Genomic DNA, 274,113 nt, shown 5'->3' with positions numbered 1-274,113 from the left:
GCTGCTTCCAATCTGTACTCCAATTCAATTATTATTGAAATTTTGTATTATAGAGAGAGCACAAACATTTCAAGCCTTTGGAACACTTTAGAAAATTACATTATCGGATTCTTGTATTTGTTGCTTTCAGGACACAGAATAATGGGAGACAGCAACTGTTTCAAGCTTTGGAAGAAAGTCTGCCCTTTTATTATCTCGGCCAAGCCAATGGCGGACTTGTGTTGGGTTTGCCTGGAGAATAATAGTCTCATCTTCCGTAGTGCGAGCTTGACAGGCGTCCAGAAAAGAGACCGTGTTGCACAACAAGAGAAGCATCTATTGACTGTTAAAACTGCGAGGTCCCTGTACAATAACATGGTAACAGAGGCCAATAAAGCGTGTGCTGAAAATGACATCAAAGACCTAAGCAGCAATCAGCCATGTAGTCGCAACATCACTATGCACTACTCGTTTGACTATGCCCAGCAAGTCCACCTGCCAAGTAACCCCTTGCAGCCATGCAGGACCAATTTATTTTCTAGATCCAAGGAAGTATGGGTTGTTTGGTGTCTGCTGTGAGGGGATTCCTCGGCAGGTGAACTTCCTGGTTGATGAAGCCCGTGGCATCTCCTTAGTAAAGGCTCAAATGTGGTGATTTCATACCTGCATTTTTTCTTCAGCAATTATGGCACTGGAGAAACAGATGTGCATCTCCACTGTCTGCGAGAATTGCTTAGGGCAAAACAAAAACCCTTTTGTCCTTTGGTTTTGTGCCTGGAGAGTCGCAATGGGTTTGCACAGGAGCATAACCTTGAATTTCCTTATTGCCAGGCACACCAAATTTGCGCCTGACTGGTGTTTTGGGCTTCTCAAGAGAGCATTCAAACGTCATGTGGTGCCTTCACAGAGTGTGCTGGAGAAAGTTGTACATGACAGCTCTTCTGCTAACATCGCGGTCATTGGAAGGGAGGATGGTACAACAGAAGTCCCATGCAGTGTGTGACTGGCAGACCTTCTTCGCTGGATCCTGTAAACCAGTTCTTGGAATAAAAAGTATCTACACTTTAGGTAAGTGTGCAACTTATCTAAGTAAAATGGCATGTACAATGTATTTATATTAAGCAAACCACTACCACAATGTAGGAACTTTGCTCTAGTTTACTTTTTAACCATTGGAAAAATCTTATTACAGACTTCATTACAATGGAATACACATCTCCCCATTATAATTACGCATCTGAAACCGACCTCTGTCATCCAACACTTTCTGACCTCTTACAAATATGAATCCTTTCTCTCCTTTCAACTCCGACTCCTCCCACCTTTTTAATCAACCCACGGATATTACTTTATTTTTGTTATTTTTGTCATCAGTGCCATTATCATCATTATTGTTAATGTTATGATTACTTTTTTTTATTGTTGTTATTGCTGTTGTTATTGCCGTTGCTCTCATCATTGCTATCACCATTGCCATCATTATCATCATTATCATTATTATTACTATTATTATTACCATTGTTAGTGCTGTTTTGGAATTACTAACCTGGTGTTGTCTTGTCACTACTGCTATAGTTAAAGGTGGGGTATGATTTGGAAAACGACCGGCAGATTTTGAAAATATACAATTCAAATGGTCCTACCTTCTTTCCTCCAAAGCCGGCTCTGACTCCACCCATTCGAAGAACATGGACCCTCAATCATGCACGAGCGAAAACTCAGATGCGCAAGAGATTGTAATAACGATTTACTATAATCATGGAACCGGTGTGGTGCCGAATTCTGACCCCCGCCAAATTATTACCCACCTAGTATTGGTAGGTTTAGGATTAGTTGTGGGGGAGGGGTTAGGATTATAGGTGGGGTTAGGATTAGGCAATCAGGTACTGACTTCAATGAGGGGGGTAATAATTTGGCAGGGAGTCGAAATTCGGCACAACACCGGCTTTACTGACGAGATGCGCATGCGTCACAAACTTTGAGTATGCCCACGACGGAGGTGACGCGCGCTGGGGGGAGGGTTTTTTTCGAGTCCTGCCCGTTCCACAGATGATTAAATTGCTTAATTTTCATTTCAGTGCTTCTAACTCAGTGGCTGTAAGTGGGTTAGGAATAGGATTTCAAGTTATTTTGAAAAAAATTTACAAAAATCACATACCCCACCTTTAAATTAATTGATTGTTTCCAAAATTCCCCCCTAATCTTTTCATGTGTTTTTAATGCACCACATCGTAGAATAGAGAGAATTTTTTTTTTTTTTAAATGTGTGTATGTATATATATACACTGAAAAACCTCAAACACTTAGGCAGGCAAGACAGGAGAGAAGTGGTTTCCATGGGACAGCATCTCTGTCCCAAGTTGAGACACTCTCACACTGTACCCCTTGTTTTAATGCAGCTTAGACACTACACATAACAAAAAAAAAAAAAAAAAAAAAAAAATCTTCGGAGAAAATAGGGACTGAAGAGATGTGGGGGGAGGGTTATCTTATATTATCTTATTCAAGTATCTTTTATTTTTGAAGAGTGCTGACAATGGTAATTGTTACATAGGAGGAAAGATGGAAATAAGAATAAAAATAAAAATTGACTAATACAATGTTGGTAGTATGTTGGTAGTGAGGAGTGGTGGTGGTGATGGTAAAGATGATGGTAATAAATAATAAATGGTTATTTTGCTAATGCACACACACTCACTGTTATTTTTCACTTCTGGAATTATGGAATTACTATATTGTTCGTTATTACGCTATTTTGGTCTGTATGTCTGTCTGTAAAAAAAAAAAAAAAAAAAAAAGTAATAAGCGTTGCGAAGGACTTCATTTGGACAACTTTAAAGGCTTTTATCTCAGCCAAATATTATCCTATTCTACAAAAACATACATCAATGAAAAGCTTATTTAATCAGGTTTCAGGTGATGTATAAATCTCAATTTCAATAAAATTTACCCTTATGGTTTTGTGGTCCAGGGTCATATACATATTAGTATGGGAAACATGCAATATGCAGCACTAAATGTTTCAGTAGGCTCTATTGGTCACATGAATTCATCATGTTCAATATTTCCTTTAGTATAGCCAGTTCAAACAAAAAAAAAATACAGCAATACTGCATTTGTAATCCAAAGTGTGGGTAATTGGCTTAACTTCTGGGAAATAATTAGTCTAAAAAGACACAAAAATTGCAGTTGATATTACTTCCATTTCATTCATCACTCTTCATATACTAAAGTTAAATGGTTTGCATTGTGGCATCCATTGTTCCACACAGTGTGTTCTGGTTGTGTATTGCACATTTTGGAAAATGTTGCAGATTTTTCAGGTAATCTTTGCATACAGGAAATGTCCATACTGTGTACATTATACACACTGCATACTAAGAGATATGGTACGCTATATCGAACATAGCCATTGTGTATATCATAAATAAATAAACAATTATTGGTATTATTTAAAGGGGGGTTTGGAAACCATTCCACAGTGTAAAGAGTATCTGCAAGATAAAAAAATATTTCCAAGAAAAAAAAAATACATGAAACGGTTACGCATTTTAAACATTTAAATACTTTATTTAAACGGGCAAAACTGGATTAACCAGTTTAACCTCAGGCTAAGCTTTCAGAACAATGCCTTTTCAATATCTGAATTCTTATGTTTTAGTGTTCATTGTTAGCTGGCATGTAATGCCTCCTCTTGCCATTTCCTTGAAAGCACGAACTAGAATTAATGCAAACATAGTATTCTTTATTCCAACATTTCACTCAAAATACATTTCTATTTAATATTTACACATGTATACAATAAAGCAGGAACATTTACAAGACCCCATGAGTGTGAAATCATCTAAAACGGTCACATGGTGTTCAAATTTAGTGTATTCTGCCCAGCTGTGATAGAGAATCAATGTGTGAATCCACATGAAGACTCATATTGTGATCACTGAAAAACTGAACGACTTGATAAAACACAGTATAAGCCTTATTGTTCATCTTAGATGTGCATAAGTCCACTGTCTGGTGGACAATTAATGCTTCCTTAAAAATGTGAGGAAATCGTTATTTATGGTAAGTGTGAAGAGTAATAAATTCTGCGAGACTTTATGCACTTATTTAACACTGACTACATTAAATTACAAATACAGACATATATATATATATATATATATATATATATATATATATATATATTACTGTTGGCAAAATACATGAAATACAATCAAAAAGTGTTCTCAAATCAATGTTAGACAAAATCTAATTTCAATAGATCAATTGTTTCAATGTAGTTAAAAAACAACAACACTGAACCCTGTTAAAACCGAATCCTCATGCAAACCACCTGCTTGCTTCATGGCAGTGTGTTAAAAATATTCATGCTGGTGAGAGTAAATAGAGACATTTTTCCATGTCTGCTTGCTAGGAATAATAAAGGAATAATTCAAAATGTTCAATCCATCACATAAGTAATAAATAATACATTTGTGCAAATGACTGTAAACAAACTAGCATCTGTAGGAGCTTGTTTTGCTCATTTAAAATACACTTTCCTATATTAAAAAGATAAAGTACAACAACAGTCAATACGAAAATACAACTTTGTTTACTTCAATAGTGTGACGGGTGTTTTAAATGACCTTAATAGGGACACGTTTGATGAATTCTAGTGTGTACAATACTATAGTGCACTAAAGCCCTACATCTAACTGTTATCATAAAACTCATTCGTTTCACACTGTAAAGAGGTACTGGTTTATAAATAAAAAAAAGACCAAACATTTTGAACTCTACAGTGGTCATACAAAAATGCTGACATTAGAGAAAACAGGAAGATAAGAGCAAGACAAACCAGATCAGCATTAACACCAAGGTTTCTGTGAGTGTTTATGGAAGGCTTTCTACGAGCAGCAGGACTTCTTCTTTGCTGCGCTGTCTACTAGCGACACAGTTTTCTCTTTTTCTCTGTCCTCTTGCTCTTTCAGAACTCTGGCAGAGAGGGGAAAAAGTGTCACATCATATGAGGTGCAATACAATGCAACTAAATAATAATGTGTGAATTATGAGCTGGCTGAAACGTTAGTGGTGAAAATCGATCATTTTTGCAGTTGCATATGCAATTGACTTTTCCAGGCAGGGCCTGAAATTAACACCCGACCACCTGCCAAATGCGGGTGAATTTTGCTATTGGCGGGTAACACTGTCAATCTACCTGCCACATTGGCAGGTAGCCAATGAGAATTGAGTGATTCATTAGTTTTTTTTTTTTACGTTTTCATTTTCATTGCGTTGGACCTTAGCTATAATGTGGCGGCACATTACTGGGGTAAAAAGGCCAGCTGAAACAAACAACCAACAAAAAGATGAGGATGAGTCAAAGAAAAGTAAAATAAGACATTTTAATACAAAGTGGTCAATTGGAGACAACGGCAAGGTTCGTGAGCGGCTGATTTATGACAGCGACTGTTGTTTCGTAACGTTCATGCGATCAGAAAGAAGATGAGGCCCTTTTCTGACTACGTTTGGATGTGCCAGTATTGAACTGTTGGTGAGATGGGATGAGATAATGTAACGCTGACGTAGGCTCCAGAACAATGACAGTTGCACAGATGTGTGCGTGTGCAACTGTAGTACATGTTGGGAGTTGGGAACCGGTGAGAAAATGTCCGGTACCCGGTAACTTTACCAATAATAATATTAATTTAGTTCTGCTTAACGGTTCCTGAACGCTGTAACTAAAAGCTGTCAGGACCTAGCTGTCTACGTGACTAAATCAGCCATCAACACAGCCGCGGGTGATTTGTTTACATACGAGCTGCGGTAGGTCTATAGATCTGTTGTGCATGTGTGTGTCAAAATCAATGAATAAAAAGATTTTTTTAAAATGTATATTCCAGGGGCGTAGCCAGTATTGGGCCAGGGCGGCACTGGCCCGCCCACATTACTCACTGGCCCGCCCAGGCAAGTTTGATAAAAATACATTTTTAGTTTATTTTTATTCAAATGTATTTAAGAAAATATATTAATATATACCTGATTTATTGTTGACTGCTGTGTGTGTTTAATTCGTTTTCCGAATAAAATGAAACTGTCGAAGCAAGTTGTAGAAAGCCTCTCTCCGGAACGTTATTGGTTGCTATGGTTGCTGGGGGTTCCAACAGGAAAACTCACAAGCGTCGTCGGCGCCACAATAATGGCTAAACAACTTTCTTTAATGTGCTATTTGAAAAAAGCAAGAGTTGAGGAAGAAGACACGCCACTGCCTTCATCTACCGAGTCCACACAGCCCAGTTCTTCAAACTCATTAACCCAGAAGGCTAGTCAGGTGCTGGTGGCGGCTGCTTTTTGCTCCCTCTCTCCGTCAGCCTGACGCGGGTTTAGCCGCCGATCTAACTGCGATATTATTATTTTAGCTTACTTTATTTTCGGGTAAACTGTCTTTGGACTGCTGACTAGCCTGAATAAAATAGACAGGTTATTGTCTACACTGGTTTGTCCAGCCTTTATTAAGCTCTGTTGGTTGAACATGATGATTTGCCGAATATAAAGGTGTAACTGTTTTTGCAGTTTGTCTATTAATTTTTCTACTCTCTAAGGTTAATTATTACTGAAGTCATTTTTTTTCTATGAAAAACTATAGGCCCACTCACATTTTCACTGGCCCACCCAAAATACAATTTCTGCCTACGCCACTGGTATATTCTAAGAGTTATTATTACTTATATTGATTTCGTTAATAACTTGACAGCACTTAAATGTGTACAAGTTAAAGAACAATATTGTGAAATTCCCGTTTTTCACCTTTAGGCTATGAGGCAAAAAAAAAAAAAAAAAGGCTGGTAAAAAGTCTCTGTGGCAGGTGAATTTTTATATCCACCTGCCACAGTGGCTGGTGGCCAAAAAAGTTAACTTCAGGCCCTGTTTCCAGGTATTAAGAATTGTTATGCTAACAGTCTATTCACTTACTGAAGCTTATTATTAGTAGTATTAATATATAATTATAGTAATTATCAATGTTGTTATCAAAATTTTAGTTTTAATATTTTTGTCATGCGTTTTTTTTAAATGTTTTTTTTTTTTTAAAATAAATCGCTTACATTTTTTTATTTACTTTTTTTAATCATTTTGATTTTAACTTATTTCTGTTAGTTGCTAAGGCAATTTTTTTGTTTTTAATTTAATATTTATATTGTATTACGGTAATAATAACAACAATAATAAACATGTTTTAATAAAAAAAGAACTAATCACTGGATTATAAACTTGTAAACTAAGGTTGGTGGCATTAAAATGTTGTTTAAGATTCACTTAAGGGCAAGCAAAGCAAACTAAAAAGTCATGAGTAGAAGTATATATTTCATCATGTGTTTATGCAAGTGGAATAATCTGTATTTATTTGTTTTGCATGGACAAAAATTCTTCATCAACATTTCTTATATTTCAATCTTTTCTATAAAACTGTTTGACTAGGACCACTACACCAATCTATTATTGTGGTATCATAGATTACAGATAAACCCGGCACTAAACATGTAAAAACGAAACAATCCGTGGTTTGTTTTGTGGTTGTCAGGCAGTCATTTCCTGTCTATGGGGCCGGTTCACACATGCATTTTTGCGTTCAAGGGCAGTGGAATAGAGATGCATTTTTTAAATGTTGAACTTTTTTAAGCCTTGAGCTCTACATTTTCAGAACAAGCATGTCATGCACGAAACATGAGCATAAATGTCAAATACATCCGTCTAGCGCATGTTTACATAGAAAAAACATGGAAATTCTACACAGTGAAAAGCAAAAATGCATTCTGAGTGAATAGGGTGGTTCTTGGTCAGATTAAACTGCAAAGTGAACCACTGAATATACCTAAGAAATTAGTCATTTGATAAACTTGTTAATAAACTCAGACTATTTAATGTGTCCTTGTTACAGTGTAATTATACATTTACTGAGTAATATCAATTAACAACATTTACTTACTATAGGGTATAGGGGTTAGTTTAGGGAAAGTTGCTTGTAATTATGTATAATCTACTGTTATTAAGTACATGTAACATGTAAAATGTAATGTGCAACATGTAACGTACAGTAAGTACATGTGACACTGTGTTACCATACACTCTTACCTTGCCATGTGAATCATGGACTCTGTCACATTGTGGCTTGAAAAAGCACTGCACTCATAGAAAATCAATTGAAAGTCCTGAAAGAGTGAACACAATAACTTATGTTAAGAATAAAGAGTCATTCTTATGTCATTCAGTGTGGTTCTTAATGTCTGCTGAGTACACGCAACAGTAACTGAAACTGACAGGAAACCACTTCATATATCTCATCAAACTACACACTGATGTCTGAGCCTGTTCTTTTACTTGTTCATTTCAAGAGTGCCATGCTTAATATGTTTAATGGTGATCCATTAGTGCCAATCCAGGGCCCAGATTCACTCACCTTGGCTAGTTTCTCTCCCGTTCCCAGCGGAATTATTCTCTCGCCGTCTAGATCTGTCTTATTCCCCAAGAGCATGATGGGAATGTCCTCACCTGCTCCCTCCTGTTGTATGAAAAATGACAACCCCTTCCCATTATAACTATTAAAAACTGCAGTGATGATACCGTTAGCTTACTTGGCATACGTTTTTTTGGTTAAGATATACACTACTGTTCAAAAGTTTGAGATTCAATGTTTTTTAAAAAGTGTCTTGCTCTCAAGCTTATCAAGACTGCATTTGTTTTATGGAAAAATACAGTAAAAACAATAATACTGTGAAATGATATTACAATTTCAAATAAATGTTTTTTTGTTTTAATATATTTTATAATGTAATTTATTCATGTGATGGCAAAGCTGAATTTTCAGCATCATTACTCCAGTCTTTAGTGTCACATGATCCTTCAGAAATCATTCTAATAGGCTGATTTACTGCTCAAGTAACATTTCTTATTATTCTCAATGTTAAAGTCAGTTGTGCTGCTAATTAGTTTTGTGGACATCATAATACTTTTTTTAGTATGCTTTGATGAATAGAAAAATCATTTATGCTTTTGTATGCTTTTTATTATAAATGTCTTTACTGTCTCTTTTGATCAATTTAATACATCATTGCTGAATAAAAGTATTAATTTCTTTATATATATAACAGACCCCAAACTTTTGAATGGCAGTGTAGTTTGACAAGCACAGTTTTCTTCCTTGTGACAACCATCTCATTCTACTAACTAGCACATTCTTTTTTTTTTAGGCCAATAGCTAATACATAAAAAAAGAAAACCACATTGTACCACTGATAGAAACAAATGGAAAAGGAAAACAAAAAAGCCAATTGCTACTTGCTATTACTAGTCGGAAGTAGGACGTATTTATAATTTAAGTGGAAGAGGCATGTTCATAACTAGAGAGCATTTTATTGGACAAAATACATCATTACCCCATTATTTCATTAGAATTCCAATCAATGGCTGTGTCCGAAATCTCCCACTACTCACTATATAGTGGACTATATAGTGAGCTCGCCATTTTGTAGTGCTGTCCGAATGTATAGTGATGATTATTATACCCTATATAGTCCACTCAATGTATCCCAGAATGCATTTTGAAAAGTAGTGTACAACCGATGGTCACTAACCCAAGCCCTACATACCATCATGCATTGCGCTGATCGTAAAAGACCTATCAGCATCATCTTCAACTTACAATTTGACGACGTCTCGCTAGCGTAGCAAGAACAGCACGTCGTTTTCTGTGTCTAGAAATCCTGTTTCTTTTGCTAATCCGCAAAATCTTCTGAATCACGAGAACAAACAAACAAAAAAGATAAATATTGAGTGGCATCTCCACAGAGTCTAAAATCGGTTTTATTAAGAGCAAGATATTTGATAACATAGATCTGTTTTTTTTCCCTAATGTCGACAGGCAAGAGAAAACGGTGTGGCGCGAAAATGAAACTATATGAAATATGTGTATTAATTTTATTTATGTTTATAAGTTATAATCATGTGTGGAGTAACGCATTATAACAGAAACGGCCAGAAATGACTTTTAATTTTACAATTTTGGAGAAATAAGCTCAATATAATGTAATGTATTTATAAAAAAAAAAAAATCTATTTAGCCCAGAGCTGGCTCGGCACCAGCTGACAGATGATGGCGCGTTTAAATAGTGCAACAGTAATGACGTAATCAACGGTGCCGAGAGACCATCGAGTAGTGTCCGAAAGTGGTGTTTCTATTATGCTGTTGAGCTCACTATATAGTGCTCTACTCCCTACCCCCTACATAGGGGTTAGGGAGTAGTGGTTTGAGTGGAGATTTCGGACACAGCCAATATCTCAAACAAACTTCACTTTAGAGGTTTATGTGTACACAAGCATACATTTTGTATTTTACTCCTAAAGTGGAAATGAATCACTCACCTGCACGCTGGTCAGCCACTGCCTAACTGCCGTGAAAGTCTGCTCACTAGTGATGTCATACACCACTACCACACCATCGGCCTTGCGAAAAAACTGCTTGGTGATGCTGCGATACCTGAAGGTGGAAACCCACAATGAAACTTTTGCATTCATCTGTTTTCTTAGTCAGCAGACACAATGGCACGATCAACAAACAACTAGGCCTCTGATAACATACAGATTATGACTACCGGTAATTTCTATTAGTAAATATCACTTGCCTCTCCTGTCCAGCTGTGTCCCACATTTGCAGGGCTACCTGGCTGTTGTCCACTGTTAAAGTCTTCACACTGAAGTCAATACCTGCACACGTCACACACATGAAAGAAGTCAGTCTGAAAGAGGAGGAAGGGGGTCTGACATTTAATGTCTTCATGCTTCTTCTTTTTTCCCTTCCCAGAGGAAGCTCCACACGTACAAGCCCTGACTAAAGGGCAGATGGAATTGATTTGAGGTTTTAAATCAATACCAAGTTATTGATAAATGTTTAAAACCAGCTCAATATAGGAATCATGCAAATTGAGACATATTATGACACATTATTTTTATGTTATTGTTTTTAAGTGCCGTGTAAATAGTATGGTGCATGAATATGATAATCGATCAATATCATAGCACATATCCAAAATACTTTGGTATTACTGCATCATGGTATTGCCACATTGCTATTTTGTAAATCTTTTTTAAAGTTTCAGGTTAGTAAGATTTTTTTAGAGAACTTATTACTTTTATTCAGAAAGGACACATTATTGATCAAAACAGTGACTTTACAACATGTAAAAAAAAAAAAAAAAAAAAATGCTGTTTCTGTTCATCCAAATTTTCCAGTTTCAACAAAAATATTAAGCAGCACAACAGTTTTCAACACTGATAATAAGAAATGTTTCTTGCGCACCAAATCAGCATATTAGAATGATTTCTGAAGGATCATGTGACACTGAAGACTGGAGTAATGATGCTGAAAATTCAGCTTTACCATCACAGGAATAAATTACATTATAAAATATATTTAAATAGAAAACAGTTATTTTAAATGGTAATATTTCAGAATATGAATGTTTTTACAGTATTCTTATTAAATAAATGGTGAATATAAGAGATACAAATAGAAATAATAATAATTATTATTATTGACGCAATAAAAAAACAACAATTCTATGACATCTATATACTTAGTGTTATATTTGAAATAGTCCTGAGTGTGTTAAAGGATGAAATCAAGAGTCAGTAAAACCTCGTTTTGTGCGATTAAATATATTTTAACAGTCTCACTGTCATTAGAATGTGGAGAATTAACAGACCCAACAACATGGCGACAAGTTATGAAGCAAGCTGTGGACTCACTCACACCCAAAGAAATAGATTTGAAGCAATATGAGGGCAAGTTAATTTTTGACAATTTTCATTTAGGCTATTTAGGTTAAATAAATCAAAAATACCTATAGACACTAGTAAACATAAACAAGTAAATGGAAGGCCACTGACCTACAGTAGCACATGTACCAGGGTGGAAACAGTCATCACAGAAGCGACGTAAAAGAGACGTTTTTCCCACGCTGGAATTCCCGACCAGAACGATCTTAAACAAACGATCTGGACCTGAACTGGACCCTTCATCCTGGAAAAAAAAAAAGATAGAAGGGGACCTCTATCAGCAGGACCCATTTGACCCAAATACCTTATTTTATACCCAATATCCAAAATTAAATGTGAAGATTTTATTTTCATTGAATGTATGTAGTGTATTGCAATGTATGTTTCTATGTTTTTCAGGAGATTTTATTTATCCCGCCAAGCTGTTAAAAATAAGAACTTGTTCTTAAGTGACTTGCCTGGTTAAATAAAGGTAAATTTATTCATCTAAATAAACAATTACACTATATAGAACCTTTTTTTGTGCAATGTAAAGATCAAATGGATGTTAAAGATTCTTTATGGAACCATTGATGCCAATAAAGAACCTTTATTTTTTTAAAGTGTACTCATTTTGAAACCTCAACAAATGGCCAAGGTTTTGACCAATCAAGTCATATTCTCACCGAGTGGACTGTCTCTTTGCCCACAGGCTGTCCCCTGGGTGAGGTGGGCGTCTGTGCGCCTCCTAGAGGGGGTGAAACAGAGGTCGGAGTGCTGGTTGTGGGGTAAATATTGCTCATCTGAAGATCAATGCCCTCCTCCAACTCCTCATCTTCACTCCATTCACTAAGCTGGGCCTGATAACCCTGCTGAAGGAGCTGCGGGAGGGGGTCCTCCTCGATTGAGATGATCCTCTGGAGCTGGTGTTTTGAAGGAGGTCGCCCATCTACCATGTCCTCCAGGTTAATGCTGTGCCCATTTACGCCACTCACGTTCTTCCGCTTAGAATGCGGCAGAACTTCTTCATCCTCGTCGCTGGAGACAACAACAGCCTATATTTAAATTTATTCACCAAAATGACATGAGCAAGATGTAGTAGTATCTTTTTTGAAAACTCAAACTATAAATATCAAGAAAACCTCTTCTCATTGACGTCTTCACAATAAGCTTTGATTTAACTTGGGTCTAAAACGACTAGTTCTTTTATCTCAGGAGACTCGCATCTTTTTTTAAATTTTGCAGTTTCACTGTATCCTTTCATCTTGAGTACCGTTGAGTGTACAGATGGCATTTTCACACAGCCTTACCTCTTGAATGACTGCTTCCGCTCAGCGTGATTCACAGTAATTGATCCAGACCTTTGTGTCCATGAGAGTTTTGCAGCAGCAGTCTTTGGTTTCTGAGAGACAGCAAACAATTACTTGAAATAGTCAAAAGGATCCGTAGACTGATCAGGATCAGTACAATATCTTATATAATGTCTATATGAACCTACTTGATAGCACATGTCTCTTTCATCTCGTAAGTGTTTGTTCATTTCCCTAGGAGGAATTAAATAGAATACAAGTCAATTCTGGGCAAACAAAGACCTTCTCCTTCATTTATAGTAATTCCTTACCTTAGCAAATCAAGCTGCTTGAGAAGACTTGCCCTTTCTCTTTGCAGGCTTTCTGTAACCCTATAAATCTCCCTGTAGTAAACACAAACTCTTTTAATGACAATGAGTTTAGCAACAAGACTGACAATAAATCAAACAAGGGGCATAATGTACAACAGCTAATATTTAATTAATATTTAATTTGTAATAATATTTCGCAAGATTCCTGGTTTTACTTTATTTTTGATGTAATAAATGCAGCCTCTGTGAGCAGCTTTCAAATAATAATAAAATTTTTTTTTAACTTTTGAGAGGTAATATATATATATATATATATATATATATATATATATATACACACAGTTGTAAACAAAATTATTCAACCCCCATTGCAAATCAGGTTTATTGGCAAAATGTACAGACTTCCAGCTGTTTCCAATGAGCAAATCAAACTAAAGTAATTGAAATAGCTCAACACATAAAATGTTTCAAGTGGTTTCCCCAAACTCAACTGAAAATGCAACTTTTAATGACTTCTGCAGTCTCAAAATTATTCAACCCCTTCATGACAAGCATCTTTAGTACTCAGTAGAACACCCTTTTGCTGTTATGACCTGCTGCAAACGAGATGTATAATCAGACACCATCTTCTGGCAGCGGTTCTGAGGAATCTTAGCCCATTCCTCATGAGCAATGGCCTCCAGTTCAGAAATATTATTGGGTTTGGGTGATGCAACCGCCTTCTTCAAATCCCACCAGATTTTCAATGGAGTTAAAGTCAGGTGACTGTGATGGCCACTGTAGAATCTTCCAGGACTTCTCTGCAACAAAGCCTTGGTGGAATTTGAGGTATGCTTGGGATCACAGGTCCTGTTTCAAGCTCCAATGACACCCAAGCTTCAACTTCCTCACTGACAGCATGATGTTTTCTCCAAGGAAATAAACCTGCCTTCTCAGAAATCTGGTTGCAGCCGTAGATAGCTTCCTTATTCTGCCCATTCAGGTAGTGTAACCACTATTACTTTAACTGTGAATTATGCTTCTAACGGTCTCTCTAGAAACATTTAGTGCATTCACTATCTTTTTGTATCCTGTTCCTTGTTTGTGAAGAGCGATGATATTTTCTCTTAAGTTTTTGGACCTTTCTTTTGACTTCTAGCATGCAGTCAAACGTGACACTCAACAGCAACACACCTAGCCAGTTCAGATATGTCATGTGTTCTAGCTCAAGCGCACCTGGTGCAACTAATGAAGCCCAAAACATCTGTTTTGCAGATTTGTGCTGTTGTGAGGGATTCTATTCAGGGGGTTGAATAATTTTGAGACTGCAGAAGTCATTAAAAGTTGCATTTTCAGTTGAATTTGGGAAAAAAACCCTTTTTCAGCTAACAGCTAATTCAATTACTTTTGTTTGATTTGTTCATTGCAAACAGCTGGAAGTCTGTAAATGTTGCAAATAAACCCGATTTGCAATGGGGGTTGAATAATTTTGATTACAACTGTATATACATACTGTATATTAGAAATGTATGAAGTAGTACCTCTTTTGATTACTCAAAACTACAAATATCAAGAAAACATCTCTGCTTATTTGCATTTTCACAATAAGCTTTGGCTTTTAATCTAGATGATTTCCTAACATCCAACATCCTAACATTTCCTAACATCCTCACATCTCTCGCTCCTCGTGCAGGCGTGAGGACTGATCCTGCAGCAGCATGAGTTGCTCCTGGGCCAGGCTCAGCTCCTGGGTGGTGTGTTCCAGCTCACGGCTCAAGTCGTCATTATACTGTTTGAGTTTTACGTTCTCCACGGCCGTCTCTCGTTGCTCGCTGTGCAGCTCTCGACACTGACTCTCCAGCTAAAGGAGATCAAACATCACACGTGTACACACACAAATGAAACATTTGAGCTATCATGGAAACATTTGAAGCACAAGAATATCTTTAAAACGGTCTCAAATCATGCTGGATAATATGACCATCAGGTTTTACACAAATGTTTGGCATCCATGGCACATGCATATTTACACCACTATCTAGAACTGAGATGGCCTTGGAAGTGTTATTGTGAATGTTTGGCTGGGACATTGTGGGAGGAATGAATTGATAAGGAAGCTCTTGCACTCATGCTTTTACACACAGCTATGCAGCTAAATATAGACACAAAAATGAAAAAATACCATGTCTTTAGTCAAACATGCAGTACCAAACTTTAGCTCGATCTTTACATAAAAGTCAAACACATTAGCACAGACTGATAGTAAGTTTAATCACTTTTGCTCAAAGTTGCATTGCAGCAATAAAGAAAGTAATTTGGTTTTGGTTTAGTTGTTCACAGACGAGAAGAAAATGAAGCTTGTAATGAGAGAAGCAAAGGAAGCATTAAGACTTGTTACTTTCTATTCATTCATTAGCATTGAAAGGCTTTGCTGGGTTTTGTTTATTGTGTGTATAGATCTGCATTTATTTTTGTGTGCGTCAGACATGGCTTTCTAAAATTTGAACATAAATTTCCAGCAAATGATCTACAACACCTGCTGATTGTGTTAAACAATCTGAGAAAAATATGTCAAATGTTTAGATGTTAATTTGTCCTTGAGTAAAAGTTACTTCAAAATTAAAACTCTTTCTGGAAAAGATCTCACTCTCTGTGTAATTCCTAATCAAATATAATTTTCTTTTTCCAACTGCAGTTGGTTGTCATTTTATTTAACTACAATGTATTATTCAAACAGTGAATGTATGAGCAATTACCTGATAAATGTAACTAGTTAAACTGGTTTGGTGATTACGTAAACAAGCAAAGGTATTAGTTGTGACCAACCCGTTTCTGTTTATTAGAAAGAATTTCCAGGTCTTTCTCCTTAGAGGAAAGTTGATGCTCCAAGTCCTGACTGCGAGACAAGAACCGCTCGGAATCCTGGAGAACAAAGATCACATGAATATTTACTATAGTTTCAACCAAAAAACAGTATTTATTCCTACTGTAGAATCATAACTTAATTTAAAGAAAATGCAAATAGAATTACAAGAGCCCAGGAACCAAATATCTGATCAAAGGAACATATAATGCAACATCAAGAGCTGTTTTAATCTCTAAAGACCATATAGTTCTTTATTGGTCAAAGTAAAAAGAAGCCTCTCCTAATTCTCTATGATATTCTGGTCTCTACATATGCCTCAGATCCCTCCTTCAATGCAGTTCTATGAGATTTATTCTCTTCATTTTATAGTCCTCCTTTATGCTTTCCTTAAAGTGCACAATTTTAGGTTAATGTTAATATATTGTATACTCAGGGTTTAGGATTATTTCAAATGGCCAATTGTAATAAAAGCTTTACCTCTAAGAGTATCCTGTCTTTCTCATTCTTGATCTGTTGCTCCATTTCTTCATACAGCCTCTGGATTTCATCATCATGTGTCACCGCTTTCCTATTAAAGATGTCAGGATCAATCAAAAAGCTTTTAAGTCATTTGGTCACATCAAAGTATTAAACACTATTCAATGCATTCATGGAATGAGAAAGATTTCTCTATTTTTAACTCGTTCCTATGTTTTTATTCTCTCGGTTCGCTGGGAGAGAATATTAAAGTTAGAAACAAAGGCAGATAGAGAAATCTTCTAGGAAAAAAAGCAGCATGATATCATCTTTCATTTACAATAAATGCCATGCGTATGTGATAACTGCCAGGTCAGACTGACATATTTCAAAAATATGCCTTTAAAAGCTACAGCAGACATTGCTATTAAGCCAGCAGTCTCGCTGCCATCCGAACTCTGGTGTGCACCAAACAAGTGGACCGAGAACGTGGAAAAGATGGGTCTCGGTCTGCTTTTAAACAAACTCTGGTGCGGTTCGACGGAAATATGAACGCAACACGGACCGAAGAGATGTAAATGATGTCACAAGATGCGACCCTAAAAAGGACAGAATGCTCAAGCACACCTGTTTTTTCTCGTCATAGTCACAATGTTGCCCATCACAGTTTGGTACAGGCATCAGAACCGCATCTCCTCGCAGCAGATCTTACTTTGTTTGCAACGGAGGAATTCCTGTTTTGACTCCTTTACACCTTTTATAAGCTCTTTATGAGTTGTCAGCTCCATCATATGTGCGTACATACAGCGAACGCATTTAGCCCAGCACACAGCATTGTTTTGGATGTTCGACAAGTTCAGTCACAAAGTATTCATCATAAAAGCAGTGGGAGTTTTTTGGGTTAAATATGACCGTGTAAACGTTAAGCGAACCATGACTAAATGTATCATTTTCTTTTTTTGGTCCAGACCAAAAGAACCAAGAGAACCGAACTACAAGTGTGAACACACCCTAAGAAAATTTTCAATTATGGTAGTAATGTCTTGTTGTATATGACTACAAATATAACATCCTTTTTAAAATGCTTGATGTGTTAACATTCTAAAAGGAACAAAAGTGCTAAAGTGATATCTGACCTTTTAAGGGCAGTCTCCATTTCTGTCCTCTCCTGGTTGGCCTCTTTGATCTGATAAGTGACCCTGGAAAGGAATTCCTCAAAATTGGACAGGAGGTGAGGCTCGTCTCTTCTGAGCTGGGCCCAAAGACTCCGCACCTCTCCTGGACTGAGACATTACAACACACTTACTGCATCATATATCTTACCAAATTATTGTTTGTAAAAAAAAAAAAAAACACAACTCAGTTTTTAAAGTTTGCTGTATGTTTTATCTTTACACGAAGTAACTTTCATCTATTGTAGTATCTTGCGCCACACTCCACATCCGCCGAGAAACATTGCGTTTGCTCACAAAGAGATCAGAAGGTTTTGCAAGCAAACGCAAAACGTTTTACGAGCGAACGCAAAGTTTCTCGGGGGAACGCAAATGTTTTGCGAGCAAACGCAAAGTTTCTCTGGGGACCTCAAAAGCATTGACTTCACTTATTATTTTTCCTCCCATCTCATATTTTTTTCCACCATGTCCCTTTAGGGGCTCCGTATATTTACGCTGATATATGAGATGCATTAGTCTCGCTTAGCCAGACCTTCAGACTGACAGCAGAATGTCTGAACTCCATAGCAGCTTTTATTGGCCAAGGACCGCCCAAAATTCTGGGTGAATTCCAAATGCCATTTTTGCACCCTTGAAGGGTACTTCGGGAAGGGGGTGCCATTTGTAGGAGCGTTCTAAATGAAAGTGAACAACTAAACCCCTTCACGAAGGGCACTTCCACAGGTCTGTTAGCAAAGGGAACATGCGATGGTCACTTCAAGGAAGTAATTTAATTATTTATGGTCATGTTCTGCCCTTCGAAGTGAGGAGGGCATAGGGATGCTCACATCCGAGAGGAATTTCCCCTCCGTCTAACCAACATGTAAAGCAGCCAATTAGGGGTGGGCGATATCTCGATATTTAAAATATATCGAGATATTTTTTAAACACGATATGGATTTTGACATATCGTATATATCGATATATTGTTTATATTTAATTCTGATTTCGCCACTTTGCCTTCTCTGCGCTGTGCTCGCCCCCGGCTCCTTGCTTTTCCCCCCCTCCCCTCGAGTGTTGTCTCATTCAACATGGCGGCGCCCGCAACTAGCCCGGAGGCTACAGAACTCGTCTAAAAAAATCGTCTTAAATGCTGTCTTACATGCACTTCTTGAGGCAAACACGCACACTAGCAAACACACGCAAGGTCTCTCGCTCTCTGTCCCTCTCTGCCGTGTGCGCGCTACACGGAGCTCTCTCCCTCTCTGCCGTGCGCACGCTACACGGTTTGAACATACATATTCACACAGCCTTTCGAAAACCGGGAGAGTGGATAAATTTCCCGGGACAGGTTATTAAAAAGAATGACAATCCCGGTAAAACGGGACAGGTGGCAACCACTGATCTATATAGAATGTCATTATATAGATCAGTGGTGGCAACCCTGGCCATAGCCGTCGTTGAATTATTATTTTTCTATACAGGGATTTTTTTTTTTTTAAATGTCGCAGAAGCACTTTGGACTACATGAACTGCCTACCTCTTTGCACTCCAATAAAAAAAATCTATTTGGCATATATGTTTTTGCAGTAGTTTTTGTTGGGTTATTTTTCTTGTAAAGATATCGAGATATATATCGTATATCGAGATATAGCAAAATATATTGCGATATATTTTTTGCTCCATATCGCCCAGCCCTACAACCAATCACAGTTAATTTTGTTCCACGTCATGTTTAGGGGCGTGAAACTGAAAATGTCTATTATTATTGTGGGGAAAAGTCGATGTCCCCACAATAACAGACTGCAACTATGGTTCTGGTAACTTCACTTACTTTTGAAAATCTAATGTTTAGTTGATCCTGATAAGTGCTTATTGTCACAGTCGTAAACATGACGGCTTTCTTCTTCCATAAGGGGGTTTGGCATTATGACGGCTTTGTTTCCAGACGGCCCGTTAAAGAACGCGACACACGTCTACCGTTAATCCTGGAGAGTTCAACCATTCAGATGACGACTCTAAAACTCCTGAAGTGTTGTGTGCCATAATGCATCAGACGTTCAAGCAAACGGTCGGTGGCCGTGAAGTCTGAGGCTGAGACTAGAAATGCATATCAGAATCTAATCCAAACTGTCAGCTCCCCTTTGAAAAAGCAATAACCGTACACAAAGATTACAGTCAGTCAGAAGGATGAACTTTTATAATTGATGTCTTCCACCATCACCGTTTGCCTTTTAGGAGTGGCGGTAGTTTGCTGAAAGTGCATCCGGTCATGCGTTACAAAAACGGGCTCAACTCACCATATGGTGAATGAGAAGACAATAATTGACCTGTTTTAAAATCCCTTGGTCTTATCAAAGGTGCGTTCGTTTGGGAATGTGCCGTCTCTTATTTATTTATTTAACGTCAAATCAGCAACAAAGGTTAATTTTATGACAAACTCAAAGTAAAATTTTAAATAATCATAATATCAAAAGGAAAAACTACAAAATAAAGACATTTCTACACAACAATGTATTATTTTTACAACAATAAAAAAAATATATAAGCTCTTTAAGTTTGATATTTGATATAAAATATTAAAATATTCCCAGGAGAAGGGGGTCAACGTGTGTAATCTCTTACTATTGACTGTTTTGGGGGAATTTATATCTATATGTTAACTTCCTATGGCTTGTTAATTTAGTGTAAATACACTATTTAAATTATATGACGACATTTAGAATTACAATAACTGTAGTTATTAGAAATACACAACTAATGCGTTTGAAACATGAAAGCAGTATCTTAGCTAGTGTAGTTCCATGCAAGAAAACGTCCACTGATGTTTAAACCATAACTAAAATATATAACAACCTAAAAAAGATAATCAAATATAGGATCCATTTCAAACGGCGGTAGATTTTCCAGTAAGTGTGGCTGACTGAAATGACACTCACTCTTCAAAGATGTTGCTCGCCCCCAGGTTCTCCATTAGCATGCAGAAGTGTTTCTCCTCATCATCCTCTGCCCTGCTGATTCTCTCCTCCCATTGGCTCTCGTAGAGCACTTCCGGAGTCTTTCTTGAGACCGGCTCCTCACCTGCATGCGGCTCTACTGGCGCCACACCAGGGCCAAACATGAACTCACCTGAATAGACAAACACAATAGCAAGTAAATGATATAGACAACCCAAAATTCAACATATAGTAGGCTATAAATCAAGGAAAAAATTGTGTGTGCTTTTTAAATGACTGCTGTATGGATTCAAATCTAAACCGCCAATGCAATGCAAACGTACTAAAGCCAGAAGAGAACTCCTCAAAGGTCAAATATCCGTTGGCATCCGTGTCCAAAGTGTCAAAGACATTCTCAAGTTCCTCAGCACTCATAGGAAGCTCTCCATTTAACCTCTACAACAACATGACAAATGATACAGACGTAAGGAGAAGCACAATGCATTTTGGGTCACCTAAAACTGAGCAGATTAAGAGTATAAATGAACAGATCTTTTTAAAACATTTTTATGCATAAGTTTAGACCCAATCAAATATAATCAATTTAATTGGTCTTACAAAGTAAATTAAAAACTTTTTTTTATGAAGCATGAACTGAATTTCACTATAAAAACAAACCAAACCACATATTCCCCAGTTCTTTACTAGGTTATTTGTGTCGTGACAAAAGTTTTAAACAAGGCTGACGTTTGACACCTTTAATATCACACGCTGTATCTTTCAGTGATAAACCCAGTAAACACACAGCAAGAACGTTACTATTCTTAGGAAGCAAAGAACACACCCTTGTGTGGGAACCTGACAAATGTTTGCTCAGATATGCTCTAGTATAAGCTGTCCCATAAAACTTTTGGCTTTTTCCTGTACTTGTAAAAGTCAGTTGTAAATGCTGACAGACGTGTGAAAACATTTGCGTAAAGATGCGCACAAACTGTGAGCCATCACCCTTTTCCTCCGCAAACCAAAGTGACAGCTTCTAACAACAGTAATAAACCTCCTGATGGGTTTTTTTTTAACAGCCTGAAGGTTTAGAAAAAAAGCTGCTCTTTGAAACACCAATAGTGTTGTCAGCGTTTTCTGCCAGACCAACATGTGGTAGACCTGCTATGATGCAAGTTACTTTGTCAAAGACGTAAATGTTTTGTCACAGTTTTCATAGCATGTTCACAAAGATTTAATAGAAAGATTTAAAACCGTGGAATCCATTTCCAAACTGGTTGAAATAAGAGCCATAATTTAAATAAAGATGAGGAACCAATGTTTATTAATGCATGTTCCACAGACACTGGATCAAAGCTGTAATGCTTTTGAAAGAGGCTCTTCAGGGCAGGACTTCAAAGGAAGCCTGTACAATCAATGGAAGAGGTGATCGAATCTGCACAATAATACAACTGAAGGGCTGGTCTCAAAACGCCCACCCCAATTCCAGGACGGTCTCACATGCTCCTTCGATTCTGACATCCGCAAGAAGAAGCTGATAATCCACCCTATATAGGATAGCTGAAATATTTTAGACCTTAAAATAAACATGTAAAAGATAGATAGAATAGATAGGTAGGATGAATGGAGATAAAATTCACTCACAAAGAGGAATTTTTGGCTGATGAAATAATTTTAGATAGATAGATAGATAGATAGATAGATAGATAGATAGATAGATAGATAGATAGATAGATAGATAGATAGATAGATAGATAGATAGATAGATAGATAGATAGATAGATAGATAGATAGATAGATAGATAGATAGATAGATAGATAGATAGATAGATAGATAGATAGAGCTTCAGTGCTTTGTTTAGGCCTGTAAATTACAATTAAAAAAATCTTGATATATCCAGGTTTTCCAAGACTGTGGGAACCCTTAAAAATATATTTTTCGTTTTTTTTTTTTTTTTTTTTTTAGGTAAAAAAAAAAAAAAAAAGTTTCAGTACAGAAGCATGTTGTATTTAATTTGTACTTTTTCAAGACCAAATTGCCAATTACATATTTAACAATCTGTGTCATTAATTCGTTTTTTATTTATTTTTATTTAAGTGAATTACTTTATTCAGATCGCCGTTTATGTTCTGTTGCAAGTAAACAATTTAATGGGTGAACTAACACAAATTTTCTCAATTAGCTCATGGTTCGCAGCTGAAAGAATGCCAGGAAAACCAGATGATACATTTTGGGGGTTTTCATTCTTCTTTACCTATTAAACTCCCTAAGCACAAATCACATGGACGCCTTGTTTTTTCCCTTCCCAACAATCTTACCTGCATATCCCGTCGTGTAATGAAGCCTTTGCTCTCTATGTCACAAATCTGGAAGAACTCTTTGGTCTTCTCAAGCACAGCACTGCAGTCGCTGTCACTGGGCGTCCCCTTCCTGTATTCTCCCCTACGATGGGACGCCCGATCCACCTTGGAGCCACAGGTGTTGAAGGTGGAGAAAGATGCCATGGTGTCCATGTGTGTGTGTGTGTGTGTGTGTCTTTGTGTGTGCGCAAACTCTCCTTCCTCACATGGGTCAGCCCTTGACAGAAGAGAAGAGCAGAGAGAGAGAACAAAGCTTTTGAGTTACACCACATCACATCCTCTTAGAGTGCCGCCAAGCACCATCTCTTAGCAACCACCTCTTTAATTAGACAACGAGGGCACGGAGATGGGCACAGGAAAAGAAAGAGCATTAAAAATAAAGAGAACGGCAGATGAAAGCGCCAAGGTGTATATTTAGACAGGTTATGTTTTTCGAATAAAGAGGGTCATAAACGTGTCCATTTTCTGAATTCAGAGAAAGCATCATTGCAATTACATTCCATTTGACATGTTATAGCTGAATTGTCACAAATTGCTGTATTTACAGAAAATGATATTAAAGAGGAGAAACCACAGATGGATCTGCTTTTAATTGCTAGAGAGCGGTGTTCAAAAGTTTGTGGTCTGTAAGGCGTTACAAAAATTAATAAATACATCAGCAAAAGTTTTTTCAACATTGATGATAGTAATAAGAATGTTTCTTGAGCAGCAAATCAGTATACACTAGAATGATTTCTGAAGGATCATGTGAGACTGAAAATTCAGCTTTGCCGTCACAGGAATCAAATACATTTTTAAAAATATATTAATCTATATATAAAAAAAAGTAATAATAGTAATACTTTTTTTTTTACAATATTACAGTTTTTACGAATTTAGTCAAATAAATGCAGCATTGGTGAGCATAAGAAACTTATTTTTAAAAACAGTTATATTACAAACAAACAAACAAACAAACAAGAAAAAAACTATAATGGTAACTATAGACATTTTCTGTTTGGGTGCCCATTCTTTAAAACTTGCTGCCACAACACTAGGATGTTGTGAGTGGTTGCCAGGGTGTTTCTATGTGGTTTCTAAGATGTTCTGAGTGGTTGTTATTATAAACATGTTGCTATGCTGTTTCTTGTCTATAGGACTTCTTCAATCTATAGGACAGGTGTGTAGTGTTTCTTTACAAAGTGATGTCGCCAACTACTGGCCTGGCATGGCTTTTCTTTTTTAGTACATCGTTATCATGTAAATGTCACCTTAGACGGCTAGTAATAATAATAATAATTCGTTACATTTATATAGCGCTTTTCTAGGTACTCAAAGCGGTTTACATATGGAAGTGGGAATCTCCTCAACCACCACCAATGTGCAGCATCCACCTGGATGATGCGACGGCAGCCATATTGCACCAGAACGCCCATCACACACCAGCTTATTGGTGGAGAGGAGACAGAGTGATGAAGCCAATGAGTATGGGCTGCGTTCCAGTCCACTTTTAGACACGCACTTGCGAACTTCCCTAAGCACTTCCCCTCGGGGGAATCCCTGCCGCCATTTTGAAGTGCGTTACACTTCGTGAAGTGGACGAGGGAAGTTTATATGGACAGACCCTCGTTCCCTCGATTTTGACCGAGGGAGCGAGTCTACTTCATATGTACACTTCAGGCAGCTCCATATACCACAATGCAACACGATTGTGACGTCACCGCAGATCTCGTCTAATCACCAGAGACCACCACCACAAACAACTCTATTAATTATGATTTTTTAAATTTAAAACAACCCAAACACATACATTTGGATGCTGCCTTAAACAAATTCTTAAAGGGAAACTAAATTAAATAATAAATCAACTCCATAGCTGATTCCAAGTGATCAAGGGCTTAGGACGTTCCAGTTCAGCCCATTGCAGTTTCCGCCAGTAGTGGGCACTCATGCAACGTAAGCAATGACGTACATCCGAGTGAACGAGACGGAGGGAAGTTAGCGAGTGAAGGGCAAGACAATTTTGGACTGGAACGCAGCCTATGTAATGATTAGGAAGCCATGATGGACAGAGGCCAATGGGCAAATTTGGCCAGGATGCCGGGGTTACACCCTTACTCTTGGGATTTTTTATGACCACAGAGAGTCAGGACCTCGGTTTGACGTCTCATCCGAAGGAAGGTGCTCTTTGACAGTACAGTGTCCCCGTCACTTTACTGGGGCGTAAGGACCCACACAGTCCACAGGGAGATCGCCCCCTGCTGGCCTCATAACCAGCAGTAACCTAGTTTTCCCAGGAGGTCTCCCATCCAGGTACTAACCAGGCTTAACCATGTTTAGCTTCAGTGGGCAACCAGTCTTGGGCTACAGGGTGATATGGCTGCCGGCCTAGTAGGGTAAAGCCTAAAATGTACCATAGATGTACGTACTCTCAAAAATGTATCATCTTTGAATAACAAATAATTTTAAGGAGACATTTCCATTCAAAGAATCCTCTTCAAACATTGGAACTTTAAATCTTAGCAACTCTAGTGGGTCCTTAGTCACTAAGAACTTAAAAAAAAAAAAAGGCCAGCCTGGTAAGGTACTTTGATGCAAAATGAAGCAAGCAGATAAAGCAGAAGAAATAAGAAATGCATTCATGATAATGATTGCGCCTCTGGGTTCTTGGCAAACATATTGATTAAAACTTTTGTTTGCCTGTTATAACAGCTTGAATACATGCAATATTGCTTTCTGTTGTCTAACAAGACAAATCTATCTTAATTAGCATTTAGGCTGCACTATTTCAAAGTTTGTAAAGCCCATTAGTCGGCAAAGCATCACATTGCACTGATAACTTTTCTCTGACACCTGCTAGATTACTACTCACAAATTGATTTAGTTGGCTATAATATTGCAGGTAAGGGTTTAGAAGGCAATAAGTTATATCATACAGTTATAACTGTATGTAAAAATGTGCTTATCAAACAAAAATGTTAGACATTAACAACTTATTTTTATGCATACAACTTTTTTAAGGTGGTCTACATAACATTTCACAACTTAAAGAGGCTATATGTAACTTTTTCCCAAAAATAAACGTAACAATAGCCTTTTCATTAGACCATTTATGACTCAAACATCTCCTGATGAGCATACTGACACCTTGTCCGCTCACATTGGGTGCACCTATAAGCCTGTATTCTATTTTTCCTATTTTCTGTCGGGTCGGATTTCCCCTCGCTGTCTGCGGATGTGACGTCAGGCGCGTTCATGTTAAACGTTTCAGACCACTCTGCCACCACCGCTAGTCAGCAAGTAGCCTACACTCGCAAGCAGTGCAATGGATTTTGCGATTTTTTGACTGTTCTTACCTCTGTAAACATAATGTTGACCTCCTTGCAGCAGATGACTTGTGAAGTGTGCACGTACGAGCGCTGCGAGAGCGAGCAGAAAGGAAGAGCAGTTCTGTTTTTTGGCCACAGGTGTCAGTCGCGAGTTTAAATTTCAGAAAAACGCATATAGCCTCTTTAAGGCAATGCACTTGTTTCAAAGCATCATGAAAAGTTATCTAGTTTCCCTATTGTTGAATTGTTTTTTCTATACATTGTAATACAAACAGTCTTTATGTGCTCAATTGAGGCAGATATATTTTTTTTATTCGATAAGACAATATCTGTGATGGAAACAAATTTACCGAATAAATCTCCCGATTTAAAAAAATTAAAAGACGTGATTGGATAACTGGATTAACCAATGGGGCAAATTTCATTGCACAGCATCTCAAATGTTGGTTTGGTCATTCTAAAATGCCATCAAAATGGTTAGGTATGATAACCTCCCAGAATTCTCACATGATTTTGTTCCCAAACACCAGGCATCCGCTTCCAAATGCAAGATAACATGACAGATTGCTTTTCATCTGCGCGCTTTGAGGTGCAAGTCATTTATAATGTACGATAAAAGAGCTTCCGCCATTTTATCTCAGATATTTTGCTCCAATTTCCCAGGAAGTAACGATTTTTTTTTTTTTTAATCTTGAACAAGGGATGGAAACGGTGCTTTATTCGCAAATGTTTTATACAATTTAAAGTTAAATTCGCAACTTTGGAGTGAACATAGGCCTACATATTGTTTGTAATTATTTAGTACTGTACATAGATATGAGCGTGTTACATGTAAAATTACTTTAAGATGGGTTCTAGTAAAAACTCACATCACGCCTCTCCCAAAATTTTTGAAAGGAACTTTAATTATGACTACATCAACACTACAAACTATGTGGAGCACTTGCATATGACTTTCATCAGGGTCTTGTTGGATAAAAACATCTGGAGAAAAAAAAATAGTCATTGACTGTCAAGAATAGCAGAAACTAGAGGATTGGAACACTGTCTCTCTTATTAATGGAAAACAGACGTTATTTGTTCAGTGACCACAAGCTAAACGTTAATGGGATTGATGGAAGCTGACAAGCCATGCCACAGAGTGGTGCTGTGCATTTCGTCTGGGGTATTGACAAGTTTGCTGTCAAACCGAATGATGCATTCTTCTTCAAAGTGTGCATATTACCTGTAACTCAAAAAAGTATTAAATATATCTCAATATCCTTTTAGATTCTGGTTCTTAAACTTTTTTTCTTTTGGCACAGTAAGTTCATTTTAAAAGGCCCTATATGGTTAATTCCAATAGATATAGTGCTTTCAAAGCAGGTCCATGGGCAAATTGTTTAACTTTACCCATTTTTAATTGTCATAAACCAAATATGGATGAATTTTCAAACAAATGATACTTATTGTATTTAAAGAGGAATGTCTAACTAATAAATAATGTTGAAACCAGGATTGTATCTTCTTCCCTTTTATCAAAACAACTGCATTAAACATACCAATTTTAACAATATTTTAATAGCAAAAATACACCGGAATGGCCAAGTTGAGGCACATTAACTTCCTTCCAGAGATGTGCACATTTCTGAAATACAAAAGTGAGAAAAGGGTATTGCACCATCTAAATAGCCATGTTTTTCTTATTCTTAACACTATATTTAGACGAATTTAGTGAAATAAATAAATATTTAGTGAAAATTGTTATTCTGACCCCCTCTCTACAAAATAGTGGATTAATCAGTAATCCATGACATTTCATGTTATTATATTTTTTTCTTTCTTCAGATAAAATAATATTAACAAAATGTAGCTAGGGAATTGTGACCCAGCTACAGTTCAAATGTAATGTGAAGACTCTGTATCAATTACAATTATTTTAAAGGCTTTGCAATCTAAGTATCATAATGAAATATACACTAGTATTGTGTTTACACATGTAATTATAGGCCAGACTTCAAATGCAACGTTCCGTTTTATACAATGCACTCCAGTTCAAACGTTTGGGTTCAGTAAGATTTGTTTTAATGTTTTTGAAAGAAATCTCTTATGCTCACCAAGGCTATAATTCTACTGATCAAAAATACAATAAAACAACAATATTGTGAAATATTATCACAATTTATTAATCTATTTCTATAATCTATTTTAATATATTTTAAAGTGTAATTTATGCCTGTGATGGCAAAGCTGAATTTCAGCATCATTACTCCAGTCTTCAGCGTCACATGATCCTTCAGAAATCATTCTAATATGCTGATTTGGTGCCAAAGAAACATTTCTTATTGTTATGTTGAAAACATGCTTAATATTTTCAGGATTCTTTGATGAATAGAAAGTTAAAAAGAACAGTATTTAATAGAAACTGAATTTGAACAAATTAACCAGCACTTTTGATCAATTTAATGCATCTTTGTTGAATAAAGGTATTTTTAAAAATCTGACTGACCTCAAACTTCTGAATGGTAATGTACTGTATGGTCACTCACCTGAGCTGATAAAGTTGAAAGAACCCCAGTGTCTCTATAGACATTTCTTTGAATCATTTGTAAATTCTTTACTACATTTCAGAAAAAGAAAATAAGTTGATCTTAGCCTATTGAGTTGTCCTTCCACCAGAGCTACTTCATCCTTCAGAAGGAATATCATTGCTGCTTTGCATGGAACCTTTATCTATATGCTGCCATGTTAATGAAGAGAACACTGTACTGTACTATGAAGTTCAAACAGTTTAGGTGTGTGGACAAACTTAAATATCATGTCTAAAAACCAGACTGGATATACAGTAGTCAACATTTGAAGTGGATCAAAAAAGTTAATCAAAGTTGTCCTAAGACAAGAACGGGTATTGTTCAAAATTCATGTATAACTGATGAAAGGTTTTGATCCACTTCAAATGTTGACTACAGTTTATATATATATATATATATATATATATATATATATATATATATATATATATATATATATATATATATATATATATATATATATAGTACATCAGTACACCTACAGGAACACTATCATCAGCTGATTCTTTAGTTTAGCACAAACCATCCACAGTTTGTGTGTCCCTGTAGGTTCAACAAAGATCTTACACTATGCAAACATTATGTATTTTTCTTGCCAGTCTAGTTAGACAACACTGGACTGACACAGCTAAAGACGATGCCTAGGGAGTATCTAAATTTAAAAGAGAACAAAACAGTTGTGTTACTAAATACACTGGTCTTGCCTATCACATAGAAAGTGAAGTGCAATGCCAGAGACAAAAAAATGCACTTTCACAGATGGACCAAAGTGAAAAAGTCGTGTAACACATGAAAAACAATATGCAACTCTACAAGCAGTTGATGAAAACAGGAACACTTGTTTCCTCCTCTCAGAAGGAGATTCCTTCACACACTTTCTTTCACACTTCCTGTTCAGAGTTGCCAAAGCACAGAACGCAGAAATGGTTAAGTTAAACACAGATCTAGGGGTAAAAAAAACAACTTTACCTTTAAACAGGCAGCCGTTGATGGTAACGTTACTTCATAAAATCCACCCATGAAGCGACAATCTCTTATTGAAAAGTAGTCTACCTACTATTAAGAGTGAAACTTTTTCTCACAATCTTGAAGTGACATTGACAGCAGAGAATTTCTGCAAAGCAAAGACTAAGGCTTAAGTTTAATTGAACGTCCAGAAGATCCTGAAACTGAAGCTGACCCCGTTAAGGACACAACAGAACAGAAAGCTGGCGACAAGTTTGATCAAACACTTACTGCTGCGCGTTCACGGGGAGGGACACTCGCGTCCACGTGGACCTGCATCCGTCTGTTCCTATAGCAACGGAGGAACGCACGCGGAAGTTGGTCGTGTACATTACTAAATAGAACTACGTAATAAAATGACAGGGTAGTGAATTGAATATTTGAATTTATTACACTGCTCTGCTGCACTCCATTACGCAGCGCTCTGTATATTGTTTGGATGACAAAAAGGTTTAAAAGATACATCTTAGTTTGGTAAACCTCAGCGGTCCAACAGCGCTGCAAAAATGATTGAGATGATGACCAATCAAATCAAAGTAGGCGGGGTTTAACGTTGAAAGAGGTAAGATGTAAAAAGCGAAACATTTAATACATGTCAACTGTTTTACGATATAAATATTAAACGACCGACAGTAACATCCAGTGATGCAAACTACTCGACTTTTTTCTCATTGGTCTTCCTAGAGAATTGAAATGGGTGTGACGAGACAAGAAACGTTATGCTTTCGACATATAACTTAGGCATACAAATAAAAGTAGGCTATGTCGTGTTCATATTTTAATGTATCCCTTCACTGTTCTATTTCATTATGCTGTATAAAAATATTTTTCCTCGTATAGGCTAGCAACTGTTTCTTAACAGAATACGTTACAAATAACAATCAACTATAGACATAGCTATAATGTGTAATCCACAGTGCCACCTAGTGGATTCTTTGAGTGCAGATTCACAAGGCAACAGACACTTACCGGAAATTTTAGGCAACGTCAATGGGCTATATGCACGCATAACTTCCGCGCTTGATGCAAGGATGCTCTTGCGTTTCCGGTTGGGGAGATTTAAAGCGGAGGAAAACCGAGGAAACCGGGATTATGGCAGAGTCTTTAAAATTTACTGTCCTCTCGTCTTTGAAACGAAACTTTAATACGTTTAGATGTGATTTTATATATAGTTGTGTTTATTTAATATAATAAACAAAGAAGCATAAACAAAAATGAGGGGTGTCTGTTTTGTCTGTTTTTGTGACTAACGTTTCTTTAGTAGCCTATAGCAATAGAGTATAAAAACCAATATAAATTCTCGGTATAGCATTGGACTCTACGATCGGCGGAAGTAATCCAGCATCCTTAGACCTTCACCGGAAATACCGCCGTGCATAGAGCCCATTAACAAAATATTTTTTTGTGCTAAGCTAATGTTGTTAATATTGCAAATGTTGGCATTGAGATGCTTATGTCATGTATTTAGATTATTGTGTGTTACTAGGACCAGTAGTAGTTGTTGTGTGCTAGTTAGTAGCCTGTTTGTTGGAACCCCCAGCCATGCTAATTATTAGATGAATGAATGAGTAATACATTCATTCATTAGCAGTGCCAAGGCCATGTTGGTTTTCCTGTCAGTAAAGCACAGACTGTTCTCTACATGTGGGGTATGTGGATCAGTTACCTACTGTAGCCTACTAGAGATGTTTCACTATACTTGTGAACGTGACGTCGGACCCCTTATTTAGCATTTAAATCAGCATTTTGTGTTTCAGCACAATGCAAATATTTCCCATCTCCCAAACATATGATTTCTCTGTTCTCTCTTTGACAAATAGTTGCACAGTTGCATATGCACATTGCACATGCACATGCATGCATCTGTGGTGGTGCATGATCGATAGACAGAATGAACACTGGCTAGTGGGGGTTTGTGGTTGTGCAAAGGACATATTTTATCCAGGAAGTGGTGATTGGGGGCCTTGGGGGCTCTATGAATAATGCCTATATAATGCCTGAAAACATACATGTTGATAAAAACATGTTGATATAACAAAATGCATAGGCATATACTGTATATATATATATATATATATATATATATATAGCATAATTTAGCATATGCATTTTGTTATATCAACATTTTTTGCTTTATAGGCATTATTTTTGGAGAGTGTGAGCTTGATTACTTTTATTAGTTTAATCACAAGTAGGTAAATTCAGAGAAGTTGGGAAGTTGGGATAATTGTAGTGATTTTAATAATGTAGCCTAAATTATACTATAGGCCTATACTTCCTAGTTCCCAGCATGCACTTCGATCAGAATAAATGATTGTGTTTATTTTTTGTTTTTTACTTGTGTTTATTCAGACATGTTTGTGGCTCTTTACATTTGAATTTATTTTCATCTCATGCTGCTGTATTATGTTGGAGAATATTTAGCAAATTTTGAAAGTTCATACATCTGAACATTTTTCTCTATATTGTTTTGGTATAATGTGCTGTGTTGTTCCAAAAACCTGTACATGGTTTCCTTTCTTACGCGGTAGAATTTTTTTTAGTTTTTGTTTTGGACCCCATTATCTTTCATTATGTTAACAAAAACAGTTCTTTGTGACAGCAAATGACAGTGACAGCCTCTTCATTTACGGGTGAACTATCTCTTTAAGAATCACACGTGACCTTACACTAACCCTCCACTTGATGGCGCTAAACGATTAGATTATTCAAAGACGGATTTGAAAGAAAATGCTTACAGATGTTTACTGCCAAGCTGTCAAAAGGCAAAGGGTGATTCACCCTTATCAGCTCCTTATATGTTATTGGTCACAACTCACAATAAGAGGAAAATCACTGATTTTATTTAGCAGAAAGAAAAGGTTTACCTTTCCTCTAAAAGTTGCAGTGTGACAATCTGGACTCAGATTTTATTCTTTCTAAATATACTTTACAAAAGCACTTTACAGAAAAGCACTTGTTTACTTTATGAATCATGTTGCTTTATGAAATATACAAATGTAGAGCAATGGGTTTATTTACAATTATTTTCATTTGTGCTTTTAAACAATGTCAGTTACTGTCTCTGATTCTAGCACTAACCCCTCACAGTGGAAGAGTCAAACGGGACCCGTAGGAGCAATTTCCATAAGCCTCGAAGTTCTGAAAGCGCATGGAAACAGTGAGAAGAAGAGAGAGTGAGAGTAATCACAGGCCAGACTGCACAGGAACAAAGGAGTTGGTTGTAACAAGCCATTAGCCTGTCCTTCTGAGAAAATAGATGGGTTTATTTGGCTTTGTTCAGACAGGCCGCAAAAAAGCACTTTTTTTGTTTTTGTTTATTCAGCTAAAGTCTGTTTAGTTGTTTGTTGTCTGATCAGCAAAAACCACATGAAATGTATACGTGCATTTCCGATTAACCTCAGTCTGAAGTTAGATTTTCAAGTAGTTTGTGTTGTTGTCAGGGATATCTCTGTTTGAAATCACTTGTTTTAGCTCACGATAGGCAACTGTGTTTTGAATGGTGCATGAGTGAACGACAGAGCGGTTTCAGATGCATAGGTGATTGTGTAAATAAACACAGGACGTATGATTTGCCTAGTGAGAACCACGAGTCGACAAAAATATCATGATTGACATGATGGACAGAAGCAAAATCTCCAGTTTTCTGTCCTCTCTTTTAATGCTGACAGCTACTTTCAGATGTTGTAGAGGAAAGTCTCTTGGCATTGTGCTAAAGTCGTTACTATAGCAACTGATGAATTTATAGAAAATATTAGTTATACTGTGTGCTTTGCTAGACATTCCCGACCGACATGAAAGTGATTTTATTACTTCCACCATCCATCTATCTATCTATCTATCTATCTATCTATCTATCTATCTATCTATCTATCTATCTATCTATCTATCTATCTATCTATCTGTCTGTCTGTCTGTCTGTCTGTCTGTCTGTCTGTCTGTCTGTCTGTCTGTCTGTCTGTCTGTCTGTCTGTCTGTCTATCTATCTATCTATCTATCTATCTGTCTGTCTGTCTGTCTAGACTATAAACCTTAAGACTTTTTAAACATTATTATATCTATCAAACAAAGGCTTTGTGAAGCTAACTTTAAAATCTCTATTTAATATTTAATCTATTTAAGCTTCCTTATTTCAAATACAGTTCAAATGCAGGTGAATTATGTAAAGGCATTTTCAAATCAATTCTGAATGAAGCACAACCTTACTTGAGGTCTTTGAGGTTCCCGGATTATATACCTGCATTTTGTCGTTTTCACTAATGAACAAATCTAGGATTTTCGTGTTTAGGAATAGCAGCAATAACTGTCCCTTTTTATAGTCAAAAATGACATTTTCCCAATGTGTGTATAGTGCTGTTAAACCAATATGTCATGTAAAAATAGTGAAGATGTCCATCATAATACAATGAATTGTATTTTATGTATTGTATTATAGACCCTTTTTATGTTATATTCATGTTTTTTGTGCTAGATAAGATAGATTAATCCAGTATGAGTATTACAGTATATTTAAATCCTTAAGGTTATAATATATGCCAATGCAGTGTTTTAACTTCCAAGTCGTGTGCCAAGCTGCGTGTGTCCCTGAGTCTGCTCTTATTTCAGGTCTGCAAAAGATGTTGAAATTTGTTCCATGAATGTAAATGATATCGATAGAAAAGGAGCCTGAGTAATGCGTATGAAGTGTTATGCTGTAAAGTGAGAGAAGTGTCAACTTAAGAATTACCTGTAAATAGCCTGTAAGTGGAAAATGTGGGCAAGACCACATGAGTTGATGCTTACACAATCGCCTTCAGAAACTACTGCAGTCGTAGACATGAGAGCTTTTATGGAGCATAATGTCATAAAATTATGAGAGGAGAAAATATATGTAATCTTTTATATGGTATTGTTTTTCTGGGTGACGCTGTCACTTACTATCTAAGCGTGTCCTGCCTCACTGCGCTGGACAAGGTAATTATACGCCCCATTTTCAAGCAAGCTGCTGGAGGGGGGTTGCCAGATCCTTCTATGATAAGAAGTCTCATTTGCCCTCACCAGCTGTCAGGGGTCCCAAAACCTTGCCTGCTTCCAATTGAGATTAGCCACAGGCTTTTTACTAGTAATTAATTAGCCTGTGAAAGCACCACTGATCGAAAGGCACTTGTTATTCCAAAGAGCAGGATGGCACTTTCTTGGGCTGCTTGCAATAGGAGAAAGAGTCACTTTTTATACTCGAATGTAACATAATAACATATGGTTTCCATTGCAACCTTAAAATGTAATTAACATTGCATAAACCCTATAACCATTAGCTATAGCACACAGGCTGAGTTTCATTTTTGGGCCTGCATGGGGTGCAAAATGTAAGCAGCCATAGCCTACCACAAAAGATGCATTTTTACAGATACGTTTAATGCAATCAAAATTGCATGCAATTTTAATTTTAAGGCACTTTCAAATTATAATGATTGATATAGATTATGGCATTTGGTAAAACAAATTAATAAAATTTGCTGTTGATGTAAATGCCAAAATGCAGTTGCTTAATTTGGTAACACTTTATTTTGATGGTCCCTTTTGAACATTCTGTTGCCTATAAGTAACTTTGCAACTACTTGTCAACTAACTCTCATTAGAGTATTAGTAGACTGTGCTTAATATCCAGCCCGATCTCATGATATCTAGGCTATACCACAAATTTATTTTCTCGTGCCATTTATACACCAAAAATAGTTTGTGTGTGTATCACACTTTCATGAGGTCGTGTTGTAATATCTGCTAACTCTAGATGGTCCCAGACATAAGTACGGTAGGCTAACTTTGCAAGTAGGCTACATGCCAACTTATTCTAACTAGGGATGCGCGATCGGCTAGTTCGAAAACTTTTCCCTCCGTTGAGTCTGTCAGTCTCCATTCAGCATTCAAACAGCGCGTCGCACTCGGTTACGACAGTCAACACGATGAAACTCTCCAAGATGATTCAATGTTACTATTATTATACTTGATCTGTAGATAAAGGTCTATGGTTTCACGTAAAATGACTTTATCTTGCTGGACTTTATTGCTGTACCTTAATCCCTTTCTACCGGCTGTCTGTTATCACAACACAGGAGTAGAACACTATCACGCGCACAGTAGCCTAACCGAAATTTAAAACTGAAAAGGCCCAATAAACTATCGCAGATAGATACTGTATAATACACTACGTATCAATATGGCTGCATTTGCACTGCAAGTCTTAATGCACAGATCCGATCTTTTGACCATATCCTATTTTTTGGCCCGACTTACACTCACTTTAGACAGGACTGGATCCGATATCTGTGTTTACATTAATTCCCGCCCAATATGATTTTCGGTGATCGTTTTACTATCCACATGGTAGACCCTGGTTTTGAATGGCCGTGATATTAAAATTATTTATATAAGACATGTAGCCTATGTCGGGTGGTCATGATTATTTTACAGCAGGGACAAGATAACAACTGTCATGACTCATGAATGTTTTGCAGCGCAAAATCTGACGGAACAGATAGTCAATAAAAACGAAATATTTTGTGTTTATCTACAGCTCAGATCTAGAATTCTGAAGTGAAATAAAGTAGCATATATATATATATATATATATATATATATATATATATATATATATATATATATATATATATATATATATATATATATATATATATATATATATATAAATATAAATAGGACAGCTCAGATCTAGAATTCTGAAGTGAAATAAAGTAGCATATATATATATATATATATATATATATATATATATATATATATATATGCTACTTTATTTCACTTCAGAATTCTAGATCTGAGCTGTAGATAAACACAAAATATTTCGTTTTTATTGACTATCTGTATATAGTCTTAGCTATAAGTCTAAGTCTTAGAGTTATAATAAGTCTAAGTCTAAGTCTTAGCTATTAGTTCTTGTATACATATATATATATATATATATATATGTGTGTGTGTAGGCCTATATATATATTAATGAATTCGAATGCATTAACCAGAGAGAGAGAGAGCTTAAAATCAAAATAAAGTGAAACCCTTAATTTTATTTCAAGCGACCTTTTGATTGGCGTCCCCTTTCTGCAATGTCTGCAAAAATGTCAAAATCTTTTTTGAAGACACACAGTAGTTATGTGGCTGTAGAACTTCTCTCTTGTGTGGTATTTTCACTTGATGTCAGAGGTGCATTAAAAATCCACATGTTTTGTTCAGTTTGTCGCCAAGAGTGTAGTTTTAAACACCTGCCTTTTAATTCCAGGTCCAATTCTTAACTTAAATATTATCTTTATACCTTTTATTTGGCTTAGCTCCTCAAAAATCACCTTTTTTACAGCCCACTGAGTCAGAACCAAGACTCCACAGAGGAAAGAGACTGAATGGTTTAACCTGCACTACATAAATATAAATGTTGCACATATAAATGAACAGCAGGTGTTATTTCAATGAATTTCACGGTCTGTATTTTAAGGTAAATATTTTAAAGCGTTTGCTAAACCGTTCAGAATGCGGTATGTGTTTTGGCTTGTGTTTTGGCTCTCTGAATAAAGTGAACGACAGGTGAAACTCCAGATTTTACTGTTGTTTTTCTACTTGTCTTCATATCAGTTCCTTTCGTAGTTCACCAACAGGCCTGAGTTTGGCTGCTCTTATTTTGCACACACTCTACATTTCTCCTCCAACACTTCCAAACAGCTTGTGAGTCACTGTCATCCCAAGACCACAAACATCTGAGGCTGAAACCACGAAACAGCTATAGGAAATACTTACGCTGCTGGTTTTGGTGCTGTTCTACTAAATTACAAATCTATAAATATTCCAGGTTTCGTAAATGTAGATGGTGAGTCATTCAGAAATATCAAAGTTCTCTTCTCAGAAAACACCTTTCAAAATAACAATTTATATTATTTTATATTATAATTTGTTTCAATAAATGTATTATAATACTTTAGAGAAATCTGTTGAAGTCATTAACACTACACTGCATGTTGGATTTTATTTTTTAAAAATTATATATACAGTATATATATACATTTTCAAATCTATAGACATCCATTTTACGACAAAAGCATGCAATAGCCTATGTGGACAAGTCAACACATGTTATAAAGATTAGAGTTACCCTTGGACTTGCACATATGAAATGTTTAGTAATGTTCCATGGTGGCATTTAACCTACTGACTAGGTCAGCTAAAAATATTAAATTAATCTGTCCTATAATTCTTCAAATCCCTCTGGACAGGTGATTTTCACAAGTTGTTCAAACACGGAAATGAAATTTCAGACATAATATATGCCTTACAGACCCTTCAATAAATAATAGATTGATAGGTTTTAGTCAGCTTGCCCTTTAAATGTCATTTTAATTATATTTTTCTTAAGTTCATTACTTGGTCTGAGAGGCAATATTTAACTTGGAGGGAAGCTGCCTGGATATGATGATCATAAAATGAATTTATTAATCAATCTCTGAGTTTTCTCTTTGAGTCGTTTATCACTCTCTGTTATTTGTGTCAGCAAAAATGGATTAATTAAACTAGTTTGCATGATAATTCAATGTTTTTGACAGACAGTAAGGCATGCATTTTAAATAGAGGTCTCGAGGCCTATGAAAATAAATTAAATATTTTAATTTTGAATGCCTTTTTTAGGGGTGAATAATATGATTGCTAGCACTGAATAAAGAAGGCACATTAAAAAGTTGAAACCTTCACATAACAAAGAATAATGGTTATTTTTCTATAAGATGGCTCCATAAAAGGGGACATAAGAGAACACCCAACCATGCATTTTTGTGATATTGCAAGAGAAAAATCATAAAAAAAGAAGCACAAAAGCATATATAATGATTAGGAATGTAACAACATTGCATTTTTTTTTTTTTTTTTTTTTTTTTCATGTTACAACCATAACATTTCCTCAGTAAATTTGCTTAGTAACGTTTTTTTAAACCTATTGTTATTGTAAATCCTTCAGAATGAGATTCAGAATTCAAATGTGTCAGACACATCAGTCTTCTTTCATTTTGTGAAGGCATTCACCCATGGCAGTGCTATAATAGTAGGAGTGACTGTGCAAATTCATCAGAAGTGAGAGTCAGTGCCATTATTACATACCACAGGGAGTCAGATGACATTGTGATGAGCAGCTAAAAGCAGTCGCAGTATGTCGTCTTTCTGTCAAGCTGTGCTGCCAGTCTTCAAAGAGGGAAAGCCATATTGCCAATCCAAATGACACTTTTTATGGAAAATTAGGCAGTTTTTAAAACCCATCATCAATAGCAGCAACAACAAAAGACTATTGCGGTTTTGTATTTATTGTGTGTTATATCTAAAAAAATATATATAACCTTCAAAAAAATTAGTTTTTAGTCATTTACAGCTATTTGAATAAATCTTCACGTAAACAGTTTATCAGATCTTTTTTCCTTCACAAAACATTAAAAATGTCTGTGGAGACTTACAAAAAGCCTTGTTGTGTGTGTCTAAATAAGGCCAGCATTTGCTGCAGTGTTTTTTTTTTTTATATTTGTTTGTGAATAGTGCAGGTCAGATGCAAGGGCAGTTTGTTTTCCAGCGGATTTGGTTCAACAATGCAAAAGTAATCACTACCTTGCGTGTGCTTGTTACCGCCAATGTTGGACATCCAGATTTAGAACTCATTTCTCAGCAGAACCCAGGCCAATTAAAAGCATAAGTCCCTTGTGCCACGACTGAGTCGGGTTTTATTACAGAAAATCTGCATTGAACTTTGTACTGATGTAATAATTATATTTTTTAATGGTAGCTTAGTCACCAAATGACATTCACTACCATGGTGCGACCAACCTAGTTATTTGCTAAAACGTCTGCAGTCTAACCTAAAGGTGAAATTTTTATATAAAGAGCTTTTTGACATGATAGTCTGATCCTTACATGAATCATAATCACAGGGAAGAGGTGTATTTGCAAGATCAAACTTTACTTGCTATGTGATATCATGCTCACACTATAATTAGTTTTTAAATTAGTTCTTGTCCTGACTATAAAAATAACTGAATCCTCTGAAAACAGTTCAAAGGGTTAACCAATGTAACCTAGCAACCTAATAAGTACATGAAAAACTGCATGTTGGTTTCATTTGGTGTTAAGACCAGCTGTGAAAACAGTGGGCACCAAACATCGGTTGTCATGTTAAAAATACTCAAACATTGATTGTAGAGTAGATTCAGCAATGCTGTGATGAGTCCATATCTTATTTTAGGCCTTGTTCACAAATTTTTTTTTACAACTTGTGTTTACATGTGAAGAAAAAGTTGTCACGCAAAATTGTCCGCAGTATTTACATCAGGTTCGTACACGCATACATTTGTAGGTACTATCGTTCTTGATGTTGAAGAGTTATTATAAATGAAGAAAGACATTTCGCTAAGATCTTTGCTAAAGCAATGTTGCGCTATTCTTAAAATCAGTTTAAACACAAAAGTATTTTGTTTGGGACTAGACTCCACGCGATTGTGACCTCTCATTGCCATGCCAGCTTTCCAAACGCCTATAGGTTGTATTTTGTCATGTAGCTGTGTCCGATTTACAATTCGCACTGAATGATTATTTGTGAATTGGACCGATACGATTGCATCTGTTCTCAAGTCAACAACTCACTGATTCAAATGATCCAATAAGAACAAGTCTCCAGTTAACAATTCACTGAATTCACAAGATTGACACAAAATGAGCCATGAATGGAAAATCCTCGAAGCTTGAGTGTACGACTGATGGCGCGAAGAGTTACTAAATGCCGAATGTAAGCCTGAATAGGAGAAGATAGAGAACCCAGGTGCAGAAATGAGAGCTCAGTCAAGGAATACACTTAATGTCTCATTTAAATTAGTCTAAAAAGTAATTCCAAAACAGATGATTCAAATAGTTCCAAAAAGTCAATGCAAAAAATTATGAAGTAATTCCAAACGGAATCTCCAATTGTTCTAAGGAGTCGACACAAAAATCCTAAAGAGGGTCTAGTTTCCCAAAAAGGTAAAGAACTTTATTTTTTTTATCTGTACTTTTACTCAAGTACTACACTGTATATAAAAAGTATATATATGTGGTTTCGTTGGTGCTAAATTATTTAAGTAAATGCATGTTTTGTACATAAAATGATAAAGGTAATATCAGATGCACCTGACCTGTAAAGCAAAACTCTCAGCTGGAGAACTTTGTGTCACAGAGGTAAAAGTGCACCCCTCTCACTGTGCATTACTGTAAAACCGAACTCTGGCTTGCATTGTTGTTTTTTTTCTCTCCCCAAACTGTACACCATCTTGAAAATCACTTTTCTTTTGCCTTGAATGAGCATAACTGAGCTCATTTTTCCTCAGGAATGAACTTCTAACAGTTGAGTGCTGGATAATAAACAGGCTCATATATCCATATTCACCCATCAGGTGGTCATCATGAGGATTCTTATGGAGCAGAGCAGCGTGACTGATCTGGTGTGCAGACATCATCAGGTAATTCTATAATCGCCAATCTAAATATAAACTATTTTAGTCTACACACTGTGTTCCACAGAGGAAGAAAGTCATGCAGGTTTGGAACAACATAGGTGGTGAGTGAATTATAACAGAATTATTATTTTTTATTCATCAACTATGACACTACAGACAAACATTTTTTTGAGATTTGGGGCTGTTTTGCTATTCAAAACATTCTATTTCTGACTAGAAAGAAAACTATAGACATTACAATACATCTTTATTTAAAGGCAAAACATTCTTGAAAAACTTCAATAGCACTGGCACTACTTAAACCAAACTTTTACAGTTCTATTTCTATCTATATTCTGAAGGTTTTTACTGAGGGGTTTGTTCATGTATAATTTGCCTGATTTTATACAACATTGTATTCCTAAAAATCTTCCCTGTCCATCTGGAGTGTCTTACCTTAACGACAAAAATTAGACACTTTGCCTTTAAAGTCAAATATTAAATTAGTTTTGAAATTAATCAACATTTTGTCTCTAGTGTACAGACATCATCTTGATTGACAGCTTTAGTGCTTTTTTCCCCCCTTCCTTTTTCTCTCTCTCTCTTCAGGAGCACAAACATATTTTGGATTCTTGGTTGCTGCTGGAATGCGAGCCACTGTTTTGTTCTGTTTCTCTCTGTCTCCCCTGAAGCCTTAATCTTTGCAATGTTTTTATTTTCATTTGTCTTTTTCCCCTCTTGCTCTCTGAGGGCAGTACCTGTTGGCCAGCATTTATGCTGTGGTTTATCTGCGCCTTCTATTTTCCTTGCCAGAAGTGGTAAATCGTGCTTTCGTTCACCTCCTGGAGGTATTAAATTCAGTTGGATTCCTCAGTGTCACGAAAGGTTTTGTGTCTTGCTGAAACTTAACGAAGTGCAAGTGCGTTGAGAAGCATATATCCCCAGAAACGGAAGGTGGGTGATGGTTGTTTAAAATCTAGGACTTTCTCTCTCTCTCTCTCTCTCTCTCTCTCTCTCTCTCTCTCTCTCTCTCTCTCTCTCTCTCTCTCTCTCTCTCTCTCTCTCTCTCTCTCTCTCTCTCTCTCTCTCTCTCTCTCTCTCTCTCTCTCTCAGCTTGAAACAATTCTTTCCATTGCAGGCTTTAGATCTGTGCCTGAGCCAAAAGGATGTTGCCATTTCACTTAATTCAGGCAAAGAAAAATTGTCAGACCTTTAAACCTAAACCAAAATTCTCAGGTTGTCTCAATTATCCCAAGCTCTTCCTCTAGTACGTGCTTCGGGACGTGCTTTATCTTAGATAAAACTTGATTCAAGCCCTCCCAGATGATGTTGGACCACCCATGGCTGTGCTGAGTGGGCATTGCTGGTACCATGGGTGGCACATTGGGTAAATTCCCTGCTTTCGCCGACAGTCAGACACCACGATCCATTGAAAACCCTGTTTTGGTTTGAGGTTGGTGAACGCCAAGCTGTCATTCAGACAGAAGTGGAAAAACCCCTTGTAATTTCGAGCCCCGCAGATGTGAAGGAGAGACCTTCAAGGTTGTAAGGATTATCAGTGAAGTATGGTAACTGTGTGTGGAGTTAGCGCAGACTTTGTAGACATGATTATTTAATCGGCTTGTGATGTCCATGAAATGCCGCCATGGTAGCACATCCTATATTTTTCTATATGATTATTTTGGATTGGGTTTATATATGCTAACACTTAAAAAAGGTAACCCCACCCCCCTTTTTTTTGGAGAACATGTCTGTCTCTGAGGCATTTCTTGCTCTCACGCCAGTCTTGATTTAGATGACTGGCCTTTTGTCTTTAGGCAAGCTTTAAAGATAATTTAAAACAATTGGACGTACAAAATGTTGGCTTCAATAGATGATTCTGTAAATGTCAGGACATGGGCTGTAACTCACATAGATTTCTGGACAGAGTTTAATGGAGAATATGACGCTTAGAATGGAGACCTCTTTTTTTGTTTTCTCTCAATATTACTAATGGTGTCTTGGAGGTGATTTTGTGGTCTATAAATGACAAGAAGATATATTCAGAGGATTGCAAATGAATAGAATGGTGTTCATTAAAATGTAAAAGTTAATTATTTTACTATTATTTTATTTTGCCATGATCAGTGCCTCATTCTACTGCTGTTGAATTATTGTTTTTCCAAATGTGTCGCCACGCATGAAAGGGACATGATAGAGACACATGGTATAATTTGGCCAGTCAGCACAGCCATCCAGGAGGCAGTCATTGCTGTATTTTAACACTATTACGTGGACATAAAAGGCCACTATCTCTGCGATTCGCCTGAAAAGTAGATTGTTGACGTCTTCAAAATCGATCACAATTTAAAATAGTCACATCATCCACCCTGTAAGGTTTAGCGGTAGGGATAAGTTAAGACTAAATTGTTGAACAGGAATGTTGTTCCAGGATCAACAAAATATGTTGATCCAGGAACATGTCTTACTTGGCAAAATCAGGATGACCGTTAAAGCTACAATATGTATAAAAAAAATTGCCACTAGGGGTCGCTAACCTCTTACAATAACAAAGACGTAGGTTGATGATACAGTGATAAGCGGAATGATGGGACTTGCTGTCATGCTGATTGTGGCGAGCAGGACGAGGCCGAGGGCCATGAGAGAGCGGCGCGAGGCCGGTGGCGTGATTACTAATGAGCGACACCTGTGAGACGCATCAGTCTCGTATCTCTGACGGAGGAGCGGAAGCATAAAAGGAGGAGCGACGACAGTGGAGATCGAGAGAGAAACGGGCCTGATTTTATGTTGTGTTTTGTTTCTGTTTTGTGTGGCTAGCAGTCGTCCGTGAGGGGCTGCTGGCTTATACTTTCATTTTTGTATTGATTTCTTTATTAAACTTGTTGAATGTTCGCTGGTTCCCGCCTCCTTCTTCCCATAACATTTGAACCTCGTTACACTGGTGCCGAAACCCGGGAAGAAGGAGGGACACGCTGTCGGAGAGCCCTCGCTGCTGAGGGGGATCACGGTGCTGAGGAGGTCGGGCAGCACGAGGGAGTGATGGCCGCCGATTGTTGCCCGAGGCGATGGTGCTGGAGCGATTGAACAGCAGGTGGGACGGAGACCTCGCTGCCGTGCTCCTGGGTCGAGGAGGGGTGCCTGACGTCCGTTAAGGAGCAGAGGAGTCGCTCTCGTTCGCCGTGGGCCGGAGCCTGTTGCCGTCGGCCATGATGGGGGCGGAGCAGGGAACGGAGGACTCGCTGCCGGCTGCCCTCGACCGGAGGAGCGATCGCTGTCCGCCAGAAGGCGGAGGAGCGCCGAGCCGTTCCCCAACGGATGTCCAGCACCATCGCATGGCACCGCGAGTGAGTCTCTCAGCTGGCTGAGGACCGAGCGGCAGTGTGTCCGGGAACCAGACCAAGATTTTTTTATTTTTTTTCTCTCTCCCCTCTCTTGTCTCTGTCGCTCCTCATGCTTCTGTCCATACCCCCAGGTACCGCAGCCGCCGTGTCAGGTCCCCCCGGAGGAGGGGGGAGGGGGGTATGTGGCGAGCAGGACGAGGCCGAGGGCCGTGATTACTGATGAGCGACACCTGCGCAACGCACCGGTCTCGTATCTCTCACAGAGGAGCGAAAGCATAAAAGGAGGAGAGACCACAATGGAGATTGAGAGAGGCCAGGCTTGGATTTTATGTTGTGTTTTGTGTGACCAGCAGTTGTCCGCGAGGGGCTGCTGGCTTATACTTTCATTTTGTATTCGTTTTATTTTGTTATTAAACTTGTTGATTGTTCGCCAGTTCCCACCTCCTTCTTCCCATAACAACTGAACCTCGTTACACTGATGGATCTAATAATGTTTATGGATGAGTGAAAAGATTCATGTTTTTTTAACATGACTGTGGTATGAAGCAGGTCACGATTGCTAATAAGAGACAGATATCAGCGACACACGCGAGTCCCGCGGATATAAAGAAATAAGGACATTTAATTCTACCGAACTACCCGCAAGTGCTGAATTATTCACACAGGTCCGTTTATTTGACGAATGAAACTTGTGAGGTAATGCAGCGCTGTTTCATTTGGTCTTACGATACACTATCATACTAATCAGCATTTGAGTGTGTTGAAGTTATAATGTTATTCTATGTGTTAGTTTGTTTGCTATATGAGACTAGAAGTAAGCTAGATCAACATTAGAATAACATACAGATCATATTCTAACATTTCATTATGTTGAGCTATATAGTATTGATTTGTTTATTGTTCACCTGTCTAATAAAGTACATGCAAGAGCGGCGACCTGTCAAGTCGTGACTCGTGAAGCTCTGTCAAGTCCAAGTTAGTCGCAGACGTGGAGCTCTCGGCATCTCAAAAACGCCACGCTGATATTGATCCTCGTTTTAGTTCTCCTTTTGTCCCAAAGTCTGCTTGCCATGATCCATAATGTTTGAACGAAACAACAACAGCTTGCCGCTAGACGTTACGCACTACGCAGTTGTCCACGTCTATCGCCATGGTTACTATGGCAGTACAAGCGGAAACCAGGGATAACGCGGATATTACGTCATTGATGTCATTACATCAAGTGAACAGGGATGGGCACTTTTTAAAATTGTGAATTTCTCTGGATTTACAAATTCTTGGAAACATTTAGGATAATGGAAGTACACAATTGAAAGAAATATATAACACTGTGCAAGTGGTTTTTGGATATTTTGATACCAAATTCTTACATATTGTACCTTTAAATTGCATGTATTTTCCAACAACATGTATTAAAATAATACTAAATTAATTATTTAAAAATAAAAGCCTAAAAAAAATTAAAATGTCCTGAGTAAACAGATTTCCTTTAGATGTAACTTTATAAGTATTTTTATTTTAATTCATTTCTTCATTTTTAACATAAAGAGGGATTTTTAGGGCCCTATGAAAAGCCGTTTTATTTTTTCCCAAATTCCGTTTTATTTTTTCCCAAATTCCGTTTTTTCCGTTTTAATTTTTGAGAATTCATTTTTTTTACCCTTTACTGTTATTTTAGTCATAAAAAGAGTGTGCTTTTAAAGTTAATGATTAAAATGTATACAATTAAAACAGGAATGACCTTAAATTACAGACATTTACTCAGTAGCCTTTTCAGGACAAATACTGCATGATGCAACATGACACTGCACTCTTCAAGTAACTACAAAATATGGTTATGAGCTTTAAACTGTCCAGTAAAATAAATTATATTAGTTTAAAGTTTAAATAAAAGTCACACTTTGTCTCTCTCTCGCCCAGTGTCGCTCGTGGAGTTCGCTTCGCTTTTGTCCAGTCCGGCGCCTCATAGACAGACACGGTGTGTTTGTGTGTGCGTGTATGTGAGAGAGACGCGTGATAGACGGAGGGAGAGCGGGGAAAGGAAATACAACGGAAAGAATACGCTGTGTGTTTTAAATAGCGTAAAATAATGAACGAAACGCAATATGTGGCGGCCGGAGTTGACTTTGTGGCCGCGAATTAGTCTATGTGTGGGAAACACTGCATACAAGCAGAGACTATTTATAAATGACTTTGATACAAGTCACGTGCGAACTGCTCGGCTCGGCACTGAGGGCTTATAGCGTCGAGTTTCTTAACTTTTTCGCCGAGGAAAGCAGAGCCGCGGAGAGCCGCTTCGCCATGCTTTCATTGTTTTGATGCCGTCATTGGAGCTGAAATGACGGGAGGGGTTGCGTCGCCAGATTTGCTTCCCCCGGTCTGCATTTTCACCAGACACACGTTCTTCTCCCACACAAAAACAGAATTTCAATCCAAATATGTAAAATTCCACGAAATTCCGCGTTAACACTAGATTCCGCGTTAATTTGCCAATTCCGTAATTCCGTCCGCCATTCCGTTATCGCGGAAATCATAGGGCCCTAGATTTTGTGTGTAGGACATGTTTTGTCCCTTATCTCAAGAATCAGTGCTGTATATATAGAAGTCAACATAAAACAACATTTGCAACCCATTTTTTCCCATTATATGACATACTGTTATTCAGAATTAAATGTAATAAGAAATAAAATGTTCTGTTCCACTAGAATTATCAAAAGGAATTGCAGAAAATAATGTCTGCCACTTTTCCATTGGTCGGACCAACAGTCCCGCCTACAAACATTGCTGCGGCACAGTTTGTACTCTCTTCACAAAACCAACCTCTGAATTCTTTATGGTTGACTCTGAATATGAAACTAGGATAGAAAGTATTTTAACACTGAAAGAAGAAAAAAAAAGATTAGCAGACTAAAGTGAAAACAAATGTTTGGCTGAGAATCGTTTGCTTCCCACGCTTCAATTGACGTTTTTACTCGAGTTGAGCCGGGGATTTAGGAGATGATACTCTCTCATTTACTGTAAAAAAAAACACCATAATGATTCCGTGCAGTTTAATGTGAAATGACAGAAATAGAACCCTCCTTTTTTTGTGCAAAAAGTCAATGTATTTTGATATCCAAACTTATGATGAACTTACTCAAATTAACGCTGTAACTCCCTATAATTATTTTTTGAGTCCCGTGAGATACTCTTAAGAATTAGATTGAACTGAAAATTGTTGCAGTGGTTTGTGGGTTGGAGGTAAATGTTTATTCAAGCAGAATTCACTTTGGGAAATGACACTTTATTCACAATACTACATTACCAGTGAGCTGAATATTATGACATTTGCTGGGAAAGACAAACTATTATGTCTCAGACAGACCCTCAAACCTGAGTCTCCAAACATATTGAATTTTAGTTGTGATGGATTGCTCATTCAAAATCTTTGTTGAAGGTGAACATTGTAATTCTGCCTGTGTGTTCATCAAAGGTGTTGTGGGGTCAAGAAAAACACAAATATGCTTTACATCCCGGCAGCTGCTGGGAGCAGCCAAAAAACTATGGAAAAAGAAATATTTTGGAAACACAAACTCTGGCAGATTATACATAAACTCTGAGGAAATAAATCTCGGACTGAAGATTCTTTATAGGTGTTGGTGGGAGACATGTCTTGGACTGTGGCATCATAAATTGGTTGTTTATAACTTTCTTATGCAAAGCCAAAACTAAAATGAACTGCCAATCTGTGCATAATGATACACCCTGCTGTTGTTGTGCTGTTACTCTGGATGGCTTATTCCAGTTGTCAGTGTGCAAGAGGTTTCTAATTTTGTGTTTCTTGGATGACTATAACCCTCTTCATTTTAAGTCAGTTAAACAATTTTTTATATATACGAATCAGATGCTGCCTGATTGAGTGCAGAGAGTCTCTAATTCGTCTCGTTGATGGGTTCCTTGTGTGAAGTCTGCTATAGTTTTAAAGTATGATTATGACAACTAAAACCTCAAGTATTATGGTCTATTCACACCAAGAATGAATATTATGTTGCAAATGTTTGTTGCGAACAATATTTTGTTTAAAGTAGAAATTTCCTTTCATGTATTAGCTGTTTATAAATGTAAAAGGTCTGCAGCATTTGAAAGATTAATGTGCAAGACAAATGTTATTGTCTCCCAAAAGAAAGAACCGTTTCTGAACTGCCTGAAACAAGTCCTCAGTAATTCCAGTCTTACTTCCTGCACAAATCTATGTAGGTTTGTAAAAAATGGTTATAATATGTTTTTTATTGGCTGCCCACGAACAACGTCTACTTTGACCCGCGCTCAAATACTGTAGCTGTAGCTAAAGGCTGGAAGACTTTGGTTTGTGTTGTCGACATGTTTGTCGACATTGTGTTTCTGCGCTGCGAAGAGCAGGCTCGAACCGACGCCATTGTTACTGTTCGTATCACTTTGTATACAAGTGCTGAGGAAGATCCGGAGCTGATATTCAGATGTGGTAATGGGCTTTTTATTTACGACACATGCTGTGAGCAGTAGACCAATCACAACAGACTTGGCAACAGATCTGACCAATCAGAGCAGAGTAGGTTCTCGGAAAGGAGGGGTTTAGAGAGGCCGAATCCTTTAAAGGGTAACTAAACCCCTGGTCAGAGCCTGACTCCACCCTCTGGCAATATTTGAAAAATGCTGGAAAAGTGGGCGTTCACCTGAGACCCGCAGTGACAGCTGCTGTCAGACTCTCTAAAATGGAGAGCGACTGGAGTGACGCAAGTAGCGTTAGAGCTATAAAAAATATCCAGCAAATCGCGCCGGCGCGTTTGTCGACACCAGAGGGTTAACTTTAGCCTAATAGGAAGGAACATAAATTGTGATTAAAAATATATGCTCACTCACATCATGACGCCGCTGCGATGGTGGAGTCCATGCCTGAAGAGCAGCGTTTGGCACTGCGTCGCTTTTCAGCGCGAGCTGTGTGGAGAAGCCCATTTCCACCTCCATTGCCTTAGAGTAGCAAAATGCAGGTTGCACACTCGAACGATAGGCGGGAACTCACGGTTTTCCAGGCCAAGTGCATGCAACCACTGGCGCCTAATTTCCAAGTCGAAAGTTTTGCAGTCCAGCAGAGCGGTTGCAACCAGCAACACTATATCTACGTACCATCCTAACCACTGTACGAAATACAGATAAAGCTAATGCTAAAAATCTACGCTATTCTAACTGATGCAATACTAACTATGCTTCTAACAATACTAACAACACTAACAACTAATTGCTAATTAACTAGGCTACACAAAATAATTATATAAATGCCATGCTAACTAGATGCTAATATGCGCTATCCTGATCGTTTTCAATACTCGTGATCCTAGTCTCGCGTAGCCAGACCTTTAGACTGACGGCTGAAGGTCTGGAACTCATAGCAGCTTTCTTTGGCCAAGGCCCGCCCATAAGGCCGTTTGACCGACATGTCAAACAACCAATCACAGTTCGTTTCGTTCAGCGTCACGTTTCGGTGCGTGGAAATGTCCCCACAACAACAGACCGGCAACAAAGTCAGTCAGCATAGAAAATCAAAGAAGGAGAAGAAAACTTCAAGAGTCTATGCCGTGAACCTCACATACTTTTGAGAATCCTACGTTTAGCTGATCTTGATAAATGCTCATTGTCACTTCATGTAAACACAACAGTTTTTCTTCCGCAATCACACGTCTGCGCTTTGTTTCCCGGCGGACCGAAAAAAAACGCGACACTCGCGCCCCCCGGAAATCCGATAAAATTCAACCAATCAGATGACGACTTCGACATTCCTGAAGTGTTTCCAGTTAAGTGTACCATATGCATCAGACGTTTAGCCAACGTTCCGTGGGCGTGACGTCTGAGGCTGAGACTATCGTGATTCCAACTCCTGACTCGCTACAGTAGTTTTGACGGAACCAGATGCTTTTATACCAAGGGCTGCCAAGGGCGTGGTGAGCTCGCACCAAGGGCATGACAGAGTACCGTCACAGAGTGCCCTACGTCACAGAGTACCCCTACTTCAGGCGCTTTCCGTTTAACCTGAAGAGGGCAGCACTCAGACGTTTTTACACCATATATTTGAAAATGAAAACACTTTATACCCATATGTCAAAAAATGTACTCGAATCAATGAACAGCATTTATGAAGGTCCATTCTTACAGATCATTAACTAAAAAAAGTTGTTTTAGTGTTTAGTTACCCTTTAAGACACAGAGAGGAAATGTCAGCAATGTATATTATGAGAGACCTCTAAAACAAAATTAGGAACTTTTTAAAATATCATAATATGGGCTCTTTAAAAAACAATGGATTCGCAATCACTTACAAACAGCTCTTTTTTTCATATTTCTATCGTATTTTTTCTTTCTTTCCGTTTTTTTTTCTGTACTACACAGACATAAACTTTTAAACATCTGGTAATTGTATTTGTTTGCGTATCATAATTCAGCAAATAAACCAGATAGACTGTGCTTTTTGCCAAAATGATATATTAAATATATTTGTTTATTGATTAGCTCTACAAGAATGAATTTGGTTTCCATTTAGCCAGATGAATATTCAGTTGAGTGAATAAACCTTTCGTCAGTTAGTTTAGCATTTTTTGCTTCACATTTGGCACGAATAGCCCTATTTCTAAGTCTTAGTTTCCCTTTAGTGCCTTAGAGTTCCCACTACTTTGTTGCAGAGAATGTTAAGAAGTTCAGCCAGATCCTTCTGAGTATACTTGCAGTATGTTTAGCTTTTCTGCTGGCTATCAGTAAGGATGATGTCACTCCACCTGTAATGTCCTACGGGAGTCTGTGGTCATTGCACCATGCTGCACTACAGTCCAATTTCCTGCCTCATCAGTTCTGTGATGTCTCAGACCTGAAAATAATCCACACTGAAATGTGTTGGCACTGAAATTCAGCACTAAACTGAGTTCCTCTGGCAGTTACCAATAAAATGTACTGTAGATGTTGCATGTCCTCATCCTCTTTTCCTGTCCTGTTTTTTTTCCTGGCACTGAACGATAATTTCTTAACTGATTAGCTATATACATTAATATACACGGTATTTCCTTAAAAATAAATTCCAGCACAGTTCTACAACAAACATAATGAAATGACCCTTTACAATAAATAATGCTTTACAATTAACTCTTTTAGAGCTACATATGGCAATTTATCTGTTCAATAAAACACCTTACTCACCTGTTGAATAATAAAAACGCCATCTCTGTGATGCTTTTACAACATTTCAAATCCCTCAGTTCTCGCGATCTCTAAAAAGCCAAGCCAATGTTGATTCTTGTTTTATTGCTCTGTCACATTCCCCGGAGGATTCCCCGGAGGTTCGACATTTGGTCAACCTTTCTGGCTCATGTGACAACTAACCTATCCCACTCCAAAATGGAGTTTCCGTAGTATGTTTGATTGAATAAAAAAGACACGGTGTTTGAGAGTAAAACTAATTATTTTGTAATTAAAAAAATGAAAAGATTGCAAAAAAGTCTTCTTAAAGTCCCCGTGAACCGGAAGTTGCAAACGACTTTTCTCCAGTGTTGTGACGTATTTCCGAGAGAAACGGAATACTAAATGAGGCAAAATGGTGGGCGTGGCTTTTTTCCCAACTAGCACCTGATTGGATCTAGAAAAGTAGGTGTTTTCATTCAGCCTGTCAACTGTCAATTGGAGGGGCGTGATTACGGATGTTAAGAAGACGCCCAAACCGTGAAACCTACGTCATCAGGCAAGGTCCTCCAACGCAGAGGGGAGGGGAAATTTCAGTTTTCTTTGTGCATTTCGAACACTTTTCCTCACAAACGCACACATTTTGCTCTCTTTTCTGCTGTCTTTTTTGCGGGGTCTAAATCTTTTGCTTGCGAGTTGAAAAGTTTTGCTTACGAACGAAGCTGTGTCTCAGTGGGCGGTCTCTACCAACCAGGATGGAAGGCCCTTTTCTATTGGTCACCCTGGATCGAAGTGACTGGTTGACCACGCCCACTACATTTTCCCGCTGCTGCCATTTACTGGGTAATATAACTGATTTAATATCACTGTGTTGAGCAGGACGAGGCCGGTGGCGTGATTACTAATAAGCGACACCTGCGCGATGTACCGGTCTCATGTCTCTCACGGAGGAGCGACGACAGTGAAGATGAAGAGAGGACAGGCCTGGATTTGTGTTGTGTTTTGTTTTATTATGTATGGCGGCAGTCGCCGTGAGGGGCTGCTGCCTTTACTTTCATTTCGTATTTGTTTATTTATTAATTAAAGTCTTTGAACGTTCGCCCGGTTCCCACCTCCTTCTACCCACAACAACGAACTGCGTTACAATCCCAAACTCAGTGACAAGTGAACTGAATAATTCTCTTCTTATGCTCTCCTATTTAAATACTTAACGTTCGCTAACGTAGTTAGTTTTACCGCTGAATAGATTTTATTAGCCAACACAACAGGATTAACCTGGCCCTAGCCAGATGAATTTCGCTCCGCCTAGCTTCACTCATCCATCTGGAACCGATCCATTGAAATGGCGTTTCAGAAGGCTGGGCCTTATCAAAAATCCTTGCATATGATTGGATAAGCCACTTGTCTGTCATCTTTATCGACGTGCTATTTCAACCACTCACACGGTCACACCGAAGCCAACCCGTGACGCTGAAGAATCCGGTCGGGAGAAGGCACTGATCTATATAACATCGTTTCCACCAACAAAAGCCTTAAGAGCCGTTCTCTGATGTTCTTTTAATGAAACAATATTAGGTAGATTGGACAACACGGATGAAATAGCAGCATCAATGTTAACGCTTGTTTCCTCGATGCGAGCCGCCATTGTTGTCTGAATCAAAACAGTCTCACGGTCGCTTCTCCACTACGTCACATCTATGAAACTCCCGCCCTGCGTCCTGATTGGCTAAACCATAAAGTTGGTTGGAGAAATCACTCTCAATGGAAGAGGTTCCAGATGGATGTGAGTGAAGCTAGGCGGAGCGAAATTCATCTGGCTAGGGCCAGGTTACAACAGGATAGCTAGCAGCCAGAGCCAGCAATAGTATACAAAAATTGGTTTTAAGCCAGTTATTTTTTATCTTTTGCTGTAGTGTGTCTGTAGGAAATATCAGTTTACATTTCCAAACATTTCAAAATTAGCTGATGTAACAAATATATCATTCAGAAGCATTTATATGTAAAAATTCAGATCATTGATCACAAATTATAATCACTGTTATTTCTTTACTTAAAGGTACACTATTTAACTTTTGGTGCTCTAGAGCCATGCAGTTTTGTTTGTTTTGCTCGCCATGTTACAAGTTCGCTCACTCTTCTGTCAGACAAACTGCGCGGCAGCAGCGGGAAAATGTAGTGGGCGTGGTCAATTTGTCACTTCGATCCAGGGTGACCAATAGAAAAGGGCCTTCCATTCTGGTTGGTAGAGACCGCCCACTGAGACACAGCTTCATTCGCAAGCAAAACATTTCAACTTGCAAGCAAAAGATTTAGACCCGCAAAAAAGACAGCAAAATTTGTGATGAAAAGTGTTCGAAATGCACAAAGAAAAATAAAGGTTTTCAAAGATTTACATGCACTGCAAATAATTTGATCAACTTTATTTTTGAGCCTTGAAAATACTTTTTTGCAATCTTTTAATTTTTTTTATTACAAAATAATTAGTTCTCTTACGAGAGGTTCTCTCGTATTGCGTAAGCTAGCTTACGCTGCGGGAAAGATTCATCTTTGCTGAGATATTGAAGCCAAAAAATTATTTCATAATTTGTATCCATTGACAACGCAGTTCCTCTGCGGCAGACCTAGAGCAGGCTAGCTAGCAGCTCATTGGTTCGCTCAGAGAGAACTGCTTAAGCCTATGGGAGAGCGGGGCTGAACCCGCTTCCAATGAGAGGCGCCCGCGCGCTCATTGCGTCATGGCCCGCCAGAATGGGCGTGGCTATGGTGTATATAACAGTCTCTCCCAGGCTTATATGTTGATTCATTTCATCTTCAGCAAGCTGCACGCTTCTGCTGTCCTGAGAAAAGCCGTCGCCGTCGAGAAGGCATCACTCTAGCGAGCTCCCGGACCCTGAAGAAGCCGGCCGTCTTCGCCACCTTCAGCCGCCCTGCAAGCTAGCGCCATCCGGCGACTGTATCCTTCTCTTTTCTCTATATATATCTAAAAGAGCCGAGCGTCTTTTTAAAGATGTCTCGTTTTTCCTGCGGCTCTTGCCGCGCTCCTCTCGAGGACGGAGACCGCCATGTCATCTGCGCTCTCTGCCTGGGACTCGAGCACGCAGAACTCGCCCTCGCGGATGGAGGATGCGACTTCTGTGAGAGCCTGCCGTTGTCGTCCCTGCGGGCACGACTTCTGGCAGCAAAATCCGCTCCCGCGCCGCCTCCCTCTTCGCCGCGTAAGAAGAAACGCCGCTCCCAGAGGCCGCCGGAGCCCCCTGCGGAACCATGCGGGCCGCCGCCGCCGCTTCCCGCTTCCCGCTCTCCCGCCCCGCCCCTGCCGGACATACAGTTGCCGCCGAGTGGCCGCTCTGTCGCTTCCGATGACGCCGCGGAGGAGAATGATTCCTGTTCACTGCTCGCATCAGACAGTGAAAAATGGTCATCTCTCGGATCCACGAGAGAGTCGGCGGGGATCCGCGCCGGGATAGAGGAGGAACTAATGCGCCTCCTCTCACAGGCCATCGAACGCCTCGGTCTCGAGTGGTCTCCTCCACCCGAGCAGGCCCCGAACCGGATGGACGGCAGCTTTTTTCATCGGCGCTCGACCCCCGCGTGCAACCGGGCCGCCCCATTCCTGCCTGAACTTCACACAGAGCTGACGAAGTCCTGGAATGCCCCGCTCTCGGCTAGAAACCGCTCCGATATATCCGCCTCGCTGCGCTCGGTGGACGGAGCCGCCGAAAAAGGTTACTCAGCCATGCCGCCCGTTGAGGACTTGGTCGCCGCACACCTCTGCCCGCCCTCTGCTAGATGGCGCTCTTCCCCCACGCTTCCTTCGAAAGCTTGCAGAGCGACCTCGAGCTTTCATGCTCGCGCCTACGCCGCCGCCGGTCAGGCCGCCGCAGCGCTACATTCTATGTCTGTCCTCCAAGTATTACAGAGCGATATTCTCCGTGAGTGGGCCGAAAGCGGTAGAAACCCCTCCCCCGCTGTCACGGATCTGAGAAGTGCTACGGACCTCGCCCTTCGCGCCACTAAAGCCGCCGCACAAGCTCTGGGGAGATGCATGGCCAGCCTTTGTGTAGCCGAGAGACACTTATGGCTCACGCTCGCCGTCATGGGAGATTCTGAGCGCGCCGCGTTTCTTAACGCGCCCCTCTCCCCGACGGGCCTTTTTGGATCTGCTGTCACGGGAATCGTCGATCGCTTTTCCGAGGTCCAGAAAGCTACTCAGGCGATGAATTTGTTTCTGCCCCGCCGCGCTAGCTCTTCCGCGGGCCGCTCTCGCGAGCCTCCTGCCAGAGCTCCACCACAGCGCCCCCCTCCGCAGACTCAAACAGCCCAGCGCAGACAGGGCGGCCGCCCTCGCTCTCGCTCTGACAGCCGCCGCAGACCGCCGCCCCCACGGGGCCCGCGACCTAAGATCACGCTGAAGCCTGATCATCAGAAGTCTGCCTAGCAAAGTTAAGAAAACGACGGTGCTCTCCCGCTGCGGCCGGACCGCCGTCAAAGCTTCGCCCTCTGCCAGTCCCCGTTGTTTCGCCGACTGCTGTAGTGTTGACCGCCACAAACAAGCCGGTGTCCCAGCCCGCTTGCGAGCGACAAAAAGCCGTTTTTACGGCTACCCAGAGAAATCTCAAAAAGAGAAAATTTGCCAGTTGTGTAGAAAATGTGCCCACGATCATGTGCTCACCCATACACACAAGCATAACATATCCCGTGTCTCTATCAGAGCCCCATCACATGAAACGGGCACAGCCCGCTCTAATATCAGAGAACATAAACACGCCCACGAGCTCGTGCGCGTGTCCCCTCTCTGCTCGCTCTGTTTCACGGCCCATAGACTCCTCTCTGAGTGCAAATCCCGTTGCCACACACATTCAAAGCGCGCCCACACACTGTGTCCAGCCCGCTATGTGCAGCAATCAGGGCGATATAGCCATTCGGCCACTAGCCGCATGCTCCAAAGCGTGGGAAGCCATTCCAGGCATTTCCCCGTGGGTGCTAAGCATTATAAAGAACGGCTATCTGCTACAGTTTCGCCGCCGCCCGCCTCGTGCGCGCGCGCGGCTCGAATCTACTGTCAGCCCGCTGTCCGCCGGCACGCTCCGCTCAGAAATTGCGACGCTGTTGCAAAAGGGCGCCATAGAGAGAGTCCCACCATCTATGACCGAGTCGGGGTTTTACGGCCGTTATTTTCTGGTTCCCAAGAAAGACGGCGGCCTCAGACCGATTTTAGATCTCAGGTCTTTGAACAAAGTGCTCATGAAGAGACCGTTCAAGATGCTCACTACCAGGAAACTCCTCGCGCAGGTGCTCCAGGGGGACTGGTTCATCTCTCTAGACCTGAAAGACGCCTATTTTCAGATCCAGATAAATCCCCGTCACAGGCCATTCTTACGTTTCGCCTTCGAGGGTCATGTTTATCAATACGCCGTTCTCCTGTTCGGCTTATCCCTGGTGCCCCGCACATTCACGAAGTGCATGGATACGGCGCTCGCCCCCCTGCGGAGCCAGGGGCTGCGCATATTGAATTATCTGGACGACTGGCTGATTTTGGCCCAATCACAGACGGAGCTTCTGTCGCACCGCGCAGTTCTCCTCGACCATCTGAAAACGCTGGGCCTCTCTGTCAACTGGACAAAGAGCTCCCTTCAACCCAGTCAATCGATTTCCTTTCTAGGAATAGATTTGAACTCGGTCACGATGACGGCTCGCCTGTCTACACAGCGCGCGCGCAGTGTACAGCGACTGGCCACCTCGTTTCAGATGGGCACCCGCACACCTCTGAAAACTTTTCAGAGGATGCTGGGTTACATGGCCACAGCCTCCGCTGTGCTTCAGCTGGGCCTTCTGCACATGCGTCCGCTTCAGCTTTGGTTAAACAGCCGTGTACCCCACCGCGCGTGGAACACGGGCCGCCAGCTGATCAGAGTTACGCAGACATGTCTCACGGCGCTGCAGCCATGGACAGTAGCAGAATGGTTTCGACAGGGCGTCACGATGGGGACCTTTTCCCGCCAAAAAGTAATCTCGACAGATGCATCCAACACGGGTTGGGGTGCAGTCTGCGAGGGCTCACCGGCCTTCGGCCATTGGTCGACACAGGAAAGCCCCTTACACATAAACTGTCTGGAAATGCTTGCGGTCGAGAACGCGCTTTCGCGCTTCCTCCCGCTCATTCGGGGACACCACGTCCTGATCCGTTCGGACAACATGGCTGTGGTCTCCTATCTCAACCGTCAGGGCGGTGTCAGGTCCAGGAATCTCTTCCTACTGACACACCAAATTTTAGTTTGGTCTCAGAGCCGCCTGCTCTCGCTCAGAGCGACGCATGTGCCGGGCCATCTGAACGACGGTCCAGACATACTGTCCAGGAACCTCATCTCCTCAGGAGAATGGTCCCTGAACACACACACGGTCCAAATACTGTGGCGGCTATTCGGCAGAGCAGAGGTGGACCTCTTCGCGTCAGAAGAGAACGCTCACTGCCCAATATTTTTCTCAAGGAGCGAGGACGCGCTAGCCCAGGAATGGCCTCGCCGCCCGCTCTATGCATTCCCTCCGATCGCTCTGCTACCACAGGTAATTCAGAGGATCAGGGACACACGCCACTCGGTGCTCCTCATAGCCCCGCGTTGGGAGAGTCAGAATTGGGTTCCGGAGCTCACTCAGCTGTCACAGACAGCCCCGTGGCCCATCCCAGTCAGAGCAGATCTCCTCTCTCAAGCTCGCGGCACGATCTGGCACCCCCATCCACGACGCTGGGCGCTACATGCATGGGTGATCAACGACTATTCGTCGATTTGCCAGAAGGAGTAAGAAACACTATCATACAGGCTAGAGCACCTTCCACGAGAAGGTTCTATGCGTCTAAATGGTCTGTGTTCTCAAAATGGTGCACCGACAAACATCTGGACCCACGGTCATGCGAGGTGCCGTCTTTGCTTGTTTTCCTTCAAGAGATGCTGGACAAGGGCAGGTCCCCCTCCACTCTCAAGGTTTACGTGGCAGCCGTCGCGGCGTTCTCTGAACCCCGACGCGCTCAGTCCCTGGGCAAAGACGAGTTAGTCATCCGCTTCCTCAGGGGAGCTAAGAGGATGAACCCTCCGCGCCCCCCTTCGGTTCCTATCTGAGATCTTTCTATAGTTCTCGAAGCTATGAAAGCACCCCCGTTCGAACCGCTCGAGTCTGTGGACCTAAAATACCTCTCGCTCAAAAGCGTTTTTCTGACGGCTCTGTCCTCAGTAAAACGCGTGGGGGATCTTCACACGCTCTCATCCAGCGCCGCGTGTCTCGAGTTTGGACCGAATGATTCTGTTGTCATTCTCAAACCTAGACATGGCTATGTCCCGAAGGCGATTGGTACCCCGTTCAGGGCTCAGATTATTTCCCTATCGGCTCTGCCTTCATCCGATAGTAAGCGCGACGCCAATCTCCTCTGCCCGGTGCGGGCTCTGAGATTGTACACTACGCGCGCTGCCGCTTCAGACGCGCTGAGCAGCTTTTCGTGTCGTTTGGGGGGCGCACCAAAGGTCTGGCCGCCTCTAAACAGACACTGTCTAGATGGATAGTAGACGCTATCGCCTCTGCTTACGCATCTAAATGCCTGCCCTGCCCTCTGGGCATCAGGGCGCACTCCACTAGAGGCATGGCCTCATCGTGGGCATGGTCCTGTGGAATTTCCATTCATGACATTTGTGTGGCCGCGGGATGGGCCTCCCCGTCCACTTTTGTCAGATTTTACAACTTGGAAGTTCCCGCCTTGCAGGCAAAATTACTAGCTGTCTAACGACCAGTTCCCTAAGAAGCTGCATTACTGGGAGTCCCTCACACAACCGGTTCGCCCCTTGTGCTCTCCTTAAATGCTTATACACTTCATGTGCCCGCTCTGCCGGCCTCATACATGCTTATGTATACACTTCATGTGCCCGCTCTGCCGGCCTCATAATACATTCACTCCACGTTAAAAATCCCCCGGTATCACCCTGGGATTCATGAGTGGATTCATAGCGCGCACGGCATTGACCAGGTGTTCCCGCAGCGTAAGCTAGCTTACGCAATACGAGAGAACCTCTCGTAAGAGAACGAATCGGTTACCTAACGTAACCTCGGTTCTCTCTAGAAGAGGGAACGAGTATTGCGTTCCCGGCCGTGCTTGCGCTACTAGCGTTTCGCTTCACGCTGAAATAAATCAACATATAAGCCTGGGAGAGACTGTTATATACACCATAGCCACGCCCATTCTGGCGGGCCATGACGCAATGAGCGCGCGGGCGCCTCTCATTGGAAGCGGGTTCAGCCCCGCTCTCCCATAGGCTTAAGCAGTTCTCTCTGAGCGAACCAATGAGCTGCTAGCTAGCCTGCTCTAGGTCTGCCGCAGAGGAACTGCGTTGTCAATGGATACAAATTATGAAATAATTTTTTGGCTTCAATATCTCAGCAAAGATGAATCTTTCCCGCAGCGTAAGCTAGCTTACGCAATACTCGTTCCCTCTTCTAGAGAGAACCGAGGTTACGTTAGGTAACCGATTCGTTTTACTCTCAAACACAGTATGTTTGATTGAATAAAAAAGACAAAGGAAACTCCATACTCCAACACCATACACGCGCGTCAAAGTAGCCGGAGCAACTTTTCCCTATTTACGGATATGACAAAGCACATATGAAAAAGTGACATATGTACGCAAACCATCCCTTCAGGTCTAAAATATAAACTCTTATAATAGGCTTACCATAGTGAATCAGGGTATGACAAATACATGTTTTAGAAGAAGGATTGATGATGTATCGACATTGTATTTAAATGTTGTTAATTTTGAACAAAACAGTTACATAGTGTACCTTTAATCAATCAGTGTATTGGCATTATTTGTTTTAGTCGATTGGCAGCCCTACTAATAAGTAATGAAAACTCAACAAAGATGGATTTATGGTCACCACATGGGTGATAAATCCTACGATACCTGGCTCAAATGACATGACATGACACACATCTTTCTCTCTATCACGCTGTTTTTCTCTGTTTCAGAGCCAAGGAATTTGGGAGGGAAGATCTCTTAAGCTAAAATATGAAATTCTACATAGAACAAAACAAGATTTCATAATGGCAGTGCTTTTCTATGGCTATATTGATTAAGCATCACATCACAATGTCTTGTGAGAATGGCTAGTGTGGATTTTTAGGTTTCACAACAGTTCTAAATTAAAAGTGCAAAAGGTTTAGGAGTGGAGAACAAGTTTCTGTGCTTGTTTCAAGTGGTGACAACATTATGACAAGTTCACATCTGGTTTTGCACAATTCAGCTGTGTAGCTTGCATTTAATCATGCTATTGTGAAGGAAGCTGGCTTCATGGACAATATAGATAAGTGTTTCCAATCTTCTGTGGTTTACTGGAAGACAAAAGCATTACTGTATTATGAGGAAAGATGCTTTTCACAAACAAATTAAGAGTCAGCAACTTCGGTTTGCCACCATATTTTCTGAGCACATGCATGCACAAATGTGGTTTAATTTCCACTTCCACTTATGCAATGTTGAGAAGGCATGGACTGCAGTAATTGCTGAAATGTGACTTATCTTGGCCAAGCACACCATTATAATAAAATGCCCAACAGGATGAACCTCAATTAGTATTTTTGTCACCCAGCTACATTGGATTGTAGGTAGCATTAGCAGCATTTTTCTGCTTTTCCGTATTTCCCCCCCTTTCTGCGTATTCACATTTTAATACGGCTGTCTCGTTACATTGAGTTCGCCTTCACATATAGGTCACCTTTGAATCTGTTATAGTGTGGATAATAAAGTTTTCATAATATCGTAAGCGCAAGAGAGGCTACATATTTTAATGTCTATAAAAATGGTTTATATAGTATTATACACACACGTATGTATGTTAATATGTTAAAAGAATATGCATTTATCATACAGTTCTCATTAAACTAATCTTTATCTGGGTCATTAGGAATCCCAAGGATTTGAACCTTTGGATTACACTGCCTATGCACATCAGTAACAGTATCAGTAGGCAATGATAGCTCTGACAAACACAATATATGTAATTACACCATAAAACTAAAACTTCTGTCATTAATGTTATTCGCGTTCAATGCATTTACGCAAAATATGACTAATCTTATGGTCTGAATTGGACACTTTTGTCTGATAACAGACTTAAATATCAGGGCAATTTAATGTGAACCGGACCCAACCCCTTAGCACCACTCCAGACATAAGCACATTGCTAAATATCCTCAAAATGAACTGCATTATTCCCTTACTACACCATTAGATAAACCATGTGTGGCGGCATTTATTTTCTGTACTACTTTTCTCAATTACATTTTATGGTTACACTTTATTTTAAGGTGTCATTGTTACAGTGTAATTATATATTTAAGTACTGAGTAATAATAATTAACTACATGTATAGGGTTAGCGTAGGATTAGGTTTTGGTTTAGGGTTAATTGCATGTAATTATGCATAATTTACTCTTATTACTATGGTAAGTACATGTAACATATAACAAGGACACTGTAAAATAAAGTGTTACTCACTTTATTTTACAGTATTTGCACATGTGTACTTACAGTGTACTTACCTAAGAAAGTACTGGGTAACATAACAGGTTAAGGTTAGGTTTATGGGTAGGTTCGGTTAGTAATTATTACCCAGTTTTTGTAATTAGTATAATAAGTACATATGTACATGGGGAACATGACTGTAAATTAAAGTGCTATCTTTGTCACATATACGCATTAAGTATGAACCTATGCATATAATGTCAGATTGTACACATCCATCAGCAGTTATATTACAGCCGAGGCGATGGAATGTTTTTGTCTGACTTGTCGTGACCTATGGAAAGTCCTGACCCCTTTTTATTGGATGCTCGGCCGTATAGCATTGGCCATGCGAGAGCAAGTAAAGTAGAATTTGAATCGCTTCCAGAGTGAACAAATGATAAATAAGCGCTGAAAACATCACACTGGTCATCTGACACAAATGCCACTGAAAGCACAGGTTCAGCTCACAAAGTCAAAGATGGTGTTTGTTTTTTTCACATGCCAAATGTCTTTTAAGATGTTATTAATGAACCAAGGGTTATGTTGAAAAGGTAAGCAGGGAATCTCTTTTTTCTTCGTTCCAAAGAGAACCTTCTGCTTGAAATGCTACTTTGCAGTTCTTGCTGAACAATAGTGCAGTATCTGCATAGCAGTTGCTTAATTTGATCATTCTTTAGCAGAAACAATGTCGTTGAGTTGCATGCCAATGTTTAATATACCACACTGTAAAATATTATTGTTGGTTTAACGTAAAAAGTAAGCTTAGTTACCTGGTTGCTTTAACATTTTGATTTATTGCAATGTAGGAGATTGGTTTAATCAAAACTCAAGATATTATGTTTGTTTTTTTGTTTGTTTTTTGCACACATGCCCTAAAATGCTTAAAATGCTATTAATTATTTAAATTTGAGTTCTATGAAACTATTTAATTTTCTGTCAGTGTTAAATGTGTGCTTAAAATCTTATTGATGTTCTGTTTAGAAGGTTTAAGTATGTCCACTGTTTTTCTTTTCAAGTTATGCCTGTGGACATTAATTTTAGCCCTGCAAATGATGGATTAATGATGTTGTCATTTTGATTGGACCAGAGGGCATATGCATTACATATCTTTTGCTGTTCTCTGACAGATCCATTCAAATAGCATGAAGAGAAGATGAAGCCAAGGTGGGCTTCCTTTGCCCTCTCTGATTTCCATATGAAATAATTTCCCTTGAGAGATCCCTGTGGTGCTGCGTTTAAATGAACAGTTCTTTGGTGAGTGGATCCGGTCAGAATGCTGAAATAAAAATTAACATGTTTTGTAGTAGTTATTGATGGTTCTAATAGCCCATAAGAAAGAAGAATCGCTAATGAGGTCTCTTTAAAACCTCAATCATTTCTCCAAGACTGCAATGAGACGGGGCAATTTGCTTCTCAGATGTTTCTCCTTAGAAACACTTACGTCTCCTCACAAGTTTCAGAAGAGATGTCAAAAATATCACACATTTAGCTCATATTTGCAATCTGAAAGTCTGTAAATCAGCTCAAAATCAGCTCAAACATTTCTCATCAAATTTTTCTAAGAGCAAATTTACCAAAAATCTAGGTTACTGTATGCTATTCACATTAATATTTCTGTTTTACTATAAAGTATGTTAACAAACGTTTCACCGTATCACTTTTATTTTCCTTTTCTAGGGTAAATACACTATTCACTATTTGAGATCAGTAAGATTTTATTATTTTATTAAGTAAATTATTTATTCAGTGATCAAAAGTGACAGATATTTACAATGTTACAAAATAAATGCTGTCTTTTTTAACTTTCTATTCATCAAAGAATCCTGAAATATTAAGCAGCGCTGTTTTTTAACATTGGTTATAATAAGAAATGTTTCAAATCAGCATATTATTATCTTTTCTGAAGAATCATGCGGACACTGAAGACTGGAGTAATGGCTGCTGAAAATTCAGCTTTGCCATCAGAGGAATAAATATATTAAAATAGAAAATGGTGATTTTAAATTGTAATAATATTTCACAATATTACTATTTTTACTGTATTTTTGATACAGAAGTGACTCAAAACCCAAAACTTTTAAACTACTAATCTGAGTAAAAAATTAAATAAAACAAATGATACTTAAAAGACAATGAGAACCCTGTTAAAGCTGCAGTAGGGAGTTTTGAGAAAACGTTGACTTAGCCTGAAAATTTTAACAAGCACAACTTACAGGTCCCACCCCCTTGCTCTCTGCTGCGCTACAGCCCTCCCTCCACAGCTCGTCCTCCACAGCGGAGCCTGTCGTGAACGCGCAGGCTAGTAAACAGGGCCACCGATAACAGCGGATAAAAAGTTATATGCCACATTCACTAATAAGGACTAAACGTCAACAATATGCTTTACATTGACTATATGGCCTGCCCATACTTTGACTACAAACTTGGTCCTCAAATCATTATGTATTTTGCAATAGCCTACATGTAACTTTATAACGTTGCACTCTTTCTATAAGTTATAAATAGCTAGTAAGATAACGTTAATATAACGGTAACTAACGTTACAGTATGTAACACACTTGAAGGAATGAACAAGCGTGTGAGTTGGTTGGGTTCTTTTATTCAGCCAGCATCATTCGCAACAGCTCCGTACCACACAGTACAACATAACTCAATACTCATAGTCCCGTTCAAAACCTCGCGTGAACTAACTTTTCTTTTTCTCTTCTAGGTTTTCTCCGGGGGTATCCCTCTGGCTTCCTGCTACCCACTGGACACCCATCACATAGCTGTATACTACAAATTAAAATGCAGGTACTGAATAATTACATAACCATTATTAATAAAATAACTGAAATGACAAAAAACTATTACATGGGGGGGTCTAGCTTTTAACTCACAATTATCTTATAACAATTATACTACTCTATCAATGTATATTCTAGATTTCCCCACAAGTATGTAAGTAATTATTCTAGCGATATATAATGCTAGATAAGGTGTGTACATTATTTCAGCAACATGACAAGCCAGTGAATTAGCAGGTTTCAATTGTTGCTTAGCAGAGTGCATGACATTTTATCTACATGTTATGCGGCTAGAGTTTTGACACCGAATCAATGGGCTCTGTGTAATTCTTTCTTTTTCGCTTGTTTATCGTCATCGGTCTTTTCCTTTTACCTCTTTGTTTTATGAGCAGGTGTCACTCGAGAATTGGCAGTTTAGGTTGTTTCTCCATCATAAGCACAGCTGCAGCTCGCCGGCAATCTTGAGTTTGAACGACGGTACGCGCTCCTGCGCTCGCGCTGTGCAAGAGAGGGGTGTGATCAAGCGCGTACACGAGCGTGATTGACACTGCTAAGACATTCCTCCTGGCTCTGATTGGTTGTTTCTGACCGGGAGCGTGTATTTCTGCAAATGGCAATAGGACCACTGGGAGGAGCCAGAAGAGCTTGATTTTTTCACAGATTATCTGTCTCATATTCTACTGTCAGGACATAATGACAGTTTTAACAAATATGTAAAAAATATTTTTTACAAAAGTTACCTACAGCAGCTTTAAGTCTCCGAGTGCAACCTCTGTGCAGTATTATTATTTTGTTCATTTGGTAAGATAAAATACTTTGTTGTACCAACCACTCCTTGATTTATTAACTAAACATGGATTGATTTCTCCTTGTAAGATCTATTCCTACATAAAATTCTGTAATGCAAATCTATCAAGCATTACCAAGAAACCATCACAGATTTGAGAACGAGATGGATCAGGTGGTAATACTAATTTGGCAAGACAAATAGCCTCATTCAAGTCCTCTACCATTATGAAGCTCTATAGAATCGCCATTTTTACAGTACCTATCAACAAACCCGTTTTTTCCCCCCACATTTGTTCACTGATTGATCACACATATCCGTTTCGCTGTGTGTGCCGGCCAGTGTTTATAGTTACTGGAGTGTGTTGGGTAAATACTGGGATTAACATGAAGGATCGATCCATTTTACATCAGCACGGAACTTTTGGAAACCCACCGTGTTTTCTTCACAGGCTCTAATCCTGTGGCGGAGACTTCTCTGCAGCTGCTCCTTCCACTTGTAGAAATACGTTCCCAGGCAAATCTATATGCTTCATGTAGATGGGCAGACAATGCGTAGAAACGTACACTGAGTCACATAAACACTAGTCGCAGACCAGAATCAGTCAACATCAAGCCGTGTGAGCTCAACACACACGCTCGGGGCTCAATGTAAATATGCTGTGATCTGTCCTCTGATTTATTTACTACTGACATGCTTTTCCGCACACTCATTTATAGACTGTCAAGAGTGCATGCTGGGAAGTGGTGTAACTGTGGAAAAAAAGACAACTCTGTGCATTTTTGTTTGATGATTTAGGAAACAATTTAGCATAGTCATAATATGTATCCTTTTTTATTAAAAAAAAGCTTGAAAATTCTGTCATCATTTCCTCAGACTCACGTCGTTCCAAACATTTATGACTTTCTTTCTTCCAGTGAATACAGTATGATTAATGTTGCTGAATGCACACTTCTATTTTTCACAAATTAGAAAAAAGAATATAGTGACTAGGGTCTGTCAAGCTCCAAAAAGGACAAAAGAGGGTCCTGGACATTCAGGTTTGGAACAATGTGAGGTTGAGTAAATAATGACAGAATTTTTATTTTAACGACAAAATGTGATGGTACACATAAGGTTTTACCCGTTTGGCTCAAATTCTTGCAGTTTTCCTCCCATATTATTTTAGCGCTACCTCAGATTTGGTTGATTATGTGCGATTTTAGTGCAGGTCCAATTTTACAACCCTGAGGTTTGGCTGAGACTTGAGCTGCTTTTGATTTTCCTTATCTAGACCACAATCTTAGCCATTGAAGAGTTTTCATCTTTGTGAAGCCTTGAGTAAAAAATAATACCATACAGTGGACCCCAAAATTATTTGGATATTAAGTGGCATTTATTTTAAAGAAAGCACAAACTCGAAAACACAAAAATAGGTTTTTAGGTTAAAAAATATGTATATACTGTACACTACCATTCAAAGGTATTTGGTCAGTAGGATTTTTTTTATGTTTTTGAAAGAAGCTCTTATGCTCACCAAGGCATTTATTTGATCAAAAATGCCGTAAAAACGCTAATATTGTGAAATATTTCAAATAACTTTTCTATTTTAGTTTCTATTTGTCAGTGTCAGAGGATCCTTCAGCAATCATTCTAATTCTAAAGAAACATTTCTTATTAATTTTTCATTTATTATTCATATATTCGTTTCAGGATTATTTCATGAATAGAAATGTCAAAAGATCATTTATTTGAAATAGAAATTGTTTGACATCATAAATGTCTGATTTTTTTCTATGAATTTAATGTGTCCATGCTAAATAAAAATATTAGTTTCTTTAAAAAAAACCATACTGACCCCAAATTTTGAACTGCATATGCAGAAGAAAGTTTGTTTCTTGATTAAAAGTTAGCTATGTGAGAAATCATTTGCAGATGCCACTTGGTTTGATATTTCTAATTCATACAATTTAAGAGTCCAAATTTCAGGGTCATTGTACATATCCATTCATTCCCTATAGGGCATTTCTGTTTGACCAATCAGTATGTGACAGAGTATGCCCATTCTTAAACATATGCAGCACAGATGTGCGGTTTCACATCTTTAAGCCACGGACACACAACCTGATGTGTCTTTAATTCCTCTCCTATAATTACAAGTGTCTGCCTGCCGCCCTAGAACACCAGGATGAATAAAGCATTCACATATGAATACTGAATACATAGATCTGTTTTCAATGGATCAAATTGATACAGTCTGTATTTGTTGCCATTCGTTAGGTTTCTATGTAATGTCTGTCTGACAAAGAAGATAAAGCATGTTTGGATAATTTTCTCTTTGCTGGTCTCTTATCTCCATCTCATTCATTAAAGTGAAAATCATGATGGATTAAATTTAGTCTGTGAGGGCTCAATGACCAAGTAAACCACAATTACACTGATCCAGGATGTGAGTGAGTTAGGAAACAAAGGGAAAGTTCAGACGGGGAACCGTTTTGTGAGCTATTTGTTGTATATTGTGACAGTATTTAATATAGTTTCCCTTTCAGTGAGCGGTTCTTAAAAGAACCATTTTTGTTAGTGTGAAGAACATTTGAATAATCTAAAGAATCCTTTTCCACAATAAAGAACTTTTTGTGGAAATGGAAAGGTTCCATGAATGTTAAAGGTTCTTCGTGGAATCATTAATGCCAATAAAGAACCTTTATTTTAGTAAAGACACACAAAAACTGCTTGATTCAGATCTTCCAGTACTGGTCTGCACATTTTCCTTAATGCCCATGACCCTCTAAAAAGTGAACGTATGTTGCATATCATAACTGAAAAGTCTGCTTTTCCATTTCTCTATCCCTCTAGTCAACACAGCTTTCATACTAGTTAGATTGCCTTGACGACAGACATGCAAGCAAGCTCCAATGAGGGAAATCTGAGCAGACATCATGAAAGTTCATAATTCGCCATCTGCACGGTAAGGCTTTTGTGTTCATTTGCATATTTTGACATGGTGAAAGATGAGCCAATGAAGCTTTGGATTGCAAATTTGGTGAGGTTTTAGAAAAGACTGACTGCATTGTCTGTGGTTTAAATGGAGTTAAGTTAGCTTTAGCTGATTATAGCAGGGACGCCATACCACTTATTTGAAGTCATGTAATGTTATCCTTATGGAGACTTTCATGATTGAAAACGCAGTCGAAGTCTTTTGACAGTCTAGAAACCAGTCTTCATAGTATGCAGTAAATACATTGATATTAAGAAATGTACATTTTAGTCACAATATTGCCAGTTATTTTGCCTTTATTTGATCTGCCAAAAAAAAAGTTCCAAATGCTACAGCAGAAGTTATTGTGCATCATTGAACAAGCAGTAGCGTTCCTGAATGAATCATGTTCTTGAATGAGTCGTTTGAGTGAATGATTTAGCAACTCATTCATAAAGACAATCCCTTTTTTGGTTCCTGAATGAATCAGTGTTGTTACTGAATTGATTGTCTGCATTTTCTTTAACTCACTTATAAAAAGTTACTTGTTTCATTCCTGAATAAATCAATATTTTGAACGAATTGGTTGAATGAATGATTTACTGACTCACTCAAATAACAAAGTAACCTAAAGTTAAGTCACTGGAAAAAATCCCAGCTGTTGTGGAAAGGTAGCAAAGACATATAGTTAACAATGAGTTAAAGAATTGTTAGCGCTGAAAATATGAGGGCACAATGAATTTTGTGACTATTAACAAAGCTGCCATTGACTTGTTGTCACCCTAGAGGTACAGTATGAGAACTTTACACTTATACCTTGACGTAACAAGAGTCTTCTGTTGTTTTATTACGGTGATACAAGAGGGTTGCCATAGTGTTAAAATGATATGACCACAGAGTTACTCAAAACATATGGCAGGGAAACCACAGTGTTACTGTAGAGGTTAGACATGGCTATGACAGAGCTGAAAAGAATGAAAGAGATGTGTGCTTCTCTGATACATCTGATTTTCTGCAGATGTGCAATACGTCAGTGCCAGAGATGACACATTTTACTTATGTAATTGGTTAGAATTACAATAATGCACAATAAGTTAGACCAAAGTAATAAAACGTTATCTTGATGCTATCACACTGTTTCCAAAATCACTTACGATCACTATTATTTCAAATATGTGAACTGTCATGTTCACCTCTCATTTCAAAAGTTGAATGTCTGAATTTAGGGTTCCTAACTAAGAAAGCTTTGAAATGCTCCACACAAGAGATCATTTATCATTTTTAGTATCGCTGTATTCAAGAGCTGAGCTCATCTAACCAAACCCTCTGGCTCTTAGTAAATTATAAAAAAAAAAGCAGTGAAGATAAGGGTTTCACTTAAGATTATTCCTCTTGACTTGTATTTTTCCTTTGGCTTTTTAAAACACTTTGGGTGAAAAATGGGGTAGTTCTGGATATCCTTTTGCCTTAAATTATAAATTGGAACACCTTTATTATTAAAGTAGAAATGAACAAAAGGTATGTGCAAAAACGTGTTTACATCCTTACCTTGAGGTCATTCATGATTCACATTAAAAAAGGTATTCTTAGTGCTGACCCAGTCCAGTAAAATTGCCTATTTTTCTTTTTAATGCTGTATTTCACTAGCCTGTAATAGGTACAAGATTACAGACTGTGAGAAAGCCACATAATGCCTGTTATTGTATTGTTTTAATGGTGGAGGATCTCTGTTTGTAGTCTGAATGGAGTCTGTAACCACCAAGACAAAAATCAGTGACATGAAAAAAGAGAAGAAGAAAAGATTGACATGTTCTGGTCCAAAACCTAATGAGCTGCCTACAAAGGCAGCATCTTATAGGGCAGCACAGATATGACTTGATTTTTAGTTGACTCAAACGACTAAAAACAATGTATTGTGCATAATAAAACCTATAGTCGTTTTTAGTCCATGTGAACGGGATCATTTTGACAAAGTTGTTGTCTGGACACAACTTTTTTCGAAAACACAGGAAAAATGCTTACATTTGTTGTCGTGTAATATACACAGGTAAACGAGAACTAAAACAAGACACAGGTGATGATAATCAGTAACTATGGAAACAAACTAAGAAACATGAACTAAACAAGAAAAAACGTATTGTACTGACAAGGAGAGGAGATGCGGATCTAGATTCAGTGTTTCTTTATTTAATTAAAAGGCTAACATTAACAAGAACACAGTAGAAGACAAATGCAACAGCTTTACTAACACAACATAAAGACAATATTTGACCAATAACCATAGAAACGGAGGGCCGCATTGTCTCTGTGATGCCATGCGTATTACGACATGTTCAGTCTATAGGCACGCACGAGTACTTGACACCTAGTCCACATTTTCCTGACATGTTGCCATTTTATAGTCCAGGGTCACTCGTAGTAAAAAAAAAAAAAAAACTCCGTCCAGACACAATTGCTTGATGCTTTCACCATCTTAATTGTTTGCATTCACCACTCTGTTGAAGAATGCGTATGTGTGCAGGCGCGTGGTGGCTCTTTACAAGCCACCACGCCTGGCATGGATAGTGTTTTAAGTCGTTTTCAGTACTTTTTAGTCATTTTGAACGGGGATCGTTTTGACAACATTGTCGTCTGGACGCAAAACCTTTCAAAAACGCAAAGGAAAAACATTTCCGCTTTTAGTACATTATTGTTGTGTAAACTTACCCTACAATACACAGATAAATGAGGACTAAAACAAGACACAGGTGATGATAATCAGTAACTATGGAAGCAAACTGTAAAAGGGAACCACGGGGAACAGGAACTAAACAAGAAGGTAAAAATTAAGAGTAACTGGAATGTAAACCAAACAGAACGTGACACTTCGGTTTCGGTTAGGATGCTGACAAGGTAGCTGGGTTTTGGAACAGAACTGTGCACTTTCAGCCAAGTTTTGAGATATTTTTCCATTGAGCAATGCATGTGCTAATGGAAAAATGTAATTTATTAATTAAACATTATGGCTCTACGTATTGGTTAATTTATTTACATCCTCAACTTGTCTTAAAGTTCAAACACATTTCTGATTTTGTTTTTGGAACCAGCGCAAATCTAATTTTGCAAATTTCTTTGGAAAAACCTCAGATGCATTGATTGGTGGTGGCAGTGGGCTGGAATTAATTATATCTAATGTCCCTTGACAGTTCTTTGAGCTGGAGTGCAGAGTCTGCTCTGTGTCTACAGACTCCCAAACGTCTCGTGATTTAGCGGCTTTTTATGCTCTTTTTAATCCTTTCTGCCAAAGTTTAGACCTCTGAGAAATTCTTCTTTATGAAAAAAGGAGTGTGTTCCATGTCTCTGTGCATGCTTCATAAACACTTACTACCTGAACTTTGGGTTTTCTCGGTCCTGCTGGGAGAAAATCAAGACTCCCTCGGCTTATTAATGTTGATCGTATATTCTCAATTCACCCTGCGAGAGGACAGGTGCTCGGCTGAAATGGGGTGAAAGGAACATTTGGCAACATAATTGTGAAATGCTCTGAATCACAGAACAGACACATTTAGGTTTTTATTTTCTTATCAGCTGTGGAGTGTGAAATCATATCATTGTTTTGCAGGGTCTCTGGCTTCCTGTTGTTGTGAAAATTAGCCTAGTTGTTTTTTGAGTAAACACTGTTTCTGTTTTATTTTCAAAATAGATGTATTATTTTCCATGTGACTAACACGGATGGTAATTTTTTTCTTTCTTTTTCTTTTTTAAATTTCTGTTAAAATCATGAATGTATATAATATCGATATATATATATATATATATATTCATATTTTCGGTTTTCATTTAAATTAAAATGTTAGTAATTTGTTGTGTTTTGTCATTTTTATTAGTATTTTCAATATATATATATATATATATTAGGGGTGGAACGGTACATGTATTCGTATTGAACCGAAACGGTACGGGCGTCACGGTTCGGTGCACGAATTTGCACACAGAATACACGGTACAAATAAAAAAAACCTCTTAAATAGCGATGAATTTCGCTCTATTCGCTTTTGGTGTGACTGTGAACGCAGCAATGAACAGGCTGCGATCAAGATTGCAATGCAGGAGTGTGTGTGTGTGTCTGTGTGCGCGAGAGAGAGAGAGAGAGAGAGAGAGGCGCGATGAACAGTGTGTGTGTGTGCGAGAGAGAGAGAGGCGCGATCGAACAGTGTGTGTGTGTGTGTGTGTGCGCGCGCGTGCGAGAGAGAGAGGCGCGGTGTGTGTGTGTGTGTGTTCGCGCGCGCGAGAGAGAGAGGCGCGGGCGCGAATCGCGCGATGAACAGTGTGTGTGTGTGTGCGCGCGCGTGCGAGAGAGAGAGAGAGGCGCGGGTGCGAATCGCGCGATGAACAGTGTGTGTGTGTGTGCGCGCGCGTGCGAGAGAGAGAGAGAGGCGCGGGCGCGAATCGCGCGATGAACTGTGTGTGTGTGTGTGTGTGTGTGTGTGTGTGTGTGTGTGTGTGTGTGTGTGTGTGTGTGTGTGTGTGTGTGTGTGTGTGTGTGTGTGTGTGTGTGAGTGTGTGTGTGTGTGTGTGTGAGTGTGTGCAGGGGCGTAGCACAAGATCCCGGGCCCTATGCATAGGCAGTCCTGATGGGCCCCACAATGCAATGCAAACAGCCTATTCATTTAAAATTAAACATGTTTCAAATTAGGCTATTATAATGAAGTTTTGTATGCAAACAGCATTATTAGTGTACAGTTTACATGTATAACCAAATTATCATCTGAAAGTGTATGTGGCAGAACATACACTTTCAGATGATAATTTGGTTATATGTAATCTGAGGTAAAGGCTAAATAAATAAACTGTACACTAATAATGCTGTTTGCATACAAAACTTCATTATAATAGCCTAATCTGAAACATGTTTAATTTTAAATTAATAGGCTATAATATCTAAAATTAGCAATAATAGGCTAATCAGTGTCACTCATAGGTAGCTTGGTAGCTCTGTAGCTACAGTGAAACTCGAAAAATTAGAATTTTTCTGCTCTTTCATTGGGTTGTCTCAGTTCATTTTTAGCACTAACGATCGCGGAGATATTCAAGCAGTTTAGCACTATAAATTTCGTGTTCTGGTTTGTGCTCACTTTTCTTTGAAAAGAAGTCAGTAACCAATTGTTTCCCCTCATTTTATTTTCTTTCCTTCTCCTGTCTTTACTTTCTTTTTTGGTGGCCTGATTTAGCTTTCTTTTGAGAAAGACATTTCTACAGCGCTCAACGAGATGCAGCTCAACTAACATTTACAAAATGCGTGCAGATGGACTAAACCATTTGGCGCATTAACAAGGGGTGGGACCATAAGACCGTCAATCAATCAATCAACCAATCAACCAAGTTATTCAGTTAATACACTAACTTTACATTTCATCTTACATTCATTATGAAATTTAATTAGGAAATGAAAATATCAAGGTAAAATAAAATATATTCCAGACTTTTCAAGGGCCCTCTCTCCCCTTGGGGCCCTGGTAATCAGTACTGGTTTTACCCCCAGTCCGACGCCCCTGAGTGTGTGTGTGAGAGAGGCACGGGCGATCGAACAGTGGAAACGTAAAAACATACTCCGTCATTTTTTTCATACAGGACATCATTAAAACTGCAAATTGTTTACTTATATTTGTGTACACTCGCAATAAAACACAACATTGTGCTTTTGTCACACTCTAAACTCTTGTCAAACTGTAACCTACACCTGTTAACAAAAGTTATGGTAGTATTATTTTATACGGAAATCAATTATTTATAATTCAGATGAGAATAAAGTTAGTTAATTAAAATGAAGGAAAACAAATATCTTGATCTGAAATAGCAAATTAATTTTAAATTCATTCAGGTACAATTACCAAACATATCTCAAGGTCTTTTCGTCTTTTTAATAATTTAATTAATAAACTAATTATATAAAACTACTGTCAGTGCACTACAAATAAACTGGTTCTATGCCTTTATTAATAAAACTTATTTAAAAAAAATACAAGGCTTAAGACATTTATAAAAATGCCTTCTGCATTTTTGCTTTGCTTTTCACTCCCTTGTACCGAAATCGTACCGAACCGTGATGTCTGAACCGAGGTATGAACCGAACCGTGACTTCTGTGTACCGTTCCACCCCTAATATATATATATATATAATTTAGTGAATTAAATGAAAAAATTAAAGTGTTCATATCACAAAATATATTTATTTTACTTGAGTTCATGACATTCACCTTGATAGTATTTGATAATTGTCTGCAATACATGGTAAAAATGCATACTTATGTAATGTGATGCATTATTAATGTTATCTGGGTGTAAACATCATTCAGTTACAACTACCACCAGCATTACTACCAACAGTACAACTACTCCTTGGTTAATAAAGCATTGTGCATCAGACAAACATGCTTGAAAAGTCTCTGACTCTCTCTTTGACCTCTGTAAATGATTTCAAATGCGATGTATTTTATTTCTTCCACAGATAAAGCAAACTACAGGTTATTTGCATGCAGAAGCGTGTCTTCCTAAAGGTGATAAGGATTGCTAATCTTTGCTGTGTTGAGGTTCACCTCTCCTAAAGGCCTGTTGTTATTAGCGATGCACAGTTCCATATCAGAAACAACCTTCAAATGAAGCAATATCCTGTGCTGGCTAATTATCAAACTCCAGATCTTTTGTGAATGTAAGAGCTAAATCAATCACAAATGTAGCCTGAGAGCATCCTTTTTCAGAGGACCAATTTGTCCACCATTTCACATCAATCGCTGTCTCCCAGCCTCGTGTAAATTGAAAGCAGAGTGAGACGAGTGAGTGAGGATGGATCTGGCCGTTTCCAACGCCTGTCTTCCTGGCATATATCACCCGGGGGTGAGAATGAATCAGGCTGAGGGCCCATTTTCCGAGTAGTGGTTCGCTATTGTCAGACTACACATAGAACTATGCTTTTATCCTTTCTGTCATCACATACATTTATCATTGGGTCTGTATTACCCAGGGTTGTGTGCTAATGCAGTTTTGAAACTGCTGATGTGAGAGGAGGGTCCTGCTCAAACAGAGGTGAATGGATGTATTTGAGATTTGCCTGGGCCCCAGATGAATTCATTTCACACACACACACACTCACACAAACACAGACACACACACATTTTTTCCCCCAGCAGATATTTTGAATAGATACTTACACTAATCTCCCCCTGAAGATGTGAACAATTGGTCATTTACTGGCAGAAGCAATGCTATTTAAGCCTGTATAGCTACCTCCCATATGTTTTGCTCTGATCCATTTATCATTTTGTCCTAAGGTGGTCTATAATACCTGGAGAAAGGAAGTGTTCTGGAAGCATTAACATTCATCCCAATGACAGTTGCAGTGTTGCATGATTCTTCAGAAAGTATTCTAATATGCTGATTTGCTGCTCAAGAAACATTTCTTATCATTATCAATGTTGAAAAGAGTAATATTTTTAGGGAAATCATGATAATTTTTTATGGATTCTTTTATGAATGAAACGTATTATTTTATAACAATGTAAAATAATTTACTGTCACTTTATTGTCACTGTCACAATTTTTTTTATAAGGATTTTAAAAATAAATAAACAAATAAAGGTAGGGTAGGCAATTTCAGAGAGGCTAGCAATAGCAAGCTAGCTTTGAAAGCATAGGATCCATTTAGAGCGCTCTCTAAAGCCACGCCTTCTCCAAAACACATGAACGCGCACAGCCAGAAAAGAGTCTGCAAAGCAGGAGACAGCGTTAAATTACCTCATGTCTTCATGCACATAACATTACAATAATAATGAACATAAACAACTTACAGAGCTCTTACTTGTACCACCTGACTGCTGCAGATTGATTTAGTCATTGATAGTACTGACATAGTTGACAAGCTCGTTGTTGTGGTTCAGGAGGAACCATAAAAGTTGGCTGTTTGTTTACGGTGTCTCACGACTGTCTGTACAACTTTGCATAGCCTCATGAAACACGCTGATGACATGTGATTTCTGTGTGAGCAGGGTGCGTGGAGCTATGGAAATACATGTTGACAGGCAGGTAAGACTGGTCCGAAAACCAGTCAGTATCTGGTGTGACCACCATTTGCCTCACGCAGTGGAACACATCTCCTTTGCATAGAGTTGATCAGGTTGTTGATTGTGGCCTGTGGAATGTTGGTCCACTCCTCTTCAACGGCTGTGCGAAGTTGCTGGATATTGGCAGGAACTGGAACACGCTGTCTGTCAAGTTTCTTTTCGGATTTCACACATCAGTTCTGCTTTTAACTTGAAAAAATGCTTAGTCAACCACGGACACAGGAATCATCTCAAAAATGGCTTTTACTTTCACTCTTCATTAAAGTTGTTACAATCTTGACTTGCAGTTTTTTACTCTCCATTCATGTCACATTACATTGGAACAGATGAACTTGCAGTTAGATTTTCTTCAAACAGTCAATTCTTTGAGAAAGGTTCAAGCTCAAACTAGGTTGATAACCTTTTTAAAAGAAAGACAAAAAAACGGGAAGAGAAAAAAAATACAAAATCTAGTTACAATCGGACATCTTGACATTGCATTACAAAAATATACACATTCTACTAGACATTTAAATTCATATATACATCGAGCCCGTTCTCATCCCAAGGCGTAATATACTGACTCTTTTGCCAAAGCGTCTATATCCCACGCACATGGCACCCTTTAGCGTCATATGAGACGCAGATATATGGCGCCTCCTAGTGGTCTAACCCTAACACTACCCCAGACCTAAACCTACCCAAAACCGAAGCGTGTTATATTGACGCTAAAGGGTGCCGTATGCGTTGGATATAGACGCTTTGGCAAAAGAGTCAATATATTACGCTTTGGGATGAGAATGCGTTGATATATCGTATATACTCTTAATCATAATCGAGTAAAAATGTCTTATCAGAATATAAGTTAATCAAGCTTCAAGCAGTCATCCTACCAGCAGCGTCTCGGGTTGATTAGTCACTGATGCGCATCCGATTTCTGTTGTATTTCTCTCTCATACCTCATAACTCCTAGTTACAAAGCTTTCCCCTTTCTTCAAAGGGAAGCAAGCTGGAAACCCCGCAGGACAAGCGTTATTCTCACCCCTCTCGTTTCTGCCTGTGTTTGGTCTTTACTGCGCTCTTATGATGATGAATCAATCTCTATCAGGTGCGCTCGCAATCAGAGTTCGGCTTTTTCCGACAGATGCCGGATGACGTCACCCGGAAGACGGCGCTCTTCGTGACTTTCCGTAACACCATCTAGGACAGTAATTTAGCCATAAACCGCTTTTCTTCATTAATTTCTCAAGTAATATTTACAGTCACATAAATACTGTACGTGTTTTAACTTCACACTGTCGTATACGCCGATCCAGAGCATCCCAAACATGCTCAATGGGTGGCATGTCCGGTGACTATGCTGGCCATCCAAGAACTGGGATGTTTTCATCTTCCACGAGTTGTGTACAGATCCTTGCAACATGGGGCCGTGCATTATCATGCTGCAACATGAGGTGATGGTCGTGGATGAATGGCACAACAATTGGCCTCTCGTCACGGTATCTCTGTGCATTAAAAATGCCATCAATAAAATGCACCTGTGTCCGTTGTCCATAACATACGCCTGCCCATACCATAACTCCACCGCCATCATGGGCCACTCGATCCACAACGTTGACATCAGCAAACCGCTCACCCACACGATGCCATACACACTGTCTACCATCTGCCCTGTACAATGAAAACCGGGATTCATCCGTGAAGAGAACACCTCTCCAAAGTGCCAGACGCCATCGAATGTGAGCATGTGTCCACTCAAGTCGGTTACAACGACGAACTGCAGTGAGGTCGAGACCCCGATGAGGACAACGAGCATGCAAGATGAGCTTCCCTGAGATGGTTTCTGACAGTTTGAGCAGAAATTGTTTGGTTATGGAAACCGATTGTTGCAGCAGCTGTCCGGGTGGCTGGTCTCAGACGATCTTGGAGGTGAAGATGCTGGGCATCCAGATAAAAGCCCACGACACACAAACAGATCATTTCCCAGACTCAGGTCCTGGGCTAGTGTGGTTACACGTGGTCTGCGGTTGTGAGGCCGGTTAGATCCCTCAAAACTTGTGACATCTGTAGCATTGTGCTGTGCGATAAAACTGCACATTTTAGAGTGTCCTTTTATTGTGGCCAGCCTAAGGCACACCTGTGCAAAAATCATGCTGTCTAATCAGCATCCTGATATGCCACACCTGTGAGGTGGATCATCAAAGGAGAAGTGCTCACTTACTAGGGGTGTAACGATATTCGAACCGAACCGAAAAACCGCGATACAGAACACACGATTCGAATCGCGATACTCTCATTGCGTACCGAACACGCCCCTCCCCGCCCCCTGCTACCCCGGCCCCGCCCAGCCCGGCTCAATGGACCTCATGTCTTGTGTACAGTACACAACGAATTCAGTTTTGTAGCCTAACCACCATTAACACCAAATAACAAGCTCCGTGTTTTGTTACTTTCGATAATAAGCAAGGTGTAATCTTTCAAATTCTGTCTATTTGATCACGAAATTCAAACAATAAATGGCGTTTTGGCGCTCTTTGATGTGGCGTGACAGATCGCTGTAGGCCTACTAGGCTCCTCATTTCAAACGGCAACGCGGCGCGCGGGTAAACGCGATCATCTCTTCCTCAGTTACAGAATGGACACCTGAAGGTATGTTGAAAGATGCAGTATACTTACTGAAAGGCATCATAACTCGTGTAATCGCTCAATCAGTGTTTCAGCAGCGGAAAGACGTCAATAAAACAGCATAGCTTGTCACTAGCATTATATTTACCTCAACAGGCAAGTGATTCAGTGTCCACAACTTTGGTTCCTATAAAATGAACTTCTGCACTAAATAAATGCACCATGTTAGCCTATATATTATATTTTACTTAACCTGTTAATGATATCTTGATTATTTAATGTATGTTTAAAATATCTTTCATGAAAATGACAACTGTGTAAAGTATTATATTTCAATAACAAATTAGAGTAAAACACAAGTTAATGCAAAAACTGCCTTATGTTCAGTTTACATGTTTTCATACAATGTGTTGTGTGTTGATTATTATATCTAAAAAATAAATAGCATCTGAATTTAGGTTAAAAGTCTAGGCTACAACCTTTAATGTTATAGTAATGTGCGGCTCCCTATATAGTTTACAGATTTAGCAGATTTTTTTTTTAATCCTTGTGAAACGTTTAATTGTAATTGAATTAATTTAAAGACAAAGACAATTTTTTCGTTAAACCACTGTTTAAAAAAAAAAAAAAAAAAAAAGCAATTTTAGCTTTCTAAACCGAACCGAATCGAACCGAACCGAGACGTCAAAACCGTGGGAAAACCGAACCGTCAATTTTGTGTATCGTTACACCCCTATCACTTACACAGATTTAGACAGATTTGTGAACAATATTTGAGAGAAATAGGCCTTTTGTGTACATAGAAAAAGTCTAAGATCTTTGAGTTCAGCTCATGAAAAATGGGGGCAAAAACAAAAGTGTTGCGTTTATAATTTTGTTCAGTGTAGAATAGCTTTCCCAGGTTTTTATGTTGTAATCAGGCTCTATACAAGTCATTATTTTTGGTTACAAACACAAGACGTGTCCCCCTATTTCCTGTAAACCACCGTAACTCAGTTTTGGCATACTTGAGCTCACCACCTCATTAAGGTACCAAAATCACTCCTTTAGGGAGAAGTGTCTCTTATGTCCAAGCCCACTCCTCTCCAACATTCTGCCTCCACGCTAAATCTTTTCCTCTATGCATTAGGAGTGATATAAAACACAAAGGCTGAGTACACGGATGACAGTCAGGTCAGTGCCTGAGAGGGGCTCGTATGTCAGCGTGCCGAGATTGGCTCCAGATGCCGTGAAATGTATTACAGACCAACAGTGGCTTTGTAATGTGAACGTGTGGGATGAGAGTTCTCTGTGAGAGCCACATGCTTCTCTTTTGATATGGGCGGCAGACGTATGCCTGGGCCTCATGGTAATTGCCTGCTCCATACGTGGTCTGAAGAACCTCTCAGAGCACAATAGGTAGGAGGACACGCTGTTGGCTGCTGGGTCTGTCCTAATAAACTGGTCTACTGCAGAAGATGGGAGATTTATGTTTCTCACATAGTCAGACATTTCACTTGCAGCAATATGCCAGTCCTTATTCTGGTCTGTTTTGTTTTTACATTTAATTTAGGGACAGAGTTATCTAATATGGATTGTACAGAAATCTTATGAATATAATATCAACATGCCTGCTAGTTTAAGCTGTAGGATGTGACAGTATTTGTCATAACTTTTGTTTCTATAACGCTTGATAAACCACTGTTTATGTAACCAATGAGAATTTTTTTTTTTTTTTATTTTTATTTCAAGTGGCGTAAGTTCATCAACCCATCTCGTTATGAAATAGCGATGACACGGGAATATCATTCTCTATTTATTATAAAACTTTTTGCCTTAAAGCTGAAGTCAGCAAGTCTGGCAGATTGAGTGGACTTAGGCAAAATTTTGAATGTTTACAACTCTCATGCCCCTCCCCCACTATCAACGGATACCCTCCCACCGAGTTTATGCTCGTCAGTGCGTGTGCACCAGGTTATCTGTGAACGCGCCCGTCTCATCAGCATCCATCAACACCATGGGGTATTTGGAGGTATGCTGTCCTGGCTAATCTACCGATAGATTGCAATTGCTAACGTCATTTATACTCTAAATGAGCTTACTTGATTTGTTAGTGTTTTGAAAGCGAGATACATCCACCATCACTCTTCGTTACTGCGCGAACTTCAGGCGTGTGCATGTGATTGTAACGTGCGCTAGGGGTGGCGTGTGCCCGATCTGTGATTGACAGTCAGATCTCACACCCCCCTGCGCTGATTGGACCCGATGATCTGGGAGCTGTGGATTTTTGCAAAACAAATAACACGCTCCAGGTGGAGTTAGAAGCTCGGGTTTTTTTCTAAAACCACTTTATTTATGTTGTTCTGTCGGATTATAGTGTCGACTTCACTGAATATGATCAAAAAAATGTTACCGACGGCAGCTTTAAACATCTTCAAATTAATGTAACATTCAACTAATATTGTAACTGTGATTCGGTTGTGTTGTTTTCTCATTTAAATATATAAATTATGTTTTAAAAAAAAAACATTCCACACAACAATGGACTTTGGTCTGTTAACATTTGTATTGTAAAACTTTTTCTTTTTAATATTTGATGCTGTTTGGCTAATGTTTTTAATTATAATTGTATTTATTAAGGCAGATTTTTTTTATGCTCACAAAGGCTGTTTATTTGATCAGAAATAGAGTCAAAACAGTAAAATTGTGAAATATTATTGCAATTTAAAATTGATACTTGTGACATCAAAGCTGAATTTTCTGCACCATTACTCCATTCTTCAGTGGCACATGATCCTTCAAAAATCATTCTAATATGCTTATTTGGTGCTCAAGAAACATTTCTATCATTCTCAATGTTGAACAGTTCTGCTGCTTAATATTTCTGTGGAAACCACACTGTAAAAAAAGTTGCTGCCTTAAACATCCAAGTTGATTGTACTTAAACATTTAAGTCATTTCAAATCGCATTACATTAAACTGACTTAAAACATGAGTTGAGTCTTGTATAACATAAAAAAGTTAAAAAAAATTCTTAACTTATTTTGATGAGTTAAAGCACATGTAAAAACATGTCATTACTTTACAGTACATAATATTTTTTTCAGGATTCTTTGATGAATAGCATGTGTTAAAAGACTTTACTGACACTTTTGCTCAATGAAATGTATATTTTATTCAGGACAGTGATGCTGCATCAATTAAATTCTAATTAGAAATGCACTCATGTCAATCAATATGTGTGTGTGCGTGCTATAATGATATCAAGGATATTCATGTAGACAGTAGACATAGGCCGCTCACCGTTTGGAAAACATCATTAGAATATTCCATGTTGGATTCCAGGGTTAGGTGGAAAGTCAAGCTTGGTGGTTGGTAGATATGGCTCTTAATCAGTAAGTACAGTGAGGGCCTCCAGATCAGCCATAATGAACGGCACACTAATTGGACTCTGGCAACCTCTGTCCTCATCTGGCTGCCCTTTATTATGTATGGGTGGAACAGGCAGGAGCCAGGAAGCCCACCACTTCAGAGAACACCGCAACACAAATAAAACTGCACTGATGAGATTAAGCAATTCAAGATGTGTGCGTGTACTTTTTTAGGCAAACAGTGAGAGAGAGACTGTTTCTCTCTTCCGTTGTTGTTGCGTCCGGTTGTCGGGTCCTTGCGTGCACACCTCGCACAAAGCCACATGCATTATGTTCCATTCAGTAAACAGAGCTGTGTTGTTTTCATTATGCCTTTATGTGTCACTCAATAAATAAACATTGTTTCCCATAACTATTATATGGGAAAGATAAATACACAAAGCTAATTAAAATTTTTAGCCTTGGGACACTGCTCAGATGATGCTCTGTGATTCATTTTTTGGGTGAATCTTAATGCTGGCTTTGAGAAGGAGTGGAAAATAAACATTTTAAAAATGTGACTAGGGCAGACTGCTGACCAGATGAAACCTACTGTAATTAAATTTGAATTGTTAATTTTATGCACATGCACATTTCACTGAACCAAGCAAGCAGTGTATTTTGCATGAGTGTTTTTACAACATTGCACAATGTTGCATTTTTGTTGCAGTTATGTGGATGGATGGATGGATGGATGGATGGATGGATGGAGATAGATAGATAGATAGATAGATAGATAGATAGATAGATAGATAGATAGATAGATAGATAGATAGATAGATAGATAGATAAATAGATAGATAGATAGATAGATAGATAGATAGATAGATAGATAGATAGATAGATAGATAGATAGATAGATAGATAGATAGATAGATAGATAGATAGATAGATAGATAGATAGATAGATAGATAGGATGGATGGATGGATGGATGGATGGATGGATGGATGGATGGATGGATGGAGATAGATAGATAGATAGATAGATAGATAGATAGATAGATAGATAGATAGATAGATAGATAGATAGATAGATAGATAGATAGATAGATAGATAGATAGATAGATAGATAGATAGATAGATAGATAGATAGATAGATAGATAGATGATAGAGACTTAGTTAAAAAATCGGACACATTGTGCAATTTTAAAAAGATCTTTTAAAATGGGAGACTTTTTGAATGAAAATTTATTTAAACTAATACATAACTTATTGAAAGCATGTATTTATTTATTTTTAAAATGATGGAACTGCATATGAAAAAAATCAAATCATTATAATTATTAGTATTATTATAACTTTGAAAAACGGTTTTATTTTGTTTATTTATTTTACAGCTGCCTGGGACTGGAGCCCAGAGTTCTGATGCCCAGGCCACCATGGCTTTATAAGTTGGCTTTTGTGATGTTGTCTGGGATTTTGTTTTGCTACTGCCTAAACTGTCTCATTAGAAGACAATTCCTGTGTTTATGTTTTATGGTTAGTGTGAATGTGCATTTATTTGTGAAAAAAGCTGTCGTACGGAGAGAGTTCAGTCCTGTCAGTTTTTTTTTGTTTTTTTTTCACATTAGAACGCCTGTCTCATTTTTAAGCCTGTCTGTCAACAGTCCACCGCATGCTGACAGCACACTATAGATGCTGAAATAAGGTACAGCAAGAGCCTAGAATTACTGAAACGACACATCCATTCAGCTTTAAAGGCTTTGCAGGAATCTAAGATTTCTCTTAACTGTTTGACAAAGCGTGACAGACAAGCTTGAGTATAATGAGGAGAATATCTCATCATTAACTACACTACACTTCTACTATATATGTTCAATTATTCATTCCATTACTTGAGTTTCAAGACACATACAGACGAAGATGAAACAGAGGGGTGAAAAAAGAAGCAACGAAAAGATACACGTGTTTTGTCATGTTTTTATCTTGCTTCTATCTCTTGTCCTTCACATGATTGGTTTAAATAAGTTAATTCTCTCAAATTTAAAGGCACACTAAAGAACTTTGGCTTCTCACCATCTGTGGCTGAAACAGTTACTTGCGGAGCTGGTTTTTTTTAACATCATTTCTGCATGAATAATAATTCTGATGATTTCCTGCCAAATCTGACTCGATGCTCAAAATATAACCCATTATTGTATAGCTTAACGTAAGACAAGCACACATTTCTGAACACTGATATTTTATGTGTACCGCGCTCAGTAATGGGACTAATTTGTTAACACAATTGTCCGTGGTAGACCTTGAGGTTCTGTCATTATTTACTCATTTGACCCAATATTTCTATGGACTTTGTATTTTTTGTTTTACAATTGACTTATTAGCATATATTGTCGTTAGCTTAGCAACATGTTTAGCATTATTTATATACATTTTATAGTATTTATTAATATTTAATTTAGCTTTTAATTTTCAGTGACTATGTCATGACCAAATGTAAATGATCATGATTTTGGAATGTGCTTGTTATTTTTATTAGTATTTTTTAATCTTTCTATTTAGCTTTCATTTTACTTTTTAAACTTATTTTATTTCAATGATGGGGACACACACCCCGGCCTGATCAGCCTAGGTTGGGCCTGCCTTTCCAGAGGGTGTATTATGTTTAAAAGGCCAAAACACCTGATCACGCAAGGGTACACAACTGATGATGTGTCCCCTACATACTGATAACCCCCAGGATCTACCAGTGGTTGGCGCATTCGGCATTCCAGCATTAGTGCAGTGTAAAACGCCCATAGGACTATAATTAAAAGGGACAATAACCATCTTGTCCTATGTGTACATACATATCACATCCTGTTTTTGGTTCATTAGTTCGAAAAGGTGGGTCTTGGGTCCTCTTGTTTGGTACGCACCAGGGTTCAGATGGCATCGTTCACAACCTATTCAAATGAACCGCACTAACAGAGCAATCTACGGTGGCCGAGACAACTGAAGCTAACACATGCAAATAGAGAAAAATGCGTGCAAATAGAAAAAAACGCATGCAAATAGAAAAAAACACATGCAAATAGAAAAACACGCGTGCAAATAGAAATAAACACCAGCAAATTAAAAAAAAACATCTTCATCAGTTTCACAACACACGTGTTCTCCAAATAAGGAAATGCGCTGCAAAAGTTCACAACACAACCAAATACAGAAAACGCGCTGCAAATAACACAGACCACAACGGAAATGTTTCCAGGGGAACCAAATAAGTGACGAACCCGGCTGAGACGTGCTTATTGCTCGTGAGCTTCCCTATGCCATACTCCCTTCGAAGGGCAGATGGGCTATATGCACGCATAACTTCCGCGTTTGATGCAAGGATGCTCTTGCGTTTCCGGTTGGGGAGATTTAAAGCGGAGGAAAACCGAGGAAAACGGGATTATGGCAGAGTCTTCAAAATGTACTGTCCTCTCGTCTTTGAAACGAAACTTTAATACGTTTAGATGTAATTTTATATATAGTTATGTTTATTTAATATAATAAACAAAGAAGCATAAACAAAATGAGGGGTGTCTGTTTTGTCTGTTTTTGTGACTAACATTTCTTTAGTATAGCAATAGAGTATAAAAACCAATATAAATTCTCGGTATAGCATTGGACTCTACGATCGGCGGAAGTAATCCAGTATCCTTAGACTTTCACCGGAAATACCGCCGTGCATAGAGCCCATTGCAGAGCCCTTTTGGAGTGAGCAAGGCTCTAGTGGGCTGTTAGGCAGCCGTGTGGAACGCACTTGATGAAGGGAGCAACTAAAGACAACGTTGTTCCCATGACAACGCAGCACGGTGTCCATCAGCTGGTCTTACGACAGAAATATGATGCTGTTAACATAACGGATGCAAATACATTTTTATTTTTAGTTTACAAAAAAAGCTTTTAAAATATGCGTTATATATCTGTGTCTCAACTTTAAAATTTTGGACCCTACATTACCTAACATTTCTTACGAAACTTTTCTTTATGAAAATGTAATAACTTGAAACAATTTGTACAGTGTAACTGATGTATAGATAAATATCTTTCCTTCATGTTTTTCTTCTTTATCTTTTTTATTTATTTATTTTAGTTTCCAGCTCATTGTTCTTTTCTCATTTGTATTCTGATGACATTGAACATATTGTTAATACATTTTGTACATTGTATACAAGTTGTATGTCATAAAAAATGTAATCTCTGTATGTTTTGCACAAACAAATAAATAAATAAACAAAAAAATAAAGTATAATTTTAAGCTGTAAGCACCAGCACGCATAGATTTATGGATATCTATGCCGGCACGTCCCAGCCGGGTTCGTCACTTATTTGGTTCCCCTGGAAACATTTCCGTTGTGCTCTGTGTTATTTGCAGCGCGTTTATGTATTTGGTGGTGTTGTGAGTATTTGGAGCACACGTGTGTTGTGAAACTGATGAAGATGTTTTCTTAAAGGGACACTATGCAGCTTTTTTAGCTTAACTGAACAGCTTCTGAGTTATTGAAATGGTTATATAACTTCTTTCGGGTTGAATGGGCGTCTCGACCCCCCCTGGTGCCTGTGAGCGAAAAAATCTCACTTGCAACTTCGGTGCGGCGGGCCGCGTCAGGAAGTATCGCGTGATATCAGCTCTCGCGATGTAACATATTCCTTTACGGCAACTGCACACATACTGTACACACAGGAACAAGTTATAGATGGATGGAGTTTGTCACACTATCGTCATGGCTGAGCCGGCATATAAGATGCAGAAAGCTAGGAAAGCATTGTCGGAGGAACAGAGAAAGAGGAAACGGCAGACTGATCGAGCGAGGAGTCGGACACGAGCATAGGCATAATTTGCGGGTGTGTTATGTCCCCATTGAAACTTCTCGCGGCACGGATGTAACGTTATCATTACAAACAAATAAAACATCTCCAGGTAACTCTAGTAGAGCATTCATTTCGTTCGTTTGTTAAATAAGAGGCGATCTGAAATGTGTTATTTTTGAAATCAAGTGACCAAAGTGCTCGTTGCCTCTGCGATCAGTGGTGCAGATAAGTGTTCTGTTGTGACGCGCGCCTGAATCCGTTGCGGGGACTGAGAGACTCTCTATATAGGCCGGGAGCCAGGTCCACTCCTCAGGATGTTTTTTGCTACCTTTTTTTCACTATTATTTCCTATTATTTTATACCTTGGGCCATCACAAGTTGATAATGACCACCCCCAACTCGGCCCCGTTTGGTCTCAGGGGCCAAAAAACACCCTTTTTGGGGAAAGATTTTGGCGGAATGATGTAATTGTGAATATTAAGGTACTGCAGCTACATAAATGGTCATATAACCCCCAAATTTTGCATGGTGTATCCTGACACATAGGGTAAACTAGCAGAAAAAGATTCTGGGGATTGCTGCTTTTTTGCTGTCAAATATCACCCTCAACATACCCCAAAAGACAAAAAAATGTCTGTCCGCCTGACAAATTGTCATCACAAGTGACCATTTTCAAGCATTTTATTATACACATCACTGCCCCAAATGTACATGAAAAACTTCCCAAGTTTATAAGCTTCAATTTATGTCCAAGATGACCTTTCTATCTAGAGGATTGCAGCTGGTATAACCAAAGTTCTCCACTGTACCTCCAATCGGAGAAAATGGAACTTTCAAGCATTACCATTCCATAGGGAATTAAAGGTACAATATGCAGGATTTTTCGCCACCAGGGGTCGCTAACCTCTTACAATAACAAAGGCGTATATTGATGACGTATATTCCGCATTAAGCGAAATTATGGATCTTGTCGTCAAGCTGATGGATCTTTTATGGATGAGTGAATACATATATGTTTTTAACATGACTGTTGTGTGAAGCAGGGCGCGATTGCTAGACGTATACCAGCGCCACACGCAATGCGAGTCCCGCGGATATAAAGGATAAGGACATTTCATTCTACCGACTACACGCAAGTGCTGCATTACTACTCACACAGGTCAGTTTATTAAACGAATGAAACTTGAGGTAACGCAGCGCTGTTTCACTTGCTCTAACAGTTACACTATCACACATGTTGTTAGTTAGGTTGTTTGTTGGCTGTATGAGACTAAGTAAGCTAGATCAACATTAGAATAACATACAGATCATATTCTAACATTTCATCATGTTGAACTAAATAACATTGATTAGTTTTATGTACATTTGCTCACCTGTCTAATAAAGAACATGCAACACTCGCGTCTCTGTCACGTCGAAGTTAGTCGCGGACATGCAGCTCTCGGCATCTCGAAAGATGTTTGTCTCAAAGTCTGCTTGCCATGGTCCATAATGTTTGAACAAAACAACAGCGTGAGCATCCTGCTAGGCACCCAGTTGTCAACGTGTGTCGCCATGGTTACTATTGCAGTACGAACTCAAACCTGGCGGAAACCAGGGCTAACGGGGATATGACGCCATTAACTGGCGACTCCTCACCCCTGATCAAACACCCCGTTTCCTTGGTTAAAATCGCAATTTTCACACGATTTACCTTTAAGCATATATTTTGCATATTAACAATTTCTAAAACGAGTTGAGACTAGACTTATGTACTGCTATAGTATACGAAGTGAATTGCATGAAAAGTGGGTAATGTTATGCCCCTAGGTGGACGGGTCAGGGTGCAACATACAAAATTCATACAAAATCAATTAACCAAATGTGAGATTTATTAAAGCATAAAATAGAAAACATTTCTTTGGTTCTTAGGTCTTTTTGCTGCTTATCCATGCTGTACTTAGACGACTGGTCATGTTAGTGTATTGTATTAGTGTAGAATATAAACTCTCAATCATCATTTTCCTCCTCTTCCTCCCCTTCACCTATATTCGTATGGATTTCATCAGTCAAGTCCTCTTTATTTGTTTCATTTTCTGCCAAGACATCAACAAGGGCTTGGGGGATGACGTCCCCCTCAAACCATAGTGGTTCTAGCTTGCCTGTCTCTGTGTTTATGTGAAATCCATGTCAAATATGATGTTGACAGTTAATGACTTGGCATAATACAGGAGGATCAAGAGTCTTTTGCTCTTTGCTCTTCCTGGTTTGGATATACTGCATGTAAATGATCACCCTCACATCTGTTTCTTCATGTTTTGAACAGATCTCTGGTAGAAGTTCTTTTGACATAACTCATCATTGCATTCTATCTTGAAAGCTTGACCAAAAAAAAAGCAATCGATTGTTGAGATGGAGTATGGCGTCAAGGGATAGGTCATTAGGTGAGATATGCTTATTTGTGATTTTAAGTTCTTGTCAGAGATGCTCACAAGTCTCTGAGCTAGAGTCCAAGTCAAGTCTCAAGTCTCTGAGCTAGAGTCCAAGTCAAGTCTCAAGTCTCTGAGCTAGAGTCCAAGTCAAGTCTCAAGTCTTTGAGCTAGAGTCCAAGTCAAGTCTCAAGTCTCTTGTGGTTATAAGTGTTGCATCACGTACAGCGACCCATCCAGGTTGCTTAGAACACTGCATAACTTTATATAAGGAATTCGAAGCATGTAATATGTTAGGTTACACTTTATTTCGATAGTCCACTTTAGACATTCTACTAACCATGTACATTTTCAACTACATGTCAACTAACTCTCATTAGAGTATTAGTAGACTGTCAGGTTATGATGTGGGTTCGGGTTTGGAGAACAAGTTGACTTGTAGTTGCCAAGTTACTTATAGTCAGTAGAATATCTGTTGGGGTCTGTTAATTAGCAGATATTAAGCCTACTAATACTCTAATGAGAGTTAGTTGACATGCAGCTGCAAAGTTACTTATAGTTAGTCGAATGTATAAAGTGGACTATCAAAATAAAGTGGTACCATATGTTATTATGACTCCTTTATCTATTAGCATACAGTATCAGCTTTGATTTTGGTATATAAGCAGTGTAAACAGGCTATTGCAACATGACAAAAACACCAAGAATGCTTTACTTTTAGGACCTAGTTAATTTCTTTATTTTGCCTTGTAGCTTGAACATACCAAGACATAAGACCAAATATAGAAAATGATATAACTCACAACACTAAAATTGACACACTCCTATTTAGTGCAAAACATCAGTGTAGCTAAATGCAAATAAACTATTGCGTCCAAATGAAATTAACACTACAGTGCACTTCCAAAACATTCAAATGCTCAAAATCTTTAGTGTAAATGTGAAGCAACTGACCAACTTATGGCATGTAACGTTAACTTGTTAAGAACAAAATGTTTAGAAATAAAAAAATCCAAAGGGTGAGATCAGACTGGTTAACCTTCTCTTCTCTTAACACACTCACTAGGTATGGGCCACAAAACATTTCTGGCTTCTTCTGGCTGCACTGCCTATGCAACTAATCATAGCTTAACGTTATACTGTAAGTCAACACATCCCAGACTCTCAAACCAGTGTAACGTTATAACTAAATGAAACTGTAACGTTACATAAACAACAATAATCCTGTAACCTGTTTGTAGACAACGGGCAGCCAGCGGCACGTAAATGATTAACATTACGTTAATCGACCACCACAAGTTTGGCAATTAAACAATCGCTCATTCATATTTCATAAGGAAGACAATCGGAGTTAACCTCCCGTAACGTTAGGTAGCTAAAGCAATAAGCAAGCTAACGGTAGATGGTCAATGCTGAGCTAAACATGTTTACTCACCTATCAGGGTGCGTTTTCAGACGCCTGATAAAATTAGATGTAGTTGAGCCAGAATCTTTTATCGTGATACTGCATAATTTGCATTGAGCGCTTCTTTTGAGCGCGTCTTGTTTGAAGTTTTTGAACCTAAAGCTAACGATGAATGGCACAGCAGCGGCCGGTGCAGTCGAACTTTTTGTTTGTTATCCTCTCATGGTCGCGCGCGCGCTGCCAGCAATAGGCCACGTAGTACGTGGTTACGTAGGCAGGTTATAGGTAACGGAGGGAGGGGGGTAACAGCGAGCTCATCAGACGTTTCCTAAAAATAAACATTGTTCACGAGTCCCGCAGCTCGAGTCCGAGTCGAGTCTGAAGTCTTTCGAGGACGAGTCTCAAGTCGAGTCTGAAGTCACTGTGTGTGGGACTTAAGTCGCACTCGAGTCCGAGTCTCAAACTCGAGTCCCCATCTCTGGTTCTTGTGATTTGATGAAGATCTGAAAGATAAACCCACTTGTGGCCTTGTACTGGATCACTTTCTGGTTTGATGCCACAAGCTTCCTTTAGGTGTGGTAGATGACATTGTCTTGAATCTGTTCCTCTTGATGGGTTCAAAGAAAAGGACCTTTTTTGTTTGAAGTCGATCACGTATGAACTTCTCTTTTGAGAGGACAGTGCATTCAGTTTATGAGTTGGAAATTACTGATTGGAGCAAAGAGGTCAGCCATGGTCTTCACAAGAAAATTGTAACAGCCTGTAAAACCTCTGAGCCACACTGAGACTCATTCTACTGATCATTTCCTGACTGCATGCATGCCAAATGAGAGTTTGTAGAAGCCATGTGGGAAATGACAAGTGGCCGAGGCGAACATACAGAGAAGCAACGGATCTCTGACCACGTGAAATCACTCGGTCTGAGGAGCAAGTGCAGCAAACAGTACAAGCTTTTCAGAGTTTTATCAACCCATTTCAGCCTCATTTGGATCATGGAGATCATAAGCCCTCAGAGGCCAAGGTGGCTCAGAGGTTTTAAAGGCTGTTACAATTTTACAGTTTTTACCGAAGGCCTGTCATTTTCATAGAGGCTGGTCAAGCTTTCAAGATAGAATGCAATGGAGTTATGTCAAAAGAACTTCTACCAGAGATCTGTTCAAAACATGAAGAAACAGATGTGAGGGTGATCATTTACATGCAGTATATCCAAACCAAAATGCCTCACATCAGAACAGTTAGAGCAAAAGACTCTTGATCCTCCTGTATTATGCCAAGTCATCAACTGTCAACATCATCTTTGACATGGGAGATAGACTAATCAACATCAACCAGCTGGCTGAAGATTATTCACAGGAACACATTCAGCTCTTCTGGCCTTGCATGCGTTCACTGGTGCTGACTGCACTTCAGCATTCAAAGGCAGAGGGAAGGTCCGTCCGATGAAGATTCTTAGTCAGAATTCAAAGTTTATTCAGATCTTTGCTGAAGTGGGGAACTCTTGGGAGCTCGATGAACAGATTCTCAGCGGTGTTCAAGACTTCACGTGTCGCTTTTATGATTTCAATCGTATTTCAATGGATGTCACATAAACACAGAGACAGGCAAGCTAGAACCACTATGGTTTGAGGGGGACGTCATCCCCCGAGCCCTTGTTGATGTCTTGGCAGAAAATGAAACAAATGAAGAGGACTTGACTGATGAAATCCATACGAATACAGGTGAAGAGGAGGAAGAGGAGGAAAATGATGATTGAGAGTTTATATTGTACACTAATACAATACACTAACATGACCAGTCCTCTAAGTACAGCATGGATAAGCAGCAAAAAGATCTAAGAACCAAAGAAATGTTTTCTATTTAATAGTCTCACATTTGGTTAATTGATTTGTATGAAAGTACCCTATGTTGCACCCTGACCCCAGTCCACCTAGGGGCATAACATCACTCACTTTTCATGCAATTCACTTCATATAGTATAGCAGTAAATAAGTTAAGTCTCAACTTGTTTTAGAAATATTGTTCATATGCAAAAAATATGCTTAACCCTCTGGGGTCGGCTATCGTGCCGGCGCGACGAGCTCGATTTTTTTCACATAGCAGAAAAATTGACTTAAAATACTCCATAATTTCTGGTCATACAGACTTAAGAAATATGAAAAAATAAACTGTTAAATGTCTATTTTTGTGTGTGTCTACTTACAATCGAAATAAAACATTGTGCTTTTGTAAATTAAAGAAAATAAACAGGGTGTGCTTTCTGCCTCTCTGTCTCCGTGAACTCTTTTCTGGAGCACGTCTCTAAATTTAAACAAAACTCAGCGAATACTATTCACCCAGGCATGAGCAATATATCTTTATAATCATTTAAGTGTGTACTTTTAAATGATCTAATTCAAAACTAAAATAAATATTCTCTGTTTATGTAATCTATATAAAAAGAGATGTCAGCCGTTCTCATTATCGTTCTCGCAGCTTATTATTCTGCTAATGTGACACGCCCACGGAGAGCGCGCGCTATTTAAACGCAAATTATCTGAAGCAACACATGGAGACGTGTAAACGCCCACATAAACTCGGTAAAACACATCCAGTATAATCAGATTAATGTACTATGTCGTCTTGCGAGGCTGTGAGGAATAATCCTGGGACATTTACCTCAGAATAAGTGCTGGTTTATCCAAAGCATCCAGCTGAGAATTGTGTAAGTTTTTTATTTTTGTGCTTTGTTCTAATCGCGATATAGATAGTGTCTGTAAACGCAAAAATACTGTTTAAATTTGAATCACGTTTCTGTGTGTGAATGAATTAACGACACAGATGCGCTGTTGTTTACTAATATTGTTTAAATATGAATGTCTGTGTGTGAGTGAATGAATGCGAGTCATTTCGTTGACTAGTTTTGGATAGATTATAAAGTTTTTACTCTAAAATAGATGTTATGGAATTTTTCTATTATTACTCTGATTTCAGTGATTCCTAATGATGGCCTCATCTGTTCTCACGAATGTAGTGAGAGGGGGCCTTTGGGTGATAATTTACTGTGGTTGGGAGTCAGTGGAGGTAAGGAAAAGCAGGTAGTCAAGGGGTCATCTTGAGTGCATTTGTACGTTATAGCCTAAAGGGTTAAGGGGGCATTTACCTCTCAGGGCCAGGAAGAAATAGAAAAAAACAAAGTATATCTCTCCTGTGAGGGGAGGGCAGAAATAAGGCCTTGAAAGACACAAGATATAAAAAAAGACAGACACTGCTTCTCTTTATCTCTCCTCACTGACTCAGGAATGTGTATTCGTGACGAAGATCTCTCTTGCAAGAGAATAAATACTTTATAAACTATTAAATTGGACTCAGAGTGTCTCTTACTCAGTGATGATGTTTGTTGGAAAGGAAAAGCCACAACATAGACATCAAATAAGCTTTTGTTAGCAGTTTCTGCTCATATGTTAAATATATAGTATGTTTTGTCAAAAATAAACTAATCAACTAAGATGTTCTAGTGTTTGTTCCAATGCAAGCTATATCAAAATAATGAATTTTAATAATGAATAATGAACTTAACTTTGAAATATGTATAATAATGTATTAGCCTACTTTAAAAAATAATACTTTAAGACATTTTTTATGGAAAAAGACCATTTTCTTTTCAAGATGTTTCCAACTCTAACTTTGAAACTGTTCAAATAGGCTATATTAGGCTATATTAACGCACCAGTGGGGCTCGACAGCCTTAGTCAACCGGGTTGGCGCGTATGGTCGGGTTGCGGAGAGATTGTGAGATTGTGGTTAGGTCTCAGCTGCAGGAGGGATGTAGAGGTCAGTAAGCTGGGCTGAGTTGAGTGGGGGACGGAGGGGGGTGACACTGGGACGCCAGAGTCACTGTCGAGCCCTCTTGAGGTGTCGTGGGCTAGTCGACGAAACACTGAGGACGGAAGGTGCCCACTTGAAGACCCTAGAGATGTCCCCTACTCGGTTCAATCCAGACGGTTGTCGTGCTGGTCCTGTAGTTGCAGCCGTCGTGTGCGCTGACGCGCCAAGTACACTGCTGCCGTTAACGGCGGACAGAAGGGGAGTCACACCACCTTATGGAAAGAAGCGTAAATGGATGGAGAAGCATAGTTTACTGTAAAGCTACGTCTTAGTTTTGCTTATCTTGGCGAAAGCCGAGTACAAATCAGCATGAAGTTTTAACATCTACTCTCGTGTAATGGAAATCATTATGGGCCATTCTACAGAATTGTAGAATGGCCCATATAGCCTATTTGAACAGGATTTGTTTTCAGATATGACTAAAAATGTGCTTTTGACTTTCATTTATATTTTGATTTTTTTTATATATATATATATTTTTTTTTTTTACCCTTGCATTCCTTCTTGTGTAACACACCTGAATGAAAGGCTCATTATTATGCGGGTCTTCTCAGGTGTGAACCATCTAATTATTCATGATAAGTGGTTGGGCTGTCCCATCCGCATATTGCCTTTCCAAACAAAAAAATGTTTTTCACAATTTAAAGCAATCTATTGTGTTATGTGAATGATTAGGCAGGATGATTTTCAGATCATTTTGAAGCAAAAACTCTAGGCGACAACATCCATTAGTCAAAAGTCTTGTGGACAGATATTTTGTATGTGTTTTGTGGCCTTATTTCAGAAACTTTCATTTTTAGTTTTTTCAATAACCATGCATAAACGATATTCTCTCAAAAATACAAACATGTACATACATGTTGCTCACATATTATGGTAGCCCTGTTTGTGCTAAATAGAGTGTAATTACACCTTTGCTGAAAAAAAGCACAACTGAAAAAAGCACAAATGTCAGGGCATGTCCAAACATCTCAAGGACCTCAAAAACACCTTAGACCCCAGAGGGTTAAAGGTACAATATCCAGGATTTTTGCAGTAAAATATCCAAAAACCACTAGGCCCATGTTATATATTTTGTTTAGTTGATTAGGCTACTTACAATATCCCAAATGTTTCCAACTATTTGTAAATCGTGAGAAAATTGCGATTTTAACCAAGGAAACGGGGTGTGTGAGCAGGGGTGAGGAGTCGCCAGTTAATGGCGTCATATCCGCGTTAGCCCTGGTTTCCGCCAGGTTTGAGTTCGTACTGCAATAGTAACCATGGCGACACACGTTGACAACTGGGTGCCTAGCAGGATGCTCACGCTGTTGTTTTGTTCAAACATTATGGACCATGGCAAGCAGACTTTGAGACAAACATCTTTCGAGATGCCGAGAGCTGCATGTCCCCGATGCAACTAATCAATGTTATTTAGTTCAACATGATGAAATGTTAGAATATGATCTGTATGTTATTCTAATGTTGATCTAGCTTACTTAGTCTCATACAGCCAACAAACAACCTAACTAACAACATGTGTGATAGTGTAACTGTTAGAGCAAGTGAAACAGCGCTGCGTTACCTTAAGTTTCATTCGTTTAATAAACTGACCTGTGTGAGTAGTAATGCAGCACTTGCGTGTAGTCGGTAGAATGAAATGTCCTTATCCTTTATATCCGCGGGACTCGCATTGCGTGTGGCGCTGGTATACGTCTAGCAATCGCGCCCTGCTTCACACAACAGTAATGTTAAAAACATCAATGTATTCACTCATCCATAAAAGATCCATCAGCTTGACGACAAGATCCATAATTTCGCTTAATGTGGAATATACGTCATCAATATACGCCTTTGTTATTGTAAGAGGTTAGCGACCCCTGGTGGCGAAAAATCCTGCATATTGTACCTTTAATTCCCTATGGAATGGTAATGCTTGAAAGTTCCATTTTCTCCGATTGGAGGTACAGTGGAGAACTTTGGTTATACCAGCTGCAATCCTCTAGATAGAAAGGTCATCTTGGACTTAAATTGAAGCTTATCAACTTGGGAAGTTTTTCATGTACATTTGGGGCAGTGATGTGTATAATAAAATGCTTGAAAATGGTCACTTGTGATGACAATTTGTCAGGCGGACAGACATTTTTTTGTCTTTTGGGGTATGTTGAGGGTGATATTTGACAGCAAAAAAGCAGCAATCCCCAGAATCTTTTTCTGCTAGTTTACCCTATGTGTCAGGATACACCATGCAAAATTTGGGGGTTATATGACCATTTATGTAGCTGCAGTACCTTAATATTCACAATTACATCATTCCGCCAAAATCTTTCCCCAAAAAGGGTGTTTTTTGGCCCCTGAGACCAAACGGGGCCGAGTTGAGGGTGGTCATTATTAACTTGTGATGGCCCAAGGTATAAAATAATAGGAAATAATAGTGAAAAAAAGGTAGCAAAAAACATCCTGAGGAGTGGACCTGGCTCCCGGCCTAATATTTTGTTATGGTGAAATCACAAAACCTAATGCACAAAAAACATGTCCCTGCTTGAAAAACAACCACTAATAAACAATCGGTTTTGATGAGGAAAATAAACTATACTACTAGTACCGATTAGAACCCAGAACCTCTGACACACTTGGCAAAAGTTCTGCCTCTGGACCATTAAAATTGTCGGATCTATGTATTTAATCACGTGAAAATTCTCACCACTAACAACATATATTATATCTCATTAAACGACAAATTAAACACAATGTACTATTGTATACTATGTAACAGGCATGTCACGCTCTGAGTGAGTGGTATTTACGAACGTTAAATTCAAGTACTCCACAGTAACTCTAGGGGTCGCTGTTTGACAAAAACGGGATTTCTGCATAATGCCCCTTTAATTTGCAGGTGTTTTTTTTATTTGCACGCGTTTTTTTCTATTTGCATGTGTTTTTTTCTATTTGCATGCGTTTTTTTCTATTTGCATGCGTTTAATTTTATTTGCATGTGTTTTTTTCTATTTGCACGTAGCAATCCCACAAGAGTTCGCTTTTATCTGCCAAGGGTGAAGGCACCCTAACATGTACGGATAGTACAGGAAAGTACTTACGTACATACTTTTAGAAATAAAGTATCAGCACCCTTTATCAGCTAATGTCAAATAAAGGCTATACAAGTCAACACTTGTGGAACAACAACGAGGAACGTGTACTCTAATATGGTACTCGTGTACTGTGTAATATACATACTTAACTATGACTTGAACACCATTAGAAGTGGTCATTAAGATTACTGGACAAACATGGAGTCCTTGAGGATATTATGTATGGGAAACCAGTTGCATAGAACTGTTCCTGGTGTAAATACATAGAGTAAAACCTTTATCTTCCTCTTTTACAGGGTGTGAACTGTGGCCTACAGGATGACCTCTCAATGGAAAAACTATTTCCAGCTCAGTCACTGCTGTTTGCCCTCTCACATACAGATAACCAATCATTTTCCATCCTGTTTTTCATTGCAAGCAGTTTATGTATGAGACAATGATAACATTTGACGGTTGGTGTGTTATGTTTGTAGGTTCAGGGTATCATGTTTGACAGTGTGATGGTCAGCTTTGTTTACACATGTGCAAGTATGGTTTCTTGGCTTTATTTTAGCGAGATTTGAAAATGGATTCTTATCAAAGGTGTGGTCAGAGCAGTGCAATATTTTTGTCTAAAGCAACTGGTGAAATGTAATTTGTGGGCAGTGTGCATAGTTCGTGTGGCAACCCAAACACCAAGTAACCTAAAAGCATATTTCAGCAATGTTTACTGTATAGAATTCAAAGTGGTCTTTATGTTTTAGTCCAGCTGAGTGGAAACAGACATGGCTCTGGGTTATGGAAAAAGAGATTGTGTTTTGGATGACTGTCAAAATATTATCAATCAATATGACCAATCTAAATATTTTTCCCCCACATTGTACATCTGTCTCACTCTGTGTTATGCTGATATGCCTACTGTGCTGACCCGACGTCCAGATAAAAGCCCACGACACACAAACAGATCATTTCCCAGACTCAATACTGAACCCACGGCTCAGAGAGGTTCTATAATCTCAGACAGCGCTGTAACCAGTGGGATGTAATTAAAGCACCTCAAGCGGTGCACAAAAGTAGCTCCTCTGGAGCTGAGGACATTGTCCATTTGGTGCCTTAGGTTTTATTTTTTGCATGCAGGGAAAATATGCAGGCCACAGTTGGACTCTTTCATGTTTCATGACTCAGATAAAAATTTCTAAACAGGGGGTTCAGTTTGTCATAATGTATTTCCAGCATTTTTTCCATTCAAATCGTTCCACATGCATTGCTATCTAAGTAATATGTTAAAGGGTTATGTAGCGATTCCACTCAATGCTAGCTCAAAGATATCCACTGAAATTCAAGACCCAGGCTCTAGGAGGCAGTATTTGTGAGTCACAACAACAACAACATGTAAATCAGATTTAAACAACTGCACAGTTTTATTGCACAATTTCTTATAGAATATGAAAGTGCATTTTGTTAAGTAAAAGGAAATTACAATTCAATAATAGTTAATAAACAAAATGAACCTCGGGCCCATAAAAGAAAACCAGGAAAAGAAAAGTGTCTTTCCTTTAGTATCTACCCAGGTAGTATGATCAAAAGTTCTTATCTGATCCTTTTGCTGGTTTACTCAGGGAAAGGTTCAATGACTGAAGATCCTTGAATTCACTGAAGCGATAGAATGTAAAACGTCACTGGCTCGCGATATTTCTTCTCCAGAGTTTCACTGGCTCACCATCTTTAATCCAATAACCTTGTGGCGTCGAAAACCACAGGGAACGGGAAATAAAAAAACAATCTGCACATTTTTGGTCTAATTACACATTGTTACCTAGTCAACCGTTATCTGAGATTTGTTTTCATGATTATCGAATGTAAATAGTTTTATCTCTAAAAACAGTTTAGCCTATAACGCTAGTATAACGCTAGTATATAGGGCATAGAGTAATGAAAAATAAAAATCGCTTGTTAATACCACTAACAAGGCTCAAAATAGCCCCACACTAACACGGTAGCATAATGAGGGTCCCTACCTTCAAACCGAAGCATTGAGAACTTTGTCAGTGTCCAGACAGTTTAATAAGAAGATATTTTATACATACAGTCAACTTCGCGTATACAGGCAGAAGCCATCTTTGAAAAACAGTCTCTACCAGTTGATCTACGAACGCCGATCCAAGTGTGCTGGTGAGATGTGAACGAGCTATAAGTTGTGATAAGGTGAGCGCGGACAGTAGGCTTGGATTGGCGTTAGTAGATCGACTGGTAGAGACTGTTTTTCAAAGATGACTTCTGCCTGTACACGCGAAGTTGACTGTATGTATAAAATATCTTCTTATTAAACTGTCTGGACACTGACAAAGTTCTCAATGCTTCGGTTTGAAGGTAGGGACCCTCATTATGCTACCGTGTTAGTGTGGGGCTATTTTGAGCCTTGTTAGTGGTATTAAAGGTCCTCTAAGCGATGTCACGCGTTTTTTAGGCCAAAACATTTTTTGTCACATACAGCAAACATCTCCTCACTATCCGCTGGCTGCCTGTCCCCTGAACACACTGTAAAGAAACGCGATCTCTGTGGACAGCCCAGGCTCCACAAACAGCAACAAAAGCAAACTGCGGCGACCCGCTCCCCGAAACATAACAAACTGTTCTAGCCAATGACCGACAAGAAGGACTTGGGGGCGGGGTTTGGGGGGTTAGTGTGCGGATGAGGAGGAGGGAGGGTCTAGCTAGCCTCTGTTTTGTTTGACAATAGTTCGAACGTCAACAAGAAGTGACGTCACTCAGGATCACTTAGAGAACCTTTAACAAGCGATTTTTATTTGTCATTACTCTATGCCCTATATACTAGCGTTATAGGCTAAACTGTTTTTAGAGATAAAACTATTTACATTCGATAATCATGAAAACAAATCTCAGATAACGGTTGACTACAATGTGTAATTAGACCAAAGGTTCATTTTGCGCCAGAGTTCTCCTTTAACAGGTCGGTGTCACGTAAAACTTGAGTTTTACATACGCAATGTCTCATAAACTCAGTTTCTCGCAGAATTACTAATGAACAAATCAGTTTAAACATGACTTACTGTATGTGATATTTTGTTCGTTTAACTTAGCAGAAAGCTTAGTAAAAGAATTGAATGACGCAATTCCATATCACACACAGTATATATCGGCATTTACAACAAACTTTCAATAAAATAACTCATTACAACATCATTGAAAATTACTCTGATTGGTTTTAAGAGTAAAGCTACTAATGATGATCCCATCAACACTAAAATAATATAGAAATGCCTTAAACTGTAACTCACCAGAGTTCACGACTAGGAAGGAAAAAAGTTTCCTCGGAGCATGCATCACGTAACCTTTTTAAATGAATTCAACAGAAAAACACAATATTTTATGAAATACTCAACAGAAATAACCTTTTCCACAGGAGAATTCGAAAATCTCATAACATTTCGAAATCTCTGTTTCTCTTGAGGCTGCTCATCTGCGTACTTACAGGCCACATTCAAAACCACGCCCACCACTTAAGTTAACCCTTTCTTGGTACTTTGGGTGGGTTACAGTTAAGCCCCTTTCACACAGAGATTCCGGAAAATACACAGATAAAGTGACCCGGGATTTGATGTAATGTCTTAGCAGCATCTTCAGTTTGCTTATGAGCTGCGATTTCTCTCGAGAAGAAACTACGCTTGTGCATTTTTTTCTCTTATTCGATCATAAACTAGCGCATTACGTACCGTTTCACTAGCTGGCGAACGATCCTGGCTTCAGCGGCATCATTACGACACGGCATTGATTACGGCTTTTGTTCACACAGCACACGTTCCGGGACTGAACACAGCAATGTTACTAGGTCCCCAACCCGGGATCGATCCCGACATTAATCCCGGGTCGTGTTTGCGTTCACACAGAAGGCGTTCTGGCAATTTCCCGGCAATTTCCCGCGTTGATCAACGCGCTGTTTGAAAGGGGCTTTAGTTCACCCAAAAATTCTATCATTAATTACTCACACTCATGTCGTTCCAAACCCGTAAGACTTTCGTTCATCTTCCGAACACAAATGAAAATCTTTTTGATGAAATTTGAGAGATTTCTGTCCCTCTATTGACAGTCTACGCAACTACCACTTTGACGCTTCAAAAAGTTCGTAAAAGAGATTGTAAAACTAATCCATATGAATCGAGCGGTTTAGTCCAACTTTTCTGAGGAGACACAATCACTTTATGATGAATAAATTGAATTTAGGCTTTTATTCACATTCATTCATAAACATTTATCAACTCACACATCAGTTGTGGTGAGCGGAAGCTCAAGCATGTTCGCTTGACGTGCAAAAACCAGTGAGGTTCATTCTGTTTTTCAGCACGTTTGAGCTTCCGCAAGAGGTTTGTTCTCACATGTCAAACAGGTTCGGTTTAGTTTCGGTTTATGTTTGCTGATCAATGTTTATATGTGAATAAAAGCCTAAATTCAATCTGCTCATCATATAGTGATTGTGTCTCTTCCGAAAATTTGGACTAAACCGCTCGATTCATATGGATAAGTTTAACGATCTCTTTATGAACTTTTTGAAGCGTCAAAGTGGTAGTTGCATAGCTGTCTATGAAGGAACAGAAATCTCTCAGATTTCATCAAAAAGATCTTTATTCGTGTTCTGAAGATGAACCAAAGTTTTACAGGTTTGTAACGACTGGAGGATAATTAATGACATAATTTTAATTTTTGTTTTGTTTAATAACAGTCTCATCCCAAGCGGGAGGAGCCTAAACATTCAGTCCTGTCAATCATCATTACCACGTCATCTCATCGACAAATTCTTCCGGCAGCCCTCCTCCTCCAGTAAATGATCTCTATCCCTCTTATGTGCAATTCCATCATAGGAGGTTTTTAACTCGGAGCTCAAGTCGAGCCTCGGGTTCGAGCCTCCTCCAAGGAATGCAAGCCGAGTAAGTTAACTATTAAACTTTAAGGCTGAATGGGTAGGCAAACTAGTGAAATATAAGTAGCATATTCTTGTTTTCTTATTCGTGTGTATTTGCCCCTCCACATTTTATGAGGCTCTGTATATTTTGCCATATGTGAAAGATGAAGGTATGAATCACATAGTTAAATACTGGATTTGTTTGGAGTGATAAACATAAATAAATCACCCCCAAATTATGTTAGGTGACCTGAACATAATTCGGTGCCCAGGGTTTGACATTTGGTGCTTTTCCCCTGGTCTCAAGTAACACAGCCCTCTCTGTATATGAAAATGTATATGGAGCATTTTACTATAGTGCAAATATGGCAATGGTTGTCATAGTAATGGTGCTTGGTGCGCAAGTTTCCAACCAAAGGAACACCAATGTAGGCTAACTGTGCTGAGCATGTCTGCAACTCTGTCTTACGAAAGCCATAATTATTTCTTGTACTATATTCAGCAAAGTTTAGCAAGTTTGGCATTTTTTTTCTCACAATTTTTGTTGTAAAAAATTTAAAGTTAAAGCTTTTATATTTAAGACTGAGGGGAAAAAATTAAGAAAAAACAGAGGAGCAAAGACAGAAAAAGAGAGTAGGAGAAGGAGAGAGAGAGAGTATATTTTGTCCACACACTCAGTGGTAAATCAGCAGTCAGTAAACTGGGCCAGTTCTATTGTTGGTGCCTTGCAGCAGAAAACAGAGTCACTCCTCACATTAGTATTCAGGACTGGACTTATTACAATTCAGACAGTTTTCTTGTCTTCTATGTCTGCCTGTACACTATAAATGAACTTTACAAAACCCAGTTATCACAGATCTAATGAATAAACTGCATAAGATAAATAGTATTTGTTGCAACTCAAAAATTTACTTCAAATAATCAGCCGAATACTACTCATTTTATCTCAATAGCCTCCCTTTTATCAGAAACATTTGGTACCAGAATAAATAAACCAATTGGGGTGACACATATGCCTGATTATAATAGGTATAATTCTCACTCGGCCAACAAAGCATAAACAAAAAAAAAGTACTTACTGCACCTTTAACTCATTAGTTAACCAATAGTCAAACTGCGAACTACAGATGTGCAGGTGTTTGGTTATTTTAAAGCTTGTAAATCACTATCTGAAAGTATTCGGAAAGAACAGGTTTTTATTTCCTATGTGGGAAAGGGAAGCTTTTAAAAGCTACATGCCTTTGGCAAACTATTCCTCGTGTAATGCTTTTAATGTAATGGGTCTTAGGAGGGGAAGTTGTAAGTTACCAAAGGCAATTCTGCGAGGTGCTACAGTTGCAATCAAAATTATTCAACCCCCCGGAGACTGTAATAATTTACAAATGTAAGCTTTTCTAAAGATACAGAGTTTTTTTTAAATGCACCTTTAACAGTTTAGTGGCAAAATAAAAGGGATAGCAAAAAAAGAAGCAAATATGGCCAAGTCAAAAGAGCACTCACAAAAGCTATAGAGAACAAATTGTTTTATTACAAAGTCTATGGCTACAAGAAGATTTCCAAAACATTAAAAGTTCCTAGAGAGACAGTTGTGCACGGCAATAGAAATATATTATAATATATTATATATTAGAAATGTACACACACATCGGTTTGTTGATGGACATACACTTGTTAATGCTGATTTACAGTTGCAATATCCCATAATGTACCTCAAAATTATTAGGTTATCTTATCACTGAGAAACGTCCTGCTCAATTCGTCCTTGCGATGAAGATTCGGGCTGAATAAGTTCTTCCAATGTTTCATCATTGGACTCGCGCTCGGATTGATATGGTAAAATCAACGTCATTGTTACTGTCTTTACAGTGTGTACAATCGCTGAAATTCAGTTATGATAATAAGCATTAGCTTCTGACATTAGCTGTAAACTGTAGACCAATCACAACAGACTGGGCCGTCTGGCCAATCTGGGGTGCGTTTCCCGAAAGTATCGTTAGCCAACTATGGTCACAAGTTCCGTCATTATCAATAGTTCAACAAGTCTCTGTTTCCCGACAGCTCTCAAGCTGTGGTTAGAAGTATTGTTTCTAGATTGCATGACATGTGGACTTAAGAAATCCGTATCTTCAGCAAAATAAGCAAGCTGACATTCAGTACAACCTGTGTCTTTTATTTAGAATACATACAAATGTCATTTAGCCTACATCTTTGAGTTTGTCAAGATATTTAAAGCACCGTTTTTGAAGACTGCGCAAAAATTAGAAATAGTCCTCAGATGTCATGTCTGTAATTTACATCAAAACATCTAGCATTAATTCGATCTCAAACATTTTCATTAAAAGAAGTGATTACTCCACCACGTGCGTGACGTCATAATCCAACGTGGTTGAACGACCACTTTGCGACAATATGGTTTCGGGAAACAGTCGTGACTAGCTAGTTGATTTCTTCAACGATGCATCGTACTATGGTAGTGAAGCATCGAGTTACGTCGTTGTACGGGAAACGCACCCTAGAGCAGTGTAAGCTCACGGAAAGGAGGGATTTAGAGAGATTGATTCATCTGACGAGTCGTTTGAGAATCATTTAACAATGTGGTGATGTGCAATGTACATTATGAGAAAATGAAAGTGTTTTTTGACCTTTGATGCATATAAACCTGTTGTCGGAGACCTCCAAAGCAAAATTAGAAAACTTTAAAATAGCATAAAAGGGGCACTTATATATAAAAAGCACAGTATCATTAAGGGGAATAACATGTTTGATCAGAGCAACTGAGAAACACCCTCAATTTACTGCCAAAGACTTGCAAAATGACCTGATGAAAGGAGGAAAAATCATTTCAATGATGCAGAGTATAAGAAGAACACTAGACAAGCATGGCCTTCATGTTGGGACATCTTGCCGAATGCCTCTCTTGACCAAGAAGAACATAAAAAGCTCACTTGAATATGCTAAAAATTATTTGGATAGACATTGAGCGTCAGCGTCAGTTCTGGCAGGCCAGGTAGTCAAGCCGCTGCTTATGCTATTTGCTATCAACACTGTCCCGTCAGCTGATCTGCTCCAGCTGAGCCGCATTAGCTGGTTAACTCCCCTCGCTGTTCAATGGCCAAAGCTCAAACAAGGCGCCCTATTTAAAGCTCATTCACCTTGCTCATACATGCTTGCTGCTCGCTCTGCTGGCTCGCTGCTCGCTTCTGCTGGCTCGCTGCTCGCTTCTGCTGCCCGCCACCTCCCCAGCTCCTCCTTATGCATAACGTGGCATTTGCTATGTCATGTTGCCTGCTCTGTTCACAGGGGGATATTCTAGCTCTCACAGTCTAAAACTGTGTGAGCGTTCCCTAATGCTGCTGCTGCTGTCCTCTGACTCTCTGCTATTTCATGGTGCTCATGAAAGGTCAGAGGACTCCCTGAACAGAGCCCGCCAAATTTCAATTCAGGAACATCAACCTGTTTGCAATCTATTCAAATAATTCTTAATTATTTTGTCTGTGTGTTCTTGACTTTATGGACCTGACAGAACTGTTGAGTTCTGGAAAAATCTTTCAGAGTGAAATGACCAAACTGGAACTTTTTGGACCCAAGGATCAGCGGTAGCCTATGTCTGGTGCAAAAAAAGGCAAAGCTTATGAGCGTTCACCTTGACCTTCTCCGTGGTCAAATGTGGTCAAACGATTGAAGAACATCATGAATTCTTTGAAATATCAAGCCATTTTGGCACAGATGGTGATGCCTTCAGTGCAGATACTGAAGCTTGATGATCAATGGACTTTCCTACAGGACAGCCATCTCAAAGTGTACATCCAAATCTACTGAAGCTTGGTCCAGGCATCAGTCGTGGAATGTTCTTGGGTGGCCTGTACAGTCTTCAGATTTAAATCTCATTGAAAATATTTGGTGGAATTTGAAGAAAGCAGTGGTGATGTGAAAACCAAAGATTATCAGTGATCTGGAAGCTTTTTCAAGCAAGGAATGGGCCAAGGTTGTAGTAGAGACAGGTGACTTACAGGTGACTTAATGGAGGTTATAAAGAATAAAAGATGCTGCACAAAATGTGCAAATGCAAAACTTTTGGGGGTTGAATAATTTTGTACATGAATGTTTAGAGCCAATTAGATTTTTTTTTCTTCATTTATTATCAACTTTATGTTCTCAGAATCACTCAAATGTGTATTTATATACTTTATATAATAGTTTACTGATGCCTTTGTTGAATTTGTTCATACAATGTTTTTCTCAGCAGCAAAATGTCTTGCAGGTCAAGGGCGTTGAATCATTTTTATTGCAACTTTTTCATGAAAAACTGAAAATGAAAAGTATTTCTCTGTGAAGAGCTGTCTTAAATCTCAGGCATCAGAGTTGACAGCAAACAGAGCCTTAATGTGCAATAATGTGTTTTCTAAACGCAGTTTTAGCCACCAGTCTCTTTTTCTTTCTTTTATACATACAGCTGGGTCAGCATGAGTTTACATTTATGTTCTTAGCAGATGCTTTTTCTGACCAGAGTGACTTAAAATAAAGTGCACAAATCATGTTAATGGCTATTTCCATGACAGATAATTGCCATTCATGTGATTTGTGCACTTCATTGTAAGTTGCTGTAGCGTCACAGGCTGGTTAATCTCAGGTCTCGGCTCCCAGTAACACACCATTACCTGCCAACACCTGCTGTCTCTCTCTTCCCGAACTCTATACCCCATGAAATTTCAGTCCACACTCACCTTCATTCACTCTAATGCATAATGCATTATGTTATTGCCCTTTAAAAAACTCCCCAAACACATCTAAACTACTTTCACTATTTCACTTTCACAGCCAGATAACTGCGTCTTGCAGTTTATATCGATCTCTAGACACAGTTTCTGTGAGCTGAAGACCTTAATTCATTCTCTTTTTAAAGCTTTTTTGTTTGCCTTTGAAGTAGAGGTTATTGAACTTTTCCCTGTTGCCTAAATTATAACTCTCTTATTTAAGCATTACTCATCAAATCTGAATGTTATTGCAATTTACCTGCAGTTTTATGCTTCAACCACAGATGGCAATAGAGAGGCCAATTTTTTGTTCCTCACAGAACACAATGGCTGTGTCCGAAATCGCATACTCTGAGTAAGTACTTCTTTTGATTAAGTAATTACTTTTTGTCTGCTAAAAGTACATTCTATATAGTATAAATCTGGACGAACTGCATTCAACATGTTGTCACTGTCATGTGACCTACCGCCGTCAGTTGCGTCGCTTCACCTCCATTCACAAATCCTCTCCCATGGCCTCATGGGATAGTAAAGTCTCCATCGTATGTGCACTTCAGAATCTAGCTGGAAGTAGTTGGTCATTCAGGTCTTCTGTTTAATGAATACTGTGAATTCAGACATTCTATTTTCAAATACTTTTTCACCTACTATAGCAGGAAGTACAATTTTAGATACAGAATGGCTTGCAATACAGTGCAAGAGGCAAGTTGAATACATTTAGGGAACGTTTATCATGTAGTGATGGGTCGATTTGGGCAGAGGTGGACAGTAACAAAGTACATTTACTTGAGTACTGTACTTAAGTACACTTTTTGAGTATCTGTACTTTACTTGAGTATTATTTCTTTCTGGAAACTTTTTACTTTAACTTCACTACATTTGAAAGATAAATGTCGTACTTTTTTCACTCCACTATATTTCTGTCAAGGTCCTTGAGTAGAAAGTAATGTCAGTCAGGGGATGATTTTGGTTGCAGGGGTTGAATTTTGGTTGGAAATGAAAGTCGGGTTGACGTCAGAACCCGACGTCAGATTGACATCAGAAACATTCAACGTAGGACAGACGTTGGAGTTTGGTTGGAAATGAAAGTCGGGTTGACGTCAGAACCTCGATGTCGAATAGAGACGTCAACATTCAAAGTCGGACAGACGTTGGATTTTGGATGGAAATGAAAGTTGGGTTGACGTCAGAACCCGACTGATGTTGGTTTCTGACGTCAACCCGATTTTCATTTTCAACCACAATACAATGTCTGTTCACCGTTGGAGATTTACGTCAATCTGACATTGGATTCTGACATCAACCTGATTTTCATCTTCAACATTGGGTTTGGTCTTCTAAATGTGAATTTTGTCATTGTTTTGGAGCACACTAGCTTATAGATAACAGTAAGGCTAACATATTCATACTAAAAGACAAAAAAACGTTAAATAGGGAACTATTGAAGGAACAGCCATTTGGGTGTCTGAAACCATTGTGGATGTTATTGAGTGCACTTATTCAATCTTTCATTCAATCCCACTACTGGAACTGTGTTTTATAAATACATTTGATATTGATATGAGGTTAGGCAGGCAGGCATAGATTTAGAGAGGTATAAGGTACTGTAAGTATTACATACAACAATGCAACAATAATAAAACAATGCATTGACATTTACTTTTGATATTTGAGTACTTTTAAAAACGAGTACTTCTGTACTTAAGTAAAAATCGGTCTTTATAACTTTTACTTGTAACGGAGTAATATTTGACCAGTAGTATCTGTACTTTCACTCAAGTAAGGAAGTTGTGTAGCCTATCCACCTCTGGATTTGGGTCGGTTCAAGATTTGAAGTACGTAGTCTTCGTTTCCCCGCCATAAATAAAATAAATCCCTGGACAGTGATTATAAATGTGTCTGATTTAATGCTACATAAAACAAGATCTCGTTATCTAGTGTTGTGTGTACTTCACCTGTACACAATTTTTTGCTGACATGAGTTTTACAATTTTTTGACTCCATTTTTGGATCTCGTTCAGCAAAGTAAATCTTTATTTATGGTATTTCATTCATTTGAGCTAAGATACATTTTTTTTACAACAGCTGCATTCCCCTAACAGACTCAAATATGCAATCTTTTATCATATTCCAAATTAGGAAATCATTATGCATTTACAGATTATGAAACCATAAATGAGACTTTCGTTACGTTGTCACGTGACAGATGCGATGAAAAATATTGTTCATGAATGACCCATCACTACCTTTTGGAGCATATTAGGGTGATTCACCTTCCATTTTTAATTGTATTGAAAAACACAGCTCTTCTTCAAGTTATGGAAAAGCCATGTTTTTTTTCTAAAGTAAATGCACATTTTTATAGTTATGCTTATGCAGCTAAATATTCTTGTGTACAGTAAAACTTATAGTAAAAAAAAAAACTAAATCAAAAACTAAAAGTTTAGGAATAATAACATCAATTCAAGGGTCTGACAGAGGAAAGAAGATAATATGGGTTTAAAATGACATGAGAGTGAGTAAATGATGACATATTTTTATTTAATTTCAGACTTTTTTATTTTCTGCCAGTCTTGATATCTTATTCTGTAAAGCACCCCCACAATACGCTCTTCTGTCAGGTGTGTCTGGACAAGTGTGTGTGTGTGTGGATCGTACAAAGAGCAGTAGTACGCCTGAATGCTCTGTGGTCTAGAGGATGATTCAGCTTTCCATGTGGATCCTCTGCCAGACACATTAGCTTCAATCTGCTGGGAATCTCATCACATGCTTCTTGGCTTTATGATGGTATGCTGCTCATCAGAACCAGCAATGCTCTGCTGCTGGTTGTAAAAACCTTCATCAAAAGGGTTTGAGTCTAGAAACATCTCACATACCTCTGTAGACGCTCTGTTGAAGAGTCTGTCATGTTGTCAGTGACAGTTCAAAGGGTGCCAAAGCCTGGATATGCTGGAATGATTGATGGGAAGGTTTGATTGATCCTTGTTGCTGAGCGGTATGTGCAGCAACCAAAGCTGTCAATCTCTCTCTTTTTTCTTTTTTTTTTGATAATCAAAAAAGTTATTTAGCTATAAGAGAATTATGAAATGTTGATAGTTGGTCACACCCTTGAAATGATCCTGTCATCCCCAATATACAACTAAGGTAATGCAAATAAACTTTTTTTTTTTTTTACTTTTTGATTTTTCTATGGAAAGGGTGAGCTTAACATATAGAACATTTGCATAAAGGTTTATTGCTCTAATATCTATTAATTTAATGAGGCTCAGTTAAATGTTTGTCTATCACATACAGCTTCCCAGCTAACATGGAACATTCTCAGAAAGTTGGATAACGTTCTGGCAAGGCTCTCTCAACGTTATGAACACATTTTCCTCCAGTAATGTTAACAGAATGTTCTTTCAAAATTATCTGGTATTTGTTCTCAAAACATTAGCATAGAAAAAAAAAAAACATTATTTATACATTGTTCATGGAACGTTTTTTTTCTTCTTCCTGAAACGATTTAGTTGGACGTTCATCTGTTTTTCTAATGTTTAAATGTTATACTTGTTACTTGTGGTTATCTGAACATTCTGAAACATTCCCGTAATGTTTGGAAAATGATAAAATGGAATGTTCCCTTAACATCATTAAAAATATATATATATATATATAAAGCATGTCACCAGAGAGAAGCCTGTTATCTGCCTGATTAAACATTACCAGGTCAAATTTTGATAAATTGCTCACAATAAGATCTATTACATGCATTTAAAAAAAAAAAAAAACAGGATAAATATTCATTTCATGCCGACTTTAAGGACCTCAAGGAAAATTGGGGTTTGGGGGGCTTATCAAATTGCCTGTCTCATTTATAAAATAGCCAGAAGCATTTAGTCGAAACATGAATTGCTAATATTCATATCTTGTTCCCGGAATAGAAATTCTGTTCATTTTAAATGCATACATTTTCTCACTTTAGCAGTATAAAAGGATATTGACAGATAACCTAATAGATATATTTAATAAAACTTGGCTGTGTATGCAATAGAAAGGGAGAAAAAGACAAGAGAAAAAAAAACTTAGACACCCATAATTCACTTTTAATTTTGACACCACCCCTCTGTTGATCTGACTGTCCATGGGCGGAAATACAGTTCGATCTGTTGGTTTGTCAAAAGCCTTGGAGCTGTCAAAATCAGCAGGTGACACAAAATTACACTTTTTGCATCATCTGGCAGACTAAAAAAACAGAGTTCTCAATGTTCAGTTATATATAACATTGTGACAATACAAATCTAGTTGAAAATCTGTAAAAAGCTAATAGACTAAAAACCACAAAAGTCCCATTTCTATTTCATGGCTTCGTTACTCTTCTGATCTTTTCCAAAACCAATGACCTAGCAACCACGCTAGCCTATAAATAGAAATTTAGATAACTAAATTATTCCAAATGTCTTGCAGCCACCCTCTCTTGGTTTCAGACTTGAAGGTCAACACCAGTGAGTCTGCTGACCCACTTTTAGAGACCAGAAGGAGCACCCGGCCAATGACTGAAAGGCATTCTGCAGCGCACCATCTGCGCACATGGATAGGTCAAATGTCAATATGCCTTCTGAATCACACCTGGGGAAATTTCTAAAGTGTGATGGATTAGAGAGAACTTCTTAAAGCATACATTATGAGACCATCATAGTGCATGGACTGAAGATAGTCTCATCAATGTTAAAAACTAACAATTACCTCTTTACTTATACACGTTCCTGGTTTTATTGTGCACAGTTCATCACTGGACGTTAAAAACGGAAAAAAAATATACATATAAAAACTGCAGTTTGTGAGACTGAAAACATCTTTCCTTTTCAGCTGACATCACCAATGCTATCATTCAGCTGACATCACCAATGCACCAATCCATAATTTCCCGACAGATTAAATCAAGTCCCATCTTACTTTTTTCCTCATTGAACATCTTGTTTAAGTCGGAAATGTGTCGCATTATAAAGTAAAATGGGTTATGAATGCCAGTTGACTTTGAAAACATGCTCTATTTGACTGATATGTGAGGAAAAAATGTGTGAGGATATGGAAGAAAGGTTAATTTGAGCGATTCGAGATTTTTGAGTGTGGAAAAACTGTGCAACTGGGTTATTTGATTATGTAAATCAGATGTGGGAAAGCCATTGGATGCGGAGAGAAACTATGGGCGGCTGGAACAGGCCGGTTGTGGGGAACAGGCCTCCATCCAAGCCTCTTAATGACAGTCATTGACCCCCTTCTGTCTAAGACTGTTTGAGAATAAAGCCACAAAAATGCATACATTACATTCATACGGCATAAACAGATGGGAAATTGAAGATATTCTCTTGCAAAAGGTAAGATAGTTTACCTGATACCACGAGGAAGCAATCTTTTACACCCTGGAATTTCCTTACACATAAATCCATGTAGACATGAGGCTGGAGAAAGGTTATCTATAACCTTAGTTGTTATTACACTGATGTTCTGGGTTAGATTTTGTATTACGTTCTGTTGCTAGTGCCGTTCATCCGTTCTTTCTTTATCGCACTTCTGTGAGTAATATGAGATTTCCATCTCTGCTGGAAATAACCTTAACTACATCTGATGTGTTGTGAACGTGTGCAGGTGCAGGTACTCGAGCGTAAAATACTGATTCTTTGTGTTTTATGGGCATGAAACACTTTACGCCAACTCATATAATATAGAGTGGATCTTTTCCAAATACAGAATTCATTCATACTTCACATCACACATGTCTTCGAGACCATAGTTCCTAGGGAACTTGCAAAACAACTTTTTTTTTGCCCAGATAAGGTTACCAAAGTCAAAACCATGTGGACATGTGAGTGGAAATGTTTTTCATCCGTGACTCTTCAATGCAGATCTGTCAATCTTGAGTTTAATAAATGAAAGACATCCAAAACTTCCAAAACCTGTTGAAGGTTGCTATGCAAATTATTTACTTGAGTTCATTATTAGTGGGTATACTGTAAAAAGTGATCAGTTAACTTAACTTAAAAAAAACTGAGGAAATCCGTTCACTTAAAATGATTAAGTAATAAACTTAAGAAAAAAATAAGTTATGTGTACTTGACAATTCCACATAACTTTTTTTTTTTTCAATTACGCATGAAGTTTTTTAACTTAATAAATTTAAGGCAATGGGTTCCCTCACTTTTTTAAGTTAAGTCAACTGATAGAGGAAAGTGATACAATATATTTCCATTTTCCTGGTATTGGCTGTTGATGGCCTGCTGACTTACATCCTTCTTGCTCCTGAATGACATTTACTTTCTTATAAATGCCTCACTTATTACTTTTTTAATTATGCAGAAAGAACCCTTTCCCAAAAGTGGTATGTTATTGAAATGGCATTTTCAATGGCTACTCTACTGAATTCAGCATTTTAAAAATGAATTCAGAGTTTTATTTATTTTTTGGCCAGGGAAATCTCTATATCTCTAAACACTGATGGGAAGTTGATAATAAAACATGCATTATCAAATCAAGACAATTACATGCACTTACAGCCCTTGGTTCCAAGCTTACCAAGCCTGCAAACCATAAATGAGTAATGAAGGAGCAAATGTTATCAATCACAAATGTCACTCTTTCTAATCTCATGGTGACAAATACACCAGGTTCTCCCATCCATCACCGCATCCATTAAACATTAAATCATTCTGCCGTGAAATGAAATGGTAATATAAATTATGTGGCTAAAGGCCATGTAAAGAAACTGTTTTTAACTGTAGACATGTGATCTTGTGGGCTGTGATCTATTAAAATATAACAGTTGCATGGGAACAGATGGACACAGAGGGGGTGAAGCTTTGAAAAGAAGAGGACATAAAGTACAAAGAAAGAACAAACTTTTAAATAATCCAAAACATTAAATTACTTCTTTTTTTTAAAATTAAATAATAATATGTTGTAGCCGTAAATCCATACAACAGATAGTTCTCGGATTTGATCATATTTGTATCATTGAATTATTCACCCAACAGATTAATTCTAGCCTTATTGGTGTGAATCATAGAATCATTCTGTCAAGTGAATCAATTTGTTCAAAAATGTTGATTCATTCAACAAAGCATTTCTATTGTGTTTCTTGGAGATTCACAATGATTTATTTGGCTATTTCTTTCTTTAAATGTCAGTTTAAAGCAGTATCACAATGATATGTGATTTGTATCAGACCAACAGCCCTCATAAATTGACATTGCTTAAATAACTTCCTGAACTAAAAAAATTCTTACAATACAAAAAGACATCTATTGAAACAACAGCTAAGTTCTTTACAAATATATGGTAAACAGACAGCATATTTATTAAGTATATAATGTGCTAAAAAAATGCTGGTTGCAAATGTAAAAAACTATAGGCAAATGAGTTTAAAGCCCATATGTAAACAGCAGGCTATGTTCACCTTAAAGTAATGGAGGTTTTCCCTCACACAGGAAACAGATTATTAGAAAATCATATGAATTTGACATTGAAAAATGACATGGACAAAGAATACATTTACAAGAGGGATTACACCTATTTCATGTACAGGAATTTGATATTATACTTTAGTTAATGACATTTCAGCATGGTCTATAAGTCTTCATATAATCTAGAATTGTTATAAGCAAACAGATATGTACTTATAGGCTTTTGAGCTCTTTATTCTGAACTCAATCCATTTATACCTCCAAATGTGAAGTATGCCATGTAATTTGCAGCTGGCACTGTGCTGCAAATGAATTTGAGGGGCCACGTACTTCAAGCGTACTTATTCTGCTCTAAAAGAGATTGTGGGATTTGAGACTTTGCTAAGCTTAAATTTGTGGGCCTTAGTTTAACTACTGCTCTTACCTACGTACAATTATCACAGTGACAGGAATTTTGAGGTTTCCGTGTATATCCCTATAGCAGGAGGCAAAAAAAAAAAATTGTTTGCAGATCTGATTGTGTATCAATCCACACCAAAAAAAAAAAAAAGATTTGGGATACATACAACCTTCTAATTTTGAATTATACCACTGTAATGTTTGTGAAAACTGTGTGCACAGAATTATCTCAAATTAAGCCATGTGGTCATGAGGGAGTCAATTGAAAACTATAGTCTCAGAAAAAACAAATGGTTGTCTTGAGGCACACCCATTCCTATAAAACAATTTTTGTGAAAATCCACCAAGTGCATGAGTTACAAAGGGTCAATCCCTGTGATTCCATCAGTTCTGTAATAGATTACATCACAGTGTCCTGCTGTTCTGTGAATGGCCACATTGAAGCCTGTCTAAGTAGCCCGGGTCTCGCTATTGAACTAGAATTACATCAATATTCACTGGACCATAGAGCACTCTTTGTGTCCTTAGCAACTACAAGATTGATTCTTTCTCTCTTCCTCAGTTTCTTTTCTTCAATTTCTCAAGTCTTCAAAGGAATCCAAATACTCCCTGCTGTTTGAAGAAAGCAGTACATATTACACATAAAGCCTGCTTAAACTGTATGGCTGCTGCTAAATGAAAAATGTATGTAGGTGGAAGACCTGATTATAGGAGTGATACATTTGCAATGACAGTGTTTCTCCACTTTTGCCAAAGACAATGGCATGTGCTCTGAATGTGGGCCCTCTACTGGATGTTTTAAAATCCACCTCATTTAGGATTGCATGTATACATGCTTGATAGACTAGGCATAGTACTAGTTGTTATCATCATTATGGCTGTTGTTATAGAAGGGCAGGATGGGGGAAGATGTCCCCCTTAAGGACAATGTGGATTTACTTTTAAATTTTAACAATTAGATAAAAGTTTGGCATGTGCAGGATGATGATGCATCAGCCAATGTGTTATTAAAGGAAATAAATAGAAACATTTGCTAGTTTAGCGTTACAGCACAAAATGTCAAATATTAAAAGAGGGTTAAGCTGGCCCCTACTGGGGTAAGTTGGCCCCCCGTATCTCAACATAATGCAAATTCAACATATTACAATATTTTCCAGAGACACACAATTAGATCAATTAACCTCAAAACTCTTTTGACAAACTAAATCTCACAAATTGATATTCAGATGAAATGACAAAAGTGCTGAGATGAGATCATCTTGCCCTGGGGGTTATCTTACCCCAATCTACCCTACTACTAATAACTGACCTGGTTTTGACAAAAGCTGCTATAGAATTAACGGATCAACCGATGAGCTGAGTGCTATAAACTCAAACTAATCATTATGGTTGCAGATCTAAAATAATTGATTCCAACACCAATTCTTTCAATTGGACACATTTGCTTCAAGTGTGACTATGCGTCAAAATTATCAATTGCATTTTGTGCCTTATGATCTGCTGAATCTTAGCTCTCACCCGATGAAACAATGATAACTGCATAATGACAAAATGACACCCTTTTGAATTTTCACTCACTTGTCTAGGATGCACTTTTAGCACATTTTAAATTTACACTGCTATATTTATCATTAATTGCTGTTAACACCACAGCACATTAAATCTGAGACACAGGTAATTATTTTACATGCACTCTTATGTCATGAGACACATTTTAGGCTGCAGAAGTAACATGACAGAATAAACGTTTAGCATGGTAATGGTCATGATAAGTTATTGGTATGAAAAATAATGTGGTCCTACTCATGGATTTATTTTAATGTAAAAAATCCTGTTCAATTTAAAGAACAAAAACGTCAGCTGTTGTTGCCAGAAAATCCCTGTAAAAAAATGACAGTGACAACATTTCTGGCATTTGGTGCTTTTATTTCATATGTCATTAACTGATTTCATGTTACTGCATCTACTTTGAGCCATAAAATATTATGAATCAAAGTTCATATGAGTCCCTTGCCATTAACCATTAGCCAAACAGTGCACAGTGTCATATACACAATGACAAACACCACCAGAACACACTACACGAATAATGCAATAAACAACATAAAATGTAACATAAACCCCCCTATTATGAAAACATATGAGCAAATATAACATATGGCAAAGGACGCATACCTGTTAAAAAGTTCAAATTCATTAGAGAGCACAGATATTTTTCTTTATTTAAAAGGTCTGCATAAATGTCTGATTTATTTCACTTCTGGAACTGAATCATGGTAGACTAGCCTACTTAAAAAGAAACAACCCCACATGTTATTGCTCAACAATGTGTTAGGTCACTAAACAGGTTCATTTTATGCAAGAAAAGTGAATCAAACATAGTGTAAACATTTTATAATGCGTGCAATAGAGGGTTAAGTCAGACCGTGTGCATGTGTATACATACCCAGGAGGAGGGGTTTTGCGCAGGCGCACTGGAGCCACTAACCACACGCAGCTCAATCACGACATTTATTCGGCGTTCACTATGCATCACCTCAACACTCTCGGTGTAAGGACGCCCAAACACAGTAGACCGTACTGTAAATACTACACGTGCCCCATCCACTCTACCTTACAGGATTCTCTCCGCAAATAACATGGGTTAAGAGGAGGATGTCTGGATAATTCATTTCAACTCTTTGCAAGGATGGGGACTCGGATATTGTTTTCTGGCAGAGGCATTTTGACAAAGACGAAGAGAGAAATCAAAGATTGGCTTTAATATCATCCTTCAACTCTTTCATTTCCTTTCCTTCTTTTCTTTTTTGAGAGATGATCGCAGAGTTGGTGTGCAGCGCCGTGGCACTGCTCCTGTATGTCAACACTCTGGATGCCGATTTCTGCTACGATGACAGGTATGCCAATGAATGACTCTCGTACATCTGCACGTTCTTCCTCATCTTAGTGAGTTCAGCGGTTTCGTAGCAACCGGAGAACGTTGAGCCGAATGTAGTAGCGGCGGCTTTTGTTCTTTTGATTCTGTTACATGTTGCGACAACGCAGGGAATGGCGGCGCGAGCATGACAACTGTCAGCAGATAAACACAGCCAGTGCAAGTTTCAAACCTCGAGTGTTGTGCGTGTTTTGCTGGTTTTGTTTTGCAATGCGCTCAAGGACGCGAATCACGTGCTATCTGTTTGTGATTGAATGTAAAGTGATGATGCCTTAGAATATCCCAATCTGTCCGTTTATTTATTACAGGGGAATTGTGTCAGCCCGGGGGAACTGGTCGTGTTTGAGCCTGGTAATTTAGGATTAGTGTCAAATGGTGATATTTAGGAATGGGAATTAGGCTATGTTCCGATTGCATTTATGATCATTTTAGTACTTTTGAGGAATAAATAAATTTGAATTCGTATTGCCCTCAGCAGTCTTCTGACACAAATGAATAATAATAATTAAAAAAAGAGAAATAAAAAGTGTTAAAACAGATTTTTAGTGACAGACTTTTCAATTACTTTTTTTTTTTTTTAGAAGCGGACAAGTGCGATAATTATAACTGTAGCCTATAGCCTACATTAAATAATCGTACTAAAATATGTGGCAACATTTCGTTCATTCATAAAATTTAATTGATTACACATTGTGATATCAACAACCTATGATTGTAGTCTCACAACACAAGCCATAAGTACAGTTTTTGGTTCATTTTGCATCAGTCATTACGGACGTAATTTGCGGTTCAGTGAGTGAGTCAGATTAATTCAGGAACCACGACTGATTAATACGTGTTTTTAAAAGGATAGTTCACTCAAAAATCAAAATGTTGTCATTACTTGCTTACCATCAAGATGTTCCAAACCTGTATGAGTTTCTTTCTTTCTGTGATCTGTTGAACACAAAAGAAGATATTTTGAAGAATGTTGGTAACCAGACAGTTGACGGCACCCATTGCCTTCCGGGAAAAAAAAAAACCTATTGAAGTCAATAGGTGCCGTCAGCTGTCTGGTTACCAACATTCTTTAATATATCTTCTTTTGTGTTCAACAGAAGAAACGTATACAGATTCGGAACAACATGAGTAAATGAAGAAAAATTACAAATTTTGTGTGAACTATCACTTTAATTCCCTAGAAATAACAGACTTGTCATCTGTTGGGGAATCGGACTGCTGTGGCTGTTCTGGCAGCTCTGTACGGTTTTGATTCAACCAAAGATAACCAGTTAAAATGACAAATTTGTTTGGGATTCGGACCGTACTGGTGTTGTGTCGAAGTCTGCTCCCCTTTGTTTCCTATGGACTCTAAACGTAATCCTATTCCTAACCCTACCAGTAACATATGGGGAACAGACTTAGAAGTAAGATGCATGTTTTTAGAAGAAGAACCCAGTTATTAACCAGAACGTCACGAATATCATAAATCTCTGATCCAAACCCTAGTAATATTAAATACTTTTTGTAAAACAAATATCTCAACACTTGCTCCGGCCACTTGTATTTAATGGATGGCAAAGCCAAATATCAATCAACTCTCACAGGGAGAACGGTAGCTCTTCATAAGCTATTCACCCTGCCACCCCATGGGGATGACAAATTTATTTTCCTAAGTAGCGTTAGGGCACTTTATAATAACATTAAAGAAACCTAGAGCTGCATGACAGTTCCGCACAGTTGAGAAGCAATAATCCTGAGAGCAATCAAGCGATGAATGCGTCAACTGTCGCAGATTGTGAAATTAATGTGTCTCCAGGGTTAGATTCCTAAATTTACAGTGACTAATTTATTTAATTAGACGCCTAACAACTTTCTTATGCTATAAGAACCATATGCCAAACATGTTTTTCTTTCTTGGTGCACTTGACTATGTCAAAAATCTGTGGAATCTTAAAAAAATGGGGTCCGTCGTTTTCCTCAGGGCATCCTGACACGCGTTTCTCTTTCATTTTCCTCAGCTATTAGAGCAAGTACAGTCCTCTTGTCAATAATACCAAAGTACCAGTTACTACTTGTATAGTAGCATACAAATTGTGCACTGTATATTGGTATTTTTGTGTAAGTTGCTGTCTGAGTAGACTTTTCAAGCAGTACCTTCTGTTTTTATGCCTCATTTTTGCAATTAGTAGCAGGCATCGTTTAAAAACTGAAATGACATTTTGTCTCACAGCGTTCCTTGAGCTGGAAGGAGCACAGAAACGAGTGTCAAGCCGGTCCTGGGCAGTGTTACACACCCTGTGCTAGTTATCGTTTAATTTGCGCTGAGAAAGAGCAGATGTGACGTGGTGAGGGACGAGAAGCCTTTTTTTGAATCCTGATATCACATGTGTGAACGAGAATCGTCTCCTAAATCACTGCACTGACCTCTGCTATTGAACCACAGGCTTGTGAGGACCAACGTTGGTAACATTTAAGAGAGCACTATCAGATATCCCCAGTCGTATAAGGGCTTTATTAAAAACGGGAGGTTGGCGTTTGATTTTGGAGCATAATAAAAGCGTTGAGGAATGGGGTTATGATTTTTAATGCGGAGACAGGAAACGGAGCACTTAGCAAAGTGGTTCTGCACATATATATTGCAACCAGCGTAATGCACAAAACATTCGCTTCAAAATGCTGGCTAAAAAGCTGAAAAATGTGAAATTTCGATGGCAAAGGCAGCATGATTTATACGTCTAGTCACTTTTTAAGCATGACATGTAGTTTCATTTTCAGGCAACTCATGGCTGTTTCATGTTGGAAGAAGTTTATAACAGGAATTATTGTCTTAAGGATTATAACAGAATTCTAAGTGAAAAAACATTTCATTCCTGATTTAAATAAGTTGCCTTTTAAAAATGCATCTGCATCTCTTTGTCTTGTGGTTGTATTTATGATGCACTGTTAAATCCATTTATGAAGACAGTTGCTGTAAATCTAAAAGGAAATTGTCCATCTAATAATATGAGAAATAACTATTACCGGTACTACATTTTCTATTGCTTCCTCATTAAAAACTTCAGCTGCTTTCTCTGCTGGTATCCGTGAACTGTTTACTCTGTTGTGACATACCATCACTCAGGTCTATTAGACGTTCAGTAAGCTTGACTTTAGTGCTGTGTGTCCCAGCGTTCCCCAGGGAGCTCTCCGTATCTGCTCTCTGTCTCCAAATCACACCCGACCCTGACACCTGCGCCGCTGAGTGGAGGCCATAACTTGTGGAGCTCATATCTGTGATGCCATAATCCTCACACCCAGAGCAGAGATGGAGAAAAGAGTGGAGAGATGCCAGGGCTGAGTTATGGCCTCATCTCCGTGGCCTGCTGTGAACCTGTCCAGAAGCCTGATAGATGAAGTCGCATGAGGAATCGTCGTCATTCACCTGAAATTGAGGGCAAACCCATTGCCGTTTCAAGTTCTTGCAGGCTGTATTTATTTGGGGTTTGTGGTTTTGGAAAGGAGAAGGCTTTGGATGAAGGAGTTCCTTAAATGGCTAATTTTTCCTTTTTCCTTTCTCATGTCAAATAGCATCAGATAAATGTTGACTACTTCCTCCACAAGTACTTATGAAGACAGCACGAAATGGCATTTGCAATGTATTCATCTTCAATAATGTGACCTTATTCAAAGTGTGTAAGAATGCGGAGCTGAAAATAATGTAGAATGGGGTTTGTGTGGAATATTTTTTTTCTCTTTCTGTGCAACCTTGGCTGTGTAAGCAGAAATAATTATTTAAATTTTGTAGAAATGGAAACAAAGAGGGCTTATATATATATATATATATATGTGTGTGTGTGTATATGTATATATGTTATATGTATGTTTGTGTTTGTATATGTGTGTAAATACTTGCGATTCTGACCTTGTATCGAGAGGTTCTAAAATATTGATAACAAATGTTTAAACTTGTAATTTACTTGTAGTGAAAATGAATGTGAAAAATTAAATGGCAGCTTTCGTTCAGACAGATTTAAAATTGACAGAAACAGCATCATATTACTACAATATTTTCAACCCAATAAAGGCATATGTGACATTTATTATAATAGGTTTATGTAAATATTGTTTCAAGTTCACTTAAATTCAATGTTGGTCCTTTTAAAAGCCCAATAAATGTTAAAAACGATGGCTTGTAAATAATTATACTGTATTAAATGATTAATTTCGTCCCCAAAATTTGTGAAAAGATCCATTAAATAGAGACATCAGTAGCAGTATTGGCCTTCATTTATAGTACTTAGATGAAGTACTATTACTCATAGTAAAAAGATTAAACAAATACGCAACACATATACGTTATTTAGGATATTCAGTGTGAAAATATGTATTATAGTAGAAAAATATATTACAAATTGTATTGTTAGGTGGGATTAATTACAGAATTTTTTTTTTTTAAATCGATTAACAATCCAAAATATTGTTATAAGTGTCTTATTAAATGTGTGCTTCAAAAATGCACGTATTTGGTGCTTTTATCTTTCTGCGGTAAGAACTGAATGTCATCTTAAACCTTCCCACTGACTCCTCTCCATTAAGCAATTTTCCGAGTGCTTCTACTGGTAGTTTAGTTACCAAGCCTGTTTAGCTGAGGCTGCAGGGATGAGCTGGTGTGCGCTTTAAATAGTCTGTGCTGTTGGTTTGGGTTTTGTGGTGCTGTCTGGCTCTGTTCTCCTCAGGCGCTGCTGGAGTGTCCACCCAATGGATCCAACCGCACACTTTGGCTCTGTGGTGATGTCGAGATCCAAGGGCGGCAACCCAGACTCGGAGCATCTCTCTCCTCAATCCGTCCATCCCAGCGGTACCTTGTAATTATCTCTGAGAGAGAAAAATTAGAGCGGGAGAGACTCACTACGGCTCACAGCACCCTTACACGGCCCCCTTTTAATCCTCCAACAGCTCAGTCCAGATGGTCATGTTTTGCAAAGCATTGTGGGTGTTTCTCTTTTTTTTTATTTTTGTTACTCCTCTTCTGTGCTTTTGTTTGACGAGGATTCATGGGGAGTTTGATGTAGACATCAGTATTCCAGATGACTACGATTATGCCATTGACTCAGTCGCTTGCGAGAAGGCGCTCGGATAGGCATATTGTGGTCAAGTGCAATGTGTCTGTTCGTACTTCAGTCAGACACTGTAGAGACTCTTTGTTTGTTAGTCTGTTGTGTTTTCCGCATTGCTCTTTATTAATTAGTGCAATGTGTTTCCTTGTGAGACTTGTAAATGGTTGACTTCTATGATTAGAACTTTTGGGATAAGATTAAAACCGAGGCTCATCAATTTTTATGCACAGACAGTGCAAAACTACACCAAGTGCGTGCCAGTGACTTGCAGGTTTAAGAGACTTCAAGCTGTGGGTTAAGTCATATAACTTCAGGGAGTATTTTGGCACATCCAGAATGAGGGAAACGTATTGCCTCATCTTTTGGTTTGAGTAGAGATGTCATAAAATAAAACACCAGATTGAACAGCCACCTGTGCCATTTCACTGTGAAACAGCTGCATTCGCTTTCACGGCATTGTAAATATTTTTGCTTTAAGTTCATTATGGCGTGACAGTAGTCTGCCATTGCATGAGTGTATAGATGGAATCAGAGCCCAAAGTTAACACTGTCATAGTGACAAATGCTGGTTAAATTGGCTTTGGTCAGCAACCTGTAACCAGTTGGCTTGTAACTTTATTAGGAAGTTAGGAACCGCAACATAAGTGGTGTAAGTCTTGACATGCATGAATCGACTCTGACATACAAACTGTCTACTAAAGAAAAGATCTGTGACGTGTGTGTGTGTTTTATGACAATCTCAGTGGAATTAATTTAGCATGTTTTTACATGGATTTTAAAAAAGTTGTTTAGTATTAGCTTTTTTTTCTCTGTAACATATTTCGACTGTCACAAATGAAAAAAAAAGCGTAATATTGTATTCTATTTCACTCGTCTTTATTGATATTGATGGTTTCATGAAGAACCTTTAACATCCATAACTTTCCATTGCACAAAAGGTTTCCAAAGCATTGAAGTTACGCATTTTATTAGTATATTGATAAAGTGTAAATTAGTGTATTGCTAGACTGGAAAACATTGTTGTCATTGCCCTCAGAAACACCTGGATTTGAACAGGATTGTGGACTGTTAATAGTTGTGGATTGTAGACGTTTTTGTTCTCCGAGGATCCTCTTGGACCATTCTCTCTGTGACGTATTCTAAACTCTGAGTTCTGGGTCAGCGGGCCTTCTGACAAACCACAAACACTATTAAACACAACCCGCCCTACTGTAGTTGGCGTTTGTGTGGGGTTTTGGTGTCTCCCACTGAGTAATCTGACTAACAATTACTATGGCCATGACCTCCATAAGGTCAACTTTCAGGGCTGTAAACTCAAACCAACTATTTCTCCAATTTACTGCAGTTCTTCTGTGTCTAGGGTTTAAACGGACTGAAAAACACCATTCTCTATGTCTCGGATAGAAATACCAGTGCAGAGGTGTATTCTGAAATGTTCTGTAGAGGTATGTAGCCTAAAAATTACAATTGGTATCTCCAGCTGCCTCACGCTATCATAATCAGAGTGCATTTGAGGAATCTCTTTCAATCTCTCTCACGCTTTTGTGCATAGAAACAACTTTGAAAACTTTTTAAAGAGTCTACACTTGTGTAGATGACCTGCCACTTGATAATTATATTTAACAAAATATAAAAAAAACAGAGATCCAAGGTATCCAAAGTTTTGTGATGCATTGATATCTTCACTCTTTGTACAAATCTGGGATTAAGTATAGGGATTGGTACAAAAGCAGTTTCCAGCATTTTTACACACTGGGGAAAAAAATGGTGTTCTAGAATTTGAATACCACAGAAACTGCTTGTAAATTTCACAAATAATTACAAAGAAACGACATTAATGAATTAAACATGAACTGTACAAATGCCTTAGCCTGACTTCGTCATAATCATATTCTAGTCAGAATGTGAGTCTGATACTGCTCCATAGGGCTTTGATTATGAGGCGTGTCTTAACCGAACCAGGAAAAAAAAAAACTCTGCACTCAATTCGATAGACCTACAACCAATCAGAGCAACGCAGTAAATGTTTTTTTTATGAGCTACAAAGTTGTCATCAGAACTCAACTACACTCACGCTGGAAGAAGTAGTAAAATAATGAGTGTTGCTTCTTTTACCGTACTTAGTCCTCCATGAGTGCGAGTGTGCGACCAAAGGAGAAACCACAACGACCACAGGATTTTCATTGGGTCTCATCTTCTTAGCGACCATCGCAGCCAGCTGATAAAATAAACTTTTGCCGAATCCCGTAGGAAGGGCGGCAAACACATCTTTCCGATCGACAAATGCCTTGATTGCAGTTCTCTGTTCGTCTTTTAAAATGAATGCGCTGTCGATTTCTTTTACAACAGACGCGATAGTGGAATCTATACATCTCAGTTCTCCAGCTGCAGTCATCTTTGAGGGAAACCAGTTCAACCCAAGCGTTCTTTGATAACGTGATGATTACGTAACTGCAGATCATCTATCCATCATCCTATAAAGCCCGCCCTGGCAATTTGATTGGCCCGACTAATTCTGAACCGATCATTATTACTCCTCAATGGATCGAGTCCAGACCGAACTTCCCGACCAAAAAATGTTGTGGGCGGGGTTCGGGCTGGCATCCAGGCTACAAATGCCTGGTATACAAAAATTCCCCTGATCATCACCATCAAGTTGTTCCAAACATGTATGAATTTTTTTTCTTCTGCTGAACACAAAGGAAGAATATGGGTAACCAAACAGTTGATTGACCCCATTGACTTCTATAATATGGAAAACAATACTTTAGAAGTCATTGGGGTCCATCAACTGTTTGGTTACCAACATTCTTCAAAACATCTTCTTTTGTGTTTAGAAGAAAGAAATTCATACAGGTTTGGAACAACTTGAGTGAGTAAATGATGACAGAATTTTCATTTTTGGGTGAACTCCCCCTTCAAGTTTTACAGTGCATCGCTATTAAGCATCAGATCAAAGCTCTGTATTCCTTTTTGAACTCAAAATTATGCTTTACTATGATTGATCATTTGCAAATTACTTCTTTATAGACATCAAACATTGGAACAAACTATTATCTTGTGCTTTTATTTTAAAAAGCAACAGCTAAAATACTTAAATCATGCAGGTGCCTCTTGATAACCATGTCCATTGTCCAGATGGCGTCTAGACTGAAACGTCGGGATTGGGAGCGAGCCGAGGTTTTTCCCCTCTCTCCTCAATCGTCTTGGTAAGCAGTAGAGGGGGGCTCTCCCTCCAGCTTGATTACTGAAGTGAAGCTTTGTCAGAACAGACTGAGATTGGATGGCCGTCATCCCACTCTGGCTCTCTGAGGGAGCAGCTTCTCTCTGTGATTGCCAGGGCAGATGATTGTCATTTGTGATGTGTGAGCCGAAATAAACTGCAGGCCAGTGCGGCCTGACCCATCGCTGCCCATAGGGGCTCTTAAATGGGCTGTTGGTCACAGATGATGGCCTTTCAGGCCTTCTAAATCAGACAGGCCTGGACAGGCCGTAATCAGGGCTGGAAGAGGAAGGCCATATGTACGGCAGGTTTACTGCACAGTAGAAGACAGCAGTGCAGATTAACTTTATTGGACATGCTGTAGGATCGCATGGCTATACCTCCACAATCGTGCTGCGTCTTTGTGGCTGTCATTTTAATTAAAACCTAACAGATTATCTGTCTAGATGCATTACTTTGGCCGCCGCCTTTCTGCCCCCTTCAATTGTTGAACTAATCACATTAGCCACTAATTAAGATAGAATTAAGCCTATGCTTAAACTGTAAACTGTATGCAAATTAAGGTAAGTCTTGTTCTTCCCTTTGTCCTATAAACTAGGGTTACACAATCAAATGAAAAAAAGTTACCGGTAAATGCATAATGAATAATATTCGAATCATAATTACAGAATACTAAGGATACATTATTATTATTTGGAATGTTAGATTTGTACTATAATATTGTAAAAAAAAATTGGTCAATTTCTTCTCCTTCACTTAGCTTAGCTAGAGTTTTATTAAAGCAAAGTTACAGCTAAATAATATAAATGAATTAAATACAACAAAACTTCACTTTCAACAAAGTTCAAATACAATGTAAACCCAAATACACTTCAGTTCTGTTTCACTCTTGCATAGTTTTCGTGTTTTAGTTGTAGTCATCATTCAATATAAGTGTTGCTGTTTCAGTGGGATTTTGGGGGGGGGGGGGGGTTTGGCTGTATCTTAGCAGCAGAAACATTACACGTACGTATCATATCACAGTTCAAGTCAAAGTCGCAATATTTGTCAAAATAACACAACCACTACAACCACTCTCAGAAATTACATTAGAGACAAGAATGAACTTGCAAAAGAATAAACAACAAAACTTAGCTGTACTGACAGAAAGATGGATTTTATCTGTGAATTAGTGTGCTCATGCTTCTGGGGATATTTAGATGGTAGCCATTTCACAAAATGTTGATGTGATGTCACGGCCTGATCATTACACACGGGTCTCAAATTATTTTCGTTCATTTCACTAGTTGGGTAAAGGCCAGAGACAAGAGCTTTGATTTCCATCTAATGTTCGTGATGGATCTATTGCCATGTTCCTGTCCTGTGCCGGCCTGCCTTCGTTTTAATAGGATTAGCAGTGCCCTGTGGATTGTGGGGGGTGCTGTGTCAGGAAAGCGTCTGATCCATTTGAAGCACAAAACCCCCCTGTTGCTAGCGTCTGAGGAGGATGCTATAGTGCACTTAAAAAAATAAAGCAGGCCTCTCTTTTCTTTGGTCTACCTTCTAGTGTCTCCTATGCAGCGTCTATGCCTGCAGAGGAAGCTGGGACATGACCTGGCCAAGAAGCTTTTGTGCTTTGTGGAGAGCTGTGTGGTCTCTATTCACCCTTCCGCCTGTGCACACCATTAGCGTTGCCGCTCACTGATGAGAAATAAGCCTCAGTTGTGTTGCCTGTTGGATCAAATTAACAATGAAGTGCTCGTTTTTTTCTTCTTCCTTGGAGCAGGGAATAGATGCATTGCCTTTGTGTATCTATCAACCTGTCAGAAACAATCTGATCAGCCCTGCAAACATGTACGTGCCAGGACAGACACCTTCCGCGGAAGACCAGAGCATTATTTAGGTGTTTTTAGGTGCGTTGTTTTTACCTTATTGGGTATAGTCAGTTTTTTTGTACTGGTTGCTTATTGGATTAATTAGAATTGGAAATAAATATATGTGAATCTGAATATAAGCCTGAATATATGCAAATCCTAATATATAGTTATAAGCCTGAAGGTATAGTTATAAATCCAAATAGGCCAATGTAGTATAGTTGCAAGTATATATTCATTTTGACATATATTCATACTTATAGACACACATACAACATACACATCTATTTATTTAAAATGCATTGAATTATTTAAGATCATATCAGTATTAGATCATAACACCCGATTTTTTTTTTATTTTTTTTTTACTGTTGCATTTATTCTTTCTATAAGTATCAGTGAAATGGGAATCATTTTACTGAGACTTTCAGTAATCCAAAAAGTATTCCCTCTTTCTTTCTTTTTAAAGATCTTTTAATATTTGCACAAATCTTGTAATGCATTTATGCAAAGTCAACAAATGATGTTGTTTTTGGCTCAGGCTCGGTAAAGCTTTCATTTCTCTAAAGGTTTCTTTTCCACGGTCCTTTTTCTACACTGATCTTATCATTGAGATTACCTTTGATTCAGCAATCCTGTGGCTGGATTTGCAAGCCAGAGATGACTTTGCCAACCTCATGTAAGCAAACTAGGGCATGTGAGCCGGCGTCTGCTTTCCATATCTGACATCATGCCAGATGGGCAGTGCCCGTTTGGTTTCTTACAGAGATCAGGGGGATAGGAGGATTAGATTCTGGTATTTAGTTATAAAGGCTTTAGAATTAGAATATGATGTTAAGGCCAAATGGTATGATTAGCACAGGGCGTCCTTGTGTACCGGCAGTCCTGTATCTCCTTTCCTGTATCTCTAGTAGCAGGTGTTTTATTTAAAATAACATCATAATTTGTGGTTTGAGCTATTTGACTGCTTTAAAGGGGTAATTTGCCGCTGAATCAAGGGTCCGTTTACGCGACAGTTTTCAATTAAAAACGTAGAACTTTTTGGCCGTTCATTTACACAACAACAGCGAATTTGCAAAAAAACTCGCCGTTTGGGGGCCTGAAAAAAACGCAAACTTTTGAAAACTGGTTGAAAGTGCAAGTTTTTGAAAACGATACCGTTAACGTCTCTATGTAAACTACAAAAACGCAAATTTGTGAAAACAGTGACGTCATGCGCATGCGTATCGCGTGTTCAGTCTATAGCCGCGCAAAGTAACATCGCCAAATACTGGCCTGGCAAGCATAATACAGAGTTGTCTGTATGTGAAAAATGCAAAGGAAGAACTTTCCTGTTTTTAGTACGTCATTGTCGTGAAAACGTACCCTAAAATGCTGTCATTATTTTCTCACCTTCGAGTCTTTGCAAACTCGTAGGGTATGACTTTCTTTCTTCAATGAAAAAAAAAAGGTTTCGTCACAAATGTGTAGTTGCTCCTTTGAAAGCCAGTGGTAACTGATGGACAATAAAAGCATGATGAAAGTGTCATAAAAGAAGTCCACATGTCTGATTTCATACGATAGCTTTGCATGAAGAGAAGACCAAAATGTAAGTTACTTTCCCATTTGCCGCAGTTGTCAGATCAGATCTCATTCAGCTTGCATTGTATTCATATTTGTCAAATTTCAAAAGTGGAAAAATTTGACGGTAATGAAACATGCAAGAACCTGTGAAGTTTGACACGTCACTGAATTGGATTTGAGAAGAGAACTTATGGTAGACAGGGAAAGATTTGGTGAGTGAATGATGATGAAATTGACATTTTAATGGTGAATAATTCATTTAAATTAATTTGAGTTTGTATTTTTGAAATGAAACCTACTTTTAAAATGTGCCATGTCTGTAATATTTTCTTTATAAAGTCAACATATATATGTATATAACTGATTTAGAGCTTGTTATATAGAGATGAGTTTGTGTGCTTTCACGTTGCTGTCTGCATGTAGTATCTCTCAGTTTGGCACTGAGAATTTGTTAATATGCCCCATGGAGAACACTTCTGAATGTCTAAAGCAACTCTTGCTGTTTGTCACCAGTTTTCTGTCTTTCAACATTCAACAGACATCAAACTTCTTCTTTTTTTCAGTCTGTGATACCAATGTCACTCTCTGAAGAGACTAAGGCAGCCTGCACTGAGATGTCTGTTCTTTTTTAATTTTGTTACATTTTCAGTAGAAATGAGCGAAGGAGGGAGCAAATCAAACCCAGCAGCAGTCACCGAGGCTTCCTTTGGCTGTGAGTGATCGCATAGAACATCTTGGAGGTTGAGTCATTGCTTTTGGAACAGCGTTCATGTTGTCCTACTTCCAAGTCATCTCTTCTGTCATCACTGTAATTCCTACAAACATGTCTAGCTCTGACATCAGCAGCAATATGACAGGGAAGAGCATTTGTAGAGTAGTTTATGGGACAGACTAGATGGGTTGTCAGAACACTGTAATTTTAGTAGTCGACAGCAATACAAATGAAATTGCACAAGTCTCGATACCAATTTAGAAAAAAATCTAATGCTAAATCACTAAATGATCAAACCCTCTCTTGTATGTAAGAAGAAATGTATACCGATCAAAAGTTTGATTTCAGTAAGATTTTCAAATTCTTTTGCTCACCAGTGCTGCATTTATTTAAATGAAATTACATTAAAACAGTCAAATTAAACAATACAATCTTAAAATGCATTTTCTGTGAAGCTGAATTTTCGGCAGCCATTACTCCAGTCTTCGATGTCAAACGATCCTTTAGAAATCATTCTAATATTCCAAATTGGTGCCCAAGAAATATTTATGAAAACAGTTGTGCTGGCAGCATTTACAATAAAGATCAGAGAAACAAATATCAAATAATATAATTTGTAAAACAATGGAACATACATTAAAAATGAAGTAAACCGTGATTGAAGTGATTTTTCAGGAAGTGGTGTCTTTGTGCTCTTTCTGGAGATTATTGTAGTATAATATTTTGCAATATTATTGCAATATAATAGACACACACCATCATTTGCATTGCGCTTAGCTTGACCTTGCATATTCAATCCATTCAGACTTGCGTTTTTATTATTAACCAACTTTTGACATTCCTAGACCGGATACTATTCCAACATCCACTGTTTGTGCTGAACTCTAAAAGGTCTATATCAGGTTTAGGCTGCTAATTTTTACACTTCCCACACTAAAAATAATAGTATTAGTTATAATACCAGTCATAAAACCAAATGGAAAGTTCTCATGCTATGCTTTACTGTGAAAAGATGTCCAGTCAAGCATTCCTCCAGATAAAGAAATGCTTTTGTGTATTGTGTGTGTTGCAGGGCATTGATCTTGAGAAAGCGGAACTACAGGAAGTTTTCCCTTGCTCTTGAACTCACGCACTGTTTAGTTTGCCCAGTGGGACATCAGGCAGAGTGGGGTCTTCTTTTCCTTGATGGGGGAGTTAGTGGAGGTTTATTTTTGGGTCTCAAAGGAAATTTAGCTTTTGAGAGAATACATGTGTCTTTTTGACAGGTTGGCCACTGATTCTGCCGCAAAATTAAGTGGGACGTTCTTGCTTCTTCTGAATATCCCAGGATTTTTTATTCTGCAAAAAAGACTCTAAGCATGATTAGTGAAAGACTCTACCTCAGTCTAAAAGTGTGATTAGATTTAAGTGTTCAAAGAATAACAAACTAAGAACTGAAGAAACGCCCTTGATGACTTGGTGGGGATCTTTAAATAATCAATAAGTAAATGTAGTCCACCAGATGTAGCCCACCAGCTTCACTGCCAACATGTTGAAAATGTCAACATGTCTAATTAAAACCATTTCAAATGATGCGGACCCTCTTCAGCTAATCGAAGATGTTTGCTTTTGCGTGATTGACTCCTATAAAAATTTGAGGCCCATGTCAATGGTTCTCATCAGAGAGACAAACACAATAACTTCAAAGTTTCCATCTTCTCATCAAGGGCTTAAATAAAGGAACTGTTTGGAAACTCTCAATTGTGCTGCCCTGTCACTGTCTGTGAATGATTTTGTTGAACCTTGTGGTAAGGTTCAACATTACACAAGGTTTTTTTTTTTTGTTGTTGAATGAATGAATGAATGAACGTCTGCACACCACTAGGCTACGGTTTTGGCTCTGGCTTGTTCATATTTCCAAAGGTCAGAAATCCAAACATCTAATGCAGTAATGGAAGTCACTCTGTCAAGATGAGATGTTGCATCCTGGTAATGCAGTTTGTCTGTGATGGACAGAAGTGGATTTATTGTCTCAAGTCACATCTTAAAGCATTTTGTGTCATATTACAGCATTACCAGTTCATAGCAAACCCATGCACGGACTGCAAAAGTACTTTTCACATTTATTACAAGAAACATTGATGAAAAGCTCGGCAGATGTAGATTTTGATGTATGCATTGTTTGCAGATTGCCATAAAATGACATCATCTGTTGGTTTTAGCATCTACTTTCCAGCCCTAATTGACATATAAACGTAATGTGTCTGGGAAAGGCATCGTTCCTGCACACTGTGTCTGGGGAATGGTTTGTGTTTGTGTATGCATGTGGGTGTGTTAATTGTCTCTGTGATTAATAATGGTTGTCTATAGTAAGATGAATTGGCAGGCTCCTGCCTTCAAATCATTGTTGGCAAAATCTAGCTTTAATTGCACAGTAATGGCCTGACGTGAAAAAGAGAGAGAGAGAGAAAGTTCTCTGGTATCATGATCTCTGGTAATCATGAACTTAGATTGAAATGTAATCACATCTTGCTCCTAGCTTTAGAAGGCAATTAGCCAAAAAACAGGTTTTGTTAAGAAAAGAAAGACCAATTTCGTCTCGAAAGCCTAAGACGACATGTTTCCATTGGGCATTGCTTAGTGATGCCCATACTCAAATGGAGCTTAAGAAGGTTGGGAGGTTTCTTTCCAACCACATTTTACACTGACCTTGAATTCATCGGTTTATCCAAGTTGCCTGTATCTTCTGCTGATGTTGTCAAGAGGCAATAAAGTGGTGTTTGCAGAGTGTCGAAGTCGATCCCCCCCAAAAAATGTATTTTATTCTGAAGTATTGTTGACTCCAATGAAGGGCCTAGAGTCTATTTATTATTTTAATTTTTTACTATTTTATTTTTTCAACCTACTATGAGTTCTAAAAGAGCAATAAATACTGGATTTTTAATCATTGTAATGATTTTTTTTTTTTTGTCAATTCACCAAAAGGAATTGTTCACTTTGCTAATTAATTCTGTGAATCTTTCTGTAGGTCACATTATTACATTAGGTGAAGATGAGTTAAGTATCTTTTTGAGTATTATGAGTGATTGATTGATTCACTCACTCACTCACTCACTCAACCGATTCATCCAACAACAGCGGATTAAACCCTAAATGAATTCAGCTAGAAAAGGTGTTGATTTTATACATTTGAAATTGATTGGATTCTAGCTCTGGAGCTAGTAGTCCAGTAACAGAATGGTGCCATATGGTTTGTGACGTCGACAACATAGAAAATGGTTTTATTTTTTGTTAGAATAACATGCCCTGATAAATCAAATATAATAAGACCAGAATCATTTATAAAGAAAGTAAATGGGGTCCATTTTGATTTGAGCTTAGAGCACTGAATATGGATTTAGGTCGTGATCAGAGTTTAAAAAGCTAATATGTTGTCTTAATCCTAAAATTATATTGCACTACACATATTTTGACATCTTTCAGACTTCTTATATTTGTTATTTTAAGGCACCCTAATTCAAGTCTTGTCATTCAATGTATTTAACTATACATTTTACATAATCGTGCCTTCTTGGGTTAAACGTTCATTCACAGCCAATGTTAAAATTAATCATCCAGAGCTGCTGCGGCACAGTGTCTAAGAGCATGTAAACAGCTCCATTATAAATTAATTCTAGTAATTATCTCTCAGTTCTGCATTCAGACATCCGTTGCATTTGTCTGGTTAAACATGATCTAATCTGGAAGGCAAGCCATTAATCAAAGATCATCTTGCTTTGTATGAATAGGATATTTACATTTGAGTGAACAATACAGACCCTGCATTTCTTACTGCTGGAGTCACGCTGATGGCTTGACCGGCACTTTGGCTGGCTGCAGATTTTTCCATTATTTCCTTCACCCAAGTGGGCACGTTCAAGTCGACGTTCCAGTCACTTTGAAGTTTCTCAAGTTAAATTGGATAGTGTCTGTGCAGCATGAAGAGAATTAAAGGGTTATTTGTCTTACTTAGACCATATCTGATTTATAGCGGAAAGATCCATTTGTAATGGCAGTTCCCTCTGAAATCTATATACTCAGAACCCGCGGAGGCACTTGGCTTTTCACAGGGTTTGGTTTCAGCTTGTGTAATGGTTGTCGTTGGTTAATATCACAATTTAAGCTCTGTTTAAATACGTTAATCATCCATTGGCCAGGATTGTCTTTCTTTTTGGTCTGGTCTTGAAAGGACTACTTGGCATCTACTCAGGTTGACTTGGCTTAAGTAATACTGTACTTTCAAATTATGGTTTTTCAACTCTGTTTAACCAAAGGGATCCATCCTTTACATATTGGAAAACATGTTATACCTGCATGCCAATCTATGGAGCCCCTAAAGGGACATTTGTGTGAACATTCGCCCATATTTCTCTTGCATACTCAAAAGTCTGTATATTTTTATTTTTGCAAAGACCCCATTAGGGGCTCCATACCAATCAATGTAAGTTAGAAAAAAATATTTTTAGAACAAATTTACCAATGTATACATGGTGTATACAGTTCGGTTCCCAAATTGTTCTTTTAAGTTGCAAGTAAATGAAGGCAACAACATCTAAGTTAAATTTGAACTCTTTTTGGGGAGTGTTTAATAATCAGTGGTGCCGATTGAATGAACGGCAGCTGTTACGGGCTCAGACTTTTCTGATAAACCAGATTAAAGGTTAAATCCTCATAGTGGCACCTTGTCTGGGACTGAGAAAACCCTCGTTCTCTCCAATGAATTTTCGCACACCATGGAGGGCTTACGTTTCATAATTGTGTTTATAAAGATAGAAAAACAACACGTGAAACATCTTGATTATCTTTGCCACAGGGTTCTGTCTGTTGGAACAGGCTGAACTATAACTGAAACCTGTTGTGTAATGATGTTACATTCACAGGAGAGTGTTACTTGGAAACATATTTGTTGAAAGTAAAACTTCTTGAGCTTGAAAGTCTACATTAAGATACTGTCTTGAGATTGGGAATGTTTCATGCACGTATAGTGTGGAACTTTGTCAAGCTTAAAGTTAAAGGGTTAGTTCACCCAAAAATGAAAATTATGTCATTAATGACTCACCCTCATGTCGTTCCAAGCCCGTAAGACCTCCGTTCATCTTCGGAACACAGTTTAAGATATTTTAGATTTAGTCCGAGAGTTTTCTATCCCTCCATTGAAAATGTATGCACGGTACTGTCCTTGTCCAGAAAGGTTAGGATAAACATCATCAAAGTAGTCCATGTGACATCAGTGGGTTAGTTAGAATGTTTTGAAGCATCGAAAATACATTTTGGTCCAAAAATAACAAAAACTACGACTTTATTCAGCATTGTATTCTCTTCCGGTTCTGTTGTCAATCCGCGTTCAGTGATGCTGATGACGTAAGACGCTGCTGACGTGTATCTGGTGTAAAAATGCAAGTCTTCCTCTGTGTCAAAATCCTTAGACATGTTTGCGAAGATTGTTTTGTTTACAGCGTGCGTCTCCCTCAGACTGTAAACGAAGCTCGTGCACTGATACACGTCAGCAGCGTCTTACGTCATCAGCATCACTGACGCGGATTGACAACAGAACCGGAAGAGAATACAATGCTGAATAAAGTCGTAGTTTTTGTTATTTTTGGACCTAAATGTATTTTCGATGCTTCAAAACATTCTAAATAACCCACTGATGTCACATGGACTACTTTGATGATGTCTTTAATTCCTTTCTGGACAAGGACAGTATACCGTACATACATTTTCAAAGGAGGGACAGAAAACTCTCGGACTAAATCTAAAATATCTTAAACTGTGTTCCGAAGATGAACGGAGGTCTTACGGGCTTGGAACGACATGAGGGTGAGTCATTAATGAGATAATTTTCATTTTTGGGTGAACTAACCCTTTAAATGTAAATTGAGTTGTCACAATACTGAAATGTCACTAGTTTTTATACTAGAAATTGGCATTGAAATTGGCTTACTTTTGCTCGTTCTTTCACCTTTCTTTCTTTATTCCACTCTCTTTTTGACACCCATGGTATTTTTGGTCAGTTATCGGTATGTGATTTTATAAGTTGTAGCTTTAGTGAGAAAAACGAAACATTTGCGCAGTTCTTGCAAAGGCTAATACTGTATTTCTCCAGGGGTATATTGAGAAGAGCTATTGAATTTATTACGACTGGGACAAGCATTTCCAGCTGTGAGAAATGAATGTGAACTTGACAAGCCCCTTCCATGAAAGTTCTACATCTTGCCATGAAATTCCCTAGTCACTATTTGAGTTCTTCACTCACAATCCTATATTTTCTTTTGTTTCTGTTTCCTTCCCACTGTTTGAAGTAATTTAGTGTTTGTCTACCGAGAGCATCAGGGATAATTTTGACAAACTCAGTTATCTTGAAGCAGTTTAATAAGCTCAGATCTTTAGCGCAATCACTGACAAAAACATTGCAATATTTTGTATTTCTGCTAGACATATTGCGATGTTAAAACAATTTCACCAGATGACTTGAAGAATCATTCTAGAATGATTGGGGTGAATTTGTAGGGGAGTGAATCTGCATAAAATAATAAACAAATTACAAGCATAGGTAAATACAATAGAACAAAGATACAAATTAATTAACCAAAATATTTTTCTTAACAATTTTTAACAGTGTTTAGGTTCAGAAATCGAATAATCAAATGTAAAATAACACTGCATAGTCTTCACTGTATAGACTAAATCTAATTAAGCTTTGTTAAAGCTTCATAAGTGATTTTCACTTTTGTATTTCTTTTTGTTTGATTAACCTTAACGACACAGACAGCAGCAGGTATTTATAGCCTGCTGTCACTTTAAGACCAAATACACGGATCCAATATAATAATACGCATCCGTTTTTTTTCCTCAATTGTTTACGTTCACATACTGTAAGCGACTGTTTACGAGAATTCTCACAGAGATGAGCATTTTAACAATTTTGTGTGCATGTGTCCGTTCAAGCACAAATAGACGCAGAAGAGAACGGAATTCGGTGTTTGCGTGAAAAAAAAAAAAACAGCGTGCAAGCTCCGAATTGAATTTTCTTACATGTCGTCTTGTGCTCAAAAGGTTTAAAATCGCTTGAATATTGCAATGTGACTCTCGTGGATGTGCAGATTGTGATATTGATGCTAAAATTATGTATCATACAGCCCTACTTGGTGTCCGCATTTATAGTCTTACTGAGACAAATGGGAGGATAATGATGTTTATGTTGATGTTGACTGACAGAGTTTGTCCTCTGGCTGACTTTGAAATAGACACCCTTCATTTGTTTGCAACTTACTAGGGACGAGTATCATAAATAATTTAAAGACTATGGTTCTGATTCCAATTCCACTTGATTATTCTGGTACCTTAGTGATTACTTCAACAAAATTTAGTGTTTTTAGGAAACAATTTTGAAAAGTATTTCTTATATCATACAAAAAACTTCCGACTGGTTCTCCTCTCCTCTGCTAGCTTCAAGATCTTCTCCTCGCCTGCATTTAGCTGTTTCTTGAGCATACAGTATAATAGTTTTGGAGAAAATATATATATATTTTCGACACCATCTTTCAGCTCTCCATTGCTATTACGCCTTCAACTCTGAGCGGATTTATGAGTATTCACTGTCGGTGGTTCGATAAACTGATAAACGTCTTGAGCATCTGACGAAGAATCGTGCCAAGTCTCCATTCTGCATGCTTATTTATGGTTTGCAGAGATATTTTCAATGCCACAATTTAATGTTCATACTTTCTAAATAAGCAGTTAAGTGGCATAATTGTGCAGTTGTAACGTAAGAAGGATCGTTGAACTCATTAGGATGTGTTTGTGGTGTTAGCTTAGCGTGGAACATTGTTTCGACCAACCAATAAAACCAATGCTGCTTTCGTGTCAAACAGCTATTTGTCTCAATAATGAATCCCAAATTGTAGCTAGCTATAAACCGTGAAATGTCCTGATTTCTAAAGACCCTAGATTGTGCTTTTTTTGGGATGGGGATTATTTTGACTCAAGTCGGTATGTTGAGACAAACCACAAGTGTCCATCCGGTGCGTTCACATCTGCTGCGAGAATTCAAAAGACTGTTTATTTTGGTTGATTCAAAGCTGTTTAGACTCTTTGTGTCATTTTATTGGATCAGTGGTAAAAATGTCTATTGTTTCTTCTAAGTATGTGCCTTCTCTAGGGATGATTCATGTGGCTGAATGGTGCGTTTTGGCCGCTGCTACTAGGTCATTGCTGAGGAAAAAGTACATCCATTAGTTGCTGACTTGGACGGTGGCCAGCAGTGAGCGGTCCTTTAGGCCTTTGCACTCTATATTGATCAAAGGAGGTCATCGCCATCACAGTTCCCAATAAATGCTTGGACTCGGGCATTCTATCCTTTGTCCTCCATTACCTAATTGGAAAGGATGAATCAATGGCAGTGGAGCTGAAATCGGCCAGATTAGTTCATGTCCGTTGTGCCGCTATTGGCTCTGATTGTGCGTGAAGTGACGGATGCAGAGGCCATCAATGCAGCAGAATAATTAAGGCGCTGTCTGTGTTTTAACCCATTTTAACTGTGATTGGCCTGCCTGGGGCAAACCATCTCCTGGCTGGCCTTCAGAGAGAGTGCTCCTCAAAGACACAAAAACACTCTCAAATGAATGTTGAAGGACAACAGCCCTGTTTGTCCAACAGGCCGACAGCAATGCTGAGGACAGGGCCGGTAATTAGGAAGGATCGCTGTAGTGGATCCAACTGATCGTTTAATGGCAGCTAAATGCTACATAGGTTTTTTTTCATGTTCAGTGTAGAAGTGTACAAGGGCAGCACTGTGTAGCACTGTCTCCTCACAACAAGAAGGTCCACGGTTTCGAGCCCCGGCTGAGCCAGGAGTCCTTTCAGTGAGGAGTTTGGATGTTCTCCCTGTGTCAGCAGCATGGGACATATGTGGGTCGTTTCAGGTTTGCAATTAATGAGAAGAAATTTCAGGGCAAAAAATAGGGAAAGAGTCACTTTGTATTTCTCTATTCAGCACAGATGCAAACTCAACTGGATGTAGTTCATCTTTTTGTTCCTTTTTGCAAAGAATGCTTATGCTGTTTGCTGCTTTAATGAAGTGTATGGGCCACGGCAAATAGTGGTAGTCCCTCACAGCCAGCTGCCTCGGTAAGCGTTTTGATGGCTGTGTTTCATAAGTGATATGATCATTTCTGAAACCTGACAGTATTGAAAATGATCTGAAGCTGCTAAGGATAAAGTGCTTTCACACGGTGCCTAGTGTTACAACTGAATCGTCCATATACATTATCTGCACAGCCAATTTGCTTGCTTGTAACCATATGCTGGACCAAGTGCAGTGCACTTTTTAACTGTTTGCAATCTTGACCAAATTTGTACATAGTCTTGGTGGTTGTTTGAGCATTGCTAAGCGTTTTCTCGGCTGTTCTAGGTGGAGAAATGTGTTTGTCATGAAGATGCATTGAGCAGCATACATTTTCATCCTACTCAAAGCTAATGTTGTAAAGAACTGTTTTCTAGGAGAAGAGTATAACAGTCAAGACAGTTGTCAAGTGTGAGATATTTCTGAGTGTTTAAGGGTTTTATTCCTCTGTAGACTAAAATAAGGAACTGTTAAAGCAGCTGCTTTCTTGGAACAAAACACATCCAAATCCTGTGTTTTCATGCGCTGAGCCTTACCATACCTGGCAACGTCGCCTTCCAGCAATAACACTCACAGCCAAAACAGGGTTTGGTCAATTGCACCTACACTTTTCAAATCATAAAATCTCTATATGTGTATTATTCTTTGGCTTTAAGAAGTCCTGAGCCAGGGAAAGGGAGGAGAGGAGATGAGAGGGGATGAGGAAGTAGAAATAATACTCTGCTTTGCACCTCATAAAGAATGGAGCTTGCATGTGAAGTAGGGTTATCCACAATCCTAGATCACTAGTCTGCTCCGAGTGTTGTTTGAAGTGATAAAGACTTGTTAGAGGAGCACAAATCTTCCACACTCTCGCAGCTCTTCACCACCTTGTGTATTAAATTAGAAACACCTGCTTGTTGGTCAGGATGCCCATTGGAGACTTAAAAGGAAACTTTCATGGAAAACTTTAGAGTTTAATTTAATATGTGGACATACTCTCTGAACTACCGTTTTCAGTTCAAGTTAAATACGATTGAATAAAAAGACAAAAAAGTGTTGTCTGGGCAGCTGTATGCATGTAGAAACAAACCTACTGTTTAACAAGTGACTTGCTCATAATCTTGATATTTATATTGTGGCAGATTGTGGGTCCATGATAATGCAATGTCAGCTTTTGAACAGACAGAACTTTACTTGTTCAGTTAAACATATGTACATTACATTTGCGTAATAAATGGAACAACCCTCAAGCTTTAGCAATAAAAACAGGGATTTAATCAATAAGCAATGAAAAAGTCAAATAACTATAACAAGAACATCAACTGAAATGTATGAGAGAAACATCTGCAAAACAGCTATTATAAACAGAAACTAATAACAAGAATTAAAAATGCACTAATAGCAGTACATAATGGAAACATGACTAAACAATATGAAAATGTACAAGAGTTTGTAAATGGTATTTAAAAACATTAAAATGTTACAAATAAATATAGTATTGTTAAGTATTAGTATTTTTTTAGGGCTGTAAAATCTATTAATCACATCTAACATAAGTGTGTGTGTGTGTGTGTGTGTGTGTGTTTTATATCAATATCTCTGTGTGTGCGCGCATGTCTGCGTGTATATACATATATCACACACACATATTTATATCACTCACTCTCTCTCTCTCTCTCTTTCTCTCTCTCAGTCTCTCTCTCTCTCTCTCTCTCTCTCTCTCTATATATATATATATATATATATATATATATATATATATATACTGTACATGCGCACACACACACACACACAGAAATAAAGATACGATATAACTGTATATATATTTTACAGCCCTACTTTTTTTAATTTAGTACTTCACTTTTTTTAGCGTTGGTATTTTTAATTATGATGGTTTTATTAGTGTGCTGAACGTTTTCACTTTTATTGTTAAAACTAAAAAATCTTTATAGCGCCACCTCATGTATTGCATAAAAACCAATTAGTCAACTAGTCATTCAGGTAACCCACGACTTGATTTTGAATATGTAGTTTGCACGTGGACCTTTTAGTTTGTAGACTATAATGGGCATGAATTATGTTAGGAACAGCATTTCAGCTTGACTTTATCAATCTGATTTTGACTTAAACATCATCTTTTAGCAGTTCATTTGCTGTGTTAGAGTGAAAACACAGAGTTTTGGGTATGTTTTACCTCTTCTGTTTCCGTAGCCCAGACTTTGGCAGGAAGACAGAGCGATGCAGGGCATTATGTGCCGAGATTAGCTGCATTCGGCCACAAATCCCAAATGCTTGTGTCCGCTGAGCAGAGCTGAATGTGCGTACTGTGTGAGGTTTTAACCCACTTTGCGTGACTTGAATATTTAATAAGAGTTAAGCTCTAGGAATGCGCACACTCGATCGGACTCCCCTAGTCTCGCTTCTGTTTTCTCTTTCTCTTTCCCCTCATTTATTTAATCATTCTGCAGAAGCTTGGGTGAAACACCCCCATATGCTGAAGTGCTGATTTAATTCATTCAGCACATTAATGGAATAGAATACATGGGCGGCAACAGATGTCATGCTTCTAAGAGAGAGTATCTGTGCTATACGTGTCTTAATCTGAACTTGTTTATTTTTGCACTACGGGTGGAGTGTGATTAGACCATTGCAGCTATTCTCTCCACAAGGCTGATGGAAAAAATAAAGAATATTTATCTGATTTAATTGTGTATATAATTTTATTTAGTACATGGTAAGGCTCTTTGCAGCTTTTAAATAAAATCGGCCTCCGTCATATTTGCTGAATTAATGCTAATACTTTTTTCTTACTAATGTACTTGGCGGAAAGATAGTTTTTGAAGTCAGTATCATCAAATTGGGTAATATTAGAATTAGAATTTGAAAGATGCTGGGCTGTGTGTGTTATTAATGTAACATTCTGGAATGTATTCTAAATGTTTTTTCGACCACTATCGTCATCACTTCCCTCAGCTGTATCTGTGATCATTCTTGATCACAAGACTGGTATGGGATTATCCCGATTAACCTGACAGAGCGCCGTGGAAAGCGCTGAAGTGCCTCTACACATCCTGCTGAGAGAGGCTTAACCTCTGTACCTAGAGAAAGTCACATTTGGTGATCTCCATCAAGACTCTTTGTTAAGCTGTGTGATGCAACACAGTGTAAAGACATTTGACACTGCACCGGTAAATGTCTTAGCCTGACTCTCAGACTTAATGTCATCTGTGTGCCAGTTGTCACCGGTTTGTGTGCCATTTTTATTTATTTATTTTTAGGCAAGGTTTTGGTGCCGAGTCTGTTTGACGTCAGAGTTTGGTTCATAAAGCTCAGGTTTGGACCTCCCGGCTTAGTCTGTTTTGCTCATTTGATTTAAGTTGACCTTCATACCTTCCATTCGAATTTGAATTATCTAAAAATGCTAAATCAATCAGAAATATTGGGTTCAAGTCCTGGGTTGAGTTTAGTAATTTCCTTGTTTGTTGTTTTTCCTCGCAAATGTTATTTTGCTTTTACTTGAGAACATCTGTGTTGTCTATAGACATTTTACATTAAGTAGGTGAATTTCCTTTTCCCCAGACCATTGACATGGTTGTCATCTATGATCTCCATTTTATCCATATCGGTGCCTTTACATACTTGGTTAAGCAGTCATTCTTTCCATTTATTGTCTAATTAACCTTGAAAAAGTCTGGTTGAGAGGGTTTTCTTTGACCTGAGCTTAAGCCCTCAAATCAGATCACACTGAGCAATAATAAACACTGATCCAGTCACATATTGACCTCATTGGACTGATTGACACACTAAATTATGCTTGACATGCTCTGATTTGCACTGCAAACATCTGAATGTCACCATCTTCCAAACATCTCTTTGAGATGTTAGTCCTTCGAATGTCTATTTCTTTCAATGTATATTATTAATTTCGTCCCTTCAATTAAGTGTTGGCATGCTATTGTATATGTATTTATGTTTATGTTACCCGAAAGAAATGTCAAGGTTTCTTGGAAAAATTTGTATAGGTATGATCAGGCTGGGATTATTTTATTTTTTTGTTCACCAATTTTTGGGTGAAAACTTTAATTGACCTGTGTTCCAATCCAAAAGTCTTCACATTTTTCTTGGGACTTTTGCTAGCATAGATGTTGCACAATATATTGGTAACATAGGTTATCAGCCTATATTTTCTGGTTTTATAATCCGAATTTTAGAATTCACTGGTATGAGTAGATATTATAAATTTAATTTCGTTTCGAAGAGATGTCACTGCAAGTGTTTGGGGAAGTTATTTTGATTAAAGATTATGAGGACACATGAATTGTGAAAAAAAAAAGATGATGTGATTAAATAATTTATACAAAATACTGCAATATTCCATTGAAAATAAGGATTGTCAAATTTGGATAAATAAATAACATGTAAAGTTAATTTTTAAAACACCAACAATTTTAAAGGTGCTCTACGTAACTTTTAGCGGCCTCAAGTGGTGATGTTTCAGATTGCAACCAAATTTTACAAGAGCGCTCGTGCTCGAACTCATAGACAATACCGTCTATTACGCAAATATCTCGGCGAATACTTGACGGATTCGGCGAGCACCGAGCTCGTTGGGACCATCTAGTCGAGCTGAAAAGAACCATATAAGTTCCATAGTTTTTGGTGGTGTTTTCGCGGAGATATTAGCAGAAAACCATCGGGCGCGCTGCAAAATTGCGACGCCGGTGACGTCACAATCTCAGAAGAAAATCGCTCGTATCTCTGGAACGCAAAGACCCAGAGAGCTCAAATTCGGGAGAGGAGGTCCCAGGGGAACCCTTGCCCGAACACTAGAGTGGCGGGCCTCGGGGATGCCCCCTACCGGATCGCCGTTCGCTGGGACCCCCGATTTCGAACGGCTATAACTCGGGGAGCCGGGCGAGTTGGACCTCGGGGGTGGGCTCGTTCGAAAGGCCCCGTCCAGCACTACGAACGATTAGAGTCTTGGGAATATTGATCAAAGATTGACTGAGATATAAGCCGAAAAACGTGCGCCTTTAACCGGACGTAACTCCCTGACCGTCTACAATTGACTGTATATAAGGAGAGAGGCTCGGGAGCGCGCATGCACGTCACATCCGTTGGATTTCGCGGTAAATCCGACCCGGAGACTTCACATAGAAATAGGAATACTGGCCTTCAGAGGTAATAGCAAAACTCGACAAGTGGATCATTTTAATGTGTGATTAAAACCCCTTCACACACAGGCAATAAAAAAAGGATTCATTTTAGTAGAAAAGTTACATAGAGCACCTTTAATAATACTGTTCTCAAAATGAATATCCATTTTTCGTGCTGTATACTATGTTTTGTTATTCACTTGTAGCATTTAAAACAACTGATTTGAGTATTTTATTTATTTAATTTAGACAAAACTATGTATAGTTTTAGTAAGGCCATTTATTATGGGACATAAGAGTTTATTTCAGAATTTTAATACCAGTGGATTCCTAACACAGACACATTAAATGGGATGCAAGCGCAGTAGCGTGGTGTTAAATGCAAGACTAAGAGTCTTATCCTGTGTCCTTAATGAGAAGGAAGTTGTGTGTAATTATCATCGGCACTGACGGAAATGTGCAGAGGATCTCCAGAAAGGCTTTGATGCGGCAACATGCAGAAGATTACTCACAGCCGCTATCTGTTTCCCAGACTCACAAAAAACGTGTGCCTATAAAACAGATTTTTACCCGACCCGACATAGCTGTGCAATGTTATTTGCTTATAAAAAGAGCTCGACCTAAACCCAAACTAGACACAGAGCACTTGATGTGTTTTATTCATTTGTTTGTGGTGATGAGAAAGTGCCTTTGTGGTGACATGACGTTTAGGTCTGCGCTGAAGGCAAGCAATATATGCACAAACAAACAAAAACAAATCTTGAATTCAAGTTGTTTTTTTCATGCAAGTTGAACATATCAGTGACACTTTTAGTCATTATGGAAGTTTTTTTTCTGAGAGGTCTGTTTTCTTTTTTCTGGATTTGGGAAGCCACCCCGCCGTGTAGTTTATGTCCTTACTTTATGAGCTTGCATCTGTAATGTCCCGGAGAGAATTTACTGCAACAGATTCCTACAGGGTGAGCAGGCCCGCTTTCCCAGCCCTCGTCCCAGACCTCCCAGTCCCTGTTTAACAGGGGCGCTTCATACGGTGGTCTGGAAGTCACAAACTGTATTGTTTAAAACAAATTTATTTGATCTGACCTTTGTGTAAAATTCTTCCTCTACTACTGCTTTAAGACTTCAGCACCCAGACCAAGATTTTAATGCATAAGAAGTGCTTCCGGTTATACGATCATAATACTGCGTGCTTCAGTAGATGCAAGGTTTTTTAAATCGCGTGCTTTGTTTTTACACAAGACTCTCATCTTCTACAGCTAGAAGACGGACATCCATAAAAACGCTTTTAATTGCAACCAGTAGTTGGCTGTCCAACTTTCCCGAGCTCAGCGTACATCGTTCATGCCATCATGCCATGAAATAACGTCTGGTACGAGAGAGGGTGTAGCATTTTGTTTCTTGTGCTCTGGCTTATTATATGAGAATTTGAAAAAGTGAGAGAGAAAATGACCAAATCCACCAAATTCGAAACTATAACATTTAAGAAGCACTTCGTAAACCTTCATAGTGGTTTCCACTGGTATGTTGAGTATCAAATCCTTGTTGGTTGTAGGAAAAAAGTAAAGAACTATACAAAGATATATTTTGAGTGTGAGCAAAGTGAATTTTGAGGAAATGACTGGCACATTTCCATCAGAAAAGGAGTCTGGTGTACGTTTGTGCCTTGATGTAGTTCCAGCACTTTAGCAGCATGAAATTCTTGTACTCTTTGCTCTTTAAACTTGGCCCCTGATGTCATTTTGATTTAAAATGTGGTAAACGTATCCACATGAAAGCACCGCTGGGTTGCAGTTAGTTGTCAGTGCACTGTTAGAAACTTTGCGATAAGTCACTCTTTCAAACTGGCAGTCCACTCAATGCCTGTTATTTTCGCAGTGATGTGCTTTTAATATGCAGTGCCAATTGATGCTCAATATGCTTTTTTTTCAGGAATGGTTCACATGGCGTTTCCAAACCTAATGTGGTTGCTAGGGTGTTTTGGGTGGTTGCTAGGGGGTTGCTTTTTGAAAAGCCTTTAGCCCTACTTTAAGTATGAGCAATAGCAAAAGTGAAGCTTACCTTTTTCTAAAGGGGGCGTTTTCATGACACCGTTTTTAACTATAACCAGAACTTTTTTTTGCGTTTTGGCCATTCATTTACACGACAACAACGTTTTAGGGGCCTGAAAACGCAAGCTTTTGAAAATGATACTGTTATCATCTCCATGTAAACAAAAAAAATCGTTTTGACGGATCCGTGTGAAAGGGGATTGTTTTGACAACGTTGTCGTCTGTATCGTGAAAAAACGTAAAGGAAAAACTTTTCCGTTTTTAGTACATCATTGTCATGTAAACATATCCTAAAAATCCTTTCACACTATGCTTTTTATTTATTTTTGTTTCTTTTGGAGAATGGGTTAGTGTAATTCGTGTACTGACATTTAACGAGAAATTCGACTAGCTTGCTTCTTTGTCTTCCTCTCCTCCTCATAAAATAATCACGAGTGTATGATGTCCCTTCACCGATGTAGTGCTTCTTTAAAAGGCCTGTGCATGTGGCACCCTGGAAAGCCTTTTACCGCTGAGAGCCTTTGAATCGGTTCTGGTGGTGCTTTCTAGGTCACTGTGTCATTTGTTGTTCTTGCACTCCTGTGTTTATAAAAAACTGAGGGTTAACCTAGAGGGGGGATGGGCAAAAAAAGTACCAATAGGGTTTTTTTCTTTTGCCAAGCCCACTCAACCCCCCCAAAAACAGGCATCAATCTCAGCAGCTTGACCCAGAAACACACCTCTTTCTCGGTTGCCAAGCAATTAGAATCCACAATGAACAATTAGCCTGAATTAAAGATAATTTAGGAACATTTTGTAAACTACTGGCATTGGTATGCACTTGGGCGGGGCGATACAGCATTTTTAGCAATACGTTCATAGACATGTGTACAGTTATGCCTATTTTCAACCGTTTTTTTTGCCAGTGTTATCAGTGTGTAATGAATTTTATATATATATTTTGAATTTTTCAGTTAATAAAAGAGATAATATTTGATATATTGCCCAGCTCTAGTAAGGGCTAATTCATGATCTTCCTGATTGCAGAGCTTTAGCTTTTCCGCATCCTCTGTTGTTCTTCGTGAACCACTTGATTTATTTTCATCCCAGTTATTTTTATTAACTAGAGATTATACCCTTTGAATAACATGACCTTTTCTCCCATGATGTCTCAGTTCATAAATATACTATCTTACATTTTTACTTGACTTGTATCAATGCATTTATCAACCTATACAGATAACTTTTCACAGACCATGTTATAGAATGATGTTACCCCAATCGCAGTCCTCCTTGTACCAAGATGTTCATGAATTCCCGATCAGAGCATTTCTTCTGTAGGTTATCTGCATTCTTTATTAAACACAATTCCTGCTGAAGTTATAAAGTGCGGGGAAGATTAAATGAGCCTTTCTTATCCAAGCGCTTTAAGCTCTCTAATAAGAAAAGGTAATGTTTCACGATGTTTTGCTGTAGCTTGGCTCAGCTCAAACGTTTCTTTGCCTGAGCTCTCAGATAAGATAATCTAATGTTTAGACAGCTTAAGCAATAGATTGTGCAGTGGTTAGGTGGGGCTGTCAACACTAATTGTCTTTGTGCTGAACATTTGTATCCCCGGAGTGATAAATCTGGTTAAGTTCAGAATGTATATGTATATATACATGTGTGTGTGTGTGTAATGTATACACTGTATGTATGTGTGTGTGTATATATATATATATATACACTCACCGGCCACTTTATTAGGTACACCTGTCCAACTGCTCGTTAACACTTAATTTCTAAGCAGCCAATCACATGGCGGCAACTCAGTGCATTTAGGCATGTAGACATGGTCAAGACAATCTCCTGCAGTTCAAACCAAGCATCAGTATGGGGAAGAAAGTTGATTTGAGTGACTTTGAACGTGGCATGATTGTTGGTGCCAGAAGGGCTGGTCTGAGTATTTCAGAAACTGCTAATCTACTGGGATTTTCACGCACAACCATCTCTAGGGTTTACAGAGAATGGTCCGAAAAAGAAAAAACATCCAGTGAGCGGCAGTTCTGCGGGCGGAAATGCCTTGTTGATGCCAGAGGTCAGAGGAGAATGGCCAGACTGGTTCGAGCTGATAGAAGGGCAACAGTGACTGAAATAACCACTCGTTACAACCGAGGTATGCAGCAAAGCATTTGTGAAGCCACAACACGCACAACCTTGAGGCGGATGGGCTACAACAGCAGAAGACTCCACCGGGTACCACTCATCTCCACTACAAATAGGAAAAAGAGGCTACAATTTGCAAGAGCTCACCAAAATTGAACAGTTGAAGACTGGAAAAATGTTGCCTGGTCTGATGAGTCTCGATTTCTGTTGAGACATTCAGAAGTTAGAGTCAGAATTTGGCGTAAACAGAATGAGAACATGGAACCATAATGCCTTGTTACCACTGTGCAGGCTGGTGGTGGTGGTGTAATGGTGTGGGGGATGTTTTCCTGGCACACTTTAGGCCCCTTAGTGCCAATTGGGCATCGTTTAAATGCCACGGCCTACCTGAGCATTGTTTCTGACCATGTCCATCCCTTTATGGCCACCATGTACCCATCCTCTGATGGCTACTTCCACCATGTCACAAAGCTCTAATCATTTCAAATTGGTTTCTTGAACATGACAATGAGTTCACTGTACTAAAATGGCCTCCACAGTCACCAGATCTCAACCCAATAGAGCATCTTTGGGATGTGGTGGAACGGGAGATTCGCATCATGGATGTGCAGCCGACAAATCTGCGGCAACTGTGTGATGCCATCATGTCAATATGGACCAAACTCCCTGAGGAATGCTTCCAGCACCTTGTTGAACATATGCCACGAAGAATTGAGGCAGTTCTGAAGGCAAAAGGGGGTCCAACCCGTTACTAGCATGGGGTACCTAATAAAGTGGCCGGTGAGTGTATATATATATAGTATAAACCAAAATTTATTCAGACACCTTCAACATTTCTCACATTATCACAGTTTATTCGTTATAGTTTAGAAAATGGTAATAAAATATGACAAGAACTCAGAGTAATCAAATCAATTGATATTTCACTGTTTTGGGCCATGCCTCTGTTAGACTGTCTCACAATTGAATTGGGTTGAATAGCTGTTGCCAGCTGTTAAATTTAAGTACACAATTAGATAATACCAATTTAGGTCAACAAATTACCAAACAACGCTTAATTTTGTTCATTCTGTGGTGTAAAGAGGTCGCATTAGCAATTAAAGAAAAAACACTTAAGCAAAACATGGTCAGGTCAAAGTGTCTGAATAATTGTTGGTCCCAAATTTATATTCATTTTACTAGTAGTCCACTGCATGAATTGTTTTTGGGTATAATATGTCACAGTTTACTTTTATTTTGCTATCATCACTTATACAAATTAACGTCTCGGTTACGCATGTAACCCTCGTTCCCTGAAGGAGGGAACGGAGACGTAGTCGACGGGATCATCACGCTTAGAGAGCCTGTCATCTTCGAGTACTATTAAAATGAGCCAATGTAATCAGCGTGCGTGAAATAAATACGGAAGTTGATGCACACATAGTTTTTTTTTTTCTCGCTGAGGAGCCGAGCGTAACTCGGAGTCAGCGGTGGTCCAGCAATAGTGGCGACGGGACTACGTCTCCGTTCCCTCCTTCAGGGAACGAGGGTTACATACGTAACCGAGACGTTCCCTTTCAGTCGCTCACGTTCGACGTAGTCGATGTGTCGACTGATTGGGATCCCAATTAAAACGCCATCTAATGCTGCCACCTTCCAGTGCCTAGACAAAAACCTCCAGATCCCCCCGCAATTAAGGCGGGGAAGGGACAGGGCTTAGGCCAGGGAAGTCACTGCTGTTCCTACAGGACCACTGGGAAAGCGTTCCTTGAACATGGAAGGAAGAGACGCTGTGGAAGCCACATATCCTGCCCGAAGGGAGGTAACATGTGGAGAAAACACATATGAACTGGGCGGATGACCGGGCAGTCCAACATATGGAATGTCACTGGGGTGGATCCAGCCTAAACAGGGGGAGAAACAGTGACAGCAGAGCAGGCTCTGCCAAGGGAAGACACGGGCTCGCCGCAGGGAGCTGTACCGTGGAAGAATACACAAATGGGATCGCCGTAGGGATCACAGCATATGGACCCAGCCTAACACAGGTTCCACCAGTGCATACGAGTGATAGGCCTGGCTTCGGACATTCCGCCATGTCCGTTGCCGAAGGGTATGGAGGAACTCGACAGGGTTCGGCTAAAAAAGGGGAACTCAACTGGAGCAAGAATTGCGCACGTATCCAGTCCATAGGAGGGGAATGGCGCAGCAATCCAGGCAGCGCTTACAGGCTCACCACGAATCGCATAGCCGCTTTCTTAGAAGGCTCACTGGGGAACGCATTTCTGCTGGGCCCCGGGGTCAGCTGAGAGCCAGTGTCTATCCAAGGGATGTCCGCTCAGACAGAAACACAACTGGCAGAGGGACGAGTCCGGAGGGGCAACAGATGTAACTGTGCGGCCCCGAAGTGGTCCCTGCCCAGCTGGACCGCCAGGGGATTGGAGTCTCCACTCTCCCTGGCCATAGCTGTCGTGAGGCTCGTTGGCGGCACGATTGAGCAGGCCAGAAGAATTGTATAGTGTAATGAAGCAACCTCAGAAGCTTCTTACTCCAAGGAGGAAGTGACGGGCGAGTTGTGACATGCGAGGGAAGCTTAGCACAACGGTTGCGATATTGTCTTTTCAGACCAGTACTAGCTCGCTAAACAGTGGTGGCTCAAAGTGAGGTGAACTGCCAACTCGAGGTAATGAATACCAATGCAGTCGGAGGTCGCCCAGGCCTCCGTTAAAGCATGCCCTTAGTGGACCTGAAGGTCTAAACACGGGCTGAGAGTTTGGCGGCAGGCCGGGGTGATCTTTTATCACACAGGGCGTGCCGCTCTGCCACGGTCACCTCGGGACTCGATCATAAAACTAGTGCTGAAGCTGTCTTCATATGGAGGAAGCCAAGTGGCAGCGGCTGCGTCTGCCATATGCCCTAGGAGCCTCGGAAATTTTCAGTGGGACCCTTTCTCACTTCTAGCACTAGCCTAACACACTCTTCTTGAAGAGACGTGTTGGACCGAGTCCTTCTCCTGAAATGAAAAAGAGATACTCAGCCCGTGGGTGAGATTGCTCTCTCCCAGTTGGCCTGAAGACCCAACTGGCTATGGAGCACTCGAAGGGTAGGACTTGTACTGATACTTCGCACCCTCGACGCCAGAACACAGAATGGTCTGTGGAGCGGAAGGATAGAGATCTGAAGTACTGTCCTTCGGGTCGAACGCTGCTGGCCAACCGTGGGGACGGAGCATTTGAAAATGCATTTCTGTTTAGTAATTGAACAGAGGCTTTCAAAAAAGGGCTCGTTTCAATTGACACATGTCCAAGATGGCCATAACCCACCACATATCTAGGGTACAATGAAGTACGGGTTTATAGAAACCGGTCTTCATATCGGCTGGAGGAGAGGCTACATCGCTTCCTTCGCCAGTAGGACTGCGACGTGCGCACACAGCACAGGAGCAGTGCTCAACACGTAGGTGTGATAAATATCACTAATCTTAGGAGCATCTCAGCTCAACACCCTAGGTATGATGAATATCACTGAGCCAGGGCAAAGCCAAGCGAAATTAATCGCAAACCGAGTCTGCTGGTAGTTTCGGGGGCAGCTGGAGCGGTAGGAAGCATCTTCAGGCTTACACACACTGGGCCAGGTTACCACAGACGTACCCGAGGTTGGGCAGCGAGGTGGAGGACAGGGACCGGAAGGCCCGGAGGCGGCCCAAAGCAGGGTCTGAGTGTGGTGTACGACACTTACCTGTCTCCACAAGACGGCCAGGGATGCGTGAGAAGGCGGATGACCGGGTCCTCAAACCGCACCCTACTGCCGTGCTGGCGAACAAGAGGGGGCTGAGGGGTGCAAGGCTTACAGGGTCGCACACCGCCAGACTCGCCCTCTTGGGACCCAGGAACAGAGGAATTTGCTCTTTCTTTGGAGTGTGGGTACCGCTTGCTCCGCTTCTTTTGGCACACAAACAAAGACTCAAAGACGGGTTGGGTGTCCCTACTGCGGCCGGCTCCATGCTGAGGCCTGGCTGGAGGCTGCTGCGGAGGCCCAGTGGGAGCGGCGGCAGGGGAACGCCCTCGGTGACGAGCAGGTGGAGGAACTGCCTCCGGCGACGGGGTGGAGGCGGCAGCGGGCCGCTGGGGCAGGATGTGCCGGATGGCCTCCGTCTGCGCTTGGGCGGCAGAGAACTGTTGGATGTAGTTCTCCGTCGCGTCGCCGACCAGCCCAACCTGGGAAATTGGGGAGACCAGGAACCTTGTCCGCATCCACCTTATCAACCAGGCTGAGCCAACGATGGCACTCCTGGACCACTAAGGTGGACACCACCAGACCGATCGTGCATGCCACGACACTCGTGCTCGGAGGGCGAGGTCAGATGCAGTGCGATGCATGGTAATGGGGACTCACGCTTGCGGACGAAGGCGAGTCTCGATCTCAACACCGTGACAGTAATATTCCCGCAATGGGAACATGTACCGCCCACAAAAGCTGCTTCAGCGTGCTGTAAGCCCAAACATGTGATGCAACAATTGTAACCGTCAGAGAGTTTTTTTGTTTGTTTTTTAAAGACGCAAACGCACTGCTGTTGCTCTTTCAGGAAATAGGACCCATCACGAGTGCCGGAGCACACTGGAATGACTGCGGCAACTCTGAACAGTGAACACTGAACGCGCCGCAGGGGCGGAGTGTGTAATGCATTTCACGCACGCCAATTACATTGGCTCGTTTTAATAGTACTCGAAGATGACAGGCTCTCTAAGCGTGATCCAAATCAGTCGACACGTCTCCGACTGAAAGGGAAATAATAGTGTCCTGCGTCCACTAGTAAAAAAAAAAAAAACAATTATATCTGGTGTCTGAATAATTTTTTGATGTGTGTATATATATATATATATATATATACACATACATATATACATACACAATCATATATATATATATATATACATATACAGTATGAAGTAAATAATATACAATCTGTTGACAAATAAACATTACTGCTTCCATATTTTCATTACCATTGTGTTGCAGAATAGGCTGCTTGTATTTCCCACACTCAAAGCAAATGCCCTCAAGATAGTCTCCATGCTAGTAAACGCCCCAGACACATGGTCTTCTGTCAGCGGTGGTAACAGGCTGATGACATCTGTGTGTGTCTGTTTATGTTCGCAGTATTGCCTGTTGCACATATAGCAGACTGTGAACATCGTTCAAGAGGAAGTGCAAGGCTGTTATCTCAGAGCTAGTTTAGCCACCATCCTTCACACCTTCCTTCCTGCATGACACTTCATCCGCCGCTGACATGTACACGCACTTATATACGCATTGGCACTTTGACCCTAATTCTTTAAGAGGAGTTTCCCTGGGTTGTGCCTTGTGACCTTGTTCTGTATGTCCAGGATGGGAAAAGCAGTGACAGACTGACGTACACTGATTCAGATGAGAACGGGTTTGTAGATGTTTGGTCTGAGACAATTGAGTTTTATTTAGCTTGCTTTGACTTTAAGAAAGACATTGCACTTTAACAAAATGTCAGGTGCATTCATCAGAAACTGATTCGAATGAGAACTGACTTGAGTTCCCACCTTTTGAACCTCTTCAAGCCCAAAATAATATTATTTAATGCAATAAGTTTTGGCAGAAGTAGCCATTGAGCAGCCAAAAAGTCAGAGACCTCAAACATTGTAATTTTAGAAGTTTAACGTGTTTGAGCAGTGCTTTCTGACAGGCATTTCTTAATTTAGATTGTTTTGATTTCTCTTACATAAAAAGAAAACATATTTGCCATTACTTCTATCAGAATGGACCACATTTCAGATTTCCAGTACTTGTGGTCAAATGAATCTACATAGTTGCACTTCTATATGGTGTCCTAGTGTATTTACATGTCTTTTGTTTTGTATGGTAACCTGTGATGGTTTGAGTTTTGTTTGGAGGGTTCACCAGGGTTGTTCAAAATTCATAATTGAACAATTGGCTCCTATTTAATTAATGAGTGAGAATTTGAATAGAATCAGCCACACATCAAAGAAAATTTTATTGGTATCTGAAAAGACTGAATAACTGTTCAAACAAATTCAACATGTAATGCATTTTTGGGAAATGTTATCTGTCTCTACCTTCTTACTATATTTCTTCAATTAAAGACTTTAAAATTTTTTTTTTTTAAACTGACTAATGGTTATAAATAAAAATTAAAATCCATTTAAAATGAGTTTTAACTCTGCTTGTATTCAGGATGACAAATTACAATTCAAATATGTTTACTACCTCAATTAGAAATTAGGGATGCACCGATATGAAAATTTTGGACGATACCGATAACCAATAATTCTTTGTATTTGAAAGCCGATAATCGACATATTGGCTGATAAATCTAAATCCAATTTTTTTTATATAATTTGAGAGCCTGATTGCAAAAACAAAAGTCTCACCATTGAAGCCATGTCCAAAACACACAATTATAATGATGTTCTCATTATAATTTTATGTAGCCTATATGACAGATTTGAGCTAAACATTGCATAGAAGTATTTTCCTTTTTGAAGTGATTCCAATCATATTTCAAGCAATTCAAAACCATCATGCGAACAGTGCACATCTGAAGTGTCTCAACTGAAGGTAATAATAAATTATTTATTGGCTTTAATATATCGACCAAATGTTCTTATCGGGGTGATAACGATAACATTAAAAATGATCATATATCGGTCGATACCCATATGGTGGCCGGTATATCGTGCATCCCTATTAGAATAATTAGAAATAAGGAAATTAACTGGAATCTAGGCATTCGCAATTCAGTTTTGAAAGAGGCACAACCCTGGTATGTGTAATTTACAGAAGGTAAACACTGACTTGCTTGTTAGTTTTCTGGAGAACTCAAGTCAACTAGTAAAAATGAGTAGTGTTTCAAGCCCTATGATAGTCATTGCACTATTCCTGTTTTCTCTCACCGTTCTCCATGTTGCCACCTGGAACAGTTTTTCTCTCCCCTGAGGTATTTTGAAGTGCCTGCATATTGCGACGCATTCAATAGCCAACTCGGCGACGATGAATGGGCTTAACTATTGTTTCTCAGGGCTTTTCTTAGTTATCAGGCCTATTTACCCACCGAGGGAGCTTCCGTTGTCTCGTAGGCATGGGGAATAGTCAAGCTGTTACTGGTTGAGTAATGGACCACACATGATCGAAGCTCACACTGTTCCTCTATTGCCGTGCCCTCAAGTGTGGGCAGAGGAGCACCTCTCCTTCTCCGCCTCTCCCTCGTTCTCACTCTCGGCCGGCAGTTGAGAGCCTCAGTTGTTTCTTTGTGTCATCCATTCATAGGGTTGGTGTATTGGGCAGAGCTGAGCCTGGTTCTTTGTCCTTAACGTTGGGAGTACCCTCCCTCAACCCCCTCCCCTAATCTTTCTGCTCTCCATCTACAATCCAACAATAGACCACAAGCAAGCATCTCAGACATGCTATGAATGTTAGTTTCCTTTTGTTGGTTTTCGTTTGCCCTGATAGAGCAGTGAAAAGCAGGCATTTCAATTTTAGACATTGACACTCAAGGTTTTGTCTCATATCCCAGAGTTGTCTGCCGTCTGGAATTAGTATTTTATCTTCCTCTTTGTAAAGCCTAGACGCGTAGATGCTTCAAAAGATTTTACTTACTTAGTCTTGGTAAAGCTATTCTTGGCATTCTTATATATTATGTTCAGCCACATTTTTAGAGCTCAAGAAATTCTATTGCTCGAACAGCAACGGCAAAGTCATAGTTTGATTCCCGGAGAATGCATAAACTGATCAAATTAATACATTGAATGCAATGTAAGTTGTTTTGGTTAAAAGCATCTGTCAAAAACATAACTAATTAAAAAAATAGATTTTTTTTTTTTAATCTGAGTTTGTAAGTGGATTGTTGAAATGCATGCAGTGATACTAGAGCTGGATATTGATACAGATTTCCTGATTCGAATTGATTCTGATTCATAAGCTCTCGATTTGATTCAGTTCCAATTCATTTGGGTGTATTTCAATTGTAATATTTGTTGTTTTGACGACGTATTTTTGAATTTATTAAAAAGAGCTCATAAGACTTGTTTGTCAGACTATGCTGGTTGTCTTATATGTTTGCTTTTGCTTTTAGAGGACAACTCCATAGAATCACGCTTCTTGGCATTATTTTGTGGCACAGGGAGAATATTTTCTCAATTCCCAATGTCAGTTGATTACAGAAGTGCATAATGATGCATCTAGAGTAGGTCAGACCCGGAGCTTTATTTTCAGTGCTATATGGAATGAAAGTAGCCCGACCTTCTTCAGATGGTTGCCATAATCACATCTGCTGTTCTGCAACATAATATACACCACTTAGTTCCATATTTTTCCATGACTTGTGTTTCAATCATAATTCCTTATACATGTGAAGGTCATTTTCTGGTTAAAACAAACAACCGATTGATGTGTTGGCAAATTCCTTCTCTTGTATTGTGTCGTTGGGGTCTCGTCTTAAACGACTCTGGACGTAGTTGCTTTTTCCCCATCTGTAAAATTCACCCAAGGTGTTATTTGATAAATTTCATGCAAACTTAACTGATGTAAATTAATGCAATGAATTAATGTCTAGTAAACATGCAGTTTTGTATCAGTGCAAAGGTTTTATTACTTGTTCTCTGGCCTGCATCGACGGAAATATTAACGGATGTATTGAAAGTTTTCTGGAATTATGAAAGTAATCCATTTGTAGGTTGATTTCCCTCAAAAGTATAAACAGATGGCTGTGATGATTTCAAAACTTTTCTTTGGTTCAGAATCCCTTCCAGCGCAACATTGACATCAATAGCTTGAATTTGGGGGTGTGACTAACTGTTTGCGTGAAAAATTGCTGACAGGCGGAAATATTAGATTTTTTTGCGATTCCTGTGCCGCTATTTGCACAGATTTTCACTGACTCTTAAATTCGGATTGACGAAAATCTGTGCGTGTAAACAGTCACTGATTAGGATGTTTATGAAAGACCTCTTTTATGAACTTTATCAAAATAATCCCAAGCATAAGCAACACAGAAAGCCTCTTTTTCTCATGCACAAGGCTGTTGCTAATCAGGAACTACATTTTGTTTGAAGACTTCAAAGACGCACACTTGACAATGGGAAATGACCTTTTCCTGACAAATGTTTGTGCTGCTTTCCAGAGGAAATGAAAACACCTCTGTAACGCACTTTCAGCTTTAGGTTCATGCGTGTACGTCCTGTCATCTGGAGGAATGTATTAAGCGATTTGTCAAGAAGGCCTCATCTGAAGTGCTGACTTCCCCAATACCTCAGTTTTATTTTAAACAAATGGTTTCTGTCATCATAATTTTTGCAAAGTCAATCATGCACATTTTAGCTATAACTGTGGCATGTATTTTAGCTCCTTGTGAGTCAGTAACGTATTGTGTATTAGGTCTTTTTCCACATTAACGATCGGATAATGCAATTATAATGACGAGTGCGTGGTGTGCCACTGGCCTCTTTCAAAGTGAGGTATTTGCTATGGCCTGTCTGTTTGGATTCGATTCCAGAAAACGGTGGAGATTTGGCTCTGAATGGTATTGATTGATGGATTGTACTCCGAGTATTCCTCTGTTTCTCCATCTCAGGCAGTGAGGAGGAGGGCAGGGTGCATGAAATTTTAGCTTTTTTTTCTGATGGGTTTCCCCTCAGCGTGGTCAGCTGCAGTCGTGCACTGAAGATCTCTAGGGTTCTGATTCATTGAAACCATATGATGAACCAAATAATTCTGAAAGCATCCCAAGCAGTGAAATCTGTTAGCTATTTTTTAAATGATTTAGAATTAATCAGTCTTGGGTGGTAATTGGTAACTCGAGCTTGAATTTTAGTGATGCTTGGACTTGTTGGAGAACCGATGTCTTTCCTTTGTGGTCCCAAAATGATTGAAAAGTCGATTGCGAAATCAAAAGGCTGTAAAACCGAATTGCTTACCAGGATGGTGGTGTGGTTTCTGTGATTTTGTGACTATAAAGTCTAAAATGCGTAAATGAGCTCCTTTACAAAAATGCAAATTGACACCATGTGGAAGACAAAGCATTTAAAAACAGTTAAGTGGCTGGTTGGGTTCCTTTTAAGAATGTTTACGGGATTACCAGACGCTTTCCTCTCACGCAATAGCACCGCTAAGTATATTTTGGTAACACTTGAATTAATGTCACTCCTTAAAGGGAAAGATTTAGTTGTATTTAATTTTATTGCTAACTTTTTCACCCCTCATTTTCCTTCCAGCCACTAATTTAAGAAAATCCTTAGTTTGTTTAAAAAGTCAAAGGCCAGTCTGCAATGAATGAAGCGATTTGGATCGTTTTCCGGAAGCTTCATCAGGGCTTCTTGTGTTTACCTCTTGTGAGGAAAAATAATGTAACTTTTTGAATATTTCAAACTTCTATAACATATAAAATATAATATTGTATTATTAATATTATTATTATTATTGAAACGCATTATTATAATATATAATAAAAGTTTATATATTTTAAAGTTAATTCATCATTAAATCAACATCATTAACATCATTCAATTATATTTCAGCACAAGAGCCTTTGTGAGAAAATGTTTAAATGATAAATCCTATTTTTAAATATGTAAAATGTTATATATATATATATATATATATATATATATATATATATATATATATATATATATATATATATATATATATACACACACATATATTGGGATATTTATCAATTAAAGGGGAGACATTTTTAAAATAAGCATAAATATCATATATAATTATGTTATTATAATATATCAACTGCAACTGAGACACTGCGATGAGCTCAGTGAGCTATGAAGTTAATTCTATAGCGAAAATTATTGGTAAAAAACTGCTCTGTGGAATTCAAATTGGATTATAATTACTTATTATTTGTGAGTAATGCTTTTATGCTTCTTAAAGTATCACTGTTAGCTTAGCAGCATGCTATCATAAAATTATATTGAATTTGTCGAGCCTATTTTTGCTGCCTATTTTCGCTGCCTGTGACTGTTAAAATGTCTATGAAGGCAGCTTGTTGTTGTGTCTTATGTTTTGCACAGAATTCATTATTGGACATGCTGAAAGGATGATGCGTTCCGTGGCAGGAAGGGGGCGGGGTCAAAGTCAAGGTCTCATGTATGTACTGTTGGGGGTCATCTGTGATTTCACTCACAGGACACTCACTCGGGACAGTCAACATATGCACCTTCAATTATGAGCAAGCCCCCTAATGTTCAACTAATAACTTGTGCACCTGAACAAGAGGCATCTGTAACAGTGTGATTGCTTCTAATGATATCACACTGTGCGCCACCATGAACAATCCTCTATGGTTGTCTATAATTAACGTGGAACATGTGGAATCACGCATGGAAGTGTGCTTTGTGCTCAGGCGAGCTCATTAACGAAGGGAATTGTTGTGTGGTTGCAGGACAGTGGGATAGAGACACTTATCTATATGGAGATCATTATACAGATCAGTGAATAGAGAGAGTTGTTTGGATTTTGCATTGTAATTAAGAAGATTATTCATGATTTTGGCAGTTAATTTCATTGACGAATAATGTTCGTAAAAAAAATCGCTGTCGAAAACGAGATAACTAAATAAAAAAATGAGATGATTTTTGATGACAACCTAAAATGAAAATTGTTTTTATTTTTTTTGTCAATGAATAGAATGAGACAAAAATGTTACGGAGGGAATATTTGTAACGGGATTCAATCACAATAAATCTCTTTGCGTGATAGGGAGGTTAGAGGCACGCATTTGAATGGTAATTAGTTATCTACCTGGCGGGTTAAAAGTAGGGTAGTCAACAAAAAGTGTTTCTAAAAATAACATTGCCTAACAAATGCTGCATGTCTTATTAAACATTTAAAAATGTCAACATCTGTGAGAAAGAGAAAAACAAACATAGATATATTTTCACATTTGATGTAAAGGAAAACAAGAACATTTGTAAACCATGTGGAAATGCAAACTCCATAAAAACGAAGAAATTAACAGTACAATAAATTAACAGTACAATATAGGGCTTGACCGCAAGGACTGCACAATGGCCTAGTAAAAGTTGATCATGCATTTTCAGGTGCTAATTTTAAACTATTCAAGCACAAGACGACGCAAAAGAGAACTCCGTACTGGACGGTTTTCTACGCACACAGAAAGCCACCTCTCTGATGGCGAACGAGAGTTCTCTTTAGCTTATTTTCGCGCTTGGAAGGACAAATATTCATTTAAACAATCGGTTATGTCTTAAGTGAAAGTAAACCGTTGGGAGAAAATCGGATGTGTATCATTGAATCTGTGCATTATTTCTTAAAGTGACATCAGCCTAAATCTTCTTCTGTCTGAGTACTTAATGTTAATTCAAAGAACAAGAGAAAAAAGAGAAAATCACTCACTGCTCTTGAATGAGTAACTTTAGTTAGATTTAATTACTTTATTTAATTTCTCTATGTAGGCTACTATTTGTTACCTAAATACTATTGTTAGACCTACATGACAAACTTAAAGCACTGTTTATTTCATTTGTGTTTTTTGTTCTATTGTATTTAGGCTATTTGTTATTTTTGTTTCTTATTTACTGACTGTTCGGTTTTAGTCGTATTTTGTCGACTAAAATCTTATGGTATTTAGTCGACTAAAAATATAACCAATTCAAATAACTATAATATGACTATGGCATTTTAGTCAAAAGACTTTGACTAAAACTAACTCTAAATTTGCAGTCAAAATTAACACTGGATTTTGGAAGTTCACTGGGAAAAAAAAACACTTAAAGGAACAATGAACATATTTTGTCTCTTTCTGAACTATTACTGTTGTTTTATTTTGAAATTAATTGACAAGCATTGTCAGGAACTGTTGAACCAAATTGAACAAGCAGCAAGTGTATTTTTTTTTTAGTTTTTTGCATTTAATTTTTTTTATCTCTCATTTGTGGACTACCGATTTTCTCAAAAAAAAAAAAAAAAAAATATGAAATGAAATACCATGCATTCTTGAGGATTTTTTTTTAAGTATAAATCATGCACATCACAGATCACCCTAGAGGTCTTTGAGCTGTAGTCAGCCTCCTCTAGATTGATTTGCGTTCGTGGCCTCTAGTTAATAGATTACCTGGTGTCCTCCAAAAGGCAGAGGTAATCAGTATCCCTCCTAGCAGATCAGACTTACGATGAACAAAGGTTTTTGGGGTCACGATAGAGGAGAAGATCTGGAATAGCCATATGCAGCAGGCAAAAAAAAAAGTATTATGGTCTGAAGGGACTGGGAGCTGTGTGTGGGTGGCAAAGTGGTTTTGGCTGCCAAAATTTTACTGAAGATGCTCAGATTTGGTCGGTTGAGTTGCTGGCATTCACGGTCGTTGTGCTGTGCTCTTAACTGTAGTGAGTCTTGGCTAACCAATAGCATGCCAAGGCCTGGTGCGGCCCGTTTGCTGGTATGCTTCATAAAAAACGGACTGCATCGCATGCAAGCAGTCACTCCAACCCACAACTGCAGAACATCCGCCACGTGTCCGTAGACCAGAAGTCTGTGTGCTCCAGTGGAGGAAGCAAAGTTAAGATCCAAATGACACTCAGATGAATTCATTTCATTTCATTCCTTTCTCAAAGTATTTCTGATGATTTTTGTCTACAATGCAGATGTGCTTTTTGAAAATTTCAGACATTTGCCAGACTATTGCACATAACTGGCCGGAAAGCCAAGACACCCCGCTGACAAGGCAACAGCAGAGAATGTTGCTGGCACACCAGTCCAGAAATGAAGGGAAAAAAAGAAAAATCTTAGGAAGAAAAGGGAAAAGAAAGCCTGCTCAGTGGTCGCAATATATTCGCTCCCATCTGAAGAGTTTTTTTGTGTGTGTGTGTATCTCCTCAGCATTCATTCCCATCCCTGTACCACATGTTCCTCTCTGCATTCTTTCAGCTGGTTCTCATCCATCCAATGTCATTCTCCTCATTTTCCTTCCCACATGCTCCTGTGGGTCAACAAGAGCCGCACGAATGATAAACCATCCCATCGGTGGTCAGGATGGGCCTTGCACTCAAACACAGCGAGCAGGCCGCCCACTCTCTCGCTCCATGGGAAGACAAAGAAGCTCCACAAACATGCAGGAACAAAGTCCAGCTAATTTATTGCACTCCGGCCAGAGGGACTCGAGCCGTGACAAACAGCCTCCTGTTGAGAGGCTTGTGTACTGTGGCCAGAGAGTGGGCTGAGTATTCAGACCTGGGTCAAACTCTGGATAAAACAAAGACACTTTCATTTACCAGAGGATTCACAGAGCATGACACGTTTGGCAGATTAGGCTAATTGAGATTGGATGGATGATATTTTGTATCCATTGTTGCAGCTAAGTAGCATTTGACAAAGCTTATCCTGAGGAATTTGAAAACTGTTTGTTATCATTGTTGGGGAGTAACTAAAATATGTAGTAGCAGTGAACAGTAGCTCATCTGTTTTCAAAACAGTATAGTATTCTATTGCTGTTGTTACACACATTTTTAACCTAATAATTGCATAAAGGTATTTTGTTTAGTGTTCTTTAAAGGGGTGGTATAATGCCCTTTTCACAAGATGTAAAATGTCTTTGATGTACCCAGAGTGTGTGTGAAGTTTTAGCTCAAAATACCCTACATATATTTTTATATAGCATGTTAAAGTTGTCACTTTTTGAGGGTGAGAAGAAACACCCCGTTTTGTGTCTGTTCCTTTAAATGCAAATGAGCTGCTGCTCGTGTACACAGAGGGCGGAGCTTCAACAGCTTGTGTCATCTTACCTCACATAGACATGCACTGAAAATTTCTAAAACTTTTAGCCTTTTATGTTCAAACCGAAGTCAGATGATGTCAATGATGGAGAGACTCAAGAAGAAGTGACATGTAGAAGCAACAGGACATTTCTGAATGGTTAGTTGATGAATTTATGTAGCTGATATGTGTAGTTATCTTCTAGTCATTGATTGGCATATTCTGTTTTGATAATCTATAAATCGTGTTCATGGGGCGGGGTTTATGTAAATTCTAAGGTTGGTGATGTCACTAACTCGTGAAGAAGCTCATTGTAGTCCCTACCAGTAGTTTGTTGCAGTCCTTAAAGCTGCAGTCCGGCGTTTTTCCTCTTTGTCGCCATCTCTGTTCGAAATCTGCAATTGCAGTCATTCACGGAGTAGGCCTTTATTGCATTTCCTGGTTTGGAACGTTCGAAATCGCCAAGCAGTGTACTCGCACTTCCGGTGGTTAACAGATAAACTATGGCTGCCTCCTCTCGCCGGTGCTATTGCAGTGTACCGGGTTGTTCAACGTCAAAACAAAGACATAACAGCCATACCTTAGCTTCCATGACTTCCCAAAAGACGAACACCTCCGCAAGGCTTGGGTGAGATTGATAAGGAGGGACGAAGGTCCTTCGTTTCATAGAAGTCGGGGTAGTACGTTTGTGTGCAGCTTGCACTTTGACAAGGAAAGCATTTACGTCTCGAAAAGTGGGCGGAAGAGACTAAAATCCGGTACTACACCAAGCCGATTTTCCTGGAACAGCTGGGGGGAGACTCGTGTGCTTCGCCAGTCAGTTTTCGATCGGGTTAATGCGCGTTTTGAAGTAACGTTAGTTGAAGAGTTTCAGAAAAGCGACTCTGCTATAGGCATAAGATGAATGATTCAGATTTGTTTGGTTTCATTTTATTGCATTAAAACATGACACAGCATTTATTATTTTTATATATATTTTATATATATAGCATGACATACATCTATTATAAAAAATTAAAAAAAATTATGTGAAAATTAATACAATAACATAACATTTATACACTCAAAAAAATCAGACACTCATATTACATTTATATTTATATACATTTAATTTACAATTAAAACAATTAACTAATCGATTAAGTACAAGTGTGGGAACATTTGCGTGTGTGCGTACATGCATGTGGTGGTGGTGATGATTAGAGAGTAGGTATGTCCGTTCCATAAATAAAATCAGAAAGAGATCCCATTTGTTTGTGTGTGTGTGTGTGTGGTGGGGGGGGATGTATGGAGTTACTTTAGTTTCAGGTACGTTTCCATATATGTGGCAAAATAAAATATATCAAGTTTACCTTTCATTTCACTGATCAGCGACTCGTCGAGCCAAATTCGCTCTACTGTGAGGTCACTTTGTGTGGATGTAATGAAATCACACCATTTTAAACCAGTTATGGCTAACTGGCCTTGCACTTGCAAGAAATACTTGTGATTTTTTTTTAGTTTGGCCTGACCACCAATAAACTTCACATGTGTGACCTCTGTTATACTGTTAACATCTGGACATTTCACTTCAGCTAACCCAAAGGGTGGATTTGCAGTGGGATCATACACTTTGGCATCAGGGCTAGCACCGAGGTAAGGCGGATCAGGATTCACAACGAATCCAGAAGGAGCGACACTGACATTGCAACGGTCACTGTACTGTTGTAAAACTTCTGGCTCAAGGTCAATACCCCTTTTCATGGCAGGTGTTTGCCTTACCCCCTTTATGATCCTGGCTGCCAGAGCCTGACTAGATGACTCCCCTCTAACGCTACAAACTTCGCCGAATCTACTGGAAGTTAAAGGCGGGGCGGTCTGACTTCCTTCCACAAAGGATTCTCCGACTGCCCCCTTGTATTCTCTTCGATGATACTTGCACATTCACGGGTTAGTTCTAAACTCTGTATGTGATAAAACTGATGACAATTGGGGACAAAATGTAGATGCCGTTCTAATGTTAAGCCACTAATTAATGGAAGTTGTGGGAATGAGGGAGCTTCTGGATGCTTAATGATTTCTCGAGGTATTACTGGTGTGCACTAGGGATGTGCACGAATATTCAAATTTTCGATCTGTAATTATTATTCGAAAAATAAAATACTATTCGAATTTTACTACATTGCTTTGCTGGCCGTAAATGCAGTGAATCCATGATAAATCCCAAGCACTAACTAGCAGTTATAATTAAATGCACTGGGTGGAGCTGTGGAGTGTGTTAACAAGTTGTGTGTATTTGATCATGTTGTCGTCTGCCTCGCGAAGTTTGGAATTACTTAAATGATTTTACTAAATGGAATTACTTTTGATCGAATTAATTAATTAATCTGAGTTATAATATCATCAACACAATGAGAAATCACATGAAATCCAAACAGTCAAATGAGGAAAGACAGCTGTCCATCACTGCATTCACGACTGCAGGTAAGCGCAGCTGGACCCCGCGTGATCCGAGATGATAACTTATCTTATAGCAAAATGATTTTGAGACATATACTTCCTTTAAGTTTCGTTGAGGGAGACCAGTTTAAGAACAGAAAACGCAAAGTGCTGTTAGAAACTTAGAACACCGTTATCTTTGTGTCTCTGAAGCGTCTGTCAGCAAAGCGCCTTTTCTCACTCGAGCAAAAATTGCTGGCGGCGCCCCTGCATGTGGATATTGTTTTTCTCAATAAAAACGTGAAACAATATAAACACGATAATCATATGCTGACTCGTGTGTGTGTGTACGTTCTGTACGATATCTGGCGCAATCTGCTTTATTAGGCGTTTTTTTCCCGTTCGCGCTGCTTAAGCATGCTTTTTCTTAATGCTTTTGTTTTTTATATTTTTTGTTTACACATAGGCCTTCTGTTTAATGTTTTCAACTAAAAGAAAACTTTAACATATTGTAAGATTCTTGTGTATATTGCCTAATTGTAAGCTTGTTCAGAAATGGTGACAAAAACGTGAAAAAATTTTTTACTTAAAAAATAACGTCTTTTCATTAAACGTCATTTAAATAAACGAATATTCGATTTTTATGAGCCCGAATATTCGAATGCAATATTTTTGAAAAATGCCCATCCCTAGCGTGCACTGATAAGAAAGAACTGAACCTCGAGGGACTAGTACAAATTTAGAGTCCACTAAAGTCAGGTCAGAGAGGCCGTATAAGATTTTGCAAATGCCGGGTTGTGGCTGATGGTTGCGTAGTTGGGCTCCAACTGACAACACCGTCGGGTCAGGAAGGGGTCCTAAAAACACAAGTAACAGAAACCATTCATCAGTTAATAACTGCCAATGATTTCTAAACTCTGTAAACATGATTTACAAGCGACAGTGTAGGTAATCTGATATAAAGAACAATCTGCATGTTCTCATTTAAAAATTGCTGATGTTATCGGACTTTCAGCAATAGTAATAATAATGAATAATCGGATTCAGGTTTAATCATAACATAGTACAGACATTATCTTAATTCCATAATGTGCTTAAACAACAATATTGCTGGCCATAAACTGAGAAAGTGCACATTTGGTGTGCAATACCTCGAGTTGTCCTAGACGCGGCGCTAAGGATGTTTACATTATATCTTCAACTAGTTGAAATGTTCCTCCTGTAAATATATTTCCCTTTCAAATGCGCATTCTGATTAATACATACATTTATTTCCAAACTAACCTGACGAAGTCCAGTGCTCGTCTTAATAACAGCGTTTTTCTCTTACTGATCATATTTCATACAGGTTGAATTTACAATCCTAAACTGAATTTTACCAATTTTTTTCTGATAAACATGGTTAAAATATGGCTGATTTTTGGTTACCATGATTTAACTATTAACGTGTTGTTTTATTTTGGATTTTATTTGTAGTAAAACCATGGTCTATTATCGTAAGAGCAGTATGAAAATAGATGAATGAATGTCTTAAACTGCCGTAAAGAAATGTAACGATCCTACAAATTGAATTCATCTTAACAGGCTAACAGTTTTTTGGAATAAACGTGTAATTACATACAGTGAAATGAAAAATGACTAAAATATTTAATACAAATAAATAAAAATATCAATTTTGATCTTATTCATCAGTGCTCACACACTGCAGCGTTGTGGTCACTATTTAGACGAGCACTGACGTGGGGTGAAATTTTCACGCATGTTTAAGAGCCATGGCTTATGTTAGATTAAAAATCTACAAGTTCCTTTGAGTTTGAAAAATCATGTACACAGTAATCATCAAAAAATCTCTTCTCCTGTCTCTTAAAATGAACACCCGCAGGATGATTTACAAATTTTCAGAGGCGTTTATTCAACTAGATGTTAACAAAAGCACATTGAAAATACATAACCGGAAGAATCGATACACTGCTTCGACGAGCACTTCCAGTAATCAATTCTGCCGTGATAAAAGTCTATAAGTAAATTACCGTAATTAAAACTTACCAGCGTAAGCACGATACAGAGTAGATTTGACACTACTGCGTCCTAGCGCCTTTGGCTTTCGAACCACGAGTTCATCCGTGGGTTCGGGACGAATCCCATGCATCAACACAAAAAGAAATTAAATTCAGTTGCAAGTCTGAGAGAGTATCAGTTTAATTCAGCACACAAGTCATATTGTAGGTGTACATCCTATGCAGGCAACCGCTGCTCTGCAAAATAGAAGGAAACAAATGTATACTGAAATGTGATGTGTGAGTAATTCTAGAATTGCATGTATGGCTATATCTGAGGGACCCAGACAAATCTTATATTACCATGTGAACAATTCATATGGATGAGGTGTAGGATATGGATACACTGTGTAGAAACATCTACACCAGAATCAGTATTCCAACAGTGTGCACTTACAAACTTTAAAGACACAACTTGCATTAGACAAACTTACCTGTGTCCTTGGACGGTGCCATGAATGAAGCACACCGGTGCAGGACAGTGGAGTTGGCACAGTTTTCAGCCCCATGGTGCTGTAGTGAGCCGTTTGAAACAGGAGTCCAACCACATGGTTGCATGAAGCCATTCCAGCAGCACACGAGCAGGAGCATCCATTTAACTCCACAGGTCTAACGGCATGCAGCACAATCTAGAAACAGAGAACATTTACTTGAGGGAAAGTTGGATGTTTAGCCTATACAGTAATTAGCATTTGTTTGACACTAGGAACATTATTGTAAAACTAGGTTGAACAAAATTAAGGCAACAGCCGAACAAAAAAAAAAAAAAAGGTACAGATCTGCAACAGCAGATAGGCTATATGGAACAACAAAAAAGAGCATCCGCAACAGCAGAAGAAACAAAAACATACTGAACAAATGCACCTGAACCTTTGTAGGTCTGAAACAATGCTCTATTCACTACACATTACAAGTTTGGGGTAATTTGGTAACGTTACTGTAGCACTGTCTGGATCCAAACTGTAAATCTGATGAAATCCATCAAGTGAAAGCAAAAAAGTCACATTGTTCGAATTATTCAAATAGGATACGCTGTAGCAGCTATTTGAAGTGAACCTATCTAACAAGCTGACGAATAGCTTACTAAACATAACAAGCTAGCGATAACTCGCCAACAGAACAGAATTCAAGCAACTTACCTCTATAATTGAAGACAAAATTCTCGTAGAAGAACTTGTATCCTTTCTCCAACTTGGATGATTCGCACCACATCGTCTTGGCCAACTTTTGGGAGATGCGAGAGCGAAGTTGTCCAGCGATTACAGGCAGCCATTTCGAACGCAATAACCGGAAGACGCAGTACACTGCTTCAGCTATTTTTGACGGCTACTTCCGGCGTTCTATCGTGATGCGATAAAGGCCTATTATCAACTTTACGTGAGTTGTACTTCAACACCCTCGACACGGCACAGCGCGGATTAACACAATGTTTGAGGAGAGTGTGCAGCTGTCAGTCACCGCGCCGGTGTGGATACTGGCATTCACAATCACAGATTATTCTTTTTGGAAGTATGACCAACATAAGAATTTTCACTGGAAAATGTCATCTGAACTAGTAAGAAACATCCACTTTTGTTCTGGTTCTGGCATTGCAGTAAATCGCGCTGGTTAAATCTAACAATCGCTTATAAGTTATCATATCACGCAAAACCGTGCAAATTATAATTTGTTCTCAAATTGTTAATGTTAACAACGTAAGCAAGCATTGCGTGACTACATGTAATGTCCTTCCGATATATATCCTTGTTTTCGCATGGGTCTGGTTGCAGTCTCTTTTTTTCTGTAGCCACTCCAAAGTCCGAACGAAGTCTTTTGCATTTTACAGCGGGTGAATCTGTTGTCACTGGTGATTGTCGTTTGAACCTTTCTGTATCCGCCATCAAATTGATAAGTTTAATTATATCAAGTGCTGTGAGAAAAGGCTATAAATCTCCACCTCCAATATCCTCACACGCAATATAGCCTACTAGCCGAAACTCTTTATGTGACGTAATGACGCAAGGACATGCTCGAATCTCCCGCGGAAATCCACCAGTACCACTGGAATTAAAGACATTATTACAAGCTTACCGCTTTGAATCGAGCTAAGGCAAGCAGATAGTTTTGAACACTGGCTGGTTATGTATTTTCTCAAATATGTATTTTGGATAATTTTTAACCCCAAAAAAGCTACGGACTGCAGCTTTAAAAAGCAATTTCTTTAAAAGCAAATATCTCCCTTTGCTTTGCTTTGAAACATTATTATACTATTACAATCTAATTTAAGCTAGTTTAAATGATTGATAGCTCTATAAATGTGAATGTTTTCAAAAAAAAAATTTTTTACCTATTTAGTGGCTTAAGTGTATTTTAGCTGCGGTTTTATAAGTTACTAGCTACCTATGTTTTCAAAGGAATGGCTTGACTGGAGTTTATCTGGAATCATGAGTAGGCTAGCTTTGGCGAATTAGGCATACGTTTTCAAAGAAGTTTTGATAACACTGGTTGTGGGTGATCCAATATTAAAGTGTGGAGTGGGAGTTTTTGTTTTTATTTTCTATGGTTTAAGGACAGGTGCCGTTTTCAACAAACACTGAAGTTAAGAGCTTTCAACTGCAGGTCGGCAGCATTTGTGCGAGTCTCTCATAGTTGAACAGTACATTTGTTTTAACAATCTATTTGATGACTATTCATAAAATCTCTGTTCAACACATTTGTACCCTTTATGCAAGATGTATCTTGTGTCAACACTGATGCCAAACAGGTGGCTTAGTTTGCAGTCTGAAGTACCGACCGGGAGGGCGCACATGCCACTTTATGATCCCCAGGAAATGAACTAAGCTCCAAAGATTTTACCTGATACAGTACAAAGCTCGCACACCTCTGTGAACAATGGTTTGTGCAAGATCTTGCATGATATTGCTTAAACTCTGGCAGAAATTCAGCTTTTTTTGTCTGTTTTGATTCTTGTTAATACTAGTGCAAACCATAAGAATCCTTTTAGTGGTTTCCCATGTTGGGCACGAGTCACAATTTGAGCAGTTGAGCTTTTTCCTATTTCCTTAAAAGGTACACTATGGCTGCGTTCACACTGCGAGCCTTAGTGCTCAATTACGATTTATTGATCCAATTTTTTTTATTGTATACCGGTAGCTATTGTTGTTTTAAATGTGGCCAATATCAGATTCCAGTGCAAACAGATCATGGTCCTGAACTGACCTGCATGTCCAAAAGAATGATAAAAAGAATGATACTGCAGCATGCAGTCATATGGAAGTAAACACAGAGGACAAATAAAGTAAGTGATAATGCATTTATTTATAGTGTGATCTGCCATGGAAGCCAGCGAACGTATGTAGGCAATATAAAAATAAACAAAGACAAGAATGAAAAAAATGGTGGTGTATGCCGGCAAGTAGCGATCATTCTTTCGCGAAGAAGAAAGTGACACAGTAAACAACAATGGAGGACATACAACAGATCTTGTTCTTGCTTCTCGGCATGTGGCTGTTTGTCACAAGAAGAAACGGTATTGTGTTTCAACTGTATTAAAAAAGAATGCCGCCTTTTGAGTTGTCATTCCCCTTGTAGCACGTGCAGTAGTAGTGTAGTGATGATTCTCTGTCAACCAATCAAAGTTCTGCAGTGAGTCTAGCTCCACCCTTTAGTACCGAACTATTGTGCTAGGTACCCCAACGGAAGGGTCCCAAAAAAGTGCTACGGTTCGGAATTAGGGTTCACCATTCACAACTTCTGACAATGGAAATGGTGTATCGCACAGCTCGGTGGAAACGGGGCATTAGTGTGCTCCATGTCAACCTTTCTCGCTCAAGGTGACAACTAACCTATGCCACTCCCACATGCGTCAAAGTAAACGGAGCAACTTCTCTCTATTTACAGATATGACGAGACACTCACGGACAAGTGACACAAGTACACAATTTCAAGAGAATAGCATCCAGCTCGGTCTAAAATGTATACACTTATAACATGCTTACCATAGTCAATCAGGGTAAGACAAAGTTTTGGAAGAAGGATTGGTGTATTTACTTATGTACATTATGTTAAATGTGAACAAAAAAAAGTTACATAGGGCACCTTTAATTGAATATTTTCAGATTCCTGTCATTTTGCCAAAATTAGCCTTTTTTACAAATAATGTGTTTAAGACAGTGAGGGGAGGCAAGACAGTAACAGTGTATGCTGGTATATTTTTGCTGCGAGGAAGCCGTTTGTCCTATCTTATGCCCTCAGATTTAAGAGACTCTAAAATACAGGCATGTTCTTTCATTGGCTTTCATGCCTTCTTGTGATAATCGCTAACCTCTAAAATACTCCTATTTTTCCTAGATGCCAGACTTTCTTTTGGGTTTAAAAGAGCATCTTCCTACAGACGTTCCACTGAAAGTCCTTCTGGAAAGTCTGTTACCATCCATGAAAGTGTTAAAGAGCAGATGTGTAGGGTGTGACTTATTTTGCCTGATCGCTTTTGGCCAAAGCTGCTCATGCTTTGTATATAGTTGTCTGCTATTTACAGCGGATATTCTCCACACAGGAAGTGGATGAAGGAGTGACTACTTTCTCTTCTCCTGCTCTTATTTTTTTCTCCTCCTTTTTCTTCTCCTCTGTTTTCTGTAATTAATTTAAATTTGTTCTTTCGGTTATTTTACAATTGCACGTTTGTTTTAACAACTAAAGCATACGTTTAATTTTGATTTGAACTATGTTCTTTTTGTTGTCTTGCATGCACTGATATTTTTCTTTTAGGAAATGCATATCTTATTAGTTATTGTTGTTGTGTTATCTAATTAGTAGAGTTCAATTGTCTCATAATACTCTCCTCATGGTACAACTACTGTAAATAGTCCTGTCAAAGCTGTTTTTCCCAAGAGGGGTGGCATGATATAATGAAATGTGGTGGTCACTTTTTCACTATGCTAATTTAGAGGGAGTTCTCAGAGCCATGTGCTGAGTGTGCGTTTTTTCCCTTCTTTTTGGTCAATAAAGCCTAAATGGAAATGGCGCTTTCATTGATTTGCCATTAGTGGACAATTGATTCATTCATGCCCATGAAAAAGTTGGCTGCTGTTGTGTGCATATTATTTTGTGAAAATGGTTCAAGGATGAGAGTTTGTGGAAGGTACCTTTTGAAAGTGTCATAAATTGAATCATGCTTGAATGTATAATATATGCTATTTTTAAACAAAAACAAGGGACAAAACCTCCATTCTCTTTTTACTTTGACATGGTTGTAATCTAGATAATGTGGCTTTTGTGGCATTTAGATCAACAATGTCCAGCCATGACCATGTTGATTTCATGGTGACCCGAGATGGTTTGTTCAGATTGGAGAGCCCCCGACCCTTTCAATGTGTGTCTGCTTCACTATTTGTTGGAGCCCCCCAAATGAAAGCCTTTAGTCCCACTCTATCTGACCTGAATTCAATAATACACCAGCTGACATTTTGACTAACTTGCCAGACTGACATATTGAAATACATTGAGTTTACCGTGGTATCGATTTTGTGTTGTTTAACAACGAACAGTTCAAAGTGTCAATTCTATTAGTTAATATCTCAAGAGAGCACTTTGTGCCTCACTCATTCCTTGACATTTTTTTGTGCACAAGTTGGTGACTGAATGCATTTTGTGACTTTGAAATGTCAGTAGCTTATTTTTCTTTCCAGGCGTATGAATTGATTTGTAATGCCAGCATTTATAAGATTAGCCTGCTGAAATGTCTTTTCACCTCCATAATCTGCCATTTTATAAATAATTTATGCAAATAGTTTTTTATTTCTCCAGTTTTGAGGAAGCTCTGATGGTGTTAATAACTTTTGACAAGATTTGAAGCATGATCTAAAGCTCTTCATCAGAGGAACTATAGGAAGTATTCCCTGCAATGGGAACCCCAACTTCCTCTATTTTATATTTATTTTACTAATATGACTAATAATAATTCATGTAATGCTGTTCATTTAGGTGTTGGTTGATATTGAAAGATTAATGATTTCAGTGGAAAACATTTTTCTTGTGAATCTTTTCCTGTTGAAGTCCTGTTGCATTACCATTGTGCAGTGATGGAATCAGAAAGAAAAAACATGGTGTTTTGATAATACCTGTTACGAAGTTTGTTGATATGGGAAGGAGAAGGTGGGCACCGTCGAACTTTAAACTTAACTTTTAATGATACAATAAACAAACATCAAAACCAAAGCAGAAGCCCCTCACGGACAACTACCACATAAACTAAAACAAAACTTGCACTGTTGTCACTCCTCCTTTAATCCTTCCAGAGCTTGCTCCGTTCTCACAGCTCTCGGCTTCGCCCTGCCTGCCAGAATACCAGTGTATAATGATTACCCTCTTTATGTATTATGCCATTTACATGGTATACATAAAGGTTAAAAAAAATCTAAGCAAACTTTGAACCAACTGATATTAGCACAGTATATGTCCAAAAATGGTATTACCAATGTACCATGTCCAATGAATAAATGATTGAGAGAATGAAAATGGATGATAAAGAATAAAAGAATGACTGAAATAAAAAAGAATGAAAGAATGACAGAACAAATGAAAGATTGACCAAAGGGAAAAAAATGAAAGATTGGCCGAAAGAATGAATGAAACAAAAGTATGACTGAAAGAATAACTGAAAGAAAGAGAGAGTGAATGAATGAATAACTGAGAGAATGAAATACATTTGTACTTTGTGAGTTACTCGGCATGGAAGGTGTTTCCTTAACAGTCCAGGCCTTTATTCTGACAAATTAATTGATTTTCCTCTCTCTATATAACCCATACAGCTTTTCTTCATGGAACTACACAAAGGAACAAGGCTGTTGTCCCTGAGAGCTCTTCTCGCATAAGTACCACATAAGGGGAAGGTATTCTGTTATTGACCTGCAGGCATTCTCATGGGAAGAAACCATAGACAAAAGCCCAGGCATGAGAGCAGAGTGGACAGACCGGACAGCCTCTCTGTAGGCACTCTCAAAATATGACTGCGGCCCTTTCAGACACTGAAGCCGGGTGATGACACATACTTGGCAGACTGAAAAACACATCTCCCTACTGCCTGTGTCTTTCTCCCCCGCTTTTTGCTTGCTGGCACAAATATAAAACAATTGTGCATTGACTCAAACTTTCAGAAGAATATCTGAAACCATATGATGTTAAGATAAGTTATTTAGATATCTTTAATTTAAAAAGTATAGACCCCGGATGGACTTGCGTTATAGGAACACTTGCTGGCATCCATGCACTTTGGCAGAGCGAATTTACTCTGTGCATTAAGCTAATCATGCGTCAAGACGTGTATCCGTCCGATTCATAAAGAAAGACAATCCATGGAATATGGTTGCACTGTAGTTGGTCGCTTTTGATTGCAGAGACTAGACACTTTTTATGGTTTGTTTTGTTTTGGGCTCAAATTATAAGCCTTTGTTTTGGATCTAGCAAAGCTGTACTTGTCCGAAAACATTGAGGTCGCAGCCTGACACTGCAGCATTTAAGCCCCTCTCATGGCCGCAGAGCTAAATCTTGCTCCCAGTCTGAGGGAACTGGGATCTAGATTACACAGGACTTATTTTGGATTTCACTTCTCATTAGAGCTGCGGTCATCCAAAATGTAACAACGTACCAGTCACGGCAAGGATAGAGTGATAAGCAAACATGCTTTGACAGATGTGGTCACAGTATCCCCAGCATGCTGATTGGACTCTAGATGAAATAAAGTGGCCAGATTCAGGATCGCGTGATACCACCAGTCCCCTGAGAGTTGTCGAGAATAAGAATGTGCTCCTGCATATAAAAAAGCTGCTACTGGACTCCTATCCCTGTGTACATCCTCTACGGGCAAGAAGTATCAACTCATGCTAGAGATTAGCTTTCACGTTATTTGTCTCAGTAACACCAATTAGAATCATTCTAGGGAGTCAGACTTCCTCAGAGTGCTGTCAAGCCAAATCAGGCAGTGGCTCAAGAATTCATGTTCTCGTCATACAATCCGAGAGCCTCTGTTGTTCCTGATCTTCAGTTACAATCCAGCACTAGAGCTCCAAGTGTTCCTTTCTGATTCACACTTTATGCGAAAGCCGATCTCTGAAGCCCCTGCCTGCTGGCCCTGGCACAGTCTGTTGTCTTGTCTGAGCTGCTGGGTGTCGAGTCTTCAGGCCATGGAGTTTGTTTTCTCTTGCTCTCCAAAGTATCCAGTAAATTGGCAACTCATTTCAATTGATTCAGAGGTGTAATTGAACCACAATGGCTCTCGTGTTATCCCTTTGTTTGGAAGAATAAAGATCTAATTTGATGAATGGTTTGGAATAAAATAAAGAAGGTATACCTTAGGGAGAAAAAAATCAGGAAGGTCTGCCAAGACAGTGAATGTATCAAAGTCAAGGCAGAGATTTGAAATGTGTCCGATGATGGAGAGCTTTATCTCACGGAGAAATGTAGTTCTCGATGCATCTGTTTTTCTTGTGGACTTTTACAAAGTAATGGCTGCAATTTCAACGCGTCTTGTCAAAATTTTCCCCCAAGACTACAAAGAAGCTGAAGCATGTCCTGAACTAGTTCTTTTTGGCAGTTTAGTCTTTTGTAACATCTCCTCACTTTTCCTAGTTCCATCTGTTCTCATGGGGGAGGAGTAGACGGGCGTCCGTTGCTGGCAACTGTGCAAGTGTGCTTGCTAGTAGCAAATGATAAAAGACTTTGGCTCTACAGCCAGGGATCCATTGCTCTTTTTGCATCATATCTTTCTCTTGTTTCCATTAAACCTTTTGTCTCCATTCGATGTTAATTACACATTCTTGGCACCATTGCTGTGAAGACAGATTATTCTGTCGCTTAGATGGTGCGTTATCGCACTTGTCACGTATTTCCTGTTGCATCTTTTAATTACAGCTTATGTCATTGCTTGCGCTCTCTAAGGAGACTAATTACACTCGACGGTTCAACACCATTTTCATGTGTGCAGCCGTGTATTCACGATCACAGGGGGTAGAGGGTGTTTGTTTCACAGCAAGATACCACTGCCTAGGGTTTGAATGACATGGATTTTGGCACGGATGACTGCATATGGAATAACGTAACTGCTTAGTTGCTTTGTTTACACATGTTTGTGTTGTTTGTTTGCCTTGAGGGCTCTCTCAGTCTTGTTGGGCGGCGCAACACAGGCAGACAACGTGGGCGCAGTATATGTATATGGCCACTAGAGCATATCCCGCCCTGCCTCCCCCCGTTCTCTGCACAACTCTACGCTTTTATGAGGCCTTCTTCAGACATATTTAGAGTCCCAAAGCCTTCTCCCAGGGAGCGAGAAAATGGCTGATTACTCCTTCAACTCTTCTCTTTGTCTTTGAGTTTCTTTTTGTCAAAGTCGGATTGGTTTGATTGACAGACATTTGGTAGCACTTTGTGCTTGCTTACGGCTAAATGGAAGTCCCTGTTTTTCTGATTATCACATTTCTTTTTTGGTCAAGTGTGCGGTACATGTCCTCAGTTTCTAAACTTTGAGGAATGTCAGAATCAATGTAAGGTATTCTCACATATTGATTTGCAGTTTCTATTGATCTTTATGATCCCTATGAACAGTTACATCAACTTTACAATTAAAACTGCATAAATCATTTGTAAAATTGTTTTTATATATTTTTATTTTATTTTTGACTTTTTGACTTAATTTTAGACTCTTAAAAAAGTATTTTTGACTTAAAATTTAGGGTTTCCTTGTCCATTGTAAAAATTGGCAATAAATCTATACACAAAAGCACAGGAGAAGTTTTCTATATGACAAATTACTTTGTCAGCTTACATGCAGTTGTACTTTCAAACATGGTCTAGTGTGTGTGTGTGTTAGTCATCCCCTCTTGTGTTCTTTTATGAATAAGACTGCTGTGTTAGGAAGACTCAAGGCTGTAGCAAGTGACGAATGTCAATCACAACACTCATAGTGCAGCTCATACAATAACAGAACATGTGGGATAAGGACAAACTCAACCTTCACTCTTCAAAGCAATGTCCTTACATGCATTGTATTGAATTAATTGACAGTTTTATAAATTTGAATAATTGTGTTAATGTCATTTGACTCTATTTGGACCACCAACTCTTTCTTTTCTCCACACAGCCGTGCTATCAAGACCAACCAGGACCTTCTCCCCGAAACACCTTGGATCAACATCTTCTACGATGACTTCTGGGGGACACTTCTCACCCACAGTGGTAGCCATAAGTCCTATCGCCCACTCTGCACACTCTCCTTTCGACTCAACTACGCCCTGGGTGCCTTAGATCCCTGGGGTTACCACCTGGTCAATGTGGTTCTACACTGTGCCACGACTGCCCTGTTCTCTAGCCTCTCAAGCCTGCTGCTTGGGTCGGGTTGCTGGAGCCTGCTGGCTGGGCTTCTCTTTGCCGCTCACCCCATTCACACAGAGGCCGTGGCGGGAATTGTGGGCCGGGCCGACGTGGGAGCCGCCCTCTTCTTCCTTCTGGCCCTACGCTGCTACATATGCCATTGTGCCATGAAGACGAGTGCCCACAGGCGAAGCTGGACGTGGTTTTTGGCCACCTTGGCATGTGCTTCCTTCAGCATGCTGTGGAAGGAACAAGGCGTAACGGTGCTGGCTGTGGCTGCCATGTACGATGTGTTTGTCTACCACGGGTTTAAGCTACAGCAGGTTCCCACTCTCTTCCAGAAGGTAAACAGCCTTTATTTGCCATTTGGAAAACCAGCTGTGTTTTTTTTAATGCATGTATTTGATTTCCTAAACTCTTGCAGTGGCCCGGCAAACTGTGGATAGTGCATGTGTGTGCTGGTGGATAATTTGTATAAACGTTAATGTGTAGTGTTTGCTTTCCATCAGGATAAAATTTGGAAAACATTTTGGCATGTATGTTCAACTGAGTGAACCGTACCGTTTTTTTTTTCCTTCTTCATAATGGACTAGAAAAATGCTAGCCAAGGGCAATCAAAAGAAAATTGGTGTTTGTTTGGTGTATTAACATACATGCATCTGGCCAGAGATGTTTGTGTTTTCACTTGGCAGCACACGACGATCTGTAATTACACGAAAACGTTTCTGCACCCCATCAAATTTCAGTAACCTTATTGCATTTATTTTCACTGCCCTGATTTTGAGTTTACTGAACACTGGCTCCTTAAATTTCAATGACCCGCTCTGCTTTCTCAAACTACCGTTCATCTGAACCCGACACGGGTGAAGTCAGTCCCCTGTAAACTCCTGTTTTTAATGAACCCTTTATAATTGGAAAAATTTCAAGTGAGGCCGGAAAAGCCTGGCTAACATTCTGAAATTGTTTTATTAACGGTCAGAGTGAAATCGGAATGAATGCTCCTTTAATGACGTCTAATGATGTGGATGTATTGTGTTTACATGAGAATGGTAATTAGCGCAGCAATCGCTCATAAACATTAGAAGTCAGTGTGTGTGCAATGTGCATATAGATTTATGGTGGAGAAAGCTGGACAGGGAAATCAATGATATTAGAAGGATTGCACACAGCGGTGCCCTGCTCCCTAGGGCAGATCTCTGCTCTTCCAAGCACCCGACTATCAGGTCAACTTTTGCTCAACCCTGGCTTGTCAAAAGGATTTACCATCAACTCTCAGAACAGAGTGACATTCGTAACCCCCAGCCAATCAGTGCAAGCTGACGTATGCACAAATTAGAGACCCATTGAATTCTCATGCCAGGGTGTAAAAATAATGTTAATAATGTAAATTCATGCATTCATATTCATCAGAAATAAACCATGGGGCAATTCCTCAATTCCATAATAAGTGCCATATTGGTTGTTGGTGATTTATTACAGATTTATTTATTGCATCTCTTGATATAATGGTTGATTTGTACTATTTAAATGTTCATGCTTATTTCCTGTATTTTTTACATTTAGATAACCATTGTCATCATGTAACGCTCATTTTAAGTTAATGTTTAAAAACAGATCTTTTCACATGCTCACGAGAAACGTATCTCGAAAGTTTCTCGTGAGCACGTGAAAGTCTGTATATTTGTTATTTTTGCAAAGGTCCCTTTAGGGGCTCCGTAGGTAACAGTTTTTTTAGATTGATAATTTATTTCAATTAATTTATTCGATTCAAATTAAATGCATTTAACATAAATGGAAGATATGCTCTGTGTTTGTGTTAGACAGAAATGTGCTCATACCAGAAGAAAATGGGGCAAATTTAGACCTTAAAGTTTATTTCTGACACTTATGGGGATAACTCATACAAACATTGTACAGTATACCAGTGTATTTTGGACCAGCATGGCTTTTCATCATAATCTGTGACATCTCAGAGAGAGGCTGAGCTGTGATGCTGTCTGCCTTTGGATTATTCATAGATTGCAGCAGACAGGCCCTCTAATGGCACATCACTTCAGCCCGGGAAGCCTGGCCTATAGGTGAAAAAAGAGCATGATCTCTCATATCTGACAGCTCTTCTCACTCTGATTGACCATCTCCCCATCAGTCATCAGCTCTTCTTCTGGCCCAGCTGTCGTTTTAACTATATTAATCCATACAGTAGAAATGCTTTGCTCTGCAGTGTGCCAGGGAGCATTCGCTTGTCCGCAAACCCATGTGCTTCGAATATCCTTTCTGCATCATGTCCCGGCTGTGTTTTCACATTGCTCTCATCCGGTTAAAAAGTCTTAGCATGTTGTCAGAGGCAAATAATTCCAGATTTACTTCTTTGAGGAGAGACCGTGTCACTCTGACTTATGACAGCTTAACATAAAGTAGAGTCGAAGGGGAAGCCAGAATTACTATGTAAACACATAAGCATCAAGGCGTCTACGATCTGCAAGCCCAAGGACAAATACCTCTCATTTGCCAGGCTGCAATGCGGCGATAATTCCAGAGATGAAAGCTGGATGGGTTTTAGTGAGGAGACAAACTACTTCCTACATCCAAGGGCCCGAAGACTCATTCGACGTAATGAGACAATAAACTAAATAGGGGGGAATAAACTCAAAAACACCAGCGTTTAGATGCACATCTGTCAATGTGGCATAATAAGCACGTCTATAATTCTCTCTGCAATGCACTTTTTGGTGCAATACGTCTGTGGGCTTGCTTAATGTGTGAGGCAGGCACAGGGACATATTAATGGCCGTTCATCGTCTGTCCATATTAAATGTGCAGGCGTGTATGAGAATAGCGGTGTGATCGTAAATTGGGCTGCTTATCTGATTGCGCTATTCAGTTTATGACATCATCCCATAGCTTTATATTGATGCTAAATCAGGATGTCTGCTATAAGTAAATGCTCCCTCCCTGGGCAGCTGGTCTGGACTCAGGACAATTACTTATGGAGATGGATGGTGTTTTCGATTCAATAATCTCAAGTTTAAGAGGGTCTGGATGTTGTGAGGCTTCTAAATTGCATTAAAGGGTTTTTTAGAATCTCCCTGGACTGTTCAGAATACTCCATTTATTTCCAATCTTCTCTAACTTCAATTTGTATTTACGTTATACAAGTAAAACCGCAGTGTTTTGATATGCTTATTAGTAGAGTTAAGTCAAAATGGATGTCACATTTAATTTGATGCGCAGGAAAATGAGGCTAAAAGGAACAGAAGTTCAGTCCGTTTAATATGTGGTACCGTCTGTAGCGGTCAATATTTAGTGGTGCTTCATCTTAAAATGTCACTTCAATGCAAAAAAGATTGTTATTCTCATAACGACAAGCACATAGTGATGTTGTGGAAATTGTTACAACATTATAATGTACAAATTTGGAAGATCAACATTTATTTAGAAATTTGCTAAAGATTTAACATTTGTGCTTAAGTGTTTTTAAAGAGTAGATGTTAGAGTGTTAATGACAGCAAGTTAATCTAAAGGAAGAAAATGCAATAAATGAACTATTCAACATCAGCAAATACATGTTTATCCAAAAGTGAAATGAGAAAATGTTAATAATCGATATGGTACTGATATTTTATACGTTTCTGTCCCTAAATTATGCACATTTCCAGCTTTGCAATTCACCTGACTCTTGTGAAATAATTTTGAGAGATATATTACTTTACCTGAGTTGGACTCGGTAGCACTGACATGGCTTTTTTTCTTCCACAAAATTCAAAAATGGCTAGAAAAATAGACGTTTATCTTCTAATAGCATGTGTTATCAACTCAGTGTCACAAAGTCTTTTTCCATATCGTTGTAATCATTCACATACTAATGCTCTTTTGCCTGGATCAAGGTGTAATGTTCTGGCTGCACATTCCTCACACCTCTGCTGTCTCTCCGCCGTAATGATAGCCAGACAGACGTATCAGCTGTGAATGCATAATGAGCCTTTTCTCTTTCCATTCTAGCCGTGATTCCATTATCCCTGCAAACAGTTTTTGTGGCTCTATTACTCGTTTCATTGTTGAGAAAAATCACACTTGCATTTAAGGAAATCAAGCCACGTCTTGGGTTGCATTTTACTTCTACACTATGGGCATGTTAGAAGTAATTTAAAGCTCTGTTTTAAAATCCAATGAGCTGTCTGCATCCTAACATGACCGATTTGTATACTTGTCACATCTGGAGCACATGTGTGGAACCCAAATATGTGGAATACAAATTGTCGCAGTGCATTATGTGATATATGCTATGCTAGAATTTGTCTAAAATGAGGTAGGCTATCTTAAATACCTAATCAAAATGGACAATTGTATTTTTTTTATGGAGTATTTATTATAAATGATTTATCCGTTTTAATCCCTCTTAATTTTCAATCATAATAACTTCCCCCGCCACTTGCAGCAACATCTCTTCTGTTCTCTGATGACGTGTTTACTGGCATGAGGGTGAGAGAACCTCACGGCAATAGCAAACCACCACCACCATCCAACAAATCAATCAATTACCAATGGACTAAATCAAAAAAGTCCTGCCCTACTACATTTTTTTTTATTTTTTTTTCAAGAAGCAGTTTCACTCGCCGTATCATATACATCCCAATAGGAATTAAAAGACTATCGCAACTTCCTTTTCATATCAGGATTTGTACGTTTTGCAACGGCCTCCATTGGGCACCTGTGATGCCTAAACTGCAGTCTAGGTAGGCAGTTCACTATGTTTCGTAAGTGTGCACATGTGTATGAACATGAGAAGGAGAGGGAATGAGTTAAGTGCATAAGCACATGTTGAGTTAACAGGGAGCTGCGTTTTAAGCGCCTTTGGCAGCGTCTCCCACCGAAGTTCTTGGGGGATTTTTATTAAGAGTCCTGGTAGAGCTCTAGGATGCTTTTGGTCATTGCTCACCCTTTTAAAAAAGCCTCCACGCTCACAGCCAATCGAAGTGTGCTTGCTGAGATGTTTTACATTTTATACTCCCAGATTGACGCAGATTTTCAAACTTTATCTGTAACCCTCAGTCTAAAACAAAATGAATTTTTAGAGCAGGTCAAACCTGCATTACTGTGAATGTAGGTTTTAAAAATCTAGCTCTCACGTATAACATTGTTGGCACTGGCAGGTATTGTATTTATGGTGTAATCAGTTTATCTTTATGTGGAAAATGCCGTTTTATTAGCTCATTTTCTGGAACAAGTTAATAGGCTCATTTTCAGTAACAGATACTGAAGTTAGATACAATTAGCTCAGCACGTTTGGCATACACACCTTTCAGAATGAGATCACAATGTTTATTCATCAGCATTAAGCTGTAAAATGTCTTTCCTGAGGACTTGGCAATTTTACTGTTTTTCCACAGTACAAACGGCAATGTTGGTAAGCTAATAAGGTAAATGTGTTTTGTGACAGAATTTTGCATGGTTTTGTGGTCTACAAGGGAAAAGTTATTTACCAGTTGTTTATCTTTTTATGTGTGTTACAGTTTGTTGAACTGTAGTTTTGATATGGTAAATATATCGTTAGAAATCAAATCATAGGGAATAAATAGAGGTAAATAGACAAATAATTATGAGAAACAACTTTTCCATAGTTAAATTAAGGACATCAATAACAATCTAGACAGTAGTAAATAAGTGTATAGATGTATAGAAATAAAGTGTGCAATGGCAGAAGGTGAAATAGTGGGTAAACAAACATTATGAATTCCATTTCCACCACACAAGAAATATCTGTTAAACATAATTATGATATGACATGAAAATTCATTATTACATAACATTTTTTGAGATCATAATAATGACAACGAGGAGATACTAACTTATGACATGAAAAAGTTGAGTTTTTGGTTGTAATTGACTAGTTTTGACTCTTTATGATTTTGACTGCTTATCTTTAGCATCTTATCATTTTGCATCCATAATGCATTTATATCATAATATTCTTTTTTTTTTTAAATTGGTCTAACTACATAATTATGTAGCACAATATACATGTTTTTTATTGAAAAGAAATTCAAAAACTACTAATAACATCAATGAACATTTTGACTCGGGTATCCAAAGTAAAGGCCATGAGAGTTGTGCTTTAATGGAGCATGTTTTTAACCATCTTTTTAAGAGCAATGTGGCATTTGATAAGTCTGGTGGTTTTACTGTGTGGGTGGTTCAGTTCGGAAGAAGCCCTGGTATGTCAATGAAGCATGTGTTAAGTTCAGCTCTGGGTGTGTGTTGCTGTGTTCTAAGGAACAGGTGTGAATTTATGACATGGCCTTGTGTGTACACATGGTCACGTATGCACACTCTTGCACAGATGGCATGTGAATGCTCTAACTCCTTCTGTCAGTGTATGATGATGAAGTGATGCTTTGTAGGCATCTCCCCGTACAAGAGCACCTGCCCACCAGGAACACATTTATATCATTCTGTATAGCGGCTTCAAAAATCAAAATGGCTGCAAACTAAATTCTTTTTTCTATTGTTATCTTGTTTTCCGGTCTTTTTTCACAATAAATGGGAATTTGAATTAAGGAAAATGCTAAGCTCTCTGCATGCATATATCATGAATTAAAAGAATCTGCTGTGTCGCTGGGGTCAGCACAAGCGGTGACCCTGCTGTGCAATCGGGCATATCACCCTTTGCCCTCACCCTTTCTTTCTTCTCTCAAAAGAGCACAGCAATATCCGTGACGTTTCAGAGATAGTAATTCAGAGATGAACACAATGTGTGAAGGACTCAAATCCGTTTTGGTTTTCCTAACACACAGGAAACAGATCTGCATAAAAGGGCGGAGTCTAAGACTAGAGGGGACGCTGTGCTCTCAGTCTCCCAGTGCCACCTTGTGCCCTCTTCACATTGTTTGGACTGTTTTGTACAAGAGATGAAACATCAGTTTAGTTAATAACCATATTTTAATAAACATCCATTTTTGTTCGTTAAGAGGGTATGTTGGTTTTTGTTAACAACCAAAAATCTTCTTTTTTTTTCGTTTCAATAAAAAAATTTCTTAATTGGTTTGTTTTTAAACTTATTCACTTAAAAATGTAGGGCTTGAAGGGTCCTTCCTTCCTTCCTTCCTTCCTTCCTTCCTTCCTTCCTTCCTTCCTTCCTTCCTTATATATATATAAGATAATAGAGGCAGAGCAGTTTAATACATTTTTGTGAAAAGTACTCAATCCACTGCTCAAAAAAGCTATAATGGTGTAAGCAGAAGGTTTTGAGATTTTACAAGAAGTATTTATTTTGTGCTTGTGAAAATGTATCCTGTATCGCTGCCTTTTCCTTGTCTGATTTAATGTATGTGTTCTCAGCTTTGCGGAGAGGTGTGTGAAGCGTTGCAAGGCTTCAGTGTTTTGTTTTTCCCAGCGTTATACATAAGAGAGCTCGGATCCAACGATCTGTCATGCATCCTCTATATATAGTGCTCTGTGGTTAGTGTGTCTGAGCGGGTCTCTCCTCTGCTGTCTACTCTCAGACTTGAGTTAATGCAGCCTGGAAACACTAGACTCACTCTCCCACACAGCCACACAGCAGCGGTGATGATCCACTGATCATTTGGAGATATCTGGTATGATGAAGATGATCATGTGGTAGATTTGATTGGTTTTGGCTGACCTGGGTATCTGACATGCTTGCTTCACCTTTGAATGAACTCAATCAGTGTTGCAATAAACACACAACAATAAGCCACAGGCTTTGTTCTGACAGGGGTAGACGAAAATACAATTTGTTTTGGAATATCGGACTCAAATTTTTTGTGTTTTTCGTTTATATAATACAAAAACCTATTCCAGTGTCTGCAAACCCAATATTTAGATTAATATATATATAGTTGGTGCCAGGTTTGGGTTGATGACTTTTATTTTGAAATTTTTACTTTCAGTTTGTTACGTCACTGGTTGTAGGTGCATATTACCTGTTAGTTTGCGTGTGGTTAGCATGTAGGAAGGGGGTGAGTAGCTGGGAGGCTCACTTTCTGTTGACCGTTTTCATTTCATTTAGTTTTATTTCATTTCATTACTTTTTGCTTACTTTACTGTCATCATCCATCATGTTCGTTTCAATGTTGCAATAAACCATCTGGATCTGCAGTGGAAACGCGTCAACTTTTATTCCCTCTACTCAGCCTCTTAGTGGTTACTGGCTGCCGCTATAATAGTTATATATTAATACCACTGTCTGAATTCTCAATTCTGAGCGAATCAATTCTATACGCTGATTTCACGCAGCCGCCATTTTGAAATCGAAAGCGATGGGAAGAACCCCGGAAGTACAGACAGACAACAATGCCTTGGACTACCAACCTGCTGCCACGGTTTACACTATTGGATGTTAATATCCAATATAGGATGTGTATATAGTTCGTTACTGCTTCTTTTTTTACGTTCTGAATTATATATAAAAAAAATAATTTAGTTTATAAATGAATTTCACTGTATAGTCTAAAGTATGAAAGAAATGTATGTACATTTTTAGAATAACTAATTTCTACATTAAACACAACAATACACCATCGCATTCGCGACTCTCCTATGATTAAAGGTGACACTTCCGGTTTTCTTCCCACTGGAGCATTTCAAAATGGCGGCTGCGTGAAATCAGCGTATAGGTGTGCAATAAAACCATTTAATGCACATGTAGTTCCAAGTCAGATTAATCACGTTCTATATTAATGCTCTGCTTTCATTGAAGTGCACACACACGCTTTCATCACGCTGCACAGAAACAGAAACTTCTTGTCAACTCTGCCCCATGACTTTTATTAATACATTAACTTTTCTACTCATACGCTTCATTATAGGCTATTACTCAGCAAGGTTGTAACGTCACTAGGGTTGGGTACCGAAACTCGGTGCCAATAGGGAACCGGTTCCGACGTTAACGGTAGTAACCAGACCGAATAAGAACGAAAATTTCGGTGCCTGATTTCGGTGCCTAACTTCATTAGGCGCACACACACACGCAAGGTCTCTCGCTCTCTCCCTCTCCGCCGTGCGTGTGCTACACAGTTTGGAGCACAGTCTCTTCTGTCTCGCATGCGCGCTCTTGCTCGCAAGGTTTGGCTGCATTTCACGTGTAAAATTACGTGTCAGAACGCCCTCTGGGTGTGCCGATAGTCTGAATCCATATAGAATCAAGCCAATTCATTGGCTGATGGCGCGGGCGCCGCCTCGACGCACTTACGTCGTCATATTATGTTGGCGCGCGCGCGCCATCTGCTCCTCAGATTTCTCTGCCGAAAAAGGAAGCTGGTCGGCAGCGCAAGGAGCTTGGCAGCGTCCCGTTCCCTATTGAGAGAACATGGGTTACACCAGTAACCAGAGATGTTCTCTTTCATAGGTTCACTCAACGCTGCGTAGCTAAGAAGCAGTGGATTTGTAGGCTGCTGCAGGGGCGTCGGACTGGGGGTAAAACCAGTACTGATTACCAGGGCCCCAAGGGGAGAGAGGGCCCTTTAAAAAAGTCTGGAATATATTTTATTTTACCTTGATATTTTCATTTCCTAATTAAATTTCATAATGAATGTCAGATGAAATGTAAAGTTAGTGTATTAACTGAATAACTTGGTTGATTGGTTGATTGATTGATTGACGGTCTTATGGTCCCACCCCTTGTTAATGCGCCAAATGGTTTAGTCCATCTGCACGCATTTTGTAAATGTTAGTTGAGCTGCATCTCGTTGAGCGCTGTAGAAATGTCTTTCTCAAAGAAAGCTAAATCAGGCCACCAAAAAAGAAAGTAAAGACAGGAGAAGGAAAGAAAAGAAAATGAGGGGAAACAATTGGTTACTGACTTCTTTTCAAAGAAAAGTGAGCACAAACCAGAACACGAAATTTATAGTGCTAAACTGCTTGAATATCTCCGCGATCGTTAGTGCTAAAAATGAACTGAGACAACCCAATGAAAGAGCAGAAAAATTCTAATTTTTCGAGTTTCACTGTAGCTACAGAGCTACCAAGCTACCTATGAGTGACACTGATTAGCCTATTATTGCTAATTTTAGATATTATAGCCTATTAATTTAAAATTAAACATGTTTCAGATTAGGCTATTATAATGAAGTTTTGTATGCAAACAGCATTATAAGTGTACAGTTTATTTATTTAGCCTTTACCTCAGATTACATATAACCAAATTATCATCTGAAAGTGTATGTTCTGCCACATACACTTTCAGATGATAATTTGGTTATACATGTAAACTGTACACTAATAATGCTGTTTGCATACAAAACTTCATTATAATAGCCTAATTTGAAACATGTTTAATTTTAAATGAATAGGCTGTTTGCATTGCATTGTGGGGCCCATCAGGACTGCCTATGCATAGGGCCCGGGATCTTGTGCTACGCCCCTGGGCTGCTGTATCACGTGCCGTTTGAACTGACGCGCTGCAGCGATCTGTCACATTTCAAAGAGCCAAAACATTATTTATTGTGTGAATCTCGTAAAAATATTGACAGGATCTGACAGCTGTGGATTTGTTCCATATCAAAAGTAACCTTCTCTGTCTTGTCTGTCGGTGTCAGTGTCCTCTTTGTCCGCGATTTTTCTGTGTGAAAAGGGTCAATTGCGTGAGTCTCACGGTCAATGCGTGAGAGTTGGCAGCTCTGCCTGCTAGTAATCTCTATTAATCTCCAGTATTATTACATTGTTTGATACAATATTGTTTCATTTGATATTATGTAAATATTAATTTTTATTTTATATTGGTTTTATTATTACCATATGTTACTTGTATTTATATTGTTTAAAGATTTAAGTTAATATTGTGTCCAGTTTGGCCCTGTAAATTAAAGGGTATTATTTTTTTATAAAGTGTGTACGGTTTCATTTTCTTAAGTACCGATTTAAGAACCGTTTAAGCACCGGAACCGTTTAAAAAATACCGAGTAGGTAGGCTACTGGAATCGGATAAAACCCAACCGATACCCAACCCTAAACGTCACTGTATTTGAAGTAATTAAACTCACAGCTTCACTGCTAGTCGAGAGACTGTTGACTGAATTGTTTGCTTATGTTTATTTCCTGTTGTACAAACTTCTCATATTTTTATAATGGGTATAATTGTTCTTTTAAATATTAGTGTTCAATAAATAATACTTTGTTATATAAATAAAGGGTCTGCTAGTGACTGATTTCGACTTCAGTGAAAGTTACATTATTATGACATTTTGATGGCGACAATGAAAGAGTCAGTAGCAAAGACTTTTATATGGAAAGGGACTGAAACAAATGTTGTAAACAAAGACATTATTTTTGACTTTAAACAACACCTTTAAATCTGTTAAATTGTCAACTTGAGATGTGAATCCGCGGTGGAAGGTAGTTCCGCACAAAAGAGGGGTTTTAAAGACACATTGTTTCTTATTTACACACAAACATCGAACTGTTAAAAGCAATCTCTCTCTCTCTCTCTCTCTCTCTCTCTCTCTCTCTCTCTCTCTCTCTCTCTCTCTCTCTCTCTCTCTCTCTCTCTCTCTCTCTCATAATGAGCTACTACTGCCAAAGCTTTTTATCTCTTATCGGAGGGGAATCTTATTAATCTAATGACGGCAAATAAATTACATGCAGATTAGCTCACTTTATTGTTTCTGCTCGTAATTTCTCACTCTCTAATTATCAATTAGCATTTTGCTCAGCCGACTCGCCCACTCTTGTAATTACTCGATCAGCGAACAGAGCATATGGAGGTCAAAATTAGATTTGCATTCTACCTCTGAAAACCCGCACAATGAATCAAGAATATGTTGATGCGATGTTTGCTAGGGTAGGCCTATGTTTCTGTCTTTATTGATTGTGCACTGCAGTGTAAATACTGATGGTTCTTGAGGTGTTGCTTTAAAGGGCAGCTCTGACATGCAGCGTCTTCCTCAAGCTCCTGGAGATACTGTGTACTCCGGAGACAGTGCTGCCATTTTACATTTCTTGCTTCAGATAAATGGCACGATCATTGAACCATGCATCCATTTGGCCGCATTCAAGGGAAATGTTCAGAGATGGCACTTTCGCTTGGTACTTTTTTCTGGCTTAACTGCTTAGGAATGTGTGTAAAGGGGCTGCATGTTGCACTTTTGTATCGTTTTATTTTTTCCCCTGAATTTCACTTATAATGTTAGCCAAGGTTCTTTCACAACAAAAACAAAAACACCATTATGTTTTTTTACATGGCCATTTTCCACCATACCTTTAAGACAAATGGATGATATATAAATTGGTGATTTATATAAATTGGATTTAATAAAATGTATTAACTGTAAATGCCAATGGAATTAAATGAGAACTTATTCTGCTTAGTATTGGCTAAAAAAAAACAAATTGTTATTTGATAGATTTTGTAATTGGGACTTTGTTTATTGACCGTTCGCAAAGACCCGCCCCCCCTTAGTTACTGTCGCTATGTCCGACAAGCTACGCTGCTCTCACACACACACACCATGTTCTCACGCAGTGAAAAATACATTGCGGACTGACAACACGCTGACAGACAGGACAGACCAGGTTACCTTTCGGTTACTTTTGATATTAAAAAGTCTCACCTTTCAAATTTGGTCATTTTTTTAAAAGAAATTTAAACAATAAATACCGTTTTGTGGCTCTTTAATGTGTCGTGACAGATCGCTGTAGAGCATCAGTTAAAGCTGCTCGTGATCTGATCATCTCTTCCTTCTAGTTCATTTATAGCATCAAATAAACATGAATGAACATAAGAAGGAATGTTGTTTTAACCACAGAAAGGCATCAGTACATTCCGTTTTTCAAGTTCAAAATCCTCCCATGTTAATCTACTAACTCTCCTGACTGCTTTGTCGGACAAAATGGCGGATGGCGAAGTATGATTGGTTAGATCACCTGTCAATCAAGCTCCCTGCGAAGGGTCAATTGGCCAAACAAACACTCATTGGCTTAATAATTGATTTATCAGTAGTTAATAGAAATCAACTATGAATTCTAAATGACCTTTTTGTGCGGCTTGATTTGCATAAAATCATGGGTGGGTGGGAAGGGTTGAGTTCTGTAAGTTAGAGTATATCTATTGAAACTATTTTATATTTCAAAGGAGCAAAATAAATCCCCTTTATCTGATGTCCTCTTTAATACAAAGACCTTCATCACTGCAGAAGAAATCAGCTCTGTATTTAAGAGACCACCTCTGTTCTAACTTGATGATGGTGTAACTTGAGAGTATGATGGATGTAAAATGTAATGTTTCACTGAACGATTTCTAAAGGTTTGGAGTGAGATTTCTTATGTTGTTGGTATACTGTAGGACTCTTTCTCCACAGATCTCTGTGCTACGCTACGCACTAATTTCTATAAAACCAAGGGGGAGAGGAGTAATATGAATTCATGCTCATTATCATAACAAAGAGGCAGTTTAAGCAGTGTGATTAATGATCGCAGGGATGTCTGCGGGGTAACTCCACTTTCTCATTTCACGTGTATATTTTGTTATTTACGCTAATGTGCACAAAAAAGTTGCATGATTCTCTACAGCTGTTTTTTTGTAATCTTCTTCAACCCACTCTTTCTTTTTTTTGTTCTAGTTCTCACAGCATTATTACAGTCTTGTTAGTTTTGTGTCCATTTACAATGTGGACGTGTCCTGAGACTTGCATTTAGCACTTTATAAACACTCACAAACAGGGATGTATCTAATATACAGGAAGCATCTTTTTCTTTCTTTTTTTCCATTTTTTTTTTTTCATGAATTGAACTGATCCGGTTTTGAAGTTCAGCTGACTCAATGATCCAATAGCAGCTGTAAACATATCATATTTAATGAATACATTCAGATTGGCTGGGCAAAGTCATGTTACTGAGAACAGTTATTAAAGGGGTCCTATTATATATTTTTTTTAACTTTCTTTACTGTGTAATGTTGTTGTTTGAGCATGGGAAAAGGTCTTCAAAGTTACAAACCACAATGTCCAAAGGGAGTTATTCTCTATATCAGTGCACACTATTTCTGAACTCCCTGAAGCACCTCGATTATAGTCTTGAGTTTTCTTCTGGGAATGTACATGTTACAAATTTACACATTTAAATAATTCCCGCCAAGGCATATGCAGAAAAAAAGGGTGAGGCCTGGTTGAGTTGCGTTAGTAGTTTTTTGAAACTCACAGTTATGGTATAAGGGCCATGACATTCTGTATTTTGTGAGTATTCTTGGTCCATTTCTCATTTCTTTGTTGTACAACATCGGAATTATCAAATGCTGCAGCAGAACCTTGAAGAATCTACTCATGACATGAATGCTAATATTGCTTCGAGTGGAACGGCTTAATTTTTCTCTAATGTCAGAGTTGGTTGCCACTTCAGCAGTATTTCACCGCTGTGATGTTTTTGTACTGAAGAGCTGTCGTTTTGATTTAGCTATAATTCAGCAGCAATGTGTTCACACAACAAACTGAGAAGAATGTGAGATGAAATTTGTGTCTTAGAAGTGTTCCTGAACACATACAGCACTCAAAGGAATAGTTAACCCAATCCTCAATGGAAAGTGCTCAGCTTTTGTATTATTTCTTAATAGTTTCAATAAAAACTGTAACAAGTTAAGATGCTTAGAGAAAAGCCAAGAATACAGGAAAACACCAACAACCAAAAAAAGCTGTGAAAGGTTGTAATATTCCCACACTCTAGGCTACTTCTAATAATAGTCTCTCCCCTCGTGTGTATTTTCCGTTCCTTTACATCTTTTTTTCTCTGTATGTTTCTCTTTGTATCTATTTGGCAGATATTTGCCCACAGAAGCAGGAGTTGCTCTGTTATTTTGCTTTTCTCTCTCTCTTTTAGTGCAGGCTGGGACTAGTTGGGATTAGTTGTCTCTGAGGATTTTAGGTATTTGTGTTGCACAGATGTACGTAATGATTTTAATCCTGTACGAATCAAACATGGCTGTTTTGATCTCTCACACAATCCTAGGTAAAAGTTACAGAGAAAATTACATTTACTTTATCAAAATTACATTCTGTCTCATTCAGGGGTCCTTATGTAATCCCATCTTCATAGGAACATCTTTAATTTCTTGATTGACATGCATTTTCTCCTTATCAAATAATGATTTTTCTATTTTGGTGCAGATTTATTATTGATTTAGAGATTTTTGCCAATTTTGTGGGTAATGATCAGGTAATGATCCTCATATTAATTAATCCCTTTCCATTATTATACAGTATTGAATCACGCATAAATCTTCTTTATTTCAGTGTGTTTCATGGCCCATTTAAAATAAGTGCATTTAATGCAAAGGCAAGTTGTATTTTGGTCCTTAATTTCTTTATAAAATACTAGTTAGTGAAGGATATAGTTCTCAAAAATGAATATTTTGTCATTCACGAACCCCCATGTTGTTCTAAACCTGTATGACCTCCTTTTTTCCCCATATTAGTGAATGTATATGGTGAACAAAGCTGTCTGTGGTCTCCATTCACTTCCATTGTGTTTGAAAAAGGCAGTCGTATATGGTTAATAATGAGGAAATAGTCAGATTGAGTCTCGTTTTGTGTCTCAAAGGAGTCTCAGAGGCAAGAGTCTTTGTACTGTAAGCCCTAATGTAAACCGTGGCCCGAAGTAAGCCTTTGTTTGGGTTGTAGTTGCTGACTGGTTAATTTATTGTTGCCTGTCCCCTCCGGTCCAGCGCTGGTCTGGCTGAAGATGGAGTGTGGTGTTCAGGAATCCATAATTTCCTTAGAAAGGCTTTTTAAGCAATGCCTTATGGGAACTTTTAGCATTTTCTTCAAAGATTCAGGTTCTTTGTATGTACTTAGTGCTGGAAGCATAGAATAGAACACAGTATGACCTCAAGGTGGCCACATACATGTACACAAACAGGCTGCCATATACCACAGCTTGTCGATGGCACTCAATCATGTCCAGCGTGTTTTCTTTGGTCAAGCGCAGCCAATGCAAACAGCCCTGAATGGATTTGCTATATGTTGATGCAGCAACAAGGACGGAAGGCTGGAACCTCAGCAAGTTCAAACGTTATAACCTACCCAGCAAAATCACAAGTCCTGTTCGTTTCAGATTATTAGTTTAGGAGAGCAGTGCTGACGGTGCACAGGAGGTCTCACTCGGCACCACAGAACACCCAAACTCTGCCATGGTGGAAATGCTAAGTTGTTAAGCTGCAAAAACCCAGAAAGTAGTTTTACCTGAGGAGATAAGGTTGGTTAAATTGGTGTTTCATATGCTTTATTTTGGGCTGTGTTTCATCTAACTCTGTTCCCTCTGAGAAATCTAATTTGATCCAGATTGGAATGTCTGTGATTCTGCTAAATATTTTGTACACTTCCTCACCTTAATCAATTCCTTCTTTTAATTAAATACGTAATGTTTTAAATATATATTTAATCACATATACAGAGTATGTGATCTTTCATAAATCCCACTTTAAAGAAATAGTCCTTCCAAAAATGAAAATTCTTTCATCTCATTTACTCAATGTAATTCCACACCTGTATGACTTACTTTCTTTTGTAGAACATAATGGAATATAATATGTTATATTTACAGTCAAATAGTTCCAAAGCAACACTGGACCCCAATGACTTTCTTTGTATAAACAGAGCTCTTTTGAGTTTTACAGTAGAAAGTAGTATTTTTTTCAGAATTTTTTATTAAACTACAGAAATCTTGTGAGTTCATGAAATCACAGACGTCCTGTGTTAATAATTTTGACTCGAGTGCTGTTTTGAAAACGAGTCCAGCTCGAATATGGCTTAATATGCTAATTGTTTCCAGAGTGGTCAATTAAATGGCAACGTTTTTTGCAAAAAAATTCTCCTTGACCTTAGTGACCTCTGCAAGGGATGAATCAGTATCTTGTAACTGCCACGGAGGATTGTGGAAACACACAGGCTCGCCGAACCATTCAGGCTAAATAAACAGCAGCGATTTAGGAAACAGAAGTTTATGCTAGGAGGTCTCTCTGTGGCTACACTCAATAAATTTTTCACATGGAGCAATTTTGAGTTTTAATGGATTGAGGTTTCTCAATCTCATCACTTTATTTACGTTTCAGATTTTCATCTTTTGCGGTTGAGCTTCATATTTTTGGTAAATGGTGATGCATAGCTGCAAGGCATTTCTTTTGGCTACCTTGGAAAGCTCTAATACATTGGCGTGTAGGCCTATAAATCCTTCAAATGTCATTCTTCTTTGTCTGTGATCAAAACGGACTGCTGACCTGGCTGAAATACAGAGAGCGGTTTAGAAAGCAAGCAAACCCAAGGCTAAAATAATTTCAACTTTCTGATCCCCTTTGTGTTTTGCACAGTAATGGCCTTGGTAACAAATGTCTCTCTTTATTTGTTAAATATTAAAGTTTCATATTCGCATCGGCTCAAACTAGAGCTCCGCATGAGTCTATACCTGCAATCTAAAGATTATTACTTTCTCATGATTAATGTTTTTCATATCCATTATTATTTTCTCATTTTTTGCAAATACTGCATTTCTTTTCTGCTTAGCCATCCAATGCAAGGCAAAAATGAACCCATACATTCACCTTAAAAGTTTAGATATCTGTTAGCCATTTGATTATGAAGTTTGTTACGCTTGGCATGTCTGTAGAGCCAGCTTATCTGAGCACATTCCCGTTTGAGCTGGAATGATTACTGTAGGACTATGGCCATCTGGAACACTGGCATATCTTCAGGTATGGAAATCGTCAAACGTCCCACTAACCAAGGCCAAGCAAATTAGGGCTGCTCGATTTTGGCAAAAAATCATAATCGCAATTATTTGACACTATTATTGCTGGGCGATACGATCAATGATCATTATCAATTTCATGATACGAGTAATTTTAGATATCAGTTTATTTAGATATTGTAGTATAATAATTATTTTGGTGAGCTCCCACTGACTAAGGAAAATAGGTCTGTCTTTGTTTGTTTTGTGGAATCTAATGTTGTGTGACATTTCAGTCCCACAAATTTAAGTTATTTATCTTATTTCAGCTTCTGCATTAATAAATGTCACAGGTAGCCTATCTGAGTGTAATCCCTGCATCCCTTTTCTTGTTGGATAGTATGTTGAGCCACGGTGCTCATGTGGGCACTATGAGTTCCAGTGAATTTTTTTTTTTTTCCTATCCTGGGGTCTTTTTCTTCTTTTTTTATTTTATTCTAAATAGAAGTTACAAACTTATTACAAAACGTTTTTTTTTTTTTTTTGTCACTTAGTCACATCCTCCAGACTATGATCCATAGATGAAAGGATCCCAGTCATTTTATGTCACAATCTATTTTCACAATGATAATTTTCAAGATTTGAATGTAAAACGTAGAATAGTTTCAGGTTAAAATAATGCCGTGGGGTCGGACAGTGGCCCCATAAATCTTTAACGGTGGTGCTTGGAGGTTTGTTGTCTGAGGCTGAGCTCAGTAAATCATCTTCCGTAGCTCTACACTTGTCTTCAGGCCCAAAGTTGCAGATTCATGTGAAAAGTCTCATTAAGAGCAGCGGATTATTGAGTGCTGACCCGGATGGCTTTTATCCATTGACTCTGCTCTCACCAAATCCCTCTTGGTTACAGCCAATTTACTCATGAAGGAAAGTGAAATATTTAACATTTCCCTCTTCTATCAATCATGTAGGTTAAATCCGAGAGTGATGAGGCATGCGTTAGCACTCGGGAACTGGAAACACTGACAGACTTTTCAGAAAAAAAATCCTTACTCTGAAACTTTGAGGAAAGCTCCAAATACACTGGTAGAAGTGCAGTCTGGACTTAATATGAGAGCGGCTTGTCGGTTTAAGTGAATTTTAAAAGCTAAATCCTCATATGGCATCTTGGCTGATGGGCTGTTTTTTCTTGATCTGTTTATAACTGTGCTCAAAGCAGCTTCAGAGTAAATATTCAGCTCTGAATTGCAAATCTCACGGGGTGTTCGTTCTGACAGAATGGCTTAGATGTTTTTTCAGTCATGTGCATTTTATTTGTTTGAGCGGCCGGGCACTTTGATTTAGGTTGAAGCATACCTGTGAATGGAGTAGATAAGAGCTCCAATGAATTCAGTTTTTTTTTTTTTTATGAATTTATTTGTAGTTATGGTGTTGTTCTCAGTCGTATATCAGCATTTTAAAACTGGTTGCCTTTTGAATATTAAATTTGTATAAATATATTGGAAATGCGAACATTAAACAGAAAAGGACTTAAACTTAATGCAGTTAAATCTCTTGGCGGCTGATATTATTTTTAATAGTAGTTGTATATATTTTTAAGAAATCAGTATTAATAATTAATTGTGCATTCTTATTTATATTGTACTTTTTATTTGATTTATTTTTTATTTATTAAAAAAAAACGTATATGCACCTTTTAGCATTTAAAATAGTTTTTAATAGTTTTTAAAGTATTTTTTTCTTTCTAGTAGGCCTATATGGTTTTAATAGTTGCCATGAAAATAGTAGTAAGATATAAATAATTGTCAGCTAATTGTTATCGACCAATTCTTTTTACTTTTTTTTTACTACATACTAGGCATGTGCCGGTATCAAATTTTCATGCTGCGGTTAATTGATTGAGCTTTTATCACGGTATACGGTATTATCAAGATATTTTAATTGCTCAAGAGAAACAGATGGATTGTGGGTATCTAAACAACTTGCATCACAATGTGTAATTGTGATTTTCGAAACATATGGTAACTAAACAATTTTATTAAGTTTAGCGACAACATGTTACAATGTTTACATGGTACAATGACTGGTAGGCTACTGTTTGTATTATTCAATTAAATTCTTGGATTTTATTTCAATCTTAATTCAATATTGACTCATTTGGATAAATATTAGGTAGGCTACAGTCTGCATGTAAATTTTTCTCAAGAAAAAAATATATCTCACAATGCTGTAAACATACAGAGAGAAATGAAATACAATGCGGTTTTCATTATAATAACAATTATGTAATGACAAGTAAACATATAATAAATATGTAATATGCACATATTTAGCCAAATACTCCTCGCTGTACTGTATCTTTAAATAAAAAGTAACAGATGATCGGTTTACTTGAACTGAGGCGCAGCGATCTGTCACAATGGACAGAACCTAAGAGCTGAATGTTTTTATATATATATATATATATATATATATATATATATATATATATATATATATATATATATCAAATGTAACCTGCTCTGTCTAGTCTGTCGGTGTCAGTGTCCTCTTTGCTCCGCGATTTTTCTCTGCGTGAGAGCGTGTGAAAAGTGTCAATTGAGTAAAGCGCCTTTCAGACAGGACGCGGAATGCGCGGCGCTGGCCGCTGGGTTCAACGTTGCCCTTCAGATACAACGCGATTTGCTATTTTGCAAATAAAAAGTTGAACTATTTTGAACTTTGACCCAGGCGTGCTTTGGTCGATGCAGCAACAAAACGTCCCCGCACGTGTTCCGCCTCCTGTCTGAAAGGCGCTGAGTCTCAAGCTGAATGCGTGAGAGTTGTCAGCCCTGCAATCGTCGGCAGCGTTCCTCCTCCCGCCATATGGCAAGCCGTTTTAACTTTTATTCATTTCCAGGATATGAATACTTGATATCAACAATTACATTTTCACTAGTTAAAATGATCATTTTTGATATCAGGAATAATATTTCTACTAGTAACAATGGCAATTTTTGATATCAGGAATTACATTTTCACTAGTAACAATGCTAATTCTTGACATCAACATTTACATTTTCACTAGTTAAAATGATAATTCTTGATATCAACAATTGAATTTCAACTAGTAAAAACTATAATTCTTGATATCTGTAATTGTATTTTCACTAGTGAAATGTCACCATAGGCTGCAATTCAAAATCAATTCTTGATATTAAGAATTGATTTCTTACTAGTTGAAATTCCAATTTCACATATCAGAAATACAATTCTTACTAGTAAAAACCTTTATTTTTGATATCAAGAATTAAATTGTCACTAGTTGAAATGTCTATTCTTGATATCAACAATTGAATTGCTACTAGTAACAATGTTCATTTTTGATATCAATAATTCAATTTTCACTAGTGACAATGTTAATTTCTGATATCATGAATGTGATTGTTACTAGTAAGAAAGCCATTTTAGATATCTGAAATAATATTGATATCAGAAATACATTTTCAGATATCAAAAATGAAAATTTTTACTAGTAGCAATTCAGTTGTTGATATCAAGAATAGACATTTAGACTAGTGATAATTTAATTATTGATATCAGGAATGCGCATTTTTACTAGTAACAATGTAATTATTGATATCAAAAATTATATTTCTACTAGTAGGAAATCAATTTTTGATATCAACAATTGATTTTGAATGGCAGTCTATGGTGACATTTCACTAGTGAAAATACAATTGTTGATATCAAGAATTACATTTTTGATATCACTAATTCAATTGTTGATATCAAGAATGGAATTGTTGATATCAACAATTGAATTGTTGATAGCAAAAATGTAATTGTTGATATCAAAAATGTAATTGTTGATATCAAAAAATGTAATTGTTGATATCAAAAATAGACTAGAGTGCGCACTGCGCCGCATGCACACAGTGCTTATACATGTGGGGATTGTTTACATCAGAGTGCGCACGTGTTTTGCGCAGCATATACGCAGTTTAAGCGGTTGATGGAAAATAAGCTAATGCGCGTTCTAAAAGTCTAAATTCGAATCTATTATTTTTCACGGTATTTTGAAGTGCCCGCGATAACAATATCGTGCATATTCATTACCGCGATTTATCGCATTACCGAATACCGGCACATGTCTACTACATACATTTGAGCAAAATAACAGTTAAAAAAAAGTAACTTCTTTTTTTTTCTTCTTTTTTTTTAACCTTTCTTCTATAAATCTCAGAAAATAGAAAAAAAATTCCAAAGCTTATTGAATTTTTGGCAAGCTCCAAAATGTCCTGGAAAAAAAATTGCTGCCAAAATTGATTTTCTTTGTTTCATTTTTTGTTTTGAATTGGTCTGTTGTGTGCTTTATCTCCATGGATGTTATCCTCATATGCCTGTTTCTAGTAGTTTAATTTCAAACTGATGGAGAGAATCTGACAATGGGAGGAAGGGAGAAAGCCTGCATCCCTCCTACCGGGTAGTGTTAAACCACTTATTTCAAGACAAACTGGATTATAGACAAAAAAAGACAAAAGCTAAATTCCACATTGGGCTGCAGAGGGCCTGACATTGAAAACAGGGCCTGTATTATGAAGATGGACACTTTTATGCATTTGTTTATGCAGGAGATGATGGAGATAGAGCCAAGCACTAAAATCCCTCTCAGTCTATGACTGGTGGTCGTGCTCTAAGGGTTCAGTGTTATCAGATTTTGTTCTGCCTTTCTAGATGGGTTTCTGCCTTTCTGTCTTGTTCTATTCCCCTGTTCAAGCTCATCTCTAGAGAATTAAATGCCATTACAGGGAAATGAACATTACGTGCATAGATTTTTCTGTACTGTGTGATAGTGCTTCGAGAGTCCATTCTTTTATAGTGACACGTCTGCATAGACATGCAAATAGCAACGTCTTCAGCGTGCACATATGGATGCGGTCAGGTCCGCTGTGTTTTTCCCAGTGCTAGTTACTAGACTGACTAGAAGTGACAATTTTACTATGTTTTTTTTCCCCGTACAACCTGTTTTCGCTTGGTTAAACACAGCCACATTTAATCCAGCATTGTGCATCAGATACAATAAGGCAAACACGTTCCTGCTCAAATATAATGTCGTCTTGTGAGAATTGGAGAGAATTTTTTTCCCAACAGGAAAAGTCAACATGAAACTCAGTTTTGCAACCCATTTTACTTCAGTAATATGTCTGTCTGAATACTCAATTCTGATTTGCTGGAAAGTGTGTAATAAAACCATTTAATGCACAAGAAGTCGGTTTAATCCCCATTCTATATTAATGCGCTGCTCTCATTGGACACAGAAACAGGAGCACAGAAACGACCACTTAGTGGCCTATTAACTTCTCTAATGAATCACTGCATTATATTACTCAGCAAGGAGTTTGAATCATTGCTGCTCTTGAAGTAATTCAACTCACAGCTTCATATTGCTGGTAGAGAGACACTGCACAGATGCAGGTAATTTAAACGCACATCTCTCTCTCTTGATGGACTAATTTATTCAAATGAATGTTATAATTCAATCAAATGAATGTAACCTTACCGCACTACTTTATCTCTGTGTCTGATTTAAAGCAGTCAGAATGTTTGATCTAATGAGTGGTAGCTGACGAAAAGAACTCATTTTAAACGTTCCATTCAAATTTAATGCTGAAAACATCAATGACAGTTTTAACTTTTCAATGCTGGCAAATGATCATGGTATTAGTGGGCTAATCCCACTTATTAAACGGTTTGAATGCACTTCCCTTCACGTTGTTCTGGTTCTTTGCCTCCACGTCATGCATTAAACACTTTTTAATGCACAGCTAGCTGTTGATTTTCCCTTACTTATTTTCAGAGTGACACAGGATATCCAACGAGACAAAAGTATCGAACTTGATTTTATCAGTTGGGATACTCTGGGTGCAAAAAAAGAACCTTTGTGGTTAAGAGTTGACTGAATTAAATGGGATTCATGTAAATGGGCTTTAGAACCAAATACAGGCTTGCTAAAACAATGTATATAGAGCTATAAATTGGTTAACGTTATCCAGAGTGGTTCATGCTGCATGCTGTTGTCACATGAATGAAAAAAGGCAATTGAAATTAAGTCTCCTTTTCTTAGGAATAATGTACTGATCAGTGTATTTAAAATCTGAATTGGGTCAGTTTTGATTTCAAACAACTGTACATGTATCAAAGCAAAATGCTATATTAAGCTGGAAATAATATAGGTTGGAACGTGGTTTAATGATGTTTTTTCAGCAAAAATTGCATCAGCATTAAAAAAAAATGCATTCAAATTACACAATATATTGCATATGCATCATATCTTGTACACACACAGAGAGAGATTCAAACCTACGCAAATCCCAGGATCTATGCGTTTTGGCTCTGAACCTGCAAGTGCTAAAACCCATGCTGGTTCTTGAGAGCCTGCACAGTCCCAAACCCACAGCCGCCTCATAAATCCAGTGAGAATCCTGTGTGGAAGCATTCACACTCCCGCATGACCTCACTGACACATCTTCAGCCTCCGCTAGAGCTCCACAATCGGTCTCTCTCGCTCAGTCTCTCCCCCACTGGGCTTAAGCGCCGTTAGACCGCCGGTAATATGTATAGAGTTGAGTTTTTATTTATTTATATATTTATATGTGTGTGTGTGGAAGAAACTGCCCATATTTGCAGGCTTTTCATGAGTGTTGGCTGACAGGGTTATATGGAGTTCAGTGATTCTCTTGTAAGTGCACTAAAATGACAGATGCGTCCCCTTCACTATACTTATTTGGAGAGATTTATACTTGAATGTCTCTCATACTTTCATCTGTTTGAATTCACAGTCCTTCAGTGCTAGATGAAGATTGTGCAATACATCACCCGGCCCAAAGCTCTCCCGGCCCATATAAAAATCCCATATCAATGAAGAGAAACATTCAGGCGAGAAGTGTCATTAGATGTGAAGACATTTTGAAAGCTTTTTTCCTCCAGTGAATTCTTTGACTCAGAGGATGTAATTATGTCTATATGCTGTGTGATCGTCGCTGTCTTACTGGTGCAGTTCACTAATTAGGGACATGATCTGCCTCTGTACTAGATGTATTGAAGTATGTGAGGACTTTCAAGTGTAACCAAGGAAATTGCAGTTCTTGCAAGGCAGCAAAAAATTTTTGTCAGAGTTGTATCCAGGCTTATGAATTTGCTTTTAAATAAAATCATAAATAAATAAAAATTCCATATCAAAGCCGCTATTTATGTTATCAATTATCATGACACTCGACAGGCATCTTGTTTTCAGTCAGCTGTCCCCGAGAAGCAACACGATGTCTTCGCTGACTACAGTACAATTCTCTATGCATATATGTGCAAATTCTACAGTGACCATCACTTTCAGTTAGATTTTCAAAATGTTTTTATCTATGTAAATGGGAAATGTTTTTCTCAAACTTTTTATCTAGATTTTTTAAGTATAAAGTTTACAAAAAACAAAAATAAAAAAAGCAAGACTGAAATTATCTACAAAACAAAGTTTAAATGGACATATGTGAACACTTTATATGCTGAACATACAGACTTTATTCAAATTTTATTTTGTAGATAATTTTACTCTTTGGTGTGCTATTATTTATATTATTATTTGTTTGCTTTTTTTTTTTGCTTTCTTTTGTTAAATGCTTTAATTACATGCACACAATTGCTAAAGCTTGGTATTGGCACTGATTTCCAGTTGATTTAGCATCAACAATAGGGCCCAAAACATTAGATTAAAGGGTTAGTTCACCCAAAAATGAAAATTATGTCATTAATGACTCGCCCTCATGTCGTTCCAAGCCCGTAAGACCTCCGTTCATCTTCGGTACACAGTTTAAGATATTTTAGATTTAGTCCGAGAGCTTTCTGTCCCTCCTTTGAAAATGTATGTACGGTATACTGTCCTTGTCCAGAAAGGAAACGACTTTATTCAGCATTGTATTCTCTTCCGGTTCTGTTGTCAATCCGCGTTCAGTGATGCTGATGATGTAAGACGCTGCTGACGTGTATCAGTGCACGAGCTTCGTTTACAGTCTGAGGGAGACGCACGCTGTAAACAAAACAATCTTCGCAAACATGTCTAAGGAATTCGACACAGAGGAAGACTTGCATTTTTTTGCCCAGCCATATTTATTTGAACCCAAATACACGGACGCACCAGATACACGTCAGCAGCGTCTTACGTCATCAGCATCACTGAACGCGGATTGACAACAGAACCGGAAGAGAATACAATGCTGAATAAAGTCGTAGTTTTTGTTATTTTTGGACCAAAATGTATTTTCGATGCTTCAAAACATTCTAAATAACCCACTGATGTCACATGGACTACTTTGATGATGTCTTTAATTCCTTTCTGGACAAGGACAGTATACCGTACATACATTTTCAATGGAGGGACAGAAAGCTCTCAGACTAAATCTAAAATATCTTAAACTGTGTTCCGAAGATGAACGGAGGTCTTACGGGCTTGGAACGACATGAGGGTGAGTCATTAATGACATAATTTTCATTTTTGGGTGAACTAACCCTTTGAGCTTTTTATTTTAATGTATATTGATATTATCATATTATTCATTTCACATTTATTTGTGAAAAAAACCCAACATTAGTGTTTTCATAGTTAGCTAGTTGTCACACACCACTGAAAAAGACATGGATTAAAAGATTGATTTGTTCTGGATTTCATCGATTTGTTCTTTAAGAATCGATACTAAATGGTTTAAATGTTTTTTAAACCATAGTTTTTTCTTCACTTCAACTTTATGTCCCCAGGGGGGCAATTAGTTTTACGGCAAGACATACTGTACAGACAGACAACCATAAAAAAATAGAAAACAATACAAGAAATACAAGAAATTAATTTTTTAATTGTAACCTTCATACCACTGTAGTTTAGGTTCTAAGATGCAGAACCTGCCTGGCTACAGTTCTGTATTTCTCTTCAGTCGGACAGTTCCGCTTGGCCTCTGTAGCCTGCCGCTTCAAGACCCCTGTGGGACGTCCCGTTTACGACCTCTTCCCTTCAGCCTGCAGTTCACTCCTCCGGGACATGCATGCGCGTTCCACCTGAAACAGCCAACCGTACTGTATGCATGAAATCAAAACACCTTGAGATCTTATCAATATTTATCATGTTAACCATTTTTATTTATGTACACAATTATTGTGTGTAATATCTTACTGTACTCATTTTATGTATGTTCAAGCTATTGTTGTAGTTGTATTACTTATTCATCTTTCAGGATCATTAATGCATGCATCATACCTTCGGTCAGCAAACTTAAACAGATGTCACAGGAACTAAGAGACACAGGCAGTTAACTTGATGTTTTCTCGGACTTTAATTGATGACAGATTGATATGTCTCACAGACATACTAGTACTGCAATATATATACAGTATTTGTCAATTATTAAAACGATTATCTATTCAATTCTTCTTCTTTTTTTTTAAGCCTCTCTGGTGGCATGTGTCTCACATTCATAGCTGTGTGCCTGTCAGGACTTATGGTAAAGGTTGTCATTTGGGATATGCTCTGTACATCTGTGCTACATAACAGTATAACATGGGAAGTGGCCTGTTACTGACATTTCCCCTGTGGGCAATAATGTGCTCTTTGTCTGAAGCAGAGATGACCAAAAACAGGACCAAAAAAAAATCAATATTGTATAGAACAGCTGGACATTAATGCAGAACACATACTCACTGTCTCATATTCTGTTAGGGAGTCAGCAGGGAGGGGAAACAATTCTCTAAGTTAAAATAAATGGTGTCTTGGACTGACAAAATTGTTCACAAATAACCTTTAGGGGGAATGCTTTGTTAATTCTTCCCCGCATTAATCTTTAAAATGAGCATTTTCCAGATGTACTGTACATAACATCTTTTATGAAAATGAAAAATCTGCCATTTACTCACATTGTTCCAAATCTGTGGAATACCAAAGGAGATTTATTCTGTTCTTTTCCATACATTGAAAGTGAATGGAGGTGAATGCTAGCAAACTCTTAAACTGACAAAAAAGTTCCATAAATTAGTATAAATATATAGTCCATATGAGTCAAGCATGTTTCTAGCTGAAAATGTTCCCGTCCGCCGCAGATCTGAAATATAATTTTCACTTCTGTGTTGCGTTATTTAACTTACCGGTACGAAACATGCATTTATCATAACTGATGCCTAAAATGAAGATTTTCAGCAAATAGCGACTTAAATTTTGGTTTTCCTCGCATATGGTTTCATAAGGCTTTGAATCTGACATACAAGGCATGATTTCTGCGGTTCAATGGTGTCTGTTCTCATTCACTTTCATTGTATAGGAAATAACTGTTAACATCCTGCCTAACATTTCCTTTTGAGTTCTGCAGAAGAAAGTAAGTAATGCAGGTTTGGAACGACATGAGAGCGAGTACTCTCCCTGGGTGAACTATCCCTTTACTATCCCTTTACATGGGTGAACTATCCCTTTAATGGCGATCGACGAGGCCTTGAAGTAATCATTTGTGTGTTTGTTTGCCATCCGTGCCGAATGAGTTCCGTGTTTGGAGGAAGTCATAAAACTGCTCGAGGGTGTCCTCGATCCAAAATCAACATGAAAAATGAGGAGTATTGAACTCTGCAGCTGCTCTACTGGGAACTATACAATGTATCCCCCCTTTTACTTAACGTGTAAAATATTCAAACACTCCATAAATACTCTGAAATCATTTTCATGTTGGAGTGTTTAATATCAGCACTGCGGTATGATGGATTGGCACCTTTATGAGGCCATATCTTGTTTATTTGATAAAGTCTGTAAAAGCCGGCTGTACGAGACAGTGATAAACGCGGCGCTGCCTTGTGCTGTGACGTCAAGCTGTACTCGCTGACCAGCAGTCAGTGACGCTACGTTTATTATTCTGGCCTCTCTGAAAAATGTGGAAAATGTGTGTCTACATTTGGCCAACGGTTTTAAATTGTTTGCAGTGACTGGAGATGCAAAGGTCTGATTCTCGTTAACCATCGCAGGCCTTGCAAGGATTGATGTCACGATGAAACCGTAGTATGTGCATGTGGTACAGTATGTATTGAATAACACTTAAAACTCCCAACTAATTGCTCATGAAGGTTGCTTGTTTTCCAGATTGGGCCACAGTGTTTATTTTTCCGATCTCAATTTACTTGCTGTTGGATCTGCTGCCCCTTTTTCTTCATTTTTATTTAATATCTAATGCAGTTGGAAATCTTTGACTTATTGGTCAGTCTTGGTGTTGATTTACTAACAAGAGCTCAAGGGTTTGAAGTCATTCAGAAAAATAAAATGGTTCTGCACTATCCTTATTGAAATGTTCCAGTCAGTTTGTAATCATCTATGTTTTGTTTTTGTGCAGAAATTGCCTCCCTAGAATTTTGCCATTTATTTTTCTATAATCAATTCAAATCAAATCAGCCCAAACTACAATGCTCCTGAAAAGGATTTATTTATTCATTCATTTGCTGTTGGTTTGGTCAGTTAAACTTGCTATATTATGTTTTTTATTATTATTTAGTCTCTTTTTCTAAATGAAATCAAGTTCCTTTTTTGTATGTTTTTGATTGAGCCCAGCCTAATTTGTTTTATTGGAATACATTTGATTCTGCCTTTTTAAATATTTCAGTCATTTTGTGGTCTCATCTATGTTGTTTTCTCTGTTTTTGTTTCTCAGAAGAAGAACCTGCACCTGCTGTTGAGCGTGTTTCTTCTGGGCTTCTGGGGTATCATCCTTCTGGCTTGCCGTCTTTACTGGATGGGCAACAAACCTCCAAACTTCTCCAACTCGGACAACCCTGCAGCAGATTGTCCCTGTTTCCTGACTAGAACGCTAACCTTCTTTTTCCTCCCCGCCATGAACGTTTGGCTCCTCCTGTGCCCTGACATGCTGAGTTTTGATTGGTCAATGGATGCCCTGCCTCTTCTGAGGAGCATTGCAGATTGGCGAAACCTCCACACCATTGCCTTCTACGCCTCGCTTCTGACGCTGGTGTGGTTTGGCCTTCGCCAATACCCAACCAAAAGTAAGGAGACCAACGGGAAAGCCAATCATGTAGCAAACGGGAAGTCCACGAACGGACACAGTTGTAGCTCTGATTATGAACTCTCGAGTTTTTACTCCAACTCAGTGCACGTGAATGGAACAAACGGTACTGCAAAACACTATTCGTCATCTTTACCCACCACAGAGAGTTTGGTGGTCTTCTCATTGGGTCTACTGGCCGTTCCCTTCCTGCCTGCCATCAACCTGTTCTTCTATGTGGGCTTTGTGGTGGCGGAGCGAGTACTGTACATCCCTAGTATGGGCTTCTGCCTGTTGGTAGCAGTGGGGATGAGAGCTTTATACATTAGGTTGAGGAGGAAGTCCTCCAGAACTTTGGTTCTAGGCTGCTCTGCCGCCCTGGTCCTTCTCTTTGGGATTAAGACAGTGTTGAGGAACCGTGACTGGCAGAACGAGGAGATGCTATACAAGTCAGGAATATCTGTGAACCCTGCTAAAGGTAATTTTAAGTAATTCAGGAGATTCAACCTATTTTCTGCCTATTTTTTGTTCCCTATTATTTTATAATTATTCAAAGATATTATAATCACCATTAGAAGCTTTCAAGATTGTTCTCTATTCCAGTGTAATTTTAGTACCATTGAGATTGTATAATAGTTTTTATTAATATTTTGAACTAGTATTTTTATATTTTCCAGTTTCATTAAAAATTTTGGTTTTTATTATGTGTATGTAGTTTTTATTAAATGTTATTTTAGTTTTAGTTATTTTAGTACATAAGCTAAAGTTCAACTAAATTAAACTAAATTTTGCCTTGGCAATTAGCTGAAATTAAATAAGTTTACATTTTTTATAGGCTATATATGTTTTATATACACTACCGTTCAAAAGTTTGGGGTCAGTGAGAATTTTATTTTTATTTTTTGGAGGAAAGAAATCAATACTTTTATTGACAGACCAACAACTGTTTCAACATTGATAATAATAATAAATGTTTCTTGAGCATCAAATCCTCATATTATACTGATTTGTGAAGGATCATTTGACACTGAAGACACTGACACTGGTGATGCTGAAAATTCAGCTTTGATCACAGGAATAAATTACACTTTACTATATATTCACACAGAAAACAGCTGATTTACACTGGAATAATATTTAATACTATAACTGATTTTTGTTGTATTTTTAATCAAATAAGCGCAGCCATGGTTAGCAGAAGAGAATTCTTTTAAAAGTATTTAAAATCGTACCGACCCCAAACTTTTGAACGGTAGTGTATACGTATATTTCAATTAACGAATATTTTATTTGATGTGACAATGTTTTTTTATGGTTTTAATTCTAGTTGACTAATATAACCCTGCTCTATTCAGACCATGATTCTAGTTTATTCAGCCAAATTGTAGTATTTAGTTCCCCAAAGTCAAGTTCTCATCCATCAACAGTACAACAACCAGGAGTTGTGGTACTTGACGATGTGAAAGCAGGATGTGTTGCGATCATTTATTTCCCCAAAATAAAAAAAATGCTATTGCAAACCAAAAATGGCAGTTGCTCATCATGAAAAGTTTTGAGGTTTGAGGTTTCCTAAGCATCTCTTCATTTTTCTCTTCAAAGATTTTAATTTAAATATAAAACATTAATTTATATTTTTTTTTAACTGAGTGATATTGACATTTACAAAGTGTAAAAATACTAAAAAAAAGAACCGCAAATGCCTTTCAAGTGCTATTTTCCATTAACACTGAGAATATTACTTATTTTATCGTAATCAAGATATCTAGTGCATTAGATTCATCAAAAAGTTCCTTCAGTTTATCAGTCACATTGATTTATCCATCAAATTCATTTATTGTGTGGAGGAGAACCACTGAACTGTTAAATTATCATCCTCTCTTATTAAATTCAATCTATTAATGACAGCCCGTTATCTTCATTTGCGAAATCTCTCAAATTGATTATAACAATTTCATTTAAATCATTTATCAAGCCAGACTGCATCAATATGACTTTGTGATTACCTCCCCGTGATCCAATTTTACAGGCTATGGCACTCTCACCCCTTTTCATGGCACAGATACTATGCATGGGTAGCGTCTAAGATTGCATTATTTTAATGTAATTTACTTTTTTTCCCCTTGCTTGTGCCTCTCGTAAGCACTATTCACCTTTTGTGAATTTAAATCTCTGTATCCGCAAGCACAAAACATTTTCATAAAATTTCACAATGTTGCACTGTAACCTAACCGCAACCAAAATGCAACAGTCTGGAGACCACTTCAAAGATTAAACCAGTAATGTAACAAAGAAATTACATGCAGTTTACATATTTGGATTACCAGAAAAAAATGACCACACGGCAACATGAATATTACATTTTAGTTGCTAAATACGTGTTTTATACAACCATGATAAAATGACGTGGAAAGCTGTTTTTAATATTATCATCTTTTTTCTTTTTTTTCTTTTTTAAGTTTAATGGGTTTTTTCGTAGTGCATACTTGCATCTCCTTTTTTTTCTGAGGAATTTTTTTTTGTTTTTTAGTATTTTGTAGGTTGTTTGTCCATCGATTTCAGATGTGTCCAGACTCATTTCTTTTGTTCTATTAATTTAAATATGTTTTATTCTCCTTCCTCAGCCTGGGGTAACTTGGGAAACGTCCTCAAGAACCAGGGAAAGGTGGCGGAGGCCGAGCAAGCCTACAGGAACGCTCTGTACTACCGGAGGAACATGGCTGACATGTTGTATAACCTGTGAGTGAGCGAACTTCCTCCTCGCGGCAGACTCTATCGATCTGTCCTATTAAATCTCAGGAAATCTCTGAGAGGCCAGACGATGACTGTCCCCAGATTCATCAGCCTTCCAGAGGACGTTGACAGGGACCCCCCTAGACACATTAACCCCCACAGTCAGGGCATTAAGGCACTTAATACATAATTCATAAACCGCACACGTTTGGGCTATTCAGTTATCCATATAAAGCAGTGGGATTGGGAATCCTTAGGCACCTCACAATTCGATTTGGCTTTAATTCAGAGAGTCGTGATGTGATTACAAAACGATTCTCGATGCATCTTAATTTTTCAACAAGCGTATACATACCCACTTGCCTGAGATTAGTGTGACAGATTTTGCACACTCCGTCCCACTGCATGGAACGTTTTACTGCCAATTTATTTATTAAACAGCATTATATTATTCATAAGTAAAAAGAAAATATATTATTTTCCTCTAGCCTTCTGAAATATTAGTACAGAATCAAGGGCTTTATGTTAGTTTTTGTTCTCTGGAAGTCGATTTTATAGTTATGTACCTCAAATATCATTGAACAAATTTGGATATAAATGAAATGACAAAAAAGGAAACAAGTCATAAATAAACCATTATAGTCAATGTTAATTAATTGTGTTGCACTATTGGGTCGTAACACCATACTTTGGAACTGTTCTTGTTTTTTTCTTCTTCCCTTGGATTGCAGGGGTCTGTTGCTCCAGGAAAACAATAGATTCTCAGAGGCCCTCCACTACTATAAGCTGGCAATTGGGAGCAGGCCAACACTGGCTTGTAAGTACAGCTCCTCTTTTTATGAACAATTTCAAGCCTTCTCAGTCTTTGCTGTGTCCAGGCAACTACAAATTGAAAGGTGTGTGTGTGTGTGTGTGTGTGTGTGTGTGTGTGTGTGTGTGTGTGTGTAGCATTAAAGAAATAATGATTATTCACATGCCTAAACAGTTGCTCTGTTTCCACTCTTGTCAAGGAATGACAGACCTTTGATTTCGACTGGGGGAGAAAATCAAGGCCAAAAATCCTTTCATACTATCTGGCAAATATTGATGCATTTGCTTGTCCTGTGTACAGATGAAATGCATGTGCTATTTTTGTCCGTTTTAAGGTTTCTCATATAATTTCCCATGTTGTTTTTAGTGTCATGGGAGGAAATAATTGCTGCTCTGCTTAAATTAGTAGATTTGTCCAGGGAGAAAATGATCATATGTGCACTGGGGCCTTGGGATTTTTAAAGTGTTAGTTCACCCAAAAATGAAAAATCTGTCATAATTTACTCACCCTTATTTTGAAGAATGTTGGTAACCAGACAGTTGACAGTAGCCATTGACTTCCATAGTAGGGACAAAATACTATGGAAATCAATGACTACCGTCAACTTTTAGGTTACAAACATTCTTCAAAATATATTGTATTTTGTGTTAAACCGATGAAAGAAAGTCATACAGGTTTTAAAAACAACATAATGGTGAGTAAATGATAACATAATTTTCATTTTTGGGTGAACTATCCCTGTAAGTTAAAGTTTTGCTTCACAAAAGGATAAGACATTTTGTGCAACATTTAAGGATGACTTCCTGATTTCAGAATAAATGCAAATGCATCAGTATATGCCAGATAGTATGAAAGGATTTTGGCCTTGTTTTTTGGGGGGGGGGGGTTTAATCTAGTCTATCACTAGCTGGTCAGCCAGTGTGTAATTAGGTTAGTTTGTGTGACGTCTGTAATAGTGTGAGATCATAGCAGCCTTCGGGAGAGTGACAGATGTCTACTTTTCCTGATTCCTTGCTGCATGAGTCGTGATGGATTGTCCCATCCTGTGATGTAAACTCATTTCTATCTGTGGTTCTATGTGTATATTATGGTCTATTAAGTTAATCAGAATTAAGCTTGCAGCTGGAGGGGATATTCCCCTGCTGATTTAGAGTTGAGTCTGGCCAGGATGATAGTGAATATGTATTGGCACCTTATCGACTAGACTGCAGGCCGCTTATTTGCATAAATCAACTAGTTCATTCCACTAGCCCCAGTGGAGGTCTTTCTTTGAGCCTCAATAAGCCTCGTTACCTTTTGCATGGATATTCATCCGGTTTTCTTTCCCATTCAGCCGCCTACTTGAACACAGGAATTGTCCTGATGAACCAGGGCCGTCTAGAGGAGGCCAAGCGCACCTTTGTCACTTGTGCCGATATCCCAGATGAAAACCTGAAGGATCCTCATGCACACAAGAGCTCAGTCACCAGCTGCCTGTATAACCTGGGAAAGCTTCTTCATGAACAGGGTCACCAGGAGGTGAGCTGATATTTGCACAGTTAAACCCTTTAATTTTAAAGTCTGTTTACACCAAATCTGATAAAATGAAATGACATGAAAGTGTAAGTCTTAACCCATTTTTGCAGCACAATTGTAATTTATAAACCTTTTAAAAAAAGGTTTCACAGGAATTGGCTTTTAGTCTGAGTGCTTCATTATGCTTATAGTTGTTGCTTTTTATTGAATTAATGGTGTACTCCTTTTTAGGAGGCCATATCGGTATATAAAGAAGCCATTCAGAAGATGCCCAGGCAGTTTGCCCCACAGAGCCTTTATAATATGATTGGTAAGTTTGTCTCTTTCGACTAGAATACTTCATTCCAAGTCATATATATTTTTATAATGACTGCAGTATATATATATATATACATACTGTATATTGTCACCTTCCTAAAATAATTGCCCATGTCATTTTCATTTTCATTTTCAAATGACTTTAGGCAATTATTTTAGGAAGGTGACGATATGTGATTGTTGTACCTGTGGTATTTTTATGTCTCTTGGAGGATAGTATTGTTAATAATGAGCATATAACTTTCAATGGAACTTTTATATCCAACTAGTCAGTAAGATTTAAAAAAAAACAAAAAAAAAACAACAGTAGTCTTTTATAATAAAAAAAAGTCAAATATTATTAAGATTTAAAATAAATGTATTTTATTCCTGTGATGGCAAAGCTGTTTTTTTGTTTTTTTTCTGTCGCAACCATTATGCTTTTTTTTCTCCAAAATTATTTCATTAATAGAAAGTTCAAAAGAACAGCATTTTATTTGAAATAGAAATCTTTTGTAACATTATACTTGTCTTTACTGTCACTTTTGCTTAATTTAATGCATTTTTACTTACAGTTTTTTTCAATTGCTTACACACTAAAATTAAAACTTTCCCACTATTAGCAAAACCTTTCACTCAAGGACCAAAACACCAGCCTAGATTTGCACAATTGTAAGCACGTTGTCAGCTTCACCCTTTTTGCAAAACATTACACACAGTAATTTGTAAAACTCTACACACATTTTCACACCTTAGACACAGTTAAGGATTGTGAGATTACTTCCTTGTCATTACAAAGCCCCGGTTTGCCATTGACCACACTAATGAATGAATTGGATATACACATCCACCAGGTGTGGAAGCACACATGTGCTAATTTGAAAACGCAGCACTCAGGTGTGCTATAAAAGGCAGCAGGTGAGTTCACCTGTCTTCAACAAAAATGGAAGGAGCTAGAAGAAGAAGAAGAAGAAGAAGTGTGAGAATAAGAGGGGGAGCTCAAAGAGGAGGAGAAGGAGGTAGAGGAAGAGGTGAAGGAGGTAGAGGAGGAGGAGAAGGAGGTAGAGGAGAAGGAGGTAGAGGAGGAGGCCCAGGTAGAGGAAGAGGAGAAGAAGGAGATAGAGGAAGAGGAGAAGAAGGAGATAGAGGAAGAGGTGAAGGAGGTAGAGGAAGAGGAGATGAAGGAGATAGAGGAAGAGGAGAAGGAGGTAGAGGAAGAGGAGAAGGAGGTAGAGGAAGAGGAGAAGGAGGTAGAGGAAGAGGTGAAGGAGGTAGAGGAGGAGAAGGAGGTAGAGGAAGAGGAGAAGGAGGTATAGGAAGAGGTGAAGGAGGTAGAGGAGGAGAAGGAGGTAGAGGAAGAGGAGAAGGAGGTAGAGGAAGAGGTGAAGGAGGTAGAGGAGGAGAAGGAGGTAGAGGAAGAGGAGAAGGAGGTAGAGGAAGAGGTGAAGGAGGTAGAGGAGGAAGAGAAGGAGGTAGAAGAAGAGGAGAAGGAGGTAGAGGAAGAGGTGAAGGAGGTAGAGGAGGAGAAGGAGGTAGAGGAAGAGGAGAAGGAGGTAGAGGAAGAGGTGAAGGAGGTAGAGGAGGAGGAGGAAGAGGTGAAGGAGGTAGAGGAGGAGAAGGAGGTAGAGGAGGAGGAGGTAGAGGAAGAGGAGAAGGAGGTAGAGGAGGAGGAGAAGGAGGTAGAGGAAGAGGAGAAGGAGGTAGAGGAAGAGGTGAAGGAGGTAGAGGAGGAGAAGGAGGTAGAGGAGGAGGCCCAGGTAGAGGAAGAGGAGAAGAAGGAGATAGAGGAAGAGGCCTAGGTAGAGGAAGAGGTAGAGAAGGACTTGAAGAGTTGATAGAACCTGAACAAAGAAGACGAGGACCAAATTTGACTCAAGAAATCCGTGCAACACTTATTGACCATGTTATCAACCATGGACTGATGGAAGCTGGACAAAGAGATCAACCAAATCTCTGGTTGATACTGTAACTGAATAGTTACAGTATTCTTGTTGCTTTTACAGTAGTTTTTCTTCAGAGTCAAACTGTATGTACTTCATGCATTAATTTTTATTTGTCTACAGATTTTATTTTTTTCATTGATTTCTTTGTTGGTTGATTACTGAAACTGATTATGGTAAGAAATACTGTAAATAAATACTTGAAATATGAGTCTGCAGAAATCAGTGTTGTGCAGTGCTTGGCAAGTTTATAGTAGGCCTATTTGTGTACATTCTCCCTATATCTCAAACTAATCATGAAGAATGTTGTGGGTTTGTCACTATTTTTTTTTTTTCATCTAAATTATCCCTTACATAACAATGTCTGGCCAAAAATCTAGCACATGCTATTTCCTAAAAATAGTTTTTTTACAAATGTGTTTTTTATTTATCACAGCCGTGTGAAACTGGCTGCAATAGTGTCTGATCATTGAGGACTGTGTTGGTTAAATGAAAACTAATAGCATTTTCACAAATATGCGTATATCTTTTGACTGAAGTGTGTATGTTTTGACAGAAGTGTGTCATTTTGCAAACAATCTAGGAATTATGCAAATTGAGTGTGGTGTTTGGATAATTGTGATTAGATTTTGAAAATAAGAACCCAGTTTTCAAAATTGTGTGTAAACAATTGAAAAAAACTGTAATAAAACGTAATTTCTTTAAAAAAAAAAAAAAAAAAAAAAAATGTATATAATATTGTTGCAGTGTCTTCCATGGTTTCTAAGATGATTGTTTTCTGCTAAGCTAGCTACAAAATAATAAACTACACAAGATAAGCTAGGTTAGCTGTCCAGAAGATAATTTAAATATATTTCAACTCAAATCAATAATTCATGTCCATACACAGTATTTATTTGGTAAGCATTTGTGTAATAACTGGGATAATGTACAGTCAGCGGGTCATTGTTGCAAAATAAACCCCTTGAGGGTGATACAAACCATCAGTGTCAGGTTTATTTTGTGATAAAGACTGACTGACTGTACACTATACCGTACATACTGGAAGTGTAACTCCATATTGTTGTTTTTTTATCTTGTCTCACAAGTCTGGGTCTGTAACTGTATTGGTGCTTTTTCTCATGAACCCATTTCCAAAGCTTTCTTTGATCTATAGAATTGATTTTGTCAGCTTGAGTCAACAGCTTCACACACAAGATAAGTTAGACGCTTTGTACAACAGAGAGCGTGAGAATCATTATCCCATTTTATTTAAAGCATGGGAGCAGACTGTTGGATTTTAATATCTTATGCAACACATTTACCAACCCACAGCTTTCCTTCCAATCCATTTTCTCACAATTATCTCATCATAACTGTATTTTTTCTCCTTTCCCTGTTTGTTTCTCCCCAAGCTCATTTGTGGTCACTTGTCTTTTTCTGTGTTCTTGTGTTAGTTTTTGCTGTTTCAACTGTATTAAGCTCATTTTAACAGCCAAAATTGACAGCTGTCTTCTCTGACCAACTAAGCCAAATACAAATTTACTGAGGAAATCGGATTGTGTCGAAATGTTAAACAATCATTTTAAATTGATAAATAGACCAACATGTGTACGTTTTGTACATTTGGGTCAATGACAAATAAAGCTTAAAAAAAAAATGTTTTTTTCTTCAGTCTTTTCAAAATGGATGTAATGCATATTCATAATGCAGAGTCAGGAATTGTGTGTTTAAAAAGTTCAATTGTTAAATAACATTTCAAAGTGTTTAAATACATTTTTTACTTTTTTTTTTTTGGTCAGGTGGTACAACCAAATATTTGTAAATATTTACTTAGACACTTAGTGTCTACAGTGCCTAACACATTATTTTGTGGTTGTGTATTTTATTCATATCAATTTGTAATTGCATTCTAGGGAATATAATATCTTTTAGCATTCGATTTTACATTTAAAGACAGAAAAATAATCATGCAAGTATACATATAAATGCATTCAAAACAATAGCTATTCACATCAATTGTGCCACCAGACATCATTAATAATGACGGAGTATGCTAAATACTGGAATTTTCAATTAAATAAATAAATAAATTCAACTACATACAAAAATACAAGTGTTTTAGTCAACAGTCTCTATTGAAGTTGAAGTGGTAAATTGATCAAAAACGTAAGATCTGGAATAGGCTACAGTGCAATAGATTGGTATGTGATTGAATAACAACAAAGTCATGTTTTATATCAATACAAAAAGAATCCTCAGCATAAGTCAGTTAAGAATTTTAAATTAAAATATCAATAATGCACTCCTCAAAATGTTTAAGACTTTAATGGAGCACTATAATAACTATTAAAGAAGATCCCCTCTCTCTTTTGTTTTTTGCAAGATATGCTTCTCTTGAACTGTGATTAGATTATGATTACTGTTTATATATATATATATATATATATATATATATATATATAATAAAAAATTCCAGAGTTATTTGACTTGAGGCTGTTTTAATGACCCACATGTCCTATATTTGACACCAACACAACACAGACAGACTTGTATTCAGATTGGCGGGTCATGTGAACCCCAGTGTAGTCACGTACCCTCTGCTTATGTTATTTTTGCTCTAATTACATTACATTAACAATGTTTAGGCTGTGTTATCTCAGTGAAGTAGCTGTGATCCGCTCTTCTGTAATAATCTGTCTGAGAGGAGCGTGTGTGTTATTGCAGATGGGTGGGAGCATGAAGCTGGCTGAGGTATTAGATGATGTTTAAAGGATAGGAGTGTGTGTTTATACTCGTGTTTTAAAGAGTCTGCTTTTACATCTGGATTTATAAGAGTAGGGTTGGCGCTCGGACAATTGCTGAGCTGAAGGCCAGAGAGGGCGCTGTATTTTTATAGTAGTAGAATACATCACTTTTTGTTTGTTTGTTTTTATATATAGTGTTTTTTTTTGTTTTTTTAAATGTAAATACTTGAATTAGTTAACAATTCTTTTAAGTGTGTTTTTGCTTTTGATGTATTTACAATTTTTAATGTAACTTTTTATGCTCAATCCAAAATTAATACTGAAACAAGTGCGAGTAAATTTGTATTTTATTAAAAAGATTTCTATTTCAACTAAATACTTTTATTTTTAACTTTCTATTCATCTTGCATGGTATTACATCCTGAAATGGATTAGAATGATTTCTGAAGGATCATGTGGCACTGAAGACTGGAGTAATGATGCTGAATATTCAGCTTTGCCATCACATGAATGCATTAAATTATAAACAAATATTTGTATAATTAATATTTTGCAATATTACTGTTTTATTGTATTTTTGAGCAAATAAATGCAGCCTGGGTGAGGATAAAAGACTTCTTTCAAAAACATAAAATCTAAAAGTCCATCGGCAGGATTATTTTTGAGGCCTCATGCCTTTTAATTTTTTTTAAATATCCCATGCAAAAATTGGTTAATATAAATAATCGAATGTAATCTAATAAATAATTGAATGTCTGTTGGTTTCACTCAACGCTCATTTTACATAAATGAAAGAAGGCTCTAGTATCACATTTCAGACGATTTGTGGGTCATTTTCAGTTGACTGCCTCTATTTTTGCTATGGGATAAACCACGGCGAGGGGGGTTGTTATGTGCTTCCTTAACTTTTGACATGTTGACCTGACCCCTGTCTCCTCCCCTCATAGGAGAGGCCTACATGAGGCTGAACAAACTGACAGAGGCAGAACACTGGTATAAGGAATCTCTCCGATCCAAGCCGGACCATATACCTGCACACCTCACTTACGGCAAGCTCCTGGCTATGACGGTAAACTCACACTCGAATGAACACTAACCGAGTAATGGGTTGTTACCTAGTTGTTAAAGAGGCCATATTATGCTCTTTTACTATGTCAATTGTTTTTGGGGTCTATAAGAATAGGTTTTCATGCTCGAATGTTCAAAAAAACACATTGGTTTTCACATTTTACATTGTTTTACATTTTACACACTCTTCCCACTCTGTCAGTAACACTCTGTTTAGTACCTTTCTCTATGAAGCCCCTCCTTTTGAAAAGCACAATGTGATCTGATTGGTCGGCTGGACCAGTGTGTTGTGATTGGTCAACTACTTCAAGCGTGTTTCGCAAATGTCACGTCCCTTACTATAACCGCAAGTTTCAGCTTACACTCGGACTTGGCAACAACACACTACTAAAACAACTCAACCAGGCCTTACCCCTTTTTTCCTTTTTTTTTTTATTTTTATTTTTTTTATGCCTTGGTTTGGAATTATTTAAATGATGAATATTGTGATGAGTACATTCCTGGAAAAAATCTATAATCGAGACGTTTCAGGGAGTTCAGAAACAGTGCCTACTGAAATAGAGAGGACTGTTTTTGACCATATAATAAAAGTCAAAAGGTTCCCAAACAACATTGGATATATTTCATTTCACAGACAAAAAACACTGAGACATCAGATAAATGACCTATTAGTAACTCCGTAAACGTCCTTATCTGAAAGTCAAAATTCTCTCATTGAACGTTAAATACCCTTTAGGCATAATGTAGCTTGAGCACACATTGGCTTTTTGCAAGAAGATACCATTATAAAGAAACCTTTTTTATCTAAACCGAGAAGTCTAAACCGACTTCTCAGTCTAAACTGACTTCTCTTTTTAATCTAAACCGAGAAGTCATGCCTTAAAACCAAAGGCATGACTTCTCAGTCTAAACCGACTTCTCTTTTTAATCTAAACCGAGAAGTCATGCCTTAAAACCAAAGGCATTCTTTCTTTTTCTCTAATCTTAACATTTAGAACTGAAAAACTGATCTAGCTAAAAAAAAACAAAGACCGGATTACTCGCACATATGCCCTGGTTCTGAATTCACTCAGCAGAAATCCGTGTGGACAGATATGAGAGAAGATGTGTTAAAAAAAAGGTTGAGGGGAGGTGAGAGTGTACCTGTGTCTGTCTCCTTTCATTTCCACTTTGGCCATATGGTCCTCTCCGGGCCTTTTTCTTCCATGAGGCCACCACCAGCTGATTATGTAAAGAAAATACAGGCTGTCTTAATTTAGCATCTTTGAAAGCTCAGCAGACAGTACAAGGAAAGCAGTGTGCTTTTGAAAGAGGGATTGTTCTGACGGGTTCTAGCAGAAATGGAGCTTCACTACTAAGCTACTATGGCAAGAAAATCAAATGAGAAATGTGATGGAATCTCCACTACTTAGCGGTATCGTGTAAAGTCAACATACTTTCTTAATACAGGTTCCTGTTCTCATTGTGAATGATTCATCTGTGCATGCTATTCTAAAGATAAAAGTTATTTTTGGAATCGCACTGTGAAATAGCAGTTGGACATGTTCCAGGCATGTTAAGCTGTGGTGCTCATTTTGGAAATGTTGGTTCATATCAGGTGTTTGTTGTGTCCATAAGGGATCCCTGATCCCTGTAAGGGATACATTTTCCCTGTCCTCTGTCATCTTTCATTAAAATGAGGCAAAAAGGCAGAAGCTGTAGCCAAAATGTCTATACACTTTATTAAAAACAGTAGCAGGATCAGAATTTGTTCTTATAAATACATCCTTGCTGAATGAAAGTATTTATTTTTTTATATATAAGTATTATTAATATATATTTTTTTATAAATAGATTTAATGAGGAATTATATATATATATGTGTGTGTGTATATGTATGCGTGTATATATATATATATATATATATATATATATATATATATATATATATATATATATGTGTATATATATGCATGTATGTATGTATATGTGTTTTGTTTTTTTTACATATATATATATATATATTTTTTTTTTTTTTTTTTTTTTTGCTGGTACCATAACTGACTTTTCAAATATGGGTAAAACTTGAAACACTTTTGGCTGAAGTTATTTTTATAAAACTCCATAAACAGTTTAGATTGACCAAACATTTCTGTCAGTTACATCATTTCACACAGCCAAGAATAAATTGTTAGATCAAAGGGCTCTGTCTCTCTGTCCCTCTCTCTCTTTGACATTCCTTTCTCTTTTAGTTGACGTAAACCCCAAGACACTCAGTCCGCAAACATCCCAAAACAGGGACTCACACTAGAGGCCTGCACTCCTGCGGGACCCGACGCAACGCATTTGATGAGCAAGTGCGGGTGCGGGCATTAAGACACTCGTATGTGTGGGTCGCGGGAGATTAAAGTGATTTGCGGGACTCCAACAAAATAGAAATATATAAAACATAAAATATCCCAAAACAAATAAATTGTTATTGCTCTATTGCACAAAAGCAACAAGAACAAAAAAAAAACATTCACAGGGTCAAGCATAGACTTATGAGGTGTGTAAGACTAGTTCTGTTGCTGTTGCTTCTAATTTTTTTTTTGCTGTTGTTTGCTGTTTCTATCACAAAACTTATGGTTCGGATCATATTACGGGTTTTGAATCACAGATTGGATAATTTTTCTGATCAGCCAAAAAAAATAGGGGGGTTAATGTAACTTTGCTTTACATTTATTACTTAAAGCCCACTTAACTTCGATACGACAGCAAAAATCAAGTTTTTTAATAATTGAACATTATTAAAGTATTCAGTGCTGAGTTCTGTACGCTCGCAAATCCTCATGCTTATGAGAGATTAATTGTTCAGTCAGCTTCATTTATTATAACGGAACTTTTGATTAATTTAGGTTAAATTAACTCAAATGAGTGATAGCCTTTTAGTGATTATGAAGGGAGCAATCTTTGCACACTTTCTGCCATGCCAAATCACGCATTCAGTAGCCTTTACTTAATTTTCTGTTCAAATTAACAGTGGTTTGTGAATGTTGATTTTTTTAATAACAAATAATATATCAGGAGTGTTTATACTGGGGTAGGTAGTTGCTAGGTGGCCTAACTTGAAACTATTAAATGGAAATTTCATGGACGTACTGAAAAAAATCTACTTTAACCTGCGGGACGTGAGCGGGACAAACATTAATTTTGCGGATGGGAGTGGGAGAAGGCAACATTTTTGCGGGAGTTGGACTGAAAAATCTGTCCCGAGCAGGCCTCTTCTGTAACTCGCACTACAACCAAAGAATGAAGCCATTTGAAGAGGCCAGAACAAAGTCAGTCCACCAAAGACATAGTCAATCCATCACAGAACCACACTGCTGTGATGAAACTCACTCGAGTGAAAGCAAATTCAAAAGGTGTTGTCTTGACTTCAGAGCCGTATTGATTTTGAACAAAGTTTTCAGATCAAAGCTTTCAGGTCCTTGTGTTTTCTGCTTGCTTAATGCAGAAGCAAAGGAAAACATGAGTGGCCTTGAACAAACTTGAATGGTTGAGAGGGCAAGACGTTCAGTATTTGTAAACAAAATGTATTATTATTAGGGCTGTCAATTGAATAAAATTAAGAATTGGTTTAACTATGTGATATGCAAATTAACAAAATTAAATGCATATATTAGAAATGACCGTATTTCATACTTGAATTGCTCTGATGATAGAAAAATGTCCTATACATACACTTGCAATTAATTAGAAGGCATGATTAATTGCTTTCATTTATAGCTTTTTTAATTAATTACACTGAATTAAAACATTAAATTGGCAGCCTTATAATTATAAAAACCCTTTAAATTGGGTTTATAATACAACATATTCATTTCCCAGTGTTTTCAGTCTTCTTAAAAACATTTGAAAATATTTGTTGACAAAGCTGAATTTTCAGCATCATTACACCAGTATTCAGTGTCACATGATCCTTTAGAAATCATTCTAATGTGTGGATTTGGTGCTCAAGAAACATTTCTTATCAACGCTGAAAACCGTGCTGCTTTTTGTAAAAAAAAATATTTTTGTGAATGGATGGAATGTTCAAAAGAACAGCATTTATTTGAAATTGATTCTTTTTGCAATAGTGTAAAAGTGTTCACTGTCACTTTTGTCAGTCTTCTTAATGTCATTAATTAATGTAAAAAAATGTACTTTAACAATGAGGAATTGTTCATGCAGTCACCATCACATTGTCACAGGCATCATTTCCAGGAGGGGACAGGGAAATCTTCACGGTCAGGGGTTGAAAGAAGGAGACATGATGAAACTCAGTCCTTTCCCCTGTTGTGCTGACCTTCCCTGACCTCCATTCACAAACTCGTGTGTGTTTGTGTGTGTGTGTGTGCGTGCGTGTTATGAGTGCTTCAGCTGCATTATTGAATTCTCTCATTTCCGTCGCTAATCAGGCTCAGAATCCGTTCGAGAACACCTCTGAGACATTGGAACAGCAGTGTGTCTGTTGTCTCTCTGATGTCATGCTCAGATTAAGGGGTCGGGGGTCCAGCAGAGAGGGAGGGGGTGTGTGTTCAGAGGAAAGGGGGGTGAAGCAGGATATTGCTTTAGAGTGATAACATGACCTCGGTGAATGACACTGACATGTGTTTGTCAGGAACTTGACGAAGCTTATCTTGATGCATGTCCTCACTTATTCAAATAAGGACATGCATATTTTTCATATGAATCAAAACCCAAATATATCAAATATATGTATATACTCAAAAATATGTATATGAGCCAAAACATTATGACCACCTGCCTAATAGCTGTTGGTCCTCCGACCCTCCAAGGCATGGACTCTACAAGACCCCTGATGGTATCTGGCACAAAGAGATTTGCAGCAGATCCTTCACGTCATGTAGGTTGCAAGGTGGAGCCACCGTGGAGTGATCTTGTTGGTCTAACTCTAGCACATCCCACAGGTGCTCAGTTGGATTGAGATCTGGGGAATTTGGATGCCAGGGCAACACCTTGAACTCTTCATCGTGTTCCTCAAACCATTCCTGAGCAATGTGTGCAAGGTGGCAGGGTGACTTATCCTGCTGAAAGAGGCCACTTTTACCAGGGAACACCATTGTCATGAAGGGGTGTATCTGGTCTGCAACAACGTTTAGCTACAGTGGGTGGCACGTGTCAAATTTACATCCACCTGAATGGCCGGATGGTATCTGGCACAAAGAGATTTGCAGCAGATCCTTCACGTCATGTAGGTTGCAAGGTGGAGCCACCGTGGAGTGATCTTGTTGGTCTAACTCTAGCACATCCCACAGGTGCTCAGTTGGATTGAGATCTGGGGAATTTGGATGCCAGGGCAACACCTTGAACTCTTCATCGTGTTCCTCAAACCATTCCTGAGCAATGTGTGCAAGGTGGCAGGGTGACTTATCCTGCTGAAAGAGGCCACTTTTACCAGGGAACACCATTGTCATGAAGGGGTGTATCTGGTCTGCAACAACGTTTAGCTACAGTGGGTGGCACGTGTCAAATTTACATCCACCTGAATGGCCGGACTAGGGTTTCCCAGCAGGATATTTAGTCCAGAGCATCACAGTCCCTGCACCGGCTTGTCGTCGACCCAAAGTGCATCTTGGTGCCATCACTTCTCCAGGTAAACGGCGCACATGTATACGGCCGTTCATGTGATGTAAAAGAAAACTGGACTCATCGGACCAGGTGAAGGTCAGCAAGGTCCAGTTCCGACACTTGCGTGAAAGCCTTTGTTGCCTTCCAACACCCTGTCGCCGGTTTGTAGTTTGCCCTTCCTCTGACCACTTTTGGTAAATTCTCACCACTGCTGAACAGGTGCAACCCACAAGGCTTGCCGTTTCAGAAGCCTTGCCATACTCTGACCCAGTCATCTTGTCATAACAATTTGGCCCTTGTCAAAGTCACTCAGATCTTTATTCCTAGCCTTTTCTCCTGCATCCAACACGTTGATTACGAATTACAAAAACTGATTGTTTGTTTACTATCTAATCTACCCAGACCCTAATATGGGGCCTTGTTAGGAGATGATCAACGATATTCGCTTCCCCTGTGACTGGTCATATTGTTTTGGCTCATTAGTATACAATTCAGTAGTACGGAGCCGCTAAAGGTACCTTTGCAAAAATAAAAAAATGTAAAGACTTTCACATGCGCATGAAAAACATTTGTATGTGCACGAGAAACTATTTACATCTCGCCTAACTGTACTATAACCTAATTCCTTTGCGCATCTGCCATTTTACTATGAAGAAAACGAGAGTATGGATGCGCATTAATAAAAACAGTTTGCATGAATTATCTATTTGTTAGCTTTCTTTAGGGCAGCATATCGATATGACGGCCTTATGTCCGCTTTAACACATCCTCTGTGAAGGCCGAGAAACCACGCCGTGAAATGGACTGATGGTGCAACACAGCTGTTTGCATTGTCATATTTGCCAAGTTCGACTAATACAGTAAAAAGTACTCAAAATATGGCTTTCATTAGGCTTTAACGGATTAAACTTTGTGGCGGAAATTATTAAGTAGCACAATGTTTTCCCAAATAGTAAATTAAAAGAAGAAATGTATCTTGAGCAGATCAGCATTTTAGAACGATTTCTGGCATCTGCAAATTCAGTTTTGCCACCACAGGAATAATATGTACTTTATTCTACTGCACTACTGCTCTAACCCTTTTTTTCCCCATTGCATAAACTATGATAGTCAAGTGTCCCATGTGTCTGTTTTCTTTATTTCTTCCATACTCTCGACATGGTGTAAGTTCGCAAACATCCATGTCTAACATTAAACAGCACTGGCTGTAATACATTGGTAATACATTGATTTAAAGTTACACATCACTGCTTTGGGGATTTAAATTATACAGTGTAAATAAAAATATTTCACTGATTTGCAGCTGGTCTAAAGGTAACTTCATGTTATGTTAATCAAGTGAATCGTGGGAGCGTGCTACAGTATGATAATGCCTCTTGACTGGAATGAGTATTGTTTAAGGTTTAAATTGCAATAGAAGTTTATTCACTTTTGTATCTCATCATTCTAAAGTTACTTTCTTTTCTCTTAATAAAATGATTTTATGATATTTTATGAGATATTTTAGCTTTTTTTGTTGTATTTGCAAGATTTCTGTTGCATTTTGACATTAGAAAATGTAAATCATGCTGTTAAGGGGTTTATAAATTATAGCAGCATTAGGCACTGGAATTGCTAAACACATTTCCTGTTGTTACATATCATCATCAATTATACATCAGGTCAAAAATCATCAGGTTTAAAGTGAAAGATTCCATGAAAACCTCACCCTGAAGAAATTCCTGATTATGATTTGTTTGGTTTCATTTCAGGGTCAGAAAACTGAAGCGGAGAAGTTCTTTCTCAAGGCGATCGAGCTCGATCCTACTAAAGGAAACTGCTATATGCATTATGGTTGGTAATGCTTTATTTTTAATCTCTCCTAAACATGCCCACATGGGCTGAAACGACATTAGCTAGTCATCCAGTAATGCAAAAATAATGAGGTCATATGATTCCAAACATTGCATCTGCTCTAGCTTTGCTGATGCAGTGAAATTCGTGAAATACTTTCACGATTTTACTACACTCCGTTTTGGCCGTAATTGTTCACATTTAACTCTTTAGTTTAGTCTTGTAATTGAGGTTACGTTTGGCTATTTCACAGCAAGATAGATGGTGCTGTGCAGGAAGTCATTGTTTGGGTGTTATCTGAAGCGTACCTTGTATACAGATGTTATTCCAGGGAGACGAAACCACCCACGCCTCAGCGAGCAAAGATAGATAACGAGACCTTATTTCTCTAAGGAAAAAGCATACCAGGGTTCTTGTGTATCTGCATGAATGTGGCTTAGCCAAATTGTAGCCTATGGCCATTTTTTCAGTTCACTTCCTAGGGATTTAAAAAATATATATATTTTACAATATTTTTGGTTTGTTTATCACCTTTATTGAATTACTATTGTGCATCACATCCTTATTTTTAGTGTCGATTTTACATTGTTTTTATATATTAACAGTTTTTGATGAAAATGTGAGTTTAATCAACTTGTTGTCCTGTCATTTTCATTCATTTTTGTCCATTTTGCTGTTCTTGAAATGGAAATGTTGAGAAAATAACATTTTAGTTGAGGATAATGTGACCAAACTGTAAAACTAAACCATTTAAAACATATATTCGAAGTGCACTGCATTATTAATATTTTAGAGTATGCCATCGTATTTTTACCAACAGTATTTGTTTTAAATTTACAGTCGTTTCAAATTGAATGTTAAAAAAAAAGTTAAATTATCATTAGGATGCATTTTTTGTTCTATCTCGGCATATCAGTCTTGATTCGTTTTCCCACAAATCCTAGATTTTCATAGTTGACCTGTCCCTGGATGCTCCCATGTATGGATTTAGTCCAGAAAAACACAGCATCATTGGCTAACCCCAACAATGTGTTTTCCACTCAATCGCTGCCAAGGCATCTGCGTAATATTATTTAGTACGTGTCTGATCAGGCATCTTTAGAACACGTACTATCCAAAGGCCATAAGGATGATCTTCTATTTCCTTCTATTGTTCTCTGGTGTATAACCACCGTCCTGGAGAACGTGCCTTCTTCTTTGTATTTTCCGTTTTGCATGATTGACCACATTGTTATTTACCAAAGGGAGAAAGCTGCTTTATGGCTGATTTTTGCAATAATTATGTCAATCATTTGTGCCACCCAGACATGCCTTAATTGATGACAATGTTTAAAGTGCCCCATTACGATTTTATATATGTCTCTAATTTTCAAAGTTTTGGAATTCTCCTACAATAGGTTTACATGCATCCAGAGTAAAAAAAAAAACACTTTAATTTTCTCATAATATACATTGCAGCATCACCTCTTTTTTCACAGATTCGGTCTCTCTAAACCCCTCCTGTCCTTGAGTCTACTCTGCTCTGATTGGTCAGATCTGTTGCCCAGTTGGTTGTGATTGGTCTAAGGCTGACAGCGCATGTTGTAAACTAAACAGCCATTACCGTATCCCAATTTCACCTCTGGAAGCTTTCTCAGCACTTGTATACACAGTGATACGAACAGAAACAATGGTGTTGGTTTTACCGTATCAGTTCGAGCCTGAGTCCAATAAGGAAACATTGAAAAAAGTAGCAGATCAACCAGAGCACGACTTGAGCTGGACATTTCTATGTGGTAGACATTTGTGAAATGAAAACCGTAGACTGGCATTATGCAAAATTGTTACAAACCTACATAGGTTCATGCAGGAAGTAAGATTGGAATTACTGACGACTAGCTTCAGGCAGTTCAGAATCAGTTCTTTCTTTAGGGAGACAATAACACTTTGATCTTTGAAACTTTGCAGCATTTTTACATTCACAAAGAGCTATATTACACACTACATAAAAAGGTAATATCTTGTAAAAAGCATAATTGGGGCACTTTAAGCTTTCTTCCTTTGCATAACATCACTTCTTATGTTTCTACTTTGGTCCAGTGCTATTTGGGAAAAAAAATTTGGTTTTGGCCCTGCAGTGTTCAGGAGTGTGGAGTGCCGTTTCGCCAAATAGCAACAAGTTGTTTATTCCACTTCGGTCTTGACCGATGCCTCTAGCAACGAAACTGCAGAGGTTTCAGATCCCAGTCGGTCCCCTTTCCACAACCTTACAGGAGTAAGCATTTAATTTGTCACGGAAACATGCCTATCGGAGAAATCTCAATTGGACAAATGGTCTGTCAGATGGTTTGCGCGGCGTGCAGCGCCCTTGCTATCTCATGTTCACAGAATCATTGAAAGGGCAGACCATACTATCCGTCCCACAGCCAAAGGAAATATTTCACATTTGTCTTTCTGAGGGAGTAAAAGCAAATATAAAATGAAATTTCCCCCTTTTCTTCCTCAGGTCAGTTTTTGCTGGAGGACTCGCGGCTTTTGGAGGCTGCCGAAATGGCAGAGAAAGCCGCCCAGTTGGACAGTGAAGAATTTGATGTGGTTTTCAGTGCAGCTCACATGCTCAGGTGAGAAGGACATGCTAAATCCATATAGACAACATTTTTTACTATGATTAAATACCCTGGACAAAGCATACATTTTTCTTGTAGCAGTCGTACTGTTTTGGTTCGGTTCGGTTGAATTGGAATGACAGGATGCGGAATTTACTGAATTGTAATACAAAGGAAATGTTGTTCCATCCAGTTCCCATAAAGCTGTCTGTTTCTCTGCAAGGTCAATACAAACCTTGCCAAAACGTTCAAGCAATTTTCTGTCCCGTCTTGACAAACTTTATACAGCTTTTATAGTTGTTAACAAACTTTTTTTAAATATATATATATATATATATATATATATATATATATATATATATATATATATATATATATATATATATATATATATATATATATATATATATATATATTTACTTTAGATTTATATGAATTTCAGTTTATATTAATTCTGCTTCCTTAAATTCAAATTGCAGTTCCATTTTGTTTACAGCCATAATAATAATTCAGTGCAAATCTTGAACTGGAGTTTAAAGAGTCTTGTCAATTTGATTGTGAGTGGTGCACAACCCTGTTTTTACGATGAACAATATTGGTCATGCGTTTCGTTGCCACTTTGATGTCCAATGTAAAATCTGGTTCCTGAAGCAAAACCGGTTGAGAACCGCTGCATTAGAGGATGTTTTTCTATCTCTTTCTCTTACTCTTTCCACCTACCCATTTGTATGGATGCTTTCTTTCTATTGCAGTGCACCACAGGACATGTAATGGAAAGCCTGCATTAATACCCTCGCCTCGAGGTTTCTGTTGAATACACTTCTCATAATTACTACATGGAGTTCACATGGTATATAGTTACACACTTCCTAAAAAGTATTACAGCCCCTCAGCAGATTTTGCATGGGGCTTTATGCTACACGAACACTTGGTTGTTAATTGCTGTCTTAGGCCGTGTCCCCTGCCTTCATACTGGCTTGCGGTCCAACTTATTTGAAGATCAGGTTCCTGGTGTGTTTGTCTTGAAAGGACATGCAGAATGGTCTCAGATGGACCGCTTTAGATGTGCAGCGTTTTCTTACGGCTCTCAGGGGCACGTCTGCACCGACAAGTTTGCTTCCTTACTATCAGTTTCAGTTTCCTTGCCCTCTTCAAACGACCGCTGGTTATTCTAAACCCCAACCAAACTGTCACTGCCACGCTAAGGAAAAGCTACGTCAAATTTGACTACTTCCAAACAAGTTTTCCCAGTTGTTTGTTTGTCTGTGAAAGTATCATATTCAGTCGAGACAATACATTATACATGCTGCACATTTTTTACTTATTTGATTTATTTCTGCTTTTTTAGTATTTTTAGCAGCAATACTTTAAGCGGGATACATTTATAAATCCATCTCCTTAGAGAGGATTATAGCATTCTGGAAGTCTTAACAGTCTACAGCATGCTAAAACCCTCCTTCAAGTTGCGTCTCTAAATTCACCTTCTTCCACAATAGATTCATGACAATTGCTGTCTGATTTCAAACAAATTGCCTTTTAGCATTGTTCCCATTATTATCCATAATCCATAGCTCTCCATTTTTTTTTGAGGATTTCTATAGCTTTGTACTATAAAAGTAACCCTTGAAGCTCTCATGTAATGCAGTCTTAGATGGTTACAAGTTATGAATTATGTTATACTTTTTCTCTGAAGGTTGGTGACCACTTTGGAATGATATAATGAGCAGATTGCGGTGGGATGGAGGAACAGTTTTGGTTGCCAGATATTAAACATTTGTTTTATTGTATTTTGGAGGTTTAGATCTGACCTAGGGAGTTCAAGTGGATGCTGTCTTTTAGATTTTCACCATATATTACAATTGTGGAATGCGGTCATAGAGTCCAGTCCTAATACTGTTGGGTTTTGACTCTGTTAAGAGTGGTCACTTTCCAAATGATGATTATAAGGGAATTCTTTGTCCCTGCAGACAATTGTGGTTATGATCAAGCTATGGTTTATTGCGTGCATGTGAATGTGAAAATTACACTGACTCGTCGTTTAGGAGGAAAGGATTGTAAAACAGAATTGGGGATGATGAACAGTAACACATGGTTCTGCTTACCGGTCATCCCATAGATTTTTGTGTAACTTTTTATCTTAGATTTTTAATCATTTTTACCCTTGTGTTCAAGAAAGGTCAGGCCATTAGGGAAAATTCAAGGTTTAAGAAGGAAGACAAATTAATTTTTCAAAATGGATAGCCTACATCTAAATGAGAGGTTTTAAATAGTTTAAATGAAGGCAGATGCATATTTTAAGACTCATTTATACTGCATAAGAAAGCAACAACAGTGCAGAAGTAATTTTTTATAATGGTCAATGTACTAAATAAGTTGATATTTGTAAATGATTAGAAAATATTGTCATACAATAATTAAAATGTCTCAGATATTTTTTTTCCAAATTGACTTTATTTTATTTATTACAGGAGCCAAATGGACATCATCGTAATTTAAAACCATTGACCACCGTAATTTAAAACCACTAATGATTATAAGGGAATTAAAAGCACTGATCTAGATTTGCTGTTTTCAGTCATTTGTAACATGAGCAACATGTGTCTGAAATGCTGCTTAACCTACAATATACCCTCTCAGTTTTTCTTGTAGAAATTTCATCCTGAAAGGTATATTAATGCTATGTCTTCATTAATCATCTTCTTTATTCATCTTTCTCTCTAATGTCAAGGTTGGAACTGGAATGTTTTCCACAGACATAATTTATCCATCATCTCATTGCTTGAATGTTTCAAGTACAGCCCTTCCTATTTTTTCTTAATAAAAAGCTATTTCTTGAAACATTTAACCTTAGCTCTTTTCAGCAAGAACAGTTTGTTGAGGATAAAGGAGGGTCTATAAAACTGGCCAGAATAAGAAAAGCGGTCTTCTATCATTAATCTTCGGCTCTTTCATCATTACAACCCAGCCTGTCTTTGGCTGACGGTCATTGTCTGCATATTGAACTCACTTCTCAAAGAAGTTATTGCTACCAGCAGGTACAAGCAGCTAGAAGATGCATGTGGGGTGTTTTTACATAGAAAAAAAAAAAAAACCTTTAGGTTGTAAAGATCTTCAAAGAGCATCCAGTAGGTTGTAGGTCATGACCTGAGAAATAAGGGCACTTTTCTCTGCTCAAAAATTGTGAAGTCGGGCAGTTTCATATCCCTATTTGGCTCAGTTTTTCCGTGGCAGTAAAGTTGGTCAACAAATGGTCCCGGTTTGATGGCCAGCAATAAACCTGTGCGACAGGATGAAATAACATGCAATGTTTATGTGCTCTTTCAGGCAAGCCAGCCTCAATGATGCTGCTGAGAAATACTACGGACAAGCAGCCAGCCTGAGACCCAATGTAAGTAACCATGCAGTCCTGCTCATATAGGACATGTGCCATCCACACACATGGTGGTTGACTTTAATTGATTAGTGTGACTCAACTGCTCCCCCATAAGTTGTGTCAGTGACCAACTGTACAAGCTCTGCTGGCGGTTTTGGGGTTTGTTTTCACAGCATCATTCTCAAACTTTAAAGAGACGCAGTGTGTCAGAAACGTGCACTGTGAGGTTTGCAAAACACACAGTTGTTTGATTTCTTTGGAATATGTGAATGCGTTTGATGTTTAGTGTGCAGCTGCCTGAAAGGAAGTTGCCTTGTAAACCAAACAGAAGTGTAAAATGGAAAAATGGAAAGGTGAGGTTGACTTTTAGATTAAGAAAACCTCTTTTTTTTATGGAAACAAAGACAAAAGAAACAAAAAACTAGGAAACCGGTAATGAACCCTCTTTACAACAATGGTGGAGTAAGTTATCATACAGTCAACCAGATAAAAAAATGATGTATGTTTAATTTATAAAACAGTATCATTAGTATTAATTATATTTAAAAAATTGCTTTGTCTGAGTGATTGTTATGTTTGCTTATATTCATTCTTTGCATAACTTTATTTTATTTTCTCTACTCTGTATGTTATATCTGTGTAGGAGAAAAAAAAATATTTTGGTATGAAATGTACAAAAAAATTGCCACCTTTATTTCAGTATTGTACAGTGTCTGGACTTTTTGCACTGTCTTTAGGGATGTTTGTCTCCTTAGCAGCTGTTTCAACAAAGGTCCCAAGATTTTTTCCACATCTGGTACTGCTGATGCTGTGACTGCATGCCGTGATAGTGTTGTGAGGGATACTGTGCGGTTAGAGTGTAGGATGAAGAGGAAGGAAAGAGGTCAGGAAACTTCTGGAGGCCACAGCGGGGCAGATTCCCCTCCACTGCTCACTTCCTCTCACCTTGACAGTATCTAGAAAGCCTCTATATTGTGGTGAACAATCAAACGTTACACCCTTCTCAAAAGTATACAAACACAAATATGGACATATAAGAGTTGGCTTTACTTTTAAGTAATAATAATAATATATTTTATTTATAACGCACTTTTCATTCTGAAGAATCTCAAAGTGCTACACAAATCCATTTTGCTTACTTAAATTTTTTTTTATTGATACATAATATGAAGATGTTTTCACCACTGCCGCGTTTCCACTGCCAGGCCAGGGCTAACAGCGAGCCGAGCCGAGCCAGTGGCCTCGGGCCTCAAGCACCGGGCTTGCGTTTTCACTGCCGGGCCAGTAGCCCCGCAGCGCTGCCCTTAACCCCGCCCCTAACGCGCCTTTCTGGATCAAACGTCATACAACCCAACCCATTTCAGCGGGTATTATGAATTTATTTATTTTTTAAGTTAGGAAGATAGCATGTATATTAACTCACCGGCCGTGGCTGCAGCCTGCAATAGTGTCCAGATTGTCTCGCGAGTCGACACTAACAGAGGGACGGTGACTTAGCACACCGTCCATCAAGTCGAAACATGGAATTTGGAAAGTTCCTTCTCTGAGCTCCGCTTTGTCCATTGTGCGTTTGAATCGCCTTGTACAATACTGCGCCCACAACTTTTTTTTTTTTCTGAACTTGAAGCGTTGCTCGCTGAATGCTTAGCTTAGAAAGTTCAGCATCGATGTATTTTATAACGTATTCGTTTCTTCACACGCCGTCAAATTGACGTTGTAGCTACCCTTTCTTCCGCCCAAATGCTCAGAAGAGCTTTGGGATCTTCGACAGACCAGTACAGGCGATTCACCATTTCGAGCAGCGATTATTTTGCGCGATATAAAAAAGTGAAATGTGCATCTTGCTTCAGATCATAACGTTCCATAACACCGATAAACTCCGCCTTTTACCTTGACCACGCCTCTAGCCCGAGCTGGCCCGCTTTGGCCCAAGGTATTCGACGGGCCAGAAATCCTGGCCGTTGGCCCCGATCAAGCCCCGGAAGTGACAGTGGAAACGCGACTGGCTCTGTCACGCACTAGCACAGCTCGGCCGTGGCCCGGCAGTGGAAACGCGGCTATTGATGCCAGACTTACCATTTGTTAAGGATATATATCAATCTTTTTAAAAATTTTCAAATCAACTTTTTATTTTATTTTTTTATTTTATTAATCGCTTTGGCTTAAAATGAAATGGTAAAATTAGATAAGTAACTTTCATTAAAGAATTGAATTAACTGGATAATCCCTTTGCAATTTAAACCTATGTATGTATTAATTTATTATATATATATTAATCATGCAATGATGCAAGTTTTTGGTCATATCAAACCCACATTTTAAATGCAGACACTTTAAAAACTGTCTGTTAAAATAGCCAGCGAAATGTACAGTGTTAATATATGAAGGAATTTTTGGTTGCACTTTATTTTAAGGTCTCCTTGTTTCAGTGTAAGTATACATTTAAGTACTGAGTAAAATTAATTAACTACATGTTAAAGGGTTAGGGTTAGATTTGGTTTATGGTTAGTAATTATGCATAATTTATAGATATCATTATAGTAACTACATGTAACCTGTGTAACAAGGGCACTAAAATAAAGTGTTACCGAAATTTTGTATTGATTTTACAGATGTTTTACCCGTATTTTTAATTACACATTATATTGTGTTTTAGGGTTAAAGGAAATGTCCTTAAACTTAACAGAAAATGTCCTGGCAGAAAATTACCAGTACCTTTTTTCCTACAGTGTACTTGGATACTTGGAGCTATAGTGAAAAAGTTGCTGAATATATTTGGTTTTGAGAGGAAGGTATACGTGTCACCTGAGTGCAGTTAATGCCACAGTTTGCAGTTCATTTGTTCCTCAGTCTTGTTTTGAGGTTTGACTTCTCTGTGTTGGGTCAAATAGTGCTAATATATTACTTACACGTTGTGTAATTTTACAACGATCGCCTCTTTCTACTTTTCCGTGCGGAAAAGCATGGCAGCTGGCCTAAAAAGTCTGTTAGTTTAAGTTTTACTCTCGTGAGAGTTAGATAATATACAACTCTTTCCCTTCAGAGGTGGCAAGTGAAGCATGTCCAGAAATGGTTTTGTATTAAATCACAGTAACTTCTTATAATTATATATTTTAGACATTAAAACATTTATTTGTGTTGAAATTTTGGTGCTGCAACAAATGTGTTTTTGTATGTCCATGTGAGAACTCATGGTATGCTGGGTTTAGTTGAGGTTCATTTTGATTTATGTATCTATTGAAATCTCCTTATGTGAGAAGAATTGGCGTAGACAACATATTGTTTCCATTGAAGCCTGATGCATTCAACATCACTCATGTAACCCTGACATAAGTAAAATAGATGATGTGCATCCAGGAGAGTTATAGACTGTAGAATAACAGAGTTTCTGGTTAAATTTATGGACATGTGAACCTGAAAACATTTCCAAAATGCCAAAGATTCGCTATAACCTTGGTTTGTTTTAGAATAAGCATGCAAACAATATTATTTGCTTCCATAAGGTGCAGTTACAAATTTTGCATGCCAAAAAAGGTCCATTTTAAACAGTATAAAGTCACTTTCAAACCAACCAACCTTCTGTTGGTCAGCGTGGCAAATTCGCGTGACCAACTTGAACGAGTACAATCTTCCTGGTGAAATATTTCATCCTCACACAAAACTCCCAAAAACACACAAAACTCCCAAAAATCCCTGTTTTTCGCTTGCAAAATTTTGCCTAGCAACGGTAAATGTGACTGCACTTTTAAAGTGACTGGTGTTTTTTTTTTTTTTCACAGTATCCCGCAGCCCTCATGAACCTCGGAGCTATTCTCCATCTCAATGGCAAACTCCAAGAAGCGGAGGCCAATTACCTGCGAGCCTTGCAGCTGAAACCGGACGATACCATCACTCAGTCCAACCTGCGGAAACTGTGGAACATCATGGAAAAACAGGGCTTAAGGACCATGGCTCCTTGACTTGGACACATTTGATCTGACAGCTTCTCTGAAGTTGTAAAGGAGATGTTCTCTCTGAGCTCTCAGTAATGAGGTAATTGACATCCTACGGCTGACAAAGAACATCTTCAAAACCTGGGTTACCCATGGGATGCTTAAGCATGCGAGAGCGGCTTCGTCTGGTAAAACTGAGACATTCTGGAACAATCTAGAACTGCGGAGCTCTTCAGACGTGTCGGGAGTCCTTAACTTGAAGTGGCCCATAGATGCATACTTGAAGTCTCATGATAGATTAGATGTTAATTAGCTAGCCAATGCTTAATAGTCTTGAAGGGCAATATTTGCCCTGGGACTGAGAAGGAATTGAGAGTGCTACAACCCCCATGAGGCTATACTCTGCATGTACAGTACATTTAAATGTCATTTCTCTATTCATATGATTGGAATCATTAATATTTAATGAGCACATCATGGCTGACAGAAACGCCTGGACGAAAAAAAGAAAAAAAATTATAATATCTTCTAAACCTCATCAAAATAATTAGGTAAATAGGCCAAACATGTCATAAGTCTTTCTAACTGTAAAAACAAATGGCAAAATGATTGATTTGTGAGGTTGCAGACTTAGGGTGTGTTCACACTTTTAGTTTGGTTCTCTTGGTTCTTTTGGTCTGGACCAAAAAAAGAAAAGAATTCATTTAGTCCTGGTTTACCAGAGTTTGTTTTAATCTAACCAAACCTGCCAAGTGTGAACACACCCTTAATGACACTGTACAGATGAGCACAGACATTATGTGAAGTTTGGTTTGGGATGCAGAATTCTTAGCGAATGCTTTTACACGGTCCATCAACGTTTTGTCAATCCAGACAGGACATGCCCACAACACAAGCTAACTAGTGGATTGTAACTTCTGGGATCAAGAAATTGGATCCATTTGCTGCATATTGCCAAAAATGACAGGAAAGGAACATTCGATAAGCTATGTAGCCTGAAGGAAATTAGCGAATTGAATTTGCAAATTTTGCCTTACTTTGCATAAAACTGTTGTGTAACAAATAGATTCAACCGATTTGATGTCCTTGTTGCGTTACTAATAAAAATTCGGATGAAAAATGTTCATTTGTTAGAATATCACATTTAGCAGAGTGAGTTTATTCACAGTTGCACCACCATTCAAAAGTTTGGGGACAGTAAAGACGTTTATAATGTTACAAGTGATTTTAAATAAATGCTGTTCTTCTGAACTTTCTATTCAGTTTACACAAGAATATACAATATTAAGCTGCATAACGGTTTTCAACATTGGTATTAAGAACTGATTCTTGAGCACCAAATCAGCATATTAGAATGATGATTTCTGAAGGATCATGTGACACTAAAGATTCAGCTTTTCACAGAAATAAATTATATTTTAAAATAAATAAAAATTGTAATTGTAATAATATTCACAGTATTACTGTTTTTCTGTATTTTGATCAAATCAAATGCGTCCTTGGTGTGCTTAAGAGACTTCTTTCAAAAACATATTTAAAAAATCCCAAACTTTTGAACGGTAGTGTTTATTAGATCTGAACATTAGGGCCATGGACATCGATTAGTTCTGCTGGTAATGTCCTTTTGACTGAATTGATTCAACAGACCAGAAATGCAAAGTTTTGACTGGTAACTCCTAACCAAATACAGATACGTTTACTTGTTGCACCTATCTAACAATATACAGCCATAGTTTTGTAAGGGATTGTTTATATGTATTGTTGGTTTAATATTTTCTTCTATGTTTGAGTGTATAGATGGAGCCTAATATATAAAATGACACATTACACAGTATGATGTTGTTGCTCAAACAGAAAACGATGAGCTAGAATCACGATATGCGAATTACTTGTTTAGTTCATTCAGCGATTACTTTGTTTCATGATGGTCTTTATTCCGTGCATGTTCCTGATCTTTAACTTGGTGCTCTTATTTGGTGATCCCAACTATTTTTATGAAGGAATTTTGTAATATGAGCCTCTCCATTCTGACACAAAAATGAAAATCTGTCTTTATCTTCTCGCCCCAAAACCCACATGACCTACTTTCTTTCAGTGAAACTCAAGAAAAACAAATATGGAGAAAATCATGTATCTTTTCCATGCTATTACAATGGAGTTTCAAAAAAAGATGAAAAGCACCGTAAGAGTGGTCCATACGACTCATGCGCTATATTCTACATCTTCTGAAGCTATATGATAGCTTTGTGTCAGGAACTAATATAGAAATGTTATATAAACCACTTTTATGATTATAGTTCCCATTCATTGCAACAGCATGGAATTAAGCAACCGAATGTATTTGGTATGACATGAGGGTGAATAAACAACAGAATGTTCATTTTTTTGGTGAACTATCCCTTTAAAGTCCTAAATGCCATGTCGGACAGCTGAGTCGGTAATAACTTATTCCTTTTTGTGTTGTCTTGATGAAAAAAGAAAAAAGAAAACAGCTGGCTCTGTGTTATGTTAAAGTGTATTAAAAATTTCTGATTCAAGATGCCCTTCTTTATAACACATTTTTCCGCTGAACTGATTCATCCATTGTTTCATTGAGACGTGTGTAAAGGGAGCATTTTAAAGGGAATAAACCCAGAATTTGTCATGCATTCATCTTGATGGTCTCTCAGACGATCTTGTTTCTTCACTTTTCTCTACTTCTGTTGTCTTCTTTTTCCTTCCAAAGTTATTGAACTCAAATGCAAATAATAACTCAATACAGTCTGATCTTTCTAATATTAATGAAAATTAGACAGATTAGGAAAAAAACAATATATAAAATAACGTTGGACATCATGTTATATATATATATATATATATATATACATAGCAGAGAGTAGTATAAGATTGGAATAACAAACCTCCCATGTTGTCAAAGGATGTGCAGTCCTCATTACCATAGTAAACCATTTGTGTTTTTATTCGTCTCAGTCGTAACGTGATTGTGTCTTCTGTCCGTCCTCCACAGTGTAAGTTATCTGAGTAGTTTCTAGTGGTACCGGTTGTGACTGCATCAATACTGTGCTGTTTTTAGCTGTACCCAGTGTGTCTGTTAAGATGAGTTTTCATATGGATTCACACAATGCAGACTTACACGACTAAGACACCTGCACCCGTAGGCGTGAGTGTGTTTGTCTTTCCTCAGGGATTTTGAGAGGTGGCGATATCGCGGTTGGTGCTCTTAGAGCAGAGAACGAGTTTACTCTATAAAAGAAGAGAAAAAAAATGTTTTGGAACAGTGCATTTGTATAAATGATCAAGATTTGTAGCCTGCCTTCTGTTTTTGTATAAAGACTGACGTATGTGCCAGATAAGACTTTTCCCAATGTCACATTTTTTCCACAATAAAGTACCCGGTGTTCTGCTCTCTTCTCCAGACTCTATATCGTTGGAATACAAACATTTCAAAAGTCTGTGATCCATTCCCTTTCATCTTGTTTTCTTTAACATCATTTAACTCAAATGTTGTGCTCCGGTAATGCTTTGAACAATGGCTATAACAGATAGCGTTAAGTGTTCTGAATATTATAGCTGCAATTCTTTAGGGTTACATAAATACTTTAAAACAGAACCGATACATCATTGTCTCCATAGAAACCAGTCTTCAAGTAGGTTTCTCGTGTATTTATTTATTTATTTATTTTTTTGCATTACTTTAGTTAATGCATTAGGTATCACAGTTTACAGTATTTATTAACCTAGCTTCATGTTAATTTATAAGTGTACTTTTGATGATCATTTCATCAATGTATCAATATATGTAGAAATTTGCATTATCCCACAATGTATTTTACAATAAATGCTGTAAAACAGTTCATTGTTAGTTTATGGTATTTAATTAATTAACTAATGTTTACAATTTTAACCTTTATTGTTAAGTGTTACAGACCTAAATACTTTAAAATGATACAAAATAAATTGTTTTGCCATTCTGAAAATATGAATATATTAAACTGCACAAATGTTTTCAACATTGATAATAATAATAATAAATGTTTCTTGAGCAAAAAAGCTTAAATCATATTTGAAATGATTTCTGAAGGATCATGTGACACTGCAGACTGGAGTAATGATGCTGAAAATGCAGCTTTGCATCACAGGAATAAATTACAGAAATGATAGAAAACAGTTAATTTAAATTGTAATAATAGTTCACAACATTACTGTTTTTGCTATATTTTTGTACTGACAAAAAAATACCAATTCAATAACATTTTAATATTAAGGTTTCAGCTTGTTCTGTCACTTTTTTTATTTTTTATTTGTGTGTGTTTGCACACGTTTCACTGTTATTATTGCTTTTACTTATAACGTTACAGGTTCTTTCAGAACTTTATTTAACTGATGCTTTTCTAAGCCATCAAACTTATGATTTTACCTTTACAGTGAATGGTGGACCCAAGATTTTTACAAAGCCAGTTACCTTTTTGAAAATGCAAAGATCTAATTAGAAGTTTGACCTGCAAATGTATTAAATGCGTCATTCATATGTGAGTATTTGGTCTTGCGGCACAATAATGTAATGTAAACATTGACATTCACATCTGGGACGCGTGTTTCGCCCCTCCTCCACACACACTATCCTGTTGACAGCCAGAAGCCTTCCACCCTGGAAATGAGAAACTGAGCCATGTGTTGTATCTCACATGTTCTTCTCCATGGCCCTTTCTCACGTCTGATCGCACTATGGGGCCTTGTTGATTTAAAATGTGTAAGGCGTTTGTGTGCATGTCCGCTACATGTTTCTCATCTCCTTTACAAAACACAGGTGTCTCATATCTCAGCTAGCAACAGTCAGACAGAAGACTGGTGTGAAAAGTGCTTCAACTTAAACAGTACAGTCTTTGAACTGCACAACTCTGTTTTCTTACGCATTGCTGTTCTTTCCAGGATTTAAGGATTTTTCCAGAAAGCCAATGATGTATACCTTGAGGTACTTCACAATTCTCTCAATTATTCAGCAGTCTTGCTCCATGTTCTCGAGCCAAAAAAAAACAAAAACAATAGGCTCTGTTATATAGCCTAAAATCTTAAAATTAAGGCTACGTTCAGAGTAGCATACTACTCCTAATAAATCTGCAATATATATAATACACTCACTGGACACTTTATTAGCTACACCTTGCTAGTAACAGGTCGGACCCCCTTTTTGCTTCAGAATCACCTTAATTCTTCATAGCATGTATTGACATGATAGCATCACAGATTTGTCGGCTGCACATGATGTGAATCTCCCATTCCACCACATCTTAAAGGTGCTCTGTTAGATTGAGATGGAGGCCATTCGAGTATAGAGAACTCATTGTCGTGTTCAAGAAACCAGATTGAGATCATTTAAGCTTTGTGACATTGCGTGTTATCCTGCTGGAAGTAGCCATCAGAAGATGGGTACACGGTGGTCATAAAGGGATGGACATGGTCTGCAACTCAGTTAGGCTGTGGTGTTTAAATAATGCTCAATTGGTACTAATGAGTCCAAAATGTGGCAAGAAAATATCCCCCACACCATTACACCACCAGCAGCCTTGAGGCAAGATGGATACATGCTTTTATGTTGTTTACACCTAATTCTAACCCTACCATCTGAATGTCGCAGCAGAAATCGAGACTCATCAGACCAGGCAACGTTTATCCAATCTTTATTGTCCAATTTTGGTGAGCCCATGCAAATTGTAGCCTTAGTTTCTTGTTCTTAGCTGACAGGAGTGGTATTGCTCACGGCACTTTGATATCATACACCGATACCGATAGGTCTGCACAATGCTGCTTCAAGTCGAACACATCTTAAATCTGCAGTAGTCAGGTGGTACAGCAGTGGTACAAGTTGTAGACGTAGTTCTCAGAAAATTACAAGTTTACACGTTGTAATTACAAGTTCTACAAGCACGTGAATGCTTTTTACAGTTCGGAATTGTTACGGTAATTACGGCATGGTGTGAACGCACCTTTTCCACCTTGTGGAACAATTGATTAGTGCGAAACAAATTCAATGCGCATGTGCGACCTGCGCATACTTACAAAAATCATGCGGTGCATGTACTATTCTGGTGACGTAATTTACGTCACACACTGATGTTGAGTGCATTGCATTGTGGGATACAGTATGCTGTGCAGTGTGTTATGTTGTATGCTCCACATTCAGCAGCAGGTATTTGTAGTAGGGAAATTTGCATACTGTGCATAGTATAGATGATATATTCTGCAGACTGCATGTCAGCAGGATAGGTTTGTGGATTGTGTTCTGTCTTTCCACAATTTCTCTGCAGGCCTTTGTTTTGCAGCTGTGCCTGCTCAACTAATCATTGTAATAATTATCCATGATCCAGCTGCAATTAATGTACTTATAAGATTCATTAGAGGGAAGTCTGTGTGATGTTCATAACACAAATGAATATAAATGTCTATGCTCTCTGCCAAAACAAGCCTTTGCTCTTAAAAGTATGTGTTTGTTCTAAAAAATTTATACGTGCTTATAAACCGAATGTTACAGGTGCAAAGCAAGTATGTTTGAATATATTTGTTAATGGTACGCAGTATATGCATTGCAGCATTATTTACATTTATTTGGATTATATTTGCACACCCTTGTGAAAAAGAAGTGCACTTAACTGTATCGAATGTGCCATTTTAGTTCACTTTAAATCTTTAAAACTTTTATTTTAAAAAATCTCTAATTGCAGATAATATAATGTCAATAAAATAAAAGGTATCTCAAGAGTATTTAAAGTGTATTTCTTAACACACTTAAAAAGTGCACTTTAAAGTAAAAAATGTATTTGACATTATTACAAATTACATTGCGATTTAATAATGTTTTGTTGTGTTTTAAAGAAGTACACTTATTTTGATGTGTTGACTAACATACTAAATGTAAAGTACTTCATTATAATTTCAACTGTTGCATTATTCAATATTATGTTTTTAGATAAAGATTACAAAAAGCTACTTAAAAGGGTTCAAAAAAGGCACTCGAGATCAGACAATTTAATATAAATTTAAACAATAATACATTTTCATTGAATAGCTGGGTTTCAGTCACGTGATTATGATGACGCGCGAAATTCAGATGGAGGGCAGGGAGTGAAGAGCGCAATGGACGAGATGGAGGAAAGTCCGTACTGTACTACTTTTCACACTATTTTACAAGAGAAAGATATAAACAAAAAATCAAACATGTTGGACGTGATCCTTACGTTATTAAGAGGAGCGATTTTCAACTGAATTGAAAGATTTTCCAGCCATCGAGGCGGTAGATATCAGCAACTACCTCGTCTTACAGACATACTTTGACTTTACAAAGTTCGTAAACGTTACACGTTAACTTACACGTTACACAAACATAGCCACTTAAGTTGTATTAACTCACCTTTGACGAAGTGATCACGGCACACACGGGCATTTTCCCATTCGGCTCCTCCCGACCGCAGACGTAGGTTTGCAAGCCGTTTTCCCGGAGTTTTTCGGTCAATTTCTTGCATTTCCCCCCTTATGAACAACAACTTTTGGTACACGATAAAAACTCCTCGTGGTTTGATCGATTTAAGTAACCATAAACGACGCAAAACATAGGCATTTTGAGTTTGTTATAGTGCTTTCTAAATACAGCAAATCACTTCCTGCCCTCCATTTGCATTTCGCGCCATGGCAACGCAGTGGCGTGACGTCATATGAAAACAAGCTATTGCAATTGCAGAGTTAAGTGTCTAAAAACCTTACATTCAGTTTAAACTTAAAGGCCGTGTTGCAGGTTAACCACCACTGTCGATTAATGGGTACATAAATCACTCAAGATATGTATATCATTTTTAAAATGTCTCAAAAATGGTCTTAAAGACCAGTTTTTTACGTTTTTGATATTAAGAGGGTTTTTTTAAGCAATTCGGTGATGATGTCACGTTGGGGAGAAGTGGAGGAAAGGTAGCCTCAGCCTAGCTAGCCTCAGCCTATGGCGACTGACTGGGATGAGGAAGAGGTGGCAAGAGCCAACATGTATGATGGCCCGCAGCCGTATAATTTCAAACCTGCCAGACGTGAGAGGGCAAATGAGGAATTGCCAAAAACTGATGGCCGTCAAAGCCAATTAAATGCATGGTCCGAGGAGAATGAGTGGAGAGTTGGTGAAGTGTCCTGGTGAGTTGCTATCATTTAGCAACGCAGCAATGAGAACTGGAGCTAGTCTACGAGCAGCAGTGCACAATAACGACACTTTTTCTTTTTTTACTGTCATTGAATAGCACCGAGTGAAAAATCAAAGTTTTCTTTATAGTGGCAGTGATCATGACGTTAATACCGGTAACCTTTGTCATAGTGTCGTAGGACTGGTAAACTTTGTCTCTGTCATCTAGAAATAGAAGGCATCATGCTAGCTATATGGGCGTTTCAAAGCGTTTATCTCTTCCTCCGGTGAAAATGTTGTTGCAAATGTAGCCACCGCGTGTCTGTCGCTGTGTTTGGCAGGTGCTTGTGTGGGCGGTGCCGTCCCATGGAAACTGCGTTGGAAAGCTTGTGCTGTAGGGAAGTGAATGCGTTTTGGTCTTTGGTCGCTGGTCGAGGAGCTCACCCTGTGACCAGATGTGATGTGCCTCACCATTGTCAATCTACCTACTATATATTTCTATCTATTTATCTGTCTAGCTGCTAGCTATCTATGCTAACGTTATGCTATTTGGCTGTCTGCCTATCTCTCTCTATACTAGCCTATCTATCTATATTCTATAATATATCTATCTATCTGTCTATCTATATAGTCTATCTATATCTATGTATTTATCTATTTATCTATAATCTGCGCTATCTGAATACTCTCGTCTACTACTCGTCTCTCTAGTCTCTCTAGTCACTCTCAATGCTCTCAAGGCGGGCTTTGGTAAATTCTCTCCCCAAGGTGACTTAATGCAATGCATTGTGGGGAAAAGGAGAATCGTTGCAAACCGCTGTAAGATAGTACCTACTTCTTCGTATTATATTCCGTTTTGTGATACCCAACAACATAAAATACAATGGATAACAGTTTAAATGTTTATTACCAACAAGCAAATTGCACAAATTCATTGAAAAATTAACCCTGCAACACGGCCTTTAAGCATATTCTTTTGAGTTATTTCCGTTTTTAAAAGAGTATTTTAAAGTGTACATTAATGTTAACAGGTGTCCTGTGTTCTGTCATTCACTAACATCCATTATCAAGTTCTTTTCAACATTGATTACAACATGATTATGTGCTACGTTCCCTCCTTTCCCAAATGAACACCTATGAAAGTGCAACTGCGAACATTCACCAGCTTTGACAGTTCATCTGTCTCGTAGCCTTGACCCAAAGTTCAGCCATCTTAATATTGTGATAAATCTCACCAAAACTCTACGACACAGGCATCCATCCATCACACGCGATATGATTTCCTGTCTCTTTATCAATAAGTGCGCATTTTGATCTTTTTGATTAGGCATTAAGTCTCAGATCCACCATGTCCAGCGATGGAGGAAATCAAAACATCTGTCTCTTGTTTTCATGACCCACTTCACAATATTGCCTTTTGCATAAAGAGAACTCTTTGGTAAAGGAGAGGAGCTTACCGTTTCCTTATGAGCGCCTTTTTCTTATTATGTTGTTATATAGAAAATCTGCCAGCTGTTATCAAGCAAATATTGTTAGGAATGTGCAGACAACCTATTGGGCCTTTGATCTGGCTGGCCGGTTCCAGCAGCCTCGGGCAGACACACGGTATCTTTTGAGGGCAACACGGTGCGTGATGCATGGAAGCCTTTGCCTCTAAACCCAATAGCCGATGTTATTGCATGACAGATGGGGTATTTGGTAAGGGATTGTGCACAAAATGCTAAACCCAACAATCTGGTATCAGCTCTTTCAGGGTTTTCGCCGAGTTTTCTGAAGCGTGAAGGAAATTAAATTAGAGATGACAGGTATGTAGTAGCAGAGCTGTATATTAGAATAGTTAAGTCACCATGAAATCAAAATTGAAGTTTTTTTTGTCTTTTAGTATGAATATGTTAGCCTTGCTGTTATCTATAAGTTAGTGTGTTCCAAAACAATGACACAATTTGTATTTTTAAAAGAAATAAGCATTCAAAACATACAGTCTCTCACTGCTGCCAATATGGATCAATGATTTTGATGACATTATGCTGCACTTCAGATTCTAGAGAGCATTTGATTGGACAGAAAATCTGATTAGAAGCTGGAGCGTCCCGCCCCCACATTATAAATAGGCGCAGAAGCTGCGGCTGAAATCGGTCACCTGTTCATACATTTACTATTTTCTACATGGTGAATGGCACAGTGCACTATATAGGGGATAGGGAATGATTCAGACAGTAAATATGCTTTCCATTTTGGGCGAATGTAGACACAATAGCACATAGCGGATCATATGTGCGAGTCGGCGCATATGCTATTGGCTATTTTTTTAAAAGGGGAGGAGCTATTTGTCCCACCTTGCTTCATGTTTCAGTGGAAATTACGTCAACACATTGAATAATGCTGCGTGTTTCAAGGCACTTCAGTGGGCCTTTGAGGTGTGACTGATAGTAAACATACTATCGCATAATACAAGAAAATAGAAAAATTAAATCACAAGAGAACATGTCGAGATCATGAGAAAGTTAAGCTGTGATCATTTTGTCAGAGCAATCAATAATAATTACCGAGATGACTACAATTTTACACCAGGGAAACCAGCCAACCAGACACAGGCTATGCATGTTTTCTGTTGGTATAACCGTACATTTGTCACTGACTTTTTAGTGCATTTTTTCAGGTCAGAAGTGTAAAGATGACTCTCTGTCCACTGGCTATGCGTTTTACATAGACGTCACCTAAGCAGTTCCAGCGGCCTACAATTCATCAAGTTGAAGTCTTGATGCGCATGTAATTTTTCTTCCCAACTGAATGTATGATGCAACATTTGAGCAAGCAACAGCACAATACTGCTAATCTGATTCGACTGTATGATAATGCACGCTGTTTTTTCCTGTGCGCCAATATTAATCATAAACTTGATCCACATGGGTATTTCGTAAGAATGCAAGCTAATCTCCATGTATTAAACACAGTTTGGCAACAATGGTCCAGTTTGGTGGCCAATAGAATATTGACTCAGGTGTTTGTAATGTTATTTGTTAAGAACTGGAAATCTTTGGTTGAATATGATCTTCCAAAGTTCACAAAATATCATTTAAAACCTTCTCCTAAAGGGATACCTCCCCAAAAAATAAAACATGATGTCTTCATTTATTCACCATGTTGTTCCAAAACCTGTATGACTTTATTTGTGGAACAGAACAGAAGATATTTTGAGGAACGTTTGGGTCAAAACATTATTAAAGCCCGTTGACTTTCATATGGACAAAAAGGTTACAGGTTTGGAAATATGTATGGAAGCTTGTTTCTTCAACAGAAAAAAAAACGGGTTTCACTTTATTTTGATGGTCCCTTTAACATTCTGTTGTCTCGTTGCACCCACATGTCTACTAACTCACATTGGAATTTTAGTAGAGTATTTGTAGACTGTTAGGGCGAATAAGTTGACATGTAGTTGCAAAGTTACTTATAGTCAGTAGAATGTCTCTTGGAGGACCATCACAATAAAGAGTTAGTAGATATTAAGCTGACAGTCTACTACTATTCTAATAAGAGCTAGTTGACTTGTAACTGCAAAGTTACTTGTAGTCAACAGAATGTTCAAAAGGGACCATCAAAATAAAGTGTTACCAAAAAAAGAAGATAATTGCACAAATCAATTTTTTAATATCTTGCAATCGTGACTTTATTTCTCGCAATTGTCCGACTTTTTTTCCAATTGTGAGTTTATATCTCACCATTGCAATAAATAAATTCAGATTTGCGAGTTTATATCTTACAATTGTGAGGAATAAAGTCTGAATTGCGAGTTATCAACTTGCATTTGCAAGAAAAAAGTCTGAATTGCAAACCTTATTTTTTATCCTGTGGTGTAAACAAGCTTAAATAAGGATGTAAATATTTTGGGGTCAACTATCCCTTTCAATTCTGCCTTAATTCCTAAATCCTAACACACTTATGAGATGTTATGGTGGCCAGGACATTAGTAAGTTGCACCACACAGGTGACTCTGAGAGGTGTAGAGCATGTCTCAGCTGTCTGTAAGTCTTGTCTAGCACCCTATTAAGGTAAGAAACTGATTATCTCAAGGGTGAAATGGCTATATGTCACATCGTAATGCCCCACACTGACAGTAGGCCTGAATGGTGTTGGAGGGTGCAATCACACTGGGTGTGAAATGAGGAGTGAGCGATATAACCCAGACCACTGCCGTCCCAAAATGTCCATCTAAATTATAGGAACCAGCCATTCGGCCAAAACCGGAGAGTCTTTTTTAAAAATAAGTTATAATCAGTTGACATAGTGGACAAGGACAAAAAAGGAGGGAATGACAACCCTGTCAAACTAAATTGTTGTTTGTATTCTCACACTCTTTCCGTGTCACGTTGTCTCTGAGTCTCACATCTGTTCAGCTCAGTGTTTGTGTGGGCAGGTGGGTATGTTGTGCTTGTATTCAGGTTTAATTAGTTACAGGCCCACAAATGGATGCAGATCTCTCAAAGACATGTGGAGATCAATACAAAGAAGGATTGGATATAGTCCAGGGACACTGCTGAAGTGCTGAGAAGGATTTGTCCCCAGACACACGCTGCTTATTAACCTTTCAATCCAAACTCGGTGCACAATATAATGAGGTTTTCAATGTGTATTGACAGTAAATGAGATAAAAATAGAGAGCTGTACCACCTGTGCCTTTCTTTCTTAAATACATTAAATAGAAGAAAGAGTCTGTCAAAAACCATATATATTTTGTTCCAAGTAATATATTTTCTGATTATTAGTGACCTTGTTTTACACAAATTTGTAATTGCATTTGCATTAATAATGTGTAATATTTTTCTCAAAACAATTTAATACAGGCCTACAGTATTGTTTTTTTTTTTTTTTATCTGATCAAAAATACAGTAAAAACAGTAATAGTGAAAATAACCAGTGATGCAAACCTGAATATTCAGCATCATTACTCCAGTCTTCAGTGCCACGTGATCCTTCAGAAATACATTTAATATACTGATTTGGTGCTCAAGAAACATTTTTTATCATTATCAATATTATTATCATTGTTGAAAACAGTTGTGCTGCTTTTTGTGGAAACCTGGATAAAAAAAAAAATCCCGGATTATGGTGAATAGAAAGTTGAAGAGAACAGCATTTATTAGAAATAGTTACGGTGATAAGTTTAAGTTTAATGCATCCTTGCTGAATAAAAGTATTAATTACTTTAAAACTTATGGACAGTAGTGTAAATTGTTTATTAGTATAATGTACCTTTAACACAAAAAAGGTACTGTGATCGTATCAGACAGAAATACTAGTACTAGTATTTACCATGGTACTAAATTCCTACCATAATCATGTCTAAAACCATGGTACATTTTGGCACTTTTATTAAGTGTAGTATTTCTAATGTGAATACCATAATATGAAAGATGTCGTGGTTGATTTTAGACTTGCAGTTAGGTAAGGTTAGGGTTGCAGCTTGAGTGATTAGGTGCAATAAAAATATACAATTTATGGCCTCCCTCTTCAAACTAACAATTTTGTTTCTATACTCATAGGATTTATTTTAAGGGAGGAAAAGTAATATATTTTGCATGCAAGTACATCTGAAATGAAAGGTTGCAATTACAGTACACTATGAATAAATATTAATATTTTTTGTTAAAGATGGGTTAAAGTGATAAACTAGAATATGACCTTATTTATCTTATAACTAAAAATTGTTTGATATGGAATGCTATAAAATATGAAATATAGGTGTCAAAATGTGTAATTTTTTATCATGTTTCTCCTGACCTTTAACTGTCCCACTTTTGACAAAAAAAAAAGGATTTTCCTCATCCCATATTTCTACATAATGTTCTCCCGTTAAATGCACACCGACTAATACGTTGCAGAAAACTATTATTTATCCCTTTGACATGCATGTGAATGCTTCAACAAGGAGTAATCACTGTTTATGTGATCGCACTGTAAAGCACTATTAGCCATTTTCTGAGTGCGTAGCAGCTGAAAGACTTCAGCTCTGGGCATTAGGCTTGTTAGGAAACAAAAAAAAAAGTATAGTGTCTAAATTTGAGTGCATTTATGAAATGAAAAATGGTGAAAATGAAATACACTTAATGTTGGCCTCCACAAAATAATGGAAGAGTAATTTTTCTTGCGCTGTGATGTTTAGCGTCTCAGATGAATTGCAGAAAGAAAGACTATTAGCAACCCTTGATAAACGATGAATTAATGCAAAATATTGTTTAACAAAACAACACAGCTATGAAGTTTGTCATTCATTTAGCTCTGTAACAGCTTTTGTTCATTAACAGAGAGCCTAAGAGCATTAGCATTTCAACACTTAGTAGTTAGCTACATTTTGTATGTCACCAACTGAACATGCTTAGCGGTGCTTTTTCCTCATAAATATTGTTGGTTTTCCTGCTCCATTTCAGGACCGCTTCTTAGAGAAATATAGCGTACTGGCATGTGGATGCTGGCATCAGCCACTTTCGTTGGTTCCTTTCGTTCCCAGCCATCTGTTAAGTGTAATAATTGAATCTTTTGCCAAGATGTATATGAATGTATAGGTCATTTATTTCCTGAATGACCACAACAAAAATCTGCCTACACCAAATGTAAATGTGAAATTCATCCTTGTGCCACATTCACTCGGCTCCATTTAAAATTAGTTTGATTTCCCTGCTGTAAAATTCAGCTCAAGATGGTCTGTGTTTTGGAACATGCTTGCTGATAGACCATCCTGGACTAGCAAAAAAGCAGCGACTACCTGATCTAACAGCCTAAGGTGGCCAAGCTGGTTTTTGGAACATGGTTGGCTTGTCCAACAACCAGTTCGGACCAGCTACTGTGTTCCAAAACACGGCAACCATCTTAAAGTTGCGATATAACAGAAGTAGCGACAGATCTTTTCTTTCATATTAAAAAAAGTATTCATATTCAAATTCTTTTCTTTCATATTCACGGGCGGTAATGCACTCACTCTGTGTGTGCCGGTTGAGGGAGAATAAAACGATTCGCGGGACTCCCGCAAACTAGAAATATCTCTGAATAAAACATAAAAACGAAAACATTTTTATTCATCTGTTGCAGAAAAGCAATAAGAACAACTAAAACAAAATAGAAACGGTTTACAGGCAGAGTTTCTATTGTCCCAAATGGAACCCTAAGCACTCGCGGTCTTCCTCTGAGTCCGCACTTTCGCGACGTAACGCCGCTTTGAATGTCGGGAAGAAGTCTGCTGTGGAGTCCGCATCAGTCGACCGCAGAGGGGGCGCTCACGAGCACCCTTCTGAGATCTAAAAATGACAAATGGGACACACTGCGGTCTCACGGACTTAACGGACACGCGCACGCGGCAGCCATTGTAAGTCCACAAGACCGAAAGTGCACATGAAGTGTGCCATTTGGGATTGGGCCTATTTCTAACATGTCTGCAGCCTTGAGCGATAGCCAATCACAGACATGTGTGTTGATTTCTTGAATGCAATAATGGCCAATCAGAAGCATTTACGATAGACTTCCCTCACCGCTCAAAACGGACTTTTTGTTCAGTGCTGAATTCTGTATGCTGGCAAATCCTCTGATTATAACAAACATAGTGTATATATTATGATAATATATATGAGATGAACTGATGTCAGCTTTTTAGGAATTATTATGGGAGCACACTTTGCGTGCATTCATGCCAAACCATGCACGCAGTAGTCCGCTTGCTTTTATGTTACAACAGTGATCAGGAGCATGTATGCTGATGTGTATGGTGGCGACACGTAGGCTAACTTGAAAGTATTTGGAGGTACAGAAAAAAAGTCTTTTTGCGGGTGGGAGCGGGACAAAACATAAATGTTGCGGGCGGGAGAAAGTAATATAGAAAGTAGTTGATAACGTCAGTTATAACGACCCACGTATTAAAAAATAGTCGGGTTTAAACCGGGCTCGGGCTCATAGTTAATGTGTCGGGCAGGGCCGGACCGGGCTCGGACACAGCGGGCTCGGGTTGGGTCTTGCTTGATTTTTTTGGGCCCGATCTAAGCTCTACCTCGGTAAGTTATGCTAACACTTACTGGCACGAATCAGCCGTTTGTCCTTGGGGAACTTGTGGAGCCTCTCCCCAGTTTTTGATGTATTCGTACATCCCACACAAACACAATAGGTAACCATTTTTGCTTGCTAGGTCTCCAATATAACGTAACTCCAGGCCTGGAGCATAGACAGTAAAAGCTTGGAGTACCTTTTATGACGTCACGCCCAGCCTAGTGGAAGGGAGGGGGCGCGCTTAAAACCACTGTAAAACGCACCAACTTTTCATATTATATTCAGCATTTTGGTATAAAAAACATAAAAAAACAATGGTGGGCGGTTCTTATCTTTATGTTTAGTAAGCACATTGCATTATCTTCGTGAAAAATTTTACCTGCAATTTACACTTTAACTCTTTCCCTGGCATTGATGGAAATTTCCGTCATTTGTGAGAGAACGCTTGCCCGCCATTGATGGAAAATTAAGGGGCGCTATTACACATCTTCTGAAAGAGTAAATAATCTCCTGATCAAAACACATGTGAAGAAGACTCAGAAACAAGCAATATCATATGTAATCATATGCATATTATGTAAAACTAACTTTTTCACCAACATTAAATGGCATACTGTATAAATCAAAACTTTCAAATTTTACTGATTGAAATGTCGACCCAGGATGAGATACAGGACTGTGCAAGCATTAGGGGTGTTGATGGACTCTATCTACTGTTCTATGTTCATTGTTCTAAAGCTGATCTGGATGTAGTGTTTGACAAAAACGCATTTTTCTCAGCTTTTTTGCTCAAAATTGAGATTTTTTATGAAACTTACCCACATTCCAGTGTTGATAAAAAAGGAATGTACTGTATGAAGCTAGAATAAATCGTTTTTTTGTTTAAAAGCAGAGGGTCTTTTCAGTTTTGATATATTGCATGTTCAGATATTCATAACAAAATATTCCAGGGGCCATGAAATTTATGTGAATATGATCAAAAACGCTGGCGGTGGCTGGCAACTTTTTTCAGAAACGCTCGTGGGGAAAGAGTTAAGACAGCTCAAACATGCGCTCAAGCGTAAGTTCCCCCCTTCTTTTTATACTGTAAAAAAAGAAGTACAAATAAACTCCATTTATTGACAAAAGAATCAGATATTGTCATAATATATATATAAGTCTGAGATAGAAGGGGTTGTGCAGTGGTGTGAGGAGCACAATTTGTTGATGAATGTTGAACTAAAGAAATGATCTTTGACCCGAGGTCTGTTGGTGATCATAGCCTAGTGTCAATTTATGAGGAGGAAGTTGAGCAGTTAACAACATATAAGTATTTAGTGATTTACTTTGTTTATCAGTTGGGCTCCTCAAGTGGAGTATGTTTGCACACAAGCTAGTCAGCGCTTGCATTTTCTGCAATGTCCCAGGGTCTATGGGGTGGAAGTCGCCGTTGGGGCCTAAAAACACCAAACACCCCTCAGCTCACATCATCGCATGCGTTGACGTGCAGCGAGTGGGTCTGTTTACAAGATGACTGCAATGCCACGCAGATGTGCTGTTCCTGACTGTGGACAAACAACATGTTTGAATGCTGCCGAACGATCCGGACGTCAGGGAAAGCAGTTGGATGCAGTTTATTTGCAGCATATGCAGCCCGCCAAAGCCTTATTTGTTCGGTGAGTGATGTAGATGAGTGTGACAGAGCGCATGTTCCTGAAAGAAGGAGCAGAGAGAGAGAGAGAGAGAGAGAGAGACCCGGCCGCGCGCGCCTTCAAACTGTTTTGCTCTCCCTCTCTCCCTCGCGCATATGAATCAAAATCAATTGAGAATTGACACGATTGTCACAGGTCGGGGGGGCCAAGCCAGACTGCGCCCACCCCTCAAAACCCAGGACCACCTCGAGGAGCATACCAGAGACCAGACAGACAAGAAGATTTTCTAAAAGTAACAATCTTTATTTAAATAAAAGCAGGAATTAAAAGTCTTAATATGGGCTTCGTCTCTCTTTCCAGGGAGGAGGAGACCGAGGGGTGCGCTGCGAGGGCCCGGACTACTGGCAGCCACAGAGGAGGAGGGAGCCGAACGCCCGTCTGGCGTGCAGGTAAGTAACATGGTAAGAATGCTCTTTTCGGCGAATTACAGGCGGACAACGGTCTGGGCAGACCAGGGCCGGGACCACGGGCCAGGCGAGGACTCTCTCCCCAGGACAGGTGGATAGCAGGTAAGTTTTCTCAAGCGTCAGCTATTCGACAGGTGCGAGGTCCTCCGGGTGCCTTTCCGCCCTTGACGACTCCAGCCAGAGACAAGGGTACCCTGTATAATCCAGGACAGAGAACAGTGTGCAGGTTTAATTCTATTTCGGTGAAGGGTGGACTTACGGCTGGAGCGGGTGGTTCGGGACAAGCAGCGCTGCTGCTGGGGTGTGTCTCTCCTCTGACAGGCAACACACAAGAAGGCCGAGGCAGAAGAATCTTCTGTCTAGATAGACAAAGCCTCTGATACAAGAACGAACAGGATCCTTTCATATAGTGGGGGAATCAGGCTTACGGCTGGGCTGGGTGGTTCCCACGGTAACGCGAAGGCTGGGGCGTGTCTTTCCTCCGAACAGGCAGCCCCCAAGCAGGCGGTGGCAGAGGAACGTTCTATTTAAATAGACAGAACAAGTTAAACAGGACCATCACCCTCCTCTCCCATATCACAGGACCTGGTGGCGAAAATGGAACATACACGTCCAGCCTGAGGGCTTCGTTCCGCAAACACTGGGGAGAATGTAAACTGGAGAACACTGGCGGTTAAATAAACACGTATATCCACACACTGCAACTTCACGTCAAGTCCAATACTGTGTGACACTTCAATTCAGGCACCGCAATCCACTCTCAAGTCTTAGTGCAATAAGGCCAGCACTCACCCAATGTTCAATCCCTCCACTGTTGCTCTGATTCGACACCCAGAAGCTGGTGAGATGCAGAGGATTTCGCACCACATGGAACACAGCGTCTTCAACACTCTTTCACACTCAGAAGAAGATATCAGGGGTTCAAAGATGAATCAGTTCACACTCTTAGTGGTAATTATATTTGTGGTCAATACACTTCACAATTCCTTATCCAATTCAGTGCAAGACATGCATTCACACGGATCCGGTGTTTCATTACTTATCTTTCTCCCTCGAGTGATGACATTCTCCAATCTTGACTCAATCTCCACAATTCGCTCACTTCACATCCAATTCACGTTCCAGCTTGCACTCCTTCAATCACCGTTGCCCCCCTTTCCAGTCAGATCCTCACAGCCGCTCCAAAGATCCCAGCAAACCCAAGCCACAGCCAAAGGAATCGATCTCTCCCGGGGGAGTACCACCCTCGAATGCCTTTTCCTTTTCCTTTTCCTTTTAACTGCTTCTCTGGGCCATGTTTCCCAATCACAGATCCCCACACCAAACACCCACACCTGGTACCGCTTAGCTAATCAGCTGCCGCTGTCATGGCAACTGACAACAGCAAACCAGCACGGTGTGCCGGTGAAATCGTCCCGGGGGGAAACACACTCCTAGCGGAAATTAGTTCCGCTAGATTTGTCACCTTGTGACACGATGGTAAAAGATCGGAAGACCGAAGTTTCACGAGGCGGAGCATTGTGTACATGTGATACAAAATGATTAACGTTAATAATTTATGCATAAGCAGCACTGACGTTAGCCAATCATAACAATGGGGGTTAACACTGAACTCTTAAAGGGGAAACACCTCCAAAACAGACTGTTTGAATCAGAGGGGGAGAAACAGGGTGGGGAAAAAAAATTTGTACAAAAAACGACTCGGTTACTAACGTAACCTCGGTTCCCTGAGAGGAGGGAACGAGTATTGCGTAAGCTTACGCTATGGGAAAACTCCTTTTCTCGAGAAATATTGAAGTCTTTATGTCAAACGCATTGCAGCTGCACAGCATACAGCAATGAGCGAGGCAGCTCGGTCATTGGCTGTGCTGCGGCAACTGCACGAACCAATGCGGGGGCGACTCTGAACCCGTTTCCAATGAGCGTGCTTCGCGCCCACGCGCGTCAGAGCCCGCCAAGATGGGCGTGGCCAAGGGCTATATATTGGGCGCCCCGTCGTCTGAGTTCTTTAGGTTCAATTGACTGAAGCAAACTGACCAAGCACAAGCACGGCAGATTACGCAATACTCGTTCCCTCCTCTCAGGGAACCGAGGTTACGTTAGTAACCGAGTCGTTCCCTTTCGAGAGGTTCCTCCTATTGCGTAAGCTTACGCTATGGGAACGCCATGTAAAACGCCGTGCGTGCTGACTTCGCTCTATTAAGCCGGAGGCAGGTGCCTGAGCCTTTGAGCGAAGTAATTATCCAACGAGCCAGCCGAAGGCGGGCTTTATAAAAGGACAACGTGGAACTGCCCGATGGGCGTCCAGAGACACACACAAGCACATTTTTATGTACTGTCATGTATGAAAAATCCTCCACATCAGTCAAAGATGTGATTCTATGAGGGAGGAGACAAGGTTCAGCATGTACACACCCCAGCCTATGCATAGTTAGACCGACAGTATGTTAGAGTGCAATGAGGGGACCTGTAGGTTATAAAACCTGATAAATGTGGACGGTGAGGCCCAGCCTGCTGCCGCACAAATATCTTGAATGGGTATCCCACTCGACCACGCCCACGAGGAGGCCATGCCTCTCGTAGAGTGAGCTCTGATGCCCAAGGGGCACTGAAGGCCCTTGGCTTCATAAGCCAGCGCTATAGCATCAACTATCCAGCGCGATATTCTTTGCTTTGAAACAGCCAGACCTTTAGTGCGGCCGCCAAAGCATACGAACAACTGCTCTGTCTGTCTGAACAGGGCAGAACGTTCCAAATATACTCTGAGTGCCCTGACCGGGCAGAGTAAATTAGCGTCGCTTTCGTCTGCTGGGGACGATAGCGCAGCCAAAGATATCACCTGTGCTCTGAAAGGAGTAGAGAGCACCTTAGGAATATACCCGTGTTTTGGCCTGAGGACAACCCTGCTGTCGTTAGGTCCAAACTCCAGGCAGGTAGCGCTTGATGACAGCGCGTGCAGGTCGCCCACTCTCTTGACCGAGGCGAGAGCCAGCGAGAGAGCAGTTTTGAGCGAGAGCTGTTTAAGGTGCACAGTTCGGAGGGGTTCGAACGGGGCACGCTTAAGTGCGTCCAGGACCGTGGCCAGGTCCCAAATCGGCACCGAGGGGGGGCGTGGGGGATTTATCCTCCTGGCGCCCCTCAGGAAACGAACAACTAGGTAGTTTTTCCCTAGTGTGCGTCCTTCGACCGGGTCATGTGATGCCGCTATGGCAGCCACATATACTTTGAGCGTGGAGGGGGTGCGGCCTGCCTCCAACAGCTCTTGTAAGAAAACGAGCACACTCGGTACTTCGCATGTCTCAGGATTCAGGTTCCTGGATTTACACCAGTCACTGAACACCTTCCATTTCTGGGCATATAAGCGCCTCGTAGAGGGCGCTCGCGCCTCAGTGATGGTTCTCAACACTCCACTGGGGAGGTTCCCGGGAATCCATTGAGGGGCCACGCATGGAGGGCCCACAGATCGGGGCGGGGATGGAGGATCATCCCGTTGGCCTGCCTGAGGAGATCTAGCCTCAGTGGAATTGGCCATGGGGCAGATTGCATCATCTGCATCAGTTCTGGAAACCACGTCTGGTTCTTCCAGAATGGGGCTACCAGGAGCACTGCACATTTCTCCTCCCTGATCCGACTGATGACTTGAGGTAGCATCGCGACCGGAGGGAAGGCATACAGCGGGCGGCTCGGCCAGACTTGGGCGAGCGCGTCTGTGCTCTTTGAAAAGAAGAGAGGGCAGTGCGCATTTTCCTTGGAGGCAAAGAGGTTGACCTCTGCTCTGCCAAAGGTTTGCCAAAACCACTGAATCGTCAGGGGGTGGAGAGACCATTCTCCTGGGAGAACTTTGTCTCTGGACAGCATGTCCGCTCCCTGGTTCAGAACACCTGGCACATGCGCTGCTCTCAGCGAGCGCAGGTTGCGCTGGGACCATAGGAGGAGCTCCCTGGCCATCGAGTGCAGGGAGCTCGATCTGAGTCCACCCTGACGATTTATATGCGAGACTACCGTCATGTTGTCCATTCGGACTAGGACGTGCTCGTCCTTCAGGTACGGGAGCAGGGCTCTGAGAGCCAATGCGACCGCTTTCAATTCCAGACAGTTTATATGTAGGCGCTTCTCCGGGTTTGACCACAAGCCGGAGACAGGCCTGCCCTCGTAAAGGGCCCCCCAGCCTATTTTGGAGGCATCTGTCGTGATCATTTTTCTCCTTGTGTTCACGCCCAAACTCACGCCGGACTGATACCAGTCGACAGCTTTCCAGGGCGTCAGGGCTTTTATGCAGCCGTGATTTGCTCTGATTAAAAAGTGGCCCGAGCGCCACGCGTGAGTGGGGACACGGCTTTTGAGCCAGCGTTGGAGAGGACGCATGTGCAACAATCCTAGCTGGAGTACAGCTGATGCTGAGGCCATGAGACCGAGCATCCTCTGAAATCGCTTGACGGGGGCGCGCGCACCCGCTCTGAACGATGTTGCAAGGCGCCGGATAGTGAGCGCGCGCTCTGATGAGAGGCGCGCCGTCATCTGCACTGAGTCTAGCACTATTCCCAGAAAAGAAATATTCTGGCTGGGGGATAGCATGCTCTTTGCAAAATTGATTTTTAGACCCAGGCACTCTAGATGACTGATAATCCAAGACCTGTGTGTCACTAACTGGCTCTCTGATTGTGCTAGGATTAGCCAATCGTCGAGATAATTTAGTATTCGCACTCCCCGCTGTCTCAGGGGGGAAAGTGCTGCATCCATACATTTCGTAAATGTACGGGGTGCCAGTGACAGGCCGAATGGTAGTACTGTGTACTGGTATGACTGTCCCTCGAAAGCGAATCTCAGAAATGGCCTGTGTTGAGGCGCTATTGGAATGTGAAAGTAAGCGTCTTTCAGATCCACTGACAGAAACCAATCCCCCGGGCGAACTTGCGCGAGGATATGCTTGGTTGTTAATATTCTGAACGAGCGAATCATTAAAGCTTTGTTCAGATGTCTGAGATCTAGAATGGGGCGGAGACCGCCATCCTTTTTCGGGACGAGAAAATAGCGGCTGTAAAAACCTGCCTCGCTCATAGAGGGAGGGACTGACTCTATAGCGCCTTTCTCTATCAGTTTGAGCATCTCGGTGCGTAGAACATGTGAAACATCTTTTCTCACTTTCGTCTCTACCACTGCTGTGAAGCGGGGCGGTCTGCGAGCGAATTGAAGCGAGTAACCGTGTTTTATTATGTTCAAAACCCATTTCGGCATGTCGGGGATATTTTCCCAAGCTTTCGCTCGCACAGATACGGGCTGAATGCTGGCCGGGGGCGTGTCGCAGTGACGTATGGCTCCCGCCAGCGAATCGTTCTGTGTTAATACCGAGCTTACAGCTCTCAGCGGCGCGGGCGCGCGCTGAGCAGCTCTGTTGAATGCCGAGTGCAGTGGTGCGTGTGAGATTACAGGCACGCTCGCTGTAATGCTCACAGAGTGAGATGGGTAAATGTTTAACACTGTGTGTATAGTGCTTATGGGTGGGGGTGCATAGACTGTGGTAGGCACGCGCGCCACTTTCATAAAACTTCCCGCTCGTGGCGGGAGGTTTTTGGCCATATAAACAGTGTTTGTGAGTTGGGGTGCGTGCATAACAGCGGGCACACGCGCTACTCTTATACAACTTCCCGCTTTTACTGGGGAAGTGTTTATAACTGTGGGAACAGTGCTTGTGTGTAGTGGTGCATACGTGACAGTTGGCACACAATCTACATTTATGGGGCGTCCAGCTTGAGCTGGGAAAACATTTGGCACTGCGTTGACAGTTTTGATATGTGGGAATGCGCACTTTGGTGTGGACACGTGACCCTTTAATGACACAGGCAGAAAATAGCTCTTTATGTGATTTCTGTGTGTCGCCGTAAAAACGGCGTTTGTTTGCAGGTGGGCGAGCTGTGTGGCTGGCACATTGGCTGCTGTATAGACATTTCCAGCCACCTGTAAGGGGACTGGGTAATGCTTTAAACGTTTTGGAGAGAACGGTCCGGCTCTTGCGAGACACGCGCTCTCCCTTTTTCTCACTGTAGCTAGGAGGACTTACAAGGCTCTGGGTTCAGCACAATCTTGGGCCGAGGTCCCCGTCGCTCGGGCGGTTGTTTCCTGTTGGCAGAGCGCGAGCGGCGTCGAAAATCCGTTTCAGGTCTGGGCTGAGAGACGGGGGGCGCCGTCTTAGCTCGCTGCTGCTGAGGCGGCCGTTGGCGGCTCTGCGATGAGCTAGATCGCTTGGGCAGGAAGTGACGCATAGCCTGTGAGTCCTTACGGGCTTCGGTGAAGCGCTCGGCGAACTCCTTCACCGCTGGTCCAAACAGGCCGCTTTGGGAGATAGGCGCGTCGAGAAATGACGCCTTATCTGCATCCTTCATCTCTGTTAGCGTCAGCCACAGATGGCGCTCAAGGACAGTCAGGTTAGCCATAGCACGGCCGATGGATTGGGCGGTGGCTTTTGTAGCTCGCAGCGCTATGTCAGTGGCGCTGCGTAGGTCCTTAAATGCCTCAGGATCGGGTCCAGACTCGTCCATACTGCGGAGAAGTTTAGCTTGAAACACCTGGAGGACAGCCATAGAGTGAAGCGCTGATGCAGCTTGGCCGGCGGCGGCGTATGCGCGACCGGCGAGAGCTGAAGTAGACCGGCAAGGCTTTGAGGGATGAGAAGCTTTAGCTTTCCATCCAGCGTTGGAGGGTGGACACAGATGATTGGCCACAGCCTCCTCGAGGGGCGGAGTCCCCTCATAGCCTCTTTCTTTCGCGCCGTCCACAGAGGAGAGCGACAAAGAAAAAGAAGGCTTCAGGCGAGCGGAGTGCGGGGCTTTCCACGACTTCGTGAGTTCGTCGTGAACTTCCGGGAAGAAGGGGGAGGGTCTTTGTCGAGGGGCCTGTCGGCGCCCCTGCAGGAACCACTCGTCCAGTCGGCTGCAGGCGGGTTCTTCCGGGGAAGACCAATCGAGCCCGAGGTCTTCCACGGCCTTAGATAGAATGCGGACGATCTCCGAGTCCATGCTGGAGCCCGCGCTCGTGCCCGCTAATGTCGATGGCGCGGGGTCCAAGGACGAGCCCGGCCAGTCGTCGGATGCAGCATCACAGGAAAAACTGTCATCCTTATCATCGTCATCCCCTGACGCGCCAAACGAGACGAGCCCCATCGCTCCGCTGGAGGGGTGCTGGTCCGCCTGTGTGAACTGGACTGGCGGCGGGGAGTCTTCGGGTGGTGGTGAAGCACGCGGGGATTGGCCCGGCGTGACATCACTGCAAACCGCGTGCTCCGGCGGCCTCTGTGAGCGGCGTTTTTTCTTTCGCGGCTCGACCAGAGGAGATGGCAGCACGGAAGAGGTGGGCTCTTTCGCGGTGAAAACGGCGAAGCGAGCGCGCAGCTCGGTGAGGCCCAGGGCGTCACACTCGGGACATCCGCCTCGAGTAAGGGCAGCCTCTGCGTGGTCCGGTCCCAGGCAGCGGGCGCAAATGATGTGACGATCCCCGTCCTGAAGAGGGCCTCGACACGAGGCGCAGGAAGGCATTTGAAACAACGCCTTGTTAAATTTGCTCTTTTAGAAAGTGTCGCGGGGGCGAACACTGAAGCTTTTTGAAAGGATATTAGATGATGCGCGCCGGATGGCTTAGCAGAAGGGCAATCGAAGGCGGCTGAAGGCGCCGGCGTCCTCGAAGCAGTCCTGCTGTAGGCTTGTCGACGGCGGCGGCGAAAAGACTCCAACAAATCCGGAGGATCCAGCGAAGAGAAGGTTCTTTGCTGAAGGAGATTAAATCTAAAAACTCAGACGACGGGGCGCCCAATATATAGCCCTTGGCCACGCCCATCTTGGCGGGCTCTGACGCGCGTGGGCGCAAAGCACGCTCATTGGAAGCGGGTTCAGAGTCGCCCCGTCATTGGTTCGTGCAGTTGCCGCAGCACAGCCAATGACCGAGCTGCCTCGCTCATTGCTGTATGCTGTGCAGCTGCAATACGTTTTACATAAAGACTTCAATATTTCTCGAGAAAGGGAGTTTTCCCATAGCGTAAGCTTACGCAATAGGAGGAACCTCTCGAAAGGGAACTATATTAATACTATAATTGCACCTAAGGGAACATAATAGAACAAAACAAAAAACCATGTCATGACCCCTTTAATGTCTTCTTTTGTGTTGTATATGAGTGCTACTGTATGATGGACTGTAATACAGGCTATATGCACGCATAACTTCCGCCTTTGACGCAAGGCTGCTTTTCAGTTTCCGGTCGGGGAGATTTAAAGCAGAGGAAAACGGGATTATGGCAGAGTCTTCAAAATTTGCTGTCTTTGAAACGAAACTTTCATACGTTTAGATGTCATTTTATATATATATATATATATATATATATATAGTTATGTTTATTTAATATAATAAAGCAAATAAGCATAAACAAAATGAGGGGTGGCTGTTTTGTTTTTGTGACTAATGTTCCTTTAGTATAGCCAAAGAGTATAGAAGCCAATATAAATTCTCGGTATAGCATAGCACTCTACGATCGGCGGAAGTAATCCAGCATCCTTAGACCTTCACCGGAAATACGTCATCCACTGCCGTGCATAGAGCCCATTGTGTTGGGTTAGGGTTATTGATGGTAGGCTATCTGTGTTGTCCAGCCCTCTCGATTGCCCAGGACAAAGATTAAACTAAACTAATTTAAGTCTTGGGACTAGGCTTAAGCCTTGTCTGTGAAACCGGGCATTTAATTGAAAGGTAAGAGATAAAAAAAAAGAAACACATCCATGGATGAATCGGTCACAATAAGATAAATAAGAAGCATTAAGATAATAGAAGAGTGAATAGGAGTATTTCCATGTCATGCCAAAGCTAAGCTGTATTTTCCAAGTTTTTCCTTCCAAACCCTGTTTTTCTAGATTGAAGGAACATGTCAACATAGCACTCAAAGCCTCATGCCACAGAACTGCTTTCTTACCTTACAAAAACGTCTCAGTGGAGCCCTCGGATGCCTTTTGAGCCACACAAACCATCGGAATTTCAATGTGGTGTTTGAAGTGAAGCCAACACACCTTACACTACCCTTCAGGATGGATTTTGCTACTTGCTGAGTGCGTACGGATTGACAGGTAGGCCTCTATTTCCAGAAGAGAGCATATGTTTGGAGTATATATAACTGACTCTCCCTCCCCAAATGCAATGAATATCATCTCGCTGAAAACAGACTGCTGACTCTGTACCACAAGGTGCTGCTGGTACCTTCTTGGACCCCCAGAGTGGGTCTAGCGGGGCCCTGTGGCTCATTATTTATCCACTGAGCTCCAGTCATTGCTGATTGGGGTCCTTAGGGAGCCATTATAGCAGAAGACCTGTCCCAAGCAGCCACTGGATTCATCCATCATGCAAAACTGGAGCACTGGCAGACTGTGCACACCCTCAGAAGGTCCCACAGAATCTACGGCAACGTGACGAAAGGGAGTGCAAAATGTTGCTAATAGGTTTGGACGCTCATAGGGGACAAACATTCAAATGTTGGAAATGGGACACCAGTGGGTGGATGCATAAGCGTGACAAAACCTATATCGGAGAGGTTTGTCTTACCGTGTTTTGACACTGTTGGCTTTGCTCAGCACACACAGGTCCTCTGCAGTAGCTGACCTGTGTAGGTTTCATCCTGGCAGGCTCGCTCCGGTAATTTAATACTCTGCTCGGGGTTGGGACCCTATTTACAAATGGGTTCAGAAAGACGGGGGCCAGTGTGTTTCTGAAGTTTTTGACAGTTATGATATGAATCCCGAAGGAAGGTACTCAAACTTGCGGTTTGGAAGACTACCAAGAACTTCTAGAAGGTTAGTGGTTTAGGGTCGTTTCTGACCGATATGAAAGTGAATATTGTCCCAAAGATTTGGACGGATTCGAAAAATTATGGAAAAAAACTAAAAACACCTAACTTGTTGACCCCTAACCCTACCAAAGTGTCTTCAAATGTAAATGCATGTCCACTTTTTTTTGGTATTTTCCCCCTATTTGGATTCTTAAATATATCGTTTGAACATGTTGTTGAAAGCTTACTCAAGTTTAAGTTATTTTGCCATTTGTCTCAAACACAATACACTTTCAGTTCCATTAACATTTGATTAATTTGCCAAACTTTTCGCTTTATAAACATTAACAGCAGTGAAAAAGTGCAGAACTACTTCAGATGTGAAGCAACAGTTAGTGCTCAACACTGATGTGACACTCTTTTGGATGAACATTTAAACAATGATACAAACTTACACAAAGAGCAATATATTATCGCTGTTGTGGAGTATCTATCATTATTCAGCATTATTCAGACAAAACACTATTCCGCACAAGCAACCTGAGACAATAATCAAACACCGTCCTCTATTTTATATGTAGTGTTCAAGTGAATACGTTTTTGTTATGTTAGTTCATTTAGTTTAAACAAACCAATTAGAAAAAATAATTTACTAATTCACTATTTGAGGTCTTTTTCATCAATATGTTGATATGTTTTTGACAGTAATTGGGGTCAGTTATAGAATTATTTATTTTGTTCTGGTATAAATATCTACTCAAATGTAATGCTTTCACCCTAGAGTAATTGACATTTTACTGTTAAACTGAATCGAAGATGAATGCATTATAGATTATTTATTGCTGGATAATGTTTACTTTTTATCACTTTTATCATCCCAAATTTCTCTTTTACTCATGAACCCCCCAATCAGCAAACTGCAATTTATTCTCAAATCCTGTACATGAACAATTAAATGTAACAATTCAATTATATTTTTCTCTTTAGGAAATAAGCTAACTGAGTATCTATCGGAACTTTGTGTTTGAAAACATAATATTTGAGTATATTTTGCTTATTAAACAGTATGTAGCTTAAATTTGGTGGCTTACTCCTTAGGTAACATTAAGTTGTCAATGTAAAACCAACCATTTTATGGGAAATACAGTTGGCTATTAGGAACCTATTAACTATGAATCATACAAACCAAACTCAAAATTGTTTCGGAGACCAACAGACCACATACCTTCATTATATTTTTATATAAAGAACTATTATTTCTCATAAGCAATAACAATGAACTCCCATACCATGAGCAGATGAGCAAAGCAGGCTTATGGTACCTGAACAACAACCTGGAGATCAGTATTGACCTCAGGCAGAACATAAATTCCATAATCTTATGCCCATCAATCGAGTGTTTGCCACATATATTGGCAGTGCGCTTAAATGGGCTTTCAATGTCATAAAATAAGCCCACCAAAGATTGTTCTTCATGCTTCTACTCAAGAAGTTACCAGATCTTTCAGTAAGAACAAAAAAGCTAGCCTGAAAGTGACTTTCCACTCCAAAATAATCCAAAATAAGTAATAGGAGGAAAGGAATAATTGATGTTGCCCATGCACTTATTATAAGCGATTTCAGGTTTGCTTTTTTATTCATAAAAACCTTATAAATACAGGCAAGCATGGGTTTAATTTTTTGGGGCGTACTTCCAGAGTACAGTCACACATTTGGGCTTGCTAATGCTTGGCCTTCGCAGCACAATAAAATATGACTGACCACTAATAGCAGTTGTCAAATATTTGACTTACTGTTCAAGCCACACTTCACATGGGCTGCATTTCCCAAAAGCATTAAGCCTAAGTACATCATATAACCATTGCCACCAATGGTCTCTACGATCAACTTAGCTCACAATGCTTTTGGGAAACACATCCCTGGTTTGTTTCTCCATATCGCAACTGTCAACTGAGCGAGATATCTACAGAAGTTATCCAAAATTTATATTTCACAACCCAACAGGAATGTAACAACATGATATACTGTATATTTAATTTCAGGTCACTTTGATTAAGGAAATTCACAGATACTCTAAACATTTACACTTGGTAATTTATGACAAAATTCTGTGATCATTTCTACCTCTGGCTTTTTTAAAACGTATTTTTTTATATATATATATATAAGGTTATGGCTCATATAACTCACTGTCATTGATTTCTCAGAATTTAGTCAGTACAGGAAGTCCAATCTGCACTTGCATCATCTGTTTACCAGTCTTCACAAATAATACATTCTCAGACTTGTTGAATTATGTATGCTGAAATATTCCACTTCTACGCAGCTGTAGCAAAATTCATAACAGACAAGACATCTGAAGTATGACGTCTGCCAAAATGTGTTCAATGTTTTATGTCCACAATTGAATTACAGCGCATAAATTCTGTACAGGTTTTGAAGGTATAAATGTAACTCGTGTTTTGCTTGCGCAGCAGAAGTCTTTTTTCACTTTCTGCGATGGCTGAACATCAGAAGCACTCAGCCATGGTTTAATAAAGGCACTATATTCCTGTGATGGCTCCTTCAAAGTTCCCTGTCAACAGTCTGAACCTGCTCTAGTATGCATTACATTACAGAAGTTAAGACACGTGCATGTGCTAGCACTATGAGGTGAGTGCAATGTGGTACTCTTAAATTACGGTGTTTTGAGTTTAAATGAAATGTTTTTCTTTAAAATTGTGGTTTTTGGAATATGCTGGTTTGAACTCTAATGGTGCTTAATACTAATAATTACTGTGCTTTATTAGTCTTGATGTTAATGTTTATTGGTTAATCATTTATTTGAAATCTGTTACCTGAAAGAATCATTGTGGGAACATAAAGCCATACAGGCTGGTTTGATCTACATCCAGGCCTCCCTACGTTACTGAGTTCAGTAAGACAGTTGAGTACAAAAACTTCACACAAACCAGGTGAAACACACCCACACACATTCATAACAAATGGACGCTAAAGTAAATCAATGGCATTATGGTGAATCAAAATGAGTAATGACAAAAGTCTTAAAAAATAGCAAGACACCCCAGGTGAATAGGGTGAAAATGTAACTAAGAGATTTCACCAAACTTCCCCAGTTGATTGATTGCATTAAAATTGCAACCATTTTGTGTATTACACGTTTTCTGAAATGTTGTTTAAATATGCAAATGAGGCATTGTATCATTACATATGTACTAATTTGCATACATTTCCAGAATAGAAATCTGAATACTGGATAAAGCCAGGTTCATTTTTTTATATATATATTAAAGGCACACTATGTAAGATTTTTGGATCAAAATATCCGAAACCCACTAGAACAATGTCATATATTTTGTTGATTTGTGTACATTATCCCTAATGTTTCTAAGAATGTTTTAAGCAGTTTTAACCAGGACACGGACCATGTCCTTCCGTCGCCTATCAATGACATCATACCCGCATTACCCTCGATTTCTTTTATTTTGTAGTAGTGTTGTCAAAAATATCGATCTTTCGATAAATATCGATACTGAAATATCTGAACGGTACCAATACTAATTTCCCGAAGTATCGATACTAGCCGAGCGGTCACTTTCACTTCTCTCCAAAGGCGCGTTGACAAACACCACACGTGACGCACTCATCTTCGCTCTGGTTAAATAGCAAAAGTGAAGTGAATGAAAGGACGGCGAGGGTGGCGCCCCCGCGACCATTTTTGGTTGATTGATAAAGAACACCGCAAGCATGTCGGAAAATAGCGTGGACACGTGCTACACACCGCGAGCAGGCATGTCGGAGAATAGCGCGGACACGCATAAAAACACACCGCGAGCGAGCATGTCGGAGAATAGCGCGGACACGGATAAAAACATACCGCGAGCGAGCATGTCGGAGAATAGCGCGGACACGGATAAAAACACACCGCGAGCGGGCATGTCGGAGAATAGCGCGGACACACATAAAAACACACCGCGAGTGGGCATGTCGGAGAATAGCGCGGAGACGCGCTTCACACTGTGAGCGGGCTGCGGGCACCCAAAAGATTGTGTGACTATCAATAATCCCTAACATCACTCATTTTTTTTTATTATTTTATTTAGTGAAACAGACTTAAGTAACAGGCTCCAGGGGTACCATGTAGCAGCATATATGCTCAGCATCAGGGGTGTTTGTTGTTTGGACAGACCTGCCCCCATTGCTAAAAACAAATCCTAAAGGAAACACTGTAACTCTTCTCATTTAAACTTTTCTGAAACATTAACCAAAATGGCCAAGTCTGTGTTGTCTAGTTTTTTCACCGTTTTCTTAAAGTTAACATAATCTGACTGAGGAATCTTAAACAAGTAAATATTGTAACTGTGGTCAAATGTAAATTAACTTGTGCCTATTTAACTTTATTCAAAAATTATTATTTAATTCTGCAATTTGCCTTCATATAGCGATTATCATCAATTTTATTACACAGATACTAATTAAACTAAACAGACAATGGCATCTCTGAATTCAATAATGAAATGCCTTTAACCCCTTACTACTCGCCCCACGTTTTGGCAATCGAGTGCAAAATGACATACCCATAATAAAATGGTTGTTGCTAACTAGTCCTTTTGGCTACACACAAAACCAAGGTATCATTTAAAAGCTGACACTTGGCAGTTTACTATGAAAGACTTAAAATTGCTCTGAGCAATTACTAATAGAGAGATAAATAAGCTCAAAAACAATGGACGAGAATTTGTTTTTGTATAATAAATATTTATGAAAAAGAAAAATGCTTAAGGCAAAAATATACGGGCCTGGAAACACAAGCAAACTAAAGCCATAGGTCTTAACAATGTATGTTTCAAATTTGAAGTTTATACAAGCAAAAATGATTTTTTTACAAGCATTTATTTCAGCGCATGTCAGGGCACCTACCCAAAAAGGCCACTTGGAGACTCCAAAGGGACACTTGGTAACCAACTTTTACCATGAGCTATAACAAGTTTTTTTGATCATTTCAATATATTTTCTTATTACAATACGACAAAGCACAACTTATATACTTTCTCTGGTGTATTGTTTACATCCTAAATGTTTATAAAAATGCAGTTATGTGCATTTTTGGAAAAGGCTCAAAAAGGACCCTAAAGTGACATTTGGCAACTTGCTTATAAAAAGTATATATAACAAAGTCTTTTATTTGTTCACTACCATCCATTTAATGGTTAAGAATGACACATTATTTAGCAAATAAAACTTTTTTTATTTATACATCTGTATATAGTTACAAACAACTGTTTCTTAGTTCAGTGCAATCAACAGTGATACACATTTCTCAAAAGCCCCCCCAACTTTTTTTTGAATAAATAAATAAAACAAATGTACTATTTACAAAGTATTGCACAGTTTGGCAGTGCTGTTCTGTTGATGGTTTGTCAATTAGCTGGTAGTTCGTTCACCCGGTACATATACTCTCACAATCCCTATTGCAAATTAGCCATTCTGCACTGGACTAAAAAGTCACAGGAGGTTGTCATTCACACTAGAAGTGTCCAGCACACATAGAGGAGAGTTTTACCACAGGTAAGGACGGTTTGTCAAGCCCACTCGTCCACCCGGTACATATACTCTCACAGTCCCTATTGCAAAAGTGCTATCATTCGTTGGACTAAATATGAAGTCACACTAGGAGGTTGTTCTGTGCATGATAATCCATAAAGCAGTTCCTTTTAGGGAGGTAGCAGAAAGCTACATCACAGTTGTGACACTTCACAGGAGAATTCCAGTGGCACACCTTACATTTGCGTCTACCTGCCCTGCTGTCGTTGGTGATGTGCACGGGACTGTGACACCCACAAAAAGTATGAGAAGGAGGGTCAAAAACCTTGCTTTTGGTGGGATGTCCTGTCAGCTCCTGTCTCTTTCTTCCGTTCTTTCCTCTTGAACTTCTGGATGCAGCTGAAGATGTTGCAGCCACACACGGACGCTTTCATGTTGTCCAGAGGCCTCTGGTACCCTCGCATCATCTGAAGTTTCGTCACTGTTGAATTACACAAAAAGGATTAGAAATACACCTAACATAACTGATTATCTTACACATAAATAAATATTATTGCCTTTTCAAATCTGAAATTCAAACAATCATTCACATACAGCAATCTACCTCTACACCCACTCTATTGTTGCCCTGATTGCACATTTACACTACCAGCTTACAGATTTTATATTCAAAAATAATTCACATACAGCAATTCTCCTCCATACCCACTCTATTGTTGCCCTGATTGCACATTTACACTACCAGCTTACAGATTTTATATTCAAAAATAATTCACATACAGCAATTCTCCTCCATACCCACTCTATTGTTGCCCTGATTGCACATTTACACTACCAGCTTACAGATTTTTTTATTCAAAAGATCATTCGCTTACAGCAATTCTCCTCCATACCCACTCTATTGTTGCCCTGATTGCACATTTACACTACCAGCTTACAGACTTTTTTATTCAAAAGATCATTCGCTTACAGCAATTCTCCTCCATACCCACTCTATTGTTGCCCTGATTGCACATTTACACTACCAGCTTACAGATTTTATATTCAAAAATAATTCACATACAGCAATTCTCCTCCATACTATTGTTGCTCTGATTGCACATTTACACTACCAGCTAATAATGCAGACTGTAATCAGACAATAATAATGCCCTCAAATGCTATTTTTTAAATCTCACTAAACATTACTTTACTTGCTTCACGTTATTTGCTTACCACAAAGTGCTGGGCTGTCTCTTTCTTCCGTTCTTTCCTCTTGAACTTCTGGATGCAGCTGAAGATGCTGCAGCCACACACGGACGCTTGTTGTCCAGAGGCCTCTGGTACCCTCGCATCATCTGAAGTTTCGTCACTGTTGAATTACACAAAAAGGATTAGAAATACACCTAACACAACTGATTACCTTACACACATATAATTACATTTTCTTCTCTGAAAAGTTTGGTTTTGTAAACTTCGTCTTGCGTTCTAACTTACACACAAAACAATAGCCTATAGCTAACATTACATAGAGTAATATGTTCAATGTTGTATAGGGTTTCTTCTAATTCAGCGCTTGAATCACAACGAATTTTCACTGTTTTTCAATGTACTTATAAGCCGCAATAGTGCAGAAAATCAAAACGAAAAAGCAATATTATACAAACTCACTAAAATGATTAGACACTTACCGATCTGAAACTGATCGAGACCTTCCAAAAACATATCCTCTTCTTCAAAGTCGACGCTGGATAACGTTACAGCACTCTCTTCTGAATATTCCACGCTTTCTTCATCACTGCTTCGCAGAAATTCCTCCAATATAGCAGCAGGAGAAAATAACTTCTTTCCCCGCCGTGAACGCATTGCAGCAGGCTAATGTACACAGAGCGAGCGAGTGCTACTGTGCTAGCGCGAGCAGGTGACCTCTGTGCGTCATGACTGTCACGTGTGCGTAAATTTCCAGAGAAGCAAATGGTTGCGCTCACAAAGGAACACTGTTATAAACGCGAGATTATGCAAATCAGCACATGTGCGTATTCGTCATGGCATAGGCTTTCACTTTGGATGACAACACAACAGTTTCCATTGCTATTGGTTTATTTTTTACCACACATATATGCATTATGCATGATCATACGTCACCAAAAGCGTCTGACATCCTTCAATTCTTTCTAAAATTACATGGCCAGTTTTTATCGGACATCTTCTGGACCGATCTCATTAATTTCCAGACACTCTAATAAAAACACTGATATGTTATGTTTCATTGAATAATGCGCTAGATGTGGATAGTTCGTCGAATAAACGGGACAACGCCCTCGTGATTAGCAAATTTCAGGATGTAAACAATAGAAGTTCTATGGATATTTTTAACAGTTTGCATATTTTTGGACAAATTTTTACCATGTACATCATATACTGGACTCTTCCCATGGTAAAAAGATCGATGTCATCATTATTCTGCCAAGCATTACATTTCAACAACACAAAAAAGGTAAGCCCCCCCCCTACTCTTCATAGTTGTATCACATTGTTTATGTTGATAAAGAATAACAAAAAACGGTTGCAAAGTTATCTTGATTGTATAATGCTTATAACGAGACGAATATACAGTGTCGTATCTTTCAAACAATGTATTGGTTAACCTTATTACTTGACAAAATGATATTGTAAACACGCGATAAATGTAAACAATAAAAGTTGGGGTCACCGGTGATCCCATGCCGCTCAAGGGGTTTTAACTGAAAATTGAATGTTTAACCCTATTATTATACATTACTGACACTCTATCCTCCAATTTGATACTGTTAAGTGCTTTTTTG

General features: G+C 38.8%; 2 protein-coding genes across 2 annotated transcripts; one reads left to right on the top strand and one right to left on the bottom strand.

Annotated features, from left to right (window-relative positions):
• Window positions 1-4,133: 4,133 nt before the first annotated feature.
• cracr2aa (calcium release activated channel regulator 2Aa) lies at window positions 4,134-23,310 on the bottom strand. Its single transcript, XM_056261341.1, has 17 exons — window positions 23,101-23,310; window positions 21,126-21,237; window positions 20,785-20,974; window positions 17,831-17,977; window positions 16,716-16,806; window positions 16,199-16,294; window positions 15,046-15,233; window positions 13,394-13,465; window positions 13,271-13,316; window positions 13,083-13,174; window positions 12,459-12,810; window positions 11,905-12,037; window positions 10,641-10,722; window positions 10,381-10,495; window positions 8,420-8,521; window positions 8,095-8,171; window positions 4,134-4,959 (listed from the first exon to the last, which is right to left on the bottom strand). Exons 1-17 carry the CDS (start codon window positions 23,293-23,295, stop codon window positions 4,872-4,874), a joined length of 2,178 nt encoding a protein of 725 aa, XP_056117316.1. The 5' UTR covers window positions 23,296-23,310; the 3' UTR covers window positions 4,134-4,871.
• Window positions 23,311-118,687: 95,377 nt separating this feature from the next.
• Window positions 118,688-239,720, top strand: tmtc2b (transmembrane O-mannosyltransferase targeting cadherins 2b). The gene is made up of 12 exons (XM_056261340.1): window positions 118,688-119,100; window positions 179,355-179,928; window positions 208,939-209,764; window positions 211,908-212,022; window positions 212,748-212,833; window positions 214,161-214,345; window positions 214,574-214,652; window positions 220,253-220,374; window positions 227,717-227,798; window positions 230,284-230,398; window positions 233,708-233,771; window positions 237,536-239,720. Exons 1-12 carry the CDS (start codon window positions 119,018-119,020, stop codon window positions 237,713-237,715), a joined length of 2,511 nt encoding a protein of 836 aa, XP_056117315.1. The 5' UTR covers window positions 118,688-119,017; the 3' UTR covers window positions 237,716-239,720.
• The last annotated feature ends 34,393 nt before the right edge of the window (window positions 239,721-274,113 follow it).

Source organism: Rhinichthys klamathensis, unplaced genomic scaffold (genome assembly GCF_029890125.1).
Source record: "Rhinichthys klamathensis goyatoka isolate OS25496 unplaced genomic scaffold, OSU_Roscu_1.1 h1tg000181l_1, whole genome shotgun sequence".
Taxonomy (NCBI): Eukaryota; Metazoa; Chordata; class Actinopteri; order Cypriniformes; family Leuciscidae; genus Rhinichthys; species Rhinichthys klamathensis.
This window is presented reverse-complemented; position numbering and strand designations above follow the sequence as displayed.

What these genes read in the sequence shown, in the direction of transcription:
- cracr2aa (XM_056261341.1), bottom strand. Translation starts at nt 23,295, where the DNA reads ATGGACACCATGGCATCTTTCTCCACCTTCAACACCTGTGGCTCCAAG. An exon ending in TTACACGACGGGATATGCAG is followed by an intron (nt 21,238 to 23,100) that starts GTAAGATTGTTG and finishes ATGTTGTTGTAG; the next exon opens with AGGTTAAATGGAGAGCTTCC. An exon ending in CGGAAGCAGTCATTCAAGAG is followed by an intron (nt 12,811 to 13,082) that starts GTAAGGCTGTGT and finishes TGTTGTCTCCAG; the next exon opens with CGACGAGGATGAAGAAGTTC.
- tmtc2b (XM_056261340.1), top strand. Translation starts at nt 119,018, where the DNA reads ATGATCGCAGAGTTGGTGTGCAGCGCCGTGGCACTGCTCCTGTATGTC. An exon ending in TTCCCACTCTCTTCCAGAAG is followed by an intron (nt 179,929 to 208,938) that starts GTAAACAGCCTT and finishes TTTGTTTCTCAG; the next exon opens with AAGAAGAACCTGCACCTGCT. An exon ending in CAGCCAGCCTGAGACCCAAT is followed by an intron (nt 233,772 to 237,535) that starts GTAAGTAACCAT and finishes TTTTTTTCACAG; the next exon opens with TATCCCGCAGCCCTCATGAA.